This window comes from Cryptomeria japonica, chromosome 4 (genome assembly GCF_030272615.1).
Source record: "Cryptomeria japonica chromosome 4, Sugi_1.0, whole genome shotgun sequence".
NCBI classification, from domain to species: Eukaryota; Viridiplantae; Streptophyta; class Pinopsida; order Cupressales; family Cupressaceae; genus Cryptomeria; species Cryptomeria japonica.
In genome coordinates, this window is record NC_081408.1 from 666,620,596 (window position 1) to 666,908,953 (window position 288,358).

At 36.8% G+C, this 288,358-nt stretch overlaps 1 protein-coding gene across 2 annotated transcripts; it reads right to left on the bottom strand.

The window, feature by feature from the left end:
* Positions 1–15,548: 15,548 nt before the first annotated feature.
* Positions 15,549–176,734, bottom strand: LOC131061849 (glutamyl-tRNA reductase-binding protein, chloroplastic). 2 transcript variants are annotated; one of them, XM_057995713.2, is made up of 12 exons: positions 176,263–176,734; positions 118,096–118,158; positions 117,715–117,801; positions 76,853–76,951; positions 76,561–76,656; positions 24,251–24,316; positions 24,015–24,105; positions 23,656–23,723; positions 23,499–23,564; positions 22,830–22,880; positions 16,119–16,183; positions 15,549–15,979 (listed from the first exon to the last, which is right to left on the bottom strand). In XM_057995713.2, the coding sequence occupies exons 1-12, from the start codon at positions 176,503–176,505 to the stop codon at positions 15,919–15,921; spliced, it is 1,056 nt and encodes a 351-aa protein (XP_057851696.2). In that variant the 5' UTR covers positions 176,506–176,734; the 3' UTR covers positions 15,549–15,918. The 2 variants fall into 2 exon arrangements, with proteins under 2 accessions (XP_057851696.2, XP_057851695.2); XM_057995712.2 differs by having other exon boundaries at positions 118,096–118,170; positions 176,263–176,607.
* Positions 176,735–288,358: the final 111,624 nt, after the last annotated feature.

Here is a 288,358-nt window from a genome sequence, read left to right on the forward strand (position 1 = left end):
TATGCAAATATTGTTTGTTATAACTGCAATGGATTTGGCCATAGAGAGTTTGATTGCAAGAAGAGGAACTTGCAGTCATATGGAGGATGATATAGCAACTATGCTCTAAAGAAAAGTGGATATAGAACATACGAAACTCAGAGACCTGCATGGAACCAGGGGAGAAATGTCCCTGCAGAACCAAGAGGTCCACCAGTTTCGGTTGCCAGTCACAACAACATGACCAGAAGAAGATGGTCAAACTGGTATGTTAAGAGATTCCCCAATCCTGAAGTTATGATGGATGTTGTGTGCTACTATAGCACCATTTCTAGCTGTGATGTAGAGTTCGGAAATGAAAGGACCCATCAACAGAAGATGGTAAGACCTGCTCCCATGATTGTAAATGGGAAGAAGAATGAGACCAAGTAGGTATGGAGAAAGAAGCAAGAGGATGCAACCATGGACCGACACTGTGCATTCAAAGTACAGGTGATATCTCCTAAGTCTTAAAGGAGATGCAGGACCTTAGGGGGAGTAGTTCACTGAACTTAGCATTCACCCCCTCAGTAAAAAGGACACATAGAAGAACAAGCTATTGCCAGTATAAAGGATGGAAATGAGAAGATAAGTGTGTATAGTGGCTGCCTTGGCTACACACCTATAGATCAGAGTTGGATCACTCCTGCATGTGTCAATGGATGGAGATTAACAATTGGAATCAGATGCAGTGACACAAAATGATAGGAGTTACAAGAAGGTGCTCTGGCAGTGATAATGGACCGGTACAAGAAACCAATATGTGCAGGAAGTTATCGGTATGATGCTAACAGGTACTTACAGGTTATGTAAGACAATAAGGTTGGAGATCATTGCATTAGCCCCGGTAACAAGGAATGTGGAGTTTATGTCTTAGGTGGTATTGGAAAAGACCTGAATGACATATGATGGACCGGTTGTTGTCTATGTATGCATATGTCCCTTGAGGGCCAACTGATTTGATTCATGGCATGAAGATGAAACTGTATGGATTTCTGTACATCCAGGATCATGTCATAAGCTGTGGTGGATATTATGGAACTGAAAGATCATCAGATGATCACATATGCACAGCTCAATCGGTATATGGAGTTGATTAGAGCCCCAGTTTTGGATTTGATCGGCGATGTGGACTTGAGATGCATGACTCAAGGGGGGTTGACAACCATGTTTTCTAATTTGTATCAGACTTGCTGGACACATAGGGTGTGCAAGTGTCTATGGTTGTACCAGTGTGATGGTGTCTTTGGTGGTATTCGGGATTGTGAAATATTTCAATGTCTATCCAATTGAAATCACAACTGGATCATCGGAAGTGTTGTTTGCAAAAAGGGAGAGTAATATGCACACGAGAACATACAATTGTTATCGAAGAATATACAATTGGTATCAGTGTCAGCTTCAACACTTGATATCAAGCATTATGGGGTCATAATGGCTACTGCATGTCAAAGGGAGATGATGAAGTCTGACTGGCAAGTAAGTAGGTTTCACTAACACATAAATCTACAATTGAGTGCTTCAATAATTGGTAGCAAAGCTCAAATGGTGTCAGTTGATGGTTTAGTCCTCCATCTCAAGAGGTGTAACTTGAGAAATTGTACCAATTGGTATCAAAAGAGGAGATGCATTTGGTAAACAAAAAAAGAAAAAATCTATGTCAATGCCCGGTAGATATAAGGAGTGCTTGACAGTGCCCTTTGCCACTGTTGTCAAAGGGGGAGAAGGATTTTGTAGTATACATCATACTACATGTGTGAGAATCCACGGATTATAGAAAGGAGGACAAAGATTATGTAGTATGTCGGTACTACATGGGTTGACATCAATGCCAAAGCCTGGGGAGATTGTTGGCATTGTGTTGTCATTGATGTCAACAGGTATAAGATGGCTACAGGTATAAGAGATGTATGTGCAGCACTATCATGGATGCATGCAGGATGAGAGGATGAGATGTCCTTGATATCACCTTGTGTTGCAGAACACCGGTAAGGTAAAGGAGAGAATGTCATTTAGAAGAATGATCACTGGTGCCACTGGTACATAAGTCAGTGTCTGACTTGTGTGGATGAAATGGACAGGTTACCGATATAGTCTACTACCAGTAAGGAGAATGTGAACACAAGGTAAAGGAGAGAATGTCATTTAGAAGAATGATCACTGGTGCCACTGGTACATAAGTCAGTGTCTGACTTGTGTGGATGAAATGGATAGGTTACCGATATAGTCTACTACCGGTAAGGAGAATGTGTCAACTGGTAAGTGATTTGTTGGCATGGAGAAGACCATTCAACCAAGTGAGTGGTTGTCGACCGGTAAGCTTATGACCAGTGTACAAGCACGATGAGCGAGGTGCTTGAGCTATTATCTGTGATGAAGAAGCAGAATGTTACCTAAATCACATCAACACAGGAGAAGTATGTACAGATCACTGGTATGCTGTGTGGATGCAAAACAACAGGACTCCCAGCGGATAGAGATGCAGTCACCATGAGAAGAGATGACTGATAGTGAATGTGCCCACACAGAATCACATGTGCCTGTTTGAAGACATGTTGCACAAACAGGGAAGCCACATGAGTGCATTGTAGGATGCAGATGACAAGGACTCACTCCCATTGGTAAGTGGAGATTATCTCTGATCATGCAAAGTGTGCATCATAGTTATATGAGATAAGGTAGAAGAGGAAAAGGCAAATGGTTGAAGGCTCACACTGGATCTACCAATGAACCAAAGGAATGCCTCAAGTGCATGAAATTAGGGTTATGCACTAGACTGACAGAGAAGGCGTGTTGAGCTACCGGAACAGATTGAAGGAGATGGGTTTGTCACTTTGACAAACCGGTTGAGATATGGTCTGGGTTGATGAAGAAGAAGGCAAGGTTGAGCAGCTGCAGACAGAGGAAAGTGGCCGAATTGAAGATGGAATCAATTGAAGGCTAATGACATAGTGCCATCAAGAGGTTTTACTAGTATGTATGTCCACCGGTAATATGAACAAGGTGCAGATGCAGAAGACTCCCATCTGATGAGGATGTGCATAAGGTAGGTTAGCAAGAGTGCTGACTGGTTAAGGTGTCCCACCGAAAGAGAAGAAGAGTGCAAGGTTGATGATAGACTAGATTGAGAGTTTAACTGACAGGGCTAGTAAACCTGTAGATGAACCCGGTAATAGAGTTGGTCGGTGATCCAATCCAACTGACACAGTTGTTCAAGCATAGGTGGATATCAACATGGATGTCACGTGGAGATGAAGTGGCAAGCTTGTAGAGGTTAGTGAAGTGTTGTGTAGGGATGGGTGTTTCTACACGTGTGCATTTATTATGGAGCCCCTGATTTGTGGATCGAATCAAAGGAGTGCCACTTGAGGAAGAGTGAACGGCAGAGAAAGATTAGGGAGTAGTTGGCACCTGAATCGAAGCAAGGAAATCAGATTGCAAAAGGACCTCGAGAAGGAAGCAACTTAGATATTTATGGTGTTTTGACATATGTAGGTCGAGATAAAGGACCATGTTTGGTAAGATTAGAAAATGTGTATTGGAAGGAACATTAATGGCGGTGGTGTGCAGACAGCTCTTTGAGCGATCAGATCGGATAAGATCTGATTGGATTCGGTTTGTCTCGAGGTTGATGAGAAAAACCCTAACCGCCTTAATTTGAATTTCCTTTTGGCAGGAAAACCAGGTTATAAATATGCAAGCCAAAATCATTTTTGGGCATTGTTGAAGGACAAAATAGGGCTGCTGAAGGAGAGAGTATTGTCGCTGGATCAGAGAGTGTTGTTGCATGTAAAGATAAATTAGTCAAGTGCTCACCAAGGAGAAAGAGAAGAGACTAAGTGTGAGGGAGAACTAGGTTGAAGTGTTCAATCGACAGTAGTGAGAGAACCGGTAGTGTCCATACCGGCAGAGAAGAAGTGAAGGTAACTATAGAGAAGGAAGGCATATAACCGACAGAGTATAGTACCGGTGAAGAGCAACAAAGCAGCGGAAAGAAGAGGCAACCAGAAGAGAGAACTGACAGTGAACTAGACAAGAGATCCAGTAGAGAGATTTGCAAAAGTGTTACAAAATCCATTTGCAACAAGGCAATTAACTTGTAAGTGATTATATTTTATATTCATTGAGTTGGAGCTCGGTGCAAGGGTTGTAGCTCCTTGGGTTGGTGCCCTAAATCAGGGGTTAGTGCTCCTTAGGTTGGTGCCCTAAAATCAGGGTTGGTGCCCTAAACATTGTAATCATAGATCGATTGTGAGGCTGGATTGGAGCAATAGTCGCCCACAGCATTTCTCACCGAGGTTTTTCCCATCTTGGGTTTTCCTCGTACATGTTGGTGTTATGGGATGTCCCTTTATGTGTGAATGCATTTGTGTTTAGTCTCCTCACTAACCGGTAAGTTTGCATTCAATTAGATCGGATAACCGATATACTCCCATAAGGTTGTTACAGGGAACACATTGAGAACCACTGATTCACCCCCCTCTCAGTGGTGCATTGTGTCTAACAAGAGCAACTCAAAAAGGGGTAAAAATTTATTGAAAACGGAGAAAGAGGAACCACAAAAGAGGGCAAACAACCCAACAAAGAACAAGTACATCATAGACTTATCGTGTTGATCAAGCACCTGAGACAACTCAGGAGAGAGTTGTCCTCTATCCTCAATAGACCAACCCTTCCCAAAATTAGTGGCCCACTTGGCCAAATAGCCAGCCACCCTATTCCATTCCCTAGGAATATGCATGAAAGTGACTGACACACAAAACTCACAGAGCAAGAGAATCTAACGGATAATCATCTGAAGCTACCAACTAACACCATCATGACTCTGTTGGTTTAATAAAGTCATCACAACCTGGGAATCAAACTCAAACACAATGTGTTGCCAACCAATAGAACAAAAACGCTCTAAAGCAACCAAAATGGTCAGAGCCTCTATGTAATTGTTCGTATAAATCCTAATTAAAATCAAATTAATAAATGGGTTTTTGTTATGATATTCATTACTCTATAATATATTATGATTTATATAATTATACAAGTACGGAGCCAGGACACTTAATGTTAAGGTGTAATCCACACCAAGTGTTATGTTAACTCGTGGTTTTACTATTTTAAATCTTCAAAGATAGTACCCGCTTTATAATCGCATTGGTTATTGATGCATGCAAGTATCTTAAGATATAGCCTCATAAGAGAGTTACTTCAAAACTCTATTGCCTACCTTGAGACCAATTTTGACAAGAAAACCAAATGTTCAATTCGACCAAAATCTTTGCAAAAGTGCGATAAGTGCTAAGATGAGACTATTCAAAAATCAAAAGAATCTTTCCCAAGGAATACCAGTGGTGAGAAAGGGAGACCTCTAGAATTGAATAGGAAGATACAACAAATGCACCCTACCTAGAACCACTAAAAGGAATACATTAACAAATTAAAATTAGGAAACTAAGGCTTTAAATATGAGCCTTTTGTAAGCAATTTCTTCCTATTAGAGAGACATGTAGATTACTAAGCCACCCCACATGCAAGAGCATATGAAAGGATCATTTGTGAGAATACGAATCCAATTTTTGAAACCCAATCCACAAGGTTGGCCAAGTTCATCCAAAAATTATAAGCGACAAATTAGGGAATTTTCTTTTAGCCCCCCCTTCAGTTTCCATGATATAAAAACTGAAATCCATGATCTTCAATGCTTCACCATATGGATCAACGATAGAGTGGGATCCCAACCAAGCAGTAAGGGGGAGCATGTGTGTTGTGTTGCCCACACACACCCCATCTCTGACAAGGACCCCCTTTGTTTTGCTTGCTCTGTCAGTTGTTAGAATGAGATGATGGATCAAGGTGGGCCATTCAATTACAAAAGTGTGATAGGGATCATAGGTGAGACATGAAGAATTGTATGGGGATGCTCAAGGAATGGCCACCCTGCACAACTCATTATGGTGTAAGCCTAAGAGCATGGGAGTGAGCTTGGAAATGTATGAATGCATTGGAGGTTCAAGTCCAAACCTAAGTCAAAGTGCCCTTTCAAATTTTAAGATCTCTTTGCATCACTATGGAGAATCAAGGTGAAATCTAAGCATTGGGGGAATAAGGTAAATACTGTTAAGATATAGCCCTCGTGAATCTAATTGATGGTAAATCAGTTATTATCTGGAGAGTGATATATTAACAGAGCATACAATTTGGAAATTAAACATAAACAAACTAATTGTTATGAATGGTTGCCTTCGTAGGGACATGTCCATACGTGGCAACTGCCACGTATGGACATGTCCCTATGTAGGCAACCTTTCCTCTTGTATTTAAACCAGATTCAATGATGGAGACGATCAATAACTCACGGCAATCAGTCTTCCAAAATCACTGTCATTATTCTTCGATCCATATTTCACAACATGGTATCAGAGCCAACATATTAAGAGAATAAATTAGACAACCATATTACTCATAAGCATTTATCGGAAGTAAATAACAAATCAACGCAGAGGCTATATATGCAGAGGATATATCCGACTAAGAAAATATTCAAAATGTCAAGTAATATGAGAGTGGAAGATAGACTCGAAGGAGCCTCCAACTTCATTTCCTAGAAGATACGAATCATTGCCATTCTTGAAGAACTAGAATTAGAGTCTTACATAGAAGAAAATCTAAACATGCCAAATGATGAACCAGAGAAATCTACCTAGAAAAGGCGTAGTAATAAAGCAAAGAAAATAATTATTGACTCAGTCAAAGATCATATTCTTCCATCTATAGCCAGATTGCCTAAAGCATATGAAGTATTTAAAACCATTAAAAATACATATGAAGTTAACAATGCGAGCAGAATGTTGACCTTGAAACAACAACTTTTAAACATAAAGATGAATAAAGATGATACAATATCTACATACTTTTCAAGGATATCTGAAGTAAAAGACCAATTACAAACTATTGGAAATGAGGTAGATGATCAAGAAATCTCTCTCATAACCCTAAGAGGATTACCAATTTCATGGGAATCCTACATTCAATGTATTAGCAGAACACCCCCCTTACCCAAATTTGAACAACTTAAGAATGAGTGCATTCAAGAGGAATCTCGACTAATCTCAAGAGGATTAGGGACAAATAAAGAAGGAGAAATCCAAGCACTTAATACAAATACCTTCAATAAAAAGAAAAAGTTCTCCAAATGGAAGAGAGGAAATAAAAACCATCAGAAAAGAGACATGTCTAAAATTCAGTGTTACAAATGCGACAAATATGGGCACACTCACAGGAATTGTCCAAAAAGGAAGAAAACACAACTACTCTAGCCGAAGTCAAAGGAGAAAACTCACTTTTCTTCTTAGCCCTATAAAGCGAAATAAATGCAAATAAATACACTTGGATCATAGATAGTGGAGCATCAAGGCATATAACTGGATTCAGAAATCAGTTTGAAACACTTAATGGGCACTCAAGTGAAGAAGTTACTATTGGAGATAACTCCACATATCCTGTGAAAGGAATTGGGACCTGTACTATCAAACTAAGAAATGGAGTATCTTTACAATTAAAGGATGTTCTGTTTGTACCTGGAATAAAAAGAAATCTAGTCTCAATCTCAAGCCTAGCTGATCAATGAAGATAAAGTTCTGCTCTAGCCTAAAAATACAAATATCAAAAATGTCATAACAGTAGGTTCAAGAGATGGTAGCCTATACAAACTATGCAGTGATCAAAAGGAAGCACTAAATCTTGAAGTTTCAAATAATAATGAATTATGGCACAAAAGATTAGGACACCTAAGATATAGTGCTCTATCCAACATAAAGAAGATTACTTCAGGACTGCCCCAACTAAAATCTGAACACATAGGCGTTTGCAAAGGATGTGCCTTGGGAAAGAATGTGAAAGTTTCTTTTCCCTCAAGTGAGCACAAATCAAAAGTTATTTTAGAACTAATTCACTCAGACCTATGTGGTTCCATGTCAACACCATCCCTAACTAGATCCTTATACTACATAATCTTTGTTGACGACTACTCTCGAAAAACATAGATATATTTTCTAAAGTGCAAAGACTCAAATGAAGTACTATCTAAGTTCAAAGAATTCAAGGCACTAGTAGAAAACCAGTCAAGGAAGAAAATTAAGGTGTTAAGATCCGACAATGGGGGAGAATATACATCTGACAACTTCAAAGACTCTTGTAATTCTGTTGGGATTAAGAGGGAGTATACTATGCCATATAATCCACAACAGAATGGAGTAGCAGAAAGAAAGAACAAAACCATAATTGAAGTAGCAAAAGCCATGATGCATGACCAAAACTTACACACTTCATTCTGGGCAGAAGCTTCAAATACAACAGTCTACATTCAAAACAGATGTCCGCACTCAGTTCTAGAAAACATAACTCCTGAAGAAGCTTTTACAGGGAACAAACCAGACTTAAGTCATTTAAGGATATTTGGTTGTCCCGTATATATACATGTTCCTAAAGAAAACAGGACAAAACTAGAACCATCCGGAAAAAGAAGTATCTTCATTGGCTATAGTGAAAATAGTAAAGGATATTGCATTTACATTCCAGGGAAAAAATCTATTGAGATAAGTAGAGATGTAAAGTTTGAAGAAAACACTACACTCAAAGAACCTGAGGATGATAACATTACTAAAGAAGAAGAAGATCACATAACTAAGATTGAGAGGGAGAATATCATAGAAAATTCCAAACCTTCAGACACTGAGAGGGAGGACATCATAAGAGCTTCTGAACCTCTTGTTGATGAAAATATTGAAACACTCAATAACAAGAAAAGACCTCTATGGGCAAGGAAAATGATTGAAGAGAATAATGTAGAACCAAATGAAATTTCCAAAGAAAATAAGAGAACAAGAACTATAAAATGTTATGCTGCACTTCTAACCGAACTCACAAATTCTGAACCAACAAATGTCAGAGAAGCCTTATCAAAACAGGCTTGGAAAGATGCTATGGTTGAAGAATATCAATCTATACTAAAGAATGATGTTTGGGATATAGTGCCTAGACCAAAAGACAAATCAGTTGTCTCATCCAAGTGGTTATTCAAGATCAAATATGCATCTGATGGCAGCATTGAAAAACATAAAGCTCGCTTTGTGGCCAGGGGATTCTCTCAAAAAGAAAGAATTGATTATGAAGAGACATTTGCCCCAGTTGCCCGGTATACGTCAGTAAGAACAATCATTGCAATTGCAGCATCCAAAGGATGGAAAATTCACCAAATGGACGTAAAGACTACCTTCCTAAATGGTTCAATTGAAGAAGAAGTATATGTAGAACATCCAGAAGGATTCACCATACATGATAAAAATTGCTATGTTTGTAAACTAAAGAAAGCTCTCTATGGGTTAAAACAAGCACCTAGGGCCTGGTATGCAAGGATAGACAACTATCTCTCCAAACTAGGGTACTCCAAGAACCTAGCAGATCCCAACATCTACTTCAAGGCTTCAAATGGCAATATGATTATATTGGTCCTTTACGTGGATGATCTTTTGATAACAGGAGAGGATAATCTCATTGAGAAATGTAAGCAAGATTTGGCAGCAGAATTCAATATGAAGGATCTAGGGCTTCTACATTATTTTCTGGGATTAGGAGTATGGCAGAAGAAAAACTACATCTTCCTAAATCAAGGAAAGTACACCACAGATATTCTAACTAGATTTGGGATGATGGAGTGTAAGCCATTAGCTACATCAATGGAAACTAATTTGCACAAGCTGAAAATTGAGGCAGAAGATTTAGAACCTACAGATCCCACACTCTACAGACAAATCATCGGTTCACTCATGTATTTGGTAAATACTCGCCCTGATATCTACTATGCTACAAATGTATTAAGCCACTTCATGTGTGAACCTAAGAAGATACATCTAATGGCTGCTAAACACATTCTAAGATATTTACGAGGCACAATTGGACTTGGCTTAAAGTATGAAAATGTTGAGATTCAAATTGAAGGATATTCTGATTCTGATTGGGCCGGAAGTACCACTGACCGGAAAAGTACTACAGGGTGTTGCTTCAGTCTTGGTTCTGCTATGATATCTTGGTTCAGCAGAAAACAATCAGCAGTTGCACAAAGCTCCACCGAAGCAGAATATATGGCAACCTCCATGGGAGCTCGTGAAGCGGTATGGCTAAGAAAGTTATTATTTGGATTATTTGGAAAAACTCTGAATTCAACAATAATTCACTGTGATAATCAGAGTTGTATCAAGCTCTCAATAAATCCAGTTTTTCACAATCGATCCAAACATATTGAGATCTCTTATCACTACATAAGAGATATGGTAGATCGAAATGTCATAAAACTAGTGTACATCAGTACTAAAGAACAAAATGCTGATATCTTCACCAAGCCACTTGCAAGATTGAAGATAGAATACTTCAGAAGTGAACTTGGTATGACTAGATTATAATTGAGATTATTAGGATGAAATTCCTACCATGTGTAATTTGTTCATGAATAAATAAATAAAATGTATATTGCAATATTCTAACTGTATTCAAGAAGATGACGATCTTCTTATGTTTAAGGTTACTATTTCAAGGTGACGATCTTGACAATAGTTGACCAAGTGTCAAGATTGACTACATTAAGTTGTTGTCCCGGACTGTGCCGGATATCTTGATCCTAAAGCATGTGATCATCTCATGATTGACTTCTTAAGTGATTGTCCCAGACTAAGCCAGATATCATGATATTGAGTTTATTGTCATGACAAGACTATATTAAATGTTGTCCCGAATTGTGTCGGAAGTCATGACAGAATATGCTCCCAAGAAAATTACTTAGATCCACTCCTGCTAAGAGGGAGTGTTAAGATATAGCCCTCGTGAATCTAATTGATGGTAAATCGGTTATTATCTGGAGAGTGATATATTAACAGAGCATATAGTTTGGAAATTAAACATAAACAAACTAATTGTTATGAATGGTTGCCTCTGTAGGGACATGTCCATACGTGGCAACTGCCACGTATGGACATGTCCCTACGTAGGCAACCTTTCCTCTTGTATTTAAACCGGATTCAATGATGGAGACAATCAATAACTCACGGCAACCAGTCTTCCAGAATCACTGTCATTATTCTTCGATCCATATTTCACAACAAATACAAGCCTATAAATCTAAACTCCAAGTCAAATCGCACCCTCTTCCCAAATTCATTGTTAGCGAGCACTTTAGGAATCTCAAAATTATTGATAAAACATAGTTGTCTCTTCAAACTCAATGATGGGAGACAAAATCAGAATAAAACATTTTTCTAAAATGTCTTCCTAACACCAAGGACCCTAAAGTTCAAAGTTTGCATGATGAAAATTGAACAAGGCCTTAATCCTAATAACCCTCCAATCACTGAGTTTAATACTTAACTTAAAGATTCTCTTTGCAAATTCGGTCTTAGCACTAAAATTGGAATTATGCATTATTCTTAAAATGTTTCCTAATGTCGAGGTTGAGGTCGAGTTTCTAAGTTTCATTTTGCAAGTTCACTGTTTGAAGACCAAAGTTGATTAAGGCTTATTCCTAAAAGCCTTCCTCTTACCAAGTTTCAGACCGAAGTTAAGTTTTTCATCTCTAAGTTCAATAGCTACATTGAAGATCAAATTAAGGCATTGTTCCCAAAATCATTCCATAAAGCGAAATTTGCCCTTTCAACTTGAGTTTTATCTCCAAGTTCAAAGGTAATGTTAAATTTTGGATTAAGCACTATTTCAAAAACTTGTCCCAACACCATGTTTTACCACAAGTCTTATTCAAACTCGGATTTTGCATTCAAAGTAGGATTTAGACCTAATCCCAAAAATGTTCCTAACCTTGAGGTTTTGACCAAAGTTCTAAACCAAAGTCTAAGGTTTGGTGGTGGCAAGCAAAATCAAATTAGCCTTGTTCCTAAAAATGTTCCTAACCTTGAGGTTCAAGCCAAGTTTTTAAGTTTGTAACGTGTTTTGCTAGGTTCCTTTAGCGAAGTCTTATGTCATGACTCCAAATTAGAATCTTAATCTCATAGACGTACCTAAGATTGAATTCTGAGTAGACATTTCGAATCACATCCTAATCTTAGTCCCAGGGTCTGATTTTCAATTCGAGATGATGTTCAATAAGGTGAAAAGTTGCATCACAAGGGGTTAATCAATTTGAGTTCCTTCAAAGAATGAGTGAAGGGATGAGTGATGATGCATGTTCAAGTGAAAAATGAATGTGATAGTGAGGATTGAGCATCATAAAAATGTGATTGATCCTTAAACTTGCATGTCCATGCAAGACAAGTGATACCAAAGGAGTTTGATATATAAAGAGACAAAGAGATAGAGACCACCAATAAGGCAACAAGAGGAAATCTAGGGCACAAGATTGAAGGTATGATCACAGAGCAATGCTAACGAAGAACGTGCTGCAAAGCTTAAGACAAAGCACAAGTATGAGATACCACTACCACAACGCAAAAGGCCAAAGTAATGTCATATCTAGAACTCTGGAAGATAGTGACAAGACATAGAGTGCTACAAGAGCATGCAAAAATGGATAATGAACAACTGGAGTTGACAAGAATTTGAATTTATTGTAATGGCAATTATCTATTGTAAAATAACAACTTTTGAGCCCAATTTAATGCAATACAAAAGGGGGCCAAAAGTTAGTTGTTCACCCATTACCAAATTTGTCTTTTGTCTTCAGCCTCGTAAACTTTTGTCTTTTAGTGGGAGTAATTGAAAGCAATTGGAAAGCAATTGAAAAGTGGTTGGAAGTTGAGACCATTAACTAAATGTTGTTAAGGTATCTAGAAGGCAAATATGGGCAATTGAATGGATTGAATCCTAGCCATTGATTCAAAATGTAAAATCTATAAAGGGTCAATGCCTCTCTCATTGTAAGGGGGTTAGAAGTTAGAATTGGTAGGATTAAAAAGTATAAGTTAGAATTAAGAATAGAGGAGGAATTGTTGAGCAAAAATTGTTGTAATGGCAATTGAAGCAAATGAATAAAATATTGAAGCATGGTGTTTTGTCATGTCTTTACCTGTTTGCATGGTTTCTTTTCACCAAGTTAATTAAAGTTCAATGATTTTAATGGCTAAGTGTGAAGAAATCTAATCGATTTCAAGTCCATACTGTTGGAGATTTGCTGACTGCAAATCTTTGTGCATGGTTAGTTTGAGCCTTTTGTTGATGTTAGTTCAACTTTGAATGTTCATTTAAGTTGCGCCAAAATTGGGTACTTAATGTATGTTCATGGTTTGAAAATCCTTTCATTTTCCTTTGGAGATTGCATTGTTGATGTGGCGTCGTGAGTTTATCTCTAGCTAAGCAAGAATTGGTTTTATGTGAAGCCTGTCTATCCACAACACTAGCCATTACTATCATTGTACCTAGGTTCTCTAAACCCCATCCCTTTGTTTTTTATTTAAACAGTTTGAGAAGTGAAGCATCAATCAAATTGTCATATTGGATGCAAACCACTTGTCAAATGCATAGGTCCCCTTCATATTACCAACAAATCACATCAGCCCTGAGTTATCTTGAGCTTAGTCATGACCCGACGTTAGAAACCTTGAGGTTATCTTCTCTAGATAGTCGAAAGGCGTACACGATTCTCTTATTCAAGAGAGAATAGGATAGACTCTATGTATTCTTTTCTATGTTGATGGAAATGCAAACTTCCCCATCAACAATGTGCACCTTGTTATACAATCATTTGAGTGACTACTCCATGAATCCTCTAGTTGTTGGTTGTCACCATTTGAAAAAAGGGAACTATCATTTTAAAATCCTTCCACATCAACTTCCCCACACATTGCCTAGAAATCAAATGCAGTTTTCCAAGCCCTGAGGGCATGTAGGTATGAAAAAGAATAAGAATTCGGACAGATGGAGGCAAAAACCAGCAGCAGCACATGAAGGCAAGTTAGAAAAGGTATGGTGTTGCCTAATTCACAAAGACCCTACATTTTAGAGACATCCTCTATTTGTGAAATGCAAAAGCAAACCCAATGACCATTTGTTTGCACCTAGGAGTGGTAGTAGTATGTTTTCCCCTCACGTTACTTGGCCTCTACAATTTAAACATCTTATACATAAGCATTTTTTCATTATTAGAACAAGCATCATCAATCCTTAAATGTTCAAATCCATAAGTGTCCCCAAAATTTGCATGTGTCGGTGAAAACAAAAGCCGTACTACTATCTGTTTCACATTGTAAATCCTAAAGCTTCTGCAATTATATTTAGCTATGTGCATTCATTAGAGGAGAATGGACACATTGTAAGATTTCAGGCACTAATGGCTTATGGATGCACATCCAAATAAATGAGCAAAACGAAACCACTTTATTTCTGTTGAGACATGGACCAGCTAGGACTCGAACCTAGGACATTCCATACGCTGCTGGAGTGCTCTACCACTGAGCTACTGGCCCCTATTGGACCAGTCCATCATCGGTCCGAGTGTGGCTTGTTTCCAACACCAACAATTTCGCCAGTAGTCAAGTATTTCTGAACTAAACCATTCATCCATTTTGTCTTTACATAGAAATGGTCTGTCTTAAGAAATGTTCCACAACTACAAACACAGAGTGGAACATAACATTAACCTATTTCTATGCAGCTAATAATCCATAAAAACTGTTTGTATCAGCAAAAACTTTTTATCTTACGAGATTCTGCAAAACTGTAGTCATCCAATTTTATAGCAAATTTGTTGATTTGCCAGCAACTAAATCAAAATAAGGTTAATTCCACCAAATTTTCAAGTATTTTGGAAGGGAAATTAGAATTGATCTTTGAACGTAAAAATAGTTGTCCATCCCCAAGGGCTAGGACCAAATGGTTTGGTGCTTTGAGTAATGTCCCGCATGTCCTGGTTTCAAATGCTTTATTAAACCATGTCACATGGCATGGGGAATCTGCACTTCCCCCAGGGTTTATAGTGGCTCATCTTGTTAGAGTTGAAAGCATTGAGTGGGTGCTCCCAAGTTGCCGGGCTACTAATTTCCCTAGGTATCAAAAAAAATAGTTGCCAATGTTGAACCCATAAACAAAAAGAACATGAATAAAAATTAGACACGCACTTGAATGAAATATGCACATTCACAATTATTACAATTTAGTCTTATATTAATATAAGACTAGCACATATTAAACAAAGAAAACAAAATTGAAGAATTTGTATGAAGATGGTAAGATTGAAATTAAAGATTAGATTAGATTATGAATAACAAGAGGTGGGTGTTATATTGTGCTCTACCTTACGAAGCATGCCAGGCCAATGTTCACATTCTGAATATCATGCTATTAGAACCCTCACTTTTGGTTATGACCCTTGAAAGTGATATTACATAAGGGCTCATCCAACTTTGAGTACTCCAAGCAATCTAGCGGATCAAAGTCTTCAAGTAGGGATATGAGATTTATATCATTCCTCAAGTTCAAAGGACTTATAACTCTGATATAAAATGCCACGATATTGTAAGTGTCAACAGAAGGATGTCCAATAATACAAGAAAACTACACCATTGGTTTTTACTATTATTATATAAAATGAAACAAGAAATTATCACAATATGGTAGTGAAGCCACTTATTTCTCCAGCATGCATCAAAGATCATGCTATCTGGAAAACGTATCTCCACAAATATACAAATAAAATAAATATACCGAGAAATAGATGGTATACATATCAAGTTAACTATTCAGAGTGTCATAGATCAAAAACAATCTTTAGTTAACTGGCAAATTCATTTGCACTTTGGATCAAGGATTCAATACGGTGCCCAGGAGACAAATTTTGAAGACATAATCCCTCATCTATAATAAGACTTCACTGTATGCATAGACAGTATATGTATCATGACAGTCTTATGAATTTTATTTTGTAGAACTTTCCTTTGCAGCCTCGAGCATTTGCACTATTAGTGTTTTTACATCTCTGCAATGCTAAATGTTAATACACATTTGAGGCATTCAATGAATAAATTTGACTTGCAGATATAATGAAGCATTTGTTTCACTAGCAATAGACAAATAGTTCATCTACTGCCATGATTCAAGAATATATAAGCAATTACCTCCGATCCTCAGCAGGCCTAGGAAAGGGAATCCGAAGTTTGACAGTGTTCCCGTGATAACCAACCTGGGAATTGCCATTATTGCAAATCAGATTTGAATTAACAGTTTGCATCTAATTTACATCTCTATAAAAAAGAAAGTTTAAGGAAAATCATCACATTGCAGGCATACATTTAAAGCTTAAACTAATCAGCTAGGTTTTCTATACACTATGACCATTATTAACTTGGCATTTCTAGAAGTTCGCTGCTACTGTTCAAAAAATAAAACCAATCAACAATAGTAAGGCTGTAATTCCTTATACGGTAACTATTTGAATTCAGATGTGATAGGTATCCCTTTCATCTATATTGCACATGGATCATTCTGCTACCCCATCGTAAACCTTTTGTAATCTGTAAACATTAATTAAAGTTTAATTCTAGGCAACAAAAATCTATATTTTCTTCTAATAAACCTGTTATCTTAAACTTCTTTAAATCTTCAATATAAACCTTGTTAAGCTTCTCCAGATCCATATTTGTCAACCACGCACATCTGTCATAAGCCTACATCAATAGTGACCACCTCATCCTCACTCTTTATCATAAAGCTGACATTACTCATCTATCATGATACAACATTTTTGCTCAAACTAACTTAAGATTGATTAATTTTCAATGCATACCTCTTCCTTGCTATGCATGGCAAGCACTAAGTCTGAAGCTGAGTCACCCTTTAAGAGAAGATTACTTCTGTCAGCTGACAATGATTCCTTATCAAGATTATTAGGGAAATTATCAACTTCTTCCATTGATACTCCATCTCCACAGAAGATATTGATTGAGAAGGTAGAGCAGACTGGAATTCCATGAGAAGACACTTCAAACAGTCCCTCAAATGAAGAGAAAAAGCAGGTTCACTCATAATCATTCCTTCTGCAGTTGGACCCTTCTTGCACAGTAGTTGGATTTGACACATCACATCCAGATGCTTGTGGGCACCCATCTCTATTAGAGAATATATGACATACTTTGTAATTTGCCCGTGTCTGGTATAATGATATTTTCTTCAACAATCCTTCATCCATCTCAAAAAATTGGAGCAAATCTGGCAAGGCAGGCAAAATCTCTATCTTTTATTTGTGACTTAACAATGCAAGGGAAGAGGTGCTCTTCATTAGCAATTCCGTTCATCTTTTCTGCTACTTTGCTTTCTTCTCTTCTTTTTCATGACCGTTTTCAGCTTTCTAATTTTGCAAACACACGTAAAAATCAAGCGCATGGCAATGCAGGTCATTCACTACCTCATCAACATCAGGTTCATATTATATATACTATCATAAAGTACCATCAGGTTTAGCTAGAAGACGTTGTGGATCACCCAAAGTACCTTGAATTGCCTTTGAATTTGCCAATATCTGTGTGAGCCTCTGCATTTTTGGACAGTTTCTTCCATCATGACTATCAATGTCATGGAATCTGCAATAATTGTAAACTAGAGGAGGTGCTACCGATGTTGGCCTTGTTGATGAGGCACAATAATGAGACCTTCGATTGTTGTAAGGAAGATAGTTGTTCCTTCTTGGAGGTAGAGCATGATAGTTTGGAGCATCTGCCTCTTCATTTTAGCTATGTTATTGACAAACATCTACAAGATGTAAATATTCTGATATTAACAAAGGAGATATGATCTCCTTAAATAGTATCAAACAAAGTTTCTAAAATAGAAACGAATGACAAAAAGGAAACTACCTAAACAACTAAATCTGAGATGACCATTATAGAAACCAGACTTACAGGACTCTGTCGGTCTGGCCCGGACTCTGCAAGTCTAGAGGCGGGTCGACTCTAGAGAATCTAGGACCCTAGACTTGGACTCGCCTGAGTCTGGCCAAGTTTGCTCAGACTCACCAACAGGACTCTACTGCACCTAGCAACTCCCAAAAAGCAAAAAAAATAATAAATTCTTTGTTTTCACTTGGACAAAAGGGTAATATGCTTGCCTTCTTACCCTAAAAAGTCATTTTTATCGTTTGCAAACACGAGGAGAGAAAAAGAGGCATTTGAGCAAAAAAATAGAAGCATTGAAGAGCTAACCAGCAAATGATTGATGAGGAGATTGTGAGTGTTGACTGTTTGTGCAAGTTAGTAGCTTGCATTCAAGCATTTAAAGAAGTCAAAGAAGGATTTAGAAGAGGTCTCTAGAAATTTGAAGGTGCATTTCTTCAATTTTGGAGCAAAATTGAAGAAATTACATTTTTTTTGTTGTTTTTTGATTTTCTTACTTTTATATTTTCATTTTATTGTACATTTGTTTTGTTTTTGTTTCATTTTATATTGATGGAAAAAATATGAAACCCTAGTTTTATTTTTTCTTTCTATTATTTATTTTTAAGATTTAACTTAATTAGAATAAGAGACATTATGCTGATTTTTTTCATTTATAATATATTGCAGCATAATGTCTCAGCGTACCGATAGTAGAAGTGGTGCCCCAAAGGCAACCCCAATTAAAAAGGATAAGGCTTGGAAACATGGCATCTCCAAATCAAAAAAAAGAAGTAACATGTATTCATTGCAAAACAAAATATAATGGGGGAGATATTAACCGGCTGAAATATCACATTGCACAAATAGAATGTCATGATGCCAAACCATGCAAACTAGCACCCCCTGAGGCTATACGTGAAGTGCAAGCTCAAACAGAAGAATTTGAAGAGAAAAAAGAATTAAAAAGAAAACAAATGGAAGAAATGGCAAACATTGGTGCAGAGACTTCTTCAAATCCTCAACCTCAATTTCTTGCATCTGAAAGTAGTGGTAGTGCGAGTGTGAGCATTGGGTCTTGGATTCGTAAAAATAAATCCACATTAAATTCATTTTTTGTTCCATGCACGACTCTAGGTGCCCAACCACCGCTTGAGAGCATGGGTTGGAATAAGAAGCATGATGCTACAAAAATTGCAATTACAGATTTTTGGTTCTACAACAACATTTCATTTGATGCAGTGAGGTATTCATTATTATTTTGATTTGTCTTAATTTTTTTGCTTTTAAGAAAGTAAAAATTTAAGAGTATGCCACATTGATTATTTTAATTTTTAAAGTTACAAGTAAAACTTAATAGTTAATAGTAAATATTGATTTCGTTTAGATAATTTGTTTTAGGTCTCCATATTGGCAAATTATGGTAGATGCCATTACTATTTGTGTTCAGGGGTTCAAAGCCCCTAATGATGAGATAAAGGCCCTATTTTGAATCAAAAGGTGGCTGATGTTAAAGCCAAAATTGCCGAGCAGCATGACATATGGAGGAGGAAGGGTTGCACCATCATTACTGATGATTGGACTAACAAAAGAAATAGATCACTACCGAATTTTCTTGTCTCCTCATCAAGTAATTGTACTTTGTATTTTGTAATGTATATTTATTATTGATTTAGTGATTAAGTTTTTTAATTTTTATTTTACCAAATTGCTTTTATTCTTTCTTAGCTAGCACTGTTTTCGAAGTCAATTGATGCTTCAGGGAATATAAAAATGTTGAGTATCTCTGTGGAGTGTTGGAGGAAGTGTTGGAGGTGGGTGAGGAGAATGTGGTGCAAATAGTGACAAGTAATGCAGAAAATTATGTTGTTGTAGGTAAACTTCTTATGGAGAGGCACTCCACCTTGTTTTGGACCCCTTGTGTTGCTCGTTGCATTGACCTCATATTGAAGGATCTTGGCAAAATTCCATGGATCAAAACATGTGTAGAGACTGGAAGGAATATTTGTAAATACATAAATAATCATGCCTGGGTCCTCAACCTTATGAGAAATTCCACAAATAAGAAAGAGTTGGCTCGTCCAGGAATTACCCGAATTTGCAAAAAAATTTATCACGTTGCAATTCTTGCTTCAATCCAAGGCCGGATTGAAACGCATGTTTGTAAGTGAGGAGTGGACCACATCATCATATGCAAAGATCACTACAAGGATTGAGACAACTAATCGGGTTTTTTATGAGCATAGCTTTTGGTAACCTGCCAAGGAGATTGTGCAAGTAGTTATCTATTATATTTTTGTTCTCATTTCCATTTCATTTCCTTATTTTTATTCACACTTGTTTATATAAAACCTAAAGCTTAATGTTTCAACTTGTGATCACAGTTCATAGAGCCTCTTGTTGTTCTCCTACGAGTTGCTGATGGAGAGAGGCTTGCAATGGGCTACATTTATGAGGGCATGGACAAGGTGAAGGAGGCCATTAGAGCCATTTATTCAGGAAATCAGGCTAAGTATGGTCCCATATGGGAGGTCATTGATCGACGATGACACAATTTGCTTCATAGGCCTATACATGCAATTGCCTACTACCTTAATCCAGCATTCCAATTTCACCTAGATTTCAAGGTTGATGACAAGTGGAGTGAGCTCTACAAAGTTATAGAGCGAATGTCACCTGATTCATCAGTTGGAGCACACAGTTCGTGAGATAGAGATGTTTAAGAATGCACAAGGAGACTTCTCCTCACGAGACATATGCAAGCATAACCAGACACAAATGATGTCAGGTAAAAATCCATTCAAGGTATGGTTTAAAATTTTAATCTTAAACTTTTCTATCTATGATTCTATTGCCATTATCATAAGTTATAGAATAGAAATGATTTTTATTATTTTTCATTTCAGATGCATGGTGAAAGATGTTTAGTAATAAGGTACCAAATCTACAGAAGATTGTAGATCGTATCTTGAGCCAGCCATGTAGTGCTTCAAGATGTGAGCGCAATTGGAGCATGTTCGAGCATATTCACTCCAAAAAGCGCAATAGGTTGGCGGTGCAAAGGTTGAATGATCTTGTGTATGTTCATTACAACCTTCGCCTCCATCATAGACAGATCTTGGGCACTGGCACATCTCCTATCGCTTTAGAGGAGGTTGATCCATAGGCAAAGTGGAACATTGAGGTTGATGATCCTGTCTTTAGTGATGAAGACTTGGAATGGGTTGATCAAGTGGATCGAGAGGCAGAGGTAGTAGCGAAGGCAAAGGAGGAGGCTAGAGCACAAGAAGACCCATTAGATGACCTCGAGTTCGAGGATGATGTGGATGAGGATGTTGATGTCATTGAGGCTGAGCCTAAGCCTGAGACACAGGTAGATATCATGGCTGTAGAACATTCCAGGACCTATCTTAGGCACACACGTAGGACGGTTGCGAGGTTGAGTGATCATTGATATTGGCTCCTCTGAGCCTTAGACTTCTAGGCTCTATCTTTTATGTTGATATATGTTTTGAACTTTTGATGCCATGGATTTCATATTCCATGATTTTTGTAGAAATTTGACACTATTTATATTTCGAATGTGTTATTTAGTTTAGCTTATTTCCTTCAAATCAAGCCTAAAGTTTCAATTTATACTTATGTGATCAATGTAAACTTGTGTATGTGTTCAAAACAGCTTCTATTTGATGATATTATTGTGTCTTTAAGGTTTATTTATTAAATGTTGATGGATAGCGTCGGTCGGATCCTACAAAACCCGACTTTGCCATCAAATGTGTGAAGGGCCTTTTGGCCTTACACATTTAATGTTCGACTTTTATACATTTCCAATTTTCTTATTTAATGAAATGGTTTGTTTAAAATAAAAGATAACTAATATATATATTCCGCCACCTTAGAAGATGTTCCCATTATATTATAACCAATTTCTAATATAGACAAAGAGACGTGATGGTTTACAAGAAGACGACTATTGGAATAATCGTGTTGCTTGGATGATCACTTAATACGAGTATAAGGTTCGGTTCACTTCTGACTTCCAAGGCGATTTGAAAGATAGATAATTTCATCAGATCGGATTATCATCCTTCAGCAGTTTCGATATAATTCTTCAGCAGTTCGTGTTCTTCTTCAGATCGACTCCTTGTGCTGTAGTGTGCTCTCATCCTTAAGACATATAAATTGATATTGAAATCAGATTGATCTAGATAGATCATCTATCGGTATTAATAATGCACTATGATTTGTATACAGCAGTCTAGGAGAATCTATATCATCATATAGCTTCAAAGAATGGACCAGATTCATTGTAATGACATCTTGTCTATCAATATATATAAAAGAACTTCTTTGCTGGGTTTTTCACCTTCAAGAGGAAGGTTTTCCCAGGGTAAATTCTGAGCATTTGTTTTTTGACTTACTATCTCTTAATCTGATCATTAAATTTAACATTAAAGGATGCATGAAACGGGTTTTAAATCCTTGAAAATCTTTGAATTTCTTGGGTTTTTCAATTTGCTGAGTCTTGGCCGAGTTTTTGCCGAGCCCAAGCGCTGAGTCCGAATCTTGTAACTACAGAAAGAAAATCTGATTCCCTCACCACAAACATATATAATGTATTTGACTTTTGTAAAAAAGTCACAATAAATGGAACAAAATAATAGAAAAAAATAAGTGAGAATGAACCCTGCCAAACTTTGCAAAATATTTTTAACTCATTTTATAAGCCACTAAAATTTCAAGAGTAAGATACACATTGAATCCCCAGGCAAGCTTGTAAGTCATGCCTGCAAGATATAAATTAGTCAAGAAAAGCCATGGAACACAGGAAAGGAAAATAAAGAAGCAAGTACCATATACAAGAAAAATTTAAGGTAATAAACCATTTGTAGAAGTGAGTCTATTGATAAATTCAGTGCCATGATAGAAATGAAGGGGAGAAAAAAGGAGAAAAATCACCTTAACATTGAAACCCAACCTATCCAAATCAATTATATGGGCATAATCAACCTGCACAATAAATAAAATCAGAAAATAAGACCTTCCCCGTATAATATTTAGAAATGATCTTTATTTTGTAAACAAGCCTTAGATGGCACAGCCTATAACCAATAGGACTTTGACTTTCAGGCAATTATTTAAATAAGTACATAGTTACAATGTACAAATCTCGACCAACCACTATTTTAAATATTGTAGAAACAGTCTTTATTTGCTGAAAAGGAGTACAAAATATCACTGGTAGGCATTTGGATTTTTACCTTTAGGCAATTATTCAAAGAAGTTATTAATTACAACACACAAAAGTCCACAATTCATGTAACAAGACATAGAAGCATCAAGTCAAAATCACATGTAGTAATTTAATATTTATTTCCCACATGAGTTGTTTTGCAAAATAGATATATAACTGAATTAAGTGTGATTTTATTTTTGTAGGATTGTTCACTGAGTGGAGTATTTGATACTCGAGTCATCACTTTAATTATATCCCACAAGTAATCATGTCTTCTATGACTTTGCACTCATGTACATTGGTAAAAATCACAAAACAGGGGACCCACAAAGCACACAAGCACCTCTAACTGATCTTAGTACCAAAGAGTTGAATGATGCCAACAACTGTACCTGAATTGCTGTAGAATGTTGTACGATTAATTTTGTATCTTCTGCATGATCTCTGTTCATGTGGGACTGTTTCCAACAAGATACGAATCAGATGCGCAAACATTTATCCATAAATGAAATGTCAATAACACATGAAAGAGTGGCAATTAAAATGTACCGCAACAGGGACTGAAAATTGCGATATTGGATCAACTTGTGCACTTTTGTATTCCTCTTCAGTGAAGTCTGTATATTAAAAAGTTAAATTTTGAAGGTGGCATACGTTTTGTGTCCACAAATCACAATAAAAAATGTAACAGAATTATAAATATTACTTAAATTACAAATTAGCACTCTCTTTTATCATTCCCTTCAGATTTCTTGTTACATATAAAATAATACATTTGTACATAATATTAAAAATTTCAAGTTTCAAAACTAAACATGCTCAAAAATATACAAAATTTCCATTTAAGCAAGGGAATTCCATCATAAAAGACATAGAAGCTATTTAATTAGAAAACAAAATAATGTCACCTCCTGATTCTAGCATGGCTGTGGCTATTCCAGAGACATATCTTACACATTTTGGTTCAATCCGCACAAATTGGAAGTCTCCAAAATCAACCTTGCAGATCATTTTATTGTCTCAGAAACTCACAAAACGCTGTAAAATAAGTAAAATGGATGAAACAATATATAATTATACTAGTTATAGAACCATAATGGATAACTAGTGAGCATCTATATGAAAAGAGAAAATGGCAACTCACCCAAAATGCACCTGGATGTTTTCTCAAGTAACATGCCCAACTAGATTCTTGTTGGTCTTCTGCAACCTGCACAAATAAATATCATTTAATGTACAGACAATATCTAAATAAACATCTCATGTTTAATGCTGTCCATAAACTCAAATATAGAATCCATAACCATCAAGACCCTCAGCTTAATCCAAAAGATATAAAGAAAAGTGTTTCACCAGTATGGCGAAGGCATAAATATCATGGCATACATATTCAACCTACAAGATACATTGTCTAACAATGAATCAAATTTCATAAAATTAGGAATTTAATCATAAAAAGAAACATTAAACCATAGAAGCAAATATCATTCTTGACAATTTCTCAGCATCCCAAAAGATAAAGATTTTTTCAATTTCTTGCAATATTATTGTAAAAAAAATGGAAAAATATCAGGAACCCAAAAAAATACAGCAAAATTTTAAAACAAGAGAAATAGCTGATGTTTTTAACATTTAGTCATTTAAAGCCATCCTAATTACAGAGAATGAGAGTGATAGTAAACAAGAGTGTAAATCATGAATTTAAATATGGACTTTTCTGATTAATTTTGAGATCACTGATTACACATATGTGTAATATGAAAGTATTTAACAATGTTAATAAATAACTCTGCCAGAATGATACTGAACCTTTCATGCAATAAAATGCAACTAAAGTACATATAACCTGTTAACCCTACCATTCTTAACTATCAAGCTGAAAAGAATAAACTATACAAAAAATTGTAACTACAGACAACAAAAGCCTACCTAACCTCTTCAAATACCTCTTAAGTTTAAAGCAGTGGCAACATTCATGCCTGGCATTTCAGGACAGTGATGTCCTGTCTTACAAAATTTTATATGAATCAGTTTGATCAGCAATATTTCTTACAACGTTGACAGCAGTATTGATGCCCATATTAATTGATCAGAGCACTAATATAGATGCTACTGCACACCATACTAATCAAGAATGTATAGGTCACAAAAATGACAGAATGCTATTGATCAGTAATCATAAGAAGATTACTAATTACACAAAAGGAGTTAAAAATAATGATGACAACAATCTCAAAAGGTACAATATTATTAACAGCTAATCTGTAACAATGAAAGTTCCAAAACAAATATCTCAATCATATAACTATTTTACAAATGAAATAACGACAACAATATCCATTGATAAGTAGCAATGGCAGCAAATCAATGACAACACTAACATTTGTAATGCAACAATAGTGACAATTCAAAGGATAGCATAATCATTTGAAAGTTGTCTAGTAATGACTATGTCATGAATCATGTTATAATGATGGCAGTGTTTACTGTTATCAAAGGCAACAGTCATAGTCACTAATCAAAATGACAACAGCCATGTTCCCTATTCACAAGGTTTTCAAACCTAATTATACCAGGTGTCTTCATGGCTTAGATAACCATGTTCATTTTTTAAATACTAATCAATAATTGCCATTGTCCCTTGGCAATAAACCTAACTGCTATTCAGTAATGGCAGCTGGAAATCTTAACAGCTAGTTACACTGTTCAAGGTGTATAACCCATTTATAAAAGTTCTATAGTAGAATGACCCAAAACTTGCAGGTTTGATGCTTATATAGAAAAAAAATTATATTGGTGAAAATTTTGGTTAAAGATATTTTGAAAAATTTGTGATATTTTCAAGAAAATGTCAAGAACCCTGCCAAGAAAAGATTGCGATGTTTAAAAGATATCTGCTTCTATGCATTAAACCATCCAGTATTTACACATTTGCAAAAAAGCAGTTTAAAATGTAAATTCTTCAGGACTTTAGTGGGATTTAAATGTGTTTAGTCTGCAAAATGACATGTCAAGACAAAAACATGATCTATGAACAAAAGTTTTATACACCTTTGTCACATAGATGTTTCTACATACGATATTTTTACATTATCATGTATTTTATACTGTGAATCTAAAACATCTTATTTAACAAGCTTATAGAATAGAAAAAAGTTCAAAGGTCAAGCATTCATTATAATGACAAAATATCAGTGCAAACTATTCAAATTAAATCTAGAGTCCTAAAAGGCATTCCTCTGCCTGCAACCATGTGACCTACAATACGAATGGAAAATTGTTGCCTTATGCTCCAATGAAGACATACGGTTCTAAAGTTCTAGATCATTGAACCCTCCAATGAGCATATAATCTCCATGCAAATGATTATCTTCTACTGCTTCCGAATTTCCCCCTGTCCCTTCCATCTCTTTCCTTCAAGCAACATACAAGTTCTGTTTGTTTCATGCTTACCTTAGGAACAATACAACCATAGCTGAAAAATTGCAAGCCAGATCCTAGATTAAGTGACTCAACCAATAAATTGTCACCAAATTTTTGTAAATTGTCATTTTGCATTTCATGTCGATGCAGTGAGCACAAGATAAGCAACTAGTAAATCAATTTTTTTTCCTCTCATTTTTGTGATTTTGGCTTTCATTATTGTCATTCCCTTGCTTGCAAATTGATTATGGGGGTGTCGCATCCAATCTCAATGCAAATAATTGTCTTCTTCTATTGCTTCCCAATTTCCCCCTACCCCTTCCATCTCTTTCCTTCAAGCAACATGCAGATTTGTTTCAATCATCCTTACCTTAGGAACAATACAACCATGGTTGAAAAACTTGCGAGCTAGATTCTAATTTGAGTGACTCAACCAATCACTCGTCACCAAGTTTTTGTAAAAAAATGTGGCATTTTTTCTTCAACTCGCCAAAAAATTGCCAAAACCCTATGATTTTCCATAAAAACTTGCCCAAGTCATTTTTGCATTTCATGTCAATGCAATGAGCACGAGATAAGCAAATAGTAAATCATTTTTTTTTCCTTTTTTTTTGTGATTTTGATTCATTTATGTCATTCCCTTGCTTTCCAATCAATTGAAGGAGTGTCACAAAGGAAAAAAAACATTTTATAAAACAAAAAAATGCCAAGTATCTAATTTCACCCTTGAGCAATAAAATTGTGAAATGATGTGCACAGTAAAGGTTTGTTTGGTTTCAAAGGCTTTAATTTGGGCTTGGTGTTGGGGGATCTACCCCTCGACCCTGTCTTGTATCATGATAGGGAATTGTTGATGTGTATTTTGTACACGACCAAACACAGAATAAAATACCCAGAGGTATCTTATCCTCTCTTGAGTAAGGTCTCTGAATGCTGACGATATCGCAAAAAGGATCAATCGGAAGGACTTCAAGGTTCTGCTTTGTAGGATCTCTACTCGCGGATAAGCACCAGTGGTCATTGTGTTTGTTGTTTCTTCAAGGGGCCTTACGTACTTTCAAAGAAAGTTCGTCCGTGCTACTATCTTTCCAAATGAGGAAACAGGATTTTCCTAATACTAACAGATTTTCAAAAAAAATCAAAAGATAAGGGTTTCGAGGAAGAGATACTTAAACTAATCCTAAGAATGACTTAATAAAGACTGGTCTTGATAAGATTCTACCAATTTCAATATCGCCAAAGGATTACAACTCCACTGCAATTGGTGTGATCTTCTAAGGGTATTCAACGATTTTCAAATCACCAAGGAGATAGATACTATCAGGGAGATACGTACCAATACTTCCAATGATAATTGAACTCTTAATCAATTTCAATGTTTCCAGTTGACCACACAAGGCGTTCTTACAATCAGTAAGAAGCTAGTGGTTTGGAATGTGAGTCTTATCAAAGATCAGGCACAACATTCGTCCTTCAAACTTAAAATCTAAATGATATTTCTACTAAGAGTGATTCAAGAAGATAAACAACCATGAAGATAGCCACAAGGATTGCAACAAAACACCATAACTTCAATATTTCATTGATCTCATAGCCAAATAAACATCAATTGTTCAACTTTCTCTCTTCACTACTCAAATTTGCTACTAACAAAATTAAACTTATTTCTCTCCAACTTTCTAACTTTTCTTTCTCTCTCTGTCTAACTCTTAAAATGAAATGAGTGAGGGCTTATATAGCATCCTCAAATACAATGAATGGCCTAGATCAAAAGAAGATCGATGGCTGAGATTTTGACACCTAAACCCTAATTAGGGTTTGTTACAAAAAAGTCCCCATTTAGATAAACATTATTAATCCATAGCCAATAAAAATTGGCACAAATAATGAGGTGACATAGACCAATAGGAATTAAGTTGCCACATCATCTTATAACAACTTTTCATCTAGAACCTTGTTCCCTTTCCTATGCTCTATTCTAGCATATTCAATGAATCTAGACACAATTCTCTCAATCTCAGCAATGGGAATCTCAGGAAGATTCTTCATTTGTTCTTCCAAGTGAAGGACTTGATCAAAAGCAGTGAGAAGAGTCGTCTCCCACCTAGGCTCAAGTTCTTTGGTCTTCTCAATCAGGAACATAGTAGCATACATTTGATCTCGTTGCCTTTCTATGACAATGTTCTCTTCCTTGCAAAAGATGACCTTGATTCTGTCTTCCAACTCCTGGATGTCCACATCTGTCTCGATCTCAATCTGCCTGTCAAGGATGGTACACAACACCTCAAACACCTTGTCTTGAACTAGATGGATGGTGCCTTCAACTCGGCTGCATCTGGTGTTGACATCTTCAAAAAGAACTTCCTTTATCTGGAGCAGAGCTGACCACTGCAGGAGGCTATGGGTTCCTCCATCCATTATATTTTCTTGCGCTAGAATCCGTCTTGGTGTTTCTCTTATCACTTGTAAGACTGGGATGATAACATCTCTAGTGTGAGTGAATACAGCAACAGTTATCATTAGATTATGGATAATCTCAAGATCCTGGATAGCTCGATGAACTGTCTTCATCATTCTTGTTGCAAATTCAACAGCTACCTTGTGAGATTCATCAATCCAAGAACTCATGAGTTGAACTAGGCTCTTCACCCTTTCTACCTCACTTATTGGTTCAAGAGGAAGTGCATGTAAAGGAGATATTGCTGGATCCTATCGTCTCAAAGGCTGGTTAAGATGGCTAAAATAATTCCTCCATGCACTGACCTCCTTTTCAAGCTTTTTATTCTTTTCTACTTCCTCTTTGAGTTTGTCTTTGAGTGTTTTCAATGAATCAGTTGCTTCTTCCATAGCCTGCTCGGTGGTAAGTGGACCAAGATCAAATGTTTCTAGATCATATTCTTTTGCTAGAATCTCATCCTCATATTTGTCCACCACTAGTGTAGCTATCTGCACTTTTCTGGATCTCGTCTCATCTCTAATTACCTTTGACATCTTTGTGGCCTTCTTCTTCTCTATTACTTCATGAGAATTTCCTATAAGGCTTTCCAAGTCAAATACATGTTCTTCCTCTTCAACCACAACTACCCTTGTCAGCCTCTCTTTCAGCCAATCCGGAATGGCAGATCTTGTTTCCCTCACTTGTATTTCTTTGGGTAGAGGTCTATCTTCCCGGAAAGGAGATGTTGCTTCATCATCATTCTTTTCTTCTTGTTGCTCATTAGCACCAACTTGGGGAGATTGACTTGATGAATGTTGAGGTGTCTATCCTTTTCCTTGTTTATCATTTTGTACCATGGATTCCATAGACTCATCAATTTCATACACTATCTGCCTCTGATCTTCTCCTTGACTTGCTTCCTTTTCATGCCTAGAAGATGTGCTTGGTGGGCGATCAGGATTTATTTTCTGCTTCTTCTTGGAAGGTTCTCTCTTCCCAGGTCCTTCTTTCCTCTTTGAGCCTTTGGAATGAGAAGTATTCTCACTCACACTTGCCTCTCCTTCTTCTGGTCTTGCTTCCAAGGTGAATGTCATAGATACATTCTGCTCCTTCAACTTTTCATGTTGTACATCCACCCATTTGCGACTGCAAGATAAAACGGGAGCCATCAAAGCTCTTAGGTCTAAAACCTCAGGCTCATTCCAATCTATCTTGACTTCTTTATCTTCCTTCTCATAGGATGACTGGAGGTATCTACCACTATCCTGGGCTTGATCGGCTACTCTATAAATTTTGCATTTCCTGATGAGATCCAAGGGTAACCTGAAATGCATCTTTCTTTTGACCTCTACATCATCTTGGACATTCATCCAAAAGTCCTCCACCTGAAACTCATGCTTGTACTTCTTCCTGACTGTTTCTTCTATATGACCATCAGGATCAAAATTCTCTCTTGAGGCAAAGGATGTGAATGAGTATAGAGACAATTCTTTCTCTGCATCTTCCGCGGCCTGAGTATTAGGACACACTTCAACTGAGTTCCCTAGTATGATGGGTACGGGAATCCCATTTCCATGCTTGTGTCTTGATGCCTTCACATAAGCTGCCAACTGTCTAGTCACCTCAAGTAGTACTATCCTGTCTATAGGATATCTTGGCAACATGTAGGGCGGTGAAGGACACCCATGAACTTTGATGTATGTGAATTTTGGAAACCGAATGAACCATGCACCATGCTTCTTCACGAGCTCTTGTGCGTCCAGAGACAATCGATTGCGAATCCCACCTTGCAATATCCTGGTAATATTCATCATGAAGGTGTCATTGACTAGCTTGTAGTCACTTCTTGGCGGATGATGTAATTGAACATAAGAATCACAAACTCTTATTTCTCCGAGTCCTCTTCCAACAACTCCTCTGTGAGGTAGTCCTGCATACTCAAAACCTCTGATCAAGGCATATACAACATATAAACTCATGTGAAATGACTTGGTAGGCCTTAGTCTTCTCAACTGCACGTCCAGGCTGTTGCTAATGATTCTAGCCCAATTGAGAATTCCCTTTCCTTGGACAATCAGTTGTATGAAGAAGAACATCCATTTGTCAAAGAAGAAAGCTTGAGAGGCACCTGTGACCCGATTGAGCAAGGTTATCAAATCCTTGAATTCTTCTTGGAAGTTGATTCTGTGTGGTGTATTGGGAATCTTGTTCAGGCGAGGTCTGCTCTTGAGTAGCCAATTCTTGTTAATGAAGTTCAAGCAAGAATCAGGATCATCCTCATAGATAGACCTAGCTCCTTCTAGACTTTTGTAGATCATGTCTCTATGTTCTGGGAGATGAAAAATTTCACTTATAGCTTCCTTTGAAAGATAGGCTAAGATAGTTCCATCCTCGGCTACGATCATCCTTGAGTGTGAATCATAGTGCCGGGCACATTCAATCATCAACTCATGACACTTGACTGCGGGAGGGAAACTTGCAGCTTTGATGATGCCACTCTCAATTATCTTCTTTGCAACAGGTGGCGGCTTGCCGATCTAGGGCTTCCTAGGTTGGTGTCTCCGACATTGCTCCACTTGGACACGATCCTCGTCTCCAATTCATCATTCCTCTAATCCTCCTTGATGAGAGCCTGTCGAGTAGTAGATCCTCCAGCTTTGGGGGTCGTCATTTGATACCTACACAAAAGCTTAAAGTTAGGGTTTGAGCATAATGTCTTCATTATAGGAGAATTGCGACCTTTCAAGGAAGTAACTAAATATTAATTTGAAGATAATGATAAATCTAAGAATTATGAATTTTCAAATTAAATTAAAATCAGATTGTACAAGACTTAGATTTTTCAAAGGATTATTATGGAAAATTAAACTAAATCTTGAATAAAAATTTCAAAAATCTGATTCTTCATACCTCTTCCTTGAATTTTAGCTATCAACCTTGAAAAATGAAAGAAGGAAGATGGGGAATTTGCTGGGCAAGGATGTTTGATCTGAATTTCTGGTCTTCCTTTGGATGAATTATGCTTCAATCAGCCTTCAAAAGAATTTTGCCTTCTACTAACCTTCAAATACTTGGCAAATTCTAGAAATTAACCTCCAACTAGCAAGAAATTCGCCTCCAACTTAGCTAGAATTCACTCCTCTAAATCTGCTCTTCAAGTTCGCATGAGAACAATGAATGAATGATTTGAATTTGTCACAATACACCTCCCTTATATAGGGCGCTCACCTTGATTCTCATTGAGGCCGACTTGGCAAATAGGGAATAAAATGAAATAAAACCTCTCTTAAAGGATGGCCGACTTGCTTGTAAAGGCAAAATAATGAGTATTGAGCGCTCAAGCATAATTTTTTATTTTTTAAAATTAATTCCAAAACTTCAAAGGTGGATTTTTCATTTATTTTAAGGCTTAGAAATTAATTAATTAAATTATAAATGCCTTAATTCATGCGAACTTGTTTCAGCCTCCCAAATGTCTTGTAATAGGCTAATTTAGTGAAAAATTATGGGCTAGCTTAGGAATGTTAAAGCTTGATTAAGGCTTGATGAATCTTCATTCCTTAGGCATTAAAATATCCAAAGTGATGTAGGTCTAAATCCTTTCAAGGCTTATTTGAACCCCTCATCTAGGCTTGTTCACTTCATGAATCAAAATCTTCACCAGAGATGTAAATATCGTGAAAATATCGTGAAAATCGCGATTTATCGCGAGTCATTTGGCTAAAAGATTTAATCGCCATTTTAATCACATGCGATTTATTCGCCAAAAATCGCGATTTTTAATCGTAAAAAATCGCGATTAAATCCTGGAAACTCGGCATAAACCAAAAAGCGTTTAAAAAAAAAGCACACAAACCCTAAAAGGTAAAAAGGGTCGCGTGAAATGATGAGAAAAGGGTTTTATTTTTGCTGACGAAAACGCGCGACTGCGGCTCGACTTCCGGCTCCGCGACTTCTTTGAATGATATAACGTATGTAAATATAGACCGGGGGTTCAGCTGTTAGCAGGATCCGATCCAATGTTAGCAGGCCCTTCTCTATGTTAGGCCAATGAAGGGGAGTTCACGGGTGGGTAACCGGTTGAACGAACAACTAGAATAAGGCAGCTTCGAATTCCTTCCGGTTAGCACCAAGCTCCACCGACCATATATGCCTTACCCACCAGAAGAGCAGATAAAACTTTCATCCTTCAAGAAAGCCTTACAGTCGCGACTTCCAGGTTTGGATTTGCCATTGTGAAGTTGAACAATTCAGCAATCAACAAATATTACGATATATATATTTTGCTCACCATTTAGCTATATTTACAGAATTTAAAAAAAAATGATATATCTATTATCTGTTATCATTAATAATTATCATATATTAGTTTGCAATCAATTAAAATGAAAAATAGGTAATTTGTGAAGTGTGAAGAGCAATCTCTGAATATAAAATCTAGAATGATATATAATAATAAAATTATAAATTATCAGTATGATAAAACAGTAAAGTTGTAAACACTAAACACAATCAAGGTTTTGAACTTTTGATTGTGTTTACTGTTTACTGTTTTATTATTTTATATTATAAAATAATAAAACAGTAAACAGTAAACACAATCAAAAGTTCAAAACCTTGTAAACAATATATTATAATTTATTAATTAGTAATTAGTAATTAGAATTTAGAATTACACAACTCCTATTTCACATAAGCTTCGATTTATATTACATGATTTACTGTAAACTTTGAGTTTGTGATTTAAAATTTTATATTACACAACAGTAAACCTTGTAAATCATGCAATAGAACTAAACCAAGGATCCAAGGATAAAGGTGAACCGTGAAAATGCAGGAAATTAAGAATACTGAATAATTGTCTTTTGAAGATGTTGTAAATTTGTAATTGTTGTTAAAAACAAACTAAAACAGATTGTTTGCCAGTTTCTTCTCAATAACTGTATATTTCAGAATGTCTGTAATGTGTAGAACCTAGACTTTTCATGCCATTCCAATATCAGCTAAAGAAAGACCAGCATTTTTTCTTAATGGCATATATTGATCCATGTTTGGTCTCTTTTGCTAGGTTTCTTTCGAATTTTTATAAAAGACAATGGCTTCTACAATTAGAGGTGGTGGTAGAAATAGGGATCCTATGTGGAAACATGGCACACCAGGTGCAGTGGCAGGAGAGGTTATTTGTAACCATTGCAGGAAAACTATGACCGGTGGAATATACCGACTCAAAATTCACCTTGCACAGATCAGTGGACAAAATATTACGGTATGTGACAATTGTCCTGAAGAGGTTCAAAGGGAGGCAAAAGCAAAACTTTCAGAATTTGAGCAAAAGAAAGTAGAAAAAAAGAGGACAGCAGAGGCAATGACAGCCCCAGAGAGGAATATTAGTTCTACAGAGTCAGAAAATTTTGGGGTGGGCAGCAATACATCTGGTTTTTTCATTCCTCGTAACACTCCTGGTGCACAACCTGGATTGTTAGGTACTTCATGGAATAAGGAAGTGCATCAGCAGACAAGAGCGGCAGTGGCTAGATTTTGGATTTACAACAATATTCCGTTTAGTATTATTGAGAGTCCATATTGGGAGCAAATGGTCAGTGGATTGACCATTTCTGGTAAGGGGTTCAAGTCCCCAAGTCGTTATGAGTTGAGTGGGCCATTATTGCAGGATGAGGTCCAAAACACACATCAGCTGGTGGAACAACAAAGGAGGAATTGGGAAAGGAATGGCTGCACCATTTTATCTGATGGGTGGACGGATAGTAGGAATAGGACACTCATAAACTTTCTAGTTGCTTCAGGGGGATAGGTGGTATTTTTAAAATCGATTGATGCCTCAGATCAAGTGAAGAATGCAGAGACCTTGTGCAACATGTTGGATGAGGTGGTGACCGAAGTGGGAGTGCAGAATGTTGTTCAGGTTGTGACCGATAATGCAGCTGCATATGTGGCAGCGGGTAAACTTCTACAGGCTAGGCATCCGTCATTATTTTGGAGCCCTTGTGCTGCTCATTGCCTTGATTTACTCCTCGAGGACATAGGGAAACTTAGTTGGGTGAAGAATGTGGTTGAAGATGGAAGGGAAATCACAAAGTACATCTACAACCACACATGGGTCTTGGAGCTTATGAGACAACACACTGATGGTAAGGATCTTGTGCGTTCAGGAGTCACACGTTTTGCCACGAATTTCCTCAACTTACAGAGCATATTACGTGCATTGCCCAACCTGAAGAGGATGTTTGTGAGTGAAAGATGGTTGCAAAGCCCTTATTGTAGGAAGCCTGAAGCAGAGAAGGTCGTGAAGGCCGTTTTTGATGATAGATTTGCCAAACTCATGGAGGAGATCATCAATGTAAGTGTTCAAATTTCAATTGATGATATATTTTTAAATTTTCTAATATTACACATTGCTGATTTTTGTTAAATTTGTCATGTCTAGTTGTCAGAACCGTTGGTGAGGGTTCTACGAATGGTGGATGGGGATAAAAGCCCCATAGGGTATCTATATGAGGCCATGGATAAGGCCAAAGAGGCAATTCAGCACTTGTATGGGTCAGAGAGGACTAAATATGAACCCATATGGCACATAATTGATCGAAGGTGGAACCGACAACTCCACCAACATATCCATGCTGCTGCCTACTATTTGAACCCCAAGTTCTTTTACTCCCGCAGTTTCAAAATAGATCAGGAGGTTCAACTTGGCCTTGACACATGTATTCAGAGGTTGGTTCCTAATGAAAATATTCAAGACCTCATTGTTGATGAGTTGCAGAGGTACAAGAAGGGAGATGGGCCATTGTTTTCTTCACCTATTGGTATTCGTAAAAGAGACACCCTGTTGCCAGGTAAAAAAAAATGTGCTCTTAAATCTATTTTACGGTTTAACTTTACCATTTATTTCAATCTTTAAGTTTATAAAAATATTTACCAAGTTATAAATGCCAATTTGTATGTTTGCAGATCTGTGGTGGGAAGATTATGGTGCCACAACGCCTAATCTTCAAAAGCTTGCAATCCGCATATTATCTCAGCCTTGTAGTGCTTCTGGTTGTGAGCGCAACTGGAGTGTCTTTGAGGCCATTCACACAAAAAAGCGCAATAGGTTGACTCAGAAGCATTTGAATGACCTTGTATATGTGCGGTACAACCTTCGACTGCATGAAAAGAGGGTACAAGGGAACAATTCATATGACGCACTTGACATTGATGAGATTGATCCATACACAGCGGATTGGATTGCTGAACCTGATGGTGCTACTGGTGATATTGATGTGGATGCATTTATCACTGATGCTCAGTTAGATGAGATGGAGAGGGAGGCAGCTGAATGGGCGGCAGAGGTGGCAGAACGTGAGGAGGCGGGAGATGAGTTTGTTGATCCAGAAGAGGCAGATTCATCACCGGTTGAGGATATTGTAGCAGCAGCAGCAGCTGCTGCAACACCATCTACTTCAGCATCCACTCAGCGGCAACAGAGTTTTTTGAGCTTTAGTCGCAAACGCAATCTATGATTTCCAGTTTTCAATGATATGAAACCATGAACTTAATATGTATTCAGACTTCACTGATTTGTTTTGTGGGCTAGGCTCTACAATATGGATTTGACTCAATCGTATTTACTGTTTAGAACTTGAACTTGTTTTTTTGGTATATCACTTTGCTATATGCCATATGGTATGTATTTGACTTGAAGTCTCAAACTATGATTTATATATGATGGAAACCAGTAATATGCTATTGTGTTCTATAAATTTAGTGTATACATGTGTTTTTTTAGAATATTTAAAAAAATTATATATTTTCAAATGTTCGATAATTTTGCCGATTTATTGCTGATTTTTTCCCGATTTTTTCCCGATTCCCGATTTTTTAAAAAATTTCGGCCAAACGATTTATTGCCGATTAAGATATTTACATCTTTGATCTTCACAACCTAGATTTGCAATCTCCCATATCCTTGTCTTCACAATTTTGCAACTTGCGCTTGACTCAATCTAACAAAAATGAAAAATAGGTGTTTTTGAGGATTTCGCCCTGGACCCTTTGGAAGGGTCAGGAGCGATTTTCTCTTTTTAGGTCAAAATTCATCTTTGATTGATCATTAACCTTCTCCAAGGCAATCTCCAGGGTCTATTCATCTCAACCACTGAGTTGGCTCAACAAGATTTTGAAGGAAACACTGCTTTTTAGGAATTTCACTCTAGACCCTTTGGAAGGGTCAGGAGAGAAATTCACCTCTCAAGCCAATTTTCCAATCTCTTTCACTTCAATTCATCAAAATTCGCTCAGTTTGAACCCACTTCTCAACTTACTAGCATTGGTTTGATCTTCACAAGGCGAAAAAGGTCAATTTTGCTCAACAACCTAGCCAGGGATAGGACGTATCCAGAATTTCGCTCTGGACCCTTTGGAAGGGTCAGGAGCGAAATTCTCTCTTGAGCTCAAAATTCACATTTTTTGAAGGTCCAAATATCTACAAGGCATTCTAAATAGCTTCTTTCACTGTAATCCAGGCCTAGTTTTACTCAAATCTTGAAGGAAAGGTATCTTTAGTGTTTTTCGCTCTGGACCCTTTGGAAGGGTCAGGAGCGAATTTCTTTGCTTGTAGCTCATTTTTCATCATTCCAACTTCAATCCACCTCACAAGGCTAGGAAATAGTTCTCTTCTTTCACCCAATCCAAGTTTGATTTGTTTTTGCAAGGCAAAATAGGAAATTTTAGGATTTTCACTCTGGACCCTTTGGAAGGGTCGGGAGCGAATTTCCTCCTTTGGCCTAAAATCATCACTTTTGGAAACAAACATCAACTCAAAGGTAGTCTCAAGGGCATTTTTTTACCTTAGTCTAGTCTTGTCTTAGCATAAATTTGAAAGGAATAAGTAGGTTTTGAGATTTTCGCTCTAGACCCTTTGGAAGGGTCAGGAGCGAAAATCTTGTTTTAGGGCTATTTTGCCATCCTTTCAACTTCAAATCACCTCCAAGGCATAGAACATCTTGTCTCACTCCTCTCCAAGGTATAAAAACCAAAATCTTGTCTTGATTTGCAAGGAAAAAGGGGAATCTTAGAAATTTCGCTTTGGACCCTTTGGAAGGGTCAGGAGCGAAATTTTCATTAGGCTTTAAAATTTGCATTCTTGGCAACCAAAATCCACTATAAGGCAATCCAAATGCCTTCTCACACCCTTGTCCAAGCTTGGTTTTGCTAAAAATTTGGAAGAAAAGATGTTTTTAAGGATTTTCGCTCTGGACCCTTTGGAAGGGTCAAGAGCGAAAATCACTTCTAGGCTCAATTCCTTCATCTTTCATGGTCTCTAGCAACTTAAAAGTCACTCTTAAGGGTAACTTCCTCTTCATTTTGCCTTATCCCACACTTGATCTAGCAAAAACTTGATAGCAAAAAGAAGTTTTGAGAAAATTTGCTCTGGACCCTTTGGAAGGGTCAGGAGCGAAATTTTCATTTTTGACCCAAAATCGTCATTTTTAAACTTGAAACTTCTTTGCAAGGTAGGGTTTCATCCTTCATTACCCTAGGAATAAGGTTTCATGTCCAAGAAAGGTCAAAAGGTAGGTTTATAAGGAATTTCGCCCTGGACCCTTTGGAAGGGTCAAGAGCGAAATTTCCTTTCCTAGCTAGAAACCTTCATTTTTACAACTTCCAAATACTCTCAAAGGCTAGATCATGTTCATTCTTCATCTCATCATGCCTTGGACATCAAGTTTTGGCCAAATAAGGCAAGAAATGTCTCTTAGAGAGATTTTCGCTCTGGACCCTTTGGAAGGGTCAGGAGCGAAAATCTTTACTTGGGCCGGATTCTTCATTTCTCCCTTTCAAAACGACCTCAAGAGGCAAAGACAAGTTATTTCACTTCCATCCACGTCATAACAAATAAAAAACCTAACCTTCTTCATTGCAAAAATAAGAGCTTTTGGAATTTTGCTTTGGACCCTTTGGAAGGATCAGGAGCGAAATTTCCCTTTTGGTCCAAAATCCTTCATTTTTATATGCTTTCAAACCTTCAAAGGCAACAAGGATGTCTAACCTTCCTTCCAAGATACCTTGCAAATCAAAACTTAGCCAAACTCAGGAGGAAATGAGCTTTAAGAAGATTTTCGCTCTGGACCCTTTGGAAGGGTCAGGAGCGAAAATCTCATTCCAGGCTAGATTGCTCATTTTTCAAGCTTCAAACCACTTCAAGAGGCAAGATTGAATCATTTTCCAACATTAGGAACAAGGCTTCTAGCCCATTCAAGGCAACAAACAAGGTGTATGAAGAATTTCGCTCTGGACCCTTTGGAAGGGTCAGGAGCGAAATTCTCCTTTAGGCCTAAAATCTTGTTCTTGAATATCAATCAACTCCATCTCCAGGCAAAAACATATCAATTCATCCTCAAACATGCCTTAGAAAACAAAACTTAGCCAAAACTGAGAAGAAAATGAAAGCAACAAGGATTTTCGCTCTGGACCCTTTGGAAGGGTCAAGAGCGAAAATCATGTTTTGGGTTTGATCGTTGACCTTTTGAACTTCAATTCTCTTCAAGAGGCAAACATAGACCACTCTTCACGCATCCCCATCAAGATCCTGCCTTTAGCCAAGTAAAAATGAGAGCTTTCAAGAATTTCGCTCTAGACCCTTTGGAAGGGTCAGGAGCGAAAATCTCCTCCTAGACTGGCTTTCTTCATTTCAAAGCCTAAAACTCTCCTTCAAGGCAAAAATGTATCAACTTTCTCAGTTATGCCTCAAAAGTCAACAATCTTGGTCATGTTCTTCCAAAACTCCTTCAATCATCATCAAGTGCCTTTGCTCATCAATTTCTGAAATCACCACTTCGATCTCCTTCTGATCACTGACCCTGCTCAATCAACTTAGACCTGGAAGCAAACAGGACTCTAACAAGAAAACCATCAAACTAGACCTACCCTGACCTTAGACCTATTCACCCTCTTCTTCAATCTCACCATCCTGATTCTCCTGAAAGGAAATACTTCATTAAGGCAAACTTAAGGTTCCAGGCAGACAACTAATGACCTCTCAAAACTAGGCTAGACTCAGCTAGAAGGAAACCCTACAACGAGCCTTCGGAGAGTAGCCCTAATCTAGCCAGCCTAGGCAACCATTCACTCACTCAAACCCAAGCAAGCAGAGAGAAAAACTAAGGGAAAGAAAAACCCTAAGAAAAAGAGGGGGTCCCCATTCTGATGGGGTGATGTGTGAAATGGTCACAACAGGAATGCGCCAAGGGTGCTACCCTTGAACCTTGTGAGGGGAGCTACCTCATGAGGGGTCTTACTCTTCAACCCCATCAAGGTCTTGTTGACGTGTATTTTGTACACTGCCTAACACAGAATAAAATACCCAAGGGTACCTTATCCTCTCTTGAATAAAGCCTCCGAATGCTGAAGATGTCGCGAAAAGGATCAATCGGGATGACTTCAAGGTTCTTGTATGTAGGGTCTCTACGTGTGGATAAGCTCCAGTGGTATGATGTGATTTGCTGGAATCACAAGGGGACTTACATCTACTTCCGATCTGCTTTGCTGGAACACAGGCTCTTACTAGCTTAGTTTTGAAAAAAAATGGAAAAAGGATAAGGGCGAAGAGAAGATCTAATCCTGATATTAAGAATGTAGGAGCAATGATTTGACTTTTGATGAAACTCTAACTAGGTCTTGTTTTGACATCAATGGACCATCTCCACAAGGCTAGTGCAATCTTCTAAGGGAAGCTTTATGATGTTCAAATCATCACCGCAAGCATAGACACAATCAAGTTGATGCATATCAATGAAGAAGCGACAAATTGAAATTGAGCTTAAGCTGAACGATTCCAGTTGACTACATAAGGCAAGTCCGCAATCAACAAACTGCTAGTAGTATGGATATACGAATTCCACCATCAATCAATCACATTTCCTCCATTCATCTAATCATCTACCATCTATGATTGAAGACTCAACAAGAAACCATGCAAATTGCAAGAAACGACACACTTCACCATTACTTCAATGAAAATGGAGTTTGTTTACAATCAATGGCAACAATTTCTTGCCTTGTCCTCCTATTCTACTCTAATTGCTATTCTATCAATTTCTAACTACTCTCTATCTACTAACTACTTTCAACTATTTCTATATTATCTCTCCTTCAATCTTCAATTTTGTCTTCAACGAATCCGTTACATCGTCCTTGCTTGCCTCAAACTTTAAACTTGCTTGCTTTTTGCCCAAAACATGCCTCATGAGGAATTTCGCTCTGGTCCTTGGGAGAGGGACGGGAGCTATCACTGAACTTCGCCCTGGTCCCTGACTGAGGGACAGGAGCGATTTTTCATTTTGGTCCATTTTTCTTTCACGAAGGCACTTCAAGTTATATTCAACTGATGAAATGTATCCCCTTTGACCTCCTCAAATCGCGAAACCACTTAAATCTTGCAAGGATAATGCGAAATTGGAATTCAAGCTCCGGTCCTTCAGTGAGGGACAGGAGCGAATTTTGCTCTCTAGGCCAAATCGTTACAATTTTCATCAAAAAATGTCTTGGCTAAGGAAGATATCATCTTACTTCATGCTATGAATAAAATCAATGTCCAAAAAAGGTCTAAAATTGTGCATATAAAGAAAATTGCTCTGGTCCTTCAGTGAGGGACAGGAGCGAATTTGACCTTCTAGGCAAAAACTTCATCATTTCATTGTTTTTGATCAAGTCTGGATGCTCTATCATGCTCATTTTGTCCTTCACCATGCCTTTGATGTCTCAATTCGTCCAAACAAGGTCAGGAATGGCTCAAATAAGCTTTTTCGCTCTGGACCCTTGGTGAGGGACAGGAGCGAAATTCGCTCTGGATCCTCAGTGAAGGACAGGAGCGAAATTTGACTTTTCGAACTCTCTATTAGGATAATTTTTATGGAATATAACATTTAAGTATAAGAATACTTTAAGTTATATTCCATATATACTTTCAGGATGTTTGAGAGTGGTTTCAGACCTCCAGGAGTTATATTGCAAAATCTAGTTTTTTGAGGTTTTTCAGTTTCCAGACTTAGTCAAATTTCAGGATCAGGACATTCCAGACTTAGCCAAATTTCAGGATCAGGACCTCACTCAAGCCGGACTTGCTACCCTATTGATCTCCCCGACAGCAATCAAAATGCAAAGGCTAACGAACAAAACCCTAAAAAAACCCAAAGAACAAACCCTAAAAAGCAAAAAAAGCAAGGGTCCCCATTTGCAATGGGGCGATGTGTGAAAACGTCACAACAGGTCTCCACTCCCAAACCCATACCCAACCCCATATCAGAACCAACAACTTAGCTTTTAGAATAGAAGTTCATTCATATTTAGAGGTAGAACTTGTTTTTCGGTCTATGATATATTTTAAACTCAAATTTTGATTTATCTATGATGGAAATTGGTAATATGTTTTACAAGTTCAGTATATATGCGTATTTTTGAAGAACGTTTTAAAAAATTGATGTATTTTCAAATGTTCAATAAATTTGCCAACTAATTGCTGAGTTTTTTCCCAATTTTTTTAAGTCTTGAGTTATTAAAATTGTTGGGTTTATCAAGTTATTGCCGAGTCTTAGTTTTTCAACTATGAATAGAATGTAATGTCCCCACTTTAAAATATAATTTAATAATAAATAATAATAATAAAATTTAAAGTACAAAAGAATAAAAATAAAAATTAAATTAAAATATAAAGGAATATAATTAAAATTTGATTAAGTTATGAATGATCAAAAGGCATGAAATGATAAGTTGCGACTCCCCCAAATATGAGGTATAAAAGGGACAAGGAAACTTATTTGAAGGGGGGATAGTTTGGGAATCAGAAGTGCAGATCTGATTGTGAAAGGTTGTCCCTTTCAAAGGGCAGAAATAATGAAGAGTTGCACTCCTTCAAAGGGTGCTAATGGTGAAAGGGTGTGTCTCTTACTGAAGGGCATACATGATTAAGAGGTGTGACCTCTCCCTCACATTGAGAGATATAAAGAAAAGGAATCAAAAGCATCCATGGCAATCACCATCAATCAGATCAGATCAGAACTGTTACTAAGTAACAGGCAGTAACATCCTTGTTCTTGGTGGTATGCATGGGGATGTGCTAAATATGTATTCTTAATATATGAAGCCTAATAATGTGCTTATGCAGAATTTAAGAGTAATATTAATAGAGACTACAATATGTATGAGAGTCATACTTAATTTCATATACATTCGATGTTAGTATACTCACAGCCCAATTACTTAATCATTTCTAATTTTTCCCCAAGGAGAGGCATGGTGTTGTTAGGGAGAGGCAGAGTAAATCCATCCCAAAAATAGATGAGCCCCAAGGGTGAATGGACTGATGATCCTGAAATCTGAGCTGCATTATGAGCCCCAGGGGTGAATGGACTGATGTTCCTGAAATCTGGGCTGCATCATGGAGGTGGTGTCATCGTGCCCTAGACAAGTAAATCCCCATCCAAGGCTGAGAATTAGAAGGGATTAATATTAGAGCTTGAATAAGAACAATATCAAGTGTACTATGAGCAACCATAGTTATTTAATATGTAATTAATGTAGCATAATAAGTAGTAATGTATGTTTCTCTTTAGGAATTGGCAGCCTCTTAATAGGGGACATTACATAGAACTATTACATCTATTGCTCATAATGCTTACTTTAAGCTTGGACAATATTTTAGTGCAAAATCCTCTTAGCAACACTATTGCACCTTGAACCATCATGCAACTTTCTTTGGTAAATATTACCTATACATCTACAAAACCTCAGAGGAGAATTTTAAAACCTTTTATCTTTAAATATCACCTTGAATATTCAACATCATATGATTTTATATGACAAGTTGTTTCCTATGGAGACACCACCTCAATTATTAAAGAAAAATATGAAACAATTTCCTGCTTAATCCTCTGAGGAAGATGTCACAACTTATCTGATCTATACAAATTCCAATAACATTCCAATAGAGTAACAAAACTAAAGATATAGTAAGAATAGAAAAAGAACAAAGAGAGATGGAATGTCCCTATTCTGAAATAGGATTTAATAATAAAAAATAATAATAATTAAATTAAAATATAAATAAATAAATAAATAATATAATATAATATAATTACAAGTTAATTAAGTTTAATAAAAAGTCAAGAGGCATGCTTTGAAGAGTTGTGACTCCCTCAAACATGAGATATAAAAGGGAGAAAAGTTCATTTGAAAGAGGACAAGGAGGAAGGGAAAAAAGAATGGAGCATAGGAAATAAGGAAAGGTAAGTGGAAGAAGGAATGAGAAGGAAATAAGGAATTGATTCTCTCAAAAGGGTAGACATGATGAAGAGGTGTGACCCCTCAATTGAAGATATAAGCAGGACGACAAATTCAATTAGAGAGGGGAAGAAAAGAGGAAGATAATAAGAGAAAGCAGCATTTAATCTATAATCATAAGTGCAGATCTGATTTGAATGATAAGGCAAGCAATGAGGAGATATGACCCTTAAAACGGGTGTCTCTTTTCAAAGGGATGTGTCTCCTCAATGTAGCATGAAAATATAAAAAGAATTAGCAAATCGAAGAAGAGCAGAAGTACTCATACATCAAACACGATCAAGGAAGAAACAACCAGTTTCAGAATTAATAAGAATAGTCAGCAAGCTTATATTTATTCAAGTGATGGGATCTAAATCAAGATTGATTGGCAATTTGCATTTCCTAAATATACTTTATACCTTTTTGGGAATTCTAGGGCAAAATATAGGAAAACCCAAAAGGGGACATTGCAATTGGTATTAGAGCAATGATTCTGCTAGCCTGTGAGAACAGCAGTATGCAATTTGCCTAAAGATAGTGATCAAGAACGAGTGGCAAGAAATGACAAGAGTCATAATGCAAATCATTACTCAAAGATCAAAGTTGACACTTAGTCATTTGACATCATGCAAGAGTCTCAAACAAAGAGTATTGCACATGGATGTTACGTGGAAGATCGAGTTGGAGTGACAAAATATACAGGGTTTGAATGTATGCATGATCAGCCTATTAGGAGGAAACTGAATCGTGCAAAAGCAAAACATACTGTCATAATAAGTACAAGCATAGGACAGTCACAATGTTCCAAATGGACTTCATAAGCAATATTGGAGCAAATTTATGACACGGTTATGAGCATATGGGAGCAGAAAGAAGGGGTTAGGCCAGCTTTTTGGCTCAAAATGGCTTATGAGCAGCAAGATGTGGTTAGGCCTACTTTTTGTCTCCAAAAAGGCTTATGAGAAGCAAGATGGGGTTAGGCCCTCTTTTTGGCTCAAAATGGATTATGGGCAAAAGGATGGGGTTAGGCCCACTTTCTAGCTCAAAATGGATTATGGGTAGAAGGATGGAGTTAGGCACACTTTTTGGCTCAAAATGGATTATGCTTGAAGGTTGGAGTTAGCCGCACTTTCTGGCTCAAAGAAGATTATGGGCAAAAAGTTGAGGTTAGGCCCACTTTTTGGCTCAAAATAGATTATGAGCAGCAGATGGTGTTGGGCCCACTTTCTGGCTCAAAAAAGATTATGAGCAGCAAGATTGGGGTTAGGCCCACTTTCTAGCTTGAAAAAAAAGGGATCTAACAACACGTGTATTTGCGTGTTGTTGGTAAACAGATCTGTCTCTCACAATTTATTTAACTTTTATACCCTTTCACCCAAGGAATGAAAGACAAATCTCACCATACAGTTGGGATAACCATCATATTGATTAACCTCTGAATTAAGGTACAGCACCCTTTAATAAATATTCAATCAGCTCCAAATTATATACAACCAATATTATACTTTCACCAGAAAGTACAAAAAGGTAATTGCATACACCAGTCAATACCAAATGAACGCAAGCATTGATTCATATATATAATTCTTCGTGTAAAGCCGACAAACTTCACATGTACACTAAAACAAAATGAAAACCTTTAAAGATAAATTTTAGTGACATTTTCTGCACATATGGAAAGCTATGACAGATTCTTTATTGAAATAGATTCTCACAAAAATCAAATTCCAAACACCAAACACACAGATTTGAAGCCAAAGACAAACTGTCATTTGATTTTCATTCAAAGATGATCATCAACTTTCAATACATACGAGAAGTATTCAACCAAAATTAAAGAGATAGTTTTTCAAATACTTAGCGAGCCCTCATAAAATCTCTACAAGGATTATAAATAGGTCACCAGACCCAATAGTTCAACCAAAGATAAAATTAACTCCAAATGAGTTAATGAGAAACTGCCCTAACTGTATAACAGAAAATAAAAGAAAGATAGACACGCTGGCATACAACTGCAGTAGTGCTAGTCATGCGGTTGATTCAATTCCAGTCGGATTGTCCGGATTGCTATTCTGGGCGGACACCATAACCACTTTCGCCGCACTCCACTCCCGATCAACCCTTGAGAATTCCTGGATTACCGCTACATGTGGCAAGCTGATATGAATTACCCTTTGCTTCCAAAGTTCTTTCTTCCTTTTCACCAGCTGTACTTTATCTTTGTGAGAGTCCAAATGATCGAGACACACTGTAAGCATCGACTCCACTTTAGCAATCTTTGTAAAGTCTTCCACGGCTAAGGATTTTTCCACCTTGATCTGCTTAATGCGAATGCTGAAAAGATTGATCATTTCTGTTGTATCCTCCAGAGTCTGGCCATCCTCTTTATGCAGTTGAAAATCAACACAGCGCACATCTTTTTGCATGGTTGTTCTCAGGGTTGTTAGTTCACCTCGCAAACTAACAGACTCATTATGACCTTGCTCAATGATTTGATTGCGCCATTCTATACTTTCCTTGCATATGAACATTATATCCTCGTCCAATCCTGGCACTTGTCTTTCAGCAAGAAAATTCATTAAGCCATATCGCTCAATATCACGCATTTGCTTTGAAATCACTGCCCATTTAGTCTTCTCTTTTTGCCATGCGATTAAGTCAGTGTAGAATTCCTTGGTAACATCATTGGCATCCTTGAAGATTTGAACTAAATCTAATATATAATTAGTTCCTTTATGCACAATCGATGTGAGCCACTCAGAGAAAATCTTTGCGATCATCTTGTTTCGTTGAACCTCATCCAAGAACTTCTGATTACCAGGGGATTTTGAACTAAAGGGAACAGAGCTTTGGGACAATGGCAGCGGGCTATTTTGCAGAGCGTGGATGTATTGAGCCATTTGCATTAGACTCTGTTTCAACTCTGCTTTATCCTTTTCATCCTTCCAAGTGCGGGGGATAATCCTTTTGGTTGAAGTCTCTAAATGTTTCACATCAACCGCTCTAGTTCCCACCCCCAAATCAACCCGCTCAATCGTGTAATCGGCCTCTGAGGCAATGGCAGCATCTTTATCGGATGTGGGCTTAGCAATATCTGCAGTCCAATGTTTTGTGCCTTCATCAAAACCAATCATGGTCTCCATTTTTAGCCACTTTGGCTTAGTAGCTCTCCCTAGACATTTACTCACAGCATCTTCCATGGACATAGAAATAGGCACAACATTCCTTTTCTTGGTAATTGAATCACTTAACCATTTAGGAGCCACAGTTAGATCCCTGGATTGCATGGGCGAAGGCCCTCCTAAAGTCAGCAGCATAGCATTATCTGTGTTAGATGGAACACCAAGTCCCTGTGAGTCTTGGACATCAGCATCAGCATTGGTTACAACTTTATTAGTATCAGAAACAGGGGTCGTCATACTGCCCTGTACTTCTTCGGCATCCAAATCAAGAATGAGATGGGCAGCAGGTGGCTGAAAGTTCTTCTTCTATGTTGACCTAGTAACTTGGCCACCAATGGAATGTGCAGCTTCAAAGTCAAGTTTTTCTTCTTTAACCTTAACTTGCTTCTTTCCTGCAACAAAAACAGGAACGTTAGTCAAAACAATGGTTTTGCTCACAATCTTTCCTTTTCTACCCTTATTTCTTGAACTGGTTGACTTTTCCGGATGGAATATGTAGCTCCTTAGCCAATTCTCTGTTCTACGAATTATACTGAAGGTGCGTGCCTGTACACTATCCTCTGTCTTTCTATTCTAATCAACCTCCATAAGGGGTTCATTATGTACCTGTTTCATGAACTCTGGATCCAATAAATCTTCATTATCAATGGTCACACCAAAAGTATCCATTTGCAACTTCATATCAAGAATCTGCTTTAGAGTTAACCTGGACCAATTCCTTTTTCTCACTTCAAATTCATCTGAGTAGTCTTCCCAGTAATCTTCCAACTGAGGGACATGTTGATTAGGCAACATCTTTTTCACATAATGAGCAATAAAACCTTTGTTGTAAAAATAATCTCTCTTCACGAAAGTTTTCAAATGAAACCTCTTAAATTCTAGCTCAAGATTCAGTGCATCAGAAACAGACCTACAACTGTAATGGCCTAAATCAATAGGAAAAATTCCACTTGTGCCCGAATCTTCACCATAATCCTTTACAACATGGGCTAATTGCCTGGAAACTTCAATCAAAACACAGTAGTCTGAAACATATCTAGGTAACCTAAAGGGTTCACCTTTAAAGCCTCCTACCCTTATATAAGTGAAGTGATTGAATTGAGTAAAGAAGCTACCATAGATGTTAATTAGTTCAATAGCTTCACCCGACATTCTCCTGTGCAAATTACCTTGTAACTCAAAAGTTAATCTCCCAGCAAAAATATCATTCCCACGGAGGTAATTGTCAACATGTCCTTTTTGGGTCAAATGGGGGTGATATTCATAGATCTTTATACCCTGAACCCATTTTGTATGGAAAAGTCCAAGCCACTCCCTCACACAAGCTAACATATAAAACAGATATGAAGACATAAAAATTTGACATCCCAGGGTAATTGCTCAAACCCTCATGCAACCTTTCTACAATTACGGTACCCCAATCAATGAACCGGTCTTTGTCAAGAGTGACTTGGATGAAGAAATACATCCAATCCTCCCAATAGAAAGAGTGTGAATCTCCCCTAATTCTGCTCAACATCACTACCAAATCCTTGATTCCAGGAATCAAATGTTCTAGCGTTATTGGCCTTGGCAGCCTTCAACCGCCCTTTTGAAACTTTACAAGCCAATTTCGTGCAATAATGGTTCTGTAATACTGCTTCTTCTCAGAATAAATCCCATAAGACTTTCCAATAGTCCAATCCTCATAGGGTTCGCGATGTGGCATACCCATGGCCGCGATTATTGTCTCTCTATCAATAGACAACAGAACCTCACCATTGTTTATCCTAATGCACCTGTTTACTTTGTCATAGTGATTCATGCATTCTAAAACCTACTCAGGACAAGGGTCAACCGGGGGAAATGCCGCCGATTCCAATAAACCACTCTTAGAAATGTCTTTCAGCATAGAATCTATCGCTGGGTTCCTTACTCTTTCTAAGAAAACATCTAAATCTAATTGAACTAGAGTCGTATCTGCTAGCGCTGGTAAGGAACTCACAAGGGAAGAAGAGCTTGCTAATTTAGGCAAAGTTGGCCTCATGTTTAACCCGTAATCTTTCCCCAATCAACTCAAATAACGCAGAAAACAGGTAAAACAGATACAAGCAACAAAACAATATACCCATATCTTTTAAAAACTGCAGCAATTAGGAAAATCGTTGAACATACCTTCCTCTGTCATCTGCAAAACCCCTGTCGCAATCTATTCCCTTTCGCTCCAAAACTCTCCTTAAAACTTATGTTTCACAAATGATAATCCTCGACAAAACAACTGCTCAATTTAAAAACCAAGAAAATCTCACCCATGATTTCCATAAATTATCATCATTCCTCTTTACTCGTGCGACATTACTCTGAAATGATCGCACACAATCATGCATTTAATAACAAGTCACTTCATATCTGAAAACACGGATTCCCACGCCATACTTGCTATTAATGACAACTTTTAAATCATTATGGGAGAATATTCCCTTTTTCTACTGCCGTCTAGCCATTCCTCAAAATCCGCGCCACCATCTCATGAAAAATATGATTTCCAAGAAATCACATATTTGAACTTTGAACCTTGAAGAACAACAGTGACACAAAACATATACATGACTAATATTGAACTTTGAACCTTGAACCAAAAAGGTTCAAGTTCAAGGTTCAACCAATGCAAAATGCCGACAAACAGTGAAAAAGACTCACAAGACCGCACAGGGAAAAACTAAAACATGACGCTTGGTTAACTTTGAACTTTGAACCAGAAAGGTTCAAGTTAAAGGTTCAAGTTTAGCACAATGAAACTTAAATAAAGGAGACTGCGAAGACTGATTTGCACAGAGAATTTGTCATGTCCCCTTTCTAGAGTGGACATCGGAGACGGAGGAGTTGGCCTATCATTGGAGTCTCGTAGGCTAGCAGAGGTTGATTGGGACTCATTCAGTGCATATAGTGATTGGATTTTGGCTTTACAGGCAGTTTGGAGCCAGTTTGGAGCAGTTCCTAGATTTTAGGGGGTATCCCTAAATTTTAGGAGGTCGTGACAGTTGCCAGTCGTGAGGTTATTCATGACCTTTTAGATGGTTTCAGTTTCAAAGAGATTGGGCTTGTTTCCTAAATTTTAGGAACATCCCTAGATTTTAGGGATGAGACTACCAGTGAATCCTTGATTTCCGACTTCAGTCACAGACAGGTGACAGGATGATTTTAGGGTTTGTAATGTCAGTTGGGCATTTTGTGGCTATTTGGGTTATATTTTTAATATTTCCTAAGTTAGCGTTTAATAATTAAATAAGGCTAAGTTGTTAGCCATTTTGGAGTAATAAGGGGATTTTTGGTCTCATCTGGATGCGCATCCTATTGTGTGATAGCTCGTTGGAAAGATCTTGAAATTCTTTAAATCTTTCTCTTTGGTCTCAGGGCAATTCAGTGAGCGGATTTCTGTCTATGGGGAAAAAGGTCATTTTCTAGTAACATGACCACTTTAAAATAAGAAATTATAACATTTCCACTAGACCACGCCACTTGGAGACAATTAGGGTTCGATTTGCAATTGAGAGGGGTTATAAGGGGATAGGAGCTTCATTCTATGATTATCTTTTACACATTTTACATCTTGGATTTGAGATTTGGCTCTGGAAGAGCTTTTCAGCATCTGGGATGCCAACCCCAATGCCTTGCCTGTTTGGGACGTAGCCCCCAATACAGTGGTTTGGATTTGTTTGCAGCTATTAGCATCTTGGAGATTGTACGGCATTCTTTCTGGAGGTTCAGCAATTCTGACAGAGTTCAGCGTGGGGTTTGGGGTTTCTAACCAGTTGGGTGTACTTGGCAGCCGTACGGCTGTACCTGGCAGCCACTTTCCTTCCCACGTGCAGCACTTGGAGGGCTGGAATCTTGCCACAACTTCATTCCTAGTTATGTTACTCTTTCAGCATCCAGGTTGGAATTATTCCTGATTGTAATCTTCCTGAAATTATTGGAAATCTTCATCTGGTCAAATATTTGATTTTATATTCAGAAATCTGCCTTGAATCGAATTTGTTTTGGCTGTATATGAACTTCATTTTCAGTACTTTGTTCATGTACTTGTACTTCATTATTTACTTGTTGAAAAATCATCAAAATACAAAAAGAATTTAACCCTTCTGCAACTTCTGTCTATTTCTGAAAGAAAATATTAATAAGCAGGAAAAATCAATTTAAATAAATAAAAATTACAGCAGATTGGTAAAAGAGATCCATCGGGGATCTTTCAGTGGTATCAGAGCTTTGATCTTGCCAGCCTGTTGGGTGAAGATCAAGAGTTCTAATTCAGATTTGAGTTTAGTTTGGTTGAAAATCAAATTGGACATCATGACAGGGTTGTTTAGAAATAAACAAGCAGGAAAAGAATTTGAACAAACACCTTCAAGGAGTTCCAGACAGTCTAAGGGTACAACTCCTTCAACAAGTACAAGGAGAAGGTCTCCTGCCAAGACATTCAATGATATAGTTATGAACAACTATGATAAGTATTGCTCTCTTCCTAAAAAGATACGTGACCACCTTTCCTTCACACAATTCATGGGTGTACCAGTTGAAGATGACTTGATGTTTTCAAGTCCACGTCATCAACCAAGAACAAAACAAGAGTCAATTGAGAGCAAGGGAAGCAAAGGAAGAGGAGCAGATATGATGTTTACCAGTGAGATTGGTAGGAAACTATTTGAAGATTTTGAGAGACATGTAGATCCAATTGGTGCCTCTTTGGTTGTTACAACGCTGTCCCATCATTTTTGGTGGAAGATGTGAAGGAAGAGTTTGTAACTTCAAGCAATACACAAGACATTCATGAGAGGTTTGATGAGTTTTCAGATTGCCCAAAGACTGATTTTGAATCAGCAATTGATGAAGAACACGAGGTTGAAATGGACAGCGTAAGTTTGGATTCATTTGTCACACTACTTCCTCTTCTCAATTGGGAAGACCATGAGGAAAGTCGAAATTTAATGGTGTGTAGTGAATCCAAAGATTTGTCACCACAGTATGATCATAATTCTGAAGTCCATAACAGCAGTGACGTAACTTATCTTCCTCAAGATATGACAGCCTTTGGTCATGAAGAGAATAGAGATTTGCATTTTACATTTGCGGGTGCTTATGGTACAAGCATGGGTTATGCTGATGCAAATAATACAACTCACCATAAGTCTGATTTTGTGTACTTTGGGGCAGCTGATATAAAACATTGCCAAAAGTTGAACGAAGATTGGTTACATAGAGCTGCCCAAGCAAAAACGCTTGCTGCCCAAGCAAGACACCACCTCCAAAGAGTCAAAGAGCGTCACAATCGGTTAGATGACGCAAGGATACAAAGAGAATCATCCATTAGATCTTTATTTCTTCCAAGGGAAGAAAAGGACAGCAAAGATATATTGAATGGAAATAGATATCAGTTTGATTTTCTGAGTTTGATCAGCAATTTTCCTTCATCTAATGAGTCAAATTTGAAACCTTGCATTGAGAACATTCAAGTTGGGAAGACTAGGTGTGAAGTTTATGAGTTGTTAGGTGGCATTCATAGTGGACCAGCCACTGAAGGTTTATCCATGTTGCAGAACAAAAACATCTACTATTCATTTGTGGACTTGTCACCTCTTTCATATGATAGGGCAGCGATGTACTTATTAATTGGTGACTCAGTTTTCTTAGATGTGATAGTGCGCTATGAAGATCAGCGTGTAAGAGACTATATTTGGTGCATGGCTAAACAATATATTTATTTGGCATCCTCCAATGAAGACATACTAACTTGTGGAGAAATTGGGCAAGTTGCAGCTGCTGATCAAAGGTTTTGGAGAGGTTTCCATCACACTTTGCTTGTTGGAAATTGTCTTATTGATGGGTCCATTTCAACATTGAAGATTGGTGGTATTTATGGTTTCACAGTGGCTATAGAGAGACACGGTATCGAGGATGCCTCTTACTATCATTGTCTCTTCATGACAGATGGATGTGGATTTAGTTTTATTTGGGATCCAGGTGTTGATTCATTTGATACAGCGTCTTATAGGGATTATAGTATGTTGCTCCAGATATTAAGATTATATGGCACTTATATCAGAGGAGAGCAGCAGGAGCAGTTTATGTCCTATAGGTGGTTTGTGTGGGATCATGGTATAGACATGTGTAGTACCTTCCTTTCGTGGATCCTACATGGGTTGCTTCACTTCAGATGTATAGATGTAGTCGTGGGTGTACAATGGTTGTTGACACTTGGACGGTATGTTCGGAATATCACGAGGATGGAGCTGGAGTTTACCCACTATCCATCTCAGTTTATCGAGCAGAGTGGGACGACAGTTGATCCACAGGTTGATTGTCATCAGATAGCTGGCGTGGATGAGTTATGTGATGTTACTCCTAGTGAGTACTTTGAGCCAGTTGATGTGGCAATTTCACCTGATTCTCTAGACAGGGTGATTGTTTCATTGCTAGTTGGTGATTACATATTTTTAGATGCCAGCTTGGACAGTGATGATTTTAGTCAGTATTATATATTGTCTAGTGAGTTGGCATTAGATCTTCCGGCACATCAGCAGCAGTGTGTGGCAGTTGTGTGTCACTTGTGTCAGATGGGGTCAGATCACAGAGGGTCTTCCATGGATTGGCATTCATTGGATATTATGACGGATGTTATGCATGTTGGTGATCACAGACACACTAGTGGTCTTGGCATTTATGGATATTTGATCTATGGAGATGATATAGTTTTCCATTGCTCACTTGAGGTATTCAGCGGGAGCTATGCTTCGCTCTGGGACCCAGACAGTGTTGATTTGACAGCACAGGTGCTTCAGCATTTTGAGGAGCCATTCCAAACCGGGGCATTGCATGTTGTTTATATCAGAGATGAGTAGCAGTTACATGCAATGATTTGTTTACATCTTATTTGGGATGGTGGAGGATTGGTGTTTCAGTTGCTTGTGGGCAAGCAACTCCGAGAGGGGAGGCTTGTCATGTCCCCTTTCTAGAGTGGACATCGGAGACGGAGGAGTTGGCCTATCATTGGAGTCTCGTAGGCTAGCAGAGGTTGATTGGGACTCATTCAGTGCATATAGTGATTGGATTTTGGCTTTACAGGCAGTTTGGAGCCAGTTTGGAGCAGTTCCTAGATTTTAGGGGGTATCCCTAAATTTTAGGAGGTCGTGACAGTTGCCAGTCGTGAGGTTATTCATGACCTTTTAGATGGTTTCAGTTTCAAAGAGATTGGGCTTGTTTCCTAAATTTTAGGAACATCCCTAGATTTTAGGGATGAGACTACCAGTGAATCCTTGATTTCCGACTTCAGTCACAGACAGGTGACAGGATGATTTTAGGGTTTGTAATGTCAGTTGGGCATTTTGTGGCTATTTGGGTTATATTTTTAATATTTCCTAAGTTAGCGTTTAATAATTAAATAAGGCTAAGTTGTTAGCCATTTTGGAGTAATAAGGGGATTTTTGGTCTCATCTGGATGCGCATCCTATTGTGTGATAGCTCGTTGGAAAGATCTTGAAATTCTTTAAATCTTTCTCTTTGGTCTCAGGGCAATTCAGTGAGCGGATTTCTGTCTATGGGGAAAAAGGTCATTTTCTAGTAACATGACCACTTTAAAATAAGAAATTATAACATTTCCACTAGACCACGCCACTTGGAGACAATTAGGGTTCGATTTGCAATTGAGAGGGGTTATAAGGGGATAGGAGCTTCATTCTATGATTATCTTTTACACATTTTACATCTTGGATTTGAGATTTGGCTCTGGAAGAGCTTTTCAGCATCTGGGACGCCAACCCCAATGCCTTGCCTGTTTGGGACGTAGCCCCCAATACAGTGGTTTGGATTTGTTTGCAGCTATTAGCATCTTGGAGATTGTACGGCATTCTTTCTGGAGGTTCAGCAATTCTGACAGAGTTCAGCGTGGGGTTTGGGGTTTCTAACCAGTTGGGTGTACTTGGCAGCCGTACGGCTGTACCTGGCAGCCACTTTCCTTCCCACGTGCAGCACTTGGAGGGCTGGAATCTTGCCACAACTTCATTCCTAGTTATGTTACTCTTTCAGCATCCAGGTTGGAATTATTCCTGATTGTAATCTTCCTGAAATTATTGGAAATCTTCATCTGGTCAAATATTTGATTTTATATTCAGAAATCTGCCTTGAATCGAATTTGTTTTGGCTGTATATGAACTTCATTTTCAGTACTTTGTTCATGTACTTGTACTTCATTATTTACTTGTTGAAAAATCATCAAAATACAAAAAGAATTTAACCCTTCTGCAACTTCTGTCTATTTCTGAAAGAAAATATTAATAAGCAGGAAAAATCAATTTAAATAAATAAAAATTACAGCAGATTGGTAAAAGAGATCCATCGGGGATCTTTCAGAATTCGAGAAACACAACTAGACCAAAGGACCATTTAGGGACATAACTCCACAAGGCGATATAAAAATGTAAATTTATATATACTGCCAACAGTGGCTCTGCATGGGGACTGGAATTGTAAAGTACCAAGCAATGAATCCCAGAATCCCTGGTTTCGCAAATGACTTAAGAGTAAAGCCCAACCCACACCAAACTCATACACCTAAGCTAAACACAACAAAAATGTATGTACAAACTGGCAAGGGACTCCTGCTTACAATTGATACAATTTTAAGTCTTGCCCGTTGTAGGATAGGGGTAGTTCAAAGCCATCCTGATAAGCAAGTTTGAAAGAATTGGGACCTTTTACCTCATGAATTACATAAGGGCCTTTCCACAGTGATTCAAATTTGCCGTGAGTGCCCTTCTACTCCCTCCTTTTATCCCATAATAACACCAGATCATCTTTCATGAATTTCCTGGGTCTTGCCTTCTGATCAAAAATCTCTTTCACCCTCATCTGATGTTTTGTAATTTTGTCGACCAGTTTTTCCCTTTCTTCCTCGATCTTGGTTAAATACATAATTCTCTTCTCAAGAGAATTCTGAAAGAATGCGTCTTCTACTACAGTCTACAATTTGGAAGCTGCTAATTCTAAAGGAAGAGATATTTGGGCACCAATACCATACACCAACTCAAAAGGAGTCATCCCTATAGCTCGCTTAGGTGAAGTTCAATCCGGCCACAATGCCTCGTGCAACTTCTTATGCCAGTCTCTGAAATTCTCGCTAACCAACTTCCTCATGATGTTAATCAAGTTTTTGTTACTTGATTCTGCTTGATCGTTAACCTGTGGATAATAATCAGAAGCATGCGCCAAAGAAATTCCATGATCGTAGCAAAATAAAGCTAATTCAGATGAAGAGAAATTTGATGCATTATCTGTGACTATTTTTTGAGGAACTCCAAACCTGACAAGAATATTGTCCCTGAGGAATGCACACACAATCTTTGAAGTGGTTTTTTTTACAGGGATAGCCTCCACCCACTTAGTGAAATAATCCGTTGCTATCAATATGTGAGTGTGTCCCGCGCTAGAGGTTGGATTCAACGGACCAATGAAATCTAATCCCCATTGTTTAAAGGGTTCTTCAATCACTACTAGTCTTAAAGGCAAGGCAGCCAACTGAGGTTTACCTGTAAACAATTTGCACTTTTCACACCTCGCAACCCAAGCATAGGCATCTCTGAACATTCTCGGCCAATAGTAACAGTTCCTCAAGACTTTATGTGCAGTCACCGTGGAGGAGAAATAACCACCGCATGCCTCATCATGAAAAGTCTTCAGCAAAGCTTCTTGATGTAGCTTATCTACACACCTGAGAAAGGTGCCATCCAAACCCTTCTTATACAGTATATCATCAAAGATGACGTACTTTGCAACTTTCAACTTTAAATTTCGTTTCTCCCTAGGAGAAAGATAATCCGGGCAATCTCCATAAGTGAGATAATAGGCAACATCAGTGAACCAGGAATCCTGATGATTAACAAATAAAGTTAAGGGCAGACTTTCCTCTTCTTCGAACTTATTCTCTGCCATTAGTTTACAAAGGCCTTGTCCTCTGACCAGCTTAGTGGGCTTAATTAAACTCTTGAATCTTAGAGACCCAAGATGCTCTATTATTGATACCGACATCTTGCTGGGTTAAAATACTTTTCACTGCAGAGTTCGGAACAAAGACAGTTGCATGTGAATGAAGTATATAGTACCTGAATTGTTTGACAGCTTTCACTACCGCATAAGCTTGCTTTTCTGTCTATGAGTATTTTAGTTCATGCTTCTTCAAAGGTACACTCATGAAGGAAACTGGAACTTCATCATTACCTTCACCTTTCTGTACTAAAATTCCAGACATAGTATGCTCTAACGCATAGCAATAAATAATAAAATCCTTACTAAAATCCGGATTAACCAGAGTAGGTGCATGCGCAATTGCTCTTTTTATTTCTTCAAAAGCCCTTTTACCTTCCTCATTCCACTTAAAAACTATTTTCTCACTCATCATATTTACGATATATTTAGTAGTCTCGGCAAAATCAAGAACTAAACATCTTAGAAAGTTCACCTGTCCAAAGAAGGACCTCACTCCATCTCTGTTGGAAGGAAGGCTGAGTTGTTGTATTGCTTTTACTCTCTCCGGATCCACCCTTACTCCCTCCTTTGAAACAACATGTCCAAGAAGTTTTCCTTCTGTGACACCAAAAACAGACTTTTTCGGATTTAATGACACTCCATGCTCTCTACATCTCATCAGAACTTTCCTCAAATCTCACAAATGATGTTTCCTCTTTCTAGAGAACACAGTCAAATCGTCTAGATATACTACAATGATCTTATCCCTCAAATGCCCAAAGGAAAGATCCATCGCCCTCTGAAATGTTGCCCCTGCATTAATCAATCTGAAAGGCATCCTATTATATACAAAGGTACCCCAGGGAGTTACAAATGTTGTCTTGTGTTGATCTTGCTTCGAGACACTGATTTGGTTATATCCAAAGAAGCCATCCAACATGGACATCATCTCTGATCCTGAAACAGTTTGTAAGATATGATCCATTGCTGGTAGAGGATAATTATCCTTAAGGCTTGCTTGGTTCAAGTTTCTAAAATCAACACAGATTCGTATTTCACCGTTTTTCTTCCGAACAGGAACAATATTAGCAATCCAGGTAGAATGATGTATGGGATAAATAATTTGGGCCTTCAACATCTTGTCTACCTCGTGAAAGATTGCTTCTGCTACCTTTGGATTAAAATTCCTCAACTTCTGTCGGAAGGGATTGACACCAGGTTTCAAAGGAATGTGATGTTGGAAATTACCATCTCTGAAATTCTTTAAATCATCGTAGCTCCATGCAAAAACATCTTTGAATTCAATCAACAGGCTGATGAACCTCCCTTTCTCCTCTTCGGAACAGCATTTACCCAAATTAACAAATTTAGGATCCTCCTCAATACCAATGTTGATTCGCTCATATTCACCAGAGTTTTGAATTACTGGAGTCTCTTTCTTCCCTTGCTTCACATACCCATCCTTTCTATCAAAAAGGCGTTCAAGAGACACCAAGCCTCTTGGGATTTTATTTCCTTTCAACTGTAATACCCCATCACGCAGTTCCTCTGGTGAATCAGGAGAAAACTCTTTACAACTTGTTTCCGATCCTTCATAAAACAAAGAAGTAAAAATCTCAGCACCCCATAAAAAATTATGAATCTGCTTATCATTTTCGAACACTTGCCAGGATTCAGCATTGTTAGGCACACTCGGTCTATAAACCAATTCTACCTTGTAGGAATCAGTTGTGAAATCAAAATGAGGCACTAATAAAGCTGCAGAGACCGCCAAAGAATCAGCCTTTGAGTTGAACTCCCTTGCAAATGCTTCGATTGAGAAAGCATTGAATGCCTCAATCTCATCCCAAACACGGTTTCTATAATGTCTCAATCTCTCATTTTTTACCGTGAATAGACCCCTTGCTTCACAATAAGTTCAGCATCACCCCTGACCTTCAACATTTTGATCTGCAATTTCTTTGCTACGGCAAGACCTAATAATAGAGCTTCATATTCAGCCGTATTATTAGTGTTTTGAAGCTCCAACTTGAAAGCATAAGGAATAACTTTACCTTCAAGAGGTATTAATACTACCCCAGCCCCTGAACTAGCAGATGAACAACTCCCATCAAACTCCATAGACCAGAGTTCATCAGACAATCCTGAATCTACGGTCTTATCCACCTCTTGAAAATCGGTTAATATCATATAATTTCCAAAGCCACAATCTTGATACAAAATTTGAGCTTTCGGATCATCTGAAGGAAAGACTGTATATTTAGCTTTTGTTTCAGGATGCAAGACGACTCTCTGTTTTCCAACTGTGATCATTGCCTGAGACCAATCCATTATGATTTCCCCACCCATGTCTTTACAAAAGGTACGACTCAATAACATGCCATAACTGGCAGGGATGTCAGCCACCAAAATTGTCAGCTTGATTCTTTTATCAAGATGTGCTACTAAAGCCACTTGTGCATCTTTAATTTGCCCTAACAAAGGCACCTGTTTGGAATCCATGGAATAACATTTGCCAAAGGTCTTTGTTAAGGTTAAACCTAAAGCTTTTGCTACTGTTGAGGGCATGACATTGTCTGATGCTCCAGAGTCTATTATACAATTACTCAATATATGCCCATTGATAAACAAGGACACATAGAAGGGTTCGGGTTTATCTTCTGGACTAGGTTGAACCAATTCAACTTGTTGAGGGACAATATTTGATGAAACTTCAGGGATTACTAGAGCAGGGCTGACATTTTCCTATGTTGAAGAATTACAAATCACAGGCATTTGGGTTTCACTTGCTAAAACTTGAGTATCATTCCCTTTGACAAACTCAACTAGTCTATCTAACTCCTTAGGGTTCAACTTCAGATACTCAGCCGGAGTAATCTGAACACAAGATGATTTGCAAAACTCAATGATACCAAAGGAACTATTAAATGAATCAGGACTTGGAGAAGCAACTTCTTGAACAACTTTTGAAACATTTGCAAGACGAGTCAAAATTTCCTTACCCTTTGCAGTGTTATGGACCGGTGTAATAGCATCTTGAGGTTTCGAATTTTGTTGAGTTCTAGTAAGAATTGCATATGAGGAATCCTCCAAAGTCACCAATATGTTTCCTCCCCTTTCTGAGTCAAAGACATATTCCATATAATGAATTTCAAAGTCGCCAGGCGTACTCTGGGAACTTCCTTCATCAGCTTCTAAGATTGTTTCTCCCTTACTGATCATTTGAGAAAACCAAACCATCTCTAGACATGAAGAACCATCATGTTCATAAGTTAAATGAAACACACGAGTTTGTCTTAGGAGGTGGCGCTTCAATAGCAAGCCTTTGTTGCGTAGGAGGTAATTGTAATTGTCTTCCTCCATTTCCTCCTTGTTGAGTGGGATATTTTCTAGGAATGTCCTGGTATGGTTGAGAATATGAAGTATTTGCTTTAGGAGCCTGTCTCTTTAGGGCAATCACATCATTCATTAACCGTTGAATCACAGGGTCAGACGAAGTAGAGGCATTTGCAACCTGAGAAGCAGGAGTTTGCACTTCTCATTTCCACTTGCCTGCCATGATTAAATCATCTTCTAGACTCACAGCTGAAGCTTTCATAACATCAAGGGTTTGTAACCGCTCGTGCCTCATCAAGAAACTTATTTCTGCAGGCATGGAGTTCATGAAGAAACATTTCATGTTTTCATCGGAGGGTTTTTGTGCTGTTGGAATCTTATGACAAAGTTTATCAAAACGGGCCACGAAGTCTCTCATAGGCTCTGTTATTTCTTTCTTTAATTGAGCCAACTGAGCAATGAGCGAATGCTCATCCTCAGTCAATTTGAATCTCGCCAAAAAACTATCTGTTAAAACCTGTCAATTTGTAATACCTCCATCGGGCAGATGGTAGAACCAATCAGTGGCAAATATCAGTTAAAGTTTGAACAAATAACCTCACTGCCACGTCTTCATGTTGAACTACCAACACTCCACATGCAACTTTGAAAGCATTTAAGTGTTCAGTGGTTGTTACTCTACCATCACCACTAAACTTAGGCAGATGATCTTTCGCTCCCTTAGGAAGGTTATGGATTGCCCCCAAAGCTAAAGGTCCGATAGCAGCACCCCAAGGGTTGTTAGCCATTGCTCCAGTAGTATTCAAAGGGGTAAGGTTTATAACAATTGGGGGTACAACACCGTGTAAAGTTAAGGCTTGATAGATAGGTGAAGCAATTGCTCTTGGTGGAGATACCGGTCTACTTCTAGCCCTTCTAGGTGTAACCTGAGAAACCAAACCAAGGTCTAAGAGTTCCTGGAAGGTGTGATCAACAATTCCCTCCCTCAGTTGTGAAAGGGTATAAGGCTTGGACTCCACTATGAAAAACAATCAGGGTAACAAGCGTCTAGGATTCTGTTGTCGATTATCAGGGATTCTAATAAACAAGACCCTAGGAACAATCACCCTTTCAAAAACTAACACAGATTGATCTGCTTCACTTTCTACTTCGTCGAGGAATGCACTTATTTTGTCGTACTCAGCTCGACTTCATCCATGTCTCCAAGCTAGAGTATCCAACTCAGAGATGATATTGCTTTGCTCTTCTTGTACCCAATTTAGATTTGGTTGTAAAATAAGTAAAAACTCTTCATGAGGCAGCACCATTTATAAAGAACAAAGCATCACCATAAAGACGACTTTGTTTACAGATTAATTATCTCGTTCGCTCCCCCGCAGAGTCGCCAAAAATCTGTTGGTAAACAGATTTGTCTCTCACAATTTATTTAACTTTTATACCCTTTCGCCCAAGGAATGAAAGACAAATCTCACCATACAATTGGGATAACCATCATATTGATTAACCTCTGAATTAAGGTACAACTCCCTTTAATAAATATTCAATCAGCTCCAAATTATATACAACCAATATTATACTTTACACCAGAAAGTACAAAAAGGTAATTGCATACGCTAGTCAATACCAAATGAACGCAAGCATTGATTCATATATATAATTCTTTGTGTAAAGCCAACAGACTTCACATGTACGCTAAAACAAAATGAAAACCTTTAAAGATAAATTTTAGTGACATTTTCTGCACATATGGAAAGCTATGACAGATTCTTTATTCAAATAGATTCTCACAGAAATCAAATTCCAAACACCAAACACACATATTTGAAGCCAACGACAAACTGTCATTCGATTTTCATTCAAAGATGATCATCAACTTTCAATACATACGAGAAGTATTCAACAAAAATTAAAGAGAGAGTTTTTCAAAAACTTAGCGAGCCCTCATAAAGTCTTTACAAGGATTATAAATAGGTCACCAGACCCAATAGTTCAACCAAAGATAAAATTAACTCCAAATGAGTTAATGAGAAACTGCCCTAACTGTATAACAAAAAATAAAAGAAAGCTAAACACGCTGGCATACAACTGCCAGCAGTGCTAGTCATGCGGTTGATTCAGTTCCAACCGGATTATCCGGATTCCTATTCTGGGCGGACACCATAACCACTTTTGTTGCACTCCACTCCCAATGAACCCTTGAGAATTCCTGGATTACCGCTACATGTGGAAGGCTGATATGAATTACCCTTTGCTTCCAAAGATCTTTCTTCCTTTTCACCAACTGTACTTTATCTTTGTGAGAGTCCAAATGATCGAGACACACTGTAAGCATCGACTCCACTTTAGCAATCTTTGTAAAGTCTTCCACGGCTAAGGATTTTTCCACCTTGATCTGCTTAATGTGACTCCTGAAAAGATTGACCATTTCTGCTGTATCCTCCAGAGTCTGGCCATCCTCTTTAAACAGTTGAACATCAACACAGCGCAGATCTTTTTGCATGGTTGTTCTCAGGGTTGTTAGTTCACCTCACAAACTGACAGACTTATTATGACCTTGCTCAATGACTTGATTGTTCCATTCTATACTTTCCTTGCATATGAACATTATATCCTCGTCCAATACCGGCACTTGTCTTTCAGCAAGAAAATTCATTAAGCCATATCGCTCAATATCACGCATTTGCTTTGAAATCACTGCCCATTTAGTCTTCTCTTTTTGCCATGCAATTAAGTCAACGTCCAATTCCTTGGTAACATCATTGGCATCCTTGAAGGTTTGAACTAAATCTAATATATAATTAGTTCCTTGATGCACAATCGATGTGAGCCACTCAGAGAAAATCTCTGCGATCATCTTGTTTCGTTGAACCTCATCCAAGAACTTCTGATTACCAGGGGATTTTGAACTAAAGGGAACAGAGCTTTGGGACAATGGCAGCGGGCTATTTTGCAGAGCGTGGATGTATTGAGCCATTTGCATTAGACTCTGTTTCAACTCTGCTTTATCCTTTTCATCCTTCCAAGTGCGGGAGATAATCCTTTTGGTTGTAGTCTCTAAATGTTTCACATCAACCGCTCTAGTTCCCACCCCCAAATCAACCCGCTCAATCATGTAATCGGCCTCTGAGGCAATGGCAGCATCTTTATTGGATGTGGGCCTAGCAATATCTTCAGTCCAATGTTTTGTGCCTTCATCAAAACCAATCATGGTCTCCATTTTTAGCCGCTTTGGCTTAGTAGCTCTCCCTAGACATTTACTCACGGCATCTTCCATGGACACAGAAATAGGCACAACATTCCTTTTCTTGGTAATTGAATCACTTAACCATTTAGGAGCCACAGTTAGATCCCTGGATTGCATGGGCGAAGGCCCTCCTGAAGTCAGCAGCATAGCATTATCTGTGTTAGATGGAACACCAAGTCCCTGTGAGTCTTGGACATCAGCATCAGCATTGGTTACAACTTTATTAGTATCAGAAACAGGGGTCGTCATACTGCCCTGTACTTCTTCGGCATCAAAATCAAGAATGAGATGGGCAGCAGGTGGCTGAAAGTTCTTCTTCTATGTTGACCTAGTAACTCGGCCACCAATGGAATGTGCAGCTTAAAAGTCAAGTTTTTCTTCTTTAATCTTAACTTGCTTCTTTCCTGCAACAAAAACAGGAACGTTAGTTAAAACAATGGTTTTGCTCACAATCTTTCCTTTTCTACCCTTATTTCTTGAACTGGTTGACTTTTCCGGATGGAATCTGGAGCTCCTTAGCCAATTCTCTGTTCTACGAATTATACTGAAGGTGCGTGCCTGTACACTATCCTCTGTCTTTCTATTCTAATCAACCTCCATAAGGGGTTCATTATGTACCTGTTTCATGAGCTCTGGATCCAATAAATCTTCATTATCAATGGTCACACCAGAAGTATCCATTTGCAACTTCATATCAAGAATCTGCTTCAAAGTTAACCTGTACCAATTCCTTTTTCTCACTTCAAATTCATCTGAGCAGTCTTCCCAGTAATCTTCCAACTGAGGGACATGTTGATTAGGCAACATCTTTTTCACATAATGAGCAATAAAACCTTTGTTGTCAAAATAATCTCTCTTCACGAAAGTTTTCAAATGAAACCTCTTAATTTCTAGCTCAAGATTCAATGCATCAGAAACAGTCCTACATCTGTAATGGCCTAAATCAATAGGAAAAATTCCACTTGTGCCCGAATCTTCACCATAATCCTTTACAACATGGGCTAATTGCCTGGAAACTTCAATCAAAACACAGTAGTCTGAAACATATCTAGGTAACCTAAAGGGTTCACCTTTAAAGCCTCCTACCCTTATATAAGTGAAGTGATTGAATTGAGTAAAGAAGCTACCATAGATGTTAATTAGTTCAATAGCTTCACCCGACATTCTCCTGTGTAAATTACCTTGTAACTCAAAAGTTAATCTCCCAGCAAAAATATCATTCCCACGGAGGTAATTGTCAACATGTCCTTTTTGGGTTAAATGGGGGTGATATTCATAGATCTTTATACCCTGAACCCATTTTGTATGGAAAAGTCCAAGCCACTCCCTCACACAAGCTAACATATAAAACAAATATGAAGACATAAAAATTTGACATCCCAGGGTAATTGCTGAAACCCTCATGCAACCTTTCTACAATTACAGTACCCCAGTCAATGAACCGGTCTTTGTCAAGAGTGACTTGGATGAAGAAATACATCTAGTCCTCTGAATAGAAAGATTGTGAATCTCCCCTAATTCTGCTCAACATCACTACCAAATCCCTGATTCCAAGAATCAAATGTTCTCGGGTTAATGACCTTGGCAGCCTTGAGCTGCCCTTTTGAAACTTTACAAGCCAATTTCATGCAATAATGGTTCTGTAATACTGGTTGTTCTCAGAATAAATCCCATGACTTTCCAATAGCCCACTCCTCATAGGGTTCCCAATGTGGGATACCCATGGCCGCCATTACTGTCTCTCTATCAATAGACAACAGAACCTCACCATTGTTCATCCTAATGCACCTGTTTACTTTGTCATAGTGATTCATGCATTCTAAAACCAACTCAGGGCAAGGGGCAGCTGGGGGAAATGTCGCCGCTTCCAATAAACCACTCTATGCAATGTCTTTCAGCATAGAATCTGTCGCTGGGTTCCTTACTCTTTCTAAGAAAACATCTAAATCTAATTGAACTAGAGCCATGTCTGCTAGCTCTTGTAAGGAACTCACAAGGGAAGAAGAGCTTGCTAATTTAGGCAAAGTTGGCCTCATGTTTAACCCGTAATCTTTCTCCAATCAACTCAAGTAAAGAAAAAAACAAGTAAAACAGAAACAAGCAGCAAAACAATATACCCAGATCTTTTAAAACCTGCAGCAATTAGGAAAATCGTTGAACATACCTTCCTCTGTCATCTGCAAAACCCCTGTCGCAGTCTATTCCCTTTCGCTCCAAAACTCTCCTTAAAACTTATGTTTCACAAATGATAATCCTCGACAAAACAACTGCTCAATTTAAAAACCAAAAAAATCTTACCCATGATTTCCATAAGTTATCATCATTACTCTTTACTTGTACGACATTACTCCGAAATGATCGCACACGATCATGCATTTAATAAGAAGTCACTTCATATCTGAAAACATGGATTCCCACGCCATACTTGCTATTAATGACAACTTTTAAATCATTACGGGAGAATATTCCCTTTTTCTACCGCCGTCTAGCCATTCCTAAAAATCCGCACCGCCATCTCACGAAAAGTCATATGATTTTCAAGAAATCACACATTTGAACTTTGAACCTTGAAGAATAACAGTGACACAAAACATATACATGACCAATATTGAAGTTTGAACCTTGAACCAAAAAGGTTCAAGTTCAATGTTCAACCAATGCAAAATACCGACAAACAGTGAAAAAGACTCACAAGACCGCGCGGGGAAAAACTAAAACATGACGCTTGTTGAACTTTGAACTTTGAACTTTGAACCAGAAAGGTTCGAGTTCAAGGTTCAAGTTTAGCACAATGAAACTTAAATAAAGGAGACTGCGAAGACTGATTTGCACAGAGAATTCGAGAAACACAACCAGACCAAAGGACCATTTAGGGACATAATTCCATAAGGCGATATAAAAATGTAAATTTATATATATTGCCAACACGTGTATATTGTGTTTGCATATATTCATGTGTATACTGTTGATGGGGAAAGTTTATGCTTTCTATCAAAATAGAATAATATACTAAATGTATCCTCTCCTCTCTTGAATAAGGAAATCTCTAATGCTATTCGGATTGATCAAAGGAGATAACCTCAAGGTTTCTAATATTAGGTCTTGGCTGTGCTTAGGATAACTTAGTGTTGATATGATTTGTTGGTAATCACAAGGGGACTTATGCATCTTGACAAGCTGGCCTGCATGTGATATTACAATATGGGGATGCTTTACTTCTCAAACTGGTTAAACAAATAGCAAAAGGGACAGGGTTTAGAGATTCTAGGGACAATGATATCAATGGTTGATGCTGCAAATAGATGAATTTCAAACAAAACTAGTTCCTACTCAGCCAGAGATAAACTCACAACTCCACAGGAATAGTGTAAGCTCCAAAGGGAAATAAAGATTTTCATACCATGAACATTCATTTGGATATTCTGGCACAATCCAAAACAAACACTCACAGTTGAACTAAGAGCAACAATAGGCTCTGACTAACCATGCACAGAGACCTACAATTAGCAAGCCTCCAATGATATGAACTTCAAATCAGATCAAATACCCTCACACTTCACCATTAAAACCATTAAACATTGATTAAATTTTGATGAAGAGAAACCATACAAACAGATAAAAGCAAATGGTAAAACACCATACTTCAATGCTAAATTCATCTGCTCCAATTGCCATTACAACAATTCCTACTCTACTCCTAACTTTACTTCTATCTATTGTGACTTCTATTTTCTAAAATTCTAACTTTCTAATTCTAAGATTCTAACCCCTTACAATGAGAGAGGCACTAGCCTTTTATAGATTTTACATTCTAAATCAATGGCCAAGATTCAATCCATCCAATGACTCAAATTTGACTTCTAGAAACCCTAAAAGCTTTTGGTTAAGGGTTTCAACAATCTCCAACCACCCCTTTTAGCAACCTTCAACTATTTTCAATTAATCCCACTAAAAGACAAAAATGAACAGGGCTCCAGGAACAAAAAGACAACCCTGGTAGCTAGGCGAACAACTAAATTTTGGCCCCCTCTTCAATAGCATCAAATAGGGCCAAAAGTTGTCATTTTACAATAAATTAAATTTTTTGTCATCTCCAGTTGTTCATTCTTCATTTCTGCACATTCTTGTAGCATTTTGTATCTTGTCAATATTTTCCAAAGACTTGGAATGGCATCACTTTGGCTCTTCTGTGTCGTGGTTATATCCCCCCATCCAATTAGATTACCCTTCGTCACCATCATGCTTTGTCTTTGGCCCTACAACACGTTCTTCATCGACAAATTTTACAGATCCCAATATCAAAGTCATTTTGCAAGCAAACCCATTCACTCCTTTGGAAATGATCTCTTCCCTCCTGGCTTCCTTGGTGATCACTCACCCTTTATCCTTTTGGAGGCACCATATCTACAAGAAAACCAACTTCTATTATTATTGCATATGTTAAGAGCTTATCGATTATCATCATGTGAAAATGAAAGATCGTTATAATTGATGTGAAATAATTAAGATTATATCATTCAAAGATCCCAATTGACCTGAATAGATTTAAATCTCCATGCTTTACTCACAAAGCCATATTTAACACCTCTCATCCGATGATTATTGAGCACAAGGGTCATCCCCCTTGATCTAAATCACAAGTGTTATACCGATCCTGGCAACTTATCATTACTTGTTTCCTTTAAATCATGTCATTGTCTCATTTTGGTAAAACTCAATGACACCTATTGGGATTACCTTTTAAAATTTGCAACGATTTGCTCTTGCTTTCAACGATATTTTTTCCCGGTGCGATTCCTCTTGGCTCTAACTGATTTTCTCAGGATCGCCTCTCATAATGAGTGCTTTTCAATGATTCTAATGGCAAACACCGAAATTTGGGGTTAGCCTTTGAGATGTGGTTTTAAAATTAAGCTTCACAGGATTTTCGATGCAAACTTCGGTAAAAGGAACTGCTTTGGGAATTAACATCTTAAGTCCTCTTCATTTGCAAAGACACAAAGTTTCAGTTTAATGCCCTAAAATTTGACCTCATGTTTTAAGATGAAGTTCGGTATTTTTTTCAGTGTCTGGAAGAATGTTGGAACTGAAAGCACCGAAAATGAACTTCATTTTATTTCACACTTAACCTTTTGAACAGTTCGGCCAAAAGTATAGTAAGTGGGGAGTTTTTAGGAGATTATATCTTCATATTACTCCACCGCCGAACTAATACTTTTGGTGGTGAAGAATTGGGTACGATCTCCCTTGAAGGAAATTCATCAAAGTTGATTGGGGAGGTCAAACATTATCACATCATGCATAGACATTTGCTGCAGAGTCTAATGAGAAGATTGATATTAAAAATCATTTGGAGCAAGTGATTAAAATATATATCGAGGATATGGTCTTGGAGCCAAGTCCAGTTGTTGGCTTTGGTCGTATGTTATTGCATCATGGATGATAAAGACAAGGGCAGCCACCAATATTAATATCATGGGAGCCAAATACACAGTCATGAATCTATTTGGGCTTGTGAGTTACATTTTGATTTGTACAACAAGATAACAATAAATCTGAGAGGACTATTTTGAATCCCATAAATTGCATCATCTTAGTCTTGCTAGCGGGAACACTGGAGAAGACGGAACTAGTGATTAAGCATAGGCACAACTCATACGTCAAGAACTTTGATATTTTAATAGTCTTTAGCAATTTCGTCTTTTCATTTGCCCCTTTTGACATCTTCTCTCTAAACCATTCCTCTCTTGTTGCGTTTTGGATGAGCTTGTTCTCAGTTCAAATCCTAACACCGAGCCTAGAGAGCCAAGGGCTCATTTTAAACTTAATCCCTTCCATTCTAAAATAAATCCAAGATGAACTTTGGTAGAAATTTTGGTGATTGAAAGGATTTGTGAAATAAGCTTATTTCAAAATATTTGAAAACGGTGAGTTTGGTAGCTTCTTTTTTTGTGTGTGATGCTATTAAAACTTGGTTTTAATAGAGTTCGATATTAAGATTGACGAAAGGAATAGTATCGGGAGTTTGATGTTTTAGCGCTTGTTGCCAAGTCACCAAACTTTGGAGCCACTTTGTTTTTTAAATTTTGACTTTTAATGTTCTAAGGCGAAGTTTGGCATTACCTCTCATGTTAGGAATAGATGTTAGAATAAGCTTTTAGTCATTTCTATGTGCAAAAGCCGAATTTGGAAGCTTAACACTTTAAAATGCTATTTAAAACTTTGGCTAAAGAACATTTCGATGTTTTCCTCAGCTTTTGGAAGGAGAAATGAAATAAGTGTTTTTCATTATAATGATGCCAAGTCATCGAACTTTGGAATTTGTGTTTTAAAATGTAACTTAAAACTTGACTTTTTAAAAGAGTTCAGCATCCCTTTTAGCCTTGCAAAGTTTGTAAAAAAGTTTGGTGAAAGAAAAATTCTTTGGAACATTAGCTATTTTTTCTTTTAATGCCAGCACTGAAATTTGAAGATTATCGCTTAAAGTGTTAAGTTCGACATTCCTTTTCGGCTCTTGGAGGAAGAACGGGAATAAGCACATTCCATGTTGGATGAAAAATACTGAATTTTTCACCACTTTTTAAAAATCTTGCCAGAACTTAAGCCTTTGAAGGTGCTTTGAAAATTTGGTGGGAAACTTCAAATTTTAACTCAAGTCTAAGCTTGGCCATTGAAGGCTCTTCTTCATATAGTGAGGTTTGATTCTCAAATTTGGACGCATAGGTGTGCACTTACTTGGTTCTCATCATGATTCAGCTCTAAACTCTCTCTTTTTGAGGGATAAAATTACTGCAAGACCTCAACGAGGCAAGCAAAAGGAGGGGGTCCCTATCGGAGATTGGAAGTGTGTGCAAAGCACAACATATACTTCGAGTATTTTTCTGTATGCTTCGAGTCTCCATATGTTCATATGTATACTCTATGTTTTTATGTGTATGCTTTGTGTTTGGTTCATACCTGATGTGTTTCTAGCATGGTTACTATATGTGTGTATGTGCCTTCCTAATGTATGTCTTATGTCCTAAATATGCTTTGCATCATGTTTGATTTGTTTACAACAAGTTTATTCCATGTGTGCTTCCAAAGCCATTTCATATTGGGAATCATCTTGAGACACTCATGATCACTGCTCGAGCACAAGCAATTTTGGGCGGAGCAAACTGCAATGTCCCTTTTTAGAAATAGAATTTAATAATAAATAATAATAATTAAATTAAAATATAAATAAATAAAAAACTATCATATACTATAATTATAAGTTAATTAGGTTTAATAAAAAGTCAAGAGGCATGCTATGAATGTAATGCCCCCTTTCTAGGAGAGAAGTAGATGACATATGGTTGACCTATTAGTTGAGTTTCCGTAGGCCAACAGTATGGATAGGGGACTCGTTCCGAGGCTTTGGAGCATTGCAAGGGCTTTGTAAGCAATTTTGAGCAGTTTATGATAGTTTCCTAGATTTTAGGAGGGATCCCTATTTTTAGGGGTTGACTGGTAGTTGACCAAGACGCATGAGGGGACCTCCAAGATCATTCTGGAGACTCTAGAGGCAGTTCCTTTTTTTTAGGGAGGATCTCTATTTTTTAGGGGGAACTGTCAGTTGGCCTGCAAGACGCAAACATCATCCACGATCAGTTGTCTTCAGTCAAATTTCAATTCTGAGTCCAGATGAGCATTTTATGAATTATTTGGGAAATATTTAATATTTCCCAAGTTGGATTAAAATAAATAATTATAAAGTGAATCATTATAATCACTTTATACCTTATAATAAAACATAATAAAGTTGGCCCTTGGCACACTTTCCTAGGCACCAAAGTGTTAAGTTATTTTATAATAAATGGCCCCTTTGTTAATGAATAATAAAGGCTTCATGAAGTTCAAATTATTGGAGGAATAAACTTGATCAAAGTTTATTAAATTTAATAGTTTGGAACCCTAATTTGGGCATTGGAATTTGAGAGGCATAAAAGAAGTACGACAGCTTTTGGGTATTCTTTTCATCATTTTTTATTGAGTCTTTGGAGATTTGGAGCTCTGCAAATCAGAACAGCAGCAGATCATCTTTGGGAAATGAAAACTTCTCAGAGACAGGTGAGCTTGGACGAAACTCCAAGTCACAGAACTAAGGAATTCATCCAAAATTCATGTTTGTGCTACAATAATCAGACTTAATCAGCAATTACAGACCTGTTACAGCAAAGGAATCAACTTTTAGAAGCAAGTAAAAGCAGCCACAACCTTTTCCAGCACCTACGTGGCCTCTCCTAGCCGGCCGTACCACTTTGGAGGCAGTTGGGATATCAAATAATTCATACAGTAGTGATTAGGGTTGGAATAAGGAAGGAAATTCATTGTTAGCATTAGCAATCAGCAAATAAAGGGATTTATCAGACTTATCCAGGCATTTGTGATTGGAATGAGCAATTCTTTGTGGAAATTAGGCAAATTCAATGATCTCTCCTAGGACCCTAATAAAACTTGCAACAGATCTACTTATTTCTTCAATAAAAGTTTTTGATAATTGTAGTTGATGCCAATAAACCTCATTGGAGGCATTAGTTCTACTTGGATGCCATTATTTTGCAGTAGATCAGAATTCATCCAATAAAACACTCATTTCCAAGCAAGTTGTTGAACCCCTGGTGTGTTGTTTATCCTACTAATGAAATAAATCTTTCAAAATTACAATTATTGTTTTGCTGTTTTAAAAATCTGATTCAGAAATTGTTTATCAATCATTTATTTTCCTCATATTTGCATTCAAAATCATTCTTTCATTGAAAACAAACAAGCATTAAACCCAAACCAAATTCCCGGAAACAAACGCAAGTCAAAACATCCCTTAAAACTCCAATCAGCAAGGCGGAAAAATCAGAAAATTTCAGTTCAGGGCAGAAAAGGGATCTTTCAATGAAGAGTTGTGTCTCCCTCAAACATGAGATATAAAAGGGAGAAAATTTCATTTGAAAGATGACAAGGAGGACAGCAAAAAAAAGAATGGAGCATAGGAATTAAGGAAAGGTAAATGGAAGAAGGAATGGGAAGCAAAATAAAGAAGTGATTCCCTCAAAAGGGTAGAAATAAGGAAGGGTTGTGACTCTTTCAAAAGGTGATAATTATAAAGGTTGTGACTGTAATGTCCCTACTAGTTAGAGATCATTAACCTGCAAAACAGATTGTTAGAACACAACAAACATATATATATATATGTAATCTAGATTGCAATCTAACTTTAATACTTAACTAACATAATCAAATTTTCATCTAATAAAAAGGATACGAATGCCATACAAAAGTATGTCCTTAGGCGGCCGTGAAGCTCGCCTTCTTGGAACCCCTTGGTCCCAAGCCCTCCAGGAAATCGAAGATGAGTTCGAATCCTGTGTTGGGTGTAACCTCTTACACCCAAGCCATCCAAGGAAGACCCTTGTCTATTCCTTGCCTTGGGTGATGCCTCCATCATCCAAGTCCTCCGAGGGGATCAGCCACATCCGTCGAGTCCTGTCTTGGGTGTAACCTCTTACACCCAAGCCGTCCAAGGAAGACCCTTGTCTATTCCTTGCCTTGGGTGATGCCTCCATCATCCAAGTCCTCAAGGGGATCAGCCAGATCCGTCTCTTCTTGGTTGAGTTTTAATCAACCAAGTCATACATATGCATATCAATTTTCAGTTCATAATCTATCCCTTTGTGTTAACATGGATTCCTAATGTGTTCTTTAACTTATATATATATCAATGTGCTTTACCATCTTTAACATATGCATTACATTTCATTAAATACCTCTGTATTACATAATCCTTCCTAATGTGTAAACTTGTGTATACAACAATTAACATGATTATATCCTTTACCTATATTTAATGACCAATGAATATTATACATCAATTAATATATATATATATATTCACTGGACAACAATTAACATCACATATTCATGAACATTACACATTACCCATTAACTAATGTTAATGAGTATTACACATTAACTAATAATAGTGAATATTACATATTAACTAATATGACACATCAACTAATATACTTATATTTTAATATAAGAAAAAACCTGTTTCTTACCTTTCGTCCGCAGCAGATGGCTTCCTCTCCAATTCGCTTTCCTTCCCATCCTGCCTTTAACCTTTACCGCTGCTACCTTATATAACCCGTGAGGGGTTGTGCCCCTCCACGGGCCCCTTCCGCATGAAGGGGTGCAGGGGTAATCGCAGCCTAGCCTTTACCGCTGCTACCTTATATAACCCGTGAGGGGTTGTGCCCCTCCACGGGCCCCTTCCGCATGAAGGGGTGCAGGGGTAATCGCAGCCTAGGCTGCGGTTACCCACGCACCACTTCATGCGGAAGTAACCCAGCCCATATCAGGTTTACTTAAGTCATGGTTTTTTTTGTAATATATATATTAAATATTATATATTGTTTCTTTTTAAATATATTAAATATTAAATACATTTCATTTAAATATATTAAATATTAAGTAACATTTCATTTAAATATATTAAGTATTACATTTCAAAATATATTTAAATATCTTTCCAAATATATATTAATTATTTAAATAACATTTCCTTTATTAAAACAAATTAAATATATTTCTTTTATTTTTCATAGATTAATTAGATTATCATTTTAATTATTCATTTACAATAACCTTATTTAATTAATCCACACAAGTGATTTTACATCTCGTGATACCGTAGGGGTTATCACAGTGACCATTGCAAAGGGCAGACATGATGAAGAGGTGTGACTCCTCACTAGAAGATATAAGGGGGAGGACAAATTCAATTAGAGAGGGAGAGAAAAGAGGAAGAGAATAAGAGGAAGCAGCATTTAATCTATAATCAGAAGTACAAATCTGATTTGAATGATAAGGCAAGCAATAAGGAGATATGACCCTTAAAATGGGTGTCTCTTTTCAAAGGTATGTGTCTCCTCAATATAGTATGAAAGTGTACAAGGAATTAGGCAATCGAAGAAGAGCAGAAGTACTCATACATCAAACGCAATCAAGGAAGAAACAGCCAGATTCAAAATTACTAAGAGTAGTCAGCAGGCTTATATATTTTCAAGTGATGGGATCTAAATCAAGATTTACAGATTGGCAATTTGTATTTCCTAAATATACTTCATACCTTTTTGGGAATTCTAGGGCAAAATATAGAAAATTCCAAAAGGGGACATTACAAGAGAAAGGGACATCGATATGCCCTCAAGAAAAAAACTTGGCCTCCAAAGCACTAAAACCAATATATTGTCAACAAAAAATACTCACATTACAATATTATGCTTCAAGCCTTCACATGAGATCAAAACTCTCGATCAAGGAGGAAACTATGCCAGACATGGCCTTCTTCATAGCAATGAGCAATTATTATTGCATTCCTCATGAGACCAATCCAATAACATATGAGATCCACATGCCCCACTCCATGCTTCTCATGACTTTTCAACAAGCAACTCAAGCCTTTGAGTGTGTACACCAAGCTTCTCTAACAATGAGCATGTATAAGATGATGTCTAACCTCTGTACCATGCCTTCTATATATAGGCAAGAGAGCAAAGGGAAAACAAGCTTACCACCTTTTATAACCACCTATAATCAAGGCACCAAAGTGACATACCCCAAAATGGATGCCCAAGTTCAACTCTACAGCAAGGAGTCATTACAACCTCCAAGGCAATACAAATTCTCTCTCCAATCCAAGCAACCTAGATGGATCGTCTCTAGGTGATCTCACATTACATGTTTTTTACGAGACATCCTCTATGAACATGCATTTCTCTAAAGTTCCTCTCACATTAAATGTATTTATCCAGTGAGTCTTCCATATTTAATCATGAGCTCATTAAACCATGTGCTCGATAAATAATGACCCCAAACACTACATGCATGTCTTCAATGCTCCTCCCAGATTAAATCATTTCTAATGTCCCCTACAACAACTCACAAATAAAACGCTGCACTCCCTGAAGTGCGGTGCCCTACTTCAAAATAAACCACAACTTTACAGAATATCAAATATTTTATGGAAGGAGTACAACACCTTTCCCAACCAGTTGCTTATGCATAAAGCCTAAAGATAGACAAAACAAACTTGTTGCAAAAGGGATACATCCCCTTAGCCCCTTAGCCACCTTACACCATCTAAAATTGTGTGCTTGCAGGTAGAAAATATTGCGCAGTAAAATCCAATCATAGGATATGCCACGGTTAGGCAGTTATAATGCCATTGGAAATATCATACGACAATAACCATCTAGGGCAGGTCCTCTTGATTTTAGAAATTTCCCTTGGCTACATATAGCAGGCCCTTGTCTTATTCAACTTCAAAAAACTTCTACATATTAGCTTTTATAATGTTAAAACTTGAAAACAGATACTATATGTATAAATCAGAACTTTGAAAGGAAAAAGATTTGTTTGTTTGTTTAATCACTCGGCTAAGAAATATAGTGCCTACATATATGAACATGTTAATCAATGGAATAGTAGAGAAAACGCACAAGAGATGCATCCCCATGGAGGGTGACAATCAAATCTGTTCTATCTGCTGGATCCTTGGTTACAAGCAACGAGCATTTTGAGTTAGCCAGCAGATCCTGCAATCACCAATGCATGTGAGGGACTACAGGCATATCTGATAACAATACCAATGAAAGCTTGTAAGTTGTAAAACAACATAATCTCGTTTACCATCTCAGTTCTAAAAGCAGAAATCAGAATACACAAAAGCAGATGAATACATTTAGATGAAATTATACCAACAAATCAGAATCAAATAATTATACTATAAACCTTAGTATGAACTGCAAGGCTGCTAACTGCTAATATTGGACACCCATCTTCACTGGAAGCAAAATCAACTATCGATCCCGATGGATAGCCATCATATTTCTGCATCAAGAGAATAAAATTGCAAGGGTTTTCAGTGTGAGGAGAAAATCAAGAATTAAAAACAATATTTTAAAAATATAATAACTACACACAAAAATAAAATCAAAACTTGGAGCCAAAATAAGTCAAGCCAATCAGACATCCTGCTGCTCATTGGACTGTATGATAAAGTGAATTGGGGTTCTAATCATTAATTTACACTCCTTTCAAATCAAGCAAGGGAATATTAAATCTACAGAACTAGAAACTGTTGGACACAATGGATAACTGAGAGGGGGGATGAATCAGTGATTTAAACACTTCTTTCCTAATAAGGGATATACTGGTACAATATAAAACAAACAAAGTGCTGACCGGTTGACCAGACAATGCAAACTCAGTGTGTAAAAAGATTTGCTATAAAATCAATATATCATATACACAAGAATGCATCACATAACACCAGATATACGAAGAAAACCCAGTGTGGGAAAAAACCTCGGTGAGAATAGCTACTGGAGATCTTCTGCTCCAATCCAGCCTCACAATGAAAATGACCTGAATACAATTTTAGGGCACCAACCCAAGGAGCACCAACCCCTGATTTATGAGCATCGACTCAAAGGAGCACCAACCCCTCATCAATTTATAGGCTCAAACCTAACAGAGCTACAACTCCTGCACTAAGCACCTGTTTGCCAAATACGGGTAAACGATTAAATGCAGAAAGTAAATGCACAAAACATAATGGAAATATATTAAAGGACCAATTTCTGTATTAATTCAACAGTCCATGTGCATCAAGTGCTTATAACATCACACCCAGATACGACTATGATGATCCACTACGAAGGGAAAGTATGCAATATATAATACCCGAAGGGGTGTGTTATTCCTACCCTCCATTATTATTGTAACCTAAACAGAGATGACTCCTTGTTTTATTTTAATATAGTGATCATTCTTTAATTATTAGTATTAACTGTTAATTGAACTTTACCATAAAATATTGTTAATTGAATAAACATAAAATAGATATATAATTATTATTGATACATAATATAATATTATATTTACCATATAATGTGTTATTCAATAAATATAAAATATAATATTGATATACAATATAAATTATCGAAATACATTATAATTATTATTATGGAATAATATCATACTACCATACGATATTGTTAATAGAACCAATATAAAATATATCATATACAATATAAATTATTTATAATATCAATATATCTTAATTAATGCATACCTTAACTACATTAGGAAAGGACGTTTTTAACCAATGAGCGCATTATATGATATGCGGCAGCTGTTAAACTCAGGTGCCCAAAAGGTAGTGCGGGTAGATCAGGGAGCGGTGACTCCGACAGTCACCACCGCTCACCTTCTCCCTCAGCAGCCACGTCCCTTGGATGGATCCGCTCCAACACTCCCCCGCCGGTATTAAAGTACAAGCCATGAGGAGGAAAGGGACACAGAGAGTGCGGAAGAATAGCGACAGGGTGAAAGGATAGCAAGGGACGCAGGTAAGAATACATACCCACCAATGTTTACTTTGCAGTAGGGTTTACATAAATCATGGGAACTCTTATGTGCAGTTATAAATATAAATATTACTACAATGCAATTGTATATAAATAGAGATTAATACAATAGATATTAATATGATACATCAGTACATAAATGTATATAGATATTAATTCAATACATTCATATATATAGAATATTACTACAATGCATTTGTATATAAATAAAAATTTAATACAATAGATATCAAATACATTGGTACATAAATATATATATATGTATACGTAGGTGTATAAATGAACCTCCATATGCTCAATTAACTAATAAATGAATTACAACTATAAGAAATTCAAAATGAATGGCATTGTTCAATTAAGAGAATAGTAGGAATGGGTTAAGACGTTAACATAATGATAAATGAGACAATTGCATATCCAAACCCAGTGAGACATGTGGAGAATAGAGCAGCAAGGATAGCAGGAACTAGGCCTCTGTCAAGTAGGCCACCCATTGTGGATGACTTAAGGTCTGTCGTCAGTTGGGCCAAGGGGGAGTGTGTTGTGACGTATTCACACATCGTCCCATTACAAATGGGGACCCCTGTTTTTTTTTGCTTTCTAGGGTTTGTTTTCTAGGTCTTTTAAGGTTTTGTCTGTTAGCCTTTAACTTTCGAGTGTCGCCAAGGGGATCACCTGGATAGCAAGTTCTGCTTGAGTTAGGTCAAGTTGGTGAGTGATGAAGTCTGGAATATCCTGATCCTGAAATTTGGCTAAGTCTTGAATGTCCTGATCCTGAAATTTGACTAAGACTGGAAACTAAAAATCCTCCAAAAACTAGATTTTGCAATATAGCTCTTGGAGGTCTGAAACCACTCTCAAACATCCTGAAAGTATATATGGAATATAACTTAAAGTATAAGTGACTTCTCACTTATACTTAAATGTTATATTCCATAAAATGATCCCGACGGAGAGTTCAAAAAGTCAAATTTCGCTCCTGACCCTTCGAGAGGGTCCAAAGCGAATTTCGCTCCTGACCCTTCCAAAGGGTCCAAGGCGAAAATCTCCATAAGGCATTCTAGTTTGACCCAAACTTAGAAGCAACTCGTTCCCAGGCATCTTTGAGGGCAAAACACTTGTTTGGATGGAAAAATGTGAAAATGAAGTCAGGATTTTGGCCAAGATTAGGAATTTCGCTCCTGACCCTTCCAGAGGGTCCAGAGCAAAATTCATCATAAACTTCATTTGCCACCTTGTTTGAGCTTGAAACCTTGTTCCTAACTTGGAAAATGATCTAACCTTGCCTTGTGAAATGGTTTGAGACTTAAAAAACTGAGCAATTTAGCCTGGAATGAAGATTTCGCTCCTGACCCTTCCAGAGGGTCCAGAGCGAAAATCTTATTTGAGCTTATTTGTCACTAATTTTGGTTAAATTTTTATGTGCAGAGTCTCTTGGAATGAAGATTGAACATCATTCAAAGATTTGGAAACATGCGAAATGATGAATTCTAGACAAGGAAGGCAATTTCACTCCTGACCCTTTCAGAGGGTCCAGGGCGAAATTCTCAATAGCTCCCATGTTGCAATGAAAAAGGTCAAGTTTTAGGCATGAGTGAAACAAGAACAACTCCCTTTTGCCTCCTGAAGAAGTTTCAACTTTGAAAAATGAAGGATTTTGCTTAAAACCTAATTTTCGCTCCTGACCCTTCCAGAGGGTCCAGGGCAAAAATCTTTAAACCTATCTTTTCCTCCAAAGTTTGAGCAAGGCCAAGCTTAGGCATGGATGTAAAATGACATTTGAATTGCCTTGAAGTTGGGTTGGATTGCTAAAGATGCAAATTTTGATGCCAAAAGGGAAATTCGCTCCTGACCCTTCCAGAGGGTCCAGGGTGAAAATTTGAAAATCCCCTATTTTGCCTTACAAAAGCAAATCAAACTTGGATTGGGTGAATGAAGAGGACTATTTCCTAGCTTTGTAAAGTTGATTGAGTTAAAATGATGAAGGACTAAGCCTAGGCAAGGAAAATTGCTCCTGACCCTTCAAGAGGGTCCAGGGCGAAAAACCCTAAATCCACCTTTTTCTCCAAGTTTTGAATGAGACTAAGCCTGGACCTCGATGAAAAATGCTATTTGGAATGCCTCGGTGAGGTTGTGAACTTTGAAAAATGAGAATTTTGAGCTCAGGAGAGAATTTTGCTCTTGACCCTTCCAAAGGGTCCAGGGCGAAATTCCCTAAAATGCAATTTTTTCCTTCAAGTTTTGATGAGCTAACCCAGTGATGGAAGGAAATGGACCCTGGAGATCGCCTTGAAGGAGTTCAATGATCAAGCTAAGGTGAATTTTGGCCTAAATTGAAAAAATCGCTCCTGACCCTTCCAGAGGGTCCAGGGCGAAATCTTGAAGAAACTTCACTAAGCCTCAATGAAACCTTGATATTCCCAAATTTCGCCAAATTTGCCAAATTCAAGACATTTGGGAGGTTGAATTAAATTCGCATTAATTAAGGCATTTGCAATGGAATTAATTAATTTTTTAAGCCTTAAAATAAATAAATAATTCCCCTTGGAAGCCTTGTAATTAATTTTAAAATTTAAGAAATCAAGGTGAGTGCTCAAACTTATTATTTTGTCTTTTTAAGCAAGTCGGCCATCCTTTGAAAAGGATTTTGTTTTATTTTATTGCTAATTTGCTAGGTCGGCCTCAACAAGAAGTAGGGTGAGCGCCCTATATAAGGGAGGTGTATTGTGGACAAATTCAAATCATTCATTCACCCTTCTAAGTGCGAAATTGAGGAGCAATTTGAAGAGCAAATCCTAGCTGAGTTGGAGGCGAATTTCTTGATAAGTTGGAGGATAATTTCCAGAATTTGCTAAGTGTTTGGAGGCTAGTGGAAAGTGAAGCTCTTTTGAAGGCTAATGGAGGCGTAATTCATCCAAGGGAGGACTATAATCTAAGCCTTGTCCATCAAAATCCGGTCTTCTTTCATCATTTTTCAAGGTTTTGTAGTTAAGCATTCAAGGAGGAGGTATGAAGAATCATTTTTTGAAGTTCTTATTCAAGACTTATTGTGATTTCATAGCAATTTTGTAAAGTCTAAGTCTTGAAAATCCAATTTCCATTCATAATTAATTTGAAAAAGTGTAATTCTTGATTTATCATGTCTTTTTCAAATTAATATCTTAAACTATTCCTTTGAAAGGTCTAGAATTCTATGCTTTAAGGTTTGATGCTCAAAGACTAACTTTAATCTTTTTGTGTAGGCATCGAATGGCGACCCCGGAGTCGAAAGATCAACTACTTGGCAGACCCTCATCAAAGAAGATCAAGTCAGGACAAGGACGATCTCCTCCAGTCCAGCATCATTAAGGACGACCTTCTCCATCTATCCTCCAGTCTAGCATCGACAAGGACGGCCTTCTTCGGTCAAGCATCATTGGGAATAACCTCTTCCAATCCAGCATTCCAAGGTGGGGTACATCATCATCCTACACATCAAGGACAAAAGAAGTCAGAGCAAGGGTTCGTTGAAGAAGCAGATAGTTTCAGATGAATTAATTAAAGCTAGCTTCTCAGCATCATCGAATTGGATATCTACCAAGTTGCAAGTATCAGATAAGGTGGCATCCTAGTCATCACTCCTCCAGTCGGGTTGGTCCACCTCAGCATGTCTAGATTCAATGTACCTGGCTCATTAAAGGTGGCACAAACTTCAATGTACCTACCCCAGTTATCCATTGGTCGAATATTCCAGAGAAGACGTGTCCAATTAATACAATTATTTCATTGGTCAGAATTGAGTTTGTTGTAACAAACCCTAATTAGGGTTTTCATTGTAGAATCTTGGCCATTGACCTCAAATTGATCTTAGCCATTGAATTGTATTAAGGGCACTATATAAGCCTCGACTCTTCATTTGTAAAGGCTAATAGAAGGGAGTTACGAAATAGTTAGTCATTAATAGTTAGAAGGTGAATAGTCAGTTGATAGAATAGCAATTAGAGTAGAATAGGAGGATAAGGCAAGAAATTGTTGCCATTGATTGTAAACAAACTCCATTTTCATTGAAGTAATGGTGAAGTGTGTCGTTTCTTACAATATGCATGGTTTCTTGTTGAATCTTCAATTTTAGATGGTAGATGGTTAGATTGAATGAAGGAAATTGTTGAATGCAAGCTTGAAAAACTCGGATTTTGCAATAACTCGGCAAGGCCAAAAAATTTTAAAAACTCGACGAAAAACTTGGCAAAACTCGGCAACTTTATCGAACATTTGAAAATACATTTTTTTTTTATATATAATTCAAAAACACACATTTACACCAAATTTGTATAACATATATGATTTCCATGATATATAAATCAAATTTTTTTGGTAATACATAGCAACAAATGCAAGTATCATAGCATAAACCAAAAACCAAGTGCAACATATGAATAAGAGTTCAATACATATCAACATATCATAGTGACAGACTCATAAGTTATAGAGTCATAGACCACAAAACAAGAACCTCTGAAATTCTGATTACATATCAAGTTCAAAGTTTGGTATCAATGAAAATAAGAAATCATAAATTGCGTCTACGACTAAAGCTCAAAACAGATTGTGGCCGCTGGGTGGGTGGTGCTGAAGTAGTGGCAACATCCTCAACACTAACAGGTGCCTCTGCTGCATGATCAACCTCCTGCTCCTCCTCATGTGCTGCCACTTCTGCATCCCATTCCTCTCCTGCCCTCTCCAACTCACTCAGCTGCTCATTAGTAAGGAATGGATCCAAATCATTATCAACATCATCAGGAGAAGCAACCCATTCTGCTGCATATGGATCAATGTCATCCAAGTCAAGTGCTTCATGTGAATCTTGCCCTAGCACCTTCTTCTCATATAATCGAATGTTGTACCGCACATAGACAAGATCATTCAAGCGTTGTTGAGTCAACCTATTGCGCTTTTTTGTGTGGATGTTCTCAAAAACACTCCAGTTGCGCTCACAACCAGAAGCACTACAAGGCTGTGATAATATGCGGATGGCAAGCTTTTGAAGATTAGGCGTTGTGGCACCATAATCTTCCCACCACAAATCTGCAAGGATACAAAATGTGATTTATAACTTGTAAAGATTTCAATAATCTTAAAGAGAGAAATAAATGGTAAAAATTAAACATATGTTTTTTTTTACCTGGTCGTAAGGTGGCTCTCCTACGTTTGCAATCAGGTGAAGAAAACAATTCCCCTAAGGCCTTCTTATAACTCTGCAACTCATCAAGTATCAGGTCTCGAAGGATCTCATCATCAACTAATCTCCGAATGCATGTGTCAAGGCCAATTCTAACCTCTGCATCTGCTTTGAAACTCGGAGAGTAAAAAAACTTGGGATTCAAGAAGTAGGCAGCAGCATGAATATGTTGGTGGAGTTGATGGTTCCATCTCCGATCAATTATGCGCCATATGGGTTCATACTTGGTCTTGTTTGACCCATACAAGTGTTGAATCGCCTCTTTGGCCTTATCCATGGCCTCATATAGATACCCCATGGAGTTATGATCCCCATCCACTATTCGTAGCACCCTCACCAACGGTTCCGACACCTAGATATAAAAAATCTAACAAAATCAGCAGATTGAAATATTAGAAAATTAAATAATAAATCATCAATTAAAGTTTCAAAACTTACATTGATGATCTCACCCACTATCTTCGCAAAATTAGTATCAAAAATGGCAATCACAACCTTCTCTGCTTCAGGCTTTGTAGCATAAGGACTCCCCAACCATCTTTCACTCACGAACATCCGCTTCAGGTTGGGCAATGTAGCAAGTATGCTCTGCAAGGTGAGGAAATTGGTAGCAAAGCGTGTGACCCCCGACCGCACAAGATCCTTACCTTCAGTGTGCTCTCTCATAAGATTCAGGACCCATGTGTGATTGTAGATGTATTTGGTGATATTCCTTCCATCTTCAACCACTTTCTTTACCCAACTTAGTTTCCCTATGTCCTCAAGGAGCAAGTCAAGACAATGGGCAGCACAAGGGCTCCAAAATAATGTCGGATGTCTAGCCATTAGAAGTCTGCCGGCTGCCACATATGCAGCTGCATTATCAGTCACAACTTGGATGACATTCTACACTCCCACATCCATCACCACCTCATCCAACATGTTGCACAAGGTCTCCGCATTCTTCACTTCATTGGAGGCATCAATTGATTTTAAAAATACTAACTGTCCTCCTGAAGCAACTAGAAAGTTGATGAGTGTCCTATTCCTACCATCTGTCCATCCATCAAAAAGAATGGTGCAGCCATTCTTTTCCCAAATAGTCCTTTGCTCTTCCACTAATGCATGAGTGTTTTGGACCTCATCCTGCAATAACGGTCCACTTACCTCGTAACGGCTTGGGGACTTGAACCCCTTACCTACCACAGTCAACGCGGTCACCAGTTGGTCCCAAGATGGACTAGAAATAGCATTGAACGGAACATCGTTGTAGATAAAAAATCTAGCACACACCACCTTGGCTTGTTGGTGAGCCTCTTTATTCCATGCAGTGCCAAGCAATCCAGGTTGTGCACCAGGAGTGTTATGTGGAATAAAGAAGTTTTCCATGTTGCTGTCCAAAGTTCCCTTTGCTCGTATCCGTGGCCCAAGGGAAGAACCAAATGTCCCCACATCTGTATGTGACCCTATGGAACTCAAATCTGCCCTTGGGGCTGCCATTGCCTCTGCTGTTCTCTTTTTTGTTGCCTTCCTTTGATCATACGCTTCAAGCGCTGCTATTGCATCTCTCGTAGCCTCTTCAGTACATTTCGTACAGCTTGTGGTATCTTGGCATTGAATTTTTGCAAGGTGATATTTGAACCTATTAATGCCACCTTTTACAATTTTTTTGCAATGGTTGCAAAAAACATCTCCTCGTTTTGGACCTGGTCTCCCATGTTTCCAACAAGGGTCTCTCTTTTTGCCACCAACTTTAACTGAAGAAGCTGAATCCATTTTCTTTGTGGAAAAGAACCTAGCAAAAGAGAGACAACATTTAGAGATAAATAACATTGTTACCAAAAAAAATCACGAACATCCAAAAATTACAATGACTGTATAACTGTATTTTATTTACAGTCATCTATTAATAGATGACTATCTAAAATTAAAATTTTTAATTGGTTGTGTATTTTTTTAAGTTTTTAACTTCAAATTTAAATTTAAATGAAATACTTTAATACACATTGACATTACACAATTGACAGTCATTTCAAATGACTATGAGTATGTATTACACAGTCATTTCACAATTGACTGTGTAATACATAGTCATTAATTACAATGTACATTAATGATTAATGTATTACACAGTCATCAGTCATTTGAAAATGACTATGTATTACACTGTCATTTCAAATGACCGTGTATTACACAGTCATCAGTCATTTGAAAATGACTGTGTATTACACAGTCATCAGTCATTTGAAATGACTGTAATGACTGTGTATTACACAGTCATTTGAAAATGACTGTGTAATACATAGTCATTTCTCATTTGAAATGACTGTAATGACTGTGTATTACACAGTAATTTCAAATGACTGATGACTGTGTAATACACAGTCATTTGAAAATGACTGTGTATTACACAGTCATTTGAAATGACTGTGACTGTGTAATGATGACTGTGTAATACACAGTCATTTGAAAATTTGAAATGACTGTGACTGTGTAAATTTGTAATGATGATTGTGTAATACACAGTCATTTGAAAATTTGAAATGACTGTGCATTACACAGTCATTTGAAAATTGAAATGACTGTGACTGTGTAATACACAATCATTTGAAAATTTGAAATGACTGTGTATTACACAATCATTTGAAAATTGAAATTTGAAATGACTGTGACTGTGTAAATTTGTAATGATGACTGTGTAATACACAGTCATTTGAAAATTTGAAATGACTGTGTATTACACAGTCATTTGAAAATTGAAATGATTGTGACTGTGTAATGATGACTATGTAATACACAGTCATTTGAAAATTTGAAATGACTGTGTATTACACAGTCATTTGAAATGACTATGACTGTGTAATACACAGTCATTTTCAAATGACTGTGCCTGTGTATTACACAGTCATTTGAAATGACTGATGACTGTGTATTACACAGTCATTTGAAATGACTGATGACTGTGTAATACACAGTCATTTGAAATGACTGTAATTACTAATGATTGTGTATTACACAGTCATTTGAAATGACTGTGACTGTGTAATACACAGTCATTTTCAAATGACTGTGACTGTGTAATGAATCTAATGATGACTGTGTAATACACAGTCATTTGAAATGAAAATGACTGTGTAATACACAGTCATTTCAAAAATGACTGTGTAATGAATGACTGTGTATTACACAGTCATTCGATTAAAATTTAAAATGACTGTGAATTCGAAATAAAACAATACAAAAAGATCACGAATAAACAAGTAAAAACCTGGTCACGCGTGCAAATGCAAACCCTACTGGAAATCGCCTGGCGTTTTTTGTGTGCGTTTTTTGCCTTCCGGAGTCGCACGAAATGGAATAATGACTTAGGTTTTTTTTTGCCTGCGACTTAAGTCGCATTTTTCTCGCGTTTTGTGCCGCGTTTTCGGGCGGGTTTTGGCGATTAACAGCGAGTATTTGTCAAAAAAATCGCGGCGACTATATGGAAAAATCGCGCCGAGTATTTCCGCGATTAACTCGCGCGCCATTAGGGATCGCGATTACTCGCGAGTTTTCTAATGGCTCGCCGAGTTTTGCAAGCCTGATTGAATGCACCCGTGTGGAATCCGTCTAATCCAAACCACTGGCCTCTTGCTGATGGTAAGTGCGCCTTGCGTGGTCAACTGGAACAAATGAGCTTAATTATAAGTCGTTACATGTCTATTGTTTCATGCATTATCTTGAATGGTGATCAATGTCTGATGGTGTACGATTTGAACATATTGGAAGCACCCCTTAGAAGATCGCATTGAGCTGGTGTCGAATTGATCAAGCCTGATGGTGAGACCCAGCCCAGTAGGACTCCACCTAGTCGTTCATCCATCTTCTTGCATTCTAGGTAGTAGAGTAGACTTCCTAAACCTCGCATCTTTTGCCATTTGTTTGTCTTCCAGTTAGTTAGTAGGACTTGTGATTCCAGCAAATCAGACGTTTAGGTCATCAAGTGTAAGTCCCCTTGTGATTCCAGCAAATCACATCATACCACAGAGAGCTTATCCACACGTAGAGATCCTACAGCAAAGAACCTTGAAGTCATCCCGATTGATCCTTTTCGCGACATCTTCAGCATTCGGAGACTTTATTCAAGAGAGGATAAGGTACCTTTAGGTATTTTATTCTGTGTTCGCATGTGCATTAAAAAACAAATCAACAGAGTGTACCGCTCTTGGGCCTGACAAGCGCTACGGGCATCCCATTGCATCTAGTCCTCTTGATCTCATTAGGAACTAAGTATGGAATTGACTTATTGATAACAAAGTAACCTTAAAAGAATTTGCTAAACTATACTCTAGATCAATCATTCATATCGCAAACAAATGTTAAATCGCATTGTTTATATGTTTTTATAGATTGCGGATTTTGGGAAATTGCAATTGGTATCAGAGCCTGATTCTGCCATCCTATTAAGGGTTGTTAATGCAAACTTATCAAAGGAGAACCAGGGGAAATAGTAACAACATGGGTGAGCCATTGGAAAAAGAACTTAGAACATTTATGGAAAACAATGATAGAAAAACTCAAGCTTTGATAGAGCAAAATGAAAAAACAAGCCAGGCCTTGGTTCAAGCCTTACAAGATATGAATACCACCATGAATACTCTTAGGAATCATTCCAATGGCAGAGAAGAAAACTCTAATCATTCTGAAAACACTCATAATATATCTTCAAGCTCAAGGATCCAAAAACCCAATTTCTTACCTAGAGAGGGAAACAATAGGGAAGAAACGAACACTAACTCCTCCATGAATAACACAGAAGAAATGGTTGTGGCCTACGCTAGATTGGAGCCAGAAGTATGAGAGGTTGTATCTTTTAGGGAATTTTGTGAAGCAAAGAAAAATGAGACCCCTAAGAGGAAAACCAATTAGCAGAGATCTAAAACATAAAGTTAATAAACTATCACTATCTAACTTTGATGGCTCGGGGAAAATATCAGCTCAAGCATGGATCCAAAAACTTAATACATATTTAAATCTCAGCCCCATGACAGAAGACGATGCAGTCCAATTTGCTATTTTGCACCTAGAAGGTTTAGCCCATGAATGGTGGTATCATGGCACCCTCACACAAGGTCATGATGGTATAACAACATATGATTAGTTCACTCAGAAGCTCATTAGGAGATTTGAGAGGAAACATCCACAGAAAGATTTCAAAGAATTAACTCTTTTAAGACAGAAGGGAACGGTGGAAGAATACATTACTGAATTTCAAAAAATTTCCATAAGGATCTCAGAAGTGGATGAGGACAGGCTTACCTATCTTTTTGTGGAGGGACTCAAAGACTCCATTAAAGGATTGATCAGAGCATTGAAACCCCTACCCTAGATGATGCCATTGATAAAGCTTTGGGCTTAGAAGACACTTCAACTTGGGAGAAACCATCCAAAACATTCACTAAAAATACACATACAAAAGAATGGCCTAAAAAGGGAAACACCTCAAAAGAAAAAGAACTTATGTTACCATTGTCATGAGAAGTGGGAATGTGGCCACACTTGCAAAGGGGTAATGAAAGAGATATGCTTAGGAAAAAAAATACGTGTTTTAAGTGCAAAGAAAAGTGGCAACCAGGTCACATATGTGGGAGGAAGAGCCAAGCACACAACTTGGAAGCCTTATCTAGCGATGAAGAAGAAGAACTCAATGAACCCCCAAGCAAAAAGAAAAAACTTGCCGAAGATGTGCAAGTATCATTGGCAGCAATTTCCGTAGCCTCAAAACACCATCCCTTCAGAATCAAAAGTGTGATCAAAGGGCAAAGAGTAATTGCACTACTAGATAGCGGGGCTACCCACAACTTTATTGATAAAAGCTTGGTTAAGAGATTGAAACTGGCAACACAAGAGTTTAAGGGGTTCCAAGTGGCCCTTGTCGATGGATCCACTTCGTCCTGTAACAAAAAAATTCTCCAATTAAACATAACATTGGGGAAACACCCCACCAAAGAAGATTTCTATGTGGTCGATTTAGGGGATTCAGATGTAATCCTAGGAATCCCTTGGATACATTCCTTGGGAAGATTCTACCTCGATCACCCCAAATTGGAATTATGTTTTACTCAAAATGGGCAGGAAGTACTAATCAAAGGATTGCATGATGGCTTAACTAGAATGGTAACATCCAAAAGAATGGAAAGGATTTTTAGACATAGTCAAGGAGAGTGGGCTGCCCAATGCATGGTGCTAGACAAGAATTCAACCCAAGGGGAAGCCATTCATATTGACATCAAGCCCATTATTAGAAAGCATAAAAGGGTGTTTGAAAACATTCCAAAGGGACTGCCACCCAAAAGAGGCTTTGAACACACTATTGAACTTGAAGAAGGTGCAAAACCAGTAATATCCACCCCTTACCGCCATCCCAGGGGCTATAAGGAAGAAATTGAGAAAGCTATTAAAGAGCTTCTAGAAATGGGGCACATTCAACCTAGCTCCAGCCCTTTCGCGTCCTCCGTTGTACTAGTAAAAAAGAAGGATGGAACCATGCGGATGTGCATTGATTATAGAGCACTCAATAAGAAGACTATAAAAAACCGATACCCCATCCCTAGGGTGGATGAACTTATAGATGAATTACACGGAGCAGTATACATCTCGAAAATAGATTTGAGATTAGGGTACCATCAAATAAGATTGAGGAAGGAAGATGTTCCCAAAACAGCTTTCCGATGCCATTATGGCCATTTTGAGTTTTTGGTCCTTCCATTTGGCCTTACAAATGCCCCCGCCACCTTCCAGTCATGCATGAACCACATTTTCAGAGGACAGTTGAGGAAGTTCATGTTAATATTTTTTGATGATATATTGACTTACAACAAAACTTGGGAAGCACACTTGAGATATATAGATGAAATATTGGGCCTACTTGAACAACACTCTCTTTTTGCCAAAATGTCAAAATGTGAATTTGGGATGGACGAAATTTTGTACCTTGGTCATAAGATCAGTACCCATGGAGTTAAGGTAGATGAAGAAAAGATTGAAGCCATCAAAAACTGGCCAAAGCCCCAAACCCTCACACATCTTAGAGGTTTCCTCGGTTTATGCAATTATTATAGAAGATTTGTTAAAGGATTTTTGAAGTTAACTTCTCCCTTAACCGATTTAACTAAGAAAGGAGAATTTTTATGGTCAGATGAAGCCCAATCAGCATTTGAAAAGCTTAAGGAGGTGATGTGTTCTTGCCCAGTCTGAGCAATACCAGACTTTTCAGCACCTTTTGAGCTTTATTGTGATGCCTCAAGAGAAGGCATCGGGGCTGTCTTAATGCAAAGGAAGCATCCCATAGCTTTTGAAAGCAGAAAGCTTAGAGAAACAGAAAGGACCTATTCAGTTTATGATAAAGAAATGCTAGCGATTATGCATGCATTAGAGAAATTCAAACAACACCTTATTTGTGGGAAGTTTATAGTTAAGACTGATCATAACAGCTTGAAGTTCTTTCTCAATCAAAAAGATTTGAATGATAGACAACAGAAATGGGTAAGTAAACTTCAGGCATACAACTTCGACATACAATATATGAAAAGAAAGTATAATGTTGTAGCAGATGCCCTCTCAAGAAGGCCCTACTTGGGGTCTTTATCAGCCCTATCTATAGATTGGAAGGCAGCTCTAAGTACCGAATATGCCAAAGACAAATTCTCTAGCAACATTCTAGATGGGAAAGAAACAGATGAAAATTACCGGGTAATTGATGATCTCATCCTCTACAAAAACAGAATCTATATTCCATCCGAATCAAACATGAAAGTAGACATTATGAAGACTTATCATGAGCTTCCCTTAGCAGGTCATCAAGGATATTATAAGACCTACAAGCAGATCAGAGAAAGATTCTCATGGAAGGGGCTAAAGGAAGATGTATTGAGGCACGCTCAAGAGTGCATGGTGTGTCAGAGAAATAAAGAAGAACACACTTTTCCTTCAGGATTACTCCAACCCCTACCCACCCCAAATCAAAAATGGGAGAGTATATCTATGGACTTCATAACAGAACTTCCAAAGGTACAGAATAAAGATTGCATTTTTTTAGTAGTGGACAGGTTAACGAAATATGCGCATTTCATGGCCATTCCTTCAAGTTTCTGACATCTTCTTTAAGGAAGTCTTCAAGCTACATGGATTACCCAAGAATATTGTGAGTGACAGAGATAGACGATTTCTTAGCATATTTTGGCAAGAACTATTCAAATTAGCAGGAACAGAGTTAACACCAAGTACCAGTTATCATCCACAGACCGACAGGCAAACTGAAATTGTAAATAAATGGATAGGAGGTTATCTAAGAAATTATGTTTCAGGTCAGCAAAATGCTTGGATAAAATGGCTTCATCTCGGAGAGTATTGTTACAACACAACCCATCATATGTCAATTAGGATGAGTCCCTTTAAAGCTCTCTACGGGTATGAAGCAACATCCTTTGGGGATCTCATCCACTCAGAAAGTCATGTACCAGGTGCAAAAGATTTCCTCCAGCAAAACACAAATATCATGAATGCCCTTAAAGATAATCTTCACCGAGTAAAAAATCAACAGAAACTGTATGCGGACAAAAAGAGAATTGAAAGATCTTTTGAAGTAGGAGACTTGGTATTTTTAAGACTTCAACCTTACAAGCAGTCATCCATTAAAATCAGTGGAGCGGAGAAATTGAAACCGCGATTCTATGGTCCTTTTAAAATTTTGAGAAGGATAGGTGAAGTAGCCTATGAATTGGATCTGCCTGATCACAATAAAATACACAATGTATTTCATGTATCCCGGCTGAAAAAGGTTTTGGGCCTACACACTTCCCCTTGTACCGAGCTACCTCCAATTGATAATGAAGGGAAGTTGATTTTGGAACCTGAGCTCATCCTTGACAAGCGAGAAAGAGAATTAAGGAGGACCATAATGGAGTACTTAGTCAAGTGGAAGAACCTTCCTAGGGAAGATGCCACATGGGAGGGAGAGGAGACCATTAATCATCTTAATCCCAGATTGCTTGAGGACAAGCAATTTTGAGTGGGGAGGACTGTCATAACCCCACGTTTTTGTAATTAATTAATAAAACATTCCTACCCTCCATTATTATTGTAACCTAATCAGAGATGACTCCTTGTTTTATTTTAATATAATGATCATATTTTAATTATTAGTATTAACTGTTAATTGAACTTTACCATAAAATATTGTTAATTGAATAAACATAAAATAGATATATAATAATTATTGATACATAATATAATATTATAATTATCATATAATGTGTTATTCAATAAATATAAAATATAATATTGATATACAATATAAATTATCAAAATACATTATAATTATTATTATGGAATAATATCATACTACCATACGATATTGTTAATAGAACCAATATAAAATATATCATATACAATATAAATTATTTATAATATCAATATATTATAATTAACGCATACCTTAACTACATTAGGAAAGGCCGTTTTTCACCAATGAGCGCATTATATGATATGCGGCGGCTGTTAAACTCAGGCGCCCAAAAGGTAGTGCGGGTAGATCAGGGAGCAGTGACTCCAACAGTCACCACCACTCACCTTCTCCCTCAACGGCCACGTCCCCTGGATGGATCCGCTCCAACACTCCTCCGTCGGTATTAAAGTACAAGCCGTGAGGAGGATAGGGACACGGAGAGTGCAGAAGAATAGCGACAGGGTGAAAGGATAGCAAGGGACGCAGGTAAGAATAAATACCCACCAATGTTTACTCTGCAGTAGGGTTTACATAAATCACGGGAACTCTTATGTGCAGTTATAAATATAAATATTACTACAATGCAATTGTATATAAATAGAGACTAATACAATAGATATTAATATGATACATTGGTACATAAATGTATATAGATATTAATTCAATACATTCGTATATATAGAATATTACTACAATGCATTTGTATATAAATATAGATTTAATACAATAGATATCAAATACATTGGTACATAAATATATATATGTGTGTGTGTGTGTGTGTGTGTATATATATGTATACGTAGGTGTATAAATGAACCTCCATATGCTCAATTAACTAATAAATGAATTACAACTAAAAGAAATTCAAAATGAATGGCATTGTTCAATTAAGAGAATAGTAGGAATGGGTTAAGACGTTAACATAATGATAAATGAGACAATTGCATATTCAAACCCAGTGAGACATGTGGAGAATAGAGCAGCAAGGATAGCAAGAACTAGGCCTCTGTCAGGTAGGCCACCCACTGCGGATGACTTAAGATCTGCCGTCAGTTGGGCCAAGGGGGAGTGTACCACTCTTGGGCCTGACAAGCGCTACGGGGATCCCATTGCATCTAGTCCTCTTGATCTCATTAGGAACTAAGTATGGAATTGACTTATTGATAACAAAGTAACCTTAAAAGAATTTGCTAAACTATACTCTAGATCAATCATTCATATCGCAAACAAATGTTAAATCGCATTGTTTATATGTTTTTATAGATTGCGGATTTTGGGACATTACAAGCTGCGAACAACCGTCACGTCCAACTGCCCTTCGGGACGACTAACTGACTACCGTAACTCATAATTACCGACGACAACATAACATAATACGACAACATGACATAATGATTATTCCCAGCAACAACACCTACTTAGTAAAAACAATATGAAGATTCAAATACATAAGTAAATTCCCTGTTGCAAATGAAGTTTTGCAACCCTTCAAAACTCTGCTCTACCGATTTCAATCTTACCGGTCTGTGATAACTCCACACACCTTGCAACAATGCTTTTCTGCAGATTCTAACTCTGCTAAAACTTCTCTCCCTCTGTTTGCTGGATTCAATTCACACTTGACCACACTTTGCCAGGTTCTGCCTCTGCCGATTTTGACCTTTTTGTTCTTCACTTAATCCACCGCTTTTGTTCTTTACACTGGTTTACTTGTTCCTTCTCATCGGGATAACCTTCGCACACAAACACTTCAGATTTTTTTCTTCTTTCACTCAAACAGCATTTCCTTGCTCTCTTTCATTCTCCACCATCATCCCTTATCAATCTCAGGTCGGCATATTTAAACTTGAGGCTTCCCGCCAAAAAACAATTAAAACTTAAGGCATTAGGGTTTCCCTCCTCCGACCCAATCTGTATCAATCTAATCCAATCTGCCTTGGATCGCCCACCTGCTTTTAAGGGATAAATCATCACGCGTTTTCATCTATCCAAAGCATATTTGCCAAAAATAGCAAACCTAACCCTGTTTTCCGGCCTTGAAATCTATTGACACATTTATGATCTAGCCGTTTCTTTCTCGAGATCAATCTGCAATCAGATTTCATGGATCGATCATGACGCCAACAACTCTTTGATCTTCCTTTGTCGTCCATTCTTCCTCGAGCCGCATCAGCCTGTTATCAACCCGTGATTTGTGGTCTTATCATTTAATATCGACCTACCACGCAGACAACCATGTTGATAAACAGTTCACCGATCTCTGCATGCTTGCCACATGAGCTCCCCGTGGCATCACATCGACATACATCCAACTCACCAACATAGGGTCGGTTCAAACTTTGAACAACCAGCAAACCCTTCTACCGGTACACACCCTTACTGGTATATCCAACACACTGAACAATTGCTCTTACCGGCAATACATCCTACTGACAATTCATCTTGCCTTTCGGTATGTCTTCATGCCATTCTTTATGTTCTGCTCACCGGGTGTTGTTGTGATTCATATAACATTCCGCCTCTTCATCACAAACAAGCTGCTAGCCATCATACCGGTTTATGCCTTACCGGTTATCACTCAAGCGTGCTAACACACTCCTGCATCTCACCTCATACCGGTGATATCATCTGTCAACTCAAAACATGCTTCTCTTCCATCATACCTGTCTTCTTTATGCCGGTTCATTCTTCATGTTTGTCTTCTTTAAGCCTACTCATTCTTTTGCATACCGGTTGACACCAATTATTTGACCATGCCAACAACTCCTACTCACTGGTTGACATCAAAGACAACATGTTCACTATTCTCCCATCTCCCATAACAGTTGACATACTCTACCAGTAACATTCAATACCGGTTGACATCAATGACAACTCAATGCCAACAAAAACAATACAAGAATATCCTAAGAATCTAAAAATTCATAAACATGATAACTACATGGACTACAAACAATTGTGAAGTATATTACTATATTCTGAGAGCTCTATCACAAAATCTTTGTTTGATTTGACTACCTGTGTGAGCTTAGTTCACCACCTTATGAAGCAACTAACAATAACACCATTAGAAAATGTTTTAACTAAATAATCATGATGTGGAGCTTATATAACTGTAAGAGTATTTTAAGAGACTTCCAACAATTTTAAATAAATCCATATCCAGAATTAACCTAATCCAATGTCCTGCATGCCATAATAAGATCCTTTTTCTAATCTTACCTCGGAACATAAACTAAGCATATAGGATAACAAGAATCCATAGACGCAAAACCTGATTTGGACTCTCCGAGTGCGCTTAAAACAATTATACTCATGGGGCAAAAGACATATAAAACAGAAAAGGAAACATGTAGTAGACACCTAAAATGTATACTTGCATTTCTGCCATCATCAAACTAGATCTACCCCACATATAGACATCTAAATTGCATTTTTGTGATCATCACACCTAATCTACCCTACACATCCACTTCTAACACTAACTTCATTCATTCTTCTAACATCAATTAAATACATTCTAACTATTCAATTAAACAATCTAGCCTTTCTTCCAACATTAATTGAATAAATTACCTTTATTTATTCAACTAATTTAACCTATTCATTTTTCTTCTAAAATTCAAACTTTAATTGAATAAATCACATTTATTTAATTAAATTAATCATTTCCCAACATTCTCTCATAGATTAAATAAATACACCAACATTTATTTTATTTATTTAGTTCATCTAAAATGTCCCTCATCATTATTAATAAGAAAATCAAACTTAATCAATTAATTAATCATTTGCACATTCCTCCACCACTTTGATTAAAATAATCAAGGTCAACCTTGCACAAAGCTTCAAAATCTTGAACATGGGTCCAAGTGCACAAGGCTTCAAAAAGAACCTTTTCAATACACCATTGTCAAGATTTGATCAAATCTCTACCCTCCATCCTTGCCCTAGGCATGTGCACCAATCATTTGATGACACTTGTCATCTTCTTATTCTTCCCTACATGGGGATAAACACTAACCCTCCATCTCACAAGATCTAGTCTCATTCATCCATCCAACCTATCCAAAATCTATAAATCAAGCAATCCTTAAGACAATTTCAAGGAAGTAGATTGGATGCAAGAAGGTTATGTTGCAGAATTCAGTAATTACATTCCACTTGAACCATCAACAATCATTTAGAGCACAACATTTAGGTCATCAAAGGTTTGTTTGGTAAAAAGCGTTTTGCTTTTTGTTATTATCTACCTTTATTTTGCTCTATCAAGGGTGCATGCTTGATATAGGATAGGATGCTTGTTTGTGGTTGTTTCCTAATGTTTCACCTTAAATTTTAGTGTTCACACATGTTTCTCATACAACTCTCTATAGAAAAGAATGCCCCACTTCTTAATATCATCCCAATAAAACGACTTGCTCTAATACCGTGAAATAATTGAAATAATTGATCTTAAACAAAGGAGCGTAAGACTCCTTAAATAAGAGATTACAAAGATGTTTCCATAACGGAAACAATCGACAACTTAGCAAAGCAAACTAAACTGTGTGATGTCCCCAATATAATTAAATAATAATTTAAATACTTTATTGTAAGGCCCCAAAGTTAATAACAAATCTTTCGGGACCTTTAATTAATTAGATTAGTCAAGTCTTAGTTTAGTCATGTCGGCCCGTTTGTAACCCTTCGGGAAAGTTCCTGGAGCCCATATTTATGGCCGAGTCTGTCATTTGTGTTGGTATGCGAATTTGGTATTTTTCTCTATTGTGTGAATTCCTGTTGGAGTTCTGTTATCCGCCATTTCGAAGGTGAAAGACCCTCCCTATTTGGTATTTGCAATTTCGGTGAGATTCATCCCTCACCCTATTTTGTTCTGTGTACTTGTTCGGGATCTAGCAAATCTTGAATCTCATCATTGTTTACTTCTTTCAGTTGCATATCTGTTAATCCAGTATACATGCTAAGGGATTCCTAATATTCAGAGTTCATTACTTACAAAAGATCAACCCCTTCATCGCACACACGCTAAAGTACACCGTACGGTTATACCACCGTACATCTCACCCTCACCGTACAACCCCACCGTACACCCTCACCTACACCGTACAGTTCCACACCTTCACCGTATGTGACACCTTCACCTGCAACCTCACCTCCACCGTACACCCTCACCTTCACCGTACGGTCACACCCCGTACATTCACAACCTCACTGTACATTGACAAGGGAACATTACAGTGGTATCAGAGTTGGAGATCTTGCCAACCTGTCATGTAGTGGATGCAAGTATACACTAGAAGGAGGTACCATTCGGCCAACTGGATGGGGGAACCACAAGATCCTGCAAGAGAAGTCATGGCACTATTAAAGAAGCTAACCAGAAGCCAAGCTCAGCTCAACGACACCATAACCAGAGGGGAGCAACGACAATAAATCATGGAGGAAACCTTACGACAATTGGCCTTGGGAAAAACGAATGGAGAACAGAATGGGCAGGGCAATGATTCGATCACTGGAAGGTCAAACGTCCAATGCTCACATTCACAGCCGCTGATGCCGACTTTTCCTTAGAAATCAGAAGCGCCACGCGGGGAGCAAGAACCCACCTTTCAGGAGATGCAAGCAAAGTTCAACCAAGATTGGAGGGATGCAAATCTCAAGGGGGACATATCCTTCAATGATTATGCTGAGCATTGGATGAAATACTCGAGCAACAGAAGTCGGAGCTATTGTTGACACTATAACAATGACATCAAACTGAAGGTTGGCAAGATCAACCTGTCATCCTTTGATGGGACCGGAGCAAACTCGGCACGAGCTTGGGTTCAAAAAGCAGATACCTACTTCCAACTCAACCCGATGCCTGAAGATGAAGCTATCAAGTTTGCAGCACTTCACCTAGGAGTCGCTCACGAATGGTGGTATCATGGAATGGTTACTCTTGGCCATGACCAGATAACTTCCTATGTCGACTTCACAGAGAAGCTCATAGATCGATTTGATGGGAAGGATCCAGAACTCAATTTCAAGGAGCTAGCGCAACTAAAACAATCGGGACCTGTGGACAGTTACATCACAGAGTTCCAGAGGCTATCCGTGTTGGTAACAGACATCTCAGAGCAGAGATTGGTGGTCTTGTTCATGGACGGATTGATGGAACCACTGAAAAGTTGGGTGAAAGGGTTCAACCCTAGCACGCTCACGGAAGCAATCAAAAAGGCCCGTAACATGGCAACATCTTCCTCTTCCATAAATTTTGCACATACCAAACCACCTTTCGTTCTGAAGGAGAAGGATAATAAACACTTTCCGAAGAGGTCATCGCTCGATGAAGCCACAGAACAGGAACTCAGAAGGAAGAAGCTTTGTATCACCTGCAAGGAGCCACGGGAACCAGAACACCGATGTTTGGGCAAAGGAATGTTTGGGCAAAGGAAAGATTCACTATATTGAGGTGATGTTCGATGGAGAAGAGGAGCATGAGGAAAGTGAACCACCAAGGGAAGAATCTGTTGAAGAAACCAGCCTGGCGAAGAGAATCTCCACATTGGTACAGAGGGGAGGCATCATTGCCACATTGGCGGGTACCCCAAGGTGCAGTGTATTTAGGGTACGTGGTACAATTCAAGGGCAACGAGTCCTTGTTATGCTCGACAGTGGGGCCTCGCTCAACTTCATAAACTCATCACTTGTCACCCGAAGGGGTTTGTGTACAAAGGAGCATGAAGGGTTCGATGTCAAGGTGGCAGGAGGCAATCTCCTATCATGCACTCACCTAGTTCCACAACTGAGCATCACCATGGGAAATTACACGATGACCGACGATTTCTTTGTCGTAGATATGTATGACACGGATGTCATATTGGGCATTCAATGGATGGAGACCCTCGACCAGTACACGAGAGCTTCAAAAGGATGGAGTTCTCATTCAAGGTGGATGGCAGGAAGGTGGTTCTTAGAGGAATGTCGAATGGCGGACCCAAGGAGATTTCCGCCAAATGGATGGAAGCCATCTTCAGACATGATGAAGTAGTCTGGGCAGCACATTGCTTGATCTCGACAAAACCTGTGAAAGAGCAACCGACTTGCTACCAGGATGAGGAACTTCAATCGGTTTTGGATAAGCATAGTTTGGTCTTCACTGATATTCCATCTGGTATAACCCCACGCCAAGGGTTTGAGCACACCATCGAGTTGGAGGAAGGAGCAAAATCCGTTATCACCACACCCTATCGCCACCCAAAGAAGTTCAAAGAAGAGATAGAGAAAACGATCCAAGAACTCCTCGATAAAGGATGGATCCGGCCCAGCTTTGGCCCCTTTGCGTCCTCGGTGATACTGGTGAAGAAGAAGGACGGAACTCTTAGAATGTTGGTTGAGTACCGAGCACTGAACAAGAAGACTATCAAAAATAGATATCCCATTCCTAGGATCGATGAGTTGTTGGACGAACTACATGGCGCGGTCTATTTCTCCAAAATTGATCTCCGCTCCAGCTACCATCAAATCCGTATGAGGGAGCAAGATGTGGAAAAGACAGCCTTTTGTTGCCATTACGGACACTATGAGTTCTTGGTCATGCCGTTTGGATTAACCAATGCTCCGGCAAGTTTTCAGTCCTGCATGAACCACATCTTCAAGAAGCAACTGCGTAAGTTCCTACTGGTATTCTTAAATGACATACTCATCTACAGCAAGACCTGGGAGGAACATCTAGGACATTTGGATGAAGTATTGGGGATTATGAAATGGCAATCATTGTATGGCAAAAGGTCCAAATGTGAATTTGGAATGACCGAGGTCCTGTACTTGGGTCACATCATCAACGCCCAGGGGGTACAAATTCACCAGGAGAAGATTTGGGCAATTTTGGATTGGCCTCCACCCAAGACTCTCTCAGAGCTGCGTGGATTTTTTGGATTGTGCAGTTATTATAGAAGGTTTGTGAAAGGATTTTCACAGCTTGGTGCACCACTGACAGATCTGACAAAGAAAGGATCCTTCCATTGGAATGAGCAAGCGCAACACACCTTCGACAAATTAAAAGAAGTTATGAGTACGTGTCCGGTTCTGGCACTACCAGACTTCACTCGCCCTTTCATCTTGGAGTACAATGCCTCGGGAGAAGGCATTGGAGCCGTGTTGATGCGAGAGCATCACCCCATTGCGTTCGAGAGTCGGAAGCTCTTCGAGAGTTGGGCGGTTGTACTCCATCTACGACAAGGAGATGCTTGCCATCATGCACGCACTGACGAAGTTTCGGCAGTACCTAGTTGGGGCAAAGTTTGTCGTACGGACAAACCACAACAACTTGCAATATTTCTTGGAGCAAAGGGATCTGAATGAACGACAACAGAAATGAGTGAAAAGTCCAGGCATTTGATTTCGACATTGAGTATGTGAAGGGCAAGAATAACATGGTAGTCGATGCCCTGTCAAGAAGGCCTGCCATATGTTCTCTATCCCAGATTTCGGCGGATTGGAAGGAACACCTATTGGTTGAATACTCCAAGAATACTTTTGCCTGCGAACGGATGGATGGTCAAGTGCAAGATGACCGATACAAGGTGGTTGATTATATCATTTACTACAAGGACAGAATTTATATGGTACCCGAGTGCAAGATGAAGGAAAAAATTCTTAAGGAAATGCACGACTCTCCCTTGGTCGGACACCCAGGATACTTGAAAACCTACAGACAGATCCGACAAAGGTTTTCCTGGAAGGGACTCAAGAACGAAGTCCTGCAGCATGTGGGGGAATGCTCCACCTGTCAGCAGAACAAATCAGAGCACACCTTACTGGCCGGACTGCTACAACCACTGCCAATCCCCGACCGGAAATGGGATAGCATCTCAATGGATTTCATTACTGGGCTCCCTAGAGTTCAAGGAAAGGATTGCATTTTCGTCATAGTTGACCGCTTAACCAAGTATGTACATTTTTTTGCCATCCCCAAAAGATACCAAGCAGTTCAAGTGGCCGAGTTGTTCTTCCGTGAGGTATTCCGCTTACATGGTCTACTGTGAAACATAGTCAGTGACAGGGATAGTCGTATTCTGAGTACCTTCTGGATGGAGTTATTTCGGTTGGTAGGAACCGAGTTGTCGCCCAACACGAGCTACCATCCGTAGATAGACGGACAGACCGAGATTGTGAACAAATGGCTGGAGGGTTATCTCAGGAACTACGTCTCAGCTCAACAAAAGGCTTGGGTTCGTTGGCTACATTTGGGTGAACACTGTTAAGACACCACCTATCACATGTCGATAGGCATGCCACCTTTCAAAGCACTATACAGTTATGAACCTTCTTCATTTGTTGATCTGGCATTGGGAGACAGTTGTGCACGGAAGTCCAAAGATTGGCTTCAGGAGAGTTTAGACATCCTGACATCTCTCAAAGATAACCTGCAGAGGGCTCAGAACCAGCAAAATATGTATGCCGACCGACACCGGGTTGAGCGAAATTTTGAGGTGGGTGATCTGGTATACCTCCAACTTCAACCGTACAGACAATCCTCCTTGAAGACAAGTGGTAAGGAGAAGTTGAAGCTGCGTTTCTATGGACCCTACAAGCTGGTTCGGAGGGTGGACGAAGTTGCCTACTAGTTGGAGCTTCCTGAGGGGAGTTGGATTCACAATGTTTTTCACGTGTCATGTATCAAGAAGGTTGTCAGGCAGCGCGTCACAGTGTCCAAGGATCTGCCACCCATCGACGAAGAAGGAAAACTAATTTTGGAGCCAGCAGAGATCATCGATGTCAGAGAAAAGAGGTTGAGATCACGCACAGTCAAGGAGTTCCTTGTGCACTAGAAGAATCTACCCATCGAGGATGCCACCTGGGAAGGCGAGCAAATTCTGGAGCATCCAAGTCTGCAATTGCTTGAGGGCAAGCAATTTTTGGCCCGGGAGGAGTGTGATGTCCCCGATATAATTAAATAATAAATTTAAATACTTTATTGTAAGGCCCCAAAGTTAATAACAAATCTTTCGGGCCCTTTAATTAATTAGATTAGTCAAGTCTTAGTTTAGTCGTGTTGGCCCGTTTGTAACCCTTTGGGAAATTTACCGAAGCCCATATTTATGGCCAAGTCTATCATTTGTGTTGGTATGCGAATTTGGTATTTTTCTCTATTGTGCGAATTCCTATTGGAGTTCTATTATCTGCCATTTCGAAGGTGAAAGACCCTCCCTATTTGGTATTTGCAGTTTCGGTGAGATTCATCCCTCACCCTATTATGTTTTGTGTACTTGTTTTGGATCTAGCAAATCTTGAATCTCATCATTGTTTACTTCTTCTAGTTGTATATCTATTAATCTGGTATACATGCATAAGGGATTCCTAATATTCAGAGTTCATTACTTACAAAAGATCAACCCCTTCACTGCACACACGCTGAAGTACACTATACAGTTATACCACCGTACATCTCACCCTCACCGTACAACCCCACCATATACCTCACCCCCACCGTACATCCCCACCGTACACCCTCACCTACACCGTATGGTTCCACACCTTCACCTACAACCTCACCTCCACCGTACACCCTCACCCTCACCGTACGGTCACACCCCATACATTCACAACCTCACCGTACATTGACAAGGGAACATTACAAACTAAAAGAATTGAACAAAGTTTCTGAATACAAACCTAAAGACGTACTTGATCAGTATAAGCTAAATATAACAATATTATTTTAATAATATATTATATGGTCATATAATATTGAATCAAAGAGTAAAGAAATATACAGAATTGTAAAACTAAGTACATTTGATAGTATGATACTTCATCATTGATCAATGCCAAATGCCAAAATGGTAGTGATGAAGGTAAATATTAAATGGCAATAGATAATTTAGAATTTCAATATTATTGTAGACATTAAGTTTCCACGGTCCATAATCGTTATGGAATATAGAGCTTCTAGATTTGACTGTGTGTGCCTTTTTTTTTTTGGGTATATTTGCACCACTAGTCACCATCCTTTGATCATCCCAAAATCTAGGTCAATGCTCCCCCTATCCTCAAAATCTATACCCTTGTTTTGTTGATGCATAATAGCTTCGACAAGATAAGACATCTCTAACTATTCCTTTATCTGATATTTATAAATGCTCTCCTTAATTCTGTTATAACTTCTTTCATTTATGAAACTAATTTATGTAGTTACTATCATCTGATAGTACCGATAATGAATCAGGTTTTTTTTGTTCTAACCCCGATCCATTATCGGGCTATCATTTGATAGTCCAGATTTGCATATGATTATCGAGCTTCATAAAGAAATGATTATTGGGCTATAACATATTTTGATTGCCACCGATTATAATCGGATTAACACATTTAGTTATCGGACTTAACACAATTGTTTATCATCGATTGCATCATGCATTGCCACCGATTCATTATCGGTTATTAACCATCTGTGATTGCACATTGTTTATATTACCAACCGAATGATATCTTGCAAATGAAACCAATTAGGATCGGTTAAGAAGAGGCACTAACAAGGGAAAAAGATTCTTTATACGGAACTTGCATTCTGTTCAAAAGGCCACTATTTTACACTGCTACTTGAGGAAGGAGGGGAAGGTTCTTTCTTTACTAACTGGCAGGAAGGCTCATCTTTCCAACCCTAACTTGAAACCTATAAGCGCCAGGGTTACAAACAACTAGGACCCCATTCCTACCTTAACAAGGATTCATAAAACCTACCCTAACTAGAATACTGCTTTCTTACTGATCTTCCTGATCAGCAGCACCCCATAGCCCTACTATATTATATATATAAGAAGGTGGAAACTTTAAATCGTGCATCCAAAAACCACCCGAGTTATGAGTTGCTTATGAGTGAGTTGCTTAAATAGAAAGAGTTGTGTAGGTGCACGTGTAGGTGTAAGTGTGGACATGACCGATCAAGGTATCTATTGATCGGTCCCCCTTCATTGGTACATATACACCGATGGAACATTGTGGGAGATGCATAGAAATTCATTAATGTTCTCTCTCCATCTGCAGCAAAGCAAAATCAGAAATATTATATTGTGAATCAACAAAGAAATAATAATACATTACATTGCATATATATATAACATGTTCTTCAAATTGAAAATTGAATATACATTTACATGGTATCAGAGCTATAGTTAATCGAACCTGAGGCTATTCAATTTTGTGGAAAATTTAAGAACTAGCTTATACCCAACATCACATTTCTCTAATGGCAAGCGCTATGAGATTTGAGGATAGACTTGAAGGAGGAGATAACTTCTCAGCGTGGAAATTCAGAATCAAAATGATCCTATGAGAAAATAAAGTGGATTCATTTGTTCAAACTGAAAATGCACAACCTGACAATGAACCTGACAAAGCAGCATGGATAGAGGGAAATGAAAAGGCTATTAAGATAATAGTTGATGGGGTGAGAAATAACATAATGCCCATCATAAAGAAACATGAGACGACCTATAAAATGTTCAAAGCACTTGAAAATACATTTGAGATATCAAATGCAAGTCGAACTCTGGCCTTAAAACGAGAGATCAATCATATAGCCATGAACAAAGGGTAGTCAGTCAATGCTTACTTCATACGGATATCAACCCTAAGAGATGAACTAGCAACCCTTGGATACGAGATCCAAAGCAAAGAGTTAACACTCATTGCTCTAGATGGGTTACCTAGTGTGTGGGACACATTCGTCCAAGGCATCAGTGCAAGGTCCAAATATCCAAAGTTTGAAAGATGAAGAGATGACTGCTTCCAAGAGGAATCAAGGTTGAATAAGAAAGGAATAAAGCAAAAGAATATAGATGAAGACCTGCAAGTCCTAAACACAAACTCTAAAAAGAAAAACAAGAAGAAGCAGTTTAGGAAGAGGAAAGGTCGTTGAGGCGAGAACACTTAAAAGAACGATCTGTCACATATTCCATGTTACAAGTGTGACAAGTTCGGACACTATGTTGCTAAGTGTCTGGAAAGAGCCAAACAACAAGCTACATTTGCCAAGGCAGGAAAAACTAAAGGAGAAGATGATTCTAAGAATTATGTACTCTACTCAGCACTGACTAACCAAGCTTCAAACAAGGTTAACTCATGGGTGATTGACAGTGGCTCATCCAGACACATTACAGGATTTAGAGAAGTGCTAGACTCCATGATAGAGGAGAATGATGAGGAAGTGACCATCGGAGATGACTCCACACATCCAGTCAAAGGAATTGGAACCTGCACCATCAAACTGAAGACAAGAGTACTATATGTCCCTGGCATCAAGAGAAATCTAGTCTCTATATCAGCACTAGAGGATAATGGATACAGAGCGACCTTCATGGACAACAGAGTGTTGGCTTGGCCAAGGAATTCTTCTATCAAGAAAGCTAAAACCATTGGTCAAAGACAAGGCTATTTGTATGAGTTGTGCACAAAGCCCAACCTAGACCTAATCCATGAAGCCACATATGCTAATGAAGTTTGGCATAGAAGACTAGGCCACCTAAATTTTAGAGCTTTATCATCAATGAGAAACCTTGTTACAGGTCTACCCAAGTTAAAGCAATATCAATCACGGGCATGCAAGGGATGTGCCCTAGGTAAAAATACTAAGGGTGCCTTCCAAACTAGTACTAGGAAAACAAGCAAAGTTTTAAAGTTAGTTCATTCTGATGTATGTGGACCCATGTATGTATCCTCTCTAGGGGGATTTTTGTATTATGTAATATTTGTTGATAACTACTCTAGGAAAACTTGGATCTACTTTTTGAAGTGTAAAGAATCGAAAGAGATCCTCAATAGGTTTAAAGAATTTAAATCACTAACAGAAAACTACTCAGGAAACAAAATTAAAACTTTAAGAACTGACAATGGGGGGAATACACCTCAGATTTGTTTAAAGATTTTTGTAAAAAATCTGGGATTAAGAGAGAGCTTACAATACCTTATAACCCTCAACAAAATGGGGTAGCTAAAAGGAAAAATAGGACAATTGTAGAAGCTGCCAAAGCCATGATTCTTGATCAGAATCTAAATACCAATCTTTGGGCAGAAGCAACAAGCACTGCTGTATAAATACAAAATAGATGTCCTCACTCCCACCTTGAAGACAAAACTCCTGAGGAAGTCTTTACTAAAATAAAGCCAGATATCAACCACCTTAGCATACTTGGGTGTCCTGTCTATATTCATATACCTAAAGAGAAAAGACTAAAACTAGAGCCTTTTGGAAAAAGGGGAATACTTGTAGGATATAGTGAAACCTCCAAGGTCTACAGAATCTATATATTTGGTCAAAGGAATATTGACTGAGTAGGGATGTAATCTTTGAAGAAGACTTCGCCTTCAAAAGAGCCCAAAGCTCAATAGAACATAAAGCCTATATCCCTACCCCTAACATAGATGAAGATCCTGCTCTTGAGCTTCAGAGGGAGAATCTTGAGGAAACTGAAGGTGAAACTCAAAACCCACCTAGAGAAAATGTCAAGAAAAGACCACTATGGGCCACCAAAACTGTAGAAGAAGCTCAGAGGTTTGTTGCTCCTTCAGGAACCTTCAGAGAAAACAAAAGGCCTAACAAATTCACTAGCTATGTTGCACTTATGAATGATCTTTCTAAAACTAAACCCAGCAATGTATCAAATGCACTTAAACATCAAGTATGGAAGGATGTTATGTCTGAGGAGTATCAATCCATAATGAAGAATGATGTTTGGGAGATTGTTCCTAGGCCAACTAGAAAATACGTTGTTTCTTCTAAATGGCTTTTTAAGATCAAACATGCTGCAGATGGCAGTATTGAAAAACATAAGGCCAGATTTGTAGCTAGAGGGTTCTCTCAAAAGGAAGGAATAGATTATGAAGAGACATTTGCACCTGTAGCCAGATATACCTCAGTAAGAGTTGTACTAGCCATTGCAACAGCAAAGGGATGGAAACCACATCAAATGGATGTTAAGAGATCATTCCTTAATGGTGAGATCTCAAAAGAAGTATACCTAGAGCAACCTGAAGGGTTTGAAATTCATGATGCAGAGTCTCATGTGTGTAGACTCAAGAAATCTCTCTATGGGCTTAAACAGGCTCCCAGGGCCTGGTATGAAAGAATTGACACTTATCTTTCAAAACTAGGCTTCTCTAAGAATGATGCAGATCCTAATCACTACTACAAGCAAAGGTGATATGCTAATATTGATTTATATGTTGATGATCTATTAATCACAGGAGAAGATCACCTTATAGATCAATGCACGAAAGATCTATCTAAAGAATTTGATACTAAGGACTTGGGACTCCTTCATTACTTCCTAGGCTTGGAAGTATGGCAGAATTCTAATAACATTATACTAAACCAAGGCAAGTATACCTTGGACATTTTGAAGAGATTTGGAATGCTAAACTGCAAACCCATGACCTCTCCAATGGAAACCAATCTTCATAAACTTAAGGAAGCAGCAACAGAGTCACAACCCACTGATCCTACTCAATACAGGCAAATGATTGGGTCCCTGATGTATCTGGTAAACACAAGACCAGATATTTGTTATGCAGTTAATGCTTTGAGTCAATATATGTGTGAGCCAAAGGAGATACACCTGGTTGCAGTAAAACACATTATGAGATATTTACAAGGCACCTTAAACCTTGGCCTCAAATATGAGAAAGTTGATCTAAATCTACACGGATTCACAGATTCAGATTGGGCTGGAAGTGTGACTGACAGGAAAAGCACCTCAGGATGCTGCTTCAGTTTAGGTTCAGCTATGATATCTTGGATTAGCAGAAAACAGTCTGCTGTAGCTCAGAGTTCCACCAAGGCCGAATACATTGCAGCTTTCATGGCTGCCCGAGAGGCAATGTGGCTTAGGAAGATGCTTGTGGGATTGTTTGGTGAACCTATGAAACCTATTGTTATCCATTGTGACAACCAGAGCTGCATAAAACTTTCAGTAAATACAGTGTTCCATGACAGATCCAAGCATATTGAGATTCCATACCATTATGTGCAAGATATGGTAGACAAAAATGTGATCCAATTGGAATATGTTTGTACAGGAGATCAGACTGCAAATATTCTGACCAACCCACTTTCCAGAGTGAAGGTTGATAGCTTCAGAAAAGGTTTAGGTATGAGAGAAAGGTAATTTGCTTTGTAATCTGTACTTGCATATCAATAAGATGTTTAATGTGTAAACTTCTTTGTCATGTTAGGACTTTTATGGGTTTAACCCCCGGTGTTCATGTCTAAGAGGTGACGATCTCTTGGATAATGAACACTTGTATGTAGACATTATAAACTGACGATCTTATGATGTTCAAACCAGTTATCATGTTGGATCTCTGGTATGTGATGGGGTTCACCTAGCTAGCTCTCACTCCACCTAGTTGGTGTTGCTCAATTCCACCAACCTCTCCAGGTCTAGCTATGCTCTCAGACCTCCAAGTCTTTCTCAATCTCTTCTAGGGCTTGCTTCTTGCCAATCTCAAGGTGTTTGCATCAAGTGTTTAACTAGGAACCCTAACAATTCAAAGTGTTTCCCACATGCTCTTTCTTGTTGTTGTCTTGTCTTCAAGTTGTCAATTTTACCTCTTGCTATTGTGAGTTGTTGCAGAGGTGTGGAGGTGGCTTTTAACATGAAATGATTACCATTTGGGTCCATTTGTGGTTTGTATTCATTATTCTTCCTACCAATTTCACCATTTTGCCTAGAAATAGGGCTACAAGGAATGAGCCCCTATTAGGTCTCCAAAATCCGGTTTTTGTGGGTTTAGAGGAAAACAGTCCAAAAGACCTTGCAACAAGGTCAATTTTCTTCAATCATACACCTATCCCCAAGTGATTTTGGTGGTTTTGGTTTCCCAACTCACCATACAATGCCCTAACCCAATAATGAGGGTTTTGAAGGGTTTCTAGGCCTCTAAACCGGCAGTGACTGGACAAGTTTGTGAAATGGGCATCAAAAGGTCTTGTCAAGGCTTCTCCTTGCAATGGCAACTCTGTATGGACTTCATGGACACCTTCAAAGGGTTTGGTTGTGGTTTTGTGCTCACCTCTGCACTATGCACTCAAATTTCACCCTGTCTTCTCTAGCCGAGTTGCTCCTGGACTTGCCTAGAACAAGGTGGTAGCCATATCAAACATCACTTCCAGAACTTCTTCCTACATATGTACACTATAAAATGGTTGCCTTCCATGTCCCAATAGGCCGTGATGGTAGCACGGAGGGATTTTATGGTACAACCATTTTACAAGAAATTGCTATGTACAAGCCAAAACTAGCTGATTGAAAACAAAACTATGAAAACACCAACACACACTAACTACAAAGTTTGAAATGAATCAAATAACTCTGAAACACACCAAAGAAACTCAATCCATTACTAGATCAATGGATTCAATCTATTTGTATTCACATTGTAAGCAAAATAAGCCAAAATAATATCAAACAGCCCGAAAATGAGTAGTTTCAGATTGTTGATCATACAAAAACAAACTTCCAACCTTGGTAACTGTGCAAGAGGAGGTTTTTATATTCTTCCCCACGTGTGGAGGCATTCTAGGGCGTTGTGCTATCCCTAACTCCATCGCTAAGCATTTTAGGACAAAAATTGTCATGACAACTTTCGAAAGTTGTCATGACAATTTTTACAACTTTGCACTTTTTGCTTTGTCAACCTATGAAACCTATTTCAAGTCATTACTCATGACTTTTTAAGCATTCCTAAGACTATTCTATATTAGAATATTTAATTATCTTTTAGTCACCTATATTTAGTTCCTTGTTTAATGGTCATTTAGCTTTTTAGTTAATTAGCTTTTAAGCTTTATTTAGCATTTAGCTTTTTCTTTTTAGTTAAATAGCCTGTAAGCTTTATTTAGTGTTTAGCTTTTTAATAGTTCACTTTAAACAACTTGTTCTTAATTTAGAACGTCGTCTTGTAATCTCTATATATACATAATCCGATTATTGAATCATTCATTCAATTTATTTTCATGGTATCAGAGCATGGAAATTAAAAATTTCGAAAAAATTTTGTTATTAAAATTTTTCGAAGTTTTTATTGAAGAGATTTTTTTTTAAACTGTTTTTTTTTTTTAAAACAGATTTTTTTTCTCTTCCTGGGTAGTTTTTTTTGCAAGTTGAAAATTTTCCTAAGGTTTCCGCAATTTTCGACTAGGGTTTTGACCCTTCTATTCAAGTCGAAATTTTATTTTGGTTGCAGATTCTTGGTGGGTTTTTCCAGACCTCAACTGGGTTGTCGTAAGATTTTTCTGGGTGCATCGTTTTTCATGCCTTGATTTTTGAGCTGTCGGATTTGTATTTTGATTTTAGATTCTTGGTGGGTTTTTCGAGAGCTTTTCTGGGTTGATCTCAGATTTTTCTGGTTGCCTCGTTTTCTGTGCCTCAAATTTTGTGCCAACGAATTTGCCTTGGAATTTAAAAACAGTCAGCAATTTCTGCTAATTATGTGGGCGTTGTTTTTGTTGTACATCCAACCTAGGGTTTCTGCCCTTTTTTTTTTGCATTTTTTTTCAAAAAAAATCGTCAATATTTTTCTATTTTTTGTACAAAAAAAAATCAGAGGTATTTTTTTATTTTCTGCAAGTTATTATTTTTTTCTAATTATTTTCAGGAAAAATTTCAGATTTTAAGTTTGCAGAAAATTTTAATTTTTGGGTTTCTTCCAAACCTCGAAATTTGCGCTTTGGAATTTGTGTCAGAATTCTCCTCCAAGGTTTCAGATTTTTTGTGCAGCTGCTTCTATTCCGATTTTTGAATCAAATTCTTTTGTCTCATGCTTTCACTAGGTTGACCTTGTTCAACCTCCATTTTTGTGATGGCATCTTTAACCAACATCATGTTGGAACACAGTCAGAAGTTCAACAGCTACCACAACACCTGGAAACACTGCATGTTCACGATATTTGAATATCGTTGCCTTGATCAGATTGACTTAGGCCAGACCTCGTCTTACAAGTCCCAAGGTTTTCACGATTATTTCCTAAAAAATTGTCTGTCAGTTTTCTGATTTTTTCCAAAAAAAATCATGCGCGGGTTTTCACGATTTTTTCCTCAAAAATTGTTCGCAAGGTTTATAATTTTCTCTTAAAAATTATCCGATTATTGAATCATTCATTTAATTTATTTTTCATTCTAAACCTCTCTAATTCTCATACTAAGTTTTGCCAGTTTTGACAATCAAGAAGGTCAATTTCCTACTCAAACTACTACCTATGCACAAAATGCAAACCTAGGAAGAAAACCAACTCAACTAGGCTTACACTTGACTCAAAACAAACATCACACTCACTCTTTGGACCCTCCTGGAGACCTTATTAAGTACCTGACTTGGCTAAGGTCAATACAAGCCAAAATTGAGAAAAGACTATAAGCCTAAGTCCTAGGTGCTCCTGCAGCAGTATGCCATGGATGTGCCATGATTGTGTTGTGGTAAAACATTTGGATAAAATGTTAGTGCACATACCACAACTTGGATAAGTTGAGAATTTAACTATTCTCATGTGTTTATCCTTAAGCATTGTGTGTTTAGGCAATACTGATATCACGTGTTTAGGTGATATCTTGTCATCACAAGGTGATGAATCTCTTGTAACACATGTTTAGGTGATACTCCATGTCACGTGCTTAGGTGATATGATATGCAAATGCAAGGCGTTGAATTAACGTGGGCCTTCCCCCTTTTTGGCATGAGTTTTTGACTTTGGAAAAAGTGGCACTACACTTGGGTCCACATGTAGTGGAATGATATGCAAATGCAAGGTGTTGAATTTGGAGGAATTGCATTTGGATTTGAGGAGTGAAGTTATAAATATGAGGCTTGGGCTCCCTTTTGGAGATCTTTGAAAATTGCATCGTTATGCTGCCGGTTTGGCTACTGAAAATCTGAGCTTCGAAGTTGGCTTCCTAGCTAAGTCTCAGTTTCGTACTTGCAAGATAGTACCTAGCTGTGTCCTTGTATTCCCATTGTTGATTGGTGAATGAGTTGCAGATTATGGAGTGTTCTATGCTGGATTTGAGTGTTTTTGGTTGCTGGTCGCGAGACTGCTGAAAGTATATTTTGCTCACATCTCTTAACCAGGCGACTCCATCATTCTGGGTACCGGCTCATCCTTCCTTCCTGGCCATGGTGATACAATGTGTGAGTTTTTAGCGGTTTTAAATGAGCAATGAATTTACTAGATAAAATCGAACTTCCCAGGTATAGCATGGGTTTTTGCACTTGCATTGGGATGTGTGCCAAACGAATAGTGGGTTGTTTGGGTTGTAGTTTGGATTGGATGCTGTTGTTAGTGTTATATTGTGGGATTGGGATTGATTTGAATTGATTCGAGTGAAAAATGAGGGAGTTATGAGCATTTTTGTATTTCCATAGGCTGTTGAACTATACTTTCAGCCTGCAGATTAGTTGTAACAGAATTTTATATTCTTGTTGTAGAAATCTGCAATTACTCTTCTCATCTCATTTCTATTTTGTAAGGTTGTTTCAGTAGTACTGATCATCCCTTCTTGCTGCTCTTAATTGTAAACCCCACTGCATAAGTGGAAGAGGCTGGCTTGCCGCCTTCTAAGTTTTGTAATTCAGTTTTTGTACTCAGTCCTCCCACTGAATAAGTGGTCGAGTGATAAATTTAATTCAATTGTCCTCCCGCTGAAATATGCAGTAGAGTGATAGTTTAATGTAATGTCCTCCCGCTGAAATATGCAGTAGAGTGATCAATTTCAGTTTCTTATCATTTTCCCTTGGTCGGTTTACCGCCAAGAGTTTGGTTTCTATCCTACTGGATAAGCAGAAAGGGCTGGCTTGGCGCCCAGACATTGTAATTTCAGTTTGATTATTGTTGCTAACGATCCCCGGAACACCGTATGCTCTCACCCTCCCAGACTGGGCTCTCCGTGAACAAAAGGTGGAAGAGTTTCCTTTCAGCAATTTGGTTTATTTCTCTAACCTTAACGGGTTGTGGTGATTGCTTGTATCTCTTATTGTTAAAAATTCAAAAAAAAAATTACTGGGATATTACAATGGTATCAGAGCTGGTTTTCCTACCAGCCTGTGAGAGTCAGTGGGTTCAGAAGTCTCCATGAGTGACAAAGACGTCAGATACTACAACAAAGAGCAGAAGAGACAGCAGTTTCAGATTCCTATAGTGCCCGAAGAGGACACATTTTCAGAAGTACTGAGAAACAGAGGGAAGGATCTAGATACTTCAAATTCAGTGGATTCAATGGCAGATAAGACTACAGACCCAAATGAGGCACCTGATAAGAAGGTAGAGAGACAATTCAATGCCATGATGGACATGATGTCTCTACTGCTGGCCAAGCTCAACCAGAACGTTGTTGGGGTCCCCAATCAGCCCAACAATGGACCGAAAGCCAGCACTTCTAGCGCTCTTGTAGGCAATGGAAATGGGAGTAACAACGGGAGCAACAATGGAGGTTCAGCCCCAAGGCCTTTACAACATGTATTTCTGCCAAGAGAAGTACAACAAGCTGAAACAGAGATAACCACAGATGATGAAATAAGGAACAGCTACATGGAGTATTCTTCTCTTCCTAGTGAGATCCGAGATATCCTAACTCTGGATCAGTTTATGAATCAGAAAATGAAGAGAGGAAGGAGGAATGACTATAAGTCTGCTGCCCCAAGAGATTTTCAGCAAGCTCTTGGAAGAGTGACCTTAGCACACTTTGATGGAAGCGCTAAGGGTACAACTAGAGCATGGGTACAGAAGTTGGACAATTACTTGTCCTTGAGGCCTATGCCGGAGGAGGACTCCATCAAGTTTGCTACCTTGCACTTGGATGGAGTGGCCCACAAATGGTGGGACCATGGGTTGGTCACCCTTGGTCATAACTTAATCACCACCTTGCTGATTTCACCAACAAGCTGATTGAGAGATTCAGCACCAAGGATCCAGAGGTGAAGTTTAGAGAACTTGCACAACTCGGGCAGCAAGGTTCATTGGACACTTACGTGACTGAATTCCAAAACCTATCAGTCACGGTGAGTAGCATTTTAGAGAAGCGGTTGGTTGTCCTTTTCACTAAAGGACTCGAAGAACCTTTGAGAGGATGGGTCAAAGCTTTTGATCCGCCCACCCTGGCAAAAGCTATAAAAAAATCTAGAAGTATGGAGTTGGCTGCCCCAAAGAGTAAAATTCAGTCCAAGCCTTTCCCTTTCAGAAAGGACAAGAAGAAATTCACACACACTCTCTTCTCTAGCTCAAAGATGAAAAAATCGTCTGAATCGCAATTTATCGGGAGTCAAAAGTTGAAACGATTTAATCTACAAAACAATCGCCTCTGATTTATGGGTAAAAATCGTGATGAAGTTGCGAGAAAAATGGCAAAAAATCGTGGTTTTTAATGAAACCCTAAACACGTCGGAGAAAATGCACTCAGTACACACCTGACGGGATTTGTGGCTTCGACTCTTCTGCAACATCTATTTCAAATTGACGAGATTGGCTTCAACGGGCGGGATTGGCCTCAATGGGATTTGCAACATCTATTTCAACGGGGTTTGATTCTACATGTAACTACAATAGTCAAAGTTGTTGCAGATAGAATAATAGTTTTTCGTTTTTTGTTCAATGTTATATATTGTGTGCTCAATGCACTTAATAATGTAATTAACACTAAAACTATTAAAACAATATGAAATATCGAAATTATCCCATAAAATTGAATATGATGGCTAGGAATAAAGAAAAGTAATTGGAAATGAAAGGGGGTGAGAAATAATTCATGTTTTGATATTTTCAAATGTTCGATAATTTTCCCGATTTTTTGCCGATTCCCGATTTTTTTTGAATTTTCGGCCAAAAGATTTATTGCCGATTAAGATATTTACATCTTTGCTCTAGCTCGTTATCCTGATGATGAATCATAGAGTATGATTCGAAACATTGATAAGAAAAAGGTACACACAATCAAATCCAAAAGCTCTATACCCCATAACAATTATGGACTGTGGAAACTTAATGTCTACAATAATATTGAAATTCTAAATTATCGATTGGCATTTAATATTTACCTTCATCACTACCATTTTGGCATTTGGCATTGATCAATGATGACATATCATACTATCAAATGTACTTAGTTTTACATTCTGTATATTTCTTTAAAAAAAAAAAAAAATTTGTATATATATATGAATACGTATATATGTATATTTATATGTACATGTATGTGTGTGTGTGTGTGTTTATAAAATTGCCATACTGGCATACCCGTACCCATACCAGCAACTTAGGTTGAAAAGATTGTATTTAAAAACCAAACATGCTGTCAAAGGTCCTATATCTGAAATTTCATGTCTTCTTAATTCTGCCTATCCTTAAATTTGATTTTTATGGATTTACTGTCATCAGTATTGTTTGTTAGTACCAAACATATTCGTAAAGTTCATATGTCTGACAATTGGTGTCTTCTAGATTCCTCCTATCCTTAAATTTGATTGTTATAATTTGTTTTATATTTCAGATCCATTATATCTATTCAACATCTTATTCCTAAATCTGATTAATTATGTTTTCTAAATTCTTCCTAGCCTTAAAGTTGACTGCTATAATATTGTTTTAAAATTTCACTCATTATATGTATTCAATATCTTATTGCCATTACTATTTATATTAAACAACTCTTCTCCCCAAGTATCTTATAAATCTGCTAGTGGGACATACCTCTGTGTCTGTAGTAAATCCATAAATCCCGCATTGTTATGTATGTAGTAAATCTACCCATAGAATATTATTCTCATCTATAGTTCTGTAGTTATCCCATTCTTCCCTAGGTCTATAATTTAGACCTAGTATATTATTCTTTTTCTCCTGCAGATCTTTGTTACCGTAGGAAATCTGGTTCTTTTCACCCCTGGATCAATACTAAATCTGCCAATGGTGATGCAGGTTTCTTCATCCACTGGGATGAAACAAATAAACTTGTGGGATGTTAATCTCTTTTCCCCTTCTAGTGAGATGTGAATCTGCTAGTGGGAAATTATTCTCTTCTCCCTTGGTTCTATGATAGATTGGACAGTGAGATATTGTTTTCTTACTCCTTGGGTCTATACAAGATGCCACTGGGATGTTATCATTTCTCCCTTAGTCTCTAATATATTAAGCAACGTCTCCTTTATTGGAATCATAGAAACATATTCTATCAATAGTCTGAAAAATAAACAATCTGACTATATTTTCTTGCTGTCAGTTGCATTAGGGTGACAGGAGCTTCATTCTCCTCTTCAACTCAAAAATTCAAGTCCTCACAATGTACATACTGTAAGACAAAAGGATCTAAATTGCTACGCATTTCTGTTTTCTTTCATGGGCACACATGCCTATTATCAAACAGGCGTAAAGATTTGACTGCAAAGTAAAGTCAGATGATTTGCAGACAAGGTGGGGCAAATTTATTGTTGCAAGAAGGAAATCACAAATTCTGTTCCTCCCTCATATTTTAAATTTGTTAACAGAAAGGTTGCCGATTTACTGTTGCATTTCGAATTCACGAGGCTATTTATGGGCATAATTTTTGGCAAATCTAAATTGCAAATAATGTAATTAACAATTCCAAGTAAATGTCCAATCAAACCAGTGTTAAAACTAGAATAAAAAAAATCTGTTCAACAAGTCTACCCTAGCTATTTCTAGCTATTTATAAAACTGAAATTCAACAAAATTAATTACTATAACAGCAGATCTAGAACTCAAAGCTTGTATAACCTGAGAGAAGGTAGAGAGGATGCCACTTGAGCTACTATGAATAAGTGTACGAACCCTTTCAACTGCTGGAAGTTTAGCTGCCATTTTCTGTCAGATAAAATTGTGTAAGATAACTGTCTCTGTATAATATCTTTGTGAAAACCAACAGTTTTTGATGCAGGTTATTATTTAAATACAAGACATTGTAAATAATGCTAAAAGAATAATAATAATTCCATAAAAACAAGTCCAAGATCTATCTGTATTGTGTATTGATCATATATCTTTCCCTGTTAATGCAATGCTTCTGTTGTTCTTGTTTTCCACAAAATAGTTAACGCTTTTTTAGTATGCAGGCGTATTTAGTTCTGCGATATGCATGTGGGACAATAAGAGTATTACCTGATGACCTTCGACTTGCTGCCAAAAATTTGTCTGTTCATCCATGTTATCTGAAGCCAAACTCTGCCAGAAACGCTTTTAGCATAGTCAGACATAAGTTGCAACATAAAGTTTCGAGAACTTGTTAATTTGTCCAGTCAAATTGCATTTTCAACCATTGCTATAAATAATATATGCCTATTGAATATTTACACTAATTCAAATTAAAAAGCTTAAACATAGGAAAGCGCTTGCTATAGACTTCAGGCAAAGAAATGAAGCATGAAATGCCAGAAAGGAAAGTAGCTAACGAGTGTAATAGTAGAATATTTTAAATATATATCAGCAAAATTTTAGATGAAGAAAAAAGATAAATGATAGAAGATAGACGAATATAATATCCCAGATCATACAAAACATCTTAAAAGGTTTAAACTATGTTACCAAGTTCATCAGGAAGCCTATACAAACCCCCTAATTATCACTTTTGTACTAATTATGATATAAAAACAACAATATACAACACCCTACACTCCACATTAGAATGGATTGCTTTAGAGGCAAAATAGTACTATCACAGAGATGGCCTGATGTATGATGGAGAATTAGAGTGTTCCCAAGAAGTTTTCGGCTGAGGTGGTATATACTATAGTTTATGGACTAAACAAATCTCCAACATAGATAGTGCAGGAAAAGACCCCAAAGGAAGCATGCCCCGGGAGGAAACCCAAAGTTAAGCCATCTTAAGGTCTTTGGTTTTATTGGATATACTTGGATTTCAAATACAAAGAGAACCAAGTTAGATCCTAAGACTAAGAAATTAATGCTTTTTATGGTACAGTGAAAATCATAAGGCCTACAGGTTGATTAATGTTGACAACTGGCCACTTGACTCTCAACAAAAATGTTGTGATTGAGAAGGAATCTGTTGTGCTCGTTGCACACCCCATCCTGTCATGGATAGGGACCCCTGTAGTTGCAAGTCTACTCGATGGAGAGAGGCTCCTCCTGTAGTCATGCCTTCAAAATCGCTTGTTAGAGCAAAGTGATTTCCCAAGCCCTTCCAATGCCCAAGTCGCCAAAGCCATCGGTGAATCGTAGCAAGTGGCTCAGTCATTTTATGGAGTTTACAAAAAAAAAACAAGTTTCTTAAGTTCAGCATTTTTTGTTTAAAATTGTGAAACCCTAAGTTCAACACTGCAAAGCATTTTCAAATACCTTCAAATTGCCAAATACTCCCCTAGAAAATGTCGAGCCATGGCAAAGGCAATGAAATTACCGGGCTATTGTGGTTCGAACTTTATTTAAGAAAATTGCACATTCTTGCAAAAGGCCCGAATTTGTCATATTCGAAGGGACAAAGGCAAGCACTCGATGCTTTCATCACTTTTGTGAGAAATTCAATGTTCGCAGTTGGACTTAGAGGGCCGAGTTTGTGAAGCAAAAAGGGAGCCAGGTGAAAATTGCTCATTTCTAATGAAAAGGCCAAATTTGGCTAAGTCACACTTTCCCCTCTAAATGGCCGAATCTTTTCCAAGTTGAGAGGTGCGTTTTGAAAAGCAAAATTCAGTGGTCTTATTAAGTTTGCAAGCAAAGAGGAGTCTTCACAAAGTTCGCACATTCTCACCAAAATAGCCGAGTATCACTAACGCGATTTTGGCGTTTGAAAAACAAAGTTCGACACTTTCGTTTAATTTTTGCAACCTAAAAATTCACTCATCCCAAGTAAAAAGGTCGAGTTTCATATCGTAAAAGGGCACTAAAAAGGGTTCGAGGGCTTTGTTCATAAGTAGCACAATTCACTCCAAAAAGCTGAATTAACTTGCAAGAGGACGTATAAAGCCAAAACTAGGCATTTTACCAAGTTTTACAAGAAATACAAAAAATCGCACATTTCCTTCATCAAGCCCAAATTTGACATATGACTTGGGCAATTTAAACATTTCTCATATTTTCTTTCCAAATGCCGAATTTACTTAGCCCAAAAGGCCAAGTTCCTCTAGGTCTTGCGATTTTACTTTCAGAGCCGAGTTTTTTTCAACAAAGGGGATTCAAAAGTTGCTAAGTGTCTTTCGACACTTTTAGTTAAATTTATTTAATTTTTCAAAATGATTAATTCAAGGTGGAAATTGATTGTTTACAGATCAATGACATCCAGGAGACAGGATTGTGATCAAGGCCGGAAAGCAAAGATGCAGGAGCGCAAGATCAAAACGACAAAGCACGAAGAAACGCACCACCACCAGACAATGAGTTAAAGTCCACCAACGAAATTAAAGATAGAAGAACACATGGAATGCTACAAACGTATGCATTCTCAAAAATGCACAATTGGAATTAATTCCAGAAAATCAGTTGCAAAACTGAATTATATAATGTACATGACTACCTGTGGGCCCTGTCAAATGAATTTAAAGTGAAGGGGGTACACAAGTCAATTATTTCCAACTACCGGATTGACCTGAATTGATGCCAAACAGTTGTAGGTAGTTGAGAAAGTGGTTGGGAGGACGAGTAACTAGGCATGGGTTAAAGCTACCAAGTTCTAGAAGACAGATCAGGGCCCTTGGATGCAGTCAATCCTGCCTTTTGATTCGAATTGTAAAATCTTTAAAAGGCAGGATGCTCTCATTGTTAAGGGTTAGATTTTTAGACTCTTCGAGGTTAGATTGTAGGGAGTAGACATATAGTTAGTTAGATATATGTATATATACATATATGTACATGTATATATACATATACATATATATACATATATGTGTATATATATGTGTGTGTGTATATATATATGTATGTATGTATGTATGTATGTATGTATGTATGTACACATATGTATATGAGTATATATGTATGTGTGTATATAATATATATACATATATATACAAAAAAATAAAAATTTAAAGAAATATATAGAATTATATAACTAAATACATTTGATAGTATGATACTTCATCATTGATCAATGCCAAAATGGTAGTGATATATATATCACCTAGAGATCCCGGACTCGGTGAGTTTTGACCCAAGTGACCTTGGGCGAATCTCGGGGACCCGAACTCGGACTTGTCCGAGTCTAAGGACTCACTAACCCGGCCCGAACACGGTAAGCCCTGATGCTCGGACTCAGCCGACGTGAAAGCAGAAATAAAACATAAAAAAACCTTTGAAATAATTGTTTTAAGTTGTTTTTTTTAAATTATATTGCCTCCTTGACCCTAAAAGTGAACTCATTTGATTGTATTGGAAAAATAGGATAAGAGTGAGTTGTGAGGAAAAACAAGAGTGCATAGTAGGGCAACCAGCAAGGAGGAAGAGCAAAATTTCGTCAACAGATCACATTGGAGCAGCGTAATACTTACATTTGGCGCATCAAGAGCTTGTTAGAAAGGATTGGAACGAGGTTGCATTTCATTTCAGCCTTGTTCTAAGAGATAAGATTGAATTTTTTGGGGTTTTTTTGGTGTTTTCTAAGCAAACTTTACATTGGTTTTTTTTTAACAAAACATTTCTATTACATTGTTTTTCTTGTATTACTTTATAATTTAACAATGCACAAATGTTAATTTTTTTGTAATTGTGTCTTATTCCAGCAACCTTCAACTTTTGAAAACCATATTTTTCACAATGTCTAGTTCTACTCCTACTCTGAGAACAATCCCGGGTAGAAGAGATCCAACTTGGAAACATACTGAATATTTTCTCGAGCAAAAAAAAAGACAGGCAAAATGTAAATATTGCAAAACAATCTTTCATGGAGGCATAAATAGATTGAAATACCACATTACTCGCATGCGTTGCCATGATGCTAATCTTTGCACCGAAGCAACTCTTGAGGCTATTTGAGAGTGCCAAGTGCAACTAAAAACATTTGAAGCTCAAAAAGACATGAAGAGGCAAAGGGAGAAGTTGGCAAGCATTGATTGTGTTGGAGAGGCTTCTTCCATGCCTCCATATCGTCTTAGTGCGAGTGCTAGTGCTTGTGCCAGTGGTAGTGGGAGTGTTAGCATTGGTCCTAGAGTTCGTAAATCTAGGATGGATTCATATTTTGAGCCACACTACTCCTAGTGCCCAACTGTCGCTTGAGAGCATGGGTTTGAACAAGGAGGTACATGATGCAGCTCGACATGCAATTGGGAGATTTTGGTCCTATTGCACCATTCCATTCTTTGCAGACGAGGTAATTCTTTTTTATTTGATTGTTTTAAATTTTTAATATTTACAATTTGCTTTGTCTAGTGAATTTTTATTGGGCATACTTATTTAATTTATTTGTGACAAGTCTCCTTATTAGCAGAGCATGGTTGATGCTATCACTATTTGTGGGGCGGGGTTCAAAGCCCCTTCTGAATCTGATTTAAGTGGCCCAATTTTCACAAAATTGGTGGCTAATGTAAAAGCCACATTAGAGGACCAACATGAGATATGGAGCAAGAAAGGTTGCACCATCATGACCGATGGTTGGATCGATACGAGAAACAGGACACTCCTTAATTTTCTTTTTTCTTCTACAGGTGATTGAATAATTTGAATTGGATTTAGTCATTAGTATGTTTAATTTAAGATTTTATTAAATGATCATTGATTTTTCTTTATTTTCAAATTTCAGGTGTGTTGTGACGTATTCACACGTCGCCCCATTGCAAATGGGGATCCCTACTTTTTGCTTTCTTGGCTTAGTTTTCTTGGCTTAGTCTTTTGGGTTTGTGCTTTTAATCTTTGCATTGGGGAGTTGCCAAAGAGCCTATTTGAATAGGATGCTCTCGTTAAGTTGAGATGACCAATGGGTGGCCCAGGTCAGGGTATCTTTGAAAACCTTCTTTAGGTCTAGCCTTGGTCTTTCAAAGCACTGATCTGGTAATAATATCTTCAGGAGAGAGGGATTGAAAGGTGACGAACAATGCAAATTGAAGTAAGATGAGCCTAAAGGAACAAATTGGCTCTTGACCCTTCCAAAGGGTCCAGAGCGAAATTCCTAGGAGGTCTTGTGCCTTGCCTAAGCCCTTGAGCGAAACTTATTCTTAAGCATTTTTAAGGCAAATGATTTGATCTTGATAAGGTAAGGGTGCGAGATGAAGTTCTATGAAGGAAGAATTGAGCAAAATGCCAAATTCGCTCCTGACCCTTCCAAAGGGTCCAGAGCGAAATTCCTTGGGAGAGAGGGTTTAGCTAATGAAATTGTGTTGAAGGTCTTCTTAAAGGTGATTCTAGTGTTCAAACAATCCTAAAACTATGAATTTGAGAGTGCTTTCATTTGAAAAGTGAGAAAACTTGAGACAACTCCTAATTCGCTCATGTACCTTCAAAAGGGTCCAGAGCGAAATTGATTGCCTTCTTGTTGATGGTTTGAAGTGAGAAACACCATGTTAGGATGGATATATCATATGTGCTTGACACCATCTTTTGTTTGTTTTGCAGATCTACAAGACCAAGTAGGAAGGAGATCAGACAAGAACAAGGATGACCTCTTCAAACCTCATCATCATCAAGGACACCTTAAGTGCAGAGAAGAAGACTAAAAGTGTTAAAGACTTCAAGTATTCAAGGAATTGCAAGCAATGGAGCTAACCATCCTCAAGGACCTCATTCTATCACATGGAGAAATCACAGGATGGCAAAGAAGAAAGATCTTACAAGCACTTCAAAGAGAGATGAGCTACCAGAGAAGGAATGACTTGACCGTGAAGAGACTTCATCAAACACAAGAGAGTCAAGGAAAGGTTCGTCAAGTACATCAAAGACAAAGGAGGATCAACCAAGGTCATCACAGAGCAAGTACCAAACAAGGTGGCATCCCAGTCACTACTCCTCCAATGAGAAAGGTCCACATCAACATGTCCAGATTTAGTGAACCACGCTTATACGAGAAGACACAAACTCCGATGTACCTACCCCTGGCATCTATTGGTTCACAAATATTAAATGTAATTATTTCATTGGCTAAAGGAGTTTGTTGTAGCAAACCCTAATTAGGGTTTCTATCTTGTAATCCTGGCCATTGATTGTAAATCAATCTGAGCCATTGAAATGTAAAGAGCTCTCTATATAAAGCTCTAGCTCTTCATTTGTAAAGGTTAATAGTTAATAGCAATAGTTAATAGTTAGAGAATAGCTAATAGTCAAGAGTTAGTAGCTAGAATAGTAGAATAGTAATCGGAATAGAGTAGGAAGAGAAGGCAAGAAATTGTTGCCTTAATTGTAAAAGACTCCATTTTTATTGAAGATATGGTGAAATATGTCGTTTCTTTGCAATGTGCATGGTTTCTTGTTGAATCTTCATATTCGACGATAAATGATTAGATTGAATGGAGAAAATTGTTGAATGCACTCGTGTGGAATCTAGCCTCTTGCTAATTGTAAGTGTGCCATGTGTGGTCAATTGGCATTGAATGAGCTTAATCTCGAATTGTTATGCGTCTATTGTTCATGCATTAACTTGAATGGTGATCAGTGTCTAATGGTGTAACGATTTGAACATATTCGAAGCGTCCCTTAGGAGATTGCACTGAATTGGTGTCAAATTGTTCTTGTTGATGGTGAAACCTAGCCCAGTAGGATTCCACCTAGTCGTTCATCCATCTTCTTACATTCTAGGTCTTAGATTAGATTTTCTGAACCCTTTACCTTTTGCTATTTCTTTATTATCCTGGTGAAGAGATAGGACTTGAGTTCTAGCAAATCAAGCATTCAAGCATACAAACGTAAGTCCCCTTGTGATTCCATCATAATCACATCACACCAACAAAGCTTATCCACACGTAGAGACCCTACATACAAGAACCTTGGAGTTATTTCGATTGATCCTTAGGCAAATCTTCAGCATTCGAATAACTTTGTTCAAGAGAGGATAAGATACTTATGGTATTTATTCGGTGTTCGCATGTGCGTAAAAAACACATCAACAAGGTGGCACCATGTTCCTAAAATTCATTGATGCTTCTACACATTCAAAAAATGCCACTTTCCTATGTGAGGCTATAGAGGTCATATATGAGGTGGGTAAGGAGAATGTAGTGCAAGTGGTGACCGATAATGTAGCAAATTATGTTGTTGCGGGTAAACTTCTAATGGAGAGGCACCCATCTATATTTTTATCTCCATGTACCGCCTATTGCCTTGACCTCATGTTAGAGGATATTGGTAACTTCCATGGATCCGGACACGAGATAGAGGCCTTTCCTAATGCAGAAGGGGAGGTCTCTCGTCAGCTTTGCAAAGACAATCGGACAAAAATGCAACCAAGTAAATATATATTTTAAGAGCATAATTTTAATTATATATTATTCAATTTATTATTAAATGAGTGTCATGTCTCCTCCTTGATCCTTATATATATATATCAATTATTATTATTATTAATTAATATAATAATTATCACCGAACGACTATTTGAAATTTAGTTATTTATTAAATATTAATATTTGTTACTAATAATATTCTTGAAATATTCAAATCAAAATAATTAATATTATATTATAAACTATAAACATAATTTACATATTATATCAATAAGACTAAAGGACGAAGACCTCATAGAGGAAATCATCTTACTCATATAGAGAATTATAATGTTTGTTATGGGAACTATCATGAGAGAAGTATATTGAACTACATAGTCTTTGGCTACAGAAAAAATATTTATTTGGAAGACTCTAAAAAAGAATTAACGTGGGACATCGATATTCTTAGACCAATTACAAGTCAGATGATTATCATTGGAAAATATGCTTAATGAGTATTGTTAATAGCAAATAAAACATTGAAGAGTATCGACGATATAGTTTGTATGACAATTTTGTTGTGGGGATTCTAAGGTGCGCCAATATATAGTGATTATTGGCTATCGTGGTGACTAATAATGGGGGACTCAGCAAACAACTAAACTACCATTCATCATTGTATCAAACTAACCCAGCAAATACCATTATCGCCGCCAAAAGGACAGCATAATAGGCTGCTAACTAATCATCGATTAGTTATCCAAGGAGATGCGGTGAAGAGTTTTATATTCCGGATGCAATGAAGAGTTGCCATCCTTCTATTCTTCCCATATGATATTAAAGGGGCATCGTCTGCAATGGCATTGGATGGTAATTTTAAGAAGGAATTCGCTCCAGGTAAGTGCCTAATGCCTCAAAAGGTTCATGATAATTATTGTATAAATTGGTATTAATAATACTACAGCCTCATCACAAATTACGTATTAATTATTTGTTACTGTGTCAGTGAATAATCTGCATTATAATATTCAGCATTACTTCAATACATCAGCACATATGTAAATTAACCATGATATGAACCACAATCCAAAACTGACAGTCTCATATTAGAGCAATCTTATGACATTGCTATAATAATAACAAATAATCCACAAGTAAGACGTAAGGTATAAACTGGTTAATTACTAATAGAGTGAATATAAAATCTGAATTAAACCATTGGAAATGTTCTATATTAATTAACAGTAAAGTAAGTTATACACTATAACACATAAGGCAGTCATACTTGGTCACATTCACAGTGGCAGACCAGATCTGATGCATGTCAGATCTGTTTGCTGTTGCAGCTACTAGATAGCTAATAATTAGAGATTTAGCAATTGGCAGTGCTAATAATTTATATTGTAGAGAATATAATTTGATTTTTTTATTAATTTATGTATATATATATATATGGGTTGATCAGCTCAATAACGATATTAAATGGTATAATCAGAAACAACTTAATAATAATATAATAATAGAAAATAATATAATATAATGATTATAATTATTATAATACTTTATAAGAACTCCTTTGTACTAAAATGTATATTATAATATTATCTAAAAATAAATACAAATAGTAATTTGAATGAACAAGTAAATATAAGATTATAAACCAAATTGAATTATTAATTCAATATTAGAAAGAAGATTATGTTTCTCTGTTATGACTATCGGTATCTAAGAAGTTGGAAAATGTGATATTTAAGATAGTTTGTCTCCTAATCTATTTAGCTTAAGTCATAGAAAATGCGATATTTAAGATAGTTTGTCTCCTAATCTATTTAGTTTAAGTCATAAGTATGTTGAGATGGATTAAATTATGGGGAAAACAAGGCTAGACCTAGTAGGGGACATTACAAGTGGTATTAGAGCAATAATTTCCTGCCATCCTGTAGGAGTCGGTTAATGCATATAAGAGGAAGAAAATAATGGAGAAAAAGGAATACATAGGAGTCCAAAGGAAAGGTAAACAACCACCAGTATTATTTCTAGTATATGCTCTAACCTGCACTTATATGGAAACCACATTTCAAAAACATATTTGATGTTGATAACCAATAACATATATATAAACTTATTAGTATGCACTTAATATTATCCCGGAGAAGTAAAAGGGATCTGTAGTGGGGACACGCTGCCCACCCAAGTGATTCAACTACTGAATGTTAATGAAGCAGTAGGCCAAGAGGGCACGTGACTGCTCCTGGGCTTGGGTTTGGCAGAATTCAGCCACCACTCCCATCCACTGACTCCCTGGCATAAGGAAACTGTAATTATGGGACAAAATATGAGCTAGGGGGCAAGACCCATGCCATAGGGGGCTAGAAGGGCATGTGACTGCTTTTGGTTCAATATGAGACGGTTGGGCAAACCTAGTACTATGAAATAGAGTATGAGCTAGGGGACAATACCCACGCCATAGAGGGCCAGAAGGGCATGTGACTGCTTTTGGTTCAATATGGGATGGTTGGGCAAACCTAGTACTATGGAATAAAGTATGAGCTAGGGGACAAGACCCACGCCATAGGGGACCAGAAGGGCATGTGACTGCTTTTGGTTCAATATGGGACGGTTGGGCAAACCTAGTACTATGGAATAAGTATGAGCTCGAGGACAAGACCCACGCCATAGGGGGCCAGAAGGGCATGTGATTGCTCTTGGTTCAATATGGGACGGTTGGGCAAACCTAGTACTATGGAATAAAGTATGAGCTAGGGGACAAGACCCACACCATAGGGGAGCAGAAGGGCGTGTGACTGCTTTTGGTTCAATATGGGATGGTTGGGCAAAGCTAGTACTAAGGAAACAGGGTATGAGCTAGGGGATAAGACCCACGCCATAGGGGGCCAGAACGGCATGTGACCGCTTTTGGGCTCAATATGGGACAGTTAGGCAAACCTGATTGTATTCTGGTTTCAAATTCTTATGATAGAATGAATTACCTTTATGATCTTGTAAACAATAATTGTTGCCAATGTAAATGATTTATGATTATGTGTTTACTATGTATCTTCAACCTGATTGCACCATGTTATATATGTATGTTTTGTATTAATGTTTGTGGGATTGTTTAATGTTGTCATGTTTTCGACATAATCACATCATACACCTTCCTAATGTATGCTTCATATATTCTTTGTATATATACTACTTGTATTCATGTGATTGCTTCATATCTAATATGTTCTCAGCAAGAATGCCTTGTGTCTTTATGTGTTATTTCATGATTGACGTGTCTTCAGCATGTCCACTTCATGAGGGCCTTTCTTATATATACTTTGTACTCTACATATATTTGTGCATTATTATTTGTCTTTTGTGCATGCTTGTGTCCCTGTATATTGGTATATTACTTTGTATTTTACAAGAATGTTGCATCTATGCTCCATGCCTTATGTATATTACTCCATGTTTACATGTGTGCTATTTCATACTTCCTATATATATACTTATGGTTTTGTGTTACATGACTTCTATGTCTTGCTTCATGCTTTAAGGGTATTCATGTACCTGATGTATGTTCTCTTAACTATATATACATTTCATAATTTGTTGATATTTATGTGTTGATTGTGTCTTCAATATGTTTGCTCCATTGTATGTGTACATGTATACTTGTATTGTAAAATTATGTGATTGCTCCATGTTTGTCACGTTTTCAGTATGATCGGGTCATACACACCGTCCTAGAGTATATTTTATGTCTTGAATATGCTTCGCATCATGATTGATATCCTTGCAATGTGTTATGTGCATGCATGTGCCTTCTTCAAATGTTTGGTATCTTAAACATAGCTGCTTCGGGCCTGATTTGTTTTCAGAATGCTTACCCCGTGTGCGTACTCTAAGTGTATCTATCATGTATGCTTTACATGTGATTGCGTCCTATCTAGCATATGCTATTCTACATAAGCACTTCTCTCATAACCACATACACTCCATATATATGCTTTGTGACTTAAGAAAATTTATGTGCATGCTTCATACTTCATGTGCTTCATAACTTATGCACTAGATGATTCATGTGTTACATGTATTTCACTTGTATGTTACATGCCCTTATTGTATTCACTCTACTTCACACCTTGTGTATATTCGTGTGTATACTCCCTCTTTAAAGTAGACGCTTTGCCTTATATGTCTTGGATTTACACCTTATGTGTATTTGTATGTATGACTCGTGTCTTATGTATTCATTTGTATTCTTGATGTATTGGGTTTGTACATAGAGTGTTACTCTGTTTGCACCTCCATATGACGTGTATACTTCATATCTTACTTGTATGTCTGAATATGGCTATAGGAATTACCTTTGTCTATGCTTCAAGACTTCCATGAATACTTCAAACTTTGTATGTGTTTAAATGACTTCGTGTGTATTACTTCATGCCATCCATGTCTTATATATATATATATATATATATATTTATATATATGTATACCTTGTGTTTAAGGAGATGACTCGGTTTGAGAAAATTGTCAATTGCTTGAGGACAAGCGATTTCGGGAAGGGAGGACTGTCATGTCTCCTCCTTGATCCTCATATATATATCAATTGTTATTATTATTAATTAATATAATAATTATCGCTGAGCGACTATTTGAAATTTAGTTATTTATTAAATATGAATATTTAATTAATATTTATTACTAATAATATTCTTGAAATATTCAAATCAAAATAATTCATATTATATTATAAATATAATTTATATATGATAAACTATAAACATAATTTACATATTATATCAATAAGACTAAAGGATGAAGACCTCATAGAGGAAATCGTCTTACTCATATAGAGAATTATAATGTTTGTTACGGGAACTATCGTGAGAGAAGTATATTGAACTAGATAGTCTTTGGCTACAGAAAAATATTTATTTGGAAGACTCTGAAAAAGAATTAACATGGAACATTCTTAGACCAATTACAAGTCAGATGATTATCATTGGCAAATATGCTTAATGAGTATTGTTAATAGCAAATAAAACATTGAAGGGTATCGACGATATAGTTTGTATGACAATTTTGTTGTGGGGATTCTAAGGTGCGCCAATATATAGTGATTATTGGGTATAGTGGTGACTAAGTAATGGGGGACTCAGCAAACAACTAAACTACCATTCATCATTGTATCAAACTAACCCAGCAAATACCATTATCGCCGCCAAAAGGACAGCATAATAGGCTGCTAACTAATCATCGATTAGTTATCCAAGGAGATGCGGTGAAGAGTTTTATATTTTGGATGCAATGAAGAGTTGCCATCCTTCTATTCTTCCCATATGATATTAAAGGGGCATCGTCTGCAGTGGCATTGGATGGTAATTTCAAGAAGGAATTCGCTCTAGGTAAGTGCCTAATGCCTCAAAAGGTTCATGATAATTATTGTATAAATTGGTATTAATAATACTACAGCCTCATCACAAATTGCGTATTAATTATGTGATACTGTGTCAGTGAATAATCTGCATTATAATATTCAGCATTACTTCAATACATCAGCACATATGTAAATTAACTATAATATTAACCACAATCCAAAACCAACAATGTCATATTAGAGCAATATTATGGCATTGCTATAATAATAACAAATAATCCACAAGTAAGACGTAAGGTATAAACTGGTTAATTACTAATAGAGTGAATATAAAATCTGAATTAAACCATTGGAAATGTTCTATATTAATTAACAGTAAAGTAAGTTATACACTATAATACATAAGGCAATCATACTTGGTCACATTCACAGTGGCAGACCAGATCTGATGCATGTCAGATCTCAGATTTGTTGTTGCAGCTACTAGATAGCTAATAATTAGAGATTTAGCAATTGGCAGTGCTAATAATTTATATTGTAGAGAATATTATTTGATTTTATTTATTAATATATGTATATATGTATATATGTATATATATATATATATGGGTTGATCAGCCCAATAACGATATTAAATGGTATAATCAGAAACAACTTAATAATAATATAATAATAGAAAATAATATAATATAATGATTATAATTATTATAATACTTTATAAGAACTGCTTTGTACTAAAATGTATATTATAATATTATCTGAAAATAAATACAAATAGTAATTTGAATGAACAAGTAAATATAAGATTATAAACCAAATTGAATTATTAATTCAATATTAGAAAGAAGATTATGTTTCTCTGTTATGACTGTCGGTATCTAAGAAGTTGGAAAATGTGATATTTAAGATAGTTTGTCTCCTAATCTATTTAGTTTAAGTCATAAGTATGTTGGGATGGATTAAATTATGGGGAAAACAAGGCTAGACCTAGTAGGGGACATTACAATGAGACTGATTTTTTTTATTTTTCTCATCTCAGATAGATGGTGGCAGATGTTTGGTCCTAAAACACCAAATCTTCAGCAGATAGCCATTTGTATTTTGAGCCAACCATGCAGTGCTTCTGGTTGTCAGTGCAATTCAAGTATGTTTGAGCACATACACTCCAAGAGGCGCAATAGAGGTGCAATAGACTGACTGTGTAGAGGTTGAATGATCTAGTCTTTGTTCATTACAACCTTTGCCTTAGACAGAGACAGGTTTTGGACCATGCCACCACCCCGATCACACTAGAGGAGGTCGATCTAGAATCTAAGTGGATCATTGAGGCTACAAATCCTGTCTTTAGTGACAAGGACCTTGATTGGATCAACTAGGTAGATAGAGAGGCTAATGCTACAGCCATGGCAGAGGAGGAGGTTAGAGGACGAGCAGAGCCTGACACAGACACAACTGATGTTTGTGAGGGAATGGAGTCACAGGCAAAGACTATGGTTGTTGAATCACCAGGACCTACCTTAGATGCCTTCATAGGAAGGATGCACGCTCCTCTAAGCTATAGACTTGTAGTTGTTTCGATATTTGTGTTGAACATTTGATGTCATGGATTTCATATTCCATGAGTTTTGTAATATGTTTTGATTTGACAATATTTATATATCTATGTTTGCTATTTCCTTTACAATTTGCATTTATACTAATGTGATTGATGTATACTTGCGTATATGATCAAATTAGCTTCTATTTGATGATGTTATTGTGTATTTAAGGTTTATTTAATAAAGGGTACATGAAACAAGTTTTAAATCCTTAAAAAATCTCTAAATTTCTTGGGTTTTTCACTTTGTCGAGTGCTATTGAGTCTTGGCCAAATTTTTTTGCCGAGTCCCAAGTCAAGTCACCCTTGCCAAGTCCGCACCGAGTCCGAGTCTCGTTTCTATGATATCACCTATCTTTCAAAATGCCAAATTGAGAAAAGAGAGAGTAAAGAGAGCAAAATGATCTTTGTATTGGGCAAAATGATGCTTTTAGGAGTGTTTCAGGGTTTTTGGATGCAAAAAAAAGGTTAAAAAATGACTTCTTTTTTTTCAGTTTCAGCACCCAATGCATTTGGGTACCCTAAGCACACCCAGGCATACCCCCTAGTGAACGTGTATCTGGTATGGGTGTAGGGCTGGTTCTAGGCATACTCGATATCTTAGATTTTTTGCAAACATTTAAATTCATTTTGGCTATGTTATGTCCCTTTTCAAATAAAATTAATTTGAATAAATTAATAGTCCATTCTTGTTCTCCTGAGCTAAGGAGAAATCAATAGAAAAATAATTTATTTAACATTTTAAAATGTTTCCAAGAATCATGGACATGATATATAATTGTAAACAATTAAATATTGAATATTAGTTCTATTGGCACTAGAAGAGGGCTTGGAATTTGGATGAATCTTTTTTTAACTGCCAGGAACTATTTTTAAATTATTTATGGCAGCTATGATAGAAATCTAGAACAGGGATTTATGACAGGTTACATGCAGCCAACAGTTGAAAGTGATGAGTCAGTTTGGCAAGCAAGTTGTGTGTGTTCAAATATATTTTTAAATTATCATTTTCTCTCCAAAAATGGGCATTGGATTTTGAGATATTTTAAATTATATGCTTGCAACTTACAGAGAATTATTATGCCATTTAAACTTTTCATATTTCATTGTTTGAGCACCTATGCTTGACAATTTCTTATATGGACAAAAATCTATTGATGTTGTGACTTGTGGACAAAACCCCATTGGCTACAGGAGTCAGAGGACAAAAACTCTTTGATTTAGGAGAGCAATTTCATCTAGAGATTGCAACAAAGCTTCATAAATAATGTATTTTACAGCTAGTTTCATTGTAAGTGTGTTTACTTGCAAGTTTGGAGTTGCAACTGAGCTTTCAGTGTGTGGTTGGTGTTTTAGACATGGTAGAGAGTGTTCTTGCTGTTATTTTGTTGTGTGTGGTCATTTTAGAGGCTGGAGTATTTTGTAGTTCTTTGGGTTTCACTTTGGCAGTGTAGCAATGGAGTTTGCAATGAAGTGTGTTCAGGAAGTTTCAGGAGTGTAGTTTGTGATTTCAATTTGCTGTTGTAGAAGTTTTATTTTCTATTTTTTTGCTATCCTTAATCATTTCTAGTGGTTGAGAACATTATTTTTTGCTATGGCAAAGCTTGGTCCGTTTTTAGTGATCTTCCGGCAGTGGGTGTTGTTGGCAGGGTGTGCAATAAGCATTGTTTGTGGATATCTGAGTTTGTTGTTGTAAGGATTGTCATAACATTCTATTTTGTCATAGAAATCAATCATTTTACATTAAATAAGTTGATGGAATTCTTGTCAAAAGTTGTACAAATTTGGTGTGGAATAATTGTTCTTATTGTGCTTTTTTGGGTGAAATATCACTAAATCTAAAAGGAAATTTCAAATTGTTTGGAGATGTTCATGGGAGTTTGAAATTTACATTTTGGTCTCAAAATTTGTCGTGCATTGATATATTTTATAATAGCAAAGTATTTACTTTGGGACATGTTGTGACCTTTTTCACACATCGCCCCATTGCATATGGGGACCCTCCCTTTTTCCTGCTTTCTAGGGTTTTTATTAGTGTCCCGAGTCTTCCGCTTCAGTTTTGCCAAGTGTGTCAATTTTGAACGGTTTGAGTCTTAAGAAGTGAAAGTCAGTTTGTGCAAGCCAAGTAATAACAGAGTCTAGACATTGTCAAAGTGCCTAGAAAAGACAAAGGACGAAGAATGCAATTGATTTGACCGAATTTGAACAACTTTCTATTTTTAGAAAGTTTGCTTTTTTGTTTTTTCCTATTTTTTAGGAAGTTTCGTTTTTGGCATTTTTAGCCCGATCCCCATTATGGCTATTTTTAGAAAGTTTTTCCTATTTTTTTAGGGATGTCTGCTTTTTGCTTTTTCGAAGTGGGGACCTAGGGTTTGCACTGGTTCCATTGACCTGCTTCGATCGCAATCAAAAAATTTCAAGTTTTGACCTAAAAAGCTAAGTTCCTACATTTTAGGGGTCATGATGCTTCAGATGGTTTGCCTAAGTATGGGTTTCAAAATTCAAGTTAATCTGGTTAAAATTGAAGAAATTGTGAAATTTTGAAGTTTTCCAAATATTTTCTAAGTCTAGCTAATCAATGATTGATGGTGAGTGTTATGGCACGAAGTTGAAAAGTCCGCCCTCATGAAAGGAAAGTGGCATGAGCATGAAAAGTCTGCCCATGATGGAGACTTTCAAAGTCTGCCTTCATGTGCTAAAGGTGCTCAAGAACTCAAAAGTCCGCCCAAGGTGATAAGCCATGAACTCTCCAAAGTCCGCCCTATGCAGAGTTGAAAAGTCCTCCCTATGGAGAGAGTTGAAAAAGTCTATCAAAAGTCCGCCCAAGATGATGAGTGGAGATGCCCAACTTCACAAAGTCCGCCCTAGCATTGGAGCATGAGGCACGGAAAGTCCGCCCTTCAAAGTTCCCAAGTCATTCAAAGTTCGCCCAAGATGATGAGTGGAGATGCCCAGCTTCACAAAGTCCGCCCTAGCATTGGAGCATGAGGCACGAAAAGTCCGCCCTTCAAAGCTCCCAAGTCATTCAAAGTCCGCCTAAGGTGAAGTGAAAGGTGCACAACTGCAAAACTCCGCCCTATAGTTGATTGCATTGGAGCATGAGCCAAAAGTCCGCCATATGGGAGAGGTAAAAGTCCACCTAAGGAGATGGTGAGTGATCATGAGAAAATCCACCCTCCCACTTGAGAAGAGAACAAGCCATTCAAAGTCCGCCATGAAGGGAGAGTTAAAGTGTGAAAAAGCAAGAAAGTCCGCCATCCATGAGCTAGAAAGTCCGCCCTACCTAGTAAACACTTCCAAGTGTGGTGTCAAAGAACCTAAAACCTCCGCCCTATGTAAGAGACATCAATGATGGCAACATGAAGATTGGAAGTCAGTAAAGGGATCAAGCGAGACCAAGTCAAAGGTTAACATGATGCAATCTGAAGGAGAATCGATGACAGAAATTTAGCTAAATATGAAGTGATACTTGGTGCCAAGTATAAGTTCCAAAAATTCCGCCCAATGTTATATTTAGGTGTCAACACTTGGTAGTCTCAAAACTCTGCCCTACATAAAGTAGAAGTTCCAAAAAGTCCGCCCTACACTTGGAGGTCAAGCAAAGTCAACAGCAAGTTCGAAAATAAGTTTAAAATGCAAGTGATGTCATCAAATCCATGAAAGAATTCGAATTGCTAACTGAATTAGAGTTTTTGGAATGGAAATCATAAGGAATCTTGCAGACTTGAGAAGCAATTCAAACTTAAAATCCAAAATAGAAAGTTCTCAAAGAGGAAATATTGGAAGATTGACAAAGAATTCGAACTTGTAGCCAAGATAGAAAGTTTTTAAGGATGTAATCTTGAGGATTCAGTTCGAATCAGAAATAGAAATTAAATTGGAAATTGGATTTCGAGAGGAGTTCGAACTTGAACCTTAATTAGAAAGTTTGTCAAGGTTAAGGTCTACAGATCTGGATTGAATTTAAACTCAAAATTAATTTAGGAACTTGCAAGAGTAAAGAGGTTCAAACTGAAGGAGATGATTGTACAAATCCATTTAAAATTAGAAACTTCCTCCATAAGCAAGATCGAATTGAAGTCAAGAATGGAAGTGCATTTGCATGTTTCTAACTTTGAATTTAAGTTTGAATACAAAGAAACAATCTCTCCTCTCATTATTGCAATAAGAGTTTGAATTTTATGAAGAGTGAGCATTTTCAAGCAAGCTTCTTGCAGGTCGGAGGGTTTTTTAAGAAGTTTTATTGCAGATTGGAGATGTTGCAGGGTGCTCTCTTGCAGATTGAGCGAACTTTTGAGGGAATTTTAAATTTTTCTTATCAAGTCTAGAACTTTTAAGTTTTCTGAGTTTTGTTCCTTCTATATTCTCATTTCTGTCTAAGGTGAAGTTGATTGGTGGGCAGACTTATCAATTTTCTCATTTTTTCTGAGTGTATTGGAGGTGTCTTTATCGGGTTTATTCAAAATTTTGATAAGAGGATCATTTTGGATTGAACGTTCTTTCTTTCAAGCATGACCTTCTAAGTGTTCGCAGCTTGTTTCAAAGCTAAAAGTGTTTAGAAATAGGAAAGATCAAAGCATTCTGCCATCTAACCTTCGAAACTTTGCACTAAAAGATAGATTTCTAACTTAATTTCCTTTGGTTTTGCAGGTCGCAGATGGTAGTAGAAGCAAGATCATCATAGAGATCGCAGCTGGAGTTTCTAGCCAAACAGAGGATAGAGGACAAGTTCACGGGCAAGGTTCATCCAAGTGTGAAGATAGCCAAAATTTGGCTAAGTATGGGAAATGTTTCACAAAGAAAATTCCAATTTCCTCAATTATGATGAAGGCATGGAGAAATTTTTCTCCAAATTTCAGGGTATCAAGAAGGAGGGCATGATCATAGCGAATGTCTGAACAACTTGATCCTATCATTTCATATTTGCAAGGGGTTATCTAGAGCTTTCACCCTCCTCTCGTGCAACATAAATTGGGGCCACGAAGAAGCAAGCATAGAGTCGTCAACAAGCAATTATTCTAAGAAATTCAACAATTTTCCTTCCGAGCTTCATGGGCCTGCCAATCATTCCTGCTGAACCAGGCAAAGAACCTCATCCAGTACTTCAGCCAGTACTTGGATTTCAGCGACGAACAAGAACACGTTATCACATAATTGTACAACTTGGCGTGGGAAGTGAAAAGAAACACTCCTGATTGGCATCGCATGTGTTTTATCCTTGACGAGGAACTAGAAATTGCCGCACGTATCAACACTGAGATAAGAAGAGAGCAAGAGCCATCTCTCATACCTGCTCCTACACCGCCTCAGCAAGATTAGGAGTGACTCACGTTGCGGTGGTGCCTCATCATCTTCTGACCAATCAAATTGCTCCAAGTCAACATGCCCAGATTCAATGAACTTGACTTATCCAAAAAGGAAACTAGATGCATACTTTAGTGAGAATGGCAACTGTGCCACTTGTCATGTTCTCATTCATTCAAACTGATAGAGTTCTGGGAAACCCTAATTAAGGTTTATAACTTTCAATCTGGGCCCTTGATCACTGTTTGATCTCAGTCGTTCATTATTTTCTAAAAACTATATAAGGCTACCTCCTCTCATTTGGAGAATGTGAGGTTTTTGATATATTGTTGCATGAAGGTCATTTTTTCAAATAATACATTGCATGTGCGCTTTCTCTCAAGGCTTTGTAATCTCTGTTATTTGAGTGATTAGCGTGGTTTCAATTTCCTCAACACAGTAGTTAAAAGTTAATTTAGATTTGATTTTCAAGTTGTTAGAATTGAATGAAGGATTTGATAAGTATTAATTAACGGTGTATCTCTGCTCATACTTTTGGTGAATAGATGATTTCCATTTCACTGTGCAAAGTTAGTCAGAGCCTATCCCTTGTGTATGCCAACATTTTGATCATAAGCACAACCCATTGAAGATTGCACCCGCTTTGTGTAGTTGTCCTCAGTGTGGCGAAGCAAAGTGCAGTTTCCCGAGAACACCTAGTTAATACCGTCTCCAAAATTCGTAGGTTTAGATCAGCTTTCTTAACCCTATCCCCTTTTGCCCCTTTTTTTGAAAGTCTAAACCCCGGAAAATCGAAAAAAAAAAAAGAGAGAGCTTGAAATTGATAAATCTATCTAAGTCCAGAAGTTTGAAAGACATTTGTAAACGTAAGTCTCCCTTGAGATTTTCAGCATACACTACCCAAGTAGCTATCCCACTAAAGTCGCTTGTTCGCACATATAGACCTTGGAATCAGTAGTGGTTTTTTAAGAGAGGAATACCTTTGGGTATCTTATTCTAATGTTTGGTAGATGATAAAACGTACACCAAGAGGACATTACCATGGCATCAAAGCTTTGATCTTGCCAGCCTACAAGGTAAATTAAGTTGTTGACGTGAATCATGGGGCATTCTTTGAATACTTAATAAATGGAAAATATGTAGATCATTTAATTGACTTGCTGAATAGACTTCAAAGGTTGCAAGATAACATGCAAAATCTAATTCCAACTAAAACTCTCAAAAAGAAGTTGTACCTATTGCTTCAAATAAAAAGTCTCCAGTTGAGGTTGCTGCAAAATGGTATGAAGATTACATTAAGCAATCTTAAGTTTTCAAAACAATAGTTCCATTTGAGAAATTCATAGATATACATTAGAAGTAGCAAAAGTGAAGAGAACAACTGAGAAAGGAAAGACAAAAATCAGAAATTGTTAAAGAGGAGATCGAGCATAGGAAAGAACATTTAAAGACACAAGACATGGAGCAAGAAAAAGATGAGTTCAACAAGCAAGTGTGTAATGTCCCCTAATTGGGAATGCCCTAAATTTGCCCTAGTTCTCAATTTCCAAATAAACAAGTGGAGTTAGAGAATACCATTCACCTAATTTACCAAGTTCCTTGCCTAGACCCCCCGGGTCCTAGTCCTGGGCCGGTTCTTCTTGGCTCCAGACAGGATCCTACCCAAGCCCTGTGGGTTCATCCTTGCTGAACCCAAAAGAACCCAAGCAGAATTTTGCCCCTTCTTGCAGAACCTGGGCAGAATTTGGTGGAAAAGTGTTTTTTTTTACCTTTTTAAATAGTTTTTTTATGCCAACAAGGCATATTCAAGCCCCCAACCCTACTTTGATGACTTAAAACACTAAAAAGGTAAAAGCTACTTCATTTTTGCACAATAGAATGAAAAACATAACTACTTTGCTCCACTGTTGAACTTCGTTTTTTGCTTGCCATTTCTCAAGAAGAGTTGAAGATTGATTGTTGCTTGTTCCTAGCTGGTTCTTCTAATCTACCACAGCATATGGAGATTGATGATGATATTTTTTATGACCCATATGATATTTGATAAATGATGGCTGATTGTTGTAGCTTGACATTATTTTTGAACTAAAAAATTGATGCAGTGACGTATTTACTGTTTTGCTATATTACTTGAACTAAAACTTTAATATATGATGGTGTATTTTGCTATGTTATTTGACTATTAGCATAGTAGTGTATTTTGAATTTAACTACTGCTGCATATATGTATATATTTTTTATTTTTATATTTTTTTGTACTAACGAACCCAAAACCCAAAAGAAAAATTTGCCGAACCCAAATCTCAAACTTGAACCCGAGCCCGAACCGGAACCGGCAACTTAGCCTTTCACCTGATTGAAATCCTGCAAATAGATTAGAAATCATTTACAACAATAATTTCAATAAGAAGATCATCATAATTAAACATTGTTAAACCCATAGGAGAATCATTAATTCAATTACTAAGCAACTAAATATATTTGGAAGGTTCAACCATAGGGGAGCATGGGATAAAGTGACTTCGATGGGGTGTCTCGGACCCTCTACCCTAGACCCAAGAGCGGATATACCATCCCTATTGACCTCATGTGGCCTATGCCATCCATATGAGGTGGTCTACCCAGTGAGGTGTCCACTTTCTATTCCCCCTCATCTTGCCAACTATTCTCTCTCCCTATGATTGGACTTCTTGTGCTGGTTCACAATGATAGAGGGACAAGATTACAACAGTGTGCCCTGGAAGCTCATCTCTCCTAAGCCCAAAGGCAGTACCCTTTGTACCCCCTTGGCCTCATGACACTTATCTAATCTCCACCTTCAGGTGGCGTACCTAGGAGAGTGTCCCATCACCATACCCCTCTTGCAATCCTCACTTCCTCCATCATGGCTGAAAACATTCAGAAAGAATATATTCTACACATAATCAATTTACTGCAGATAATCATTAATCAGTTTAATATTTACTTTGGCATGTATGAGCAATCATAACAGCAGTAAATTATTAATAGTAAGTATGCAGAAATATAAATATATTGACACAGCACTTATCATGTTATACATAGAGAACTCATACCAAACTGTCACAGCCAATCAAACTTGCTGAACATTAATTTCTTATAAAATATCAGACTGAATCTTTTTGATGATTGAATGATTGATGAATAATTGATTGATTGAATGAATTCCTTTGATTGTATGATTTGAGGTATTGGTGAGTCATGATGTGGTGAAGGTTGGTTTGATATATTGGTGACTGATGGTTGAATGAATGCTGATTTGATAGAATGATTTGCTGATTGATTGTTGCTTGATTTGAATGATTGGAATGATGATTGATAAGCGATTGAATAATTGGAATGATCTCTTTTATACTTCATTAGTAAAAGGGTCGCCACTTTTCATAAGACTTGGGTCACCACCCTTCATTGCTACCTTTTAAAATAATATATTCTTTCCCAATTGTTCTCTCTTCCTCCATGTTGTTGTGTAGCTAGGTCAGATCCCTTCTAGGGCCGACCTAGTTCACCTAAGTGCTAAGTGGCCTTTGGCCTTAGCAATTTGGCATATGTTTAACTGGGCCTATTTAGGCGATTGTGTAATGTATTATAATAGGGCAGGCCCTATTTGGGTGCACCTCATGTGTAACTTGTAAATTCAATAGGTCAGGACCTATTAATATGTAACTTGTATCTTGGCGCCTAAATGATTAAGGCCAACCTAGGCATCAAGTGTTAAGGGCATGTATATATTAAGAGTGACTTGAAGTCACAAAAGGCAATCAAGTCAAGCATCAAATCTCTGCTGCATGTGCGAATTATGTAATTGTGATCTGCACAAGATAAGCAGCGAATCTGATCTCCTTAGTGATGCAAATCCCCTATGCATTGAGTGAATATATTCCAAGCAAGGCGAATCACGTTACAAGCCTGTCAGAGCTACCGAATCTGGTTCTTTCAGTCAGCGAAATTGTCTTCTAGCTGGGCGAACATCTTCCTAGGTCTGCTGAACCTGCTCCTAGGCCTATCGAGCTTGCCCCAAGGCTGCCGAACCTACTCCAACGCTGCTGAACCTACTTCAGGCTGTGCTACATCTGTTCTAGGGCAAGCGAACTCCCTCACATGATCTGCAATCAACAATCTGGGCGATTGTTTCAAGTCTGACCTGAACTATGATTCAGATAAGTTCTTTGTATGCCCTAGAAGGGCAGTATTGTAATCTGCTGCTATATCTAATCTAATCAGATCTGAGATCTTTGGTTGTTGGGTTTTTCCTCCAAGAGGGAGGTTTTCCCAGGGTACATGTGTGTTATGTGTATGATTTACTTTGCATTCTGATTTTCTGTTCTATACTGCTAATCTGATTGCTAAAACTAACACTCCACTCCTCAAATGAGACCTTCTTCCCTTTATATCTTCCATTATGACAGAGAAGTCACACCCTTCAACATCCCTGCCCTTTGAAAAAGGCACAACCTTTCACAATCACTACCCTTCGAAAGAGTCACAACCTTTCATAATTTCTGCCCTCCTTTGGAAGAGTCAATTATTTAAATCCCATTCCTTCCTTCTTCCATTGACTCTTCCTTGATTCACATGCCCCCTTCTTTCTTTTCTTCTCCCTCTCCCCTCTCAAATGAGGTTCTATTCTCCCTATTATATCTCATGTTCGAGGGAATCACAATTTTTCATTTCATGCCTTTTGACCTTCATTAACTTGGTTAAATTTTAATTATATTTAATTTTATATTTTAATTTAAATGTTATTTTTATTCTTTTGTATTTTAATTTTATTATTATTATTTATTATTAAACCCTATTTCAAAGTGGGGACATTACAAAGTGTAAGGTAAAGATTCTCTAAAAAATGTTTTACTGGTTTTAAATAATTACATGCGGCAGCAAAATATTGATGAGGTGAAGGAAGATAAGAGTTCTGCTTGTTGGATGTCAAGAGTTCAAGTTGAAGGAAGATTTGTCAAATCATGTACTTTCAGAATTCCAAACGGTAAGCCGTTGACTGATGAGTATGCTTTTGAGAAGAATATTTAGGTTAGCCCTAAGTTAGGAATTTTGAGTCACAAACAATGGTGGTGATAAGGATAACTCAACAAATTCTCTTTTGCCATAAGAGTTTGAGCATTTTGTTTATAGCCGAAGGTATGAAAAGATTTTATTTTTGTTGCTTCGTGTGTGTCTGCAAAATTCTTGTCATAATAGGAAGAACTCTACGCAAGGTAATAAGGTGACTCAAAAGCATACTCATCAGTCAACCGCTTACCATTTGGAAGTCTGAAAGTGCATGATTTGACAAGAATATTTAGGTTAGGCCCAAGTTAGGAATTTTGAGTCACAAACAATGGTGGTGATAAGGATAACTCAACAAATTCTCTTTTGCCAAAGAGTATGAGCATTTTGTTTATAGCCGAAGGTATGAAAAGATTTTATATTTGTTGCTTCGTGTGTCTCTGCAAAATTCTTGTCATAATAGGAAGAACTCTAAGCCAGGTAATAAGGTGAAGGATATAACTTGCAACATAGGGCATGTAGATTCATTAATTCAAATTCAAGGTTGTTTTTGCATATGGAACCCAGGTGATTCCTTGGAAAACAAAAAAAGGTAGAAAACATGATATATTTATCGAATTCCCTATCTCTTACATATGAGAAAAAAAGAGTTAATGAGGAATCATATAGACTATTTTGTGTGTGATAACAATGTTTTGAGAAATCTATGATTCAGATTTATAGATGTTTCCTTGAAGTCAAGTACCCCATTTCAAGGCAAGATTAAAATAGTAGCAAAATGAAGATATTCATAATAGAACGCATGAGGTGGAAAAGTGATAAGACAAAAGTATGTCATTTTGATGTTCTATATTTTATGGCTAAGCTTAGCAAGGTGTTTTTGGGATCAATTTGCAAACAAGATTGCTATCCTTGGATGTATGGAGGAGTTTTCAAGAAGGATGAGACTCCACAAGATTGTTTCATTGTTATTGGCATCAAGAAGGACATGTTGGAGAATGCAATTGATGGATTGCAAGTTAAAGTGATTGTGTCATGCCCCCACCTTAATAGCATTCTCCACACCATCATTAGGATGACTTTAGATGTAGATATTCAGAAAATCGTCTTACTAATAAGACTTCATGATTTTCTTTTAAGGTTGTTGGTCGTTAGTTAAGGACTTAAGCATTCTTAATATTCTTTCCCCTTGATTGACAAACCTTGAGTATCAACAAATCAGTGAACAAAACAATTTCCCTGGGCTGATCTATACACATCAGTCACTTTACAAAGCATATATAATTATTGTTAAGGGAGCAATCTATCATCCGATAAGATAGCAATCTTGTTATTAATTAATACTACGATCTCACCTTAAAGAAGTCATGATCTCTACTGTGATTAAGATAGAAACTTGATAGTTAACAACCGCAGTTCATTAGTAAGAGGGGCGAGATAGTCGTGAAGAGACACAGCCTTGGAGGAAGGTGTGTACATAGGATAAAGACATGACCCCTCATTGGGATAGAAGGGTATATAAGGCAGATCCAGGTTGGCATCAAGGATCATCAATCGAACAGCAGAGAATGAAAAGACAATCAGCTATAAAAGACAGATCTGATTGGAGAGATATTAAGAATAGTCACCAATCTTTGTTAATCACAAAGAGTTGGGCATGATGTATATACAATCTTTATTATGTTGTGTCACCCATAATGTTATTATTTCTACTATTATTAATAATATATATATGTGCATAGTTAATTATGATAAGGTTCCTTTACAAGCTTTCATCCAATCTACCGTTCCACTATGGAGGGGAGATGTGGGCATATAAGGAAAGCAAGTAGCCTGGTGGTCCATTCAAGTTAAATTGGAAGGCCGAATGACGGATGTAATTCCGTGTCCCTGAACTTGATGGATAGGTTTAAGGCACCTTGTATGATCTCTCGTAAGCTTCATAGTGTGGATGGATCATTGGGTTAAGCCTGAAAGGAATCCACATGCACATTATGTAAACTAAAATGATGATTAAGATAATTTTCCTAACCTTAGTAGGAAAGATTGATCTTATATTGAACACAATTGAGGGGTCTCAATAAGGATCTAATTGGTAAAGTTATACCTCTAACCATCTTACATCTCTTATTTGAAAGGAATTTGTGATTTTACAGCAAAAACTAGGGTATTTACAAAAGGGGACATTGCAGATTGATTCTTTTATCCACCAAGAACTAGATAAGACTCTAGCTAAAAAAGAATCTCCATGTATTTTCAGGGTTACAAAGCTACCATAGGTGGGCCAAATCAATAGTACTCCATACCTACAAAACAATGCAACACAAGAAACATATGATGAGCTTATGAAGGTGTTGTAACGTATTCACACAACGCCCCATTGCAAATTGGGACCCCTACTTTTTGCTTTCTGGGGTTTGCTTTCTAGGTTTTTAGGGTTTGTCTGTTAGCCTTTGCATTTTGAGTGTCGCTAGGGGGATCACTAGGATGGCGGGCTCTGCTTGAGCCAGGGTGAGTCCGTGGGGCCCCAGAATTAGGGTTTCTTTGAGAGTCTTCCTTAGGGCTTGGTTTTGCTCTTGTTGCTAATTGTGTCTTGCTTGGTGAGTGAGTATCATTCTTGAAGGTCCGAGCTAGGTCAAGTTGGTGAGTGATGAAGTCTGGAATGTCATCCTGATCTTCAAATGCCCTGAAATTTGGCTAAGTCTGGAATGTCCTGATCCTGAAATTTGGCTGTCTGGAATGTCCTAATCCTGAAATTTGACTGTCTGGAAAACTGAAGAATCCTCCAAAAACTAGATTTTGCAATATAACTCCTAGAAAGAAGAAAGATATAAGGAAATGTCACTTATACTTAAATGTTATATTCCATAAAATGTTCTTGATGGAGAGACCAAAATGTCAAGTTTCGCTCCTGACCCTTCCAAAGGGTCCAAAGCGAATTTCATTCCTGACCCTTCCAAAGGGTCCAGAGCAAAATTCTCCATAAGACATTCTACTTTGACCAAAACCTAGAACTAACGCATTCCTAGGCTTGAATGAAGGTAAAAACGCTTGTTTGAATGAGGAAATGTGAAAATGAAGTCAAGATTTGAGCCCAAGGATGATTTTCGCTCCTAACCCTTCCAAAGGGTCCAGAGCGAAATTCATTTTTCTCCACTTTGCTCTTTGACATGACCAAGTTTGTTGACTTCTGGGGCGTGATGGGAAGGTTTTGATGCACATTTGTCTTTGAGAGGAGATTTGAGGTGCCAAAATGATGGAAATTAGCCTAAAGTAGGAATTTCGCTCCTGACCCTTCCAAAGGGTCCAAAGCAAAATTCTTGAAAACCTCATTTTCTCCCTTGTTTAGACCAACGTTCTAGTTTTGAGGTGATGGGATGTGAAAATGTGAGGGATTTTTGCCAAGATTAGGAATTTCGCTCCTGACCCTTCCAAAGGGTCCAGAGCGAAATTCTTGAAAACACTCATTTTTCTTTTAGCCAAAGTCAAGACCAAGGTGGAAATGAAAGGAAAGTAGTCTATGTTTGCCTCCCAAGGAAGATTAGAGTTTGAAAAATCAAGAATCAAGGTCAAAACATGATTTTCGCTCCTGACCCTTCCAAAGGATCCAGAGCGAAAATCCTTATATCTCTTGTTTTCTTCCTTGTTTTGGCTAGGCGTTGGCATGATGAAGGAGGAATTAGTATGTTCTTGCCCTAAGAGGGAGTGGGATGCTTTAGAAAATCAAGTTTTTGCCTAGGAGATGAATTTCGCCCCTGACCCTTCCAAAGGGTCTAGAGCGAAATTCATTATATACTTCATTTGCTCCCTTGTTTTAGCTTGAAACCTTGCTCCTTAGATGAAGAATGATCTATGTTTGCTCCCAAATGAGATTGAAAGTTTGAAAATTGAACAAACAAGCCCAAATAATGATTTTCACTCCTGACCCTTCCAAAGGGTCCAGAGCGAAAATCTTCTTAGACCTCATTCCCGTCCTTGTTTGACCAAATTTTGACTTGCAAGGTATCTTGAAAGTTAGAGTGGACATGTTTAGCCTTTGGAAATGTTTTAAAGCATTGAAAAATGAAGGATTTTAGTCAAGAGGGTGAATTTCGCTCCTGACCCTTCCAAAGGGTCCAAAGCGAAATTCTTGGAAACTCATTTTTTCTTCTTGGAGATGGTCAAATTCTTGAGTTTTATGGCATGGTTAGGACTTTGATGTGTTCTTGCCTTTGAATATTGGATTGAGGTAATGGAGTAGTCAAAACAAGCTCAAAATAGGAAATTCGCTCCTAACCCTTCCAAAGGGTCCAGAGCGAAATTCCTAAAATCCCTTATTTTCCTAGCAAAGTCAAGTCAAACTTGGGTTTTTTGTAGCTTGGATGGGTGAGGAGAAGTGTTTTCTTGCCTTTTAAGGTGGATTCAAGTTGAAATGATGGAGGAATGAGCCTAAAACAAGATTTTCGCTCCTGACCCTTCCAAAGGGTCCAGAGCAAAAATCCTAAAACCCATCATTTTCTCCAAAATTTGTGCCAAGCTATGCCTAGACCAAGGTGAGGGATGCCCTTGAGATTGCCCTTGAATAGATTATTGTCTCCAAAAATGATGATTTTGGGCTAGAGGAAGAAATTCGCTCCTGACCCTTCCAAAGGGTCCAGGGCGAAATTGTGCAAAACCTATCTTTTCCCTCAATTTTATGACAAATCTAGTGTGGATCAAGATCAAAGGAGGCCTTAGGAATGACTTCAAATTGCCAATAATTATCAAGTTTGAAGCAATTGAGCCAAATGATGAAAATCGTTCCTGACCCTTCCAAAGGGTCCAGGGCGAAATTCACAAAATGTCCTTTTTCCTTCAAGTTTGAGCTAAGCCAAGACGATGATCAAAGCAAATTGGACCTAAAGATGGCCATAGGCATGTGTTTCAATAGGTTTTGAGTCCAAGAGGTAAGGATTTTGAGCTAAAGAGTGGATTTCACTCCTGACCCTTCCAAAGGGTCCAGAGCGAAATTCCCAAAATTACCTAGTTCGCCCATGAGGAAGGTCAAGTTGTGGATTCCTAGCCTTTGGTGAGGAGAAAGATAGCGTATGCTTGGCTTGGAAGGCATTTTGGAGTAGAGACATGATGGAATTTGTCCAAAAATGCAAAATTCACTCCTGACCCTTCCAGAGGGTCCAAGGCGAGATCCTTTGAAACTACTATTTTTCACCTTGTTGGGGCCAGGCAAGGAGCTAATTGTGAAATAATGTTGAAGAGAGGTCTAAATTGGACAAAATGGCAAATTTCACTCCTGACCCTTCCAAAGGGTCCTAGGCGAAATTCTTATAGGGCCTGTCCCTAGGGAGAATCTTGAACAAGCTTTATTTTTTTTATATCTTCTTGTTGATGATTTAAGGTGGAAAATGCTATGTTATATGACCTTAATCATCTTTTGGTTTGTTGTGCAGATGAAAGAAGACTAGGCCAGGGCAAGGACAACCTTCTCCGATCCACCATCATCAAGGACGACCTCTTCCAGTCCAGCATTTCAAGGAAAGGTACACCATCCATCCTGCACATCAAAGACTAAGGGAATTGAAGCAAGAGTTAATTAAAGTTAGCTTCTCAGCATCACCAAATTGAACATCAACCAAGTGTCAGACAAGGTGGCATCCCAGTCATCACTCCTCCAGTCGGATTGGTCCACCTAAGCATGTCTAGATTCAATGTACCTGACTCATCAAAGATGACCCTAACTTTGATGTACCTACCCCGATTATCCATTGGTCGAATATTCCAAAGAAGACGTGTCCAAATAATGCAATTATTTCATTGGCCAAAATTGAGTTGGTTGTAACAAACCCTAATTAGGGTTTTCATTGTAAAATCTTGGCCATTGATCTCAAATTGATCTGAGCCATTGAATTGTATTGAGAGCACTATATAAGCCCTGTCTCCTCATTTGTAAAGGCTAATAGCTAGAAGGTTAATAGTTAGTTCATAGAGGTTAGAATAGCTAATGATTAATAGAAAATAGAATAGCAGTTAGAGTAGAATAGGAAGAGAAGGCAAAGATTGTTGCCAAGATGTTGTTGTAAAAGACTTGTAAACTTCATTGAAGAAATGGTGAAATCTATGGGTCGATTCAACAATTTGCATGGTCTCTATACTTCTCAGATTTGATTTCATGTTATTAGATGAGTGGAAGAAATGTGTTTGATTGATGGTGAAATTTGTATATCCATACTACTAGCAGTTTGTTGATTGCAAACTTGCCTTGTGTAGTCAACTGGAATCATTCAACTTAAGCTTAACTTCAATTGTCGCTTCTTCATTGACATGCATCAGCCTGATGGTGTCTATGCCTGTAGTGATGATTTGAACATCATAAAGCTTTCCTCCGAAGATCGCACTAACCTTGTGGAGATGGTCCTGGGATGTCAAAACAAGACTTAGTTAGAATTTCATCAAAGGTCATTCATTGCTCTTACATTCTTAGTGTCAGAATTATATCCTTTCCTCGCCCTCATCCTTTTTTTTCTTTTTTTTTTTCAAAATCTAGGCTAGTGAAATCCTATGTTCCAGCAATATTCAAAGCAAATCAGACGTTCAGTCATCAAGTGTAAGTCCCCTTGTGATTCCACCAAAATCACATCATACCACAGAGAGCTTATCCACACGTAGAGATCCTACATAACAGAACCTTGGAGTTACTCTGACTGATCCTCAGGCGAGATCTTCAGCAGTCGGAAACTTTGTTCAAGAGAGGATAAGGTACCCTTTAGGTATTTTATTTTGTGTTTGGTTGTGTACAAAAGACACATCAACAGAAGGTAACCAACTTATGTCAAGTATTTTCTATTTCAGATTCCTCACATCCATTTGTGGTAGAATATGGTGTTTTAGGAGAAGGTAATTGAGATTTATTAATACAAAGGTGGGACTCCATTCAAATTGAGAGCAAGACATTGAAAGATGCAAGAAATGGTTTCCCACTTATAAAAGAAGATTTTGGTATGCCTTAAAGTTTGCAATGGATTGTAAGCATGCCATCATCACTCATCATTTTCCAACTATTGAGTTGAGAACTAGCTACCATCACATTTATGTTTGTAAGCCGCATGTGCACAAGTTATTTTTCAAAGGCTACATGGGTTACATTGAGTATGTTGGTTGAAAATTTTGTACACCTAGGGAGACGTGCAAAATTGTGGTTTCAGCCACAACGTGTGAGTTAAAAAAATTTCCTAATTCTAAGGGAAGGCTTCCCCTTTTCTACTACTACAAATTAACTATGATATATAAGCACTAATCTAACTTGGGTGGGACAACATGCTTTTCAATTTGTTCAGGAAAGATAATTTTATTTTCTCTTTTCAAAAAAGAAATTGCAATTAACAAACAAATACAGCAACTTAAGAAACTTTAACAAATACAAAAATGCTTATACAAAAGGAAGTGAAGTTTCCATGAAAGCCCAAAGTCTTCTATCACTTCCCTGGGACAGGAATGTAGAAACAAAAGCTCAAAGTCTTTGCTTTCCTACTATCCTATTTACCTTCCAAAATGATTAATATGAGAACAATGTACAACTTACAACAGCTCAAAGTCTGTTGGTATGATGCACCCCTAGACTGCTATAAATAAGAACAACTACAAGCACAAAGTCTTATAATCTCTCCCTATTATGAACACTTAGCTACGATAACTTAATCCTCAATATTTACAGCACAAAGTCTGCAAGAAATCAGATTAAAGCTCATTTTAACAATCTCATCAGAATCTCAAATCTATGCAGAAAAATATACCATTATGACATAAGAACACAATGGATAAATGAACAAGGCTTCAACACAAAGTCTGAAACTCAAATGCCTTCTTGATAATACTTGAGAAATCAATTTACAAGTATAAAACACAAAGTCTTTAAGATTGTAAATTTCTGCAGAGTTTTCTTGCTTGCCAAAAAGATCCATATTACATAAAGCACCCTTCAATATATATAGAAGAGGGGCTAAGAGCAAAAAGTGGGAGAAGTCCAACTAAGACTTATTCCACAACTAACTATAACTAACTATGATTTATTCCAAATTACAGTCCTATTGTATTTCAACTTGTAATTTGTTTACATGTAATTACAAGTAACAAGAATACAAATAAAGTGATTACTTGCAATTACAACTTTTGAAATTACATGTAATTTGTCAAAACTAAATTACAAATGCATAATTGAAAATAATCCAAATGTCCGAGACACAACTCTGTTTACATCATCCTTTGTCTAAGAGGTCTTCATGCTGCTACAAGATGTTGGCACTTGAAGTAATCAAGATCAATGAAGGTATTTGTCCAGGAACGTCAACTTGCATCATTTGACCATGAATGGGAATGGCAGTGACCTCATGAAGATCAACCACTAAACTTGAAGATAATTAACATTCTTTGTTGTTCACTGTGACAATGAAAGTCGCTGCTTTTTACCACATAGCACTACTATAATGCATTGTAACAATGCATTCCTCTGCTGCATTACTCCTTTATTTGTCAAGTCCTCTCTACTTCATGGTTCATGATATTTTGACCCTCTTTGTGAATATGACAGAGTATTCTTTTCATTTACATCACTATTGTCATCAACAAATGACAACACTAGCTTTTGCTCACTATCTTTACATGCATTGAGACCCGAATGCAAGTAACCATGCTTGCACAAAAAGGCACCAACTTGCAATCGGGGTTTTGAAACCCAAATGCAAGTGTCAAGGGTTATAAAAATATAATACAATGGTGACTTACAAATAAATGGCAAGGATAAGCTTGTAATCGGGTCTTGGGGACCTGATTGCAAGTAAGCATGTTGTAAGATAAATGTAAGCTTGCAATTGGGTGTCCAAGACCCAATTGCAAGTGTACAAGATGATCACTGACAGGTGGTAAGAACAAGCTTGCAATCAGGTCTTAGGAACCCGATTGCAAGTAAGCGTGCTTGCAATATGAAAAATGGCTGGAGAAAAAGACTTGAGAGGGTGATACAAACTTGCATTCATCACTCAAAAGATAGGTGACTTGGCCAAGACACTTTGCAATCAGGGTTTTGTGGACCAATTACAAGTGAAAGGTTTAAACTTGCAGTGCAAATGAAAGTCAGTACTTGAAAACAAAAACGCCTTTAAGAGGATACCACAATAACACGGGAAGACAAATCGGGCCTCAAGAAGCCCCATACAAGTGCATGTGCAATGCTTACATCCTTCTTGTAATACAACAAATACTTGTAATCAGGTTTTAAACCCCCAATTACAAGTCCATATTTGACATAATAAAAACAATGAACCAACTTGTAATCGGGCCTTAAAGACCCGATTACAAGTGCGTGCATTTACTTGCAATGATATTTGAAAGTTCCTACTACTTGCAAAGACCAACTCAAAACCCGAAATTGCACAAAAAGCTAGGAAAATGAAAGCAAAAATCAACCAAAACTTGGACAACGATGACAAACACACCCGCTAATGATTTGACATTAACAAATACGAGTTTTGAACCTCCTAAAACATGCCTTAGAGAAGAAAAATACGAATTTTGAGTAAAAATTTGTAGGGGTTGTCTATTTTTTGAAAATTCAAAAATTGAGACAACAGAGTATTTGTTCTTATCATTTGCTACACTATGTGTTTATGAGGAGTTCCAAGATAACCTTATTGAGAAAAATGCACATAAGAAAGATGCCTTACTAGATATTAATGTTAAGTCTCAGCTTGTTAAAATTTTTAGATCAACAACTTATGAAGGTCCAAATTAATCATAAATGAGCATTAAGAAAATAGTGTGAAGATGGTTCAATTGTTGCAGCTTATGAGTCAAATGCAAGGAGCCAAAGGGTGTCACTTCTTATTTGAGTATGGTGATGGAGTAATCCAAAACTCATGTAAGCAATCTTATACCATTTTAGTTGGTTTCCAAAGTAACTCTTGGAGTAAGAATGCAATCATCAAAACTTAGGGTGCATTCCACTATCATGATATACAATGACATGGAAGATCAATATCACACACTTGAGTCAATCTATTTGTGCTCAAAGCATACAGGAGGGTACTACACAAGAAGTTTTGAAAAGAATTGAGAAGGTAACTAATTCATTTCATGAAATTATTATTTCATGATTTCTCACAAAAATTTCCCATAGGGTGTGAAGCTTCAGGAAAGAGAGTTGTTGTGATTACAATGCAAAGATGGAAACCAAATAAAATTGAAAGCATGAAGTTCAAATATTCAAAAGAGAGCTTCTCCAGGTATGATCAAACGTATTCTATCATATATAATTTGAGAGGATTCAAAAATCATTTGGTTTACTATAGATATGTGATAGAAATAGTGAACTGAATTCTTTCTTGGCTCAGTATGATGGGAGTGATGAGTCACAAAAATGGGAAATAGGAAATGTGGTTGTTATTGTAATTTTCATTATGTTATCTACTTTGCATTCTTCTACCATTCTTAGAGATTGGAGTCTTCCCACCATGGTAGATTATGCCAATGATACATTTGCCACTTACACTTTAGATGGAATTGTAAAAGGTGACTATGTGCCAATGGATGATTTCAAAGAGCACATCATCTTCCATCAGAGAAAGTTGTTTGCAATTTGGTATCTAGAGTTTTGCGGTGTGAATATTGCTGTTGTAGGGTACTAATTGTTGTTCCTCTACTATACTCCTGCTGTTCTAGATCAGTCCATGAAACTGAAATTAACATCTCTCATATTGAGGTAAAGTTTGGGTCTATTAGTATGCATTTCAGCAATGTGTATTTCAACATTATGGGGGTAAATGTAATAATTATTTCCAAAATGAGTATTTTTTGTTATGGAGGATGCATTGACTGTTATAACAGTCCATTATGCTATAAAAATCATATTTATATCATTATAAAAAGTTTCAGGAGTTACTAGTTTAAACTGTTTCATGTTAGTGCATATACACAATTGGAAGAACAAGTTGAAAAAGGGATGTTATTGATGGAAAAGGATATGGAGCGTACTAAATACCATAAGGTGGCATGGATAAACTGGTTATATCTTGAAGACTGCTACAACAATGTCACTCAATTCAGGTCCGCAACTCCAAGATTTACTAAAGTGCTCGGAAGGAAGTTGGATAAAGTTACAATTGGAGAGTTTACAGAAGTTTTTCAGGAGAATGTAGATCAACTTGGGAATTAAAGAAAAGGCAACATTCTCCTACATATCAAAGAACACGCAATAGATTGTGTTGACGTGGCTAAAATCGTATCGCTACAACCCTATCCAGCCAACGCAAAATAGAATGTTCTTGCTGAGTATCCTATCCTCTCTTGTATAAGGAAGCCTTAATGCTGTTTTTAATTGATCAATGGGGACGACCTCAAGGTTCCAAATGTCAGTTCTTGAAGACAGGATAGCTCAACGGTCTGATGTGTTTTGTTGGGAGCACAAGGGGCCTTACGTTTGCAACAAGCTAGTCTGCATCCTAAGATGCTGTGGAAAAATAAATGCAAAAGAGAAGGGTTAAGAGACCTAAAATTAACAAGACTGGTATGCGGGTAGACAAATTCAACATAACCAATCCTTGCTTGTCTAGAATAACTCACAACCTCACAAGAACAGTGCAATCTTCAAGGGGACTTAGAAGATTTTCAAACTGCAAGTGCATGCCTAAGCATCCAATTCTAGCACAACTCAAATGGACACCTACAATTGAACTAAACACAATTTTAAAGGCTCAGGCTAACCATACAAAGAGATACACAATCAGCATATTCCAAATGGTATGAACCCGAATCTATCAAATACCTGCATACCAAAAGGATCTATCTAAACCTGCTAAAAGAAACCATGCAAACAGAATAAAGCCAAGATGATAAACATCGAATCAATGTCCATATATCGATTTCAGCTGCCAATACAACAATTTCTGCAGCAATTCTACTCTATTACTAAAACTAACCTTCTACAAAAGTCTAACTGTCTCTAACCAGAATCTAACAATCTAACCCTTTACAAGAGAAAGGCCTCTGCCTATTATAAATTTTACAAATTTGAACCAGAGGCCAAGATTGACTGCATCCAAGGGCTGCAATCTGCCCTCTAGAACCTAGCAGCTTTAACCCATGCCTATTCAATTCTCAGTGATCCTCCCAACCACTCTCCTCGGCTACCGACCACTATTTGACATCAGTTCAGGTCTATCCAATAGTTGGAAATAACTGACCTGTGCCCCTTTGTTTTGAATACATTAGGTAGGGCCCACAAGCAGTCATCTTTTTACAATAAACAATTTCAATTTTTAGACTGATTTTCTGGAATTTCTTCCAGCAATGTACTTCTGAGAATGCATATTTGTAGCATTTTGCATGCTCTTTGTCTTCGGTCTGGCAGGTGGACTTCAATTCTGATTTAGCGGTGGCGCACTTCCTCATGCTTGGTTGCTTCGACCTTGCGCTCTGTAGCGCGTTAATCGCAATCAAGTCTCCAATTTGCCTCTCAGGTTTTCTCCCGGCCTTTTCAGTGACATCTTTGACCTACAAACAATCAATTTTGACTTGAATTAATCACTTTGAAAAATTAAATAAATTAATTTAACAAACATTAAATTTAACTTTATATCCCTTGTTGAAGAAAACTCGGCTTTGTGAGTGAAAATGTGAAACTAATTTTTAAAAAAACTCCCCCTTAAAAATTTCGTCCCTATTAAAACAAATGCAGAAGCATATGGATTTCAAAGAATTGATTGAATAACAGAATGAGCAAGATGCTCATAAATAGTACAGGAGTATTTACAAGAATAGCAAGTTTCTAATAAGAAACTGCTGATAAGATCGTAGAAGATCTTACTAAAAAAGAATATACACTATTGAGCATTAATACTAAAATTAACAATATTTTAATATTCTAATACCCTCCCTTAATGCTCAATCTATTAACTACACCTATAGACCCCCTGAATTTTACAAATTTATCAGGACCAAGGGGCTTGGTGAAGATGTCTGCTGGCTGCTTCGAGGTAGGAACATACAGCAACTGAATGGATCCGTCTTCAACCAGCTGTCGAATATAGTGACAATGAGTTTCCACATGCTTGGTTCTTTCATGGAAGACTGGATTCTTGGCGAGTTTGAGCACTCCCTGATTATCACAAAACAAGGGAGTAGGACCTGCCTGGGAGGCATGCATATCCGCAAGCATTCGTCGAAGCCAAACCGCCTCACAAGATGCCTTAACTACTCCCCGATACTCTACTTCTGTCGAGGAGAGAGCCACTACCTGCTGCTTCTTACTAGTCCATGTGACAGCACCAGATCCCAAACTAAACACATGCCCTGTTGTAGACTTACGGTCATCAACCGAACCTACCGAGTCAGAATCTGTGTAGCCACTGAGTATAGGATCAGAACTCCGAGTGTACAGAAGTCCATAATCAAGAGTGCCACTCACATAACGCAGCACACGCTTCGCTGCTATCCAATGATCAGCCTTGGGAGCTGTCATGAAGCGTGAAATGTAGCTCACTGCAAAACTGATGTCAGGTCTAGTGGCAGTAAGATAGATGAGACTGCCCACTAGTTGCCTAAACAAAGATTCATCCACAACTGGTTAAGATGACTGAGCTGAAAGTTTGAGCCCGGGTTCCATAGGAGTAGAGGCAGGTTTGCAATCCTGCATTCTGAACCTGTCCACAAGACTTCTAGCATACTTGGACTGAGAGAGAAAGATACTGTTCTCAGTCTACCAAACTTCAACTCCTAAGTAGTAATGTAGAAGTCCCAAATCTGTCATATCAAAGGTGCGGCACAAATCCTATTTGATCCCAGTGATCAAATGTGTTGAACTGCCAGTAATGATTAAGTCATCCACATAGACAACCACAAACAGAACATCATTACTAGTATGCTTGATATACAAGTTTGCATCAAATGGACTCCGCTGAAAACCATGATCTGTCAGGTACTTATCAATTTTCATGTACCAAGCCCGAGGAGCTTGTTTCAGACCATAGAGTGCTTTGACTAGTCTACAGACCTTTTGTTCTTGACCAGCAACCTTGAATCCTGGGGGTTGCGTCATGTAGACTTCTTCCTATAAGTCACCATTCAAAAAAGCACTCTTGACGTCCATCTGATGGACTTTCCAACTGAACTGGGCTGCCAAGGCAAGAACGAGCCGTATGGTACTCATTTTGGCTGTAGGAGCAAAAGTCTCCTCGTAGTCAATGCCTTCTTTCTGTGAGAACTCACGAGCAACAAGACGAGCCTTCTACTTGTCTAGGGTTCCATCAGCTTTGTATTTTACTTTGTACACCCATTTGCAGCTAATGGGCTTCTTCCCTGAAGGAAGATCAGAAAGGGCCCAAGTGTGATTCTTCTAAAGACTCTGGAACTCAACTTCCATAGCCTGTTCCCACTCAGGTATACCTTTAGCCTCTGAATATGTCTGAGGCTCAAAAACACTGTGTATGTTAGCCATGAGAGCAAAATTGACTGTATGCTGCTGTTTGCTCTTATTACGGGAGGTTCTACCCTCAATGAGCTCAGTATCCCTGAGATCACCAATGGTCTTGGCCCACCATTTAGGCCAGAGAGTAGAAGTGCTAACATCTGGAGGAGCTGGAAGAGGCTCAGGATCAGGAACAGGAGCAGCAAGAGGAGGATTATTCTCCGGAGGGAACTCAGGTAGTGCATCATCGAAAATAGATTTTGCATCATCCCTCCCATCAGGCGACCCTAATGGGATAAGAACATTGTGAGGTTGATCCTCAGAACACGGCTCAGAAGAAGGGAACTGAAAGAATCCTTTGTCTTCATCAAATACAACATCACGACTGAAGATAAGACGTTCAGTGTCTATATCGATCAGTCTGTAGGCCTTATGGTGATCACTGTAACCTGTCATCATGAGTTTCTGACTTTTGGAATCCAACTTGGAGCACTTAGCATCTGGAATCCAAACATAGGCAACAGAGCCAAAAACCTTCAGGTGGCTGATCTTAGGCTTCCGACCAAACCAAACCTCTTCTGGAGTCTTCCCCTTAACAGCCTGAGTAGGGGAACGGTTAAGGAGATAGACAGCAGTAAACACTGCTTCAGCCCAATACTTATTCGGAACACTCCTGTGTTGTAACATAGAGCGAGCCATCTCAACAACTGTACGATTGCGACACTCGACAACACTGTTTTGCTGAGGAGTGTAGGGTGTAGTCAATTGGCGTTTGATGCCATGGGTATCACAGAAGTTGGAGAATGCAGAAGAACAAAATTCCCCCCTGTTATCTGTCCTAAGAGTAATGATGCTATATCCAGACTCTTTTTCAACAAAGGACTTATACTTCTGAAAGATACTAAATACATCTGATTTGAGTTTAAGAAAGTACACCCACATCTTTCTACTGAAATCATCTACAATAAGCAAAAAGTATTTGCAACCAGTAACAGAAGATGTATTCATAGGACCACAAATATCAGCATGAAGTAATTGAAGTACCTTAGATGCGCGCCAAGACTTTCCATGTGTGAATGAAGTCCGATGCTGTTTGCCAGCTTGACAGGCGCCACATACTCCAAGATGCTGAGTCTGAATATCAGGTAACCCTGAAACAAGTCCCTCCCGAGATAGCTGAGAGAGATACTGAATGTTGAGATGTCCATATCTCTGATGCCACAAAGTGCTGAGAGGAGAAACACGAGTTGCCAGAGCTATTTCAAGAGAATCACCAGTGTCAAGAAGCCTATATAGGCCATGATCCTCTAGACCAACAGCAACAGTAAGACGAGTCTCCAGATCAATGATGGAACACTTGTGAGCACTGAACACCACATCTAGCTGAGGAGAATTCCTCATAATCTGACTGACAGAGAGCAGATTAAGTTCCATACCAGGAACATAGTACACATTCAGGAAAATGAGAGTCCTGCCACCAGACTGTATCTGAACAATGCCTCTGCCAACAATTGTATACTCCTCACCTCCGCCAAATACAACGAAATCACTGAAAGATGAGAAGTCTGTAAACCAGTCACGCCGATGAGAAAAGTGACATGATGCACCAGAGTCGATGTACCAAGCAGAAGACCTGGCATGATCTAAAGACCTCTTAGCCATAAAGGCATAAAAGGCAGACTCCTTCTGCTCGGAATGTTCAGCAACATGCACCTTCTGGTGTGACCCTCCCTACTTCTTTTGTTCAGAAGCGAGCCTCTGACAGCAATCTTTCTTCATATGGTCGTACTTGTGACAGTAATTGCACTGCACATTCTTCTTCTTAGCACCATCCTGTGTCTGAGAAGAGCCTTTCTGCTGAGAAGACTGAGAGGACTGAAATTTGCCTTTATCCTTGTGAAAGGATTGGGCTGTGAAGATTTTCCGAGGAGGCTGGCGTAGTACCACTACCAAACTGTTGTTTCCAACGATCCTGCTGTAGAAGTTTGGTGCACAATTCTAAAAACTTCAGATCAACATTAGTGGAAATAATATTGAGGGTCTCAATGAAGTGTTCATACGATTTCGGAAGACTTTTCAGAGTGATTACTACCATGTCTTCTTCCTCCATAGTCTGACCAATAGCTTCGAGCTGATCTCGAATGTCCCTAATCCTCGTGAGGTGTTCCTGTAAGGACATACGTTCGTCCATCATAATGGAGAACAGCTGATTCTTTAGAAAGAATGCTCGGCTCTTGTCGGATGTCTCATGCAATTCCTTCAGATGCTTCCAAATGTCGGACGCTGTCTTGCCGGAAGGAATCTGCGGTAACTAATCATCAGTCACTGAGAGTTTGAGAAGCAAAACTGCCTCCTGATTGCATTCATCAAACTTATCTTGATCTGCACCAGGTGTACCAAGACTGAGCTCTTTTCCCAAAACAAGCTGGTCAAGACGCCTATATTCAAAAATGGTCAACATATGCTATTTCCAGATGTTGTAATTGTGGCCATTAAAGCGTTGACTGCCTTCTAACATCAGATTGGTGAGAGAAGCCATTTGCACGTTTACCAATGTACTGAAAGATGAGAGAAAACCCAGAAGGAATCTGAAAACCAAATTCAAATCCGTTGGCTCGAAAATCGAGGCATGGAAAACGATGCACCCAGAAAAATCGAGCAACTACCCAAATTAGGTTTTGAAAAACCCACCAAGAATCTGCAAGATAAATTTATTTTCGATAAAAACTTGAAGGTAAACACCTTAATCGAAAAAACAGAGGGTCGTGGAAGCCATGATATGCTCAGAAAATTTGACGCGCAGAAAAAAAGAAGGCTGCAAATCGCGACGAGGTTGCAAGTTGCGTCGCCGAGGGTGCAGGTCGCGTCAGTCGTGACGCGTCTGCAGGTTGCGTCGCGCCAAGGTTGCAGGTCACGTCGCGCCGAGGTTGTAGGTCACGCAGGTGGCGCGACTAGTCTTGCAGGTCGTGCACAGAGCCACGATCGCCGCCAAACAGAAGACAGGTGCGAAAACTCGCGTGACACACACAGACAACACGCGAACTTGCAAAGAGGAAGTCGCACGAAGCAAATACAAGCCGAAGAATAGACGCGAAAATTCGATGTTTTTTTTGTTTTTTCTGAACTACCAAACAACCTCAGGTAGAGGGAAAAAATCCTCAAAACAGCCCACGAAGACACATCTCGCCGAACGCCAAAACCCTAAAGCTCTGATACCATAAAACAAATGCAGAAGCATATGGATTTCAAAGAATTGATTGAATAACAGAATGAGCAAGATGCTCATAAATAGTATAGGAGTATTTACAAGAATAGCAAGTTTCTAATAAGAAACTGCTGATAAGATCGTAGAAGATCTTACTAAAAAAGAGTATACACTATTGAGCATTAATACTAAAATTAACAATATTTTAATATTCTAATACCTATATCCTTTCACTTATTTTCACAACTAAGGGAGAAATTCGGCCTATTGAGCCTTAATGCACGACTTTGTTCCTGTTTTGCCTTAAGCCTCCAAATTTCAGGCTAAATGGCCAAATTGCGAGATTTTACTTGACTTAAGTTTTTTGCCCTATGTCTTCAAGTTCGAGATTATGAGCTGAAATGCGCGACTTTCTTCTTTGTTATAATGCCCTCTTATGGCAATTTTGGGCTCTAAGACCACTTTGAGAGCTTGCGTTGCTTTCTAACTTCAGGTTGAATGTGCGATATTTCTTTTTTATCCAATTTCGGCCAAAATGGACAAAGAGTGCGATATGTTCTTTTAGAATTTTCGGCCTACATACCGATTTTGAAGCTTTTACTTGCTCTTTTCACCTTTTCGAGACATTTGTGTGATTTTACTCTTTTTCGCCCTTTTGGAACCCTTGGCGCGAATAGGTCTTGAAGATTTTTGGCCTACTAAGGCAAATTGCGAACTTCAGCGAAATGAAGGATTTGGCAAACTTGTCCTCTTTTTTCGACGAGTTTGGCCGAATTGCGAACTTAACTCTTTAAGGCAACCCTCCTCTTTGCAATAGTAAACTCGGCCTTTAGACTGGAATGTGCGATTTTGATATGAATGCCTCCCCTTTGCAAGACTTACAAATTGACGACTTTTCATTTTGACGCCCCCTTCCGAATTTCGGTCTTTTAAAGGAAATACGTGATTTTTCCTTTCTCTTGCAAAATATGTAAAATAGTCGACTTTCAGAATTTCAGGTGTTCTGGCCAAAATGCTTGATTTGGTTTTTTTCACATTTTCGGCCCTATAGCCCCTTTTGCACGAATTTTGGCTCAAGAACCCTAATCGCAATTCTCATTTTTGTGATTTTCAGCCTAATGAGGCAAAATGCACGATTTTGCTTTCATCGGGGTTTTGCTCAGTGATTTTAGGGGAAAACATGCGAGTTTGTCTTAGACGATTTCAAGCGCCCTCTTCTATATACCAAAACTTGAGAGTTTTAGTGAGAATGGACGACTTCTCACTCGACCTATCTACTTTGCAAATTCGGGATTTCTACCGCAATCATGCAACCTCTATTTGAATCTCCCCCTCACGTAGGCAGACCAAAGACAATATGGTGGGTCCCCTGTGAAGCAAGGTGTGTGTACAAAATGCACAACAGGTTGGTTTTCTTAATTGCTTGATTAAGGTAAAGGATGGAAAGGTTCAATAATGCATCGGACTACAGATTTCCTTCAGAATTGCGCTTGTGATTTTGTGAGTATTATACATTTCTTTGATATGCATTCTCAAGAGAGTAAATTGTTTTTCGACAAGGTGGTTAAATTACATGACATGTACAAGAATGACATGGATGATTGAGAAAGTAGACTTTGCAGTGTTCTTTGGCAGGAAATGCATAATTTAAATGGTATAGAATCCAGATTATATGTGCAGTGAAGTGTGACTCATCACAGCAACAAAATTTCTTGAGCATTATGATTTGCAATTGCTTAAGGGCAAGCAATTTTGGGAGGGGAGACTTCTCATGTCACCTTTCAAATAAATTTAATTTGAATAAATTAATAGCGCATTCTTATTTCCTGAGCTAATGAGAAATTTATAAGAAAATTACTATTCAATATTTTTAATATGTTTTTGGGAATCATGGACATAATATTTAATTGGAAACAATTAAATATTAAATTTTTATTTTTTTGGCACTAGAAGGGGAGCTTTGAATTTGGATGAGATTCTTTTGTAAGTGGTAGGAGCTATTTTTAGATGATTTATGTCAGCTATGATGGGAATCTATGACTAGGAGTTATGGCAGGTTGCATGCAGCCAACAATTGAAAGTAGTGGGTTAATTTGGCATGCAAGTTATGTGGGAATTTCAAATATATTTTTAACTTGTCATTTTCACTCCAAAAAAGGGCATCGCGTTTTAGGAAATTTTAAATAATATGCTTGCAACTTTCAAGGGATTATTATGTGATTTCAACTTTGCATATTTTACTGTTTGAGCACTTATGCTTGACAATTTCTTTTGTGAATGAAACCCCATAGAAGTTGTGACCTGTGAACAAAAACCCATTGGTTGCAGGAATTAAAGAACGAAAACCCTTTGATTCAGGAGAGCAATTTCATCTAGAGATTGCATCAGAGCTTTATGGACTATGCAGTTTTCAGCTAGTTTCGTTGAGATGTGTCTATTTGCAGGTTTGCTGTTGCAATTGAGCTTCCAGTGTTTTGTTGGTATCTTGGACGTGGTAGAGAATGTTTTTGTTGTTATTTTGTTGTGCATGATCATTTTAAAGGCTGCAGCATTTAGTAGTTCTTTGGATTTCACTTTGGCAATGTAGAAGTGGAATTTGCAATGGGGTGTGTTGTACAGTTGTTGCAATGTGTGTTGTTGGCAGGGCGTTGTTGCAAGGACTATCTTAATAGTGAAATATTGCTAAATCTTTAAGAGAATTTCAATTTGTTTGGAGAAGTAAGTTCATGAAGGTTTGAAATTTATATATTGGTCTCAGTTTTGCTGTGCAATGTGTGCGTTGATATATTTTACTATAACAACAAAATAATTATTTTCAGACATTATATACTAAAATCTAGCAAGTAGGTTAAAAACAATTCATTATTTCCTAAAACTTAAGGTATTTTGAAATTTATTTCCAAAAAATCGGATTTATCACCATTTTTAATTCATTTATACTGATTTTTTCAATGAATTCATTGTTTTTTTGTATACACATTCTTTTTTTTATTTTAACCTTTTTGGGGAATAAAATGATTAAGTTATATTGAATTTATGCTGATTTAAACTAATCCATGTTGATTTATACTATGTTTAGGCTAAATTTATGATGATTTATAGTCATTTATGTTGAATTTAGGCTAATTTTTTTTGTATTTAAAAATTAAAATGTTGTACTTGTAGGTTAGATACAATGGCAAATAGAGATGCCTCTAAATCAAGCTCAAGCTTAGGCTCAATTTAATCCATGCCAGTTATAGGCATTCATCCCCCCTAGAGCTAGAGACCCTACTTGGAAACATGTTATATAGGGACCGACAACTAGGATAGCTGTTTGCATTAAATGCCATAACCATCTTGTATGAATTACTCTTCATGGTGCCAAGTCCTATACCAACACCACAGAAGAAATAAAACAAGATATGAATTGAAGATACAGCATTTGAAGGCATATAAGGCATAGAGGGCTCCCTTCGTGGCCCACACATACAAAGCACTTCGGCATCCACTTCATTTAGTAACATGTGTACACGCACTTCACATAACTTTTTTGTACCCAAATACCTACTAAGAGTACAATCGTCATTAAAAGGTATAGGAAGGTGCATTGAAAAGTAGATAAGGCACGTGCCAATTTTTGGTACTTCAACAACCTTCCCTTCAATGTGAGAAGCAATTCTCATTGAGAGAATTTGGTAATTGCATTGATAGTAGCAAAAAAAGGCTACAAGGCACCTTCTCAAAAAGACTCAAGTGAGATGTTGCTCATGGATGCAATTGAAGAGGCAAAGTTAGTTAAAGAACAGAAGCAATGGCGAAAATATAGTTGCACTATTCTTTTAGATAAGTGGATGATCGGAAACAACCACACCATTGTGAAATTTTTGGTAGCTTCAAATGTTGAAATAATTTTTTTGAAGTCAATTGATGCCTTTGACAAAGTAAAAAATGCAAAAACATTGAGTGTAATGTTACAGGAAATTCTCTTGGAGGTGGGCATAGAGACTGTACTTCAAATCATAACTGACAATGCAGCAACATATGTGGTGGCTAAGAGATTGCTTGAAGAGAGGCATCGGTCTCTCTTTTGAACCCCTTGTGCAGCACATTGTCTTGACCTTCTTTTGGAGGAAATAACCAAAATCCATTAGGTGTGATGGTTTGTAGATGGCACAAGAAGCATAAAAAAAATATTTATAATCACCCTTAAGTTCTTAGTTTCATTAAGGATCATAACAAAGGGAAAGAGTTGGGGTGATCACAAGGTTTGCAACGATTTTCCTAATGTTGCAAAGCATTATTGGTCGTTGACTTTCTTGAAACAAATGTTTGTGATTCAAGCATGAGTAGACTCATCATATTCAAAGAAGCTTGATGGAGAGAGGGTTGCAAGGATAGTCTTTGATAATCTTTTTGCACAAAGAACTACAAAGATCATGAAGGTAATTTCAAACATCAATTTGAAATTTGAATTGAATGTTTTATTTTGTTTAATTTTAGTCACATTATAAATTTGTAATTTTAATCTTTTTGTATTTGTAAATTGTAGGTGTTGGAGCCCTTGGCTAGAGTTCTTTGTTTGGCAGATGGGGATCAAAACTCAATTGGATACATTTATGAGGCCATGGATAGGGTCAGAGAGTCCATTTGATACTATTACAAGGGCGCAACCTTAAATTTGATCCTATTAGGGAGATCATTGATCAAAGGTGGAACAATCCAGTCCACTAACCCATCCATGCAACAAGATAATTCCTCAACCCCAATTCTTTCTATTCAAAGAGCTTCTCAGATCCTACTGGAGAGGTTTTGGAGGGCCTCACGACATGCATTCCAAGAATAACATCCCAAGCTGAGGTCAGAGACCTCACTAATCAAGAATTGCACAATTATAGGTGTGGTAGGGGTAAGCTCTTTTCTTTGGAAATAGTTATATTAAGAAGAACCACTTAGTCACCAAGTAACAAAAATGAGAGTCTTAACATCATATGCATCTTCCAAATCACAATTTTCAAATTTACAACTATTGATAATTTGATAAAATATGGTTTGCTTACTAACTTTTTAATTTTTTTATCTATAGATTCTTGGTGGATAGATTGAGGTGCAAATACGCAAATCTTCAAAGATTAGCACTCTGTATTTTGTGCCAACCTTGTACTGCATCCAATTGCGAGCACAATTGGAATTTGTTTGAGGTTGTCCACATGAAGAAGAGGAACACATTAACTCAAAAACACCTCAATGACCTTGTCTTTGTGCAATTGTGAACAACCTTCAGCTTTGCTCAAGAAGGGTAGAGAACAAATTAGAGGAGCTCATTGATTTGGATGACACCAATCCTTATAGCAATTAGATAGGGGGGGCAAAGCAACCCCCTTTATTTAGTAAAGATGAGATTCTTGATTTTGAGAGGCAGGCAATGGAGGATGTGGCTGTCGTAGAAGCTATAGCACTGGATGATATCAATGAGGGAAAGGAGTCATTGCCATGTACTAGCAGGATGGAGGTTGAGCCACAGCCACAAGCACAACCTTCTATGTCAAGCGAGCAGTCATAGCCAACTACAAGGATTAGAACCTCAACCTCTCCCCAAGTTTTCACTAGATTAGGGAAGAGCAAGATGTAAAATGTATTTTGTAATATGTAATTTCTGAATTATGATTATAATTTTCAAAGGAAATCATCATAAATTCATAATAGTTGTCAACTATCTATTGTACCACGATTCTACATGATTATGCGATTTTATACTCAATTTGTATTCATATTAATGAAATTTTATAGAAAACACTTTTGCACTCATTTATGGACTCAAATTTTAGAAACAAAAAAGTGTTTCAAAAGAATATGCAATTTTATACTCAATTTGTACTCATATTAATGAAATTTTATAGAAAACACTTTTGCACTCATTTAAGGACTCAAATTTTACAAACAAAAAAGTGTTTCAAAAGAAAAAGCAATTTTTTAAGTTGTTTTGTTTTTGGTGAGTTTTTCCGAGTCATAAATTATGGGTCTACCAACTATTAGAATAATATTGGTATATCTTAATTAATGGTCAATATTGTATATTTACTGTATTTTTAGTTTCTTTAGAATGTTTCTAATTCTGGTTTCAATGAACGATTGTACCGTTAAGGAAACATTGTCTCTTGTAATTGCTATATGAACTCTTGTTCATTTTGTAAATAACAATGCATTTTACCAAATCTTCATGGTATCAGAGCTGGAAAACAAAATTTGTTTTTTTCTAAAAATTTTGAAATAAAAAAAAAACTTTCTAGTTGGGCGTTTGGCCTGCAAAATTTATTTTTTTTCGCAACCTCCACTATGATATGCACATCTAAGTCTCTGCAAACCGTTTAAAGGTTCAGTGCCATTTTTTTTTTTGTTGTTCCTTGGATCGGATTTTTTTTCTGTGCAATCTCAATTCATAGTGCACCTTCTTTTGTTCTTCCTGCCTACATCGTGTTCATGTTTTGATGCTATTTAAAATCGTGACGACTTCTGGCCTACACGCGACAAAATCCCAGCCTGTGTGCGACGGTGTTTTTGCCTGTGTTTGTCTTCTTCGGCTCTCACGCGGCTCGATAGCCTTGTGTTCCTACAGCTTGCAACGACTTTGTCTTCTTTTTTTTTTGCGATGGGATTACCTTTGTTGCTCACAAAGACTATGGGCATTTTGTTTTGTTTTTCTGCATCGTGAGGGCATTTTCTTTTGATCTGCAACTAGGGTTTCAAGAAGACTCTGTTTCTGCTCTACTCCGACTGCTAGGTTTTCCTACAGAATGCATGATGCCCTAGATGCAAAATTATTCGCATTTTTTGTTGCAACTAAGGGATTTGGATTCTACACAATTTTTTAAAATTGTGGATTCATGTTGAGGGATTCCACAGACTCTAACTCTGAAGTTGTGGAGTCTCCTCAACATGTTATTGCACCACCCGACTTTCCTCAAGAGAATCTTGAGTAGCATCCTAATGACTTTGTTATTTACATTCCTGGTGATGTTACACCTATTTTAGATGTTGGAACTTCTACTCTCTAGCCTAAGTGGTGGGCCAAGACTATTGGTGATCTTCATGACGATGAGCTCATTGAGGGTAGATCGTCTAGAAACAAGAGCAAACAACTGCATACACTTAATTTTGCTCTCATGGCCAACATTCATAAGGTTTGAGTCTCAGACATATGCAAAGGCTAAAGGTATACCTCAGTGGGAACAGGCTATGGAAGCTGAACACTGCTGAAAATAAAATAGGCGGCTATTGATACATGTGAAATTTATTAATGAATTTTTAATTACAATTTTTTTGATTTAATTGAAAGTTGGATGAATAAAAAGTGATGGACTACAATTTCTTCTGAAGAACAACACTTGGGTCCTCTCTAATCTTCCACCTAGGAAAAAGCCCATTGGTTGCAAATAGGTGTACAAAGTTAAGTGTAAGGCTGATGGAACCCTTGATAAGTACAAGGCACGATTAATTGCTCGGGGGTTCTCACAAAAAGAGGGCATTAACTATGAGGAGACTTTTGCTCCTACAACCAAAATGAATACAATTCGGCTTGTCCTTGCCATGTCAGCCCAGGTTGGTTGGAAAGTCCATCAAATGGACGTCAAGAGTGCATTCCTCAATGGCGAGTTGCAAGAAGAACTCTATATGACACAGCCTCTAGGATTCAAGGTTGCCGGTAAAGAACACCAGGTATACAGACTGGTGAAAGCACTATATGGCTTGAAACAGGCTCCTTGGGCTTGGTACATAAAAATTGATAAGTACCTCAGCGATCAAGGCTCTCAGAGGAGTCCTTCTGATTCCAATCTATATGTCAAAACTACTGGTGGTGATATTGTTTTGCTTGTCATCTATGTTGATTATCTGATTATCACTGATAGTCTAGCACTTTTGATTGAGCAGATCAAACAGAGTTTGTGCCAATCCTTTGACGTGACAGACTTGGGATTTCTGCATTACTGCTTAAGTGTTGAGGTTTGGCAAACTAATGGCCTATCTTTATCTCTCAATTGAAATATGTTAGGAGTCTGCTTGATAAGTTTCAGATGCAGGATCACAAAGCTGCCTCTACACCTATGGAAAGAAGGTTGAAGTTGTTAGCCAATTCAGATTCACCAGTGGTGGATGAATCCTTATTCAAGCAACTAGTGGGAAGTCTCATCTACCTCACCGCCACTAGACCTGATATCAATTATGCAGTGAACTACATCTCCCGCTTCCTGACAGCTCCTAAAGTTAAACACTAGGTTGCAGTGAAGCGTGTGTTGAGATATGTGAAGGGCACTTCTGACTTTGGCATTTTGTATGGCATAAGAAAAAATCCTAGACCTCTTAGTTTCACAGACTCAGATTGGGCAGGTTCTGTTGACGATAGGAAGTCAACATCTGGGTATGTCTTTAGTGCAGGAACAAGTGTCATCACGTGGACCAGCAAGAAGTAGCAGGCAGTAGCTCTTTCCTCAATCGAAGCAGAATATCGAGGAACTATTAAAGCAACTTGTGAGGCAGCTTGACTTTGAAGGATGCTTTTTAACATGCAAATGTCTCAAGCAAGGCCTTCACCCCTCTACTGTGACAATCAAGGGAATCTCAAACTTGCCAAAAATTCAGTCTTCTATGAAAGAACAAAGCATGTTGAGCTTCATTGTCATTTCATCAGACAGCTTGTTGAGGACGGATCAATTCAATTGCAGTATGTTCCAATTGAGGATCAGACTGCAAACATCCTCACCAGGTCTTTGAGCCCGGGCAAGTTTGTAAATTTTGGGGGCAACTTGGTGTAGTTGACAGATTGACCATTAACGGAGGGTATTAGAATAATATTTGTATATATTAATTAATGGTCAATATTGTATATTTATTGTATTTTTTTGTTTCTTTAAAATGTTTCTAATTCTGGTTTCAATGAAAGATTATTTCGTTAAGGAAACATCATCTCTAGTAATTGCTATAAGAACTCTTGTTCATTTTGTAAGTAACAATGCATTTTACCAAATCTTCACCAGCTATGTTCTTGACAAGCTCAATTGGTTGCAAAAGGATCTCACAAAGAGAAGGCATTGACTAGGAGGACAACTTTGCTTCTAAAGCAAAGATGAGCACCATTCGATTGGGTCCTAGCCATGGCAGCTCAAATGGCTTGACTATCCATCAAATGGGCATAAAAAGTGCCCTCCTCAACGATGATTTGGAGGAAGAAATCTACAAGTCTCAAACATAGGGTTTTTAGGTTGCAAGGAAGGAGCATCTTGTATGAAGACTGAAGAAAATTTTATGTGGTCTGAAGTAGGCACCCGAGATGTGGTACATCAAAATTGAGACATATTTGGTTGAACAAGGATTCCAATAGAGTCCTTCGGATCCAAATCTATACATCAAAAGCATAGGTAATGATATCATTATGCTAATAGTTTATGTAGATGACATCATTATTACAGGTAACGAAGCACATGCAATTGAAAGGATCAAATCAAATGAGTACAACTTTTGACATGATTGATTTAGGCCTCTTACATTACTACCTATGTGTAGAAGTTTGGCAAAAAAGTGGCAACATTTTTGTTTCACAATCTAGATATGCTCAGAGTTTGCTTGACAAATTTAGAATGATAAACTGCAAAACCTTGTCAAGACATATTAGAAAGGACTGAAACTTTCAATCAAAACTGACTCCCAAACAGTTAATGAGTGTGCATATGGACAACTTGTGGGGATCTTAATTTATCTTACAGCCACTAAACCAAATTTGAACTATGCTATGAGTTTCATTTCTAGATTCATGACAACACCCAAAGCAGAACATTGGACTACAGCAAAGAGGGTGTTGAGATCCTAAGCTGGTTATGTTTACAAATTTAGATTGGGAAGGTTCTATTGATGACAGGAAGTCCACTTTTAGTTAGGTTTTCAACCTTGCATTAAGTGTAGTCACTTGGACTAGCAAGAAACAATAGGCAATAACTCTATCCTCAACAAAAGAAGATAATGGAGGAGCAATAAAAGCAGCATGTGAAGCAATATGGCTTAGAAGGATGCTTTCAAATGTGAAAATGCTTAAAGCAAAGTCTTCACTCTTGTTCTATGACAATCAAGAGGTGTTAAAACTTGCCAAGAATCCAATCTTCCACAAGTGTACCGCACATGTGGAGCTTCATTGTCATTTTATTAGACAACTTGTAGATGGATCAATTATGTTGCAATATTGTCCTTCCAATAATCAAACTACAAACAATCTTACCAAGTCTTTGAGTTCTGACAAATTTGTAAAATTTTAAGATAAGCTTGGTGTAGTTAGTAGATTGACCATTAAGAGAGGGTGTTAAAGTAATGTTTTTTTAGAATGGTCAATTAGCTTTTAGGATAAAGTTTAGGAAAAAAAAAAACTTTATTAGTTGTAGGTCTTATCCTCTTAGTTGTTGCTCTTATCCTATTTAGATAAAGCAATTTTAATCTTATTTAAGGCCAATTTTGTTCCTTTGCTTGGTACCGAATATCTTGGTGATCATCTTGTGTTTAATTTCATAATAGAGATTAGAAATTACTTCTTAAACACCCACTTTACTCGCCAACAACTAAACAAGAAATCTTGCTCTACTCAATTCCTTGCAATCTCATATTTACTTAACTTTAGATGTCATTTCTACAAATCCAAACAACACAGATGGTAGTGCTATTGAAAAAGAATGAAAAGGCAATAGCTATGGTTTACGTACAGATTTTAAGTACAATAAACCCTCGGAAATAGGAATTACCTCTTGAACATCCACTTTACTCACCTAAAACTCAATAAGAGATCCTGCTCTGCTAAATTTCCTGCAATCTCATATTTACTTAACCGGTCCAAATTTTATATATTAAAAATAAAACCAATCACAACTCAGTTTAGTTTAGATTATGTGTATTTGAGATTGCATGAGATCTCTTTAAACCTGAGTTACCAGGTTCTCCTCTGGACCCCCTTGGTTCGCGTTCTGGTCCAAACTAGCTCGTGATTTTGGGCCTGGTTCGACTGGGTTCGACCAGGGTTCTTAAAACCCAAAGGTGGTTCATCCTGGGTCGAACCCAAGCGAACCCAGGTCAAACCAAAGAGAACCACAGAGAACCCAAAGTGAACCCGGGTGTCAAGGCGGCCCAAAGTGATTTTTTATGCCAAATTAAAAAAAAATTTCAATTCCGCCTAGGTGGTTCATCCTCTTTTTGCTGTTTGTACAAAATTTTCCTAAGTTACCAATTCGGCTTCGAAGAACCTGGTATGCCAATACGGCAAAATTTTGAAAAGGGGTTTGGGTTCGTTAGTACAAAAACATGTAAATTTTATATATATATAGATACATATATTTTGATATTTGTGAAGCCTATAAGCATGAATTAAAATTTGCATGTCACCTAGCATCATATAAACAACAGAACAAACATAAGTTTGTAATCATAGCATCATGATGATACCATAATAGCATCATATATATCAAGTTTAATATCAAAATGACAAAATATTCAAGTATCATTGTTTCAACTTTCAACAATATAAAGTTTAATCATCAAATGGATCATCTAATTCATCCTCCTCCTCATTGACATTGACATTAGATGAGCCAATGCCACTTTTAGAGGTGAAATGAGTGAATATAATGTTTTAGAAGTCACTTTTAGGGTATAGGTTTCACTTTTTAGCAGGCGGAATTCAAAAAAAAATATTTGCATATAATTTGCTTTTTTGGGCTGCCCGGGTTTGACTGGGTTCGACTAGGTTCGCTTGGGTTCGACCCAGGTTCGACTGGTTCGACCTGGGTTCGCTTGGGTTCAACCCAGGTTCAACTGGGTTTGACCCAGGTTCGCTTGGGTTCGACCAAGGACGAACCACCTCTGGGTTTCTCGAACACTGGTCGAACCCAGTCCGAACTGGACCCGAACCAAGACCGGTACCAAGGGGGTCCAAGGGCGAACCCAGTAACTTAGAATTTTTCCATCAGTCATGTGTATCTACACATGGCACACATGCGATAATTCCTCAACTTTCACCAATGGCAGCACCTATTCCACATACTTAAACCTAGTTATGAACGATTTGTATCTTAATGCACCTAAAAATTCAGGGTTTAACACTTCTTCCCATGGCCAATCTCCCACTAAGGTCTACGGTCTGCTCCAGTGCACTGGAACTATATCAGTAGATAGATGCTCAAAATGTGTAGTGGAAGCAAATAAAACCCTTCACGACCTTTGCCCCAACGACATAAGTGGGAAAATATGGTTGGATGATTGTTTCATGCACTATCACAATTCTAATTTCATTTCAAGACTAGATACTAAAAGAATTCTCTTGGTGAACACAATGGATATTACTAAAAGTAGAGATGCTTTCGAGAACAAAACCAGCAGCCTTCTGTCAAATCTATCTGAGAAAGCTTACATCCCTGCAAATAAGCGTTTCACTGCTAGAATAGCCAAATATAATGCTAGTAGAACATTATATGGTTTAGTTCAGTGTTGGAGAGATATATCAGTACAAGATTGCAGAACATGTTTGGCTAGAGAAAGAGCAAATCTAAGCAATTGTTGTTCTACAAAACAAGGAGCCCAGTTTCTGAGTGTGAGCTGTAGGGCAAGATATGAGATATACCCAATTGAAACCTACTATTGAGATAGGGATACTTGAATATTTTGTCATTTTGATATTAAACTTGATGTATATGATGCTATTATGGTATGATCATGATGCTATGATTACAATTTTATGTTTGTTTTGTTGTTTATATGATGCTATGTGACATGCTAATCTTAATTCATGCTTATAGGCTGCACAAATATTAATATATATATAAAATTTACATGTTTTTGTACTAACGAACCCAAACCCCTTTTCAAAATTTTGCCGTACCAATTCTTCGAACCCGAACCGGCAAGCTAGCTTTAAACCAAAATAGAGTGTATTTACTTGTTTAGAAGATTGTTTTCACAACCATTTAGTTAAAACGTAAAATCTTCAAGCATTGTTTGGCTTTCATGATTTAACATTTTCTATCGGAGGTCATAATTACAAATGTTTGTGCAACTATAAAAATGATTCAGGAAAATGTTTCTACTGTAATATATTGAGAAAACTTAAAACTCTAATTTATGCTATGAAGTTGAGCCTAATTGCATAGCATGGAAAATTAATAGGAAGCAACTCTCTAAGAGGTTTTGCCTACTTTTCTATTCCTATTCAATCATAATGAAGGCAATATTTAGGCAAGAACATTCAAACCAAGGGAAGATGCAAAGGATATGCAAGAGCTCTTCAATGGCAAAACATAGTTAGAAATATAATCTTCACTCAAGAATAAGATGAGATAAGCCTATTTTGGAAACCTGCGACCAGATCAGACAACAATGTAGATATAACTCATGAAATACATCCAATTCTAGGGTTGAGAGATATATATATCAATCTACACAATAAATCTCAATGATTACATGGAAGCTCAAACATAGAGAGGGTTGTGTTGGGAGACATGATGAGGTGCCCCAAGTATCCTCTAACCTAGGCCCAACAACAGGACCTTATCCTCTATGGTCTCATGTGGTCCTTAACCAATCTTCCTCAACCATCATCATGAGGTGGTGTACCTAGTGAGGGCTTTACACTATTCCCCTCCATCATGTTAACCTCTCACCTCTTATGATTGATTCACTTCAACAATTGATCAATGTGGAGATAGTAGGGGAGTTGCAACAGGGTGCCCTGACCCTCAACCCTAGGCCAAAGGTCAAGACCTTATCCTCCTTGGCCTCATGTGGTCCTTAACTGATGGTCCTTAACCATCATCATGAGGTGGCCTCATGTGGTCCTTAACCATCACCATGAGGTGGCCTCCTAGTCCTTAACCATCTTTACGAGGTGCCATACCTAGTGAGGAATCTTTCACCGTTCCACCTCCTTGCACTCCCTTCCTTCCTTCCACATGATCAATAAGCATATGGATATTTAGATTCAAGCATATTTCTAAAGTAATCTAATATATTATAACAGATCGCCTTGCTATAGATATGATTGCATTTGCTGATGCAGATGTAATTCTGGTTTGATTACTGCCATAATCCTTAAATTCTGCTCACAAGCCTGCTATATATCTGCTCATAAGTCCGCTATAATGTTCTTCAACTCTTTCATAGGGATTGATGCACCACCTTTCATGAGAATTGAATCACCACTTTTCATTGCTGCCTTTGAGAATAATATATTATTCTCCAAACTAATCTCCCTTGGACCCCTTCCTCAAATGAACCTTCTTCCCTTTTATCTCCCAATGTGAGGGAGAGGTTGCACCTCTTGATCATGTATGCCTTTTAGCAAGAGACACAACCTTTCACAATTAGCACCCTTTTGAAATAGTGCAGCCACTTCCTTATCTACTTCCCTTTCCTTTTCTTCTTCCATTAATCTTTCCTTGATTTAAATGCTCCTTTCCTTATTCCTTTCTCTCTCCTCTCCCTCTCAAATGAGGTTCTCTTCTCCCTTTTATATCTCATGTTTGAGGGAGACACAACTTTTCATTTCATGTCTTTTGAGCATTCATTAACTTAATCAAATTTTAATTATATTTAATTATATTCTTTTATATTTTAAATTGAGTTTTATTTGTATTCTTTTGTATTTTAATTTTCTTATTATTATTTATTATTAAATGATATTACACAGCGGGGACATTGTAGCTGGCTTTCTCTCTTTATTATTCTGAAATCAGTTATAAAGTTTGATGCTCCCTTCAATGGATCCATTGATCTTCTTCTTGGTTCCATCCTCCTTCAAATGATGTCTCCTTCACTTTATACCCTTCATGGAGAAAAAAAGTCACATCCCTTGGTTATGTAAAGATACATCTGTTTGGCAACAATTGCTGCCCTTTCACTTCTTATTTAATCTTCATCTATCTCTCACTTCTCAAAATCTGCTCTAGACCTCCTCTAATTCCACTTTATTCCCCTCCATTCCATTTGCTCCTTCTTCCCCTTTATATCTTCCAATGTATCTTCCAATGTGAGGGAGAGGTCACACCTCTTCATCATGTCTACCTTTTGGCAAGAGTCACAACCTTTCACAATTAGCACCCTTTGAAACAGTACAACACTTCATAATTTCTACCCTTTTGAAAAAGTCACTTCCCTATTTACTTCCCATTCCTTTCGTCTTCCCTTAATCCTTCCTTGAGTCACAAGTTTTCATTTCATGCCTTTTGACCATTCATTAAACTTAACTAAATTTTAATCATTTAATTTTATTGCTTTATATTTTTTTATTTTTTTTTTCTTTTATATTTTAATTTTATTATTGCATTTATTATTAAATCCTATTTCAAAATGGTCACATTACATTGAGGTTGAAGAATTTTAAGGAATAGATATGCTGCATAATAGAGGCACAAGTCTTGCATGGATTGAAAGATACAGATATTCTATGTTGTAGCGGCATAAGTCCTGTATGAATTTGACAGGCAGATACACTACATTGTATAGGTGTAATTTCTGCACAAGTCTGACGCAATAAATACCTTATATCCTGCATAAATTTGACGGAAGCTCTACCCTGAATTGTAGACGTGCAAGTACTGTATAAATTTGACAGAGTGGACACCTATTATTGTAGGGGTGCAAATTCTGTGTAAATTTGACAGAATAGATACACTCGGTAATGGAGGTGCAAGTCATATGTGCATTTGATAGCATAGATACCCTCTGTTTTAGCACCTCGACCTGCGTTTTCGAGCAAAGCAGCAATTTATAACCAAATTAATAAAAATCCATACAGCCTCATAAGTCCCGACTTATCATGTTTGAATATTTGTTTCAGAAAAGGAAACTAACTAGTACTTTATCACTTGGGCAAGGTGACCTAGGTTGACCAGTAGAGAAAGAGAGTTGTCGCACATAAAATCCAGGTAAATTGAGAGCTCCAAATGCCTTGAGCGGAGAGGGTAGTGTGATTTCACAAAAGGCCAAAAAAATACAGTCATCGAAACACATATAATTTCAAATCAAGTATGAAATGCACACCTTTGATGCTTCTGAAACAGAGGCCATCGTACGCCAGTGATCGGATTCGACAATCTGATGCTGAAGTCTTCCTGTGGATGTGGGGTTGCTTAGCCGAATTGATGCTCGTGCATTGAATTGCTTTGCATTTTTAATGAATTGGGTAGGTAAATTAACAGAGGGTTTCTTGAAAATGAGAGGAGAGCAAAAGCAAATATGAGAGTAGGTGGTACATCTACTCCTCCAATACATGCTGGAAGCCATTGTTTTTTCACTTTCCCACCTTAGGGGGCACGTATGGAAAATATGAACTAAAAGTTGCGCTATCAGCCCAACCTAGAATTAGGAACAGTGAAAAACTATTTTTGTTTTTGTTTTTTTTGGATCAAGCTTATCTTGTATTTTGGAACACAGCTCCGTAAAAACTAAATGGTTTTAAGGACATCTTAGACCTATAACCACTGTGATGAAAAAAAGCCTTAGTTTATTGTCATTAAAAATACAAGGTTTCTACTGAATATTGTTTTGAGTATTGAAGGTTTAATTGGTATTTGTGGGATTTGATATATGTGTGATTTGAGTTATTAGTATTTGTTCTTAGATTAGTACTATTGCAATAGATTGCATCTAATTTTTATTAACTCATTATTATTCAATTGTCTTTTCATCAATTATATCAATAAATTTTTTGTTTGGATGTTTATTTTTTTATTTTTAAATAGTTAGATGCACGATTTTTAAGTTTTCAATTTACAAAAATTGTTTTTCTTCAATTTAATTGGCTCAAATAATTTGGATTTGTCACGAATCCTATTTTTGATAATGTGTTATTAAGAGATATAATGTAGGTTTTTATTTATGAATTGAAATTGAAACAGATATGAGCATTCATTTTGATGATAATGCAGTTGTATACAAATAATAGGAAATGATGTATGCATTTTACTCATGCAATATGTAATTCAATATCTAGTATCATCTTAATTGGGGATCGTCAATGTTGATGAATTATTGAGTGCAAGTGATGCAGGAACAAGTGAACGAAGTTGAAGGCGAGAACATGACTTAGGTAGAGTTGTTTTTAACTTATGACTTCGGTAGACTAGGGGAATCTCACACACCACAATAGAAAAATTATTTGTACAAATATGACTTTGTCAATGCATCATTGTTTGAATTGTGACTTCGTTGATGCTTATATTTAAATTGAAATGATTTGACTAAAAATTAGTCGTTACGTTGATTGCATATTTGAAAATGTTCAATAGTTGAAAAATTAGGGTTAATTAATTAGCGAGTTAACATTTTTATTAAATCTGATTTAGAATGCAAACTTTATGTCGACATGATTTCAATGGTATGAAGTTGATTATTGTTTTGTTCGTTGGAAAATGAGTATTATGGGCTTGTCGATTAAGTAATTGTATGGAGTTCGTATGCATAGAATTCGATGATTGTTTATAAGTTATGTTGTATTTGAAAGTGATTAAAATAATCTTGTCAATTCGAAATGATAGGTTTATAATTACGCATGTATATATATTATCATATTTATTTTTATATCCTAAATGTTTTAATTAGGTTTTATTAATTTCTATTTAACATCTAATAAATTGAATGCAATGTATATATTATGAAATATAATATTATTTATTTAATTTAACGTTATAATGCAAAAAGGTGGCGGATTGGTTATCGACTATTAGAAGTCGATCTAGAGTCAACTCCTCCAACATGGTGACTCGCGACCTTTGGGGGGAGGAAGGCAACGTGGCACGTAGTGCCATGGCTAAATAAACCCATAGACTACTCCCTTATCCCAATGTGATAGTAGTCAACTCCTTGTTTCCACGGTGATAACCATGAAATAGTTCCACGATCTATGGCTTGTAACTGCGGGAGGGAGGAGTTAACAGGCATGTGGTGCCATGGAGATTAGAATTGCAGGCTTTAGAAAACTGCAGACTCCATGATGATGGAGGAGAAGACCAACAATTTCTCCACTAGTCGAGGTCAATCACTATAGAAGATGTTACTTAGCCTTCCACTTCTCCATAGACGTGTCGAAAAGGCAATTAGATCAGAGGTAGGTAGATTGGTGAATTAAACCGAACTCTTGGAAATGATTAGACATGGAATAGTTAAGCTTTAGACCTATCGAAATGTAGAAAAGACTTCAAATTGATAACAATAACCGAGCCTTAGATGTAGCAGATATCATAGGGAAATATAAAATAAATACAGGCATAGGTTCGATAGGTAAAAGAGGAGAAAAGATAGAAAATAGCAGAGGAGAGCAGATAGAAAGATATTAAGTTAGAATTACAGAGAGAGAGAGAGAGAGAGAGAGAGAGAGAGAGAGAGAGAATTGTTTTAGAGCAGAGATAGAAGGAGAATAGAAGATCTGTGAGAGAATTTTTGAGCCATCAAGGAAGACATAGACCCATTTAGAGGAGGCGCGACAAAGTTCATTCCAAACCAGTTTCAAGCGTAAGGAGGTAGGAATTTTATTTCATTTTGGTTATTTTGCAATAAGGAAAGTTAGTGAATTAAAGCTATGGTTGTAGCATAAGATTTCATTTATGATATTCCATGTTTTGTTTGTTTTATTGAATATGTCTTATTATTCCTTGAATAGATAAAGAAAGAAATCATTAGGTGGAATATATATCAAAATAGTCAAGATATGCAATTTTATTGTTTAAAAATAGTGAATATTGTCAATGGGTTAGGATAGATTTTCAATTAAAGAATGTGTACTCAAACTTTACTCATTTATATGAAATAAAATCATACTTGTGTTACACCTTCTTCTTACTTTGTGTTTATTCGAATATTTTTTATGAAATTATATTTGCTTTTCAAATTATGAAAGATTGTATTCATTATAATGAAATAGTGTTTAATTTATGAAAGTGATGGGGAAGATGTTGTATCAATTAGTCAAAAGATTGTATTCTTAAATTGTATTCTTGTTTGTGGGAACCAAGCTATAGATAGGCTTGTGTGTAGAAAGTTACCTTCCGGGACAGGTGCCAAATATGGAATCTTAGAGAGAATAGTTGTTTTTTCCAACTATTTATTTTTGCTATGCATGGCATTATACTTGGTCAAGTAATGAATTGAATTATCCATAGAAATAGATGGAATTATTTAGTTTATGCTCTCTACCGTATCCTTGCATGATAATGCTTGTTTCTTAAAAGAATTAGAAAAATGAAAATGCTTGTATCATCTAGGCACGCACCAAATTCCCTCTTGTCTTTCGAATTCTTTGGTTAAAACAATCCGTGCAGAGTCGGGTATTCTTGATTGACCAAGAATTCTGGGGAAGCGTAAGCTTCAAGGTTGGGCGGAAAAATTGCTTAAATCTTGTTCTTGTCTTCATTCGATGGAAAGAAAGGAAGCGACTCAGATTGGAGATTGATGGATGTATCTCACTTTCTTTATGTTTGTATAATACTTAAGGCAATTAGAAAGCCTAAGTATGGTATAATGATATGTAATGAGAAATTTGTACCTTCCATTGTATATGAAAATTTTATTTAACTCTTTGATATCTATGATGGTTTTATCAATATATTAAACTTGTTTTATATTATGTATGAAATAGACTTCTTAATTGACCTATGAGTTTATTTATGATTAAAGAGTAGATTGCGTCTTATAGATTAATTTATGTCTTTATAGGATTAAATGGATTCTTTACTATTCAATAAGATTACAGATATTTAGAGATATTAGAATTTGGATTAAATGAATTAACTTAAAAAGTAATCTATACATAATATTTTACATAACAGTAATCCTCATTGAACCCAAACCTTACACAAAACCAAACTAAATCTTAATCCCAACCCATAACCAAATTTAACTTTAACCTAAAACAAAATTAACCCATAACCGAATTTAACAATAACCCTAACCCTAACCTTTACAAAATTGAATCTCAACGTTAAATATAATTAAACACTAAACCAAATGTTGCAGTAACTCTAAACATAATTAAACACTAAACCTAATTCAATTATAACCATTATGAAAGTAGGATTAATGTGTTAATATCAATCCTAACTCTAATTTTATATGAAATCATAACCATAACAATAAAAGCCTAATTATTGTACTTGTAAACTAATAAATATTTCTTTATTTAATTTATTTTGGCTTGTGACTATGAATACTACTAACTTACTTATTATATATATATATGCTTTCATTTTTTATTATTCCACTTAAATAAAATAATTTATTAAATTAAAAAATGTAATAAAAATTTTGGTATGTACTAGTTTGATTGATTACATATTCATTGATTATGATTAATACAATATAAATCTCTTCTATTTGTTAATTGTTTGAATAAAAAAATATTCAATTACTATTACAAAACTACACGGCAAGTACTAGTCACTACGTGGCACTTGTTTGAGAAGTTTTTTTATTTAAATTTTTAATTGGTAATTTATTGTTAATATGGTGATAAGAATCAAAATAAGCAATTAGGTATATTTTGCAACAAAAAAATTAAAAGATTTTGTAGTGTTTATCTATTATGTAAGTATTTTCATGATGAGATCATTTTTCTTAATTATTATAGAGAACGTAATTAAGATGCAGAGTTCAAGGGGTTAAGTTTAATTGGTGTAAATGTTAGGTTTTCATTGTGGAGAACCAACGTCAATTCTCCATAGGGACATCTAAAGTGGAATTCTAAGTTGTGACTCTTGGTCGTCCATAATTGGCTTCTAATATGAAGGTGGTTACTAAAAAAAAGTGGATTTCTAAGGAGTGACTCTTTGTCTTCCATAGGTGATTTCTAGTGTGTTTGCTCGTAAAGAGCTTGTTTTGGTCTCATGTCGAAGCTCGTATAAGAAAAAAGATGCAGATCTTCTCACAAATGCAAGAATTGATTAACTATCTTTCTCAACAAGAATCAATGATAAGTCAAAGGAATGGTAAAGTCTCTCATCCACTCTCCTTACAGATCTTTTGTCCCTTTTTACTATATATGCCACAAAGGTTCACTTTCCCCTCAAGATATTTTTTTAAAATAGTTAGGATGGTCAAGGAAAGAAAAAATCACACAATCAAAACCAAAAACTTTGCACAATTTTCAATGGATGGGATGGTCAAAATTGATATTTTGGGTAGGTTGAAGGGACACAAAATTATTATGTAGAAATCAAGAAGTGTGTCCCTCAAGTGTCGTGAATATATATCAAAGTGCCTACAAAACACGTGGAAGGTGGTTGCTAAAGAATAGACAATACAAAAAGTTATTTTTAGAGGCAAGGCCTATCTTTTTCTTCAAAAAGTGTGTTATAGTTTAGTTAGGAAGTCTTTCTTATGGGATGACAATTTAGTTTCTTCTCTTACAAAATGTAGTGTGATTGCTCTTCACGAGCTCAATGTAGACACCCTCAAATTTGTTAAGCTAATTCTCAAGATAAATAGATTGGAAAATAGTAATGTAGACATCTTAAAATGGCTAATGCTTTTTCATCTTGTATGTCATCACCTTCTCATTATTTATTTTGTCCTTGTTAATTAAATAATTATAGTTATTTAATTAATCTACATTTCTTTTTTTTTTGTCTATAATAATTGAATAGTATTTATTATTTAAGGATCCTAATTATTTTATATAAGAATTAAATAATTTTAAATTATTTGATTAATTTATTATTTTCCCTACACTATCAATTAATAATTTAATTCATTCATTTTTGGTCCATTATAATTAAATAGTTTTCAAAATCATTTAATTAATTCATCTTTTGGTCCACTATAATTAAATAATTTTAGCTTTATTAGGACATGAACATGGGCAAGAGGGATCTGGTGTTCTTTGTCTGCCACTGCAAGTGGGTAATGAGATTGTGATGTAGGTTAATCAAGACTCTCCACTTGAGAGGCTAACTCTCAACTACGTCAACAAGCTTCAACAATCATCGATTGAAGGATTGGTAATTTCCTTTGCTACTTTAAGTGTTGGAGACTACTCATATTCAAACTCTCAACCTATGGAGGAGTGAATTGGATTTCATATCGTTCAGAATTTCGCGTTGACACTTTTTGCCCCTCTCTCTATTTCTGGCTATGTCTGGTTGCTTCATTTTGTTAACCATGAAGGAGTGAAGTTGATATTTGTATATGTGTGTAAGAAATACTTATTATCTAGTCATGTATATTATGGTCTATGAATGGCTTTTTTGGGCTGATTAACTCATGACTAGTATTGATGTGTCATGTTTGGACTGTGTTAGTCCTTGGATTTAATGATGTCTTGGTGTTTTTGGGCAAACTTTGAACATCATTTAGACTTTTCAGAATGTAGTTTATCTCTATATAGTTAGGTATGTCGCCTTCATTCTCAGTGATGGATTCCTCCTATGCATTGTAATCTTGAGCAAGGATTGGAGGTTTTCTTAGCTAGTTCTTTCCTCCAGGAGCTCTTGAACCAGTCTTCTATTATATAATATATATTCATGGCTTGTCCACTTTTGCCAAAAAAAAAAAAAATTATTTAATTAGCTAATACTTCTTCCAAAAAATAAATTTCATATAAATTATTTAATATTCTTCTCCTCCAAAAATAAATGAAATTAATATTTTATTTATTTCTTTAACCATGACATATGCATTTGATCCTTCTTAATTCTTCTGCCTCATCAATCTATGTGCTAATTATAGGCTCTACCCCATCTCAAATTTTCTCATTCATTGATTTTTCTAATTAATCTCCACCATTGATCATATGTTAAGTGAAGCATATAAATAAGACCCTTCACTCATTCATTTTTCACTAGAGTATATTATTGAGAACACAATCATTATCAAGCATCCACTATTTAGCATCCTATCATTTGCAAAGTATCAAGCATAAAACATCAAGTATCAAGTATCAAGTATCAAGTATCAAGTATCAAGTATCAAGTATCAAGTATCAAGTCATCATCCTATCACCGCGTTATCATATTTACGTTAAAATTCTAAGAGCAACCTGCATATTAAGAATTTAAGTATTTATCAAATAAATAATGAAGTAATCTATGGTATTTTTTTATATTATTATTGTTTATCATTTGATTTTATGCATAGATCTTAGGCAAGTGTGAGTGTGAATGTGAGTGTGAGTGCGAGTGCGGATCTTGCATTGTATTGTTCCATGTTATTTTGATTCACATTTTCATCCTTCACATCTAGGCATGTTTGATGAGACCCGCATCCCTATTTGATCTATCTGTTGTCAATTTTGCTTCTTTTGTTCAAAAAATTTAAAACTAACCTTATGTAGACAAAGTTGGAGATAAACCCCTAGGGTTAAATCAAAGATTTTATCATATCTCTCAAATGGCTATAAATTATTTTACATTTCTTTTACTAAATGTTGGAGATCATCATTGGAATCCACAATAAAAAGTCGGCTTCGGATCATCAATTTTGAGTGACTTATGATAAAAAAAATTATTTTCCATAAATTTAATTTTATGGTCACAAATTAGCAAAAAAAAATTATTTTATTTTAATAGATAAGTGTTATCAAAAGGGGATAGCTCTCGTACATTAAGTTTCACCGATCATGACTTAGAAGTCCGAAGAAGAAGCAAAACATCAGCTCAGATAATGAAGAATAACAGAGGCCCTTTCTCAAATGTCGACCACCCGAACCACCTTCACTGTAGATAACCAATTGTCCTTGAAGTATAGAAGACACTTGAAGGGCCCCAAATCTCAGTTCAAAACCCTCACCCAAAACACCTCCCATGCCTCATAAATGAAATTTTCCTTTCTCTCTCTTGCGGCTTGAGCCACCACAACCTCCTCCTCATCAAAGTCGAAGCTATCCTCCGGCGATTCTAAAACATAGTGGGCAGAATTGAAAAAGCAGTCCAATACACTTGTCCATTTGTTCGAGTCCAAGTCCAAAATGGCACTGGCTATAACCTGTCCATCCACCGATCTCACAAATAAATCGATCTTTTGTATGTGGACTTCTTTCAAATCAAGAATGTCAACCAAGGGGCATAACACCGCTTTGTAGATGAATCTGTCACACCAATGTCTTTCCCCACCTAGAGTGCCCCTCGCCAAACACCAAAGTGCATCCCACGTTCTCTCATTTGAATGGAAGAGTCTCCAACATTGTTGTTGGATGGATTCTTCCCTGCATAAATAGTCAGCCCAAAGTGGTGAACCATACTTCCAGTCGTTTCTCACAAGGCCCTCACGACAACTTGTAACACCTTTTATACACAGCCTGAGTAGGAACTTCTAAAAAGGCAAGCACTCTGCAAAGGACTTTGAAATCATACCAATTATAGATTGCAGGATTCTCAACCTTATCGATCAATGAGCACTATCGAAAAAGATAGACATATCCATTCCCGAGAGGATTTAAAACTCGTGATACCATATCCTTACATGGATTCATGTCCAATCCTCAACCAGTGAATCGTTGCTTCCTTCCTTGGTTGACAACTCAGGATTCATTCGACAGACAAGCATAGGTCAGAATCAAATCAGACTTTGATTCCATACACCTGTATTATGTTCTTCATTATCTGATGCCTATCTTTTTTCGCCTGCACACTCCACCCAAATCATCCTCCAGGATTTTATTGAGTACCTCACTTGGGGTTATGCTAAATATTTGTTCTTTAGTGTCCTTCAGGCCTACTCCTAGATTTTACATGCAGTCAGTTGCCATATTTGCCTCTCGATATATGTGAGACACCTTGTAATTCAAGATTTTCTTGAGTGATGATAAGATATCTATCAGTAGTCTTTGAATCTTCCAATCTGGTGTACTCTCATTCTTGATTGCATTAATCAGAATCAGGGAATCTCCCTCTATTAGTATTGAGTTTAAGGCCAAGTTGGTACAGTGTTTTAAGCCCCTTCCTAGTGTCATAGCTTTTGCCCCATTGTTTGTGGTAGTGTCGAGGTGTCCACATAAACTAAAAATTATTTTTCTGGTACTATCTCTGACTATACATCCATATCTTGTCGTGCCTGGATTGCCTTTAGCAGCCCTGTCAAAATTTACCTTAATCCATCCATCCTCTGGAACCTCCCATTTAGCCCGTGAACATTTAACCTCCTCGCTCTTGATGTTGATATTGGGAGGCTTCAAGGAGCCCCACTCCTTTTGATTCCACTTATCCCACTCCAAGATGTATTTTATTTTCTTGTCATATGATTTCACAATAGCTACTTCACTAATCCCTGCTTTTATTTTGTCAATCACTTTCTCAATGGGAAGCTCTTTTTCTTCTTAAATTCTATGATTATGTTCTTTCCATAATTGTCAAACCAACATTGAAGGCGATATCCTCCATATTTCCACCCATAATGAGTTCTTATGTAGATTTAACCACCTTTTAATAAAGTTTACCATACTATCATCTGTTGCAAACACCCAATCTGAGTTCAACCTTAACCAATCCCAACAACCTCTGGCAAAAGGGCATTCAAAAATAAGATGGTTGTTGGTTTCCTCATTTTGTTTGCAAAGTACACATACTATTAGCCTGAGGATCCCATACTGCTTCAATCTATCGCCTGTGAGGATCCTTCCATGTAAGGCGGTCCATAGAAAGGCTCCCACCCTAGGGGCCACCATTTTATCCCAACATAAATGACTCGGCTATTCGTTGCCCTCCTTTTCTAGGCATTGTACTTGGTAACCAAGTCTAGTAGAATATTCGCCCGACTGAGTAGCACACTGTTGGCATTTTTGATGTTTATGTTGTGATTGTCATTGATGGACACACACTTGTATTGAGATCCCCTTTATATGTATGAGCTCATGCTCAACCGGTATTTGTTCCAACCGGTATGTTGTATTCTAGTCTTTAGACTAGTGGTGATTTTGTAGAATGTGTTTCCCGGTCTGAAGCGGCATGTCGACCCCAAGCAGTTCGCGGATCACAAGCGGTACGAGGAAGCAAAGCGGCTCAACACATTCTTACCAGTCTTCATTTTTGTCAAACCGGCAATCAGCATTTTGTATGAACCGGTAACACTCTGTGATGAGTTACCAACCGACATTTTGTGATGAGTTACCAATCCACCGATTGTTTGACGGTGCCGACACATTGACGGTGATTCTTGTGTCATGTTACTGAGTATGTCTAGATTTACTGAACCTAGGAAATTGTAATGTAATCCTATTGGACCGACATGAAATCAGATTCCTTTAAAAGGACATCATGTCTAGGTTTTTTAAGTTGTTGAAGAAGGTGCGAATAGGTTTTATGTTGAGCTAGGGTTTAAGGTGGAAGCATAGAGCGATCTTATTAGAGAAGATCAAGTTGTAACTGAGAGAGATAGAGGAGACTAAAGTAATGCTGGAATGTATTAGCTGTGAGCAATACTGGATCTAATCAAGCAATTTGTGCTAGCAGATAGATCAAACACTTGTTCATTACTCACATCTTTGACAAGTTTGTAGCCCTTAACCGAGTAGGCCTCAAAACCTTTGTAAAATCTTCTAACAAGGTGGTTCACACATGTGAATCTAAAATCCTCTAACAAGGTAGGCTTTAATCAGACTTATCTCCTAACAGAGATTGAGATTCCTAACAGGATCTGTTCTGGTGAAGAACATTGTAAGACCTTAACCAGTCTGGTTTCTATTCTACAGATAGTGACTTGTGAGTTCCATCTCATCGTGGTTTTTCCCAGTTGGGTTTCCACATCAAATATCTTGTGTTATGGTTGTATTGCTTTTGTGGGTGAACGTTTTATTTGCATTTTGGTTTGTATGTGTGATAACCAGTTTGATTGTCAGACTGCTTTACCGGTTTATCTTTAGACTGTGTAAGTGTTTTAGTGCAAAGATTTTTGCCATACTAATTCACCCCCCCTCTTAGTATTCATCACACACCATATAATTTCATCCTCCACCTGTCTGATATTAATTTTCCTCTCCCCTAAAATACTAGTCAACCTCTTGTGTTCATCACTATTCATACTCTCCATATGAATTGGGATCCATTCGTAAAATCTACTACCAAGGGATTTTTCTCTAACACAATCCGCTACCCATAGTCCATAAGCATGCTCTGCCTCCTTCGTCCATTTTTCTTGATTAAACAAATTGCTTAAACTCTCATAACCATACCAAGAGTTGGACCAAAATTTCACATTTTTTCCATCGCCAATTTTCCATGTCAAATGATCTGTAACTATCGATCTACATTCTCTCATAAATTTCCAGACAACAAATCTGCCATTAATACTAGCCATTGTGAGTATTTTGTTTGGGTCTTCATTGTCCAGATACTTTTTTCTGCATGATTTTGCACCACAACTTCTTCAGGGATCTATACATCTTCCAGATGAGTTTTGCCCCTAATGCCAAATTTTGCCTCTCCATGCGTCTAAATCCCGCCCCACCACTTTACTTAGTTTTGCAGACCAAGTTCCAATTGAGAAGCGGGATCTTCTTCACCTGTTTGGCACCTTCCCACAAGAAGGTTTTGAAAAAGCTTTCTAACACCTATAACGCTTTGCTAGATAGTTTAAAGACAAACATTTCATATATGGGCATGGCTGTCAGAACTGACTTGATGAGTTGGATCCTCCCAGGGAGTGAGAGCTATTTGTATTTCCATTGTTCTATTTTTTGCCCGCACTTCGATATTAAATCTTCCCATAATGCAATTTTTAAAGCCCCAACAAACAAAGGGACCCCGAGATACTTCACCGGTAACTTGCCAATCTGCCACCCCAACACTTTAGCTATTCGTGTCTGTGTGACCTCTTTGGTGTTGAAAAAGATAATCTTCATCTTATTTTCATTTATGTGTTGCCATGTCATGGTTGCAAATAGATCCAACTCCTCCTTTATTACTTTTGCCTCCTTGATAATGGCCTCCCCGAACATAGTAGTGTCATCCACAAATTGGGAGTGAGTTATTGTCGTCAACTCATTATGCACTGTGATTCCTTTCCATAAAGCTACCTCTCCTAACTTGATTTTTTTTTAGAAATTTTTTAACTTTTAGAAATCTCTCAAAATTTTAGAGAGGGTCTGTTCTTTACATTTTTATTTTTGATGTCAAATAATTAAAAAAAAATTAGATCTTTGTCAATTAAAGTTTTTTCATAAATATACTTTATGTGGCACAAATTAAGGAATTTTCAAAAAAATGCTCTAAAAAATTTAATAGGAGTATCTTCTTTGCATTTTTATATTTGGGGTCGAAAATATTGCAAAATAATTGAATTTCGTTTGACCAAGTCAAAAGCAAAAAATTGAAATTGTAATCTTGCAATGAGCATATATTTTCTTTACATCTATTTTATTGCATCATAACATTACTTTTTGATCCTTGTAGGAGTTCTATTGTCACTTCTAAAATCATAAAGAATCCACTAGTGCAATCCATTTTTTTTTAGACTATCATGTTTGGCATGTTTGATGAGCACACACAATTACACTAAGAGGGGGGGTGAATCGATATAAGATAGACATTTACTTAATTAAAACTCAATAATAAAAAAATAGCAATCAGATGAGATTTACCAACTAACAGACACATCTTGTTACGTGAAAAACTTTTCGAGAGAAAGCCATTGAGAAAAGAATGTTTGGATCTATTGTCCAAATCCAATCAACAATAGAATTTTCTTACAAATTTTTCTACCTGCACCAACCGACTAGAGACACCAGCCCTCACCACTGAGCACCGACTTAGGAAGAGACACTAATCTCTTCTATCAAGAGGCACCAACCTCCAAATAATCAAAAATTTACCTTATTAGATATAACTTCTTTAATAGATGATGATTATTTGAGTTTTCTTCGTAATATTTGCTCACAACTTCTTCACATATATTATCTTCTTCAAAATCCTAAGAGAATTAGGAATGATATTTCTTTAATTGCTTGTCTTTCTCAATCCTTACACATACTTTATACCCAACTTATGCCTCTTCACCTAAGGGAGGTGATCCTCTAAAGGAGGTCATCCACATTTTAGAATAAATAAATCTATTTTATTTTAATTTTTTCCCAAGTTGGGTGACCACATCAAGGTGGTCGTCCTATGCCAAAAAGACCTCAAATTTTTAATTTTTGTATTCCATAAGAGGTTTTCCATCTCAAGGATTCCCTAAACAATATTAAATTTAATTTTTGTGCAAAGAGTTCATCTACTTTCTATAATGTAGTGCAAATGGGGTTCATTAGTCTAACCGTGCAAATTAGGAATCAAACCCAATCTTACAAATTTCGGTAAAGAACAACTAATAGGCCCAACTTCAAACCCTTGGGAGAGTTGGGCACAATGATTAGTTGTTGTTATTTTGATTTGATTGATTGGATAAGTTAGATGTAAGAACTAGGGCTAATGGTTCAAAACTATCAATAAATAGCATAAACAAATAGATGCATTTGGAAATGAATTGAGAGGTACATAATTGAAAAGGGGTTGTAGAGAGGAACCTATCACATAAATATGAGCTGAAACTAACTAGACACTATATCTAGGCACCTATAGCGTCCTAAATTGTACTCATGTACAATTTTGTCCTCACCTAGACCTCACTTTGGTGCTTTGTTGTACCACCTAACAAACCTACATTTTCACTATCTCCCTCATCTTCCCCCTTATTCTAGAATCCTGGGTTTCAATACCAACGCATGGTAAACCCCGTTCCTCTTAACAAATCCCTATTTTGGGGCCTCACAATAGTCATCATAAATAAGCAGGAATCTAGATCTTGTGTTAACCTACTCCATAAATTTGATTTGTTTTCGGGCAATCAAGTATAAAAGAAGGTCTACCCCTCTCATTTAGAACCTAAGAAGCAAATTTATGATCTCAATTACATTTTGGAAAAATTCAATTCAAATGAGCAAGCAATTAGTCATTCATCAAGCATTGGAGCAAAAATAAAGTCAAGTTTAGATATTGAAGATGACATACATGATCAATGTTTTATGAAGACATCCTACATGAAACCTTAAAAGCTTTATATGAAGGTCAAAGAAAACTTCATCAAGGTAAACATTATGGTTTGAAGAATTTCATATCAAATTCAACCTTTTCCTCAAAAGGAAAGTATTTTATGATAATTTTTCATTACATTTATCAGTTAAATTACATACAGTATTCCCATGAGAAGAAGTTATAGACTTAAGGCTTCCCAAGGTTTAAACACTAAGGATATGGAGCCTCTATTGGATAATTTGATCCATGAGAATCTTGGTGCTTCCTCCAACCCAACAAATGATATCATTTATCCCCATTCTCCTCATAATTATCACAATATAGATGAATCACTAAGTAGGGTTACTTTTGACCAATTGGAGAATATTGACATTGAATTTGAAAATCTTCAAGAATGAATGAGACAACAATACCTAAAAAGTGAGGTAATCCCCTTGATTGAATGTTTAAAAAGAATGTTGCAAAGTGATAAAATATGAGTGGATTTGTTGTGTGGTGTTGCTCATATTATTGACACTAATATTATCTTACTTAAAAGTTGTGTTGAAGCCCTCGGTTATGTTAGAAGTAAAGTTGTCGTTGCACCAAAAGATCAAACTATTAATGTCTGACACAACACTAGACTTATAAAATCCACAAGAGGCAACTAAGCCATGTCACAAAACCAAGGTTGCATTGCACAACACAAGGAGACCAAGGACACACACCTTGCAACAATCTCCCCAACTCAAGCAAGGGGATTTGAACATGTGACCCAGGCTCTGATACCACTTACTAGAAGTATAATTATCGTGGCACCAAAAATCGACCTATTAATGTACGATACAACCACTAGACATAGAGAATCCACGAGAGGTGTTAAGCCATGTCACAAACCCAAGCGTTGCCCTGGACAACGCAAGGAGAGCAAGGGTGCACACTTTACAACAAGTTACTCTCAACCCACTAGTCAAATCAACCATTCCATTCTTATGACTACATCCTTGCCTAGTGTACCTACATTTACATCTTCAATCATCACTACTTCCACACAAGATGTTAATCCTACACATGTTAGTCATGGGGGCAATCTGTTGGTGTAAATTATGTATCATTATTACACTTTACTTAAGTTGATAGGGTAATGCATTTCATGTTAGTTTGGAAATGAGACACTTAGCGAAGTGTGCACATAGGGGTGATGCATGTAGGAGAAATTCCACCTTTTGTGGTCTTATCTTGTTGTTACATTCCACCTTCGGTGGGTGATCCACGTCTTGTGGAATATTTAATTATTTCTCCTACATACTCCTACCTGCCCTTATTTCTCATTGGGCCACATGTCATGTTTGTGTGCTCACATATCCATATGGTATTGCCTTTATAAGCAGGCTCATCTTCATTGTATGTAGTTTTAATGATCCAGGTCATCTTATTTTGCATCTTGATTAGAATATAATTTATTCTTATCAAATCTTTTGTCTCTCTTATTATGCTATTCATTGAGCTCTTGATCTTGGCTATATTTGACAAATTCTTACACGGAATCAGAGCCATTGGGGCTTCATTGAGTAGTCTTTTTGGAGAGATTTTGGAGCATTCATTTTTGGATCTAGGGAGCTACACATTTTGCCATAACCCTCTTTTTTGGACTTTGATATGACTTGCTATTATTATTATTATTATTATTATTATTATATTAATTTTATGAGTAATGTTAGAAAGAAAATATAAATTGAAATGAGGTTGAATTTTTTAAATAAAAAATAATTTAAGTGGTGACACACACATGAGGTCATAATTTATTTGAAAAATGCTTATTTTCTCAATATCCTAATTGAGCACATGGTGTAGGAGAAATAAGAAGATTCTAGGAAAAAAAAATTAAATTCAAAATATTAAGGAATAAATATTATATTTAGCAAATATATGACATGGGAGTTACAAAATTATTCTATGACAAGAATCATTCTATTCATGGCAATTTTATGACAAAGACAAAATGCATTTTGGGGGGAGAATTCAAATTTGAATTTTGAATGCATGGTCAAATGTAACCCCAACTATGACAACAATCATTTTTGCATGAAATTAATTTAAAAATTGTTTATTTTCTCAATTTGCTATTTAGCACATGTTGTAGGAGGAAATGAGAAGGTTCTAGAAGAGAATTTCAAATTCAATTTTTGCATGTAACCCCCACTATGACAATTAATCATTTTGCATGAAATTATTTTGGGAAAACAATATGGAAATCAATTAATTTCTTTTGTAGTGGGAAAATGACTCTCTTTTCTATATATTGAGTTCTAAATTTTCAAAGTAAGGGGGATTTCATTGTTTTTTGGATGATAAAGTAGTCTTGAAATTCTTATGAATTTATTTTCAATACCACGTTACTTGTAGGAGAAATTTTGTAGATGTGTTGCAGGATTTTGAAGAAGATCATTACCAAGCTTCAAGGAGGAATTGAAGGAGGTCAACGAGGTTCTTCATTCAAATCCAGGTTCCCCTCTTGCACATTCATTGCTTGCTTTTTCTTTTCAAAGAAAATCTTATTCTCATCTCTTTCAAAATTTTGCAAATAAGAAAGTTTATATTTTAATTTTATTTTTTTGAAAGAAATCTCTTTTATCCATTTCAGATTTTTGCAAGGAAATCTTTTTCAGTTTTTGTTAATTGATTTAATCAAATACATGTAATAAATTGCTTTTCTATCCAAAAAAAGAAAAAAGAAAAAAAAGAAAGAAAGAAGAAAAAATCTTCTTTTTTATTCTGCATGTAGGAAATAAATTGGTTAATAGATTTCTTTCAAAATATGCATATACAAATTTGAATATTGTTTAATTTGAAATCTTTTCCTCAATCAACTTTCTTTATTTTACAAAAAATCAGATTTTTTTTAGAATGGAATATATATATATATTAAAATAACTTGAACAAAAATAAATCTATTGCCAAAGTAATATAAAATCAGAATAAAGAAAACAAAAATAGAAATATATTTATCTTTGTGTATGTTAGATAAATGCCCATCTATGTGGATTTTAGGAAAATATTCATGTGTGGATTTTAGAAAAACATTCATCTTTGTGCATTATAGAAAAAAAAAAAAAAAAAAAAAAGAGTTCATCTCTTTACTTTTTAGAAACATATTCATCTCTTTGGATTTTTAGGAAAAAAAAAATATTATTCCCTATGCATGTATGAATTTAAAAGAAAAGAAAAGAAAATTTTGCTTTGATTAATAAATTAGTAAATTTCCCTTCAAATATATATTATATAAACATGTATATCAAATTTATTTAAAATCATATTAAATTTATGTTCTAAATTTGTTTGTAGATTTAAGTTTATTCTTTTAAATTTTAGTTTATTTATTTATGATTAAATAAATATAATTATTATATTATTAAAAGATTTTGAGTCAATTACCTATTATTTAAAACACACACACACACACACACACATATATATTTTGAGTTAGGAATTGTTTTATTAAAATTGAATTATACTTTAGAGTTTGTAATTAAATTTTATGTGTTTAATTTAAAATTAAATTTTTTTTAGAATATTGAAAGTTATTTTGAATGACTTTGAAATTTAATTATGCACTTGGTGATTAAAAAATCATTTAGGATTAGTTTATAATTATAAATTTTAATAATTGAAAATTAATCAAATTTAGTGATGGATTTATTTATTGAGGTCTATTTAATGAAAAATAGTTTTATTTATTGATATCTATTTAAAAAGGATTAATGAGACCTATTTATAATCTAACCTTATTAAAATTAATGGAAATATGTTTAAAATGTCATCTCTAGTTTTAGGAATTAGATTATATTTTAAAGAAAAATTTAAGCGAAAAGAGTCTAACCCATATTAGGGGATACCTTATTGGAGTTTTATTATGGAAAATTAAGTTGCAAATTTGAACTTGTTTTAAATTCTAAAGAGTTAGTATCTCCTTAATGAAGGGAAAAGAGTCCATTGGGTCTTGAAAAGATAAATATTGCACAAAGCAAAAAGGTCAATTAACACTTGAGAATTTTAATAGATAATCGAGCATTAAGAGATCTATCATCTTGAATTAATCCTTCTTAGGATGTAGATATAATAGTTAAATCTCCTTATTAAACAAATTAGTTTGACTTAGGAAAAGCAAAGCAAAGGAAAATGTTATTGCACCAATGATACACTTATTCCATAGTTTTGGATCTTTTCATCAAATAAATAAATCCTAATAGTAAGTGTGTTCCCTCAAGACATTCAATACATTTCAAATATTTAAGTTCTTTAATTATTGGATTTCAAAACTATCTTTTGTATATTTCAATTAGTACAAGTATCAAAGGTTAAAGGAATTTACCTAACAAGTATATGTGTTTAGATTCATAGTAACTCTTTTAGGTATTTCAGCAATATGAGTTAATGTTAGACAAAGTTTTGTCTCAATTCGAAAAGTTGATTATTTGATTTGTTTCTTTATTAGATTCCAAGATATGAGTATATAAGGCATTGAGAATAGTCACTTCTTTTAATAGTTAAAAGAATTTACCCTCTAGCTAAAAGAAACATAAGACTAGTAAAAAAGAAAAGTTACACTTAATAATACAAGTAATTAGTAAGGATAAATGTAATTAACATTAAATTTAGAGCTAAATTGCATAGTTAAATATTCATATGGTAACAATATTAATTAGGATGCAAAGAGAATTTATTCAAAACCGAAATTGTTTTAGCAAATGAGTTTCAAGAAACCTATTCTGTGATCACTTAGAAAACTAAATATCAATTCTAATTGAGGGTAATTTAAGGAGCAAACATGAGCTCCCTTCGAAGTATTTGAAATTGATAAAGTTATTATTTGTAGAATGTATCCAACGATAACGTTAACGTTACTTCAAGTGGAACGAATAATTAGTTATCGCTTTATAATCTTGCAAAGGTATTAGTTCAAAAGAAACTAGAAGTTTATTGATTAGAATTGTTTATTAGGAGACTTAGTATTATTTACTTGGTTAACTAGCAAGTGTTTACACTCTTGTCTAATCTCTTTTTCAAACAATTAGTAACTAAAAATAATGTGGTTAATTTGAAGCTTATTGTTAAATAGTTGTTTCCTTTTCCCTTCAACAAGTGAGTATTAAATTCATTTCCAAAGTATAATTATTTGATAATTTAAATTCTATTTCAAGCAATTTAGTACCTTTCAAGTATTAGGATTCACATTTAAAGTAGTTTTATCATTTGTAGATGAAATTTGTATTACTTCATATGGAAGAATTAGTTGGGATTATTATTAAGTACTTTTCACTTCAAACAAGTAGGTGTTAAAATTCATTTCCAAATTCTTGCTATTCAATCATTTAATTTTCTTTCAAGCAAATCAGTACTAGGATTCATACTTATTGTGTAATGGTTTGTCCAAAACAATTATATCTTGCAAGTAATCCAAATCATTTTCATAAGTTATCTTTGAAGGTGATGCTCTGCAAAAAGGATTAGAAAATCTGTTTGATGGCAACACACACAAGAGCACAAGAAACAAACGTTAGTGTTAGCAACAAAAGATTATCCTAAATAGGCATATCAAGAGAGATATTAAGCATGAAATAGAAAGCATATAAACATAGAATAAAATAGCTAATCAAGATGCTCATAGTTGCTCCTCCCTTGTTCCTCTCCTCTCCAAGTCCCATATGAGTGTAGCTCTCAGCTTTTAGCACTAGCCATGGATGCCATATGGAGATTCAAGATGGTTGAATATGATAAGCAAATGCTATGCAAGTGTAGATAGTGATGCTATGAGAAAGCTCTATGCTAATGCCAGTATAACAACAATACTCTAATGCTTCTCTCCTTTTGCTTGAGGAGAAGGGTTCTATTTATAGAAGAAATGGGGAAATGAAGGGTTAAGATTGAATGGTTTAATCAAGGGCCAAGTTTGAAAGTTGGGGATCCATGTGCACAATTGGCACCAATAAAATGGTGACAAGTGTCAACATAGGATTGGGTTGAGAGAAGAGGTTGGAGGCATTAAAGGCCTGAGAAGACCTCATGGTTATCTAGAGGCTAAGGGTCAAGTCCAAATTAAGATTACCCACTGGATTAAGAGTTAATCCAAGGATAAACCTTTATGCAAATGTTTAAGAGATAATCATGGTCAAAGCATTAATGGCCTGATGAGACCTTTGGGTTGGGTAGAGGTTGAGTCAAAACAAATATTTTAACCATGTGGGAGGGTTTGAGGTAACCATTAATGGTTATTGGAGACTTTGGGGATTAAGTGGTTGAAGGTTGAAAGCCTTCAATGGTTATCAAAGACTTTGAGCCATTTAGTGGTTGAAGGTTGAAAGCCTTTAATGGTTATCAAAGACTTTGAGGGTTTGAGAAGTGACTTCCCTTTTGCTTAGGAATGTGACAAAGTTTAGAGAAGGGGTTAGGTTATTTAGAAGTGATTAGAAAATTCTAGAAGGGGTTTAGGCATGCAAGTGGATTTTGTAGGAAAATGCAAGTGGGAGAAATTTTGGTATTTTCAATTAAAATAAAATCATTTATTTCAATTAAATGGTGTAATTTGCATTTGGATAAATATTCAAATAAATATTAATTTATTTAAATGAGAAAAATGAAGATAAAGCATTAAAATGCTTGAAGACTTTGAGGGAAACCATTAAAGGCTTGTAGACTTTAAGGAAAACCATTAAAGTCTTAAGAAGACTATAGAAGGAAGCCATCAAGTTTGAAGACTTTAAAGCCATCAAGTTTGAATACTTTAAGGGAAACCATTAAAGGTTTCAAGTGGGTGAGGATAAATAGGATTTTAAATAAATAATTTATTTAAAATAGTTGTGCAACTTGCTTTTGTAGGAAAATACAAGTGGGTAGAGGATAAAGGTGATTTAAATAAATGCTAATTTATTTAAATGCGAGAGGTGGGATTTTGGGGGATTTAAATAAATATTAATTTATTTAAATGTGAGAGAATATTTAATTAAATAAATATGATTTAATTATTTAATTAATGGTCTGAATTTGGTTAAGTGAATTAAATCAAATAAATTGAATAATTTATTTAATTAATAGGAGAAGAGGGTTAAGATGAATTAATTAAATATTAATTTAATTAATTATTAATTGATGGTTAAATAATCAAATAAATACTAAGTATTCATTTAATTAAGTGGACAGATTTATGTGACTACAGAAGGTATCGTGGTTTCCAAGCAATTAGTAATTTCATGTATTTGGTTCAATTTTTTTAATTTTTAATTATTATCATAATTTTCCTTTGGAGAAAATACTATTCCCAAGTAGTCGATTTGTTTATGTTCCTTTCAATTACGTAAAAATTATACTTTAGTTTTAAAATTCAAAGCGATAATTGCTTGTATATAATAGTTTCTTCTTCATAATTGTATTGGTATATTGCTTCATTTAAGATTCATGAATTCAAAATTAAATTCCTAGCTAGATAACTAAACAAGAGGAGGTTAAATCAAAAATTAGCGGCGTTCGGTATCTATGGTGCCTCTGGGTCACACTTACGGGTAATGCCATCATGTTGAACTACTGCACTTAATGCTTAATAAAGCTGCAATAACGGTGTCTGTGACATTGTCCCTCTAAATCGCCAGGGAGAAATAAGGGTCATTTGGAAGTTAAAATCCAAGGGGCGGGAAATCCCCCTTGGATCGATAATCTAAAAATGACCATTGAATCTACCAGTTCTAGCCTTGTTGGTTATACACATTGTTTTGCATGTAAGGGAAATCATTATAAGCCTTGCTCCTACACACATTGGCAGTATGTCCTTCCTTATGGCAGTTAAAGCATACAAGTTTGAACTTTGGCTTACCTTTGCTTCAGTTGATCTTAGGTGTCAATTGCTCCTTTGGTGCATCAGTCTTGGTTCCAGAGATTTCACCTTTCATATGCAAAGAAACCAGGTTCAGAGGTATCCTTTGATGGCTTCATTGATTCTAGCTTTTGGTCCAACTTAGCAGCACTCTGGTTGAACTTTGTAAGTATCTCCTTTGTCTCAGCAAGTTCCTTGGAAAGAGCATCATTGGTCTTCATCAAGGTTTCATTCTTAGAAATGGCTTGATTGAGTTTTGCTTGCATTTCTTCTTTCTCTTCCTTACCCTCTTGTAGATAAGCAGTAATGGTACCAATTTCTTTGTTTAACTTAAAGATCTCACGCTCCTTGTCCTTCACTATATCTTCAGCTTTTCTTCTATTTTCTAGCTCTTAACTCATTCTGATAGTCAGTCCTTCCAGCTCCCTCCTTAGGTTAGTTTTGGACTCATTCAATTTCTCCACTTCTTGGACCAGGGCATCCATGTCTGCTTCATCAGAAGAGCTATTCTCAGTAATTTCCATCATTTGCTCAGCAACCTCTCTTCTTTTGGCTAAAGAGGCTTTATACTTGATCTTAAGTTCATCATAGGCTCTCTCAGATTCAGCCAAACGGTGAGTGAGTTCCCTCATGCTCTATTCCCCCATATCTCCTTTCAAGTGGTTAGACTTAGAGAAAGGTTGGCTCTGATACCAATTGATGAATACTAAGAGGGGGGGTGAATTAGTATGCCCAAAAATTTAACCAAACTCTTCAACAATTTTACTGCAGACTGGTATAGTAGTTTAAACAACAAACCGATTAAAACATAAACAAGCCAAATAAAAAATAGAGCATTCACCCACAGAAGTACAATCACCATAACACAAGATATTTTGACGTGGAAACCCAAATGGGAAAAACCACGATGAGTAAAACTCACAAGTCAACTATCTGCAAAATAGTAACCAGACCGGTTAAGGCCTTACAATGTTCTTCACCAGAAAAGATCCTGTTAGGAATCTAGATCTTTGTTAGGAGATAAGTCATGTTAAAGACTACCTTGTTAAAGGATTTCAGATCCACAACTGTGAACCACCTTTTTAGAGGATTTACAATAGGCTTGACTGGGCCTACCCGGTTAAGGGTTTCAAACTTGTCGAAGAGATTAGTAATCAACAAGTGAATGATCTAGAAAGTAGCACAAAATGCTTGATTATATCCTTGACTTCTCTCTGTTAATGCATTGCAACATTAATTCAGTCTTCTATCCTTCACATGTTCAATCTCTATCGCACAATGCTTTTATAACAACTTCACTTTTCAACACACACACACACACATTAAAACCCTAGACAAGATGTCCTTAAATAGGAAGTTGATTTCATGTCGGTCCAATGAGATTGGATTACAATTTCCTAGGTTCAAAGCATCTAGACACATTTGGTAACACGACACAGAAACACCGCCAAAGTGTCGGTGGATGATAACTCATCACACTTTATAGTTTTACCGGTTTAACACAGTATACCGATTACCGGTTAACAAACAAAGACTGGTAAACTAGAACATAGTGTTCCGATCAAAAAAGATTAACTGCCGCTAGGGGTTCTCGTTCCACTTGAGGTCTTCATACCGCTTGAGGTCTTCATACCGTTTGAGGTATTTGGTCATGCTATGACTAGTAAGCTTCTTCTGCAAAACACCGATAGTCTTCTACAAACAAAGACTATACATACAATGGCATATAATATCAGTTTGAATAATACATCACATACTACAAGTTGAGAATAACTCATACAACAAAATAAGTGTGTGTCCATCAATGATAATCACAACTAAACATCATCAAAATTCCAATAGTATATGTTTGACATCTCATTTTGGTGTGTTTTCATCATCTAGGTATCTTTAGTTTTGACGATATATTGTACTTTCAGATCCAAATATAATTTTGAAAATTATTTTTGAAAGCAGGTATTTATGAAAATAATGTTTTGAAGAATTATATGTTTACTTTCATTGTTCCAAATTAATTTATCGTGAGAACTATTTATGGATCTTTGTCTACTTCTCTAAAACAATAAAAATAAAACAAACAAAAACAAAAAAACAAGGATGCATATTACAATACTAAGCCAACAACTCCTCCCACAAACCTATTTCCTCATAAGTTCGGTTCTGAAATTACATATAGAAGAATCAAAAGGATTCACAACAACAAATAACACATCAATATTAAGTTGATTTTTTGTGTCATACATTGTTCATCTACAACAAAACTCCCTCATGAACTCGATAATGTTCCACGCCTACTACAATCCTCACGTCTCAACCTAGCATAGAGTCATTCCAACACTTAAACTAAACAACTTGAGCAACAACCTTATGATTCACACAATCATATAGGTGCTCACTATTTTCTAAAATATGTAGAATGTCACACTAAAACCATCAAGATACACCAAGAAGAAGAGAGCTCATGCCAAGGTGTAGGAGACCCATACCAAGATATTAGGGGCATACACCAAGAAAGAGGTGTGTGTGTGTGTGTGTATGTGTGCGCACACACATGCGCATGTGTGTGCGCCAAAGAGTAGCATAAATGCAAAATGCCCAACTCAAGTCCAAGTGCCCATCAAGGAATTAAGAAAATAAGATAAAGTATAGCAAGGAGGGCATCCAAAAATGATAGCAATTAATAAATATTTATTCTCTACACAATAAAACCTTTCACCCAACAAAGAGGAATTGATAATATCATTAAAGAATGAGAAACTCTCATAAATTTGTCTTTGAAGAAGACATAACAAATTTCCAAACCTCAAACTTTGGATCTCATTGTAAAATCTAAGTGACTCCACCCAAATACCATCTTGGGAGGAATCTTTCACCAGCTAAATTGATCTTCCCAAGAGGGTTTTTTTCCTCAAAAGGCTAAAGATCAACCAATACCAATCCCTAGAACCATAAGGATTTCAATCAAAGAAATATAATATACTAGATAATCCAAATGAGCTCTCAGACCCCTTTTTATAACCTTTTTTAGAACTTATTGGAAAACTCCATTGTAAAATCACTTTACTAATGTAATAAGCATTTTAAATCTGAAAAGTGATTTATTTATTTTTAAACATTTCCAACATTTAAAGTCGCTTTTGATCATTCCAACATTTATGACCGTCCATTCTCTTTTCAACAAGCTATAATATTGAGGTGCCTGATAAATTACTTTAATTAAAATGGTAACCTCGGTAAAATTAATTAAATATAACTCAATATTACACCCAATTAGAGACAAGGGCCAAAAACACATAAGTAAGATACCAATGATGAAATATGATAATCAAACTCTATTAGGTGACTTGCTAAAAATACACTCCCTCCAAGAATTTCGGAGACAACACTAAAAGCTGAAAATAACATCTAAAAGTGTCATATAACTCCACTAAACCATCCGAGTTCATTGGTAACATCAAAATACCCCTCTAATGTAGCTCACACAAACCTAGAAAGCCACCACTACCTACAAAGCAAAATAACCCATAAATGGGGAGATTACACCTTGAGGTGTTGATTCTTTATGCATTTTTGTGTTCTTTCTTTAGCTTTTTTTAGTTCTAAGACTTCGGCTTTGAATCAATGTCAAAACAAATGCATCTTTTGAGGTAATGCATGCCATTTATAGCTAATGAAACTGCCCAATAAATCTTCCAAACATTCATTCTAAATTGAATAAAAAAGACAAGTATAATTGCAATTCTTGAATCAACTATGCTATAATAGCCATTTGTGTGACTTTTAGAATACTCTATTGTGGTTCTTGTGACTCCATTTCCAAATGTTTCAAACAAGTCAAATAATAATTGGTTGAATCTATTAAAAAGAGGTGGGAATAGTGCAAATCCGTTTTGTACTAACGAACACAATGTCAATCACTTGAAACATAATTGAAAATTGTCCTTTTCGCATGTTATGCAAATTCATAAGAACTTTTTGGTTAGAGATTCAGTTGTTGCATTTATACCTCCATTAGTCACATTATTATCAAAGTTGATGGATTTAATAGATAAATATCAGATAGCTTCACTCATTCCCATCATTTACAATAGACAATTTCATGAATACACTAGTGTTAGCATTTTAATGTATCTTGTTACAAGACAACATAAAAGAGAAGAATGTGTAATAAACTTCTCTTCAAATTTGGAGGGGAAGCTACTTGAGATCTAAATTAAAATTAAACTTAAACATAAACTAAACTGATCCTAAACTAAAAATTATAGACAAGATATACAATATGCACACTATACAAGATTTTCATTGTGGGATTTCTAAGTAAATGAAATTGATTACATGCTTATGTTTTTGCTTCAAATAAATGAACCAAAACATTAACAACCATGCCTGGAAAATTAAATTTTTAAAAATTGAAAGAGAGAGAGAGAGAGAGAGAGAGAGAGAGAGAGAGAGAGAGAGAGAGAGAGAGAGAGAGAGAGAGAGAGAGAGAGAGAGAGAGAGAGAGAGAGAGAGAGAGAGAGAGAGATTACTATTCTAAATACAAAACAACATCTTTGGGTTGGCTTAAATAGAGACTAGCTATTCAAAGCAAACAACATTTAGAACAGTTTGAACACATGATTCTAGGAAATAAATTGTTGAATTGCATGGAAGGACACTACTTGGTGAACAAACATCAATAGATTGACAAAGATACTTAGCTTATTTTTAGTAAAACCTTAATTACAAACTTAGGTATACCAATTAAACAATAGATTCTACAACATAAGCATAGCATCAACTATCCTATTTTTTTTATGTGCTCAAACACTTATTTGTAGGCTAGAAATGCCCAATCCTTGGCACTTTAAAGTTTAAAATGATCATTATTGATCACAAAAAATGAGCTTTAAAGTGAAATGCTCAAAGGTTGCAAAAATGATGGAAAGAAAGAAAGTTTAATGTAGAACAAATCTAAACAAAAATAGCCTAAAACAGTCTCTCCTCCTTTGCTTGAAACATAACACAACTTGAAAAGATTCAAAAAAGAGATAAAATATTCACTTGCATATATAGGAAAAGACCTTGTAGTTCTAGTGCTTTAAATCTTGGCCTTTTGCATTTATGGTTGTTTGGGAAAACTGCCAAAGGTATATTATGCCCCCAACCATCTTAAAGTGGGCCACTTACACTTATAGTTTTGAGTCACTTAAAAGACACTTTTTAAAATTGGGTAGAGTTTTTCAATGGAACAACCATCTCAATTATGCACACTATGTGTGTATGCATGCATGTGCATGCGCATATGCATACACACATATATACATGTATATGTATACACACACACAAATATACCTAATTTAAACTTGATGGTTTTATTACTTTAAAACCAATTGTGATATATATATACACACACACCTAATTTAAACTTGATGGTTTTATTACTTTAAAACCAATTGTGATATATATACACACACATACCTAATTTAAACTTGATGTTTTTATTTTTTTTGATCGATAACCAGGATAATATATTGCTTAAAAAGGAAAGATTACATCCATAAAGTTGTTAAACAGCCTACCCCTACATGGGGTCTTGTCCCTATAAAAACATCAAAACCCGATATAGACACTGGACCTACAAGTCCTACCACTTCAAAAAACTAACCATACAACCACACTTCCCCACCTAAAACCCAACAAACCCAAGGGACCTGCCTAACGAAACCATCCCAAGGCCTCTTCCCTTGAGAAATTCAGAATTCCCTAGCTGGGGCCTACCACATGAGTCTCCCTCCCACCACCTGGCATGGTTCTCGGCTTGCCACCACAAAGCGAACTGCGCTCCACCACCTTCGCTTGCTTCCAAGGGATCTGATGGCGGATCAGTGGCCGCCCATCATCATCCAATGACACTTCCGACTTGATTGGGGTCTTCTTCCTCCAAATTTTTGCTCGTTCTGTCGAGCCCAATTCTTGCACAAAATGCACAACATCCCTCCACCCCTTTCTTGCGTCCTCAAGCTGGATTTCCATAGGTCGAGAAGGCAACCAAATCATGAACGACTGCAGCTCCCCCATTTCCACACCAATCCTCTGCCATGGTTCTTTCAGCATCTTCAAACCAGTGCCAACTACGCTGCACAAGCCACCACATCTTCTAACCGGCCCGACCATTTAGGTCGTAGCACCAAGGACGCTACCTACTGCACCTCCTCCGTCGACCCACTCACCGTCAAGGACAACACAATGAACAATGATGAGATGTCCATATTAGTTCGAGGACGACAATCAGACACCAGAAATTCCTCCCCAACCATCAACTGCACTACCCTCCAAAAACACCTCCCCATGAACCCTAAACACATTCAACAACCTATTGCATGAAATTGTGTTGCCAAAATGTTGGCATCTGACCATGAGTCGACAGAGAAAAATTGGCCTCCATCCTGCCTCTCACCCTCATCCAAAAACCTACGCACACAATCAAAGCCAAGACCAACAATTGCGAAGTGCCAAGAAACCAAAAACCAAGGCCCTAAAATATCCAGCGCCACCACAAGACATAATTACTCCACACGTAGCACCTCAAACCAAGCATCATCACCATAGCAGCTCGTCGATTACCTCCATCATTACTCCGATGCCACCAATGCAACTTGCTACATGATTGTAGATCACACTCCATGAGGGACATCACTTCCCACAAATCCAGTGTCAAAATCAAACAACACAAGCTCAAAAACACATCTCAGGTTCTCTTCGCATATTTTAAGCAAATCAACCTAAGTCTTGAAGCCATACGTTTTGAAGGTCCTCAAAAAAACTAAAGTTGTTATCCAAAGAACAATTTTCTCCCACATTGGAAAGCTTGTCAGCCTCTACATTTTCTTCCCTGAGAACGTGTGACACCTTAAAATCTTCAAACCCATAAAGAAGAAGTTTCAATCTTCTAATGTGTTTGTCCAGATGCCACACCTCCATGCGACCTCTAGCTATCCCATTCACCACAATCTGAGAGTCCCCTTCCAAGTGGAGTTTCTTCACTCCCAGTTTCTTAGCCATAAGAATGGTTTCTATAGCCACTTGGCACTCAGCTTCATTGTTCGAACCATCCACCAACCTTTTAGCCCCAATAGAAATAGTGTTGCCACATTCATCTCGAGCTATGACCCCAACTCCAGAGGCCCCTGGATTTCCCCTTGAGGCGCCATCAAAATTGACCTTAGTCCACCCCTTATCTAGCGGATCCCATTCCTGTCTCATATCACCCTTTCTCTGAGGATTAGCCCTCAAAATCCCATTAGCAGGCCAACTTGATGTTTTTATTACTTTAGAACCAATTGTGATGTGTGTGTGTGTGTGTGTATGGATGTACATGTACATGTACATATATATATGTAAATGTATATGTGTATATGTATATATATGTATATGTATATACATACATACATACATACATACATACATACACACACACATATATATAGACAAACACACATGCATACATACATACATACATACATACATACATATATATATATATATAGACACCCACACACACACATGTGTGTGTGTGTGCGTGTGTGCACATATATACATATATATGACACACACATGCACATAGGTACATATATGTTTATGTATATACATACATATATGTATGTATGTATATGTTTTTCTTTTTTGATAAGTCACAACCGAAACGATATTTTTTATCTTTTCCTTGGAGCTAAGAACTAGTTGAGTAGACTCGAACCCAAAACCTCCCACGTAGGATGCTCATAGCTAACCACCTCTCTCTCTCTCTCTCTCTCTCTCTCTCTCTCTCTCTCTCTCTCTCTCTCTCTCTCTCTCTACGTATGTATGTATGTGTGTGTGTGTGCATCATAGTTGAAAAAATCATTCAAAACTTGCATAACTCACTTGCCAAAACTAGCGGTAAGTCACTCACCAATAAATTTGCTGACGAGTTATGTTGACGACTCACGATGATTTATTGTAAAAAAATCACTAGAAATCACTCAAAACAGTTTAAAAACTTGAAAAAAAAACCCTAAATTTTTAAAACCATTTTGATGTGATTTTGAATGCAATAGGAGGATACGGTTGCACAATAGGACGACACCATTTTGACGCAATTGTTTCATGTTGCAAAAAAAAGGTTCATCTTCATCTCACATGGAATAAAAGAAGCTTCATCCCATGTTTATTCGAGGAAGAAGAAAAATAAAACTAAGTTTCATCTAGCGTTTATATCACCTATCAATAATACATATCATTCATTCAAGAAGAATAATATTAGGAATTTACGAGTAATAAATTTATGTTGATAATATTAATATTGTTGGTAAGAATAATATCAATCTCAATAATTATAATAATTATAATAATTATATTAAGAGTAATAACATAATCAATGATATGTATTCAACTCAAATTATGTTATAGCAATACTAATAATATGTATTTAATAATAATATTAAGGGTTTTAAGAATATTTTAAAAAATTATATATTTTCAATCTTTGATAAATTTGTCGAGGTATTGTTGATTTTTTCTTGAGTTTTTTGGCAAGTTCCAAGCTTTTAAACATTTTAGGCTAGTTCGAGTTTTTCAACTAGTGTGTGTGCGCGCACGCATGTGCGTGTGCTACTTTAGAACCATTTGTGTCATCAATTCATCAATTTGTATCAAATTGAAATCCATAGCAATGCTTTCCAAACAAGTGGTAAAGGTGTTGTATCTTGTTCTTGTTTTTCTACTAACAAATTAATGTAGATTTCTTGTGATTACAAATTTTCCAAGATCAAAGATGAATATTTTTTAATATAGCTGAAAAATAATATTTTTGAAAATAAAGAGATAGGAAACTAACTCTATGAAGCACACTTGTGTCCTGTTTGAAATTCCACCAACAAGCAAGCATAACAGTTATAATTAAGAGAATCATGCGCAAGATATGATTTATTTTTAGTGCTTAGGAAATAATAAATATGATCAATGATTTAAGTCAAGTAAATCACGCCTAGTTATAGAGAAGTCGACCCATATGAAGAGGCATTGTAAGCTATAAATTGCACTTAATATAAGTTCCAAACAACTTAGTAAAATATACATAGAGCATAGATATTTAAACCCAAAGGTGACACATGCTTAACCATTCAATCAACTTGTTTTTTCATTAAGTGAATCACACTTATGAGAAAGGAAAATTGAGCACACTTCTCAACTTTGATTTTTTTTCTTGCGATTGATTGAATGAATGAATGTTTTTAATCATGTCCACGAGGCCAAGCAACCTATGGGACCCACAGTTAGCTAGCAAAGAAAAAGTTGTACACCTAAAACACAACACCTATATTTCCTTTTCCTTATGCATCTTGGATCTTCTACTGTATATCTTGACCAAATAATCAGTAACCCTTATTATCTTCTCTTCTTCGAACAAATTACCCAAGCTATTCACTTTTAATGTCTCAATATAATTGATCTGGATATCCTTGTATGCTGAACATTCTATTTTGTAGTGTCATTATGTCTCTACCACTTCTTGAGTGCAATATTTGCCTGCACCTTTTGTCTGCCCACTCCTCTTTAGGTATCATCCATCTTTCGGTCTCGCATCTAATTTAGTGCAAACTTGTTCTTATCTGAGCGATTAGCATTTTTGCTTTCCATTTTATTTCTATTCCTATGTAGGTCTTTTGAGTATGGTCATATGTAGGATTAAAATGTTTGATATAGTATTCCTTTTTCCTCCCAAGTGGTGCTTTCCACATGCTTTCTTTGAATTTTCCTTGCACATACTTTTTTATTTCCTCATTGTTATTTGGACATTCACTTATGCTAGTATCCCACTTGTTCATCCATCGATGTTTTATTTTGTCCACGAGCTCTTCCTTCTATATAATTTTTCACTAGCTTCCATTTTTGGCCAGTGACGAGTCTCCATTTTATCTAATCTTCTTAGATAGCTTAAAAACTGAAACATAGTTGATGCTTCAATGGGAAAAGCCTCGACCTCTGCTAGGACAGTCTCATATGGAACAATAGATTTAATCTTGAGGCTATTTGTGATTAAATGATTTTGTAATCTCTTTATCTGTCTCCACTTTCTTGCTAAGGTGTTGCTACCCCACACTTCACATCTGTATAGTACCACCGAAGCAAATAAAATCCCAAAAAGAGTTTTCTTAGTCTTCCAATCCCATAGCTCAACTCTTTTGCATCTATTTTGCAATGAGCATAAAGCTTTCCACCCCCTTGTATTGTTTTTGCTCCACATGTTTCCCAGTTGAGTTTGTTGTAGAAATTAAGGCCAAGGTACTTATATAACATTGACCACCTGTAAGGAGTTGCCTTCATAAACAAATTCCCTACGAACCTTCTTTCTCTTCAAGGTAAAAATCATGACCTTAGTTTTGCTAGTGTTGGAATGTTGTGTTGTTTTTGCCATTAAAATAAGATCATCAAAATATAGAAGCAACTTTATAACACAATTGGTCAAGTAAACCCCTCCAACACCAAACTTATCTATTCACTCGTCTAATTTGTCAATGTATATCCCAAATAAAGTAGGGGATAATGGGCATCCCTGCTTGACCCTGATATCACTTCCAAAATATTTTGAAAATCCCTATTTGATTTTAGTTTTGGCCCAAACTTTTCATACAACCTATGAACAACTCTATACTACTTTGGAATTTCCAATTCTTCCATCCTACACAATTTGCTTCTAAGTACCATATCAAAATCTTTCTTGAAGTCAACAAAGAAGCAAAATACCTCCTCTCCTTGTTTACCCCAAACCTTCTCGATCAAGTGTCTAAGTGTCATTGAATGATCAATAGTAGAATGCTTTGGTTTGAAGCCCACTTATCCTTTCATCCTCTTTCGCTTCCTTCAGCCCAAAAATTGGTTTATTTTTCTATCATGCTCCCAAAATGTTTACCAAAAAGAGGATTGATCATTATAGTGCAGTAGTTTGAAGGGTTGTTGATGTCAACACTTTTGAGAAGGGGAATGACAACACTAGTTGTCTAGTTTGTCGAAAACCCATACTAAATGACCTCATTGAATATTCTTTTAATATGAGGGGCGAGATCACCCAAGCCCCATTTGAAGTTTTCTTCCTATAAACCATCTATGTTTTGAGCTTTACCCATTGGAAGCTTCTTTATTCCTTCTTTAATGTTTTTCGAAGAGAAAAATTTAGCTCTTGAATTAATAATCAAAAGGTTGTCTTTATCTTGCCCTCTCTTACATAGTCACTTTGCATAGTCTAACCATTCAAGATATTGTTGGCATTATAACAGACAAGGAGAGATTGTTGGCATTTCAATAAGGATATTGAGAAGGTTGTTGATGATTATGGATATAACTGATTAAGAATGTTTTACTGTCTTAATATTATTATTTTGTCATTGATGTCAAGAAATTGATTTTCTAATTCAGTATGATGTTGCCATATCTTAAGAAGTATAATTTGATGAGTATAAAGATGTCGGTAAAAGACATAGAAAGAATATGATGAATAAGGGGATAAATAAGTTATTCAATGGGCAACTATTACTGAGTTAGACAATGATGAGATAATGATGTTTAGATTGTTTTGATATCCTACATATGTTTTTGATTGTAAGGTTAATACTATACTATGTTACCGAGCAAAGAACCTAGTCGGTAAACCCTAAGGAACTTAGTCGGTAAACCCTAAGGTTATCGCTATTGGTTAATGAAGACAGAGTGTCTACCGAGTGAAGTTTAGTATTTACCGAGTTCTAACCGAGCTGTAACAGAATGCATTAAATGATTACATGCGTTATTAAATGAAGGGAGCTGACGAGATGGAACTGATTAAATGATTGGTATGTCGTGCATGAAGTTTGTTAAAGAATCTATGGCAAAGGAAAATTGTCATGAAGATCTACAACGTAGATTGAACCACATTACCCTAGCACAAGTTCCAAGAAATATATGCAAGTTCCAAGGCAAGGTAAAACATTTTTCAAATCGAAGGATACATTGAACCTACTCAAGTTTGAAGATCTGATGGCTATGATTGATCATGGGAAATCTGATCAAGGAGATTAAGCGGTTGGCGAATTGTTTATAAATAAGGAATTGTTGATAAACAATGTATGTGGGCAAGTGTATGCATAGGGATGCTACACAGTGATTACCGAGCACTGAAGCTTGAAAACCTGTTTTGAATACTAGAGTATAGAGCCCAGTAGATGGACAAGATTAGTTCTATGTCTAGATTGTATTGAGAAAATAAGAATCTGCTTTAGCATTTTAGATGTGAAGTTGCAGATAGATTTTTATTACTGTTATTTTGTGAAGTGACAAAAAATCTCTTAACCGAGTGGACTTAACAGTCTTATTTGTAAAACCCTCTAGCAAGGTGACATTCTGATTGAGTGTTTGAAATCCTTTAACAAGGTCACCTCTAACAAGGTGAAGATCCTAACAGATCTGAGGGAAATCCCTTAACCGGATCACATCTAGCAATGTGTTTGTAATCTTTAACAAGATTTGCTTTTAACCGAGCATACTCTAGAAGAGTATATTTCTTAGTGGGTCCGAAATCCCACAGTGGTTTTTTCCCTATTTGGGTTTCCACGTTAAATTTGGTGTTATGAGAGTTATGATGTTTATATGTTTTTGAGTTTGCATGTTTAGCAGTTTTGGTTATATTACTGAAGTATATGTTACCGAGGTTGAATTTGATGTTTTTATGGAAGATTAAGTTTGTATGATTCACCCCCCCTCTCATCTTGTTGGCTATTGGATCTGTACTTACATTAAGTATCAAAACTATCAATTGGTATTAGAGCTTTGGACTCCGAAAGAAAAGTTTAAACGAACTTGAGGCAAAGATCCAAAGATGTATAAGAGGGATGCACCGAAGCTGAACAAATCAAGTTTCTCTACATGGCAAAAAAGGATGAAGCTGCACCTATCAGGAGTTGGAGAATATGCTGTATATTATTTGGAGAATGATTTCATTACGCCGAGCACCTATCCATTAACAATGGAAGAGATAAAGGCAAAGCAAGAACATATCCAAGCAATGATTGAAATAACATCTGCATTGACCGACTCAGAGTTTAATGATCTAGAAGGCTGCAATGATGCGAAGGCAATGTGGGACAAGCTCATATCTGTGTATGGCGGTGATGAACATGTTGAAAGAGAAAAAGTGGACAGTCTAAGAGGGCAACTTGAATCTACAAGGATGAATGATGGTGAGAACATAACTCAGTACAATACAAGACTAAAGGAGATTGTCAATCAAATCAAAGGAGCAGGTAGAACTATTGAAGAAAAGGATATAACAAGTAAGTTGTTAAGAACCCTTCTACCAGCTTATGCAATCCGAGTCTCTGCACTCAATGAATTAAGGTTTGTACCCAATATGCCAGTTTCTTTAGATGCTACCATTGGTAAGCTACATGCATTTGAGTTGAGTAACTTTGATAACAATGGGTCATCGATAAATAAAGTTGAATCTGCATTTAATTCTTTTCATATTGGTGAATCTGATGATTATAATGAAAGAAAGTATAAGTACTCTAAAGGAGATCACAGTGGAGCAAGTGAAAGATTTCACAAGAACATGGAGGAAGTACACAAACTATATGAGGAAATCAGAAAGCAAGAAGAGTTTGAAGCACTATAAGCCAGAAGGTTATCGAGAGGCAAAGGTAAGTATGAAGGAAAACTACCTTTGAAATGTTTCAATTGTGATAAGATAGGACATATGGCTTCTAACTGTCCTGATAAAGAATCTACTGAAAAGAGAGATTACCGAGATGACAGACAGAAAGATAATCATTTCAGAGGACACCGAGTCTTCAGAAGAAGAGATAGAAAGACATGCTTAATAGCTGATGAGGAATCCAATGATGATAAATCAGATGAAACTGATACAGAGGAAGTAGTTAATGTGGTTATCAAAGATGGATTATATGAAGAATGGTATGAAGAAAAAGCCCTAATATCTCACATAAATACTAATGATTATTGGATCATAGATAATGGATGCTCACATCACATGATAGGTGATAAACACAAGTTTGCTATGTTAGAAGACTATGATGGAGGCTATGTAAGATTTGGTAATGATGCACCATGTCCGGTAAAAGGTAAAGGATCCATAACACTTCTTGACAATGCAAATTGCAATGATGTTTATTGCATTGAAGGTTTGAAATATAATTTGTTGAGTGTAACACAGCTAAACAATACAGGTTACCGAATAGAATTTCAGAAAGGAATTGTCAAAGTTCATGACAAGAATGGAAAGTTAGCTGCTACCGGGACACAAACAAAAGGTAATACATTTCATTTGGACTCAACTCGAAATAAGTGTCTATATGCAAAGATAGATGATACTTGGTTATGGCATAAAAGGTTTTGTCATGTAAATTTTGATAATCTGATCAAAATAAGCAAGAAGCATAAGAGGTCTACCGAGTCTTGAAAAACCTAAGAATGCTATGTGCCGAGGATGCCAGATGGGTAAGATGACAAGATCAAGCTTTACAAGTAAGTCTTACACTTCTAAGGGAATTTTAGATCTTGTGCACACTGATCTTTGTGGTCCTATGAAAGTTCAAAGTTATTATGGTGATAAATATTTCATATTATTTGTGGATGATTATTCAAGGATGATGTCAGTTATGTTTTTAAAAGAAAAATCAGAAGCTTTTCAAATGTTTAAATGGTACAAGGCAAGAGTTGAAAATGAAACAAGAAGACAACTGAAATGTCTTAGATCAGATAGAGGAGGAGAGTTCACATCTGATGAGTTCAACTTATTCTGCAATGATCATGGTATTAAAAGACAAGTCTCTACACTGAGAAGTCCACAACAAAATAGGATAGCTGAGAGAAGAAACAGATCTATTGTGGATTGTGCCAGAACCCTGATGATTGAAAAGAAAGTGCCACAAACATTCTGGAGAGAAGCAATAAGCACAACAGTTTACAACCTGAACCAAGTGCAACTGAAGAAAGGAACTTTGAAGACACCATATGAAATCTGGTATGACAAGAAACCTAATGTAACTTATTTCAAAATCTTTGGAAGTAGATGTTATGTACACAAAGATGATCGAAATGGAAAGTTTGATTAGAAAAGTGAAGAAGGTACATTTCTTAGTTATTCTTCTAGAAGCAAAGCATTTAAATGTCTGATCAAATCATCTAACAAAATAGTATAAAGTGCAAATGTAAAAAATGATGAATTTGCAGAAAGGAATGATGAAGGAAACTCCAAAGAACCAGAAGATTATGATGAATTTGTCTATGTTCAACCGACAAGTCTTACTGAGAAAACTACAGAAAGAAATGAAGAGAATATTCAGTTACCGAGTGATGAAGAAGATCATACAGAGCCTACCGAGCTTGTATTAGCCAAGTATGTCAGAAGACATCATGCATCAAGTCAGATTATAGGAGATAAAGATGATCTAGTGATGACAAGGAACAAACTGAGATAGAACACATGTCTAATATTTGAATTTGAGCCGAGAATAGTGAAAGAGGCATTTAACAGTGAAGATTGGATAAATGCTATGACAGAAGAGATTGATCAAATCAAGAAGAATGACACATGGACACTAATCCCAAGACCAAAGGACAAAAATGTAATCAGTACAAAGTGGATTTTCAGAAACAAGCTGAATGAAAAAGGTGAGGTCATTCGAAATAAAGCAAGACTAGTATGAAAAGGTTATGCTCAAGAAGAAGGAATTGATTATGGTGAAACTTTTGCACCTGTGGCTAGACTTGAAGGAGTAAGAACATTGTTGGCATATGCTACTTTCAAAAATTTTAAGGGATATCAAATGGATGTCAAATCTGCATTTTTGAATGGTATATTAGAAGAAGAAGTTTTTATTGAACAACCTGAAGGATTTGTTGAAGACAAGAGTAAATATCAGGTATGTAAATTGAACAAAGCTTTATATGGTTTGAAACAAGCACCTAGAGCATGGTATGAAAGATTGCACTCTTATTTGGTCAAGATTGGTTTTAGAAGAACAAGTGAAAACAACAATATGTACATGAAGAATGATGAAAATGGAATATTGATCTCAGCCATATTTGTTGATGATATTATATTTTGTGGAAATGACTCTTTATGCAAGAAATTTGGAAATGAAATGAGCAAAGAATTTGAGATGTCATTAATCGGTGAGATAAAGTATTTTATAGGTTTAAAGATACTGCAAATGAAAAATGAGATTTTCATTACTTAATCCAAGTACATAAAGGAAATCTTGAAGAAATTTGGAATGGAGGATTCAAAACCAGTAAGTACTCCAATGACTACCAACTGTAAATTATCAAAGAATGATGAATCTGCATCTATTGATGAGACACTTTACCGATCCATGATTGGAAAGCTACAATATGTTGTTCACAGCAGACCAGACATAGCACATGCAGTAGGTATAGTTGCAAGATTCTCTGCAGATCCCAAGGAAACACAGATGACAACAATCAAAAGAATTTTCAGATACTTGAAAGGCACTGAGGATTATGGCTTAGTATATCAGAAAGGAAATGATTTTTATTTAAAAGTTTATACTAATGTTGATTGGGCAGGCAACATTGATGATAGGAAAAGCACAAGTGGAGGAACTTTCTTTTTAGGAGAAAGACTAGTGAGTTGGCTTAGCAAGAAATAAGGATGTGTTTCACAGTCAACAACAGAAGCTGAATACGTTGCTACAGCATTGAATTGTACTAATATAGCATGGATCAAACAACTGTTGGATGATAAATGAGAAAGTTACCGAGCCAGTAACTATATTCTGTGACAATACTAGTGCCATTAACATTTCAAAGAATCCTGTTATGCACTCTAAGACAAAGCACATCTCTATCAAATATCATTATCTTAGAGAAGAAGCTCAAGAGAAGAAAGTGGTGTTGGAGTATGTTAGCACAAAGGAGCAAATAGCAGATATCTTCACCAAGCCACTGCCAAGAGACACTTTTGAGTATCTTAAAAGTAAATTAAGGGTCCTACCCCTATCTTCTAATCACTGATCGAGTTCGGTGAAAGCATCAATTCGATGACTCTACAGAATATCTTTTAGGAGTTGATGCTGCTTTACACACTTTAGGAGGTTTTCTAAAGGTGTGCAGGAAACAATACAAGGAACAAGAATTGAGGACAAAATGCTCTGACCGAGACTAAGTTGACACATCACAGCAGGAAATCCCTTCATACAGGAAGAAATTATGTTTTAGTTCTTTACTTTTTGGCATTGTTGTCAAAGGGGGAGAAGACTGGAGAAGACTGAAGAAGACTGAAGAAAAGAAAGACTGAGAAAAGAGGAGAAGTCTAATGTATGGGGGAGAAGACTGATGATGGGAAGAGAGCATTTTAGCATTTCAGAATCTCACAACAATCCGAATCATTTAGGTCAAATCAATTGGTTTTGCCATCAATGTCAAAGGGGGAGATTGTTGGCATTATAACAGACAAGGAGAGATTGTTGGCATTTCAATAAGGATATTGAGAAGGTTGTTGATGATTATGGATATAACTGATTAAGAATGTTTTACTGTCTTGATATTATTATTTTGTCATTGATGTCAAGAAATTGATTTCCTAATTTAGTATGATGTTGCCATATCTTAAGAAGTATAATTTGATGAGTATAAAGAAGTCGGTAAAAGACACAGAAAGAATATGATGAATAAGGGGAGAAATAAGTTATTCAATGGGCAACTATTACCGAGTTAGACAATGATGAGATCATGATGTTTAGATTGTTTTGATATCCTACATATGTTGTTGATTGTAAGGTTAATACTATACTATGTTACCAAGCAAAGACCCTAGTCGGTAAACCCTAAGGAACCTAGTTGGTAAACCCTAAGGAACCTAGTCGGTAAACCCTAAGGTTATCGCTATCGGTTAATGAAGACAAAGTGTCTACCGAGTGAAGTTTAGTATTTACCGAGTTGTAACTGAGCTGTAATAGAATGCATTAAATGATTACATGCATTATTTAATGAAGGGAGCTGATAAGCTGGAACTGATTAAATGATTGGTATGTCATGCATGAAGTTTGTTAAAGAATCTATGGAAAAGGAAAATTGGCATGAAGATCTACAGCGCATATTGAACTGCATTACCCTAGCACAAGTTCCAAGAAATGTATGCAAGTTCCAAGGCGGGGTAAAACATTTTTCAGATCGAAGGATATATTTAACCTAGTCAAGTTTGAAGATCGGATGGCTATGATTGATCATGGAAAATGTGATCAAGGAGATTAAGCGGTTGGTGAATTGTTTATAAATAAGGAACTATTGATAAACAATGTATGCGGGCAAGTGTATGCACAGGGATGCTACACAGTGATTACCGAGCACTGAAGCTTGAAGACCTATTTTGAATAACAGAGTATAGAGTCCAGCAGATGGACAAGATTAGTTCTATGTCTAGATTGTATTGAGCAAATAAGAATCTGATTTAGCATTTTAGATGTGAAGTTGCAGATATATTTTTATTACTGTTATTTTGTGAAGTGACAGAAAATCTCTTAACCGAGTGGACTTAATAGTCTTTGTTGTAAAACCCTCTAGCAAGGTGACATTCTGATTAAGTGTTTGAAATCCTTTAACAAGGTCACCTCTAACAAGGTGAAGATCCTAACAGATCTGAGGGAAATCCCTTAACCGGGTCACATCTAGCAATGTGTTTGTAATCTTTAACAAGATTTGCTTTTAACCGAGCATACTCTAGAAGAGTATATTTCTTAGTGGGTTCGAAATCCCACAGTGGTTTTTTCCCTATTTGGGTTTCCATGTTAAATCTGGTGTTATGAGAGTTATGATGTTTATATGCTTTTGAGTTTGCATGTTTAGCAGTTTTGGTTATATTACTGAAGTATATGTTACTGAGGTTGAATCTGATTTTTTATGGAAGATTAAGTTTGTATGATTCAACCCCCCTCCCCCCTCACCCCCCCTCTCTCATCTTGTTGGCTATTGGATTTGTACCTACATTAAGTATCAAAACTATCAGATATGTGATGCCATGTTGATTAAAATACACTATATGAGTCAAAGCATGGAAAGGAAAAAAGGAAAGCAGATGCCTAGTCAGCTTCCAAAATATGCAACTAGTATAAAGAAATTGCACCATAAAGGAAAAAATAAGAAAAAGAGTAAAGAATATCAATATGATGGTGATGAATAAGGAAAATTGTGTATACAATACTTTTTTTAAACTAAACACCCTATTATTTGTCTTTTTTCATCTACTATTCCTCCAAGACAAGGTCAACAATGTTAGTAAATAGCTTTTGCAAGAAAATAAAGATGTCAGTGAAGTTTTTTATTAATTCAAGTGAGGAAATTGTACCATGAGATAGAAATTTGACTGATTAGAATTGTGCATCAAAAAAAGAGAAAAGGAATGATTTATCTTTGTCACCTCCTACTTAGTAAACAATCATTGCAATTTTTTTAGCATGAATGTGAGCCACTCCAAAAATCATTGCAAAGAGTGTAAATTGTAAGTACATATTCTACAATTTTCGCTTTATATTTATCTTATAAGGACCTTTTCCTTTTAATTCAAAGAATGTTTTACTATACATCTATATTGTTTTGCATTACAATAAAATATACAAATTAAAACACTTACAAATTATTATAACATTGAGATAGGTAATGGATGACATGCACAAAAGGAAATTTACTAAAATTGTGCATTGTTTTTTCTTGTTAATGATCTCACCTTCATAGCTTAGATATAGGTTGTACCATGTGAAAATCATACGTGCTTTACTATGCAAATTGTTAAAGAGTGTCATTTTAAGTAGATAATCCTCTAAATTTCCATTAAATATAGTGTTGGTTAATGATTGCAAACATTAAACAATATAGTTTGGCTAGCTTAAACTAGATTTTGAACAAAAATGTTTGAGCCAGAATTATTATTACTTCTCAAACAATAGACTCATTGGTGACAATTAACAAGGCATAAGTGTCTTTTTTAGAAAATCCATTGATATAAAACAATATGCATTATCACGTGAAATGCACCAAGTGCATTTAGGATAAAATATCAATTAAGACATCATAGAATGTCATCTTTTCTTTTGACAAGCCCTAAAAGAAAACATAATGAAGAAAGGAACTATTTTATGGATGAGACTGAATGGAACTATTTTTTTTTCTTGTTTTTTAATTGCCACCTAATGGTTTCCTCGTAATATAAAGTCAATGTCATAAATTATTGAATTTAATTGATAGTGTCATAGACATCGTCTCTCAAAGTTTTTAAGAAGATTGAAAATAATACCATGCTTTCCTTGTAGGCCTATGATGCTAACTAATCCAATTATGCAATAGAAATGTTTTATTCTAATGCCACCTTTTCTTGTCATTTAAATTTGAATCAAATGGTTTACTTGTTTATCCATATCTAAAAGAAATTTATTCCTTAATTGAAGCACCTATATTTTAATGAATTGCAATCACATATGATGATTATTAGTTTATCAAAAATTGTTTGAATAGGAAAATATAATTTCCATCTATATTTGAGACATATAGAGACAAAAATTTGATATCATGGTAATGTTGAGTGAATAAAATCTATTTAATATCATGCCTATTCAGTTCACATACAATTTTTTTGCTACATAGGTTAAATCACTTTAACTTTGTATGGTAATGGTAGTTTCTTGTAATTAATTATACTTTTTAACATGTATTCTATATACAGGGAAGCTTGAATGTGAGACAATTAATGCATAGTTTGCTGCATAAGGATCTTGCAAATAGACTAGGCTCAAGTAAAGGTGCAAGTGAAATCAAGGAACACCCTTTCTTTCATGGAATCCATTGGGCCCTCATCCGTTGCATGGTATTTCACTAAAGTAGTTCATAAACAACTTCTATTAATTTAAATTATTTTCATGCAAATTTTTATATAAATATTTTTTTGTGTAAGCTACTCATAAAACCATAACATTCTTGCAGGACTTCTCCCTGAAATAATTTATAAAACCAAGAATAATCCAAAGGGTCGAGAAATTTTCTTTATAGTTTTGAACTTAGTGAGGCTTCTAAAAGAAACTCTAGTATAGAAAGGGTGTAATTAATACTTCATTTTAGCTCGAATGGGATTATGCAAGCTTCTAATAAATTTTTGGAATATAATGAAGTGGAAAGTAATTGTGCATTTACTTAGTTAGAAAAGGTAGTATGAAGCTAGCATTATCACATTGACATCGCAAATTGGTCAAATGGCCTTTGAAATTGTATAAGACAATGGTGTGTATAAGAAAAAATGAATTAAATATTTGTAAAGGAGCCCTAAAAGAAGCCATGAATCCACGTGTTGAAGCCTTTGAAGTCTAAAAGGGAGGGTCTTGGTTCATGGATTTGAGACTCTTTATGGGACATTGGTCCTTGAGAGTTAACTAAACAAACAACCTTCCTGTAGTGTCATAAAATTGCGACCCTAGAAATTTTCACCTGCACTAGGGTCCTCACGCATATGAATTTGAATCCTCTAGCCTGATTAGAGACCACAGATTGCTCGGCTTGCAGAAACAACTTCTTCCTTGGCCTCTACATCACCCCATTCGCACTCTGCCATGGAGAAAGGGGCAGGACAGGGGCGTGGCACCACTATCCCCCCTTGGATAGGGGCGTGGCACCCTTTTCTATTAGAGTAAAGTAATTAATTAACTTTGCTCTCCTCTTAAGATTTCCCTTTATGCACATATTAGTCATTTAATAATTAATATTTAATTATTAAATGCTCACACCTTAGGGTTAGGTTTTCCTTTTGGTGTTGATCTCCTTTATAAGGATTGATCTCTTGTATTATTCAGATTCTTGATTCATATTTTTCTCTGATAATATCTTTTCTCTTTGTCAGAGCCAAAACCCTTGTATTTGTTCTCTCTCTTTCTCTGTGACAGGTTTCTTGCATGCAGGTTTCTTTTGGGTTCTGTGGATTTGTATTTCTCAAATCCTACATGGTATCAGAGCTGGATCTGCTGCAGCTTGTTCAGACTTTTGAAAGATTTTGAGATCCAGGTTTTGGTTGCATCAGATCTGTGTTTGTCTTCTGTTTTTTATTTTGGAATAGGGGGGTATTTTTTTTTCGGTGCACTTTGAGCCCAAACGGACCTCACCGTTGAGCTCGTAGCGCCCAAAAACCCCTATTTCCATATAAAATTCGTCCGATTTGGACACAGTTGCACCAGGAGGCAAAAAATTTTTGGCCCCAAGGCCGTACGGCCCTAGGGCACGACAACCGAGGCAAAAATTTCAAAAAAATTAAACAAAAATCACAGTTTTTGTTTAAATCAGGCGCAGCCTCTTTTGGAGGCACGCGCAGCCCGGCGGTAACCCCCACCGCGCCCCCGCTGCACCGCCTGCCGCCCACCGCGCCGCCCACCGAGAACCCCCGCCCGAGCGCCGCCCGCCGCTAGCTGCGCCGCCCCAGCGCCGCCCCCGCGCCGCCGCCCCCAGCGCCCGCCCCTGGTCGCCCAGAGGACCAGGGGCTTTTTTTTTTTAAGCCCTTGAGGGCTTAAAGGGCCTATTTGGGCTCTTTTGGAGCAGTTTTACTAAATCGGGTATAACTCGGGCATTTTAGCTCGGATTTTCGAATGAAAATAGGCGTTGGAAAGCTGGTTCTGAGCCCGATCTAAAAGATGCAGATCTTTTTTTCTGATTTTTCCATTTTGCAGTGTTTTTTGCAAGTTGAAGTCAGAACAAGTTTTTTGCACTCCAGGAGCCATATCTTTTGCATACGGACTCCGTTTTTCGAAAGCGAATAGGCGTCAGAAAGGTGGTTCTATGCTCTTTCCAGATCTACAGTCTATTTCATCAGAAAAATCTTCAGGTGCTCCAAATTTTGTCTCAACCCGTTATTTCTTTCTATCATTTTCTGGCTTTCAGTTTGTACTGGGGATTAGTTTTTTGCATTGTGGGGGGGTGTTTTCTCTTGCTTTCTGTTATTTACATCAGAAAACTAGAATTTACAAACACCAATACAAAAAAAAATCAAACCCCCTTCTGCATCTTCTGTCTAGTTCTGAAAGACCACTTAATAATAATTAAAATTTCAGAGCAGTTGAGGCACAGTTCACAGGATGGCAGACAGACCTATTGAATTTCTCACACCGCATAATTACCACACTTGGAAGGGTCGCATGATGACTCTTCTCCAGTCAAAAGGGTTATGGTCCTGTTTGGATGAGGTTCAGCCTCAGTTGACACGTCCTTTTGAGATTATGCAGCACAGGAACAATATGGATCAGGCTATGGGATTGATGGCTTTACACATTTCCGACAGTCTCCAGTTTCATCTTGAGGGTTGTATCACTCCTCGAGCCATTTGGACCAAGTTTGAGGGACTTTTTGGTACTGTCAACGAGTTCAGAGCTTTGCAGCTTGAGGCAGAGTTAACTTCCTTGGTACCCGATTCATTTCCTTCTATTGAGGACTTTCTGATGAAGTTCAAACAGCAAAGATCTATCTTGCAAGGTTGTGGTAAGACTAAGACTGATACAGAGTGCATTTTCCTGATTCTCTCTAAGCTTCGGGGTCCATTTCAGATCTTCTCTTCGACCTTCTATTCCACCATGGATGCCTTGGGTGCTCGACATGTCATGCCTTCTTTTGAGGTCTTTTGTGATCGTCTGACTCGTGAGCAAGCTAAGCTTAAGCAGTTGGATTCACTTTCAGGTTCACAGAACCAAGCATTGGTAGCCCAGTCCTCCAAAGGAAAACAAAAGCAGAAACCGAAGCCTAAGAAAGATTCAGAGGCTAGTGAGAATCCCTCCAAGCCACCACCTAAGTCTGATTCAAAACCACAATTCAATTCTAAACAGGGCAAATCTTCAAAGTCTGGTGAGTCTTCCTCCAAGACTAAGAAGAAATCAGGTGATCCTTGCAGTTTTTGTGGCAAGGAAGGACATCCCGTTTCCAGGTGTTGGAAACGTTTAGAGGCTTTGGAGGAAGCCATGCAGCAGCATAATATCAGTGCACCACAGCCTCCTTCACAGCCCACAGGGAAAGGTCATGCTCTTTCTGCACGAGCATTGTCCTCAGCGTCCACTTGGATTCTAGATTCTGGTGCCTCTCACCATATGACACACACACAGGATTTGGTCACCGCTCTTGCTCCTACAGGCACTCGACATATTGCAGTTGGTGACTCAGCACAACTTTCCGTTCAGGGTTCTGGTACTGTTTCATTGGATGGTGGTTGTCTTCAGGATGTGCTTTTGGTTCCTGACATTTCGACAAACCTTCTATCTGTTTATCAGATTTGCCACTCTGGCTCTGGTAAGACAGTTGAGTTCTCTCCACATGATGTGGTTATTCGAGATCTTCATGATCCTGACTTGGTTGTGGCTACTAGGAGTGTGGATTCTGCATCTCACTTATATAGTTTTGATGGCTTTGAGAGTTCAGACACTGTTGGTTCCTCTCTTATAGCACATGCAGATTCAGTGAGCAGGCTTTGGCATGAGCATTTTGGTCATGTCAATTACAGATATCTACAACAGATGAGTACACAGGCACTTGTGATTGGGCTTCCACAGATTTCTTGTACAGATGGTGTATGTCATGGTTGTGTCCTTGGCAAACATCATCGAGATCCTTTTCCTAAGGGTCGAGCCTCTCGTGCTAGGGCAGCCCTAGAGTTGGTACACAGTGATCTTATGTCCTTTCCGACTCCTTCTTTTTCAGGGGCCTGTTATGTACTCACTTTTATTGATGACTTCTCCAGACGTACATGGGTGTACTTTCTTAAGTACAAGTCTGATGTCTTTGACTCTTTCAGGAAGTTTAAGACATTTGTGGAGAAGCAATCTGGACTTTCTATCAGGAGGATACGCACAGATAATGGGGGGGAGTATGTAAATCAGGCTTTCAGAGATTTTTGCACTGAGCATGGTTTACAGCATCAGTTTACAGTTCCTTATACCCCTCAACAGAATGGCGTTGCTGAGAGAAAGAACAGAACCTTACGGGAGATGGCAAATTGTATGATACAGTCTCGAGCTATGAGTTCTTCATTTTGGGCTGAGGCAGTCAATTGTGCCAATTATATTCAGAACCGGATGCCCCATAAGGCATTACGACATATAACTCCTGAGGAGGCTTGGACCCATGTCAAGCCTGATGTTTCTACATTCCGAGTTTTTGGTAGTGAGGCTTGGGCATTTATTCCTGATGCTCAGCGGATAGCCATGGAGAGGAAGAGCCGACCACTCATATTTGTTGGCTACTGTGAGGATGTTAAGGCATACAGGTTGTTTGATCCTGATTCTAGAGAGGTCTTGTTTCGGCGGGATGTCCAGTTTGATGAGTGCTATCCTCAGATGGATTCTCCATCACCAGCTTCTCCCTCATTGCCTACTCCTTCCTCTTCATCTCTTGAGGATGATGTAGATCATGATCCACCATCTCCACCACCACCAGTTGCTCCGTCTTTGCCGAAGTGGGCCCGTGATACTGTTGATGCAGCTGGTTCTTTGGCAGGTGATCCTTCAGATACTCGTCGCACTCGTGCTCAGACATCTGGTTCTAGTCTTTTGAGTCATACCCTTTCAGATGATCCTCAAAAGTTTTCAGAGGCGACAGGACACCCAGAGTGGGATAGGGCCATGGATGAGGAGTATTCTTCTTTGATGAAGAATCATACTTGGGATCTTTGTCCTCTTCCTAAGGGAAGAAAGTTGGTTCGGTGCAAGTGGGTGTATCGTACCAAGTATGCTGCAGATGGTTCTATTGATAAGTATAAGGCCCGTCTTGTTGCGAAGGGGTTTTCTCAGGTAGAGGGTATTGACTACTCTGAGACCTTTGCTCCTGTCGCCAAGATGAATTCTATACGCCTGGTACTTTCACTTGCAGCTTCACAGGGATGGACAGTGTTTCAGATGGATGTGAAGAGTGCCTTCTTGCATGGAGACCTACATGAGGAGATCTATATGGAGCAGCCTCAGGGTTTTGTGCAGGACACTTCTTTGATTTGCAAACTTCGACGTTCATTGTATGGTCTCAAACAAGCCCCCAGGGCTTGGTATGAGAAGATGGACTCCTTCTTGCTTTCCTCGCACTTCACACGCTGTCATTCCGATCACACAGTCTATATTCAGCGTTAGGAGGGTGATCTTTTGATTCTAGTGCTATATGTAGATGATCTCATCATTACAGGTAGCTCATCCTCCATGATTCAGAGTGTTCAGAGAGCTTTGATGGAGCAGTTTGAGATGACCGATCTTGGTCTCTTGCACTTCTTTCTGGGTCTACAGGTTATTCAGTCTTCGGATGGGATTTCCATTTTTCAGGAGAAGTATGCTCTTGATATGCTTCAGCGATTTGGCATGCTTGATTGCAAGTCTGCCCCCACTCCATTTCAGTCAGGTGTTGTTTTGTCTTCCACTTGCTCTACTCCTTCAGTAGACCCCACTTTATACAGGCAGTTGGTTGGCAGTCTATTGTACCTGACACATTCTCGTCCTGATCTTTCCTTTGCGGTTGGCCTTGTCTCTCGGTTCTCCCATGATCCTCATGAGAGCCATTGGCAAGCAGCCAAACGTATTTTGAGATATATTCGGGGCACCACACATTATGGCATTCACTACTCTTCAGGATCCCCTCATATCATTGGCTTCACTGACTCCGATTGGGCTGGTGATGTCAATGATCGGAAGTCTACTTCTGGCTTCGTTTTTTGCCTTGGTTCTGGTCCTATCACATGGTCTTGCAAGAAGCAATCTGCTATTGCATTATCATCTACAGAGGCTGAGTACCGTGCAGCAGTGTTAGCCAGTCAGGAGGTTTTATGGCTTCGGCAATCGATGACAGAGTTTGGGTTTCCTCCAGATTGTCCCACTATTCTTTGGTGTGACAACCAGAGTGCCATTCACATTTCACGCAACCCAGTGGAGCATCAGCGGACAAAGCACATTGAAATCCACATGCACTTCATCAGACAGTTGATTCAGGATGGTTCTCTCATCTTGGAGTATATTCCTACAGAGGAGCAGGTTGCTGACATCTTCACTAAACCTTTGGCATCTCCGCGCTATCTTCAGTTGCGCTCCATGCTTGGGGTGAAGGAAGTTGTCCTTGGGGGGTCTCAGTGAGGCCTTCCTTCCTTCATGTTTTCTTTTCAGCATGATTCTTTATCTCTTTTTGGAGAGGAGTTTTTTCCCACTGGGTTTTCTCCTTTACTCCACTTTCTAGAGATTTTCTTGTATTTGGGTACCTCATCAGGCCTTGTTGCCGGACCCTCTTTTGCATTGTAGTTCCTTTGCTTTCTTCTGCATTGTTTGTAGCTGCATTGTAGCTCATCTTAAGGGGGGGTGTTAGAGTAAAGTAATTAATTAACTTTGCTCTCCTCTTAAGATTTCCCTTTATGCACATATTAGTCATTTAATAATTAATATTTAATTATTAAATGCTCACACCTTAGGGTTAGGTTTTCCTTTTGGTGTTGATCTCCTTTATAAGGATTGATCTCTTGTATTATTCAGATTCTTGATTCATATTTTTCTCTGATAATATCTTTTCTCTTTGTCAGAGCCAAAACCCTTGTATTTGTTCTCTCTCTTTCTCTATGACAGGTTTCTTGCATGCAGGTTTCTTTTGGGTTCTGTGGATTTGTATTTCTCAAATCCTACATTTTCCTCCCAGGACAGGGGCATGGTGCCCTTGTCCCTACCCTATTTTGGGGAATGACCCTTCCTAGAGCATACATTGTGGGTTGTGCCTCAGGTGGGAAACTCCCCCGATGTCGACCCATGACGAAAATCAACTCCAATAACATCTATTTAAGGGGCATACGTCCTCTCATTTGCATAAGTTTAGAAGGTGGAATTTTGATAAGGTCATGTTGCATAAGGGATCAAGCATTCAAGAGCATTCAATCATTCTTTTCCAACATTGAGCATTCTCAAGTCTCTTTTCAAGGCTAGGTGTTGCATTCAAGTCAAGGATTCAACCATTGAAAAGGAGATTGTTTCCAACATACAATTCCACACAAGCATTTCTATCAACATTGCTGCTACAACCTCCCTCTAGGTGATTTATAATTTAGTCTTTCATTTACATCTACTTGCAAGTACTTTCTTTCATTACTTGGTTAATTCCAAAACTGAGGTTTGACCTAAAGGAAAACCCCCAATCCCAACCCATTTTCCTCTCTTTTCTATGTGTAGGTTGCAGGTGCACAGCTGTACTTTCGGATTCGAGCTTCATTTGCAAAGGCGAAAAAACCCTTCTCGTTTCATGGATTTTTCGAAGGACCGTGTACATTCCCGCCACGGTCCGGGAAATTTTTCCTTAAATTTGCAGGGTGATTTCATCTTGACATTCTACTGCTAGGTCCAGGTGCACATATTCATCCCATATGCCTGATATCAAGTTATAATGAATTCTTTGTCACTTTTGCACTACATAAGATAATCAATTTCCTTTCCAAATCAAATAAGGAAGAGGGGATCAAACTATCATTCAAAATTCAATCTACCATCTTTGTGTGGAGAGATTAAATCTAGTGAATTGTCCTCTCCTCTTCCTAATGTAATGGTGAAAAGTGCTTGAATGGTAATTGATAGCGAAATTCTCATCTCTCTTTGAGGGAAAGGGTAGTTTCCTTCTTGATTTATCATTCACCATTTTCCCACCATTACATTTTGGTGAACCTGAAATCTTGCATGCTTTCCTTTAAACAAAATTGCATATTTTCATTTACAAGTTTCAATTTTTTGCAAACTTAGAGGTTAAATCGTTAAAAACCCTAGTTTTTAAAATTAAAATTGAACTTGTGATTTTGTAAAAATTGCTTGTGGTTATCTTAGATCTGAAAATTACTTTGTTTGTCAAATTCAATTTCCTCATTGTCTTGTTCAATTTGTAATTAAAATTTACAAAATTAAGAGGTTCCTTGTTGAAACCCTAATTTTCAAAAATCATCTTGAACTTGTGCAAAAAATGGATTTCAATTTAATTTTTAGATTTCTGATTGTTCTCAGATTTGTCTTCAATCCTACAATTCAAAATTTTGATTTCCCCCCTTTTTCCCAAAATTCAAATTTAAAATTAAGTGATTAGGTCATCAAACCCTAATTTTTAAAATTAATTGGATTTTTTGTGTATTTCAAATCAATTTCATTTACATTCAGATTTCTAAACATTTTCCAAGGTGTCCCTATCCATAAGGTTTGACCCTTTCCAAAATTACAATTCAATTCCTCTTTTTCTTCAAAACCCTAATAGGGTCCTATTTTCACGTTTGCACCTTCATTTTTCCCATCTAGAGATTGTGAAATTTGCCAATTTTTTGGGGTTAGCTTTAAAATCGTCATAATATCCATCCCTGAAAATTTCAAAAAAGTTGGTCGAACCATGTGAGTTCCCGCCACAGTCCTCGACTTTTTTCCCAAAATTTTGAGAGACTGTTATGACTGTATTTATATAGCTTAAATCCAAAAGATTGGTTGATTTTATCGATTTTTGATCCCTCTAAAATCGGAAATACCTTCAAAATTCAACATTTCAAATTTCAAGAATTTTTTTAAAATTAAGAGGTTAATTATAGTTTGCCCTGATTTTAAAAATTCTGATTTTAAAATTAAGTGGTATTCCCTTGGCCCTAATTTTGAAATTTCAATTTCCTTTCATTTTTGGAAATTGTGTCATTCCCTTCCTCCAACAAAGTTCAAATTATGTAATCATTATTTTCTTCCATTTTCATTAACTAATTTTGTAAGCTTTATTTCAAAATTCAAAATTCAAATTTTCTCTCCAGTGCATGAGTTTTACTACTATTAGTCCTACCTATCCTATTCTTGTTTGATGAAGCATTAGAATTAATGCTTCCCAAGTTTTAATTTCTGAGGAGATGGAGCCTAATTTGGGTGGCCTCTTTTAATGAGGATCATTCTAATTCTTCCCATCCTAATCATATGCCTATTCACCCCATCAATGGATCCCATGATGAAGAAGAAGCTTTATCTAGGGTTTCTTTAGATCAACTTTCCACATTGGGCAATCAATTTGACAACTTTCAACAATGGATGTCCCAAGAATACCCTAATAGTGAAGCTCATCCATTAATTGAAGGTCTTAAGCATATGCCTTAGAGTGATAAGAATGGAATTGATATTTTCCGTGGCATTGCACATGTTGTTGATTCTAATGTCATGCCTATCACGAGTTGTGCCGAAACCCTAGGTTACTCACAACCTTCAACACAAGTCAATTCCTCTATTCCTTTGACTAATCCTATGACTAGTATTCCTACCTTCACATCTAACATCATGGTTGCTTCAACTAAAAATTCCATTCCTACAACCATAGGTCATGGGGGCAATCCCTCTTCTTCATTTAATCCTCCATCTTTACCTATGTCTTCCATGAGTGTTCCTATTATTCCTCAACCAATCAATGTGACACAAGGGGGCAATTCCTTCAATATTTTTATTCCTCCTTTAAGTGTCCCTTTTCCTACCCAATAATTACTAATGCCTAGTTATCATAATGTCCCGCCACCTTATTCTTAGTTCATGCCTTCTTTCAATGACATCACACCACCTTCTCAATCACCTATGTCTAACATTAATTCTTCTACTGAAATGAAAATCAACAACCTTGCTCAAACTGTGTCTTCCTTACAACAACAAATTGCTTCCATGAGTCAATCCAAGTTTAGTGTGCCCATCTTTGATGTTGAGAGCCCACTTTCTCTTGATATTGTTAAATCCCTACCACCTAAACATGTGGAGATCCCTCAAGTGGAACTCTACAATGGAAAAGGTGATCCTCTTACGCATGTCAAAATATCTCAAACCTCGTGTACTGATTTTGCTTATGATCAAAGATTGCTTGCAAAATTGTTTACAAGAACACTAAGAGATAAGGCTTTACAATGGTATTTCTCTCTTCCTTCTTATTCTATCACTTCCTTTCAACAATTTGCAAATTCTTTCATCCAACAATTTCAAAACAACATTGGTCCTAAAATCACTTTGACTGATTTAATACATTGTAAACAAGGTGTTAAAGAAAAAGTGACTGATTTCATTGGTAGATATAAGCATTTGTGTGCTCAAACTTCTTTTCATGTGCCTAGTAATGATATTCAAAGAATTTTCATTTCTAATTTACAAAAATATATTAGGGAAAAGCTTTTTTTTGTCTGAGTTTACTTCCTTTTTGCAGTTGTGCGCAACACTCCACAATTATCAACTGGTTATGAGTCAAATGGAGCAATCCACTCCTATGGCTCTGAATGATAAGGGGGGGAGTGTTCAACAACCGTTTTTGAAGTTCAAACAAAAAAAAAGCTTCATCAAGTTTAATGATACAATCAACAACAACCATGTGAATGCTACAACAAGTGTCTTCTATTTCTAAATTCTTCCAAAGAGAAAGACAATTTACTCCTTTGAATGAATCTTTACATAGTATTATGTCTCAGTTGTTGCACATAAATTTTATCAAACTTCCTCCTATAAAACAAATTTAACCTTCCAAACTTGCATCTCCTTATTTTGATAACAATTACTTTTGTCAATTTCATCGTCAACTTGATCATGATACTGAGAAATGTTTTGCATTGAAAAATAGGGTTCAAGACTTGATTGATAATAATACTATATCTATGGCAGGTGTGAATGATAAAGGGAATAAATCCATAGCTCCTTCTAATCAACATTTTAAGATTTTCACTGATCCCTTGCCATTTCATACCTCTAATGTTATTGAGATTGTGCCTAATTCTCTTACTTATGAAGAATTCACCTTTTATGGCTCCAAACTTGGTTAATATGGTCGAAATACAGGATACGCCTAAGGATCCTTTTATTATGTTTGACCCTAGTGAGACCATTAGATCACCGGATGGCCCTTTATACATACTTGTGAAGGTTAAGGATATCCCTTGCCGTGGTAACCTGATTGATCCCTCTTGCATGGTTAATGCCATAACTGAAGAGTATTTTTTAACTTTATGATTTCATAAACCAATATATGATACTTATAATATGGTTGTGAAGTTATTTGATGGATTCTCTTGTCTTACCATTGGTTCTATCACTCATTATGTTGAAGTTAATGCTAAATCCATGGATGTTGACTTTGTTATCATACCTTCTTCTAAGAAATTCCATGTGAAGTTGGGCTATCCTTGGTTATCTTCCATGAAGGCTATTGCTTCTCCAATCCACAAGTGTGTTAAATTTCCTCACAATGGATAAATCATAACCGTGAACCATAGCTTATTTCGTCCATCCGAAAGAAGGTCTGGTGTTTCTATTGATCTCTTTTGTCCCAAAAAATTTCAATCTCTTCCATCAAGGAGTGATTCTCTTTTTCAATCTTATAAAAAATGGAGAACAATATGATCTTATCCTCAAGTCAACCTAGATCGCCAACACTTGACATCCCTATTATTATTCAAGATGAGGTTCTTCCACTCTTGGATAGAACTAATCTCCTTCCGAAGGAAGATTGTCCACCTACCCCTATGGATGTGACTTTACCTTCCCTTAAGGAGAACAACAATATTCTTCCTAAGGTTAGACTTATACCTCCTCCTAATATTCCTCCTTTCTATGGCACAATTACATTTCCCACCTTTTATGGAGAGAAGAGGCATGCTTCTCCTATTGTTCAACCAAAAAGACTTCAACCTAAATCTTCAACTATCAAGGAGAGAAATATTCCTACTTTCTCAAATGTTCCTCCTCCTTCTCAGCCTTCTACTAAGACTCGACATAATCGTTGTGCGAGAGAACGCTGATGAAGACGTCGTGTTCGAGCTTGTGAAGGTATCCCTGAAAATATTCAAACTCCTTAGACTCCAACAGTTAACATGATTCCCTTTTCTCCTAAACAATATTTTCAACCTACATCTCTAAATCATAAGCTGCATAAAACATGTGATGGTTTTACTCCTATTTGTGTTCTTGCTCCTTTTTCTCTAAACTTTGATGAAGAAATGGGTGAAAATGTTATTTATAATAATAATTCAACTCCGAATGCTTCTGATAGTGAGTATGAGTATGCTGATGTGGACAAACATTTATCAAATGAGTTTTCATAAACCCTAATCCTAGCTCCTAGAATCAAACAAAGTGAGTTACAACATGAGCATAGTGTTTGTTTGGATCTTGTGATAGCTCCATCTGTTGTGCTCGATATCGCTCCTCTGACATGTTGCTCACCTTCTCGACATAGTAATCAACAAGATTGGGAGGCGGATGTCGGGATAGATTATCAATATTACCACTATAGATCTTCTTACTCTTCTTTCTTGCTCTTTTGTGACCATTCTTCTATGTGTATCCTTGTTCTTCTATTGTTCCCTTAAATGTCTACTTGGGGATGATGCAAAGCATTGAGATCTTTTCTTGGTCTCTTTCATGTTGACTCAAAATACGTCATCTCTTCCCTTTCTTCTAATGTAGTGTCCTTCTTTGGGGAATTAAGATTATTATATGCATATACATACATGATACACATGAGTTATCATATGAAATACTGACTCTGAGGAAATCGACACTACCTCATGTTTTGTGCTCATTATCCTTGGGTTTATACCTCGAATAGGGGCTAAATCCTTGTGATAATGTGCTTCCTTCCTTCTCTCTCTTGGGTGTATCCAACCTTAAAGCAATCACTCCTGATAAGGTGCATGCGATAGCTTTAACGTGCGGGCATACACTCCGCTCGTATTTTCTTTCTTGTGATACTTAGAATTACTTAGTGAACTTTGTTTTGCTTTGTAATCTTTTTTATCCTTGCTTTCATGACTCATAGTGAAGGGAACTTTGCTACTTGTAGTCATGGTTCTCCCCTTCCCGATCTTCACTTTTACTTTGTCAATTGAAGTCGTAATATCCCAAGTACACTAGGGGCTTGGTGCATCTTGCCTCCTTGACGTGGTAAAAGTATTTCAAACTTGTTTCCTTGAACTTTACCGACAGTATTAGCGTATGCTTAGACTCATGCTAAAGTGAGGGCTAAATGTAGTGTCATAAAATTGAGACCCTAGAATTTTTCCACTACATTAGGGTCCTCATCCATGCGAATTCAAATCCTCTAGCCTGATTGGAGACCGAAGATTGCTCGACATGTAGAAATAGCTTCTTCCTTGGCCTCTGCATCACCCTGTCCTCTCTCTGCCCTGGAGAAAGGGATAAGAAAGGGGCATGGCACTACTGTCCCCCCTTGGACAGGGGCATGGCGCTACTATCCCCTATTGGACAGGGGCTTGGTGCCCCTGTTCCTGCCCTATTTTGGGGCAGGACCCTTCCTAGAGCATGCATTGTGGGTTGTGCCTCGGGCAGGAAACTCCCCCAATATCATCCCGTGATGAAAATCAACTCCACTAACATGTATTTAAGGGGCATCCGTACTCTCATTTGCATAAGTTCAAAAGGTGGAATTTTGATAAGGTGATGTTGCATAAGTAATCAAGCATTCAAGAGCATTCAAGCATTCTTTTCTAGCATTGAGTATTCTCAAGTCTCCTTTCAAGGCTACGTGTTGCATTCAAGTCAAGGATTCGACCATTAAAGAGGAGATTGATTCCAACATACAATTGCACACAAGCATTTCTATCAACGTTGCTACTACAACCTCCCTTGAGGTGATTTACAATTCAGTCTTTCATTTACATCTACTTGCAAGTACTTTCTTTCATTACTTGGTTAATTCCAAAACTGGGGTTTGACCTAAAGGCAAACCCCAAATCTCAACCCATTTTCCTCTCTTTTATGTGTGTAGGTTGTAGGTGTGCAACTGTACTTTCGGTTTCGGGCTTCATTTGCAGAGGCAGAAAAACCCTTTTCATTTTGCAGATTTTTCGAAGGACCATGTACATTCCCACCACAGTCTAGGCAACTTTTCCTCAAATTTATAGGGCGACTTCGTTTCGACATTCTATTGCCAGATCTAGGTGCACAACTTCATCCTATATTCCCATCTCAAGTTATAATCAATTATTTGTCACTTTTTCACTAAATAGCATAATCAATTTCCTTTCCAAATCAAACAAGGAAGAAGGGATCAACCTATCATTCCCAATTCATTAAAAATTCAATCTACCATCTTTGTGTGGAGAGATTGAATCTAGTGAATTATCCTCTCCTCTTCCTAATGTAATGGTGAAAAGTGCTTGAATGGTAATCGATAGCAAAATTCTCATCTCTCTTTGAGGGAAAGGGTAGTTTCCTTCTTGATTTATCATTCACCATATTCCCACCATTACACTTCCAAAGTATGGTTCCTACTTGGTGCACCTACTCCACTACCAAGAAAATATGGACAAGAATACTTTCTACAAATGATAGGAAATGCAATAGTAGAATGCATGGTAGCCTTGAGTTCACCAAGAATCCAATGGTGCTTAATATGCTTGAATGCTTGCAAATAAAAATCTAGGGAACCTTTATTAGACAACTACTATTAGAAATATAGTTGAATGGGAACAACCTCATGATTATAAAGACATTCTTTTCAAATGTTGATTCTACAATTAGAATAGCCATTTAGCTAGTGTCTTTCAATCCCACAAATCCTCAAATCATCAAATTTACTAGCCATTCCAATTGTCAATGTGATCCATAGACTTTATGGATATTATATAGAAAGATTCTCAACATGACTTATTTCCTTTTCCTTGTTTCCCACAAGTTGTAGGCTTGTTTGAAGAACTTTATATGCTTCAAACTAAGATGTAAGTACAACAACTATAGTTAGTTTCTAACTCCTTAAAATCTTTATGAAAATGTTCAAAAATTATTACATTGCTTGCATTTTTCATTTCATACCACAAACATGCTACTAGATACATGTGGATGCTTAATCAATCCACAAACTCATGATGCAACTAATCTAGAAGACCTAAAAATTTCACATTCTTAGAATCTGACAAAATTGACATCATTGGATAGAGCTCACCAACACGATCTTGATGCAGCTTGAATCACATCAAAAGGAAGTCAGACACAAAAGTTATGTTTGGTCAAAGTTCGGTGGGACTAGGGGTTCTAGATGTAGACTCAAGGTTGATGAGCCTAAATAACGACTTTATTTTGATAGATTTTTGTTATAATACTCCTGCCTAGGTCTTGTGATCAGATGATATTTGGATCATGATACTCTCCTAGTTGATACCTTTTAAGTGTTTTTGAAACTGGTTTGACTTATACTTAAGGTTGTCATATAATGGTTTTTAAATTATTTATCTATGCAAATACCTAAAACCAATCTTAAGTATGGTTTACATTATATCATGTTAGCATTAGTATATACACATGTTTGTTGTGCACATTAACATCATGATGCAGGGTCGACAAAGGAGAAGTAAAGACTAAGTGGCGGTTTAAAGAAGCACCAAGTATATAGCCACAATGCACCCAGTCAGAGAAAAGCAATAATGATCGAAGCCACTTGACCGGTTCTTCAGCAGAATGATTTATGGAACATTTTATAACTATTCTTAGTGGAGCTTAGATCCAGGAAGCAAGTCATGCTATATTTTCTCAACTGCAAGACATATGTTGTTTTGTTTTCTTGTGCTGACTTCTTCTTCTTCTTCTTTTGTTTAATAAATCCTATTCGCCTATTCTATAGGAATGTGGTCGATCAGTTAGGAATTTGTTATAAGTTTCCATATAAATAAAGGGGTCTCTCTCCTCTTGGGGAGTAGAGAATGACCATAATATTTGTAATACGCAGTCTTCTGGTATTTATGTATTTTCATAGTTAAAATGGAATAAATAGATCAATGTGATTTTACAAGCTTAACAATTATAATCTGAAAGTTCTAGATATGCTCACTCAAGGGGCCCCACTTGGTGAGTAATCCTTCATTTTTTCTAGTTAGTTTCCATTTTTCAATAGTAATTATTTCGGCAATTGGCTATTCCCGCAACCACTAGAAATAGTTCTTGTGTTTGTTCCTGCAACCACAGCAGCAGAGTAGTTCCTGTTTGCTTGCCAAAACATTATCAGTTAGCAGTAGTTGTTTGAGTGGTTTCCAGTTGTGAAATTAGATTAAGTATTAGTTCATTGAGATTTTGCATGTTTACTTCAAAGAATTTCCTTTCCTGTAGTAATATAGAATGGTTGCGATATGAACTTGGTGCACATACAATGCTGACCCATTTTAAGTTTACGTCCCTGGTCGATAAGTAAATGAGCCTTTTCTATAGGAAAGCTAGCTATTCAAGGATATCCAATCTTTGAATTGTGTTTTATTACCTAGTTGCCATTCTAGTTGTAAGGACCAACATTTTTGGGGTTGTTGTCGGGGATGGTGCCAAACAAAGAACCTGTTGTAACCATTAGTTTAAGTTTTTCTTAGCTTAGCTCTTTGAATTTTCTTCATTAATCTGCATGCATAGGAGGAGAAGAGATGTATTAGGAAGATTTATTCCCTCACATTCCACTCAAGATATAAGATCAGATCAAGCACTTGAAGTAAACCCTTTTGCAAAAACTTATATGCGAAATAGAGGTGTTTTTAATTTGTTAGAATGAGACCTAGACTTCCTAAACGAACCCCCTGAACAAAACATTTAACCTCTAGTCCTTTATCAGGGACCAATGGCAGCAAATTCTCCACCTCCACCTATAAACCCAACATTTGAGTTTCCCATTCCTGACCAACGTGATAATGCAAATTTGAAGAACATGATGAATACTAAGAGGGAGGGGGTGTGAATTAGTATGCCCAAAAAGCTAACCAAACTCTTAAGCAATTTTACTACAAATCGGTATAGTAGTTTAAACAATAAACCGGTTAAAACACAAATAAGCCAAATAACAAATAAAGCATTCACCCACAGAAGCACAATCACCATAAAATAAGATATTTTGACGTGGAAACGCAAATGGGAAAAACCACGGTGAGTAAACTCACAAGTCAACTATCTGTAGAATAGTAACCAGACCTGTTAAGGTCAGACCAGTTAAGGCCTTACAATGTTCTTCACCAGAACAAATCCTGTTAGGAGATAAGTCATGTTAAAGACTACCCTATTAAAGGATTTTAGATCCAAAACTGTGAATCACTTTGTTAGAGGATTTACAATAGGCTTGACTGGGCCTACCTGGTTAAGGGTTTCAGACTTGTTGAAGAGATTAATAATCAACAAGTGAATGATCTAGAAAGTAGCACATAATGCTTGATTAGATCCTTGACTGCTCCTTGTTAATGCATTGCAACATTACTTGAGTCTGCTATCCTTTGCATGTTCAATCTCTATCGTACGATGCTTCTCTAACAACTTCACACTTCAACACACATACACACATTAAAACCCTATACATGATGTCCTTAAATAGGAAGCTGATTTCATGTCGGTCCAATGAGATTGGATTACAATTTTCTAGGTTCAAAGCATCTAGATACATTTGGTAACACGACACAGAAACACCATCAAAGTGTTAGTGGATGATAACTCATCACACTTTACAAGTTTACTGGTTGAACATAGTATACCGATTACCAGTTAACAAACAAAGACTGGTAAACTGGAACATAGTGTTCTGATCAAAAAGATTAACTGCCACTGGGGGTCCTCGTTCCGCTTGAGGTCTTTGGTCATGCTTTGACCGGTAAGCTTCTTCTACAAAACACCAATAGTATTCTACAAACAAATACTATACATACAATGTCATATAATATCGGTGTGAACAATAAAACACATATTACCGGTGGAGAATAACTCATACACAAAATAAGTGTGTGTCCATTAATGACAATCACAACTAAACATACCAACAACTACCTCAACTAAGTACAAACATTATCAAAATGCCAACAGAACATACTAGCTTCTTCTCTTCCAAAATTTCATGGTTTGGTAATAGAAGATCCAGATACCTTTTTGTTTGAATTTGATATCCTGTGTAGAAGTTATGATTATACCACTGACGCCCATAAACTCAAGTTATTCCCTGCTACTCTGAAAGAAGCTGCCCTGAGATGGTTCACGAGTCTAGGAAGAGATGCAATCACTACCTGGGAGGAGATGAAGACAAACTTCTTGGATAAGTATAAATATTATTGCAGGGGAATGGACCGACATGGTGATGATATCTTCGGGATGACACAAAAGGGAGATGAAATCCTAGAAGATTATTTGGAGAGGTTTCTCTTTAGTGTTAGAAAATCCAAGCATGGCACTCTGAGTGAAAAATCCATGAAGTTTATCTTTCTAAGGGGAATCAATGAAGATTGTGTTGACTCCTTAGACCTCATGGGAGGAGGAGATATTACTCAAGTTCAATGGGATGATATCAGATAAATCTATCAAAAGTACTCCAAAGCTACAACCAAGAAGGGAAGACACTATAGGCCTGGTTCTTCAATTGCAAAGTCATTTACAACAGTTTTAAGGATAGAGATAACTCATTTGTTAAAGAACATTAACGAGGATATTATCAATAATATGGCTACTCAGCTGAATACACTTCAAGCAAGAAAGAAGCACGAGGAGGCAGACGCAATGCTTGCTGAATTTTGTCCTCATTGTCGACAAAAGAAGAAGGACTGTAAATGTAAACTGCTAGCTAAAATTGATAGCTAGCAGAGTTCCCCAAATTTCAAGCCTATCTATGGAGAAGATGAACAACTCTTTTATGTTGCACAATAAAGGCCTTGGCCTCCAAGACAAGGTATGCCACAAGATCCATTGTCATTTTTTAATCTTTATATGAACTTCAATGCACAAAATAATCAATGGCAACCTCCATACTCCTAAAATTTTGGAAATTATACTCCTCAGTCTTGGAATAACTCTCAAAACCATTGGCCTAATAATTAGAGTCCTTCATCTCAATGGCAACAACCACAAGTGAATTGGTCACCTCCTTAAGGTAACTGACAACAGTCACTGCAATGGAGGGGAGGATAGCAATGGGAAAACCAATCATCAGGTTTCCTACAACCACAACAATAGTCCCAACAACCAACTTTAATGTCACCAGCTCCTAATGCCACTCAACCCAAGCCAACCCAACTACGAACACAGCCTATGCCAAATTCAAATAACAAACCCTAGCAGCAACAACAAGTTTTTTCAACTGGTCCTAATAACTATCATGCATATTCTCTCAATATAAGTGATATTCAATTACGGTTGGGATCAACACTGCCTACTACATCTCCTCCAGTCATAACAGAATTACTATCTTAGGAGATTGCTCAGGACACTACACTTGATTAACTTGGAAACCTTGAGCAGGTTCATCAATCTTAGACTCTAGACACGCATGTAAGAACTCCCCCATTTCTTCAAAGGTTGGAGGTAGAAGTGTCTAGGCAATAGGAATATATAGCTTTTGATCTTATCGATCAACTAAAACATATATGTGTCAAGATTCCACTGTTTCAAGTTATTAAGGACATTCCCATTTATGGAAAAGCTATTAAGGAAGCATGATTGAAGAAACCTGGGAGAAAGAAAAAGGACCCAAAAATAGTGCATGTAGTAGGACAATTGGCTGATATTATGTTAGGAAAAATTGTTGTCCCTAAATATTCTGACCCAGGTAGCCCTATTGTGAATGTAGTTATTAATGGAACTCAAATTAAAAATACCTTAATAGACTTAGGAGCAGCCATAAATGTGATGACTAAGGATGTCATGCAGGAACTTAGCATTACTAGTCTTAGATCAACTCCAACAATCCTACAACTTGTTGATAGCTCTACTATCCGACCTAAAGGGATGGTTGAAGATATTGTTGTCACATTAGATTCTTGGGAATACCTAGCTGATTTTATAATACTATCTCTTAAGGCAACATTGAGGGGATATCCAATCATTTTGGGAAGACCTTGGCTTGCTAAAACTGATGCATACATAGGTTGCAGATTAGGGGACATGACCATTTCAGATTGTATTACTACTAAAAATCTTGCACTCTATTCTCACGCACAACCATAACTTGATCAAGAGCAAGTAGTATGGCCAGATATAGGAGAAGAAGCAGAGGAAATTAATTTTGTTCAACAACTAATGATGTTAACTAGGGAACCATTCATAACACTTCAAGAGGATGATACGATACTCTCTAACATCATAAGAAATCATTATGGAGCAGCTCAACAATCATCGAGTATACCAGCAAGTCCTTTGCATACTCTTCTTTTGTCTGCAATCTCTTTAGATTCTCCTACAACCAGAAACATATTTCATACATTGCTACCACAAGAGATTCAAACCTCTTGTCTGTCTGAAATATCTAATGTTGAGTCAGACACTCAAATAGAGGTTGCCGTAGGAAGAAATCTGAATGTCAATAGTCAATTAGCAACATATCAAAGATTGTCATTAATAGAATTACTCAAAGCCCAACAACGACCCTTCACATGGGATTATCATGACATGAAAGGATTAAATCCTACAATGTGTACCCATGGGATTTATATCAGAGAAGATTGTAAAGCAATTAGACAACCTCAACGAAGGATTAATCCTGCCCTAGGGGAAATAGTTAAAGAGGAACTACAAAAGTTGCTTAATGGAGGATTCATTTACCCTATTTCAGACAGTCAATGGGTTTCTCCCCTAGTTATAGTTCCAAAGAAAGGAGGGAAATGGAGAGTTTGTGTGGACTATAGGGAGCTCAACACTGCTACCAAAAAGGATCACTTCCCACTTCCATTCATAGATCAAGTGTTAGATTCTCTAGCAGGTAAACAATACTTTTCATTCTTGGATGGGTTTAGTGGTTATAATCAGATCATAATAGCTCCGGAAGATAAGGAAAAGACCACCTTTACCAGCCCCTGGGGCACATATGCCTATTCATTTCTCCCTTTTGGTTTATGTAATGCTCCTGCAACCTTTCAAAGGGCTCTCCTCAGTATATTTTCAGATATATCTTATGATTGTATGGAAATTTACATGAATGATTTTACTGCTTATGGGCCACCTTTAAGGAGGCATTACAAAATCTGGCCAAAGTGTTGCAGCGGTGTGAGGATCACAATTTATCCCTAAATAGTGAAAAATGTTTTATGATGATGCAAGAAGGAATAGTGTTGGGGCATCATATTTCTCAATCAGGTATTCAAGTAGATCCAGCCAAAATTGAGGTAATATTTTCTCTTCCTGCCCTTGCAAAACAAAAGGATGTAAGAAGTTTTTTAGGGAACGCGAGGTACTATAGGAGATTTATCAATGACTTTAGTAAAATAATAGGACCTCTATATTCTCTATTAACAAAAGATGTTGAGTTTGAATGAATAACTACACGTGAAAAGGCATTTTCTAAAGTAAAAGGAGTCTTAACTCAGGCCCGCATGCTTAAAGGATCTGATTGGTTTCTTCCTTTTTACATTCATACAGATGCATCCGATTTTGCAATAGGAGCAGTTTTGGGAAGAAGCAAGGAGTTTTGGAAAATACAATTTATTATATCAGTAAAAATTTGCAAGGACAAAAGCTGAATACTGTCACTGAAAAGGAAATGTTAGCTGTCATCTATGCCCTCAATAAGTTTAGGCACTATATAACTGGTCATCAAATCTTTGTGCATACCGATCATGCAGCCATCAGGTAGCTCATGAAAAGAAGTTCCATTACGGGTAGGTTGGCAAGATGGTTATTGTTAATGTAGGAATTTGACATTACTATCATAGATAAACCAAGTAAAGCAAATGTAGTGGCGGATGTTCTGTCTAGAATTCAAACACCAGACAATCCTGAAGCCATTGATGATTCTTTTCCACATGAGAATTTGTTTTCAATTAATTTGAGTAGTCCATGGTATGCTGACATAGCTAACTACTTAGCAGCTAACAAGATACCTCCTTATTTCTCACCAAAAGAAAAAAGATTGCTAGTACAAAAGAGTTTCAACTTCTCATGGATAGTAGATTGCTTATTTTATATAGTACCAGATCAAGTTATGAGGTGTTGTGTTAGAGAAGATGAGACATATGATATACTTCGTGCCTGTCATGATGAGCCTTGTGGAGGTCACTTTGCTACCAAAAGAACGACTCTCAAGATATTAACTACAGGATATTATTGGCCAACCTTGCACAAGGATGCAGTCAAATATACCAGGATGTGTGACAGATGTCAGAGAATGGGAAGACCAACTCGGTCTGATGAAATGCCTTCACACCCCCAGATGGTTGTTACACCATTTGACAAATGGGGCTTAGATTTTGTTGGGCCAATTGATCCATCATCAAATGGTCAGTCATACATTCTTGTTTGTACCGAATATGTCACAAAGTGGGTAGAGGTCAAAGTATTCAAGCATGCCAAGGATAATAAAGTAGCAAAATTTTTATATGAAGAGATCTTCACTCGGTATGGAGTTCCTAGAGAAATTGTAACATATCAAGGGGCACAAATCGCTTCCACTTTAATTTCTGCCCTAGTTAATGAATATAATGTAAGGCATAGAAAATCCACTCCTTATCATCCTCAGGCTAATGGACGAGCAAAGATCACTAACAGGGAGCTTGAATCAATATTGACCAAAACAATAGCTCTTAACTGCAAGGATTGGTCTAGCAGGTTATTTGAAGCAATATGGTCTTATAGAACCACTTGGAAAACCATAATAGGGTTTACACCCTTTGAAATGGTATTTGGAACAAAAGCAATGATGCCTATGGAATTTGAGCATAAAACCCTGAGAACGACCATTGCCTTGGATATGACTCTTTTTGCAGCACAAGAGGAAAGGCTCCTGTAGCTTAATGCGTTAGATGAGATAAGGAAGTCAGCTCCGCAACACACAGAATTAGTTCAAAATCAACCCATTAAGTGGCATGATTTCTATATCAAAGATAAATCATTCAATCTAGGTGATTGGGCTCTTCTTTATGATTCAAGGTATAAAGATAATTTGGGAAAATTACAGACATGATGGTTAGGACCTTATGAGATAGTTGAAACATTCTCTAATGGTGTCATCAGATTATCTACAATTGATCTTGTCAAATTTAAATTGTTAGTCAATGGTTATCGTCTGCACCTAAATCACAAGCCTCTTAGCAAGGACGAATTTTTGCAGCAGTTCTCCATGGCAGAAAATGCGGAGATTCCTGTAGGAACTGGCGATGACTTTGTTGTTACCTCTCCATCCTAAATCTTTATTGCATTCTCATAATAAATACTTCCATATCTGGAGGAAGTACATTTCTACCCAATAAATATTCCATTATGTATTCACTCATTTCTTTCCACTCAATTCATCCATTTTCACCTCGTTTTCCATGCATGACGGCTCAATGTCTTCAACTGCAGTCGTTATCATGTGATGTCAGGTACACTCGTGTGTATTTATTTTTCTTGCATGTATATAATTAAACTATATTAACTATCATTATGATATTTTGCATAGTGTCCTTTTTCACTCTTCCTCCGCATGTGTGGACACCTGTTAAATCTTAGGTTGGGGGGGAAAGTACGCTAATAATTACTCTAGCAGATAATTCTTATGTCATCCCAGATTGTGTTTTAATTTTTTAAATTTCTATTTTGAGGTGATATTTTGTACTTTGCCCTTCTTTCTGCTTAGAGCTATTTTTAGATTGCAACTAGGTTCTGACCAAGTAAGAGCACAATGAGTATATTTAGTTGTAGAAATTGGACAAATTTATGTCATTTGAGAGTAGAAAGTGTTATCACTGCAATGGGTGGTCCACCCGTTCATCATGACCGGACAATCCATGAAGTCCTTCTCCAGGACCAAGATTGTGAGCCAATATTCCACAACAGTGGGTGGCTGGATTATTTTCTGAAGTTGACGGAGTTTAATGAGGAAATTGTAAGGGAATTTTCCCGCACACTTTTAGATGGAGAAGCCCAAGTAAAAGGTTTGAGACTTGTGGTGATAGAGGAATGGATTGTAGAAGTAACTGGGTTTCCAACAAACATAGAAAAGTACTCAAAATCTAGGGATGCACGTAGTGCAAGAGAAAAATTTACATGGTTGGGAGACCCACCCTTAGTAGTAGATAGATAGGGAGCTAGGAGAGAATCTCTTCCCTCTGAATGGAAAGTAGTAGCATTATATGTTTTGAAGTATTTAACTTGTGAAGGAAGGTTCTCGTGTCTGCATTCTCATCATTTCAAAATTCTAAGTCATCTACGCCACGGGAGAAGGATGAATGTTCCAAACATATTGTACAACCTTCTTTCTATAAGCGCAACAGAAACCGAGAGAGGTAGGCCTCACTCTATTTCTCATCATTGCCTAATCAAGCTATTAGTTGAAAGATATTTAAGAGATGTCTCTCCAATGTCTTGGTATGAATTTGTTGAAATTAGAAGGTTTAGGGTAGAAAATGTGGGTTCAGAGGAACCATTTCCATCTCAAGAACAAGAAAATTTAGAAAATCTTGAAAAACCTAGTTCCCCTATTGAACCCTCATCCTCTAGAATATCATCAGAATAAAATGTTCCTACAACAGAGGAACCCTTACAAAAAAAAGCTACAACATGGGTTCCTTCTCAAAGCCTAATAAAAACTAGGGCTGCCATGCAAAAGGAAAAAGGTAAAGGAAAACATGTTGACATAGAAAAGAAGGAAGAGAGAGGTAAAAGTGAGAATTTACCCTCTCTTGTGGCCAAGAAAAGGAAAGTTGTAAAAATAGTTTCTCCTCTAACCATTGAAGTAGTTGAGGAGTTAGCTATAGGAAGTAGTCTTGCAGCCCTTAAAGGGAAATCTTGGAGAAGTAGTGGTAGGCTCTGAAAAAAGCTTAAAAATCAAGACCAATTAGCGAAGCCAAATGTCACCATTATGGTTGATTCTCCATAACAAGATCCACACAGTCCACCTCACAATGATGTTCCTCTTTCTCCACCTAGGGAGCTCCAAAGGAAACAAGATAAAGATGAATAACAAGAACTACAACTGCATGATGAGGAAGAATTGCAGAACATTGAGCAACCGCAGAGAGAAGTAGGTTTTGAAAGGTTGGATAGCTTAGCATCCGTTGTAGAACATGTTATTGAAGCAAGGAGCAAAGTTGAAAAGATGAGAGCTAGGGCACCTATTCATAGACCACCTACTTCCCTTACCAATCATGCAGTGGGACTTGCCCTTTACCAGGATTGAGAATTGGAAAAGGTAAAAATGCAGATGATAATCGATCGACAAACGAAAATTATTGAACAAAAAGATGAGGAAATTGCTCAGCTTAAAGCTAAGGTGGAAATGGTAGCCACTATGGTACCACAACTAATTGAATGCCAAGCACCTCCTCATGTTTACTCTTTGTATTTAAAAGAACAACATATTAGTTTCTAGATGATGAGAATTGTCAGGGATCCAAGTCCCTCATTGCAGACACCTGAGGAATTTTACAATGTTTATCATACATCTCCTACAACCATTAAGAATCTACTCTGTGAATTTTATGTACATAACTATGTCGTTCCTGATGATGTCAATTGGAATCATCTCCTCTACATTGGAGATATCCAATTGAGAGCTCTCATGTCATGGATGCAAAATGAAATAGAAAGAGGAGATCAGTTTCAGGTGCATGAAAAAGAAAAACTTGACCTTTCATTGCCATTAAGGGCTGAATCAAGGGAGCCTAAGAGACTTTATTTTGACTAGCAAAAGATTGTATATGAGCCAAATTATGCAAAGGATATTCTACCCTTAAGAAAAGAGGTGTATAAAGAATAGGGACAAATGGCTACAAGGGAAGGACAAGTAGCAATCGGACATTTGGTCCAATGTTGGAATAGCCTACCAGATGAGTTAAGGCAATCTGAGCCACACTCCGTACAAAACTACCATGCAACACTAAACAAAGCACCCAAATATATGCACTTAGGAAGAACAAAGGGAAGAAATTGGTTCTCTCAGTTCTTAGCCTCCAATCCTCCTATGGCACTGATGGGATGCAGGGACAATGATCCACCATACAATGAAGCAACAGAACATACCAGGTGGAAGATATTGGAGAAAATGAAAGGATTCTATTGGAGCTTGTTTGCCAGAAGGTTTTGGGCAGGTTACTCCTAGCAATTTCAAAATCAATGTCAGAATTTGGAATTTTCCTGTTGCGGGAGGATCATAAAGAAGTTAGGTTAGGGGGAGATGATGAGCCTAAATAATGTCTCTATTTTGATAGTTTTTAATTATAGTACTCCTGCCTAGGTCTTGTGATTAGATGATAGGTGGATCATGATACTCTCCTAGTTGATACCTTTTAAGTGTTTTTGAAATTAATTTGACTTATACTTAAGGTTGTCATGTAATGGTTTTTAAATGATTTATCTATGCAAATACCTAAAATCAATCTTAAGTATGGTTTACATTATATCATGTTAGCATTAGTATATACACATGTTTGTTGTGCACGTTAACATCATGATGCAGGGTCGGCAAAGGAGAAGTAAAGACTAAGTGGTGGTTTAAAGAAGCACCAAATATATAGCCACAATGCAGACCCGGTTAGAGAAAAGCAGTAATGATTGAAGCCACTTGACCGGTTCTTCAGCAGAATGATTTATGAGACATTTATAACTGTTCTTAGTGGAGCTTAGATCTAGGAAGCAAGTCATGCTATATTTTCTCAGCTGTAGGGCAGATGTTGTTTTGTTTTCCTGAGCTGACTTCTTCTTCTTCTTCTTTTATTTAATAAATCTTGTTCGCCTATTTCGTAGGAATGTGGTCTATCAGTTAGGAATCTGTTATAAGTTTCCATATAAATAAAGGGGTCTCTCTCCTCTCGGGGAGTAGAGAACAACGATAATATTTGTAATACACAGTCTTCTGGTATTTATGTATTTTCACAATCAAAATGGAATAAAGAGATCGATGTGATTTTACAAGCTTAACAATTGTAATATAAAAGTTTTGGATATGCTCACTCAAGGGGGCCCACTTGGTGAGTAATCCTTCGTGTTTTCTAGTTAGTTTCCATTTTTCAGTAATAGTTGTTTCTACGATTGTCTATTCCTGCAACCACTGGAAAAAGTTCCTGTCTCTGTTCCTGCAACCACGACGACAAAGTAGTTCCTGTTTGCTTCCCAAAAATTATCATTTAGCAGTAGTTGTTTGAGTGATTTCTAGTTGTGAATTTAGATTAAGTATTAGTTCATTGAGATTTTGTTTGTTTACTTCAAAGAATTTCCTTTCCTGCAGTAATATAGAATGATTGCGATATGAACTTGGTGCACATGCAGTGCTAGCCCGTTTTAATTTTATGTCCATGGTCGATAAGTAAATGGGCCTTTGCCATAGGAAAGCTATCTATTCAAGGATATCCAATGTTTGAATTGTGTTTTATTACCTAGTTGCCATTCCAGTTGTAAGGACCAACAAAGGCCAAAAAATCGATCATCTCCAAATTGGGGCAAAAATGGCACCAAATTGAAGAGCTCGTCAAGATGAGTCTGATGTTGTTTGAATTGCATTAATCAAAGTTTGTATGAGTGAGATATGGTCAGTCAAAGTTTTCAAAAAGAAAGGTTGATCAGAGATGCTGACATCAACATGATGACATGACAACACACACATGTGTCAGGTGACATGGTAGGTGATGATGATGTGGCAGAAATATGTGACATTGTCAAAATCTGGACGAGGAGGGACTTGAACTCCTGACCTCCCAGTTCATATCTCCACAAGCTACCATAGGCCAAGTGCCTTATTCAACATTATATATGAGGTGCATTTTGTTTTGGTAACTACATATACAGTCAAGGTTTGAACCCCCGATCACCGAATTTCAATAACTACACGCAATTGCTAAGCCATGTGCTTACTTTAGTATTTTGTTTAAATAAACTTAATTTGCTTTAAAATATCAATGGTGAGTTGTGGGAAGAGGGTTTGGCCGAAGCCCATGCACCCCATTTTTGATAAGTTTTAAACAAGAAAAAACTAATCCCAAACAAAATGAATGAAGGAGAGCCCATTATAAAATCAAAACAAGCCCGTTTAAAAAGATTTTAATAACCTAATTAAAGGGGAAAATATATAAAAATTATATTATTGTTAAACCCCAAATAGTATGGAAAGTTGTATACAAGGGGGGGGGGTGTTGGCCTGTAAAGGCAATAAATTTCATTTGGGAGAAATTAGAATTCTCTTGGGAGGAAATTAGTCATATTGGAGAATAAGAGTCCTCAGGATTTTTGTAAACACAAAGACATTTGTTAATTTGTAATACTCTTCAGTGTAATTGGGTTAAGAGGTAGTTGAAGCCTAGCCCAAGAAGGAGAGTACATGAGTGTCTTTAGGTGCAAGAGGAGACTATGAAAGATGTTGTAATGTAGGCTTGGAGCTTGGATGATCTAAAAAGTAATTTTAAGATTGGCGTCATTAATAAAGCAATCCTACATTGAGAAGTGGACCTAGAGACGTAGCTCATGTTGAGCAACCTCCATTATCAAGCTCCTGAACTCTCTTCTTCTCTTCTATCTTATAATTCTCTCTTATACTTCCCAATTTTTTTTATAAATTTCTTCTTTAAGTTATTAATTACAACTTCGGTAATTAATCAATATTATTAAGTTGTGTAAAGGATTAAGTTAACTCAATTCTTTAATTTCAACAGTTAAAGAATATAATCACGCAATTCTATTTGTGATCAGGAAAATATGTAATTTGAATTAGGTGCAAAATTTAATTTGTAAGCCTTGATTACAGATTAGCAACCAAAAGTGTGCTTATATGAGATTAATTCCCTCAAAATACATATATTGTGAAGGGCAAGAGCTATGATTGAAAATTAATTATAATCCTTAAATCATATGCACTTGTGCATGGATTGTTAGCAAACTTGTAATAAAATAGCATAACAAGTGAAAGAAGCATCACAATGAAAGAAGATAAAAACAATTGATTTTCCTTGAATAAACCCAATGTGGGAAGAATAATTTAGCAAATAATCCACTAATTATCAAATTGTACAAGCTTTCTACTCCATGAGGGTCTTCAAGAACACCATTCTAGCATATTCACATCACCAAAGTACTGGAAATACAATGCAGATTCAGCTCGCTGGAAATCTCTAAATGAAATTTCACCATGGGAATAGAGGGTTTTTGTCTCAAATCCCATATGCCTTCTGGGTCTTCATCCTTCGGGCAACCTTAGGGGTTTTCATCCTTCAAGCAAGAAGTTGGATAAAAGTTCAAGCTCAAATAATTAAATTCTAGAAGGGATGAATTCCTTAAAATGAGCTTCCATTATCCTTTTATAGGCTTGGGAGCAAATAAAATATTACTTTTTTTTACTTTTGCCTGAAAAGCTAATTTTAAATCACCTTTTGTAATTTTGTACTCATTATGAAAAGAAATAACTTAATATTGCAAAAGGCTTTAATCACTCCATTTAGGCAGACTGAATAACAATAATAAAATAGTCTTTGAAAAAATACCAAAATAAGTAGTTAAATTATTTCGATGAAATCTACTAGCTAAAATTGAGCCAGAAATATGAAACCTCTGAAAATGCGGCTCTCCAAGGTTTGTGGACTCCTCCAATAATCTTGGAATGCTCCAAACATGTCGAAATTGGCTAGAACAAAAAAGGAACGTGTTAGTCATATTCATCTAAAACTATTATAAGGAACAACCAAAATCGAGTCTAGAAAGAATAAAATATTTGTGTTTGGGGGTGATAAAAGTATCCATCTCTATGAAGACACAAAAGTATCTATGCAATGAAACCGGTCCAAGTATTCCCTGAAATCTCATCTCTTATCCACATGAAATGATTTCTATTTTCTTTTCCTATGAAATATAGGAACTAAAAGTATGTGCATTTCTCTAGTAGGGGAAACCATTCTGAAGTATCTAGAATAGATAAAAGATCGCATCCTAAGAATGAAACAAAAATTCATCCTAATTGGAGAATTCAACTCTATAAAAATTTTGAAACAGAAGAAAGGAGAGGCTTCAACAATAGAACTTTTATAGCACTTGTAAATCTAATAATCGATACATGTGAATTGATATGGAATGCAACAAAGGAAAAAAATGCAACATCTATATAGTAGAAAACTAGACAAAACTTTCATGGAATGAAACTAAGGACAAAAATGCAACATTTATAAAGTAGAAAATAGACAAAACTTTCATCTCTTCACAATGGATTTCTGCAAGCATGAGTAAAATTGTATGTGACAATATTATCATTCTTAGACTATTGACCAATATCAATGGATATTTTCCCAAAAAATAATAGGGGAGTAACACAATTCAGATTTCAAATCATGTGGCTAACACAAGATGAACTTAGGCCTTTAAAACTCTTCAGCATCTAGAAGTCCACCTAAGATTCTTTAGAGAAAATGCAGTTGGAATCTCCCTTTCCACTATAAGTTCCCAACATTCACACTTTAGGTTCAATGTCATGGACCTATTCTCTTATAGGTTGGCATAAAATAAACACTGATGGGATTTTAGAAAGGAACTTAGGGCCCATCAGAGTAGCTACAATCATTCTTAGGGAGTTAAGGCATCATTTAAAAATTAATTTATCATCATTAATATATTGACACCCAAATTTATATGCCTCTCAACCATGAAACTAGTAAAAAGTAAAATGTAAAGGCTATTGTCTGCCAAATTCGAACAAGATCTAACAATCTAAGTGATTACACAATTAAGGCTTAAAATTCACAATTTGAACACTGTTCGAGATCTTGTAGCTAAAGCTACTCTTCACAAAAAGGTGGTGGTTTATGATCAACAAGATTCCCACCTATTGAAGTTTTATAAAGAAATTATATGCTTGTCACAAAATTTCTTTCCTAAAATTTGTTCTTGTTTATATCCATCGAGAAATTCCCAAATGATGTAGTTCTTCCATCAAACTATAACATATTGTATAGTCCATTAATATTTAAAATGAAGTTTCTACCTACATGTTCTTCCAACTATGTAAATATTATTCTAGCCCTAAATAAACTATATTCTACAACCATGAATCGGATACCAAGATGTATAACTACACATACACCAAATCTAAAATATGATATTATCTCGAGCAATTGTTTATCACTATTTGTTCTACAAGATTTTGATATATTGTACCACCAATCTTCATTTTAGATGTTAAACAAATGATTAGCAAAGATTGCATTCACAAAATAATTCCAAATGTTGATAGTTCATGCTCCTACCTTAATAAGAGTCTAAATTTGATGAAGTGGTAGGCATGAAAGGATTTAACACCACTTAAGTTACATTTGCATGTATTCATTTGTCGTAAACAATTATATGAGTCTGATGACAAATGACATCATAAACAATGATTAAATTTTATAATTCTATTTATTATTTTACAAAGATGGTGAAATTTATGATAAGATATTCGACAAGTTGATACTTATAATGAAATGTGATTAAGATATAATGCATTTTGATGTGTTATGGCTCAGGAACCCCCTCAACTTGATGCACCTTTGCAAATAATCGAAAAGGACACTGATGTAGACAACAAATCAACTGAGTTAGAATGGGATCAGCACGAGGTAATTAGTGCTTTATCCATTAAAGTACTTTAATTATTATTTTTTAACTAATTTAGATTAACATGGTTGAGAAAGTTATTTCTGACTTTAAACTTAAATATAGAGATACTTTCATTCAAGAGGAAAATTTACAGCATCTACATAGTCTAGGGGATTGCAATGAATTTAAGTACGTGATTTTAAACCTAAAAAAGTTGAAACTAAATATAAGAAAAATGATTAATTGAAAATGCATTAAATTCTAACACCTAGAAGTTAGATCTTCTACTTCTACGTAGACCTTAATGTTATATTCATAATTGTTTACTCTTTTGGTTAGATGTATTGATTAATTCCACTTGATTTCTTGAACAGGAATGCAACTTTGCATAGAATTTTTCCAAGCTACATTTTACATGTTAGGCTAGGGTCCCATGGAGGGGGGCTTCCTAAAAAATAGAGTTGGAGTTGTTGATATTTTTAAAGAATATTTTAGAGTTGTTGGTCCCATGAATTTTGTAGTGTCATTCAGCTTAAAAATTTAAGCTCCTAAATTTAAAGAAGCTGGTGGTCTCATGAATACATAACTTTGTTTTCTATTCACTCTGCAATGATAAAAACAAGTTAAAATTTTTATTTTCCCTCCAAAATTATATTTTAATTGCAATCTAAATTTAGATGTTCGACAAGTGGCTAATACCATTCCTAAGCTAGTGGGGAAATTTCTAGCCCCACCCTAATTTCACCTGCTTAAATATTCTATCCTAAAAAGTAGGGGCTGTTATTTTGTAGGAAAAGATTCAAAATAATCCTATAGCATAATTTTTTTTGTTTCATGGGATCTCCTGCTCCATGAAAATAGAAGCTTAAGCCCCCTTATGGTACCACACCCTTAGTAGTCCACCCACAACACGTTGTGACTTGATTATTGATTATCTTCCTCAAGTGGTGCATAATAGTTAGAAATTAAGGTGGAACATAATCCTCAACAATTGATATGCCACTTTGTTTGGAAAAAAAATTACTTTTTTAGAATAATCACATTGAAAAAGGGACCACAAAAATCACAAGCAACTTTTAATGATGTTAGTACCAAAGACAAGGAGGATGCCAAGACACCAATCTAGGGACTTGCACCCCAAAGTCTACTCCTGAATTGGGAAAGCTTTTGTTTGCAACGAATTGACTACTTAAGGCTAGGAATAGAGATGCAACTTGTCCCTCGATTCTTAAGAGATATAAAGGATTTCTTGTAGAAAATATTCTTATTCATCTGGATATCATTAATGTATGTTGTACATCACATTAGGGATTTTTTGTAGTAGTTATGTAAGGTTGAGTGATTGGAATGTGTTAGCAACATAGAAGGCATCATTGTTGCATTTTAAAATTGTGACTACATTACAACAAAAAAAGTTTGAGCTATTGTAATAAATATTTTTTTTACCAATAATGTTAGATTTTATTAATAAAGAAAGGAAAGTACATCTTTAGAAGGATACCACTTGTCCAAAACCACCCAAAACCATCAAAAACCGCCCATCCAAACCACTAGCACAAACAAACATTCCACTAATGTTCAAATTTACACTCCCATCCAAAATTTACTGTATCAATTAACAAAAAAACAATAAATCGATACCAACTCAAAACACCAACATAGTCTAAAACAGTAATGGGAATCGAATCCTGATTATATCAAGCAACCAAATCAAATTACGGGCGACCCAGGAGGATTGCCAAGGTTGGTTTCTCATCCGCCACCTTTACCTTCATGTGCCTTGTCCCTAAACGAAGCCTCTGACCGCCCACCTCCATGTCCCCTATTTTCTCTCGAGCCTATTTGATCACTTCCTCTAGTTCCATGATTTGAACAAATTTTTTGAGTACCTCCCACACTCTCCTTGTCGTCTCCCCAAACTTGTATTTTGCCGCTTTCCGCCGTCAAAGAAAGGGGATGTATCCACCCCTTAATTCTTGGTGAAACTCAAGAATGACCTCCAAGACATCAAAGCCTTGTCTGGGAAACACCCACTCCAACAGTGGTTCCAGGTTGTCAAGGTATTCCATTGGAACAATTGCTTTTATCACCCTACGGACATCTGCACATAATGAGTCTAACTTGAGTCCCCATGCCATGATAAGAGAATAAATGTCTACCCTGGTATGATAATGGTTCCCAATTACCTCCAATTCCTCCCCCAAAACCATCTGCACACTTTGAATCAACAATGGATCCTTGGAATATCTATCAGGAAAAAATGGCGGACTTTGTGGGAGGAGGGGAGTGGCGAGCAAGAAATTCAAATTTGAAACATGGGGATGACAAAATTCATGGGGATGGCGATCTTTCTAAGGTTGGAGCTGGAGATCATGCAATTTCCCAGGAATCTCAAGGTACTGAGGGGGACAAGGCGACAGTCAAATCGGTGGAAGATAAAGATTCCAAAACTAGGGACCCACATGATAGAGGTAAAGAAAAGAAATGGATGACTCTTTTTGGAGTCAGGTCTTTGGTGCAATCTGGACTTCCGGAAGTTAAAAATCTTTCTGATCTGGCGACAGGGGTTTTTGCTATATTTGTGCCGGATAAGCTGGTTGATTTCACTGTTTCTGGGTTAGCTATGACTTTGGTTGGACGGTTTGCTAGTTTTAGACCTAACATTGATGTCGTAAGGAACTTTATAAGGAGAAAATGGGTTCTTAAAGGTCAAGTGGATGTGGCGGCTTTTCCTAGGGGATTTTTCTCCTTTGCTTTTAATAATGAAGAAGATATGAACAAAGTTCTCTATGAAGGGTCGTGGATGTTTGACAAGTCAACTTTGGCTTTACAAAAATGGGCTCCTAACCTTCCTATGGATGATTCCTTTGTTGTTTCGGCTCCTGTGTGGATGCGTCTTCCTGGCCTTCCATTGGAGTTTTGGAATGAGGAGGTCTTTAAAGGGATTGTGGGCTCATTCAATGAACTTCTGTTGATCAACCCAATGACTGTAGCCAAATCTAGGTTGGTTTTTTCTCGTATTTGTGTTAATGTTAATCAAATGACGGATATGCCTCAATCTATTGAGATTTTGTCTAAACTAGGGAAATGGACCCAAGTGATTGAATATAAATCTCTCCTGTTTGTGTGTTTTCACTATAAAAATTTGGGTCATTAGGCGACATCTTGTCCGTCCAAGAAGGGTAAGAATAGTAAACTTGATAGAAACTTGAAGCAGAAATGGAAAACGAAAGGGAAGAATGATGATCCACCTTCAAAGGTTGTCCCTGAGAAGGAAGTGACCGAGATGGAAAACGAGGAAAAGAAGGGTTTGCACAATAACAAGGAAAAATCTGATTGTGCCTGTTCTAATAGTAAAAAAGAAAGTAACAAGGAGGAAGAGAATGGGACCAAAGAACTGGTTCAAAAAAATGAATCAAAGGATTTGAAGGTTGATCCTATCATCCAGGGTAAAGTTGATGATTTTTCCAATGATGATGCTTCAGCTTCATCTAATAATAAAGAAAATGAGGAAAACTTTAATGAAGCGCAGGACTATAATATCTTAGAAACTGTGTCATTGTTATTAACCAATGGAAGTCCTAAGTAGACTAGAAATATGATCCTGAATTCCCAATGCAAAACTCCTCCTAAAATCATGGAGACGGTGGGTCTTGAGGGAAATCCTAGGATTTTCGGTATTAAAGAAGGTAAGTCAAATAATGGAGGACCCAATGGAGGTATTTCAACTAGAAAAAAGAATAAGAAGGTTGCAGATGTTGGAAGTCAGAGTAAAAAATAGGGGAGACCCTCTCTAAAGAATAAGAGGGAACAAGAAAGTTGGAACAACTGTGCTGATGGAACACATAACTTCATTGAGTCAGCCTTATCACCGGTTAAAGTATGAAGATAATTTCATGGAATATCAGAGGGTTGAAAACCCCCCACAAGTAGGATGTGTTGCGTAATATTGTTAGAGATCATAATCCATATGTAGTTCTTATTTAGGAAACTAAGATGTGTAAGGATAAAGTGGAAAGAATTTGAATTTTCAAAAGTAATGGGGTAATTGGAACAAGCTCGGAGGGTGCCTCCAGAGGTACAACTATCTTTTGGAATCATAATTCTATTAAAGGTAAGGAAATTTCTTTAGGGGTTAATAGGACCTCAGTTTTGCTTAAGCATATTAAGGATAACTTTGTCTGGGTTATCACTAATATCTATGCACCCAATTCTAAAGTTGGAAGAGCAAAATTTTGGAGGAGCCTAGCTAAAGAGAGACAAAGTTTTTCTGATAAAAGCTGGATGATTACGGGAGATTTTAATACCCCTTTAAAAGAGGATGAAAGAATGGGAGGCCTTCCTTTGCAACTGGAGGGAAGATAAGATCTAATGAAATTTATTAATGATCAAGCTTTGATGGATGTAGATTTGCAAGGGATTAATTACACTTGGACTAATAGAAGAATTGGCCCTGATCTCATTCAAGTTAGGTTGGATAGATCCCTGATCTCTCCTGATTGGCTCTCTAAGTATAATTGTTTTTTGGTGTCGATCATTAAGATTGATTTTGATCATTATCCTATCTCTTTCACTGCCAATTCTACTTCCTCAAAGCATAATTTCCCTTTTAGATTTGAAAAAGCTTGGTTGTCCCACCCTTCATTGGAAAACTTTGTTTTTGAATGGTGGAATTCGGAGGTTAAGGGTACTGTCTTATTTAGAGTGGCCAAAAAGCTTAATATTATCAAAGCCAAAGTCAAAATCTGGAATAAAGAGACTTTTAGAGATGTCTTTAAAATGAAAGCTCATATTAAGATAGATATTAAAGAAGTTCAAGATAAAATTTAAGTGGAAGGTCTTTCTGAGGATTTGAGGAATGTTGAAAATGGGTTCCTCTCCAAATACCATGAAATTATCTCTAATGAAGAAACTTTTTGGAGACAAAGATCAAGAGCGTTGTATTTGAAGGAAGGTGATAAAAACACCCGATTTTTCCACATGACTGCTCTCAAGCATAGGGCGGCCAATAGGATATCCAGTTTATCCAACAATAGGGGGATTTTGTCGGATGAAAATGAAATAAGAAAGGAAGCTGTGGATTTATTTAGTAATCTTTTGGGAGGTGTGGACTCTCTGGATATCAGAAATCAAGACCTTCTAGCTCAAGCTATCCCTCCCATTTTAAATGAGGATGACAACAAAAATCTCTCTTGGATCCCTTCAAATCAGGAGATCAAAAGGCTGTGTTTTCCTTTCTTAGAGACAAGTCTCCTGGTCTGGATGGATTCCCTATGTTCTTCTTTAATTTTTTTTGGCATATTATGGAGATTGATATTTGTAATAGAGTTAAAGAATTCTTTGGATCTAGGCGGCTTCTAAAAGAACTCAATGCTACCTTTATCATCCTTATTCCTAAGATCCCTGGAGCTGATTCTCTCAATAAGTTTAGACCTATCAGTCTTTGTAACTCTATTTACACGATAATATCTAAGGTGCTCACTTCTAGAATGTTGAATATCCTCCCCCGCGTTATTTTGGCTCAGCAAAATGGTTTTGTCCTTGGTAGACAAATTTTGGATTCCATCATTTCAGTGTATGAGGATATTCATTCTTTAACTGTAGCAAAATAACAGGGCTTTTCTCTTAAGCTAGACATGTCCAAGGCCTAGGACAGAGTGAATTGGCAATTCCTTTTCAGAATTATGAAAGCTTTTGGGTTTGGGGAAAAGGTGATACAACTTTGTTCTCAATTGACTAGTACGACCTCTTCTGTAGTTATTATTAATGGATCTCCATCCAGTTTCTTCAAAATTTCTAGAGGTCTAAGATAGGGGGATCCTATCTCTCCTATTCTGTTTACTATCCTTGCAGAAAGTTTGGGTAGATTTATTATGAGAAGTATGGAGGAAGGGAAACTCAAAGGCCTTAAGCCTTCCTCGTTCAACTTAACCTGTACTCATGAATAGTTTGTTGATGACTTTATTACATGGGAGAAGCTACCATAGAAATATGAAGAGTGTGATGGATTCCTATGAAGCTGCTTCTGGTCAAAAAATAAATTGGGATACGAGTTCTTTGTTCTTCATCAATACCCATGTGGATAGAAAAAGAAGGATTGAAAGGATCCTTGGATGTAAAATTGCCGAGTTTCCTTCTACTTATTTGGGTCTCCCTCTATTCTTAAAGCCTTCGGAGAATTTTTCGATGAAGCTGGTTGATAGATTCAATTCCAAACTGGCTGGATGGAAGGGAGCCCTCCTCATCCAAGTGGGTAAGGTGACGATGCTTAAGGATACTCTTCAAAATTTGCCTATCTATGCCCTTAGTCTGTTTAAAATCCCCAGGATGTTTGTTGAGGGCATTGAAATAATTCAAAAAAAATTCTTATGGTCAAGAGTGGAAGATAAAAATAGAATCCCCCTTATTGCCTGGAATAATATTTGCACTCCTAAGGCTTTTGGGGGTCTGGGAATAAGGAACATTATGACTATGAATAATGCCTTGTTAGCTAAACAAATCTGGGGAATGAAAGGGGAGGAAAGGGAATGGAATTCCATTTGGAAAAATAAACACCTTCACATGCAACCTTCTGAGGAAGAATTTATGGATAAATCCTTTCTTGTGGAAGGTTCTGCAATTTGGAACGCTGTTCAAATGGCCAAAGTTTGGGTTGCTGCTGGAAGAAAGTGGAAACTAGGGAATGCGAGAATTATTAGATTCTAGGAGGACAAATGGCTAATGGATAAACCGCTGGAGGAAATCCCCATTCTTAATGAATGGAAATACTGGTTTAAAAGCAGATATGGAGACTTTGTTAGGGACTACTGGAGAAATGGGAAGTGGATTGAATTTAGCTAGTTTTGTCTGGGATTAAAATTTTTGGAGACCTTGCTTTCTTCCAAAATCTTTATGGAGCATTCTGAGGATTGTTTGATTTGGAAGGAAACTTCTGATGGGAAATATTTTGTGTCTTCAGCGGTATCTATCCATTACAAAGTTCTGGAAGAGATCCCTTTGTGGGCAAAAGTGTGGATAAAGAAGTTGACTCCCAAAATTATTATCTTCTTTTAGATTTTTATCCAAAATAAGGTGCTAACCCTTGATAATCTCCATAAGCGTGGATTTTTTTTCCTAACAGATGCTCTCTTTGCTTCAGGGAGGAGGAGTTTGCCTGCCATATCCTCTACCAATGCAATTTCAGTCAGGATATTTGGAATATCATTCTTAGTAAGTGGAAGTTGAGCTGGGTTTTCTCGAACTCTCTGGAAGAGTTCTGGCAGCAATGGTATTTCCCTAGTTCTAATTCTAAGAATGTTGAGCTTTGGAAACTTATTCTCCCTATTGTCACTTGGAACATCTAGAAGGAGCATAACAACGGGATTTTTAGGGAAAAAAGAGTGAACCCTGAAGTGGTGGTGGATAAAATCTATAAAGGGATCCATGAATGCTTATATGGAATTGATAGTGGTTTATCTGCTAAAGAAGACTTTAATGAAAGATGGAACCTTTCCAATAGTAGAAACAACAAGGATAAAGGTAGAGATGGTCTTTTTTGGTGCTTTCCTTCCCAGGGATGGATCAAGGCCAATTTTGATGGGGCCTCTAAGGGAAATCTTGGCAATGCTGGTTATGGGGGCATTGCCAGGAATTTTGTTGGAAGTTGCCTTGTGGTTGTTGTTGGCCCTTTGGGTAGCCAAACTAGTCATTATGCTGAAGCCTCGGCTGCCCTAAATACATTGATTATAGCTAAAAATCTCAATCATGATAATCTATGGTTGGAGGGAGATTCTCTTAATATTATTAAATGCCTTAAGGGTGAAGTCGAGCATTCGTGGTCTATTGAAAATATCATTCTTAAAGCCAGAGAAATTATTTCTAGCTTTAAATCAATTATTATTGAGCATGCTTTTAGGGAAAAAAATACCGTAGCGGACGGTCTTGCTAACCTTGGCCTTATTTCCGAAGATCAAAGCATATGGAATGGTGAAGATAATATTGATTTTAATATTAAAGACCTCATTAGAAAGGACAAAATTATGGGGAAAGAAGGATCACACGCTAATCATGGTAGTATTAATGATTAATAATTAAATCTTTAGAAAGGTAATGATAGCTCGTCAGAAGGGTAGAGTGCTAAATAAGAATACAAAAATTTCGCACGCTTTGTGGGTGTGTATTTTCAAAAAGCCGAGTGTCATTTGGAAGATTGCTCTGAAGTTGCAGAAGCAGAGAAATTGCAGAACGAATTCTAAAATGAGAGGTGATCTTAGAAGAGAGGAACCTGATAATATTTCTAGATGGCGGGAGATGCCTAAGGTATGGACAAACATGGAGAAGGGTTTCATGACACATTTCATGGAAAAACTGGTGGATTATGACAAAAGAAGAGTTAACTTGGTGGTTACTAGAGTGACTGAAAACTAGAAAAATGGCTCCTTCAAAATTCATGGTGTAAAATTAAAGCTGGATGCAGACCTCATCTCTACGGTCACAGGTATGCCCCATTCTAGTCTCAATTTATTTAGGGACCTGAAAGTGTCCAATAATGCAGTGAAGCTCTTTCCGCGCAAAGATAAGGAGAGAGAGAAATTAGGCAAAGCGTCTGGGGGGTATTATGATGCATCTAATATTAAAATTTTTTTGGGTTGTGTGCTTAATGCCATTATGGAGTATATCACTGTGGAGGTTCATTTCACTAGGGTCCATACCTATCAGTTTGTGCTTCTGAATCACTTTAGGCATGAGAAGAGGATTTCTCTTCCCTATTACCTTTTCAGGTCTCTGTCGCACTCATTGAACAAGCACCTTAAGAACCCCTCTTCTCCTTTGCTACATTATGGCCTTATTTTTCTAATCTATGAGCATTGTAAGATTTTGGCAATTTAGGAAAACAAAAGGCTATCGGTGTCGCCATGGAAAGGCAAGAGGAAAATTGAGAAATCTGGGTCTAGTAAGGATGAGCTGAAACATAGTAAAAAGGTTAAAAAAGCCTCTATGGAGAAAATTCAAGAGGACATGGATAAACAAAAGGATACAAAGGCTGATTCTAAGGATATGGGAAAAGAAGGAAGTGAGATGGAGATTGATGATTCTGATAGGGAGGAGAGCTGAAAAGATGAGGAAGTGGGGGAAGAAGAAGGAGGAGAAGAGGATGATTCTAATCAGAACAACCCTACCCACAACGCGAGTACTGGTAATTTTAACAACCAACCTATGGAGGAGCAGGACAACCAGATTAATAAGGAGGAAAGGGAAATGGAAACTAAGTAGAACAAGGATAAGGAGGATACAAGCAGGGAAAATGATAGAGCTGGAGATGAGATTATTCTGGATAAACTCAAGAACCAGTCTGATGCTCATCTGGGTTTTGATAGGTGGGTATATGAAAGAATTAATAAAATGGAAAAAATAGCTAATCAACAGGAAGAGCAGGGAGAGAAAGATGAAAGTAACCAGGAGCAATGGGAAAAGGTTATGGATGAAAAAGTGGAGAAAATGGAAGTTCAGACAACAATGAAGAACTTACTGATTATGATTCCGGATATCCTCAACTCTGTGACCAGGATTATGGAGGAAATTGCCAAATACCTTGATGGCTCTAGCACTTCCAAACCTGTTGTGGACCTTGATGTTGATGATGATGCTATTGAGGCTGTGAATGTGGATAGTGCTCTTGGAGGTGCAGCCAAAAGGATTAGGGCGAGTATGAAAAAAGCTGCCTTGGCCTCTTCCAAGGAAATCCCAATTCTCAAGGATAATATTAAAGAAATGCAAGGGATTAGCGGAAAATTGACTAATGCCCTTAAAAACATTAAGTAATTTGTCTGTTTTATGTTTTGGGTGGATGTTGCTGGTTATGTTGGGCTTTTGTGCTGGCTTTTGCCTAGTACTTTGATGGTTTTTTTGCAGTTTGTCCTGTCTTGTTTCTTAATGCTCTTATCTTTTAAGGTTCTTTTTTAAAGGGTTTCAAGGTCCCTTCAAAACTTGTTTTTCCCATAATAAAAAATAATGGATCCTTGGACCAAAACATATTCCTCAATCTTCTTTTTGAAATCAGCCCCAAGAAAGCAGTCAAGAGTTTGGTTGTCTTGAGTGTGAAATTTGCCTCCATTGCGTCTCTAAATTGCCAACTTTCACTGCCAATGCAAAACTCTGTCTCAGACTAGAAACTTCCATCACATGCTATGAATAGAAACCTTTTTCCATTCTCCTCATAAATGTGTTCCCTACATCCTCCGCTGCTACTACAAAAAAAATCAGCATTAATTACCCACCACTTTCAAGCAAGCCCAAGTCCTTGGATAGGGAATTAGGTATCCTTCTCTCCCACATCGCATTTACTGACAACACCATACAATCCAATTAAGCATGCCATTATACTATGACATCATTACCTCCCCACCAACGCATCACACAATTATCCATGTGCATGCCACATTGGATAAAGCATCCACCACCACATTTCCCCCTCTTCTAATGCGAGAGATTGAAAAATCTTGGAAAATATTAAGTTTTTACCAAATAATGGAAATAAATTTATTCAATCCCTAACTCATAGATTCTCCTTTCACAATTGCATCTACCACCACTTTCGAATCCCCTTCTAAGTGCACTCTCAGAGCTTTCATGTTCTCAGCCAATTCTACCGCTAATAAAGCATCCTTCACCTCCGCTTCATTATTAGTCCCATCTCGCAGCCTCTGCGCCCCTTTGAAAAGAATCTTCCCTTCCTCATCACGGGCCACACAGACCACACCTGAGGTACCCCGATTCCCTCTTGATGCCCCATCAAAATTGATTTTGATCCATCCCTGCTCCTGTTTGGTCCATTTCTCCATCATCTTATTATCCCCCGAATTCAAAGGTTGAACCCTTGGAAACCTATGAGTGGGTCAACAATTTTAATATATTGAAACTTATTTGTGTTTACCCAATGTTTAATGTTGTGTTATTTTTAAATTCTCAATTTTTATTAAGTTAGATGAATTACTATTTTATGAAAGAAACATCCTACCTTTTGTCAAGTTCCAACATATTAAAGAAAATTAATTTCCAAATTTCATAAGAAACTTTATAAAAATGTATTAAAAGATGACCAAAACATAGAGTTTTATAAAATAAATTCTTGCAATAGTTGGTATAGATTTCTCTATACCATGCAAGATTTGAGTGAAGATTGTAGTCACTCAAATGTAGGAATTTAATGAAAGCACAAGAGAAATCAACCATGAAAGAATAATTATATTATCTCAAAGGATGAAAATAATAGATTACAATGGATTGAATGAATTACAAAGGAGACCACCTTAGTTATATATGCAAAATTGAACTTGAGATTGCATAAAATTATGTCTTGTCTTAATCTTAAAATTCTAGACATGAAATTATAACTATTCTATCTACCTCAAGTAAACTTAAGTAACATGTGTGAAGAGGACCTAGGTGATGAACTAGCTAGGTAAAACACCCCTTTCACATCAACACTCTCCCTTAAGTGGTGATTCGACATTTTCAAACAACCCTCATCTTCTTAAAAAGAAACAAAACCAAGATGGCATGCCAGATGTCTTCCCATTTCTCTAAAAAGGATGAGGGAAGATAGGTGATGCGCGATGTCTCTGAATTCTACTAAAGTGTCTCCATATTGATGTTGATATATGCCACCTTTAAATTGGGTGTTGTAGGCCACATTGATGAAGATGACAGTCCAAAATCTCCTAAAAACTAATGTAGGGTATAATCCAAAGACAATGATATCTACTTTAAAAATAAAGAGACCTCTTCCTAATGCTTCTCAAAAGTATCCACACTTATCTCAGACTATGAGGAATTATCATGTAGAGAATGAACAAGAGGTTTAGAGTGTTCCATCACAACAACTAAAGAAAGATCATATCCATTAAAGAGAAAATGAATTCAATCAATGACATCTCGCAAATCTAAATGTGGGACTCTATGAACAAATCTGCAATGTATGTCAAGTGATCATCCCATGTAGCCATGTCCGAAAGACAATTTGATCACTATTGCACTAAATTACAAGTGGTCAAAATTATGGCAATACAAACATCATCAAATGCAAAAATAAATTAAGGAGATGAAATATCAACATGTCTCTAGAACATTAGAAGAGGAAAGAACTCCAAGATTCAAATTACCATATCGATTTTTTTCAAAAGTGTTCAAACCAAATGTCATAGTGTGTACATGAGTCAAAGTAACAATAGGAGAGAAATATGAGGTGGTTTAGACTCAAGATTGGTGATCAAAACCGCCAATCAAAATTATATTTCTACTATGCAAATCCCAAATGATGACAAAATGTGGTGTAAACTTACACTCTTTCTCGTTCCACCATGTGTGATCTAATAGATAGAAAGGATATTGGTTGACAATGAATGCACACGAAAAATATCATCGAATGCTTTATCATCCATGTCAATAGATCCCTTTCCACAAACATGCATATGTTTTGTTAGCCATTAGGATGTGTGGTGATGAACACGACTCAAATGAAGAGAACATATGGTGTGATAAAGCTATATGATGTGAAGCTCTAGAATCAACTATCCAACTATCTAAACCAAAATTTGTAACTACAACATTTGCTTTCCCCTCATGTCTCTTTGGCTTTGATGAAGAAGAATACAATTAACCCCTTGACATTGTTGAAGACAAACTAATTTGATTCTTCTTAAGAATATGTTGCAACCCATTAATTTGTTTTGAATGACATTGACATTAATTAGGCCCTATTTTTTTGCAATATGAACACTTAGGTCTCTCCTTATTAGATGATTTTTCTTGAGAGGGAGAGGATTCAAATTCTTTATGTAGCTTCTTCTCTTTCTTATTATCAAGATTCCCTAATTCTCCATGTACCTTTGGCTCACTTCCCACCAATGCTTTTGGTTTAAAAGACTTGGTTAGACCCGCGTGAATCAACTTTGCTTCCTCTTGGATTGGAAGATTCACAAAATCATGAAAATTAGGATCAATATACGATGCTCCCATAGAAAGCCAATTGATATGAAAGCTTGAAACAATCATTGGATACCCAGGACAAAGTTTGGATAAAAGATTAAGAATCAATTATAAATCATCCTTAACAATATTGCAATCTTTTAGTTGTTCGATCTTAACTACTTGATATTGGAGATGTAGCCTTGAATGTGGTCAAAACCTTTTGGATCAAGCTTCATCAAATCATTGTCAATTTGATATCCTTTGACATTATTGGTTTTACCATACAAATTTTCAAAAGTCTCCCAAGCCTCCTTGGGTGTTTTGGAATATTCAATATAAAATTATAAACCAAATGGGACTAATGAACCTATGCATCCAAGTATTTTCTCATGTTCAATTTCCCATCTTACCAATGCATTAGGATTGATAGGTTGAAAATGATTTTCTTTAGATACTCAAGATAACCCTTTCCCATTAGATTATCCATATCGATTTTCTCCATTGATGCATAATTATATGGAGTTAAGAGTTCAATTTGAAATCTCCATTACATGAACACACAATAAGAAAATGAATGTAATCAACCACCACAATATTACCCCCGCTCCCCCCACAATTGCACAATAAAGAATCCCCCAACAAAATGGAATATTTCACTTTATGTCAAGTTGAATTAAAAGTGCTAATTGCAAAAAGTAGCAAACTAGACTTGATCTTGGTACATACGGATGTCAAATTTAGCCATGACATCAAAGTATAGTATATTTTTTACACAAAATGGGATCAATATGATAAAACCACTGCACAGTACAAGAAAAATCAAGCATTTTCCAAAAATTGAAACCTAAATGTTATTGTAGGAGAAATAATGGAGCTCCAAAATTTATTTGTTGGTATGTGGAGACTAATCATGCTATTGGGCTTAGACTTTGGTGACTATATTTGGCTTGAAGTGAATCGACACACTCTTGCATTCCTGTTTTCTAGAGGCAATCATCCTTGATTAATCTTGGATCTTCAGACTATTGCACTTGTATTTTGAAATTCATTGGTTGACTAGTGATGATGGTATTACTCAAATAACTTCATCATTGTGTAGTGATGTTAAGGCAACTCCTGTAGATTTATGTGTTATCTGTATCTTCAATTGACAGATGTTATGCCATTGTTGCCATTTGATCATTGTTCGAGTAGTGTCGTTTGGGGCACTCCTATAGATTGTTGTCTTCACGAGCATGATCATAATATGTTTAAGAGGAGGATCTTCAATTACATCACCATATCAGTCTCTGACAATTTTCTATAACTTCTTCGTGCTTTAGTGATGTTCTTCATGTTTTTAGGACTTCATTTTCTGGGCTTCCTAGTCCTTCAATGTTCTCTTTTTTGAGAGGAGTTTTCTCCCATAAGATTTTTCTCCATTTGTGCGAGATTGATTTGCATTGTAGTTGTACATGGGTGCCTAATATGGCTTTGAACTACCATGACCCATAAGGCATCTCATATTACATTCTTTACTCCCTAAGTTGGACGTAAAGAGGGGTGTTGGAGTAAATAGTTTTTACTATTTATGATTTAGTGAAGTTCAAAACTTAGGTAACAATATTTATTAGGTAGATGGATAATTGTAGAGTCATATTAAGACTCCAACTTCTCTAGGTTGAGACACATGTCTAAACCTTGTCCACACTTCTACTCCGCTCTTAAGAAATGAAACTTGTACATTTGTACTCACCACTTAACTCAATACAATCTCATAGGTTGAATGTCTCTAAGATATGGAGGATATTCGACAAATTGACTCTGAGGTTGGGTGGAAACACCTATAATTTACTTGTAATATCGCTTTTACTGTAATGATGATCATTTCTTCCACTTGCAATAATCTTTTCAACATAACATGGGTCCATGTTTTTCAACATGGATCCATGTTTTTCAATAATAAGAATCGATGTATGTCTTTCTTGTTGAAAAACATGGGTCCATGTTTTTCAATAATAAGAATCGATGTATGTCTTTCTTGTTGAAGCATATTTTATAAGTAACATTAGTATTTTATGAATGAACAGGAATGCTTGAGCATCGTTCCTTGCATATAATGAATATTTGCAAGTTGGACAGTGCGTCTATCCACTATCAAATTTTTTTCAAAGTTGTCCTAAAGTCAACATTTTTTTTTGAATGACATTGCATGTTTTGTTTGTTTGTGCTTTTGAATTTGCTGACGTTGGCATTTTTGTTATTGTAAACTCGTAATGTGTTTTCATGCTTTTATTTCCTATTTATGGCGAACATGATAATCTTAGCATATCATACAACTTTTTAGCCTTTGGGCTTCTATTTGTTGGGGGCTTGTTTGATTTTTTTCTAATCTTTTACTAAAGAACTTTCCAGGGACGTAAAGCATTAAAGAGAATCGAAAATAAAGTGTCTTCTCTTTTATAAAACACTTTGAATTCATCTTTTTCTCGTCAAATTTACTCATATTCACATGACATCTATGGGTATCTTATCCATTACTGTTAACAACATGTCTTTTCCTTTAATATTTTCATAGATGTTTCCAAAAATTCAACCCGCTTTCTTAAAACGAGGAGTATAATCTACATAATTTTTTATTTTAAAAGCGTATTTTCAATTCATTATTTTCTCACTAATTTTTCCTCATTCAATAGACATTTTTAAAATTAAAGTGCATTTTTGTTCTCGATTCACAATGATTATTACAGATTCAACTTACATTCTCAAAATTTAACTTTAGAGGACTTAATGAAAATAAATATAAATGCATGATAAAACTTGTGGAATGGATATTGACCATAAACTATAGCACAAAGAGAAGCCAAGAAGCGTCATTGACTTCAACGACTGTAAATTGACTCGAAATAAATCTAGATCGTAAATTCACAACAAATACATTCATTGTGTTTCAACTAAATCCTCAAAATCTATGCACATCAAGCTTTGGAAGCGGTTCACATATTTGAGGATTTTGGATCTCCGAATTTATAATAATAATCAATCTTAATATCATTGCCACTAATCTCCAGTGGTATTCTAGGGTTTTCAAACTCATGATGTCTATATAGTCACGACTTTTGCGTTTCAATGCATAAATATTATACACTTTAGTGTGTGAAGCTTAACTATTGTAGTGTAGTGGTTTTAACTTTGTTACGTTTTGTTTAACACGATCTAGAGAAATTGACAATGGCATGAAAATTCTGGCTTGGCTAAATTGGCTCCAAAAAGTCACATTTTTTGCATAACATGAAGGTTAGTAAAAAATTACAGATCTTGGTCATGCTCGACAAAACTAGTTGCGTATTTCATTTTTCAGAAAACTGTATAACATGAAGGTTAGTGAGCTATTTTGGAGCCACATTAGCCATGTCCAAAATTCTCACATGATAAATGTGGAAATTGATGGGAGGTTTCTCAAAATTTAAAATAGTCTATCCACAAATTAGAAGAAAGAACATAATATTGTTAAGAGTAGGGATCCATATATCATGCTTCTGGATTCAATTGTGTAGAATTTTTTGCATTCGGAAGCACAATATATGAATTTAGAATGGACTGTGGAAATATTATCTCTCTAAGAGTAGGGACTACTAAATTAACTGAAGAGGGTGAAAATTAGGAAAGGTAGATTCGATGGTTAATATGCAAATAAACAAATCAAAATGCAATAAGAACCATTATACCTTACTAATTTACCTTCTCCTTCGGATTGAGCCTTTGATGAAGCCAAATATGTGTCCCTCCTTGACTTGATTGGATTGGCTCCTTGCTTGAATGTGGTTGGCTCTCCAAATGTGCACAAAGGATGATGAAATGGATGAAGGATGAGTGGATTGAGGATGGGATGGATAGACAAGATGAAATTGCTAAAGGACTAAGTGAAGGATGAGTGGGAATTTTGCTAGATTTTGGGTGCTATGGATGATTTCTAAACTCAAATGGGAAGCATGAACTTGGATAACTTGGAGATGACAAATGAAGGAGTGGAGTCTCCAATTTATAGAAGAAGAGGGGAGGAAATGAAGGGCTAGGATTGATCCAAGATGAAGGGTCAAGATTGCATGTGAGCCCACACATGGATCAAGGGAAGTTGACAAGACAAGTGTGGAGTCCAAGAGATATGTCATAAAGGCCTTTCTTGTCTCCACACTCCCCAAGGCTCATTGGGAAGACTTACCAATGCACCTAGGGAAGAGAAAAGGAATAAAATATTCCTTGGATGATGGGGAGAAGGAATTAAAAATTCCTTTAAAGGGATGATCATGGGGATTGGAGCTATAGAAAGGAATTAAAAATTCCTTAGAGGAAGAGACACCTGGAGGAATGTGAGATTTTTGAAAATCTCACATTCACCTAGGAAAAGGGCATTTAAGAAAGGTAGTTCAATGGGAGGTGCATGGAGAGATTTGAGGAAGTCATTTATGGAAAAGTGGTTGAGTGAAGGGACAAGAAGTTGAATTTTTGGCTAATCATGAGGATTAGCCACTAGTAGCTCATTAGGAGAGGGATTAGAAGAATGATTAGGTGAGATTAGGGCAAGTGGGATTTGTAGGAGGATTTGACTAGGAGAGAGAATGAGTGGAGGGAATTAAAAATTAGGGGAATAATGATAAGTGACATTAAGGGTGCTTGTAAAAGAATTAATTAGTTTAATGATGGATTAGGAAAAGGTGATTTGTAGGAATCACCCGGGTCAACTAATTAATTGAAATTAATTGATCAAATGGGGGATTTAGGAAGAATTAATTTTGGGGACTTTGACAGAATGAAGGTAGATTGATTTATTAAATAAATCAATTACTGGACTATAATGACAATATTAATTAAATTCAATTAATATTGACAAAGAATAAGGATCAACATAATTAATTATGTGAGGAAATTATATTTATTAATTAAAAATTTAAGTGTCTACATTAACAATAAGAGGTAGGTCATAGTATTCTAGCTTTTAAATATAGGGATTATTAATGATCATTTGATATAGGTTTTTAATTTCTAAGAGCACTATCATTAGTCTATTCATCCTCTAAATCTTCATGAGGTTGATCAGTAACACTTGGAAAATAAATGACCTATGTAGGTCAAAGAAACTTTCCACTATTTATTCAATTAGAGGAATCTCTATCATGGAACTAAGATGACCTCAAATGCCAATGAAAAACTAGAGACCATCAATTGACATGGCAACCACAAAAAATGATCTTAGAATGAGTATCACGTCCTTAACACATTGTGACTTCTATTAATTTTATCTTAAATTAATAGGCACTGTTTTAATTTAGTTTTTAAACTAACATTTGTCTTTTTCTAATTAGATAAAGCGAGATAGGGCCCGAACTCTTACATATTAGCCATCCAAGTGGAACAAAGGGATCTCACAAGTAGTGAGACAACCAAAAACCAAAAAAGCATAGACACTTTTTTGAAAGAGAGACTTTAGATTGGAGTAAAAAACTAGTTGAAATAAAAAATCACGAGAGGAGAAGAGAAGAAGGAGAAGACGAAGAGAGAGGGAACTTTTGACCAAAGCTAGGAACTAGCAAGAGATAACATTCTCAACCCTGAACAACAAAAACCTCTTTCACCGACCTTGAAAGAGTAAGAGGAGAGGAGAAGAACCTTTCCTCCTCCAACGAACAACCACCTATGCAATACTATCATCCAACCCCCCAAAAGAAGGGGAGAAGAGGTGATCCAACAATAGGAAGATCAAAATTAATCGGAGTGGGGGAAACAAGAGAAAAAGGCAAATCATTGACAACCAAAGATGATGAAAGTTGGAAGGGAGAAACCTGCATAGCAAGAGATAGACTAAGAAAGGAAGGAGGATCCAAAGAAACATCAAGAACCATTAAAGTAAAGTCTAGGAATGAAAGGGACACACCTAAATCATGGTGCTCAATTGTAAGTTAGTTAAGGACCACCACAAAGGAAACCTCAATAGTCAAGTGATCTTCCTTAACATCCTTCAACCAAGTAGTAGTACCTTTTTGATGCATTTGTAATGGTGTGATTTGGAATTAGGGTTTAAATTGATAAAACCACTAGCAATCCCAAATTAACCAAAATATATGGAAAGAGGGACGGACCTAATAGATCTAGCCTCAATCTAAATAAGGAGAGGGATGAAAGTCTGATTAGATTCACTTATGATTGGGGTTTCCTCTTTATAAAGATTGAATTTCACTGATAATTGTAAATTAGCAAAAAATAATGAATTATTGAAGTAAATTGTCACAAACAGACTGCTACATATGTCCCACAGAGACACAAAATGAGATATGGGCAAAAGAAGATGTCGATGTCTATAACCTATTCCAAAAAGTTTAGCCTAATTTTTTGAGACCGGATAGTTTAGATCCACCCCGGTCCTTCGATTTTTTTGTCATCGAAAGGTGAACATGTTTGTCATTGTTGACTCTCCTAGAATTCTCAAGTACAACTCTTGCACTTGTTCCTTTCAGATAGAAATATAGGAATTATGTTGGGAATAGGGTTTGCCTTAGGTCAAACCTCAGTTTTGGAGTTAACCATGAAATTGAATCAATAAATATAATGAGAGACTGTAATGAAATACTTTCCTTTTGAGGGAAAGACTAGATTTGATATGAAATGCTTGAAACAACAACGTTTGCCTTGATGAGGTTTTGTTTGAACTTCACACAAAGTTTTTAAGGTTTCATGTAGGATGTATTCATAAAACATTGATCATGGATGCCATCTTCAATACTTGAAATTGACTTCCCTTCTCCTCTGATGCTTGGTTGCTTGCTCACTTGAATTGAATTTCACCCAAGTGTAATGTAGATCTAGATTGAGGTTCGATTTCAAATGAGAGGGGTAAACCTCCTTTTATGCTTGACTACTTGAAAACAAATTAAATTTCTAGAGTAGGCCAACACAAGATCCAAATTCCTTTTCATTTGAGATGACAATTAAGGGTTTGATTAAGAGGACCAAGGTGTGGGGTACCCTAGTCCTAAAAACCAGGACTCCAAAATGGGGGGGGGGGGGATAGTGAGGATTATGGAAATGAAAGATTGATAGGTGGTGTGAGCATAATCAATATTGAAATTAGGCCTCAGAAGCCAAAGCGCCAAAGTGAGGTCTAGGTGAGGACAAAATTATGAGTACAGTTTAGGATGCTACATTTAGCCCCCAATTTAGCAGGACTATGAGACTAAGAATACTCACGGTAAAGTAAAAAGTTGCATTGATTTTTTTTACCAAGTTATCAAAGAGACAAGATGCACCAAACCCCCTGGGACTTTAGGATTTTACTAGTCTAATATTGAGATAAAAGGGACAACATATGAAAGGGAAAGCATGACTACACTAGCCTAGTAAGATTCACTTACTATGAGTCATAAAAAAGAAAAATACCAAATTACAAAGCAAAATGTTCAATTTGTAAAGTAACTTGAGTATCGAAACATGACATGGTGTATGCATAAAGTGTACATTGAATGAAGTGTATGCCCCCACATTAAAACAACTACATACACCTCATTGGGAGCAATTTCTTTTAAGGTAGCATGCATCTAAAAGACAAGCGCACTACAACAATAAGATGGCCCCAAGAAAGGACAAATCAAAGGATAATGGTCACATAACATATAGGAAAAAGCACATAAGGGATCCACTAGTTCTATGGGGTCAGTATGCTCTTATAATAAATAATGTATATCAAGAATATTTGTATTGAATTGACCTCATCCCCTAGAGGTAGTGGAACTACAAACACAATGGAAGAAGAGAACAAGAGAGAACAAAAAAATGTGTTTTTGAGTCAACATGGAAGAGACCAAAAAGAGATCTCAACTCTTTGCATCATCCCCAAGTAGACAACACAAGGTATATTTACGAATAATATCACATGTATGACATAACATAGAGACAACATATTAAAGAACTGAGATACAAATAGAAGAATCTCACAACAAATTCAAACTCTTTACTACCTTGCACCAATGGAGTAATAATGGTCATCCAAAGAGAACCTAACACAACACAAAAGCATGTCAAACAACACATCATGGAGGAAACACATTACGAACAAGAAAACAGATAAAAGAGAATCTACAACACGAATGAAGCTAGTCAAGCAAGTCATCTGCCTCCCAATATTAGTAAACATCATTTAGGGATGGTGTACAAGATGAAATAGGAGCCACTTCGAGCATGGTAAATGGAGCTAGTGCAAGTTCCAAACAAGGACCATGCTCTAATGACGAGTCACTTTGTTTGTTACTATGAGCTAGGGTTAATTCTTTAAAAAAATGTGAAGATAAGTTATGATTAACATTAACAACCTCATACATATCATCAAAATAATTAGAATCAAAATTATTAGAATTAACAACATAATCATCCATATCATCATCTAGATTAATAAAAATAGGATCTCTAACATGAAAAGAACTTGAACCATCATTTTTCTTAATCATTTTAAATTTTGGTGGTTTGAGTTTAACTTCCTCCCTAGGGTTAGGTGAAGGATGGAAAAATGGGATCAAGTCAACATTTGGTGTCTTCGGGGAGGAAATACTTTGGGAAGCAAGCTCATGAGCCTTGGCACAATGTCTTTGTCGACTTTCTCTCACACAATGATTCCTTTTAGTTTTAGCTGAGAGTTGTGAATGGTGAGGATCAGTGGACATAGGCTTATTTTCTTCCCTTAAAGGAGGAGGAATGAAAGAAACCTCACTAGGTTGAGATATAGAAGATGTCAAGCGCTTTCCTTTGTAAGATGTAGGAGGCAGGATTGAGACATATGTAGGAGGAATGGAAGGTGTAGGAAGGATACCAAGTCCATTATGAGGAGGTGGAATATCCATAGGTGTAGGGTCTCTAGGATTACTCAAGGACATGATCATCTCATTATTCCACTTTTGATAATATAAGAAAAGGATGTCACTTCGAGGCTTAAGAAGCTCATGTTGTTTAGGCCAAAAGTAATCAAGAGTGAAATTTCCATGCTTTATTGTGGGTTGGTAAAGGCTATGATTAATCCCATGATAGTTCCATTATGAGGGAATTTAAAACATTTATGAACCATAGAAGGGATATCTTTCATGGAAGAGATCCAAGGATGTCCCAAATTCATATGAAATCGATTTGAAGTAGAAATAATAGCAAAGGTGAAATATAAGCATTTAGTACCAACCTCAATGGGAAGAGTAATAGAACCAATAGTAGGGAAAGAGAAACCATCATAAACCTTAACCATAACATCATATTTATCATATGATACTTGAAGAAATTATAAAATATAAAGATATTATTCAATGATACCATTCACCATACATACTGGATTGATGAGCACCCCTCGTGAGAGTTTGTCTTTGTTATTCACTGTGATATATAATGGGCCATCAAGTGCAACAATAGTCTCACTAGGATAAAAGGTAATGGATAAATATTTAGGAGGTGTAAGTTTCTCAACAAGATTCACAACATTATTAGATTTTACCCCAAGGTCATCAGGAGAAAAAGCAAGAGTCTCAGACTCAACAACATTGGTAGAGTGAGAAGGCAAAGGATTGGTGAATATTTGGAGGTTTTGATTAGGAGGAAATATAAGATTATTTCCTTTGTCATTAACACCAATTACAAATATAGTATTATTATCATTGAAGTCTTAAATCTTATTCCTCAAAGTATAACATTTCTTAGTGTCATGGCCGAGTTGATAGTGATATTGACAAAAGGCTTTGGGATCATGGTAGGGTGACAATGATTTAGAAGAGTCAATTGGTTTGATGAGAGGAAGTTGAAACACATTAGCATTCATCAACCTAAAAATTGTACTATGAAAAGACTCAGAAAGAGGAGTCGACTTTTTCTAAAGTATTTGGATAAAGAGGCCACACTTGATGTTATGGCTGCAACTTGAGTGTTGATGTTGTCGTTTATCTTGATGTAATCTTTGTTGCATTTAAACTTCACAAATGATTGTTGAACACCCTTATTATTATCAACTAGAACGATTGAAGAGGATGATTTATATTGACTCACTTGAAGTTGATAATTATGAAGCACTACACACAATTGCGTAAAGGAAGTAAAATAAAAAATAGAAGCTTATCTCTAATATCCTTTTATAAATTAGCAATAAAAATTCTTTGAACATCATGATCAGGAACGCAATAAGCAATTTATGAATGCAAATGTTTATATCTACCAATAAAATTAGTAACGTTTTCTTTAACTCCTTGCACTTACAATGAATTAAATCAGTCAAAGTAATCTTAGGACCAATATTATTTTGAAATTGTTCAATGAGATCATTAGATAATTGTTGAAAAGAAGGAATAAAGTAAGGAGACAAATAACAATACCTTTGCAAAGCTTTATCTCTAAAGATTCTCATAAATAATTTAGCCATAAGTATTTGGTCATGAGAAAAATCAGTACACAAAGTTTGAAATGTCTTCACATGAGTAAATAGATCACCTTTTCCATTGTACAACTCTAATTGAGTAACTTCCATATTCTTAGGGGTAATTGCATGAACAATGTCATGCATGTTAGGCCCAATATGGAAAGCTAATGCACTGAGAGGGGAGGGGTGAATCAGTACTTCAAATCCTTTCTTCAACAATAACTTTACTGATATGCATAAACCAAAAACTGCTGTAACATAATATAATGCTAAAACAAATAAATAATAATCATACATGATTCACTCCATAACACGTATATTTTGGTTACGCAGAAACTCTTGGTTAGAGAGAAAAAATGCGGTGGGGATGGCACCCACAACTTCACTACTGCAATAATAAATGTTGCTCGGTTAGAGCTACATGTTCAACTATTTCTAATAGCTTACCCTGTTAGGAGTATCAAGATCTTTAGATCTACCTTGCTAAAGGATTTTACAACACTTAAACTAAATGCTGCACCTGGTTAAAGGCTTTACAATTTATAGACTTTGTTAGAGTCTTTTACCCTATTAAAGGTTTCTCTTACAACTCAAAATATTACAATAAAATCTTTACAAATATCTGCAACTTCACATCTGAAATGTTATAGCAGATTCTATGTGCTCAAAATGAGATTACCTTGCTTATAGCATACCTCGGTAATCCATAAAGTAACTCAGTAAACTCTTCTGTTTACTCTGTTCCTTGACTGTTCTCTGAAATCCTTCTCGGTGACCTCTGTGTCTCTGATAGTCACAATACTCAGTGCTTCCTTATCTATCACACATGTCTTGCTTCATATATCCCTTGTATCTGATCCCAATTCATGTTGTATAAATAGATCTCTTATGTCGGTGATTTGATTCATTGCTTTGATCTTACAAACATGATTTATCGAATGAATAACCATACAAGATATTTCAGTGGATAGATAACCTCAAGATCATACAAAATCTTTAAGTGCAATTTCCAATGTGATAATGGTTCTTTGTTCCTCGATCTTGTAACACGTTTCCCATGTGTGTCTAGGTTCAATGAATCTGGTAACACGTTTCACTCGGTGTGTGTTAACTCGGTATATCATTTTTGCTGCTCGAAAGACACATTAGTGATACTCGGTAGATAGCTCGATGTATACTAGGCTCTGTGACTACTTTCTTCTATAACCGACTGCTCTGTGCTTACTGACTGAATATTTCGGTAGTAGTAACCGACTAGAGTATATAGAATGACTTTGGACATAAAACTAATGGCAACTTAGTAAGTAGTAACAATCTCCCCTTTTAACATTGGTTGAGATGTTTGACAAAACTTCTTTCAAAGTCATAACTCAAAAATCTATATACTTACAAAATTTGACTAATCAGATAGTATATACATTTGTCAATAAAATAGTATATTCAGATATACTCCCCTTATCAATATATTGTACAAAACTCTGATTATGCATGCGTTGTGATCAATATTCTGTATTAACTGCTCAGTTGTCACTATTCAGTTCACTACTCCCCTTGTCAAAATTATCTTATATACGCTATATACTCCCCCTTTTTGACAAACATCAAAATTTAGTTACCATTCGGTGGAGGCAACTGATCAAAAATGGATTTATACTTTGTCCTTGCATTGGTGAGAGCAACAGAGAGGGCATCCTTGACACTATCCATGAGTGAATTCTGAGCTGTAATGTCAGCTAACAATGAAATTAGTCCATCTAAGGTGCTTCCTTCTAGCTGAGTGGATAGGGAGGTAGCCTTGTTGATCTGCTCTTGGATGGAGGACAAGTGTGGAATGAATAAGGTTTGAAGAGTCATAATGTCCCTCCTGATTTGGTGCTCTTCATTCCTAAGTTTCAATTGTTGAGCCATGAGCTTTTGTAACTTTGTATAGAAATGCTGAATAGAATTTGGCTCAGTGGTCAACTTATTTGAGAGATCGGTGATCTCTTTCTCAATCACTTCTGTTTTATTTTTGATATCTTTAATGAATAAAGAGAATGTACAGAGTTTCTGAAATAAATAAAGAATATGCTTGAGTTGAGGGGACAACTCAGCAATAAATTTGACAAGTTTTACTTTACCAATAGCAATGGCTTTCTGTACCTCTTCAATCATTTTAGCAGTGAGCTCTTTGTCCTTCAATTTGCTCAAATATCCAGATGCGTCTACTCCAAATGTCTCTATTTTAGTTAGGAGTTCATCCAGTTGAATATGGATGGCTACATCTTTTATCATTGTAGCTTCAGGTAGCATATCTGTTAATAGTGCTTTCACCTTTTGAAGTACTCTATTTTTCTTTTGAATAGCCAATTGTTTTTCTTGTTCTGCTTTGGCTTTGCATAGTTCACCGAATTCAATGAGTGCTTGCCCTTTTAATTTGGATATGTCTACATTTAGCAACACTATTGGTTTTGACAAATCTAATTTGAAACTATGCTTTTTCATTTTCTTTTCTTTAGCTTTCACCGGTTGAACTAATACAATGGCTTGGGAGGCTTTTTGACTCTCGGTAGGTTGCTCGGTAGAGGCAACACTTTTGTCAATTTCATGAACCTCTGATGTAGCCTTCGGTGAATCCTTGCTTGGGGTCTCAGTTGTAACATTTTCAGTGCTAGAAGGAGCTTGAGAAGTTTGTTCCCTGGTGGCTTGAGAAGTAGCTTCTCCTTCTATAGACTTGTGACCCTTTGTTCCTTGTTCAGTATCCCGAGGGGCCTCAGTTGAAACAAGCTGAGTGATCGGAGGATAGGGCTGAACTTGTTCCAAAACTGACTCACTGGATATTAGTTTGGCATATGCATTCCCTTCTATCATTTCCTGTTCTTGTGCCTCGGTGTCCATGATATCCTCATCAATTTGTACAGTGTCAGTAGGGTCTTGCTCGGTGATATCAGGATCTTGCTCAGTGACATCAACTATTTCAACTTCAACTTGCTCACCAACATTCTTGATTTGAAAGATTTCCTGACACTTTTCTTTGGTCTCATTCTCTACATCCAAATAAAGGCCATTCATCAATTTCAAGGCTCTTTGCTTGACTAGGAAGTTTGTGTGGTAGTTTTAGATGTTCATTGATCTCATCTACTGACATGTCTGAGAAGAGATGTACCAGACTTCTTTCTCTCATCTATTTCTCTAAGTCCATAGCATACTTCCACCTATTATCAATATGAAAATACAACTCTTTTGGAAGAGAATTAGATACTTCCATTGGGACCAATCAGAATTTCAGAAGTGTGCAGATGACAACTTCTTCTATTTGTCTCTTTTCATCATCATTTCTAGATTCATACTTAACATATCTAAATGATCCAAATCCACCATATTGTTTCAGATTTGCACAAAAATTATCAACACTATGTACATCTTCCTTTTTACTCTTGACAATCTGAAATTTACTTTTGTCTTCAGATTCGGTGTCACTAGACTCTTTAGTCAAAATGAGTCTCTGAGTAGATTTCTTATAAGTTTTTGTTACCTTTGGTGCGGCAACATTCTTTGGTTTCTTATTCGGTGACGCTGTAGATGATCTTGTGTTTGGGCGCTTTACTGAAGGAGTCAGTGATACCTTTGATGTATCCCGTTTCTTCCTTTTCAAAACTTTCCCTTTAGGCAACTCAATGCTCAATGTAAAGATGCCTCTTGGGCTTCAGATTCCTCCTCGGTGATGACTAGAGTGCCCTTGACAGGTGTGGAGGAAGAACCTTCTCCAAATTTCTCCATTAATGCCTTGATCATTTTTGTTGCTTTCCTTGTAGCCTTGGGTACTACAATACTCATCTTAACTTTCTCTTTAACTTCTTCATATGTACCATATCTCAGCTTGGTAGAATGCCTTGGTAATGTAAGAAAGGCATCTATCTACTATTGTGTGATGTCAAAATCAATCTCATAACCCATAGGTGGCAAAGATTGAGTTCTCGGTTCCATAGCATTGACATAGCAGTAGTTAGTGTCTACTTCAAAGCATATGTCATCCTTGTATTTCTCTACTAACTGGGGTGGAATTCTATACCTGTTATGCATCTTTTCCTACAACTTGCTAAAGTAATCATCCATAATATCATTAAAGTTATCACCTAGCCATTTGATGAAGTCATTGATTTGATGGGTGATTGGTCGGTGTAGCTCCCAAACTACATTACCGACTGATGGAAAGAATTTCAAAAAATAGAAAAACATGCATACCAAAAGTGATCCAAACTTCAGCGTGTTAGCCGAGTTCTTCTCCTTTGGCTTCCTTATGGTGTTTAGATTCTCAAACAGGTTTTTCAACAATACTTCGCATAGATTAATTTTCATTCCTTTCTTCACAATTTTATATGCTAAATCGACTGCTGCACAGGGTACACTGTTTTCCCTTGCCAATTGAAAGAAACAATAACCTATGACTCTAATTGCAAACTTCAGCTCTGCATCTGTGACATTGTTCAGTTTCAGTCCTCTGCAATCAGATTCAACTCCAGTTAAAGTGATCAATTCCTTTTGTGATATCATTTTCTAAGCTCGGGCATGATCAAAAATAGGGTAACCGGTGATCAAATGGATGATTTCCTTGGTGATTTTGAATGGTTGTTCCTCTAACCACACGAAATCATCATGAACTCTGCTCAGAACAAACTTGACCCATTGGGGTTTGAAGACACAGGGATAGGTTAGGGCTTCAGTCAATCCCTTGATTTTAATGTGTTCATACTTACTATCCAATTTCCCATCGGTACACAATTCATAATATGTGTCCTTGATCTCAACATGACCTAGTTCCTCAGCATGACACTTAGTGAAGAATCTGACATCCTCAACTAGTAAAACCCTATTCAGAATGAGTGAAAATGCAGTTTTATCATTTGGTTTAGATGCTACTTTGGGAGTTAGAGAGTATTTCAGTGAGGGCTTTTCAGTGTTCTAAAAAACAACAGGCTTCTGGATCTTAGGTGCCATTGCAGATTTTGGATAAATACTAACAAAAGATTCTTAGGGTTTGAAGACTTTTAAATGACAGATGCTTTCCACTTAACATATATTCACAACTGATATGATTGGTAAACTAGCTTGACAATGTGTTGTGATTGATATAAATACCTTTAATTTCATTTTGAAGGAGGTTTGATCGCCTTTGAATCGCTTTGCTTTGCTCTCTGAAAACTTGGTAAATGTAAAATGACCGCGCAAAAGCTTTAAGTACACAATTTTACCTTATCGAGCTCTGTGTAGTTAGGTAAGAAAACATTAAATGCACTCGGTACCACTTCCTTTTTATTCTTTTACCGACTAGCCAGACTTCCTGTATTTACCGACTAGACAGGCTGCCAAAAGACTTGATAAGATTTCAAATTTCCTAATGCATCTTTAGTTATACAGATTTTGAATTAAGTACATGATAAAATAGGAACTGTTAAGATTTAACCTTTGAGAGAATGCAGTCCCTTCATACCTTCATTGATTAATTTGGAATAGGTGCACCTAACTCGGTAGATAAGGTGCTTTCTTCATTTGACACAATTTCCTTCTTTTTCTGAATCATTTGTAATTTGCCTTTTATTTCCTCAGTGTCTCCTCTAGGTTGATCTCTGCAATCTCTGGCCAAGTGTCCAACTTTGTGACAATGAAAACATGCCATACCAGGATTTCTCCATGATCTTCGGTTGTTCATTCCAAACCTTATAAAGCAGTTGGCACTTATATGTCCATATCTTCCACAACATTCACACCATATCCTTGTATTGTAATCCCATGGTACTGCAGAATACTGTTGGTTAGGATCTATGTGAGTTCGGTAGCCTCTAGTATTTGCTCGGTGTGCAGACCACATATAGTTCTTTTGCTTAAACCAGCACTTCTCGGTACTATGTCCATATCTATTGCAGTTTTTACAAAATCCTTTGAATTTTGCCTTCTGATAATTGCTAGCAGATTTTGTCCTACATTGGTTAGATGTGTGACCATATTTATTGCAATTGTGACAATAACCATTAGACCTAGTGACATTAGATTGCTTACCTTTTCTGATTTGGCACATATTAGCAGTATGTCCTTGTTTTCCACACTAGTTGCAAATAGGCTTCTTTCCTTTGATGTTCTTCTTGTTTCTAGCTTGCTTTGATGATTCTCCTCTCTCGGTAGTGTGGATTCCATTTTCGGTAGAGTCTTTTCCTTTGTAAACGAGTCCTGCAACTTTGTTGGGTCTTTTTGTATTCAGTTGCTCATCCAACATCTTTGATGCTTCATAACTCTTTTTCAATATTTCTTTGGATTTCTTCTCTGTTTCAAGTTCATCGGTCAACCTTGATACTTCAAGTTTCAATGCTTGATTCTCATCATCTTTTAGATTTGCTTCATGATGTGCATAACCCAATTGATCTGACAGATTTTGTTGAATCCCAGTCAACCTTGTGATTTCATCATTCTTTTCAGATACTAATGCTTCAAGTTGTTGTTTTTCTCTTTCTAGATCTCTTACTTTATCCTCGGTTGTCCTCAATGCATCCAGATTTTCAGTCATCTATGTGCTGAAATGTTCATGTTCTCTTTTCATTGCTTTTAATTGATCAGTCAGTGCTTTGTTCTTTTCCTTCAGTTCTTCAATCATTTCTTAAGTCTCTTCAGATATACTATTCTCAGATGATGTTTCAATTTGTTCCACTAACTCTTGAGAGTCCTGTAAATCATCAAATAATCTTCTTCTAACTTTCAGAGATTTTTGCATTTGTTTCTGCATGTCAGCAATCACTTGATTAGCATGATCCAATTCATTTTGAAGATTCACAATTCTCTGAGATTGTCTGTAGCTTTCCATTGATAAGATCTTTCTCTTTAGGCCGTTAAACCCTTTTCCAAGATTGGAGCTCTGATACCAATTGTTAGGCCCAATATGGAAAGCTAATGTACTGAGAGGGGAGGGGTAAATCAATACTTCAAATCCTTTCTTCAACAATAACTTTACTGATATGCATAAACCAAAAACTGTTGTAACATAATATAATGCTAAAACAAATAAATAATAATCATACATGATTCACTCCATAACACATATATTTTGGTTACGCAGAAACTCTTGGTTAGAGAGAAAAATTGCGGTGGGGATGGCACCCACAACTTGACTACTGCAATAATAAAGGTTGCTCGGTTAGAGCTACATGTTCAACTATTTCTGATAGCTTACCGTGTTAGGAGTATCAAGATCTTTAGATCTACCTTGCTAAAGGATTTTACATCACTTAAACTAAATGATGCACCTGGTTAAAGGCTTTACAATTTATAGAATTTGTTAGAGTCTTTTACCCTGTTAAAGGTTTCTCTTACAACTCAAAATATTACAATAAAATCTTTACAAATATCTGCAACTTCACATCTGAAATGTTATAGCAAATTCTATGTGCTCAAAATGAGATTACCTTGCTTATAGCATACCTCGGTAATCCATAAAGTAACTCAGTAAACCCTTCTGTTTACTCTGTTCCTTGACTGTTCTTTGAAATCCTTCTCGGTGACCTCTGTGTCTCTGACAGTCACAATACTCAGTGCTTCCTTATCTATCACACATGTCTTGCTTCATATATCCCTTGTATCTGATCCCAATTCATGCTGTATAAATAGATCTCTTATGTTGGTGATATGATTCATTGCTTCAATCTTACAAACATGATTTATCAAATGAATAACCATACAAAATATTTCATTGGATAGATGACCTCAAGATCATACAAAATCTTTAAGTGCAATTTCCAATGTGATAACGGTTCTTTGTTCCTCGATCTTGTAACACGTTTCCCATGTGTGTCTAGGTTCAATGAATTTGGTAACACGTTTCACTCGGTGTGTGTTAACTTGGTATATCATTTTTGTTGCTCGGTAGACACATTAGTGATACTCGGTAGACAACTTGGTGTATACTAGGCTCTGTGACTACTTTCTTCTATAACCGACTGCTTTGTGCTTACCGACTAAATATTTTGGTAGTAGCAACCGACTAGAGTATATAGAATGACTTTGGACATAAAACTAATGGCAACTTAGTAAGTAGTAACAATCCAAAAGTGGGCTCACTCCATCAAATGTAGGAACATTGAACTTGGATTGAGTTATGGAAGCGAATTGATGTTGCAAGGTTGTAATGATTTGGGCTAGGTTATTGATGGTTGCTTCAATGGATGGATTAAAATTAGACATATTGGATTGTGATGGAGAAGTAACATTGTTATGTGTAGTGGAGGTTGAGAATAAGGAGGGTGAACATTATGTTATGTTGGTATGGGAGATGATTGGGATACAAATGAAAGACTCGTGGAATTAGGTATGCAAGAATACTGATTAATATGATTGCTCCCATGAATAACATGTGTAGGATTGACATTTTATGTGGAAGTAGTCATGATAGAAGATGTAAATGTAGACAGACTAGGCAAAGATGTAATCATAGGAATGAAACAATTGAATTTACTAGTGGGTTGAGAGTAACCAAGGACTTCAACACAAAATTTAAGTGGCATAATATTAGTATCAACAATATGAGCAAGGGAACACAACAAATCTACACCAATCTATCACTTTGCACCATTATTTTTAATAATCCATTGTTGAAGATTTTCAAATTCATTGCCAATATTCTCCAATAAGTCAATACTAACCCTAGTTAGCAATTCATCCACATCATGAGAAGTATGAGGAGAATGGGGATAACTTCTTCTCATGGGAATATTATATGTAGGACTAAGGGTAACAAAACTCATGCACAAAGAAGGGAAATTTGAATATCAAAATTGAAAATTATGATTAAACAATGCAATTCTTTGTAAAAAATGATTGATTAACCAAGAAATCAAACACTGTGAATTATGAATTTGAACAATAAATGCCTTTAAATCATAAACATAACATGCCATAATAATCAAATCTCAAAATATAGTTGAAAAATTATGCAACCCACAAGTTAATTTTAAAATTATAAATTAGGCTTTTTGTGAATTTAACCTCTAAATTTATTTAAATCAATTGGAAATTAAATCTATGATTGAAAATTTAAATTTTAAAATGCATACAAAATCAGATTTGAGACAATAAATCAGAAACAAGCATGAGAGATGTCTTGTTCACCAAAAGTTAATGGTGTAATTTAGAATTAGGGTTTAAATTAAAACCACTAACAATCCCAAATTAACCAAAACATGTGTAAAGAGGGGTGAACATAATAGATCTAGCCTCAATACAAATAAGGAGAGGTTTGAAAGTCTGATAAGATTCATTTGCGATTAGGGTTTCCTCTTTCCAAAGATTGATTTTGATTAATAATTGTAAATTAGGGAAAAACAATGAATTATTGAAGTAAATAATCACAAATAGACTACTACAGATGTGCCACAGAGCTACAAACTAAGATCTAGGCAAAAGAAGATGTCTAGAACTTGTTCCCAAAAGTTCAACCTGATTTTTCAGGACTAGGTAGTACAAATCTACCCTAGTCTAAATTTTTTGTCATCAAAAGCTAAACTTGTTTGTCACTATCGACTATGCCATAATTCCTGAGTGCAGAACCTACACCTATTCCTTTGCACATAGAAAGATAGGAAATATGTCAGGAATAGGGGTTTGCCTCAGGTCAAACCTCAGATCTGAAATCAACCATGAAATTGAATTGATAAATGTAATTAAAGACTATATGAATTAATACTTTCCTTTTGAGGGAAAGGTTGGATCTGATATGAAATGATTGAAACAACAATATTTACCTTGATGAAGTTTTGTTTGACCTTCACACAAATCTTCTAGGGTTTCATGTAGGATTTCTTCATAAAACATTGATCATGGATGCCATCTTCAATACTTGAACTTGACTTCCCATCTACTCCAATGCTTGATTGCTTGCTCACTTGAATTGAATTTCACCAAAGTGTAATCAAGATCCTCATTTAGGTTTGATTTCAAATTAGAGGGATAGACCTCCTTTTATACTTTATTGCCCAAAAAAAAATTAAAATTTTAGAGTAGGCCGAGACGGGATCCAAATTCCTGCTCATTTGAGATGATGATTTTGAGGCCCCAATTTAGGGCCTGATTAAGAGGACCAAGGTGTGGGGTGCCTTGGTCTTGATTTAGGACTAGGGTATACCACGCCTTGGTCCTAAAAATTAGGACTAAAAAATGTGGGGCAAGATAGTGAAGATGATGGAAATGCAAGATTGATAGGTGGTGTGAAAAGAATCAACATTGCAATCAAGCCTCGAAAGACAAAGCTCTAAAGTGAGGTCTAGGTGAGGACAAAATTGTGAGTACAATTTAGGACACTTCAGCGCCAAAGAGAAGTCCAAAGCCAGATGACTAGTATCAAAGCAATGACAACAACAAAAGGGGAGGCCCTCATAACTTTTGTCTTGTTAGTAGGTTATGTTCACATAAATCTTATGGTGAGAATATTTTATCTGTTGGTGTAAATAATTATTCATCATGGATATTATTACACTTAGGAAATGCATTTCATGGTAGTTTGGGTACGAGACACTTGGGTGTTTGTGGTACATTGGGATAGTGTGTGTAGGAGAATTTCCACCTTTTATGATGTTGATCTTGTTGTTACACTCCACATTCAGTGGGTGATCCACCTCATGTGGACTATTATATTATTTATCCTACCTACCCACACCTATTTCCTACCTACCCTTGTTTCTTATTGAGCCACATGTCATGTTTGTGTGCTCACATATCCATAAGCCTTGCCTATATAAGCAGGCTCATCTACATTGTATGTAATGGAACAATTGATCATTTATCTATTGATAAGAATACAGTTTATTCTTATCCTATATTTTGTCTCTATTGTACTTTTCATTGAGCTCTTGATCTTGGCAAAATCTCACATGGTATCAGAGCCATTAAAGCGTCATTGATTCATCTTGAAGAGGCATTATTGTGATGTCAAGAGGCAGATCTGAGGAGCAACATCTTTTGGAGGTGTCCTAGACCAGATCCGACCCCGCCATTGCGTCCAGAAGGCTGTTTCCATGAATTTTGGTTATAAAGTCAGCCTATTTTGGTAAGAAATTTTTTTTTGCCAATTTTGCTATTATATTACGAATTTCAAAATTTATTTCAAAAAAATTTTCGTCAAAATTTGAAATTTTTTTTATTTTGGGGGTCCGAAGACCCCCCCCAAACCCCTGCAGGTCTCCTGCAACCCTCCTTGCCACCACCTCCTGCCGACAAACCCTCCCTTCGGCCGACAACTTCGCCGACCCTTCGACGGGCCCTACAACCCCGCCACATCACCGCCATTTGGAGCGCCACATCAGCGCCCTGCCCAAGTGGACCTGCCACCTCCTCCACCATGTCAGCAATTGGACAAGTTAGCAGTTGGTTGCCAAATCAACTTGCACAGTTAGTTTTTTTTTACCAATCAGATCGCGCCACGCCAACGCCTAGTCAGCTGTGAAGTTTTGGCGACGGTCATAAGGCCGTCAAATTTAACCCCGCAGTCCACTGACATCATCATTTTTTCAAAAATTTTGCAAGCCCTTCTCATTGAGCTTTTTGACTTTGCAGTTCAACTTCAAATGGCCATATCTTGCTCATTTTTGCTCCCTTTTTGGTGCAATTTTTTTTGAAATGGGCTAGAATTTTGTGTACTTTCACGTGGTAGAATCATTTTCTGATTTTGACAAACAGATTTTTCAGAATTCTCAGTTTTTGGTGACTATACCTGTCCAATCCTTATTTCTGCAACTTCCAGGTCTCCATTCAGGCTCATACGAACTCCTTTTCAGGTGCCATTTGTTTTGAAAGTGCATTATTTTTTGTCTACTCTCAGAATATGCTATCATTTTTCAGCAACTGTGGGTAGAAATTGTACTTTTATCATATGGTCTTATTTGGCCAATTTGGCATTTGTATTGTATAGATCTATCTTTCTGATCTTTTGCTTTGAATTTCTCAACCTATTGGGGCAGTTGTAAAACAAAATTAGAATTCCACCTTGCCATTGTTTACAAGTGGCCTATTGTACACGCACTACATATAAAGTGCCAAAATCATCATTTTTTGGGGGGGTACTTTGAATGAGTGAATTTGGGGGGGGTGTCTCTTGTGCTTTTGTGCTCTTGTGTTCCTTCCTTTTTGCTACTATGGGTTCTTTTAAGTTTCCTCTCTTAACTCCTCATAATTATGCTACTTGGAAAATTGATGCATGGAGTAAACTTATGGAAAAAGGACTAACTCATTACATTGATGGAACTATTGTTTCTCCTGCTAATCCTAAGGTTGATCCAGTTGGTCACTTGGATTGGCTTACTAAAAATATCATGGCAATTGGTACCTTAAGAAAGTATGTATCAAAGGATCTCATTTTTCATATTGAGAAATGTACTCTAATCAAGGATGCTTGGCAAAAGTTTCAAGACTTATATGGTCAAGTTGATGAGATTAGGGGATATCAAATTGATAGTGATCTCACCATGTTGGATCCCAAGCACTTTGATACTATACAAGATTATGTCACTAAGGCAAATGAGTTGAGGGCACAACTCAAAGATTGTGGCATTGATAAGAAGGATACTCATTTGATATTCAACTTGATAGGCAAGCTTCCACAAGAATATGCAACATTTGTTTCTAGTTTCCAAACCCATAGGATGACAATGGGTTCAAGCTACACAATGCCTACATTTGATGTTTTCAATGAAATGTTGATGATGGAACAAACTAAGTTGATAAGCATGGGCATTCTTAAGGCTTCTAAGTCTCAAGCATTAGTGGCAAATCAAGGGAACAAAGGAAATCAAGGAAAGGACAACTCAAAGAAGAAGAAATGACAATAAAAGCCTAAGGACAAAGCACCATCTTCTCCACAACAAGGAGATTCATCCTCTTCCAAGAGGGATAACTCACCAAAGAGGGAGAGACCTACTTGTGCCTATTGTAAAAAGTTTGGTCATGAGGAGCGTCGTTGCCATTCTAAGAAGATTGATGAGCTCACAAATATCATCAAAAAACATAACATTGATTTGCCTAATGTCTACAAGAAGGATGATTCATCAACTTCCACTTCCTCACATTCAAAAGGAAAAGGGCAAGTATTCATGGCTTCTACAAGTGGGAAGACTCACTCTTTTGGGACAAGAAAAGGAAAAGCTCTATGTGCTACTATCAGTCATGATTCAGAGAGATGGCTTCTAGATTTAGGGGCTTTTCATCATATGGCATCTTCGCAGTCTATGTTCTCTACATTTGAGCCTTGCACCATGCCGCAGATTTTGATGGGCAATCATACATACATGGATGTGATTGAGAAAGGATCTATTGACATTGGGGATAACTCCTTCAATGATGTGTTGTGTGTACCCCACTTGACAAACAATCTCCTTTCCATCTATCAAATCACACATGGCGCAACTAAGAGAGTTGTGGAGTTCACACCTGAGTCAGTTTTCATTAGAGACTTGGAGACTAGAGCTATCATTGCGACTGGGGTGGTTGATCATGCATCTCGGTTATACTCTTTTTCAGATTTTGTTGATGATGATGATTTCACATTTGATGATTCTACACATGATGATCACACTTCTTGTGATGGTTCATTTTTTTAGGAGAACTTTGGGCACTTGAACATGGGGATTCTCACATGTGACCCCATTCTTGAGTCTTGTATTTCATCTCCTTATATTGATATCACATCACTTATTGCACTTGATGATGCAGATAGTGCGACAATTTTGCCTTCATGTGATTCAGTGCAGCAGGATATTCATTGTCTTCCAGCTTCAAATTCATGGGATGATTACTTGACAGACATTGCAGGTTTGTTTGCGGAATCCTACATTGCAGATTTGGGAGACATCATTGATGACATTCATCTTCTCTGTGATGAAGATGATCCTTCTTCGATTGTTGTGAGGGAACACTCTGACCCTCTTGTTCATTCTCTACATGATCATTCTTTCGAGGTTGACATGATTGTGGATACTTATGTACAACAGTTGGAGGAGGTCTCTTTATTTTTTGAGGAGACATGTGAGTCTTTGGGACATGTTCTACATCCATCTCCACTAGATCTTGGAGTGCCTTTTTCAGCAGTGTGGCACAGTTTACCACCTTTGGAGGGGGTATCTTTCAGCATCAACATGGGGACACTTGAGCAGTTTTCAGAGATTCCTTTCATCATGAGTTTTTTTCATACATCTTCCCTTCATGATTTGGGAGACTTCATGGATACACCTTTGGTTTTGTTTCTTCCTAAGGGGAGGAATATTGTTCGACGTTCGTGGAACAGTTTCTTCATACATCAAGCTTCTATCATTGGTGCAGATTCCACATTGAGGGAGGGCTTCCTAGCTTCTCTTCTTCTCTCATATGGGGGGGACTTTTTCCTCACATGGGGTTTTGTTCCTCACATACATCTATGAGAGTTATTTGTATCTAGTTTTCATCTCTCTTTTGGGGGAGGGTT

What these genes read in the sequence shown, in the direction of transcription:
- LOC131061849 (XM_057995712.2), bottom strand. Translation starts at nt 176,505, where the DNA reads ATGGCTTCCAGCATGTATTGGAGGAGTAGATGTACCACCTACTCTCAT. An exon ending in TCCATGGGGATGCATCTCTT is followed by an intron (nt 24,317 to 76,560) that starts GTGCGTTTTCTC and finishes TTATTTGTGCAG; the next exon opens with GTTGCAGAAGACCAACAAGA. An exon ending in AACATCCAGGTGCATTTTGG is followed by an intron (nt 24,106 to 24,250) that starts GTGAGTTGCCAT and finishes ATGATCTGCAAG; the next exon opens with GTTGATTTTGGAGACTTCCA.